Source organism: Strix uralensis, chromosome 21 (genome assembly GCF_047716275.1).
Source record: "Strix uralensis isolate ZFMK-TIS-50842 chromosome 21, bStrUra1, whole genome shotgun sequence".
In the NCBI taxonomy this organism is placed as follows: Eukaryota; Metazoa; Chordata; class Aves; order Strigiformes; family Strigidae; genus Strix; species Strix uralensis.
The window spans coordinates 8,835,905-9,120,607 of NC_133992.1; the positions used below are offsets into that span (position 1 = coordinate 8,835,905).

At 49.2% G+C, this 284,703-nt stretch overlaps 7 protein-coding genes, 1 long non-coding RNA gene and 1 other non-coding gene across 18 annotated transcripts in view; 4 read left to right on the top strand and 5 right to left on the bottom strand.

Annotated features, from left to right (window-relative positions):
• DBH (dopamine beta-hydroxylase) overlaps positions 1 to 2,723 on the top strand; it is a 14,394-nt gene extending 11,671 nt beyond the window's left edge. The window contains exons 11-12 of the mRNA XM_074891186.1: positions 1 to 62; positions 2,589 to 2,723. The exon at positions 1 to 62 is cut by the window's left edge and continues 98 nt beyond it. Of these exons, the coding sequence (XP_074747287.1) occupies positions 1 to 62; positions 2,589 to 2,723 (197 nt within the window). The remainder of the gene's footprint in view (positions 63 to 2,588) is intronic.
• Positions 2,724 to 5,169: 2,446 nt separating this feature from the next.
• Positions 5,170 to 30,871, bottom strand: SARDH (sarcosine dehydrogenase). 3 transcript variants are annotated; one of them, XM_074891250.1, is made up of 22 exons: positions 30,601 to 30,871; positions 30,419 to 30,530; positions 29,303 to 29,624; positions 28,526 to 28,704; positions 27,624 to 27,803; positions 26,894 to 27,017; positions 26,600 to 26,700; positions 25,140 to 25,244; positions 24,542 to 24,671; positions 22,236 to 22,322; positions 22,032 to 22,122; positions 19,936 to 20,077; positions 18,195 to 18,278; positions 17,458 to 17,571; positions 16,782 to 16,920; positions 16,062 to 16,175; positions 14,383 to 14,530; positions 13,944 to 14,037; positions 8,900 to 9,062; positions 8,404 to 8,572; positions 7,815 to 7,950; positions 5,170 to 5,728 (listed from the first exon to the last, which is right to left on the bottom strand). In XM_074891250.1, the coding sequence occupies exons 3-22, from the start codon at positions 29,616 to 29,618 to the stop codon at positions 5,603 to 5,605; spliced, it is 2,742 nt and encodes a 913-aa protein (XP_074747351.1). In that variant the 5' UTR covers positions 29,619 to 29,624; positions 30,419 to 30,530; positions 30,601 to 30,871; the 3' UTR covers positions 5,170 to 5,602. The 3 variants fall into 3 exon arrangements, with proteins under 3 accessions (XP_074747351.1, XP_074747349.1, XP_074747350.1); XM_074891248.1 differs by having other exon boundaries at positions 30,405 to 30,530; positions 30,601 to 30,865; XM_074891249.1 differs by having other exon boundaries at positions 30,405 to 30,527; positions 30,601 to 30,624.
• A 3,148-nt stretch (positions 30,872 to 34,019) lies between these two features.
• VAV2 (vav guanine nucleotide exchange factor 2) lies at positions 34,020 to 183,430 on the bottom strand. 3 transcript variants are annotated; one of them, XM_074891253.1, is made up of 28 exons: positions 182,594 to 183,430; positions 148,869 to 148,985; positions 86,479 to 86,537; positions 72,258 to 72,326; positions 62,922 to 63,024; positions 60,371 to 60,469; positions 58,800 to 58,868; positions 58,076 to 58,176; positions 54,478 to 54,577; positions 53,033 to 53,128; positions 52,476 to 52,544; positions 49,859 to 49,945; positions 48,012 to 48,097; positions 47,620 to 47,752; positions 46,345 to 46,454; positions 45,781 to 45,882; positions 45,588 to 45,676; positions 44,793 to 44,809; positions 44,409 to 44,430; positions 43,010 to 43,137; positions 42,716 to 42,790; positions 42,058 to 42,110; positions 41,184 to 41,300; positions 40,989 to 41,076; positions 40,771 to 40,894; positions 39,615 to 39,701; positions 37,362 to 37,516; positions 34,020 to 36,940 (listed from the first exon to the last, which is right to left on the bottom strand). In XM_074891253.1, exons 1-28 carry the CDS (start codon positions 182,795 to 182,797, stop codon positions 36,893 to 36,895), a joined length of 2,607 nt encoding a protein of 868 aa, XP_074747354.1. In that variant the 5' UTR covers positions 182,798 to 183,430; the 3' UTR covers positions 34,020 to 36,892. The 3 variants fall into 3 exon arrangements, with proteins under 3 accessions (XP_074747354.1, XP_074747352.1, XP_074747353.1); XM_074891251.1 differs by lacking the exon at positions 39,615 to 39,701 and having other exon boundaries at positions 182,594 to 183,428; XM_074891252.1 differs by lacking the exons at positions 39,615 to 39,701; positions 182,594 to 183,430 and adding an exon at positions 161,710 to 161,767.
• A 436-nt stretch (positions 183,431 to 183,866) lies between these two features.
• LOC141953054 (uncharacterized) lies at positions 183,867 to 189,504 on the bottom strand. The gene is made up of 3 exons (XR_012631845.1): positions 189,366 to 189,504; positions 186,884 to 187,511; positions 183,867 to 184,614 (listed from the first exon to the last, which is right to left on the bottom strand). It is a non-coding gene; the product is annotated as an uncharacterized LOC141953054 (long non-coding RNA).
• Positions 188,266 to 192,099, top strand: BRD3OS (BRD3 opposite strand). The gene is made up of 2 exons (XM_074891278.1): positions 188,266 to 188,332; positions 188,587 to 192,099. Exon 2 carries the CDS (start codon positions 189,219 to 189,221, stop codon positions 189,486 to 189,488), a length of 270 nt encoding a protein of 89 aa, XP_074747379.1. The 5' UTR covers positions 188,266 to 188,332; positions 188,587 to 189,218; the 3' UTR covers positions 189,489 to 192,099.
• A 1,485-nt stretch (positions 192,100 to 193,584) lies between these two features.
• BRD3 (bromodomain containing 3) lies at positions 193,585 to 236,903 on the bottom strand. 6 transcript variants are annotated; one of them, XR_012631842.1, is made up of 14 exons: positions 236,801 to 236,903; positions 219,186 to 219,502; positions 216,338 to 216,475; positions 215,214 to 215,361; positions 213,450 to 213,664; positions 211,401 to 211,772; positions 204,853 to 204,981; positions 204,257 to 204,448; positions 203,193 to 203,428; positions 202,372 to 202,664; positions 200,367 to 200,525; positions 198,693 to 198,907; positions 197,098 to 197,139; positions 193,585 to 195,202 (listed from the first exon to the last, which is right to left on the bottom strand). XR_012631842.1 is itself a non-coding variant. In XM_074891255.1 (12 exons), exons 2-12 carry the CDS (start codon positions 219,384 to 219,386, stop codon positions 198,792 to 198,794), a joined length of 2,169 nt encoding a protein of 722 aa, XP_074747356.1. In that variant the 5' UTR covers positions 219,387 to 219,502; positions 236,801 to 236,903; the 3' UTR covers positions 193,585 to 198,791. The 6 variants fall into 6 exon arrangements, 4 of the variants coding, with proteins under 4 accessions (XP_074747356.1, XP_074747355.1, XP_074747357.1 ...); XR_012631841.1 differs by having other exon boundaries at positions 197,098 to 198,907; XM_074891255.1 differs by having other exon boundaries at positions 193,585 to 198,907; positions 200,367 to 200,495.
• An 8,668-nt stretch (positions 236,904 to 245,571) lies between these two features.
• On the top strand, positions 245,572 to 260,255 carry WDR5 (WD repeat domain 5). Its single transcript, XM_074891235.1, has 14 exons — positions 245,572 to 245,720; positions 247,285 to 247,474; positions 248,359 to 248,467; positions 249,825 to 249,898; positions 250,815 to 250,904; positions 251,582 to 251,671; positions 252,874 to 252,957; positions 254,069 to 254,124; positions 254,246 to 254,292; positions 255,111 to 255,186; positions 256,618 to 256,651; positions 257,415 to 257,489; positions 258,089 to 258,176; positions 259,160 to 260,255. Exons 2-14 carry the CDS (start codon positions 247,394 to 247,396, stop codon positions 259,258 to 259,260), a joined length of 1,005 nt encoding a protein of 334 aa, XP_074747336.1. The 5' UTR covers positions 245,572 to 245,720; positions 247,285 to 247,393; the 3' UTR covers positions 259,261 to 260,255.
• Positions 260,256 to 261,585: 1,330 nt separating this feature from the next.
• Positions 261,586 to 261,713, bottom strand: LOC141953221 (U6atac minor spliceosomal RNA). The gene has a single exon (XR_012631888.1). It is a non-coding gene; the product is annotated as a U6atac minor spliceosomal RNA (small nuclear RNA).
• Positions 261,714 to 263,735: 2,022 nt separating this feature from the next.
• LOC141953110 (ly6/PLAUR domain-containing protein 1-like) lies at positions 263,736 to 266,465 on the top strand. The gene is made up of 3 exons (XM_074891421.1): positions 263,736 to 264,530; positions 265,790 to 265,930; positions 266,119 to 266,465. The coding sequence occupies exons 1-3, from the start codon at positions 264,455 to 264,457 to the stop codon at positions 266,313 to 266,315; spliced, it is 414 nt and encodes a 137-aa protein (XP_074747522.1). The 5' UTR covers positions 263,736 to 264,454; the 3' UTR covers positions 266,316 to 266,465.
• Positions 266,466 to 284,703: the final 18,238 nt, after the last annotated feature.

A 284,703-nucleotide genomic window follows, 5' to 3' on the forward strand; every position in this document is an offset into this window, starting at 1 on the left:
CCCTCTACACCTTCGCTCCAATCTCAGTGCACTGCAACAAATCCTCAGCCGTCCGGTTCCCGGTATGTAGAGCTTCACAACCAAAGCTTCACAGCAAAACTCCCGGCCATAGGTAAAAAGCAGCTTGACAGGGCTGTGCCACAGGGTGACCCCGATGAGACGGGACAGGTCTCCGGTGCTTGGGACACGGCTGCAGCCGGTGGGCTCGGGGCAGGGAGCTGGAGCTGCCCGGGGAACCCCCGGCACCAGGAGGACACTGAGCCCAGCTCAGCCCCAGTGTTTAAAACAATATGGCACGAGCCCGCTGTGGATGTGCTTGGCCAGATTCAATTAGGAGATGCATTTGCATAAAGCAATTTGGAGGCTGCTTTTGCTAAGCGTTAAAGCAGGGCTAGCTCCAGAGCTGAGGAGAAACGTGAGGTGGTTTTTAGGATTTTTGGCAAATCACATCAGGTCCCAGCAGAGAGAGCTCATTACGTACAGCATCTGTGCAGTCTCCAAACACAGCGATCCAGCAAAACGTGAAGGATAAAGGGCCATGAGATCTTTAAAAAAAACGTGGGTCCAGGCATGTTGGTCATGACAATGATGGTAATGAAGATTTAAAACCACCGATGGTCCCTATCACCATCAGTTCCTGACACTGTTTATCAGTGCAATAAACTTAAACAATCCGTTATCCATTGCAGCGCTGGAGGATGCCGAGCTGATTGCAGGGAAGACCATCAGCTTTCTCTCCTGGTAAACCCACTTTAGCAAAGTCTGCCCTGGAGGGACAGAAACCTTTCCAGTTCCCTGGGACTGGAGAGCCAGCACCTCTCGGCCATGCTGAGCCCTGCTGCAGGGACAGAAGTGGTGCAGAAGTTTTGTGCAGTAGCAGAATTATGAATTAAGCCTCTTAACCACAGCCTAAGCAACTCTTGATTTCAGAGAGGTATGGGGGTGGCCAGAAGACACCTGAGCAGAGCAGATCTGATGCTGGCACAAAGTGGGTCACGAGCATGGCATCAAGGGAGAAGGAGCTGAGCTGTCCCTCCTGCTCTGCTGGTGTTTTCAGAGCGAGTCCGATTTTAAGACATCTCATTTATTCCACACTATTTCTGCCAAGAGAAAAGCACCAGCCTCTAATTAAGCTCGTGCTTTTGCAGTTCAGCAATCCCAAACCTGACGCGATTTGTGGAAGGCCTGAGGGCTGTTAATTATTAAGCAAAATCTCAAGGTAACACTTGTGAGCGGCTGCAGGGACGTTGCTGTCCCCGAGTCCCCTGCACCTGTAAGGGCTTGCAGTGAACTCTCTATACTCTCTATATTCAGATTTTCACTCAAAAACACTGAAAATAACAACTATTCAGACACTCCAAATGCCTTTAATCTACCCCAAAAGCAGGATGCTGGCAAGGTGCGAACACAGGGTTTGGGATGTACCAGCAGGGCAGAACGCCACAGCAGATGGGCTCAGGGCTGGGGCCGAGCCCTGGAGCAGGCGCACCCTAAACATGCTTAACTGCTCTCTCAAGCCATAAAGGTACAGGAAAACAGTCGTTTCTCCAGCTGGTGCTCCCCTGCAATGCTGTGCCCTCTCCAGTCGCTCCCCCTGTGCTTTGGGAGGGTCCCTCCATCCCCCTCCACCTTTCCCCAAGGGTTTTCCTGGTCCCGGTGCAGGCTCTGGTCCATTTCGCTTGACATACTACAAGGAATTTAATCTGAAAACATAAATTCAACTTTCATCTTCTTGCCGATGACTCACAGCTCTACCTCTCCTCTCCAGACCTCCCTCCTCCTGCTCATGCTGCGGCTCAGCCTCTCACCAATGTTTCCGCATGAGCGCTCAGCCGGCAGCCAAACTGTAGCATCACTGAACCAGAGCTCAGCCCATAACGAGCCCCCCTTCACTCTCTCAGCCCCTGCCTGCGTCTCACCCGGCCACTAACCCAGACCAACACATCACATCTGAGCCAAATCCTGCCCGGCGGGCTCAGCGCTCGGCACTGTCTGACTCCGGCACATTGTAGGGAACAGCCCCAAGACAAGCTGCCCCCATACATGTGCAGAGCTGGGGGTTTTGTCCTGGCCATGGTCACCTTGAACCCCGATGGCTGTGACAGCCCTTCCCCTGCTCTGCCCCGCAGCACCTCATCCAGGCTGCTGCATCCCTCCTGTTTCACAGCAGCTGCATATGAACATCCACACTGGCACGCTGCAAATGTCGCCTCCAACCAACCTTCCTGCCAATACCTGCTAGAGAGCATTTTTCAGGGCTGGGCTGTGAACACAGTGGGTCGGTGGGACTCCCTGGTTTGAGTTGTCCCCATCTGATTTGGTGGGTAACACTTATTGGGGTGGAAACTCCCTAAATTGTGGTGGGTTTGTGCAATGTGGTGCACCGCAGATGTCTGTGCCACTAAGGGGATGCGTAGGTGATTCTGCAATACAAATAATTAGTAACATCTCATAAGAAAACATCCTAGTTCAGGCTAAAAACACTTCAAATATTAAAGATCATTTCATTTTTACAAGCAGGGAGAAACACGGAGTCTCCAAGTACCCAAAACTCCTAATTGGTCTCACGGTGCTGATTTCTCTTGCAGGGTGAGTGGGAGAAGCAGCTGCTCCCCACCATCACCAAGAGGCTGCGGGAGCCCGTCCCTCGCTGCCCGCCTGCCCTGGCACCTCAGCCTGCGGCCCCCGTCCCCGTCAACCTGGGCAAGCTCAGGAGGGACTGACCCGACACCTGCTCCCTCCACCGCGATAGGAAACATCCCCAGGCAGGAGCATCCACAGGGAACGTCGTCTCGCTGCTCTCCCGGCATCCCTGCCCGCACAGTGATGCCAGCGGGTGCCCTGGCCCCTGCCTCCGGAGGGGGTTAGGGCTCACGAGCTAGAGTTCAGAAAGTACTCTGGAGATGGAAAGTGCTATATTTAGTGCGTTATTAGCAATCCTGGCTCTGAGTAATGCTGCTTTCCGCCCCCAGAATAATAATGTGGAGGTTTGCTATTGTACCGAACCCAGCGCGGTCTCGGGGAGGGAGGGAGAAGCTTCTTTTCCCACAGGGAAACTGAGGCACAAAGAAAAAACCTGTGTGAGAGCAGCGTACAAGTCTTCCCAGTGCCCCACGGTCCTGTCTAGCTCAGGGTGGCTCTGTGGGTGCCCTCCCCATGGCGGGGATGGAGGGAGGGAAGGAGGGAGGGATGCTGTGACGCCCACCGGGTGCTCACCTCCCTGCTGCAGGGACTGCGGCTCCCCCCACGCTTCTCCTCCCACTCCCCTGCGCTGGGGATTATTTGTCTTGATGCCACTAGATGCCAATGGCCAGGAACAAATGATATCTCTGTGGTGGGGGTTAGAAAGGGGGGAGGGATATGGGGGGAAAGACAAACCTTTCAGCAGGAAAAACTTCATTAAATACCTACATGTTAAAAAAAAAAAAAAAGAGAGAGAAAAGATTGCTTTTTGCTGTTGAGCTCCAAAGGGAAAATACTCAGGAAGAGCAGAAGAAAGGCCGGTGGTGCTGCAGAAGAGCTTGTCCATCCCAGCCAGGCGCCTGCCCCTCACTGCCCTGGGGCGGGTGGGATCCAGGGCAGGGCAGCAGCCAAAACCTGCCCTCCCGGCCACCTTGGGCTTAAGGGAAAAACCTCAGGTCAAAGCACTGCGGATCAGAGAGGTCTTTTTAAAGCAAAACATTATCTTTGCAGACATGCGGTGGATCCCTGGCTTGGCAGGGAGGCAGCATGCTCGGTCCCTCATTTATCCCCAGGACAAATGGACAGGATCACTGCCACCCCCTCTGCCTGGGCAGAATCAGGGAGTGCAATCACCTCCTATTCAGAGAAAAATTCATCCCAATCTTGTCTTTTAATGTTTCTGGTAAAACCAAAGCATCTGAGAGTTCAAACTCTTGCCCGTGGTGCTTGTTGCACAAGGCTAAGGAATTGGAAATCAGCTCTAAAGAGGGTATAAACCAAGCAAACCTAGTCAAGAGAAATAGAGTGAAAAGCAGACAGTGTGATTATTTCTTCAGGTGGGTGAAAGCTTCACCAGAGATCAGGCCCTCGCTGCGCCACTGAAGATGGAGTGCGCAGTCTGGCCTCTGTGTGCATCCCCCTCTCTGTCGGGAGCTAAAAAGAGCCACCTCCAAGGTGACCTTCGGGAAGATGCCAGCAGAGCAGACAGGAGCATGAGCCGCCAGAGGCCAGGGGCCAAGGGCTGCCCTGGTGTCAGGGCCCCGGTTGGCGAGCTTACACCACAGCGCTGAGCTGGTCCTGCCTGTACCAGGAGCAGCCCAGAGGGGACACAAACACAAACAGTACCAGCAAAGCAGCCGTGGGCCAAAACACATCCATCAAACTCTTTTCCTTCTATGAATTCAGAGGCTACACACACGCGCGCAGCAAGGACCCAGATCCCAACGGCATGTGCCTTCGGGAGTTTCTTTTATTCTCTGGGGCACAACACGACAATCTCTCCCCACTTGAGCATCCAGGGGCTGCACAGCACCACCGTGTTTTCCTCATTTCAAACCCAGGGGCTGGTGCAGGCTGGCAGCGCTCCCTGGGCACCAACACGCTCCCACTGCCACGGCCAAAACCTGGGACTCGCCTTTACTCTCACCTTCCCACAAAGGGACAGGGTCATCGCTCAGGTCTGGGGGGATCAACCCTCCCTGCCTTCCACACAGCCATCGCACGCTGAGGCAGCGCTTGAGCACCACAAACAAAATCAAAGCAGGCACTGAACATTTCACACCCCAGGGGTGATTTTTTTAAAGGGCCTCAGGAGCCAATTACCCCTGAAGGCAACAGAAGTTGATGCTTAAACTCCCTCTGACCTTTGGAGGCACAGGGAAGCATTTTGCCAAAGCGGGACCTGAAGCTCTGGCTGTGACCAGGGCGAGAAGGGATGAAGGGACAAACCTGTGCTTGCAGAGATATGGAAAACATGCCTGGAAACCCCCTGGGTAACGCCAACAATTTCACGGTGCAGAAGAACCCTGCAGTGGGCAGAGCATCCACGGCATGAGCCTGGACAACGGCCCTGGGCCTCCCGCCCCTTCCCTCCATGGCCCCCATGAGTGCTCCCACCCCAGCACCGGGTCCCCAGGGCACAGCCAGGATGAGGTGACACCCATCAGAGCAGGGACAGGGGCAGCAAGGGACCAGAGAGACAGCAGGTTTGGAAGCCACAGATGTATTGCCAGCAGTTAGTTAAAAAAATTCATTTCCAGGCAGCGTGAAACTACATTTTGGGGGAAAGGGCTCCCAGCAAAGTCAAAAATTGAAACTATTTTCAGTCGAGCAAAACACTGTTTTCAGGCCAATTAACCCACAGAAAAGAATTATTGCTGTAGTGGTACTGCTTCATTTAGAAAACAGAGCAATAAAATCTTTGGACTTTTTGGAATCTCTTCCTCCTCTTCCCCTCTAATTTGACCCAAATTTTCTTGATGAGTTCGCTGCAGGCACTTGCCTGCCTCTCCCAGCAGACCCTGGAGCCAGCTGGGGCATCCGGGGGTTGGGAATTCTGCTGGCAGCTCCTAATGGCATCTTCCCTCTCCCCATTCTGGAGTCTGCAGCACCCGCTTGCCAGCCCCGTGCTGCCGCACTCTCAGTAAAAGCCCTTCACTCGCTTGTTGTCCGGGTCGAACGGGGACTTGGTGTGTGCTCGGGCAGGGTAGGTCACTCCCATCCTCTCCAGCTGGTAGCTGCCGCTCTTCACGAAATCCAGCGAGACCTGCAAGGCAGAACCATGGTGAAAACCCTGTTTGGTGCTGCGAGGCACCAGTGGGGCACCAGCCCCCTGCCAGCACCCCAGTTCCATGGCTGGGCAAGCTCCCACCTCACCCCACAGATCTGCCTTCCACAGAAAACCCAGCACTGCCATCCCAGGAGGATACAGAGAAAGGAGGAAAATAGATTTTTAAAAGCACTCAGCTAAAAAAAAATAAAAAGAATGCAGCATTTCATTCTTTTGGAGGTTGAATGTTGCTTTTTTCCCTGCGGATTTTTTCAGTGGCACCCAGTGCAAGGTGCATGTACAGCCGGGCTGCGGGAGCTCATTGTCAGAAGGGCCAGAGCAACCAGGCTGGGTGGGGGCATGGCACAGCCAAATGGGGTCTGCCCTGGCTGCAGGAGGGCACCGCGGTGGCAGCCAGGATGTCACCGCTCCGCGAGCTGTCCCCTCCACCTGTGGGGCTCACCCAGTGCCGGCAGCTGAGACACCCCGATGCAGGGAAGGGCTGGGGGCTCTCGATGCCGGTGGGTTTTTAACACCTGGTAATTGTCAGTGATTCAGCAATGAACAGATTTTTTGTTTCTCTTCTCTCCGCCTCACCCCCTGTACCTCTTCTGCTCCTCTGACTCTCTCGCCCCAATGCTGCAGAGACATCCCCATCCTGCACCCCTCTTCCCAGAGCTGGGGAGGGTTGCACCCCATCACTGAAGGGCCATATCCATGGGAAGGAAACGAAAGGGCCACACGCAACGCCACTGGGCACCCCACTGTCAGGGAGCTGCAAAGAGGGGGGCTCTGTGCCCTTCTCCAAGGGCTTGGGGTCGGTGTGGGGTCTGGGTCCAGCACCAAGCCCCTGATGGGGATGGTATGGGGCAGGGTCGCGGTGCGTGTCCCCTGAGCCACCTCCCCGCCCTGCACAGCAAAGCTCCCCCCTCTTTCCACAATATCTGCCCAAACCAAGCGGGAGTTATCCCAGGGAGCAGGGAGATGGGGGCTGCACGTTAACAAGTGCTGCTTCCTGGCTGCAGCCACTCAAAAGAGCTGGCAGGGCTGGGGACCCCACGGCGTGACCACCCGCCTGTGGTGCCTCTCCCCACCATTGCCATTTCAGCCCCCGCAAAGCCCAGCAGGCAGCTGCCTGCTGCCAGCCCCGCGGCAGAGCTTTCCCTGCGGCGGGTGTGCGAGCGGGGAGAGCGGTGTGATGGATGCACCCGGTGGGGAGGCACTCAGCACCGCGCTGCCGCATCGGTGCCTCGCCGGAGGCAGGGGGGGACTGTCTCCCTGCCACCTCCATCCTGCTGCCTCCCTCACGCTGCCTGGGGCAGGTGGGGGCAGCTGAGAAACTGAGATGTAACAGGGAGGAGAGAGAGAGAGAGAATGGGGAAGGGGAGAAGGAAAGGAAAGTCCGGGGGGGAACATTCACCATGGGGAGAAAAGGTGGGTCCTGAGGGCTGAGGGGCAACTGGAACACCAAACCACTTGACCTGGGAGTCTTGCGCTGATGCAGGATCAAAAGTCAAGGTAAGCAAGAGGGTGAAAGCACGAGCCTATGCGCTGTTCTTGGTTTGCAGCAGGGAGGGTCCTTGGGGATGTCATCCACAGCCCTCTGTCCCCACACGGGTTCCCTGGCCTCTGCCTACAGCACGCTGCTTAATGAGGGCATCTGATTTACTATCCAGGAGTCTCGCAGGGTTAATTAAGAGCCTGCTGTGCTCCTATTGGCCGTTGCTTCCTATAACATAAGTTAATTCACTGCTGCAATTAAATACTCAGTTGCAATTAACAGCCAAGGCAGCACTTGAGCCGGAGAGCATCACCGGGGCCCCGCAGAGCGACAGCTGGTGAGACCAACCTTGCCACCAAGCCGTGGCATCCCTCACCCTCCAGCCTCCACCGCGGGGGAAGCTCGGGGCGGGGCTGCCCCTTTGTGCTCCCCAGACGACAGCGGGTTTGAAATGAGCTTATGCATACGGCTTCAAATTCAAACAAGCACCACGCTCCCCCCTGGCAAGTCCCTGCTGCAGGGAAGGAGGCACAGCCGTCCCCATCCCTGTGGGGCTGGGGGTGGCGGGGGGTCTGCACTCACCGGGCCCCCCGCAGGGTCTCGGATGTAACCGTAGGCGATGGTTTTGTCGATGGCAAATCCGAAGTCTGCCCGACGGATGTGGCCGACCACCTCGCCGTCCCGCCAGACCGCCTCCAGGCCGAACATCGGCACCTTCCTGCAAGGTGAAGGCAGGGCTGCAGTCAGCAAAGCCCCACGTCGGGACCCCACGAGGGAGAGGGGCTTGGGGGGACCAGACCTCAGCTCTGCCCCGGGCCAGCCCATGTGCCAGGGCTCCTGCTGCCCACAGGTTCATTAACGTCCCAGGTGTTGGCAAAGCCCCTCCAGCCCAATTTACAAAACCTCCTGCTGCTCTGGGCGAAACAAGATAAACCCACTCCCTGTTACACAGCTTCCACCTCCCATTAAACATCCAGCAGGGAATTTGCAGTGGGATTTAAATTAAAGACGGAATTAGAGCATGGAAAACAGCTGAGCCGGCTTGCAACTGAGCTCCACGTGCGTGCCCGGGCGCAGGGGTGCCCGGGGATGGCTGAGGGTGGTCGTTCCGGGGTGGCCGCTGGCGCTGGGCACTGCGTGGTGCTGAGCGGAGCCCGACAGTGGTACTCACTCCTCGGTGGTGAAGCAGACGAGGCGGCGGAAGATGCCCTTGGCTTTCTGAGCCTCCACAGCCTCCCGGCCCAGGAAGGGGATGCTGGACTTGAGCTTGCAGGTGAAAGCTAAGCCTGCTTCTAGCGGGGTATCGTCGGGGCGCAGGTCTGCGTGCCAGTGCCTGTACCCTGCAGAGAGCAAGCGTGGATCGCCCAGACTCCCCCTGCCATGCAGCAAGCCTGAGGTGAGCAGCATCAGGCAACCAAGACATCACCTCTGCCTCCTGGACACCCCTGTTGCCTTTGATTCACTTGCTCCTGGACAAAGCACCCTCAAGAGGAGCCCAGATTGGGGAAGTATCAGCAAGGAGCGCTGGGGCCAGTAGCATCTCTGCCAGTAGCTGCCAGACCTCCAGTCACACTAACCCGCCCTTGAATCTGTGAAATACTCATTTTCCCTGGGTCCCCTGGCTGGAGGAAAAGCAACAAAGTGCTGCTGTAAGGGAAGCAAGAAACCTTTCTCGATGCTGAGGCTGTCGATGGCTCTGTAGCCGGCGTTGGTAATGCCGTGCCGGGCACCCGCCTGCATCACCGCCTGGTAAACCTTCACGCAGTCCGTCCTGGGCACGTGCAGCTCCCAGCCCATCTCGCCAACAAACGACAACCTCATGGCACGGACCTGTGAAATGTAAGAGGCCAAACACCCCTGAGGACAGAGCCAGGCTGTGCAGCGTGGGAGAGGCCACGGAGCCGCCCGTTGCCACAGCGGGGTGAAACCCGGCTCCCCCGGGAACCTTGTGCGAACACCCTGCTCTGGTGGAAGGCATTTCTTTGCTCTCCCCAGTGCTGAAGCCAGAGTCAGACTGAATTTCTTGTCTCTGGACAGCCTAAGCTTGGCACCTCAAACCGCAGCTACCAGCAGCGCCCAGGAGGGATGGCCAGCGAGCAGTGCGCTGCGCTCAGCATCCTCGGGCCACCCATCCCCGGGCTGTCGCTGGGGTTAGACTATGCTCCGGCTCCAGCCGAGCTTTTGTCTCCCTCTGCTGATCCATCGACGCTAGAAGAAAGCCCACAGGCACCCCCAGCCTTGCATCTCCCTACATCAGACAGGGAAGCTGGTCCTCAGCAGGTCTGTCCTGCTTTGGGGCACTTTATGGCTGCTGTCCCCCAGGAATGTCCCCCACTTGGGATGGTGCTCCCATGGCACAGGCACCCAAAGGCCTCACGCTCCCGGGCAGGGGCTGAGCCCGGCATCCCAACCCGCGCCCCACTCACCCCAGGGGGATGCTCAGGTTTCCCCCAGCAGAGCTTGCACCCCAAAGCGTTACTCTCTGCTGCCAAATTAGCTCCACACCGACTGCATGAAGCTCCAAAGAGGAATGAGCAGATCAGCACAGGGGACTCGGTGCTTCTCGGGGGAAGCCTCATCCTCGGAGATATGCCTGCCTGCGCTCCCTCCCGCGGGCACAGACCTCCCGGCTGTGCTGGGACTGCTCTGTCCGTGTGCCCCCTGCTTCTCACCCAGGCAGGCTTGCCTGCATCCTCCTGTTGTCCCCACTGAAACAGTCTGCATTCCCAAAGCTTCCCAGGCCGGTTGGGGCCACCCCAGCTCAGACACCTTCCCTGGAGATACCCCTTGAGTCTGAGCTGCATTTCACTCTGCTTCATCCCTTTGGATTTTTCCACTTCCTCCCCCACAAACACCCCTCTGGCTCATCCTTTCGGATGCACATCAACTGCAAATGCATACCCCGCTTTGGGAGAGAGATTAACTCCAGAGTTTCACACCAGATTGTGATCTGCAGTCTTAATAAAGCAGTTTTCAGCTAGGAGGAGACTTCCAGGCTGGTTCTGTTGGCCAGGCACTCTCCGCTGGCTCTGGATGTCGTTGGGGCAGAAGCTGCATCTTGCCGTTTGCTGAGCTCTTACTACAACCGGGAGCTGGTCTCAGCTGTGCTCTCTAATCCCGGGTGTAAACAACAACAGACCACAGCAGCTGCTGCCCAAAACAGGCAGCAACAGGCACGAGAAGTACCAAAGGGGTGCCCGAGCTCCCCGCTGCGAGGATGGCCAGTGAGCAGTGGCTGAGAACCCAAATCCATCCTTATTTCACCCAGTACCCTCATGCTCTACCAGCACTGCAAAAATAACAACCTCAAGAAGAGTTTAAGGCAGCTTTTAAGATGCCTTAACCTTTACAGTAGAAGTGGAGAGGAGGAAGGAGTGCCATGGGTATTGGGAATTTATTTTGAGCCTCCTCACAAGAAGCTGTGCCGGGGACACATCCTCCCTTCGGTCCCCGCCACAGCCCCGCAGCGAAGCACAAAGACTGACAATTGCTTTTTGAGGTGCCCAGACACAAGGGGCACGGAGAAGCTTTTCACTCCACACAAAGGTGTCACCTAATTAGGGAACAGCCAGAGATCAAGCCGCTGCAGTCAGCTACCATCTTCATCGAGGCAGGAGATGCTCTGGGGATTGACAGGCAACTTCCTGGCTCATTAACCCTGCCTGCAACTCAGCAGTCAGCGCTGCAGCTAAAGTGCACTTTACTTTCAGGAGCAAGTTACTCCTGGGAGAAACCTCCCCTGGTCCAGGGGAGCAACCATCATGGTAAGAGTGGGGAGGCAGAGCAGTGCACCACAGAAAACAAGTTATCCTCAGGAAAACTGGGGTGCCAGTCATTAGCTTTGCCCAGGCAGGGGTTGGGGGCTGCACCCACGCGTGCATACCCCAGGCAGGGGTGTGCATCCCACCACGGAGGCCAGGGGGTATGTCAAGGGCTGGGCTCAGCCATTCCTGCCGGCTTTCTGCTGAATTCCCCTAGGAGCAGGCTTTTCTGTTAGATTTCAACTGGAGCTATGAAATAGCATCAATTCCTGGGTCTTCGAGCAGCAATTCAAAAGCATTTTAAGTATTCTAGAAAATGAAAACCTGAACTTTACCCTGTATCCCGCAGTGAAATTCAGAGGGGGACCTTTCTCTGCTGTTCAATACAATGAGGAACGCTATATATAAACTCACAAACCAATCAGTAATTTCCAGAATCATTAACTCTGCTGGAACTCTCCTTTCATTCCAGCCGATTTTGTTCAACTACTGAGTTAATGCATGAAAATCTCAGCGATAACTTTTTAAAGATGTTGGGTTCAGTTTAATCCCCCTGGAAGGCGATAATATCAGTGAAGGCTTCAGCCCACTGTCCTGAGAAACCCTCGTAGTCTAATTTCGGTGTGGGATGGAGTCCCCCCTGCTCATTGTGCAGTGGGGGCCTCATGGAGACCTCCTGAAGGGTGGCCCTGGCAGCAGGCTGGGTGACCCCCACAGCCCTTGGGAAGGAAAGCTTTTTTCCTACAATCAGGGCATTTACACCCAAAAGAAGCCACAAAATTTCTACCACCTATTTCTTCCACACAGGACCGGATTATATTTTGTCAACTTCAAGCAAAATGTTCTTGAAGACGGGAGCATTTATACACCTTTCCCGTGGGATAAGTAGATTATTACGAGATGTTATCAGCTTGCCACAGGTGTGACAGGGGAGGGCGCGGGAAGGGTTATAACTCACCGGTGGAGACTAAAATGCAACGTGTTGGACAACCTGCAACAATGGATTGGCTTTTGGGTCCCCCGTGCCCTTGTGCCCCCCGCCAAGGGACACTGGACACACCGTGGGGTTTTGGCACCCAGAGCACAGGGAGCACTGATGGTGATGGTTTGGAGGATTAATCCGAGTTGGGCAAAATCTGTGGCTTAGTTAAACCACCCTAAATCCTGGCTAGGCTCCTGCACACAAATCAAGCAGCCTTAATTTGATTTAGCAGCAATCCCTTCAGCAGCCAGCTGCATTCGAATTAAAGCCACTTTAATTCTGAATGAAAAGTGGCCACACGTGGCTTAACCCAATTTCACTAATAGCCAGCCTGTCTCCAGCTCCCTGTTTTCCTGCTGCCTTTTACAAGATTCACCACTGCACCTTCACCAGCTTCATCTCCCATCAGACACCAGCCCGAGAGCCAGAGCAAACGCTCGGCTCCTCTGGATGCGAGAGGGATGCCCTGGGACCGCTGCCTGCCCAGATTTCCCATGGGAAGGATGGGGTACAAACTCAACCCTCTCTTCCAAAGTGGCGTTTTTGCAACAGAAGGAATATTTCATATGGGGTAAACATCAGTAAGAAACCAAGGCAGAGCTTCCCCTGCAAACCTTGCAACAGCTTTTCCCCAAAACTTGTCAGCAGCAGGTTTTCCCAGAATGTTTCTCTTTTGACAAAACGACACTTCATGGTCACCAACTCTTCTATTTAGGGTGTTTCAAGCAGGCTAAATCAGCAGCTTCACACATGACAAAACTCCCCAGAGAGCTGCCATCACCCCCTTTTCCCAGGGATAACTTCAGACCACGTTGCTCTCCGCTGGGCAAGGCGGGGGAAGAGATTCAAGGTACTTTTCTCACTGCCTCGCACCAGGCGAGATGGAGGAGTCCAACCAGACAGCGCTGTGAGACCTCACCACAAACCCCAGGGACTGATCCACCTCTTTGCAACACAGCCGATGGCACCAAACCACTTTAGGCTGAGCCTTCCTCCCTCGACACCTCCGAGTGATGCCACACAACGTGTTAAAACCATCGCTGAGGGTCCTGGCAGAGGTGCCGGGCTGCCAGCCTGGGCAAGGTGCATCTCCCACGGCTTGCTGAGGGCTGTCACACTGAGGACAGCATGCACATGCCTGCCCCGTGCTCTGCAGGCAGCGCAGGCAAAGCGAGCTCACTTCTGTCTGCAAAACACCGCATGGGCGCTGCCTCCCTCCCCAGGCAATGCGTCGTGGGGGCAGGAGCCGGCCAGCACCCCCCACCCATGACTCCCCCCAGGCACCCAAGCTGGGCAGCGGTGCTGGTTTTCACCATCACCCCAAAGGGCTTCTCATCCCTTCGCTCCGATACCGAGGGGCTTAGCCTGAGGTGTTAGCACAGAGCGTTACCTTTTCTGCGCTTTTCTTGCATAACTGCTGATGCGAACCCTGAAGTCTGGGCAAATGCAGGATGATCTGTGCTTGTACAGAAAGCTTAAGGTTGTCAGACTTCTCCTGTGATCAAATACAGAGGCTCCACAGGCTGCCCAGCCCTTACCGCCAGTACTTGACGTGCTTGACATTAAATCGTCCCTATTTTTTTAATGAGTAGGGGGAAATGGCAAGTGTCTGGAATGTCAGATAATCTCTTTATCATCAGCGCTCACCCCTAATCCATCAGAGGCACGTCTTGTTCCTCTGACATCACTGCAAAGCCATAAGTCACCATGTCCCTTCCCCAAGCTCAGCCCAGGCTATGACACCACTGCGTGGGCTGGGAGACCTGGCAGACAATCGGAGAGGAAAACACCTTGCTCCCACCCTATTTTTTGGCCTTTTCCATCAAAAATACCCCAACAAAGCTGCCCACTGCAGCAATGTGGAGGCAGACAGGTTCCCTAGCAGAGGACACTCGGCTGCACAGGCTATGGGCAGTCGCCCCAGTGAACAAACCTCCCTGGGGAGCTGGAGGGCTGGCCCTGTCCTACCGTGCATCCTGCGACCGTGGTGAGTTTGTGGGTGGAGAAGGGGAAAGCTTCGTTGCTGAGGTCGGTGTCGAGCACTTCTTGGAGGACGACGCGGCTGTGGGGAAACAGCAAAGCAGCCGCGGTGAAAGGACGTAGCTTGCCAGCCTGCTCGGACTATCACTAAAACTTGCCTTCTTGTCTTGATGGCAAGACAGACCTCTCTCTCCAAACGGGAGCTGACGTGGGTAACATGCCACATTGTGAGAGCCTCGAAAGAAACGCCAGTTCCCCAGCAAATGGAGCATCGCTCCAGCCAGACCATTGCCTGGTGCCGTGGGGCTCACACCAGCACCCGGCATCCTTCCCTCCCTCCATCTCTCCCTGTATCCCTTCCTCCACCTCTCCAAGGGCCAGGCATCAGGGTGCAAGGAGGGGGCTGCAACACTCTCCCCACACTCACCTCAGGGGGCCCTGGATGCTCATCATGCCCAGCTCCTCCGAGCAGTCAAGGAGTTTGCACTGGAGCTTCATGTCCTGCAGCACGGCGGTGATGTGCGACCAGTTGTGCTGAGCCACGGCCCCGCCGATAGCCAGGTAGTAGCCGTCCCCTGGAAGACACCCCCCGGCACCCTCTCAGGCTCGAGAGCGTCAGGCTGGGGGCCATGCCCAGCTCAGCTCAGGGCTGGGTTTGCGCTCCAGAGGCTGAGTTGCTGCCTGGAGCCTCTTCAGCTTTCACAGCCCATGGGGGGGACCACCAAGAAAGGTGGTGGGGTTAAATAGTGCTGGGGCAAGGGAGGGCTTTGGGCTCTGCTAACATCCACACGGCCTTTTGTGGGGCTCGGCACAATGAAAACCAAACGACCATTAAAACCTGAAAGAAGAAAAGGTAAAAAAAACCTGTTTGAGGCCTGGAGGTACCTGTGCGTGCGTGAGCATCGCGGGAAGAGAAACAAACTCTTTGTCCCTTGAGACCAACAGCAAAAGCACCTGCTCTTTCGTCCCAGTACAGAGTGGATGCCAAAGTGAGAGGGAGCTGGGAACTAGAGGTGGGAGCAGGGAGGGCTGCAGCGCCCGGGCCATAACCAGCACAGGGGCTGCACTGTATACGAGGAGGAATTTCATCCTGGGTGGAAAAATCCCCAGGGATGGAGTTTGAGAGCTGATTAATATGTAATCAATCTTCCCTCTGTCTTTCCTGCCACTACAAAATTGCTCTCTGATAATCCGTCATAACGATAATAAGTGAAGCCACCTACTGTAATTGGAAAAATAGACTTTGCTGCGATTAAACTCCTCCATCGCCCGACAAACCCTGCAGCTCTGCCAGCCACCTGCCATCACCCTTCTGCCTCCCGTGAGCCCCCCAGACGAGAGGGATGTGGGGTTGTCCCACGGGGAGGGAAGAGCTCAGTGGCACCCAGCCACGCCGGGGCGAAGGCGCTGAGATGGCCCCCACAACCCCCACCGTCCCCGGCTGGTGCTGGGGGCTGTGCCCGCTGCAGGGCTGGTCCCTTCCGAGCACCAGCTCTGAGGGTGACGCTGTGTGGGGACAGGGCTCCACGGGCACGGGCCACCCGAGTGCAAACCTCCCTTCTGGTGGCAGCGCCAGCACTCGGCAGCGAGGCTGGAGACCAGCTCAGTGTCCTCCTCCTCCGCTGCTGCCTAATGCCGTTTCTGCCCTCTGGGCTGACTGCTCTGCTCCCTTTCAATTCCTCTTTATTGCAGCTGATAAGGACCTGGGGAGAGGTCAGAGCCACCAGCCGGGGCTGGACAAACCCAATAATGCCGATGAGCAGTGCAGGGCCCCGGGGACAAGGGGGATAATTGGGTTACAGGGACAGAGGGGTGGAGGTGGAAAAAGCCAGGTGGCTGCCATTAAGTAAATGCAATCACCCCCACGCCTGCGGCCCCTCGAGCGAGGTGGGGATGGAGATGCTGGCAGGCCTCAGACTGAACCTGCTGCCACGGCTTTCTGGGACTGGAAAGGTCTTTGTGTACACTGACACAGCTAAAAAAAGGCAGCGGGAGAGGCTGGGAGCTGAACTGCAGGAGGGTAAACCCAACCAGCAATCTCCCCCAGCCCCTCGGCGGCTGCAGAAACGTGCCCGATTCCAGCATCCCCGTGCTCACAGCTTTTACCTTCGAAGGCGGGGGCCAGGGGGGAGGCCGGCTCCCCGGGGCTGATCCGGCTGACAGTCAGGTCGCTCTCCACGCCGCCCCGCTTGTTCAGCATGCAGGTGTACACGGTCGAGCCTGGGGGAAGGAGTTGGGCACCGATGCCCATCAGCCAGCCCTTGGCAGAGAGCCCCAGACCTGGCAGGTGGGTAGCAGGAAAATTTGTCCTCATCATGACATCAGTTGCCACTGCCTGGGTATGTCCTGACCGACCCTGGATGTCCCAGCACCAGGAGGAGCAGGGGAGTGATGCTTTTCCCCCTTGAGATCTGTGTGAGGAGCTGAAGCTGCATCCTCGGAAATGCCATAAGCTGTCTCCCAGCCCCAGAGAAGGAGACAGCTTCTCCCTGCGCAAACCGCAGCTGGCAAGGGTTGTGCTTGATTTACTCCAGTACCCACCACGTCTCCAGCTGTGAGCCACAGCTGGAGCCAGAGGGCCAGACCCCCCCTCTCTCTCGCCCTAGCTCAGAGCATGTTTGTCCCAGTGCGAATGAGAGCAGAAGCCAGCCTCCGGTGAGGACAGGGAAACTCTCACACGCTTCCCATACCCTCTGCAAAAGCAGCATTTAAAAGAAAAGCCAGTTTGGGTTCCCCCCCTGGTTCATTTTGGGATAGGATGTGATTTCCCAGGGCAGAGCTAAGCAGAGGCAGCGTGCAGCCAAAATAAGGGGGCTGAGCCCGTACCTGGCGCTTTGCTCACATCAGCAGTAAACAGCCAGTTCGCCGCTTTTGTTGCTTCAGGCCCAACCAGGTAGAATTTCCCGAAATAAGACATGTCGAAGAGAGCCAGGGCGTTCCTGCACGTTAAGCATTCACTCTTGATCTGCAATTAAAGCAAACACACTGCTGATGTTGAGCCATATTCTCACTCCACAAAGGGAGGCACACATGAAAACTGTTTATGTAATGGGAAACAATACCAGGACACTCGCCTGGTGCCTTTAAAGGCTTCAAAACACCCCTGAAAAATCAGGTATTAAACGAAGCAAGCCTGACAGGCCTTCCTGTGTGCTCAATCCCATTCCTTACTGCACTAACACTGTGACAGTTATCAATAATAGTTAAATTTTATCAAATTGGGTTCTTCCCCCAAGCTAGTCACAACTCTTTCATTTAGGAAAGCAGCAGTAAAATTCCCGTGGCCTCTTCACTGAGGTTTCCGAGCACAGGCCACACATTTCTCTTAATCTTTTTGGAACATTTTTCCTGTTTTGGGGCAAAGCTCGCTGCTTCCCCTCCCTCTGAGCCTCACCAACTCCACCCAAAGTGGTGCTGTAGCACAGGCTCTGCTGCCTCTAACCCTCCCACCTCCAGATGTGCCCAGCAGTTTCGGCCGGGGGGGGCTGCCCCCCACACTCACAATGTCATGGTGGGGGGGGAAGTCGAAGGTGTACTCGCTCCCCAGCAACCGGTTGTAGGTGTAGTCCCTGTGGCGCTCACGGCCATACGCGCCATAGTAGTCGTAATCCAGGACCTGGGGGGGGATGGAGGAGGATGGGGTCAGTGAGGAAGACAGCGTGAGGCTGAAGCCAAAGGGCTACTCCCAGTCGCATTCACCCCATGTCAGGAGAGGAGTGGGTCCGTGCAGGACCTGGCTGTGATGATGGGTCCCTCCCCGGCATCCCTGCCCACGGTGATGTGTCCCCTCCCCGGCATCCCTGCCCACAGCGATGTGTCCCCTCCCTGGCATCCCTGCCCACGGTGATGCGTCCCCTCCCTGGCATCCCTGCCCACAGCGATGTGTCCCCTCCCCAGCATCCCTGCCCGCAGTGATGTGTCCCCTCCCCAGCATCCCTGCCTGCTGCTCTTCAATATATAGAAATGAGATGGGTGCCTCTCATCTGGGGGCGTTGCAGGCAGACGCTGCCTGTTGCAGAGGGACAGGCAGACAGACTCACACAACATGCACGCACAGATCTCCCCCTTACCGCTGTTACAGTGAATTAAAGCCCAACAGCTTTTACGGACCCGTTTTGGGGACATGCAACTGCCTGCAGCACGTCGCACACCCTGTGCACGCAGGATCCATCCTACGCTCGCCGGGCACAGCCGCTATGCTCCGGGCTGAACGCTCCCCAAAACGTGTGCCGTGCTTACCGGGGCTGCTCCCCCGGGGCTGAACCAGCCCGGCCTCTCCCAGCCATGCCGCTCCTGGAAAACGCAGCCCTGTCGCAGCAGCTCCTACACAAGCAAAGCCAGAGAAATGGGAACAAACAGTTAAAAAAAGCACCTTTTCACTGCTTTTTGAGCAGCGCCCAGGCTGCCCTCCTCGAGTGCGTGCTCAAGACCTCACTTGTGGCCCCTTGGCTTTGGCTATCAGCAGCCAAAATCAACTCTGTGGTTTGTCTTTTAAAACAGTGGCAAACCCCAGCTGCCTACAAATTGCCTGATATTTTTGTCCCCCCGAGAAAGGTATTTGCCTCAGCAGCAGCCGACGGGCAGGAGTCTGAAAGCCCAGCTGTGCACCCCACCAAAGCCTGTGCTACGGTGCACGAATTACTGACCGAGAAATGCTAAATCCAGAGAGCAAGATTCCCCCCGATGTTTACAACAGTAATTATATAATAACATTTAAGATTTATACGGCAACCTGCTCATTCCTCCTCTGTGCTCTCGGGAAAATCTCTCTGCACGCAATTAATTAGGGATCCATTAAGATATTTTTGTTTGGTGCCTCTGTTCGGAAAAGAATAGATTTTGTTGAACATTTCAGAAATGATTCAGTGCCTATTTATAAAACACAGCACATGTTCTGGAGCTGCATGTATAAATACCAGGCTGTCAGTCAAATGGGCATCACTTATTAGACATGCTATTAAAAAATAAACTGCATCCTCGGTGACAGAAAACAACTGAGCTGTCAACCAAACACTGGGTGACAGTGGGGAGGGATGTCTGTCTTGCTGCTTGAGCCTCTGCTCTCCATTGGAAGAGGAATGGTGTGATATGAACTAGCGACAAGCAGAAATGGGCTTGAGAAATGTGGCTGCTCCTTGCTGGGACGGGGGCTGGTGGTGATGGGGAGGAATGAGGCACCGGCCCCAGGTCACCCCGAGAATCTTGGGAGTGGTGGGTGATTTTGGGGGCTCTGAGCCGCAGTTGCTGCAATGCTGCTGATGCAGCAGACCACTGGAAGCTGTTTTCTTTTTCTCAAGTGCTGCATCCTGAAAGCATTTACCTATGGAGATTTGTGCAAGGAAGCAGCTGGCGAAGGTGGGAGCAGGGAGGACCCCCGGCTGGCAGCTCCAGGGAGCAAAACCAGTGGGGACTTAGGGGGTTTCAGCAAAACTGCCTCCGCAGAGGCACAGCTGCTCCCCACTCTTCCCACACCCCTCCTCATGCCCCAGCCTCGCTCTGCATTGTGAGACGCTGTTTTGGGGAGGAAAAGCTGCTGCTGAGCTGCAAGTGAGGCATGGTGAGAGGTGGGTAGGAGATCACCATGGGCATCCAGCATCCCACAGCCCTCGCAACTGCCCCTGAGTCGGACTGACAGGGAATGAAATAAGCCTCTGAGCTCTCCTCTCCACTTTGCCTTGCCCAGCAACCATCACCAGGCTCTTAAGCCATATCTGCTAAGTTAAATATTACGGGAATGCTTGGCATCTCTGCCATTAAACTGTCCATGCCCCCAGCAGCCTCGCAGTGTGCACCCAGCAAGCTTTGGGGTTCAGCAGGGATCTTCCCAGGATGGATGGATGGGAGCACGCATGCAGCACGCTGCTCCAAGGAGTCATATGGCTGCGGTCACTCTTTGCCACCTCTTTTTTGCTGCAAGGATGCTGCAAGGGTCTCCCATAGCTTCTTGCACGGCAGCCTGGGTCGGGGTGCGCATCCTCACCTCGTGCAGGGGGTCCTTCCTCACATTGCGCCCTGCCAGCGGCTCATCGTGGGGGAAGACGACGGAGTAGTTCTTGGCGTAGGACTCGTGGCTCCGCTCCCGGATCCAGCGGTTGTTGTCAGTGAGGGAGTGGTGAAACCTCCTGGAAGGCAGGGAGAGGGCAGCGTCCGGATGAGCCCACCAGCTCACCGGGTGCCTCTTCCCCCCAGGCATGGCTCTCTTGGCCAGACCCAGATGTGGATGCAGCTGTTGTGGTGTAAAATTGCTATTCCTGCACCCATTTCATGGGTAGGAGAGCAGAGGAACCAAGCAGGGCCTGGTACTGGCCCATCAGATCCGGGTGCTCGTCGCAGCCCCCCCTGAGCTCCCCAGCCCTGCTCCAGGCACATCTACCCCAGAGCAACTGGGAGCAGAATACAACCCTGCTGGGTGGGAAATAAATAAAAAAAAAAGAGGAGAATTGAGATTAATTCTGTGCTGCTTTAGCATGGGGCCAGTCTCAGAGCCTGCCTTGCACACAGCCCAGGTTTAAACCCAGCCCTGACGAGGGAAAGAGCCCTGGACATTCCTGACATTTTTCATCCAATTCTCTCTAGGCTGAAATATAACTAAAACCCGAAGCATTTTAAATTTGTTTGACATATTTTCAACTTTTAAACAGAAAACCTCCTTGAAGGAATGTGGCAGTTCAGCACACGCTTGGGTTGTTATTACCAGAGACTATAACTCAGGGACAGCATCTCTGGGTGCCAGTGACACCTTTCCCAGGACTGGAGAAAGGGAGACAGCAGGGGAAAGGCAAGACAAAGTGTCATTTATAGGACATTTTAAAACAATACTTTCAGCTTCCCTCCCCGCTGCCTGGGTGCCAGGGAGAGGCAGGGCACTGGGGCCAAGCCCTGCAAGCAATGCAAGCAATGCTCCCCAAAAGCAGCCGTGGGCTGGCTGTGAGGGCAGCTGCCTCTTCTGCCAGCACAGGACAGGCAGCGGGTGACACATGGCATGTCACCAGCATCCATCTGCCCCGTCAGCCCCAGCCCCTTCACTGACGTGCTGAATTTTTGACAGCGGCAAGAGGAGCAACAGCTGCCAGATGAAATATTTACAAGCGAGTGTTTTGAGAGGATAAATATTTAAACGTGAAGAAAAGGGAGTTATTTAAAGATTAATCACCACCAAAAGGGGAAAAAAAGGGGACTGGCACCAGTTTGATGACAGGGCAGACAGGATACAGGGGATGCTCAGGTAAGCCAGATGCAAGGGCTGGAAAGTCCCCGGCCACTGTCTGAGCAGGGCTGGGGTCCCACGGCGCAGGTCAGCCCCACGATGGCTGTGGCTGAGCCAACCCCCCTGTGTCCAGCTGTGCAGCGGTGCCTGCCCAGCCCAGGCATTTCTCCTTCCCAGGCTTGGCCCATCGCTGGCCTGGCCGCAGGAGGCACCATCTCCCGCTGACCTCTGCAGGCACCAGCACCGACTCCCCTCTCCTCCCAGCCTGAGTCAAGAGGGTGTTCACCAGCTTTGCCACTACAGCAATGTGATTTTAAAAGCTTTGTCCCTGACAAGGTGGTTGCTGTCGCTAGCAGCCCTATAAGAAAGCCCAAACCCAATCAAATATAATCGAGCAAGTCAAAAGCAATTACAGAGCCAACATCTGCACAGTCAAAACTCCCAGCCCATGTTGTGCTGCAGATCGGGAGGAAAGCTAATCTTTCTCATGTTGAAATCATCACCCCTGATTATTAATTTAGAGGATTAGGCACGGCACTAATTGAACAACAACAAAACCGAAACGTAATTACCCTGTCCTTTCCCATCACCACAGTCTCCTTGTGTCTGATGGAAGCTGTTTGCGTAGAAGCAGAATAAGGCAAATAAGATAAAGCCCACATGTAAACTCATTAAAGCCATTGAGTGTAATTGATTCTAGCTCCTCGGAGGGACACAGGCTGTGGCACAGATGCTGCCCGGACACCCGCTCCCAATACCAGTATCCAGCCCTGTCTCGAAGCCCATCCCCAGGAACCACCCCAAGGACAAGGGGTATTGGCGAAGGAGCCCACAGCCCGCGGGGAGCTGGGGCAGCCGGGGTGACTTGCCTGATGTCATAGCCGTACATGTCCTTCTCTGGCCGCCCGTGGATGATCCAGTGAGCCAGCTCCCTCCCACAGCCACCTCCCAGCATCATCCCTGGAGGAAGAGGTGAGGACCCAGATGAGGCCAGGAGGCCAAGCACGGCTGTGGGTGCTGGGCTCTGCCCAGGACACGATGCCTGAGGTGTGATCCCTTCAGGTCTCTCTTACCAGCGCTGTTGAAGCCACAGCCAAGGAAGAAACCTCGGACTTCTGGGGCTTCCCCCATGAGCGGCTTGTGGTCAGCTGTGAATGACTCTGCAAGACAGAGAGGGGGATGTGCCAGCAAGGTCAGGACAGTCATTTTGGGGACACATCATGCACTTTAGGAGCAAGGTTCCTACAGCTTCCCATGCCAGCCTCAGCCTGCTCCTGCTCCCAGAGAAGTTGATGGGGCCAGAGTTGGACCAACACCAAACACTTCCCAGCATTTCACCTTGGGCATCCTCGACCTGCACCTCTCCAACAGGGCCCAGGCAGCAGAGACCACAGGGAATAGCTGCCCTGGTACTGGGATGCCCAGCATCACACTGGGGTCTTGTGCAGGCTCCCAAAGCAAATATACATACATATATATACATATATTTGCTTCAGAAGCTTGCAGGAGTATAGATATGCACACACACGCATAGATGCACATCACGCTGCCGGTGGCAGAGGCAGGTGCTGGTGGCACAAGGCAGTTCCTTTGCAGCCCTGCGTGCTGCACAGTCCGTCCCTGCACCGTCGAGACCCCGGGCTCAGGTTAACTGTGCCCTCTGCACCCCCAGGGAGCTCGGCAGCACAGGCTGCACACCAGCACTGCGAGGGGAGGACCTCTGTGCTCGGGTTTAGACTGAAAATTTGTGAAGCAGAATGAATCTCCAACCAGGAGGTACATGAGGTGCTGAGGTGGCTGAAGCAGCCTCTTGCTCCAGCCTGATCCCCCAGTCGTGGGGGCTGCACCGACCTGTTTGTTGCCTCTTCAACATCTGGGCCATATTTCATTATGATGACTATGTTTCACCTTCCTCAATTTCTGCTGGGAAATTTCATGAATTTAAGCTACTTTATTCAGCTGAGGAATTGCTGCTGATGTCACCCAAGGCTCCTGTGCTAACGATGCCTCATGCTGCCAGCTCCTGCTCCCCACAGGGCTGTTAACCACAGTCTGGGCAAATCCCCACTAGGGAGAACAGACACCCTGACAGAGCTGTGCAATCCTCCTCCCTGTTTTATGGTAGTTCATCCATCCGTGTGAAAGGAGAGAGAGAACACAGAGTTCAGTCTGGTCCTTCCCCCGCCCAGCAATGCCCAGCTTGTTTCCCAAGATCTCAGTGCTCAGGAGAAGGGAAGAGGAGAGTCAGAAGATTATTTTATGCCGATATCCCCATACCAATACGCCAGGCTACAAGTTCACTGAGTTAATGGAGCAACACCCAAAGCACATCCCCTTCACCAGTGGTGCATGCCAGCCCTGCTGACTTTGCACTGGGATGGATGCTGACCCACTCAGCTGCAGGGCTGGACCAGCAGCCGGGGCAGAAACAGCTTAAACCACCCCAATTCAGTCTGCTTTCATCCCCTGTCCCTGAAAACCAGCACAGTAGCTGTTCTGGTGGTGAAATATTTACCGTGCACTAGACAGGACAAGTGTTTGCTATTTGCTTCAGCCCAGAGTCACTCAGCTGTCGCAAGCAAACCAGCTGCTGGTTTAAATCAAGATGTAGAAAAGGAGGAGTGCTGACCGTTTGGAAATTACATTACTGTACTACAAATACAAGGCATATATCTATAAGAAGCCAGCTCCCCAGCGGAGGCCACCAGCTCTGCTTACACCGCAGTTTAATCAAACCCGCCGTACCCAGGGCCAAGGCCTCCACCTTGTACATGTCATGTTTTATCTGCTCTGCCCTACTTTCCCCTTGTGCAGCAGCACTGCTCCCTCCCCAAGGGCCTCGATGGTTTCCCTTTAAGTGCTTCAGCAAAAAGGGATTTTAATTCTTTTTTTTTAGCAGGGGGTGGATTTCAAGGCCAAACCAAGTGCGCAGGACTCGGGTTTGATGCGTGGCATCACCTCCAGCTGCCGCCGCCGTGACACTATGGCCTTTAACTCCACACCAGACAGCCTGGGATGTAAATCTGGGTAAATCTACATGCATCGGCCCAGAAGCAAGTAGTAAAAATAGTAATATAATGCTTTGTAAAACAATGGCCACTGCTTGGAAAAAATCTGCCAGCCCAGTGGTCACAACATGGGCTGTGAATCTGTACTAACCACCCCCACTTTGGACCAAGGCAATAAACTCCCCAGCTATTTCTCCACCTAGGCTAAGCCTGGGATGCCACCCCTCGGAAGATAACACCACTGCAGCCAGATCACAGCTGCTTTCTCTGCGTTTAGTTTTTCCTTCTCCCCAGCACATGAAGTTTCCCCTTGCCTCCAGCAAGATTCTTGGAGGAACGCAGCCACCCCCGTACCACTGCAGTCACATTACCTGGTCCACAAACAGTGGATTTAATGCCTGTTTTCTCCAGCACTGGTACTCTGTTGATGGCACCTTCGATGTGCTGCATGAAAACATCCCAGTCCAGATCAAAGAGACCAAAAGCAAATTTTTCAGATACCTGAAGGTAGGAAACAGAAATTGGGACACAAAATAAGAGTATAGCTGAGGGCTTAAGAATTTCTCAGCTCCGGCAGCGTAGGAGGCTGTAGGAAATAGAGGCTACTTTGTAGTTTCTTTGGGTTTTCATGACCAGCCCAGACAATCCAAAGTTCTGGGGCAGAGCCTGAATTAAGAGACCTGCACCTGGATAAAGGGATGATGCAGCAGGGCAGGGACCGCGGGGTGGCCTCTAAATCCCCCCAGCCCAGCCTTTTCATCTCATTTCCGTTGCCTCTACATCTCGTTTCCATGCCACAGACAGACCCAAAGGGAAGATGCTTTCCTGTGCCTTCGCCACCAGCCGCACGGAGGTTGGTACCCGCAGGACTGGGGGCTGAGGTGCTCATGTCTGTGCCCCCCCCCTCTCCGAGGTGGGTTCCCTGGAAAACTGCCTCGTTCTCCCAGAAAACCTCCCGGCACTGCTCACCTCCTCCCAGAAGATGGGGTTTGACTCATATCCACCCACGGAAAGGGCATCGCCTTGGAGACGGAGATACACTGAGGCGTCGTGATCGCGAACGTTCGGCATGTTCTGAAAAATGGGGAGGGGGAGCGGAGGGGTGAGAGGGGGCCAGGAGCCACGGGGAGACCCCAACATCACCCCAGCAAGGCTGAGTGGGATGAGCTGGGGGTCTGAGGTGACCTACCGAGGATGGGAGCAGCAGTGGCTCTGTGGATGCTCCCACAGCCCTGAACTTTGGGTGCCTGCGTACCCCAAGAGGAAGGCCCCCAGGTCAGCTCCAGCAAACCTGGCCAAACCACGGGCAAAGCGGCTCGTGTAGGCAGCGATGCTGCGGGCAGTGTGCCCATTCACCAGGCCTGAGAGCCCAGGCACCCAAGCTGGAAGCCAAGTCTTGCCCAAATCCTGCCTAATTAGCAGCTGTCAAACTGGCAATCCTCGACTCCCCGGCTGCTCCTCCATGGCACAGTCAGCACCGGGGATGCTCAGGAGGAGCAGGAGCAGCCGCTGCAGTTGATCCCAGCTTGGAAAGCACCGTTCCTCTGCCACCCACCTCTGCAGGAGGATGCCACAGCACAACACGCGGGCAGCAGTGCGCAAAGAATGAGGGATTTGTTCTCGTGAATAATGGATAGAGAAACACGTAGATAGCATGGAAGCATTGCTGTAGGGTCTCCGCATTTCATGTTGACAAATGGAATTAAGTGGATTGAACAGGAGGCACCAGGGTCTGCAAGCTACAGGCTCTTCTCTGAAAAGTCTCCTCACCGTGTTTGTACAGCACGGTGGAGTTACCAGGATATAAATGTAATCATGGACACCAGCACTTTTTAAAATGAGGCACCTCAGACTGAAGAGTTAGAGACTGTCAGTGGGATGGAAACTAAATAATGTGTCACCCTCAAAGCCCTGGCACCCGAGTGAATGAAGTCTTCGACTCCTGAACAATTCTCCACAGCCAGATGGCAGGAACAGATTTCTTGGGAGAGTTTAGAAACGCCTGGAGAGCTACACCTCTGCCTGCTGGGGATTGGGGCTTGTTCAGAAAGTGTTTGGCATCTTTATTAATGCTGCTGTCAGACACCAAACACATCACAGACCCTATAATAATTCTACCAAGACGAAAAAAAAAGAAAATTATCCTGCTAGTCATAACATCATTAAATATTAAATATGACTCTATTAAAGGTAGTCTGATAGTCCTGCTAGGAGGAGAAGCTGCTGGGTGTGCAATTCCCTGGGTGCAGAGCCCGACCCGGCAGCGCAGGCTTGTGCTGAAGGCAGGAATGCCGGGCGGCCGGGGGGGTCCTGCAGGACTAGGGGTCCCAGAGGCGTCTTTCCCACCTCACCCTGCTGCGTGCAGGAGGGCAGGAACCAGCGCTGCCCTCCAGAGCCAAGGAGCCGATCTGCAGCCGCGCGGGACTGACCTGAATGCCCTCGATGCGCTCGGTCACCACGTAGGCGTGATGCATCCCCACCAGCGGCACGTGCACGCCGGCCAGCTGGCCCAGGGCTCGTGCCCACACGCCTGTGGAGAGAGCAGCCCCGCGCTGAGCACCCCTCCATCCTCCGGAGAGCTGCGCTGCTCTGGGGGTGACAGCCAGACAGGGGGGACAAGGACTGATGCAGACCCCCTGGCTCAAGGGATGCAAAGCCACCCCCTGCCCTGCAGCCACAGCCCCGGTCCCCCCTGGTTCCCCACCATCCTTTGCCCCCCATACCTGCGCAGTTCACCACGCAGGGAGTCTGGATGGTCCCGTGAGCCGTCTCCACTGCATACACCCTCTTCACCCCAAAATCGTCAGCTCTGACCTGGATGCCAGTGACCGGGCAGTTCTCGATGATCTGGTGTCAGAGGAAGGGCAGCAGAGTCGTGGCAGGGTCACAAGGGCAGGGGGATGACCCAGCTTGCCTGACATCTACCCCCAAATCTGGGCAAGGTGAGTTTAAGCAGTGGTCTGGGACTGGCCATCTCCCCTTCCCAACAGCTATTACTGCTGGTGCTGATAACAACACACCACTCCCCAGCTGCAGACTTAAACCACTGCTCTGGGCATCTGCAGTTGCAGAGGATGTTTATTATTTACATGCACATGAGCAGAACAACGCACCAAGGATGGGCTGGTAGTCGCTGCCTTGAGGGATGGATTGTGTTACCTGACCCTAAAACCTCTGCTCTCCTGAAAAACCTGTCTTGGGCACTGCCTCATCTTGCTCCTAAAGACCTTTTTTTCATCCTATATTTTCCCCAAGCCTCATGGTTCCTGAGCTTTGTTGCTGTGACCCAAGCAGCCGTCAAAGCTGAACAGTGCAACACCCTTCTTGGGCAAAGATCTAACACTGCAGGACCAACTCCGCTCTGGTGAGAAAGAAGATGCTGGGGAAGGCGGAGGATGAAATCTCCTCCCAGAGTCAACAGGCACTAATTAGTAACTCCTAATTAGGAACTACCGTAGCGCCTCTGGCAGTTGCTGCTCTGGCAAGTGTTGAGCAGGTACCAGCTGGATCCATGGTGCCATCCTTGGGGACGTACAGCGTGCCGTACAGGTCGTCGATGTTCATCAGCGGGTACAGGTCCTTGGTCTGCGACGGGGTCAGGACATAGGACTCCACACCGTACACCTTCCCCAGCTGCCAACGGGACAAGAAAACCAGGAACTCAAGCAGGCAACAAAAGCTTTGGCCATCACTTGCTGCTGGCGGAGGAGGAGACCCCCAGGACATGTTTATCTCCCACATAAGGCAACTGCTGCCCCAATGCAAACCCTAAGTCCAGCACAGGGTGGGATGGTCTGCACAGACTTCAGGGAATACGGTGCCATATTCGCATGCAGCCTGCCTGTGCAGCTGGAAAAATGATGCTACCACTCTTCTACAACTGGAAAAATGATGCTACCACTATCTGAAAGGGCAAAAATCCACAGTTGGATTTAACTTGGCCTACTTTACCAGCATTTTGCTGACTTCAGCAGCCTTACGGAAGCCAGAAGGCTGCCCTGGAAAGATAACCCAGGCCATTGCAGCTCTCCGGGTGGGACGACAGGGAGGGACCGGCTGTTTGGAGACCCAGGGGCTCCGCAGCCCTGGGAACCTGGAAGGGTTCAAGGCCAAGTTGGACGGGGCTTTGAGCAACCTGGTCTAGTGGAAGGTGTCCCTGCCCGTGGCAGGGGGTTGGAACTAGGTGATCTTCCAACCCAAGGTTGGAAGGTCCCTTTCAACCCTTCCAAGGTCCCTTCCAACCCAAACCATTCTCTGATTCTATGACCCCCAGTGCTGCTCTGGTGGGCAGGAGGTTAAACGCCACCTCCTGCAGCCCAGCCGGCCAGGGGACACAGCGAGGGGTTTCTTCCTACCGACATGAGCCTCTTGTACTCGTCGAGGCGCTGCTTGTTGGAGGCGATGAAGAGCCCCCCGTTCTCCACCCAGCCCGTGTGCAGCCCCGTCTCCGCCGGCAGCTCCCGACTGACCACGTCCCGCGTGTGCGCCAGCAGCTCCACCTCCACGTCGCTGGGACGCAGCTGCCACAGCAGACCTGGGTGGGGGGGGGACACACACAGCCCACGGGTGGGACAGGGGGCTCCGCCACTCCTCCATCACCCGAAGTGGGATGCAGAGGGGGCCCCGCCGTCCCACGCGTGTCACCCTGTGGGGGCTCTTGCTCCATCTCGTGGCAACCTGCGAGTGCTACAAATCACCGATTTCTATTTTCCTTTGGTATTAAATGAATGGGAAAAAAGGGTTTCTGGAGCAGACTACCCCAGAAGAGACAAAACCCAAGAAAGCTTATTGAATTAACCTCTTCGAGCTCCCCATTCCCTACCAAAGAAAATTGGCTTAAAGAAGAAAAAAAATAAAGTGTGGAAATTAACTGTTTTCCTTTTTGCTGTGGCCACTTAAAACTTATTAAAAAAAGAAAATTCGGGGGATGTTTTCCTAACAAAAAGTTATGCCAAAAGGAAGAACAGAAACCCTGAAATTCTCCACATTTAAAGCCAAGACTCTCCACCACATCTGGAGACAGCCTATGCAACGGATCCACCCCACGGACACCAGCACATCCCAAACTGTGGGCATCCCCGCGCCCACCACCCCCGCCCCGGGGAGCACCGGCGCTGTGCCCACCGCCTCACCCGCTGTGTGCCAAGTGGTGCCCGAGGTCAGGCGGTCCCTCTCCAGCAGCACAACGCTGGTGACACCCTGCTTGGCCAGGTGGTAGGTGGTCTGGCAGCCCAGGCTTCCCCCGCCGACCACCACCACCTCGGCTGAGGGTGGCAGGGGCCGGCTGGGCTCCCCACTCCTGGAGCCTTCCTCCTTCAGCGTCTTCTGGTACGGGACGCTCTTCTTCGCCGTGGGGCCCGTCACGCTGCTGAAGGGCCGGGGGCTTCTCCAAGGGGGTGGCAGGTGGCATCGGGTGGCCGCCCGCAAGGCGCAGCTCACATAAGACATCTCCACCTGCAAATCCCCCAAACACCTCGCTGGCACAGGGAGGGGACCCCCACCAGTCCGGCTGCTTGCCATCATTTCAGTGGTAGCAGCATCTCCGGGTGCTGTGCAAGGGGCTGAGCAGCTGGAGCGAGCCCCGGGCACGTCCCTGAGTGGGCTGTGGGACCCTCTTCCAGCAGGGAAATGGGATCCCAGTTGCACATGAGTGTGGCTCCCAAACACCCTTCAGAGGGGTCCCGCTTAAAAAAGGGCCTTGGAAATGCACAGGGCATGGCAACGCCTGTGCTTGCTCACGCCTGCAGAAATCACTTTTTTTTCCCCCCCTCCTCATACTGAGGCGCTGTTTGGCCACAATGGAGGTGCAAGGTTTGCTCCCTATCAAAAGAGGGAGGTGCAACGGCTGCTGGAGGGGGACGGGGACAGATCCTGCCTGCAGACACCCCAGCCCCTGTGTGCAGGGCTCCTGCCCGGGGATATAGATTGGGGTTTGCTCTGGGTGCAGGATTTTGGGTGCACAAGCACCCAAAGTTGCTTGTGGGGTCTTGCAGGCTGGCACTAGCCCCTTCCCATGCAAGCCACAGGCTGTGGCCAGGGGCTGCCCCCACATCTCACCCCACTGAGACCCCCCGCTTGCTGCCACGTGGCCTCCAAAGCACCCGCTGTCCCCCCACAGCCCAGCAAAGCTGCAAACTCCCGCTCGGGAAATCCCGCGACACCCGGAGCGGTTTCTCGGACAGCCCACAGCAGGTTCCCACCGCCCGCAGACACGACTCACCGGGTTCCACTCACTGGGCTCCACTCACCGGCGAGGCTCACTCCGGGCTGGCTTTCCCTGCCGCGATGGCCGTGGGGCCCCTGCCTTCCTCTGATGCTCTCCTCCTCCTCTTCCGTGCACGGCCGTCCCTTCGGCCCCTGCTGCAAAAAACATTAACCAGCACCGGAGGCAAACGGAGTCAGCCGAGGCGACTGGGAAATAGGGGCTTACCTCCCTCTTACTCCTTGTTGTGACTCTGCTGCTTCTCAACAAAGAAGAAAAGTCAGGCAGAGCTGAGAAATTCAAAACAGGGAGGAAAATGCTGCTTTTCTCCCCGGCTCGGTGCCCGGCAGAGAACAAACAGCCCAGCTGGGGCCAGTGGGAACTCGCAGCCTCCTGGGCTCGCTCGGTGCTGGCTGGAGCTGTCAGCTGGATGCCAGAAAGCAAACACGGCCAGGAAAGGCACCATCTGACCCTCCTGCCGGAGTTCCCAGCAGTTACATTTTCAGAGCAGAATTAAAATAAATTTACACGTTTCCTAAGCCAGATCCAAGAGCTCAAAGCAAAGGTGGGAACATCAAAAAATTTAATTTAGAGGGGGTGGGAAAATAAGCGTTTGATTTAGATCTCCAAACCCAAAGGTTTATTGTTCCTCCTGCCCAGGACTCACCTCTGAAATTAGGGCCTGTTTGGGCAGGATACACAGGCAGCTCAAGTTCTTTAAAGACGGCTCTGAAGGGTCTGATTCACATATCTCGGAGAAGCAGAGGTCAGGGTGGAGCCAGGGCTTGGCCGGCGGTTGGTGGGGTCGGGGTCCAAGCAGCATTGTGGTCCCTGCAGTGTCCCCTGGGCACCATCACCCACCCACGGCCCCGTGGAGCCCCAAGCAGCCCAGGGACAGTGTTTTGGGGGGCTTTTAGCATTAAACAGCACCATGATCCCAGGAAGTGCCCCCCGCTGCTCCCCACCGCCTCATGCCTCTGCTCTTGCATGCTGAACACACTGTGGCACCCAGTCTGCATCCAAATTTCCTCCAGTTCAGGAAGGGTTTGGATAGAAGCAGAGGGGGAGTTTGTTCCAGCATTAGCCCCTGTTTCAGGCAGAATTTCTCTCAAAGATAAAATCAGTTTCTAAGTTTTAAAGAGAGCGCCCAAATTCCTCCAGAATCCTCCATGGACTAATTGCTCAGAACAACCACAGAGATGCAAACAAGTCTAAACTCCTGTTTACAGTGGGGTGTTTCTGTTTGACAGGCCAGAACCATTTCATCAGCATGTACTAATTATAAATACGACCTTTGGGTTAGACCAGACCTAAAACAAGACAAGCCCAAGTATGCATTCAGCAGCCTGAGCCGTTCACCAAGCTCAGGGCAGACAGTGGAGAAAGTGGCGGTGACCTCAGTCCCTCCAAGCCCCGGGACCCTGATGCAGCTCCAGAGCAGGAATGAGAGTGGTTATTTTTTGTGATGGTCAGTCCAATGTAGAGGGAGTCTAAACCAGTTCAATCTTTTCCCTATAATTCCTAGATTAATTAAAAAATTAAGGAGCATAGCGGCTTGCATGCGCCAGCTGGAGTTTCTAGGTCACAGAAAACATTGTGGCTAATACAGGAATGAACTAGCCAGGCATGCTGCAAAACTGCAGCTGATCACTGCGTGCACCAGGCTGCAGGCATGTGCCATCACTGTCCTCCTCGCCAGAGCCCACCCGAGCACACGTGCCGAGCCGGCTGCGCTCTCCCCTGCCCTGCAGTCTGAATTCAGTCTTCAGAAAGCACGACCCCAACTCAAAAGCAGGCTCGATCCTGCACAGTCCTGCTGGGCAGAGCTTTTCTGCTCTCTGCTCATGCCAAACACCTGCCTCAGTTTCCCCATCCTGATTGCACAGTGGTTTGGACCCTTGTTTTGGGGTCCACGGAGCTGGGCAGCATGGGTGCTTGTACCCAGCCGACGCGCCTGCTTGTGGCACGGACCAGCTGAGGTGGCAGAGGGAGGTGGCCACGCACTGGCTGGCCACAGGCCACGGGGGCCACGGGGCGTGCTCAAGGCCCAGCCACAGGGACATCGCAGGGCAGCTGTCGCACCCTGCGGCACAGCAGGACTCGCTGTTTGCAGAGGGCGGCCAGCAAATGCAACCACCCCCTGCACCGTGTTTGCTCAGAGCAGAGGCAGCGCCCTAGTGAGCCCAGCTAATGTGGGAGATTATGTCAGCAGCTGCTATTGCTGGGGAAAAAAAAGAATAATAAATACATAAGAAAACCTGTGTCTGGTCTGTCCCACCTCCTGGGGCAGGCTGGGGTCTGTGCAGGGCTGGAGCCAGCTGTGCTGGTCATGGCTGGAGATTTATTCTCCTGTTAAGGCCCCTGGGAAGGCTGCTCCTGGTCCGATTACAGCGCCTGGCCATGGCTGGGCACGATGAATAAATGCCCCATTTATCCCCGAGATGTCAGCCCTCATCAGTGCAAACCCCAGGGGGAGGTTTGGACATGGAGCTGAGCAAAGCCGGCTGTCGAGGCACCCACCTGGCCGAGGCTCCAACCACCTTCTGAGCATTAAATGTCACTGGCTGCCACCGAGGAGCCAGCCCCAGGGTGGCAGGGATGTTCCCAGAGGCAGGGCCTTGAATGGAAGTAGATTTTTGCATTTACCTGCTCTTGGTCAGTTGGTTCCAGGCTCTAGTGCTGCATTTTTGCAGCCCAGCTGCACCGTGGGCATCTGATGACAATACCCGACCCACTCAGGGCTGGGCTGATGCTCATTGCTGGCAGGAGAGCATCCAGGTACCAAAACCTGGTATTTCCTACATAGTGCATGTTGGAGAGCTTCCCTTAGAGTGAACAGCAACAACAGGGAAAGGGTTTATCCCAGGCAGGGGTCACCAAGGCTAAACACCGGGCTGAGCAACGTCTGTCCAAATCAGCACCCAAAAGTTAGTGCCCAGCTCATGTCCTCCTTCTCTGAGTAAAACGTCTCTGCTTGTTGCTACAGCCCCTTTCAGCTGACCTGTGAAAGTTGAAGTGAGAAAGAGAAAGCACTGGCAACTCCAGAAGCAGAAAAAAATTAGTATTATTCATTAAATGACGTGGCAGCTCACAGTGGCATCTCGTGTCCCTGTTCTGGGGTGAAACCTCCAGCAACGCCTCAGGTATTTTACAAGCAACTGTGATTTCTTTTATTGCTCTGGAAAACGCTGCTGTGTGCATGGCCAAGTGGGATTGTGGAATATGATACTTGGGAATGACTAAAAGCCGTGGAAAATCATGTTCTTTCTCTCAGCCTGCAGCAGTTCAGCTCGGGCAGGGAGAGGAGCCCCAGGAAAACCACCCAGCAGGAGCCCGGGACAACTGCACGAGAGGCAGCTGCTCCAGAAACAAGGAGAAGGAACTCGGGTGAGCGGCCGGCTTCAGTGGTGCCTCACTGCAAAGAGCTCTGGCACTGCAGGAAGGATCTGCTCTGAGGTTTGGAAGGGTATGAACACTTACAGTTCACATCAGGAATCAGAAAGGATCCGTCCCCGTGAGCACGCATCTCCCCGGGACTGGCCGAGCCACCCCTCCGGCCGCAGCACAGCCAAGGGGGCTTTAGTGACAAGAAGTCTGACACGAGCCCGAGCCTGAGCCACCGTAAAAACCATGGCTGGAAAAAAACCTATCAGCAAAATTACACTTTATTTTTTTCGTTGTGGAATTTACTTTGATGTATTGTAACTTAAAAAGGTCTGGAAAAACCACATGCAAAAGGGTTTCTAAGTAGCAGCTAAAGTTTCTATTCCAGCATTACAAGCTATTCCAAATTATTTTCAAATTCCCAGCTATAAACTATTCCATAAACAAACAGTTTTATCTTTAAACCCCCTCCACCCTACCCCAGTTAGTGCAGTGCAAAGGAAAAACCCAAGGAATTTACATATTATTTTCCAACGTATCCCATTGCAATTTTCACTGATCTGCGATGAACTAAAATATATATACAATTTTCTCACCATCATAAAAAAACATTTCCCTTTCTTATTCACAGATATATATTGTGGCAAATGGCTGAATAATTACAAACAAAACAATCTTTTTAACAAGTTTCTTACAACAGTAAACACAAGAGGGAGAGCTCTCTGGAGGAAGGGGGATTTGGCAGGGCTGGGAGGGGAGCGCAGGCAGCGGCGGAGGTCGGGGATCCCTTTGGGGTGTAAGGGAGAGACGGTGCCATGGTCCCCGTGACAAAGGACGTGCTGTTGCAGAGGGGATGCCCCTGCCACCTTACAAGATCGGCCACTTAAACGGGAGAGTCGTGTAAGGCTTTAGGATCTGAGGCATAACACAAGCCACCGTGAGTTTGTCTCGGGGAGGTGGGGGGGTGTGTGTGCGTCTCATCGCCCCTAAATACACCCCTGGCTCCAGCACAGCTCCAGGAACGGGAGCAGGGCCCTTTGCTTTGCACAGGAGGAGCAGGGCATTGCCAGCTCCCTGCTGGCTGCTCCCCGCTGAGTGTACCCCGAGCAGAGCACCGAGGGGCTGGCCGGGAGGGGTTAGCACCAAACAGTACCTTGGGAAAGCCCCGAGCCCCCTCCACATCCCCATCACCTTGCAGAGCCAGACCCCTGCTCAGCATCTGCCCCGGCTGCACCCACCCCACTCCCCCCACAGCACCGAGGGCGGGGGCACGCGTGGGGCTCCCAGAGGAACGAGTAGCAAAGTAGGGTGGCTCTGGGCTTGCCACTGAGCAACAACATTTAATTTCCAAGTTAATCTCTCTCCCTTTTCCTCAAGAGCTCCAAACTCTTCTATTTATTATCCCAAGCAGGGCACTACTGCTCCGTTTGTGGCCAGGCTTCAGACGCAGCTGCAGTAGCCCCGTGCCAGGGACCGAGGGCACCAGCACCACTCACCCACCCAGCGCTGGCGTCGCCCGGGCCTGTGCCAGCGCGATGCCAAGAGCCTGCGGCGAGAACACGGTGTCCCGTGGCAGGGCCACCGCAAATCCCAGGGGAACAGTGTCCGGGAATGGAAGCACCAGCTCAAAATGCCACTTATTCAGAGAGGCTGGAGGGCATCTCCCGGGGTTCAGGTATCGGATAGAGGGAAGTTGTTCCCTGCCACACACCCACATGTGTATTTGTTCGTATTTGCACTTTGGAAGGAAATTCTGGAGCTGGAGAGCGAAGCCAGTGCCCAGCAGAAGACGACGGCCAGGATTTCCACCTGGCAGCTCTGCCTACCAACCCCGGGAGCTGCACTTTGGAAAGAACAGACTCGGACGGACGGTACGCAGGACACAGCGGCAACGCCCAGACAGACGGACCTTTACTTGACAGCAGCAGCAGTAACAGCCTGTGGGAGGAAGAGGGGGCAACGCTCACAGCCCCCAAAAGTGCACACAGCTGGGGAAGAAGAGATGCTTTCACAACTCAGCTAGAGAAATCTGGAGTTGATACGTAGCCCTTACTCAGGTGGGTTCACCCTCCCTGAGCTCAGCAAAGTGGGATTTGTCATGGCTGCAACAAAAATCAGCCTGGCTCAGGGCTGGGGGGTCCTGCCCGCAGCAGGACCAAGCTGGGAGCGACAGCAGGACAGACCCACGGACACACGCTCCCGTCCACTCCTCTGAGTGTACTTGGTGCCTTGGCGGCCTCCAAAACCCTTGTGCAGCAAAGTGCATCTCCAGTCCTGCAACGTGCAGAGACCTGCTCACCAGTGGGACCAGTCTGCACCCCGGGCTGTCCCCTCCACCTGCAGCAAGGCTGGTGGGACCAAAGGTGGTTGTCAAGAAAATGGGCTTAGGATGCCAAAGCAGCTCTTTTTCCCTCCTGTCTGAGCTGGAGGTCCACTTCCAGCCTATGTCTGATGGTCATAACACGCTCCTGCTTTCACAGCTGGCATCCTTCAGAGACGAGCAACAGCCCCTTCCTCCTCCTGGGTCGGGTGTCCCCACTCTGCCCCTTGTCCCAGCACGGTGCTGCCAGGCACTGCTGCGCGGCTGCCAAGGAAACTGCCAAAATCCTGTACCGGGGAGCCCACCCAAGTGGCGTGGCAAGGGGTCCACATCATCTCCTCAGGGCTGAGTCACTCCCTCCCCTTAGAAACCCCCAAATTCTCACCTCGGTGCACCCGAGCACCAGCCCAGGTGCAAACCTTCAGCCTCACCCTCCCACCACCATCACCACTGTGGCTTTTAAAACACCTTTAGTAAAAGAGGTTTGGACCCCCATCCTCTGGTGGGCACCGCGCAGAGTCTCTCAGCTCTGTCCATGCAGGGGAGCGTGGCTTTCCCAGGGCTCTTCCGCAGCTGCTACACGAACGTTATCCGACAGACCATCAATCTTCTATACACGGAACAGGAGCGAGGCCGGCGGCGGCCCCGGCGCACACACACACTGTACAGAGGAACGGATTGCTAAAGTCTGCCAGAGCAGTCCTGGGAGGCGTCCGGCCGCGTCTCACGAGGAGCCGCGGGCATCGGGACAAGTGTGCACGGTCTGCAGCGGCTCGCTCGGGGCACTCGACGACTTTCCATCAGACATCCCCGCAGTCACTGCACCCCCTCCTCTTCCACGTACGTTGAGGGGAACCAGCCAACCTGTCGGGGAAGCGGAGAGGTGAGCGGGAGATGGGGGAGCTGAAGGGACCTCCTGTCCTGTCCTGTCCCGGGACTATTTCCCCGCCACCACGCGCTGTTCCCAGTGAGCTATTTGTATGGCGCTGGATGGTCCCACATCCCGATCCACACAGTGGTGCTCATTTGGGATGGAGCTATCAACTATACATTGCCTCAGACACATGGGTTGTCCACAAGATAAAAGGGCATGAAGAGTCTGTCCCCAGTGGTACAAACTACGGGACACCAAGTCAAGCCATCAATCTGCTGCATGGGTGACAGCTCACCCACGAGCTGGAAAAGAACAAGAGGGAGTGGGACGCATCCCCCTGCCCTTTGCTGTCCTGACAGCAGGGACCACGAGCTGCAGAAACAGGATGGGACATTATCCAGCTGCACTCACTCTTCCGTTGGTTTCCCCCTTCCACCATCCCTGGTCCCCGCCAATCCTGCTGTAGATCTTCACCACGTCGCCCTCTCGCAGTGAGAGCTCCCGCATGTCCCGCGCCGCGAAGTTGTACCGTGCCACCGCCGTCCCTATGACCCGTGGGGTGAACACTGCGAGGGGACAAAGCAGAGGGAGTCGGGAGCTGCCCGGCCGCGTGGGACCGGCCGAAGCCTGGGGAAAGCTTGGTGAGGTTCAACCTGGGTTTTCCACCACGATGTTGGCTCCCATTGCAATGCCACGACCTGGAGCAGCTCGGATGGTGGGACTCAGCCCCACACAGACTGGGGCGGTCGGGGTTAAACTGGATTCCTGCTGGGCTTTAAACAGCTCTACGGTCTTGGGAAGACACTCTCTGCTGAGTCCAGGAGCTGAGTCCCCTTGGTGGGGATTGCTAGGGTGAGGGGCACTTTTATGAGAAGGGAAGGAGGTGGTGAAAGAAAAGATTTCATAGGAATACATGATCATTAACAATGAAATCACTGAAAACAGGAAAAATCCTGTTCCACCATTAATGTCAGCTCTGGCTGCCACACAGCTCCCAGCACCTGATGGCACCACCTTGTGAAAAGGAGATTTGGCAACTCGCTTGTATTTAAACTAATTCAAAAACTAAGTGATTGGGATTGGAGTCTCCTAGAGATGCTGAGCAAAACCTGTATATTTTGCCGTGAGGAGGAACAAGCTGCAAACCCGCTCTTCTCCCTGCTCCTCTCTCTGTCAGGGAGCAGCCAGGGGCCTTGGAAACTTGGTCCCATAACAGACCAAAAGGTGCAAAACCACCCTGCAAACCCTAACACTGACCAACAGCTTGTGGTAAGACGCGTGGCCCCTCAGACCATCCTGGGACTTGGCCTCTGCCAACACCGGCACGGCCCCAGCACCACGGATCTCCATCGCTTCAGGCAGGGGATGCTCGGGGGAGGCACAAGGAGGAGCAGCAGCGAGGGGGGAAAGGCAGGGGCAGTGCTCAGCTCCCCTGCCCTGGTGTCTGGGCAGGGGCAAGGAGGGCTGGAGAGCAACGGTGGGAGGGACGGGATGGGCAGAGGAGAAAAATGCACCTCTCCTCTGAAGTTTGCAAAGAAAAAAACCCCACCCTGAAGATGTCGGGTTTTGGTGAAGCTACCCTTTTTGTCCCAGGACTTTTGAGGATTCATTTCAATTTTGAAAGTTTGCAAACCAAGGTTGAACTAAGTTTGAGGAAAAGCTTTGCCCAGGTTTTCAGCTCTCAGGATGGAAGGAGATGAGGATGGCGATGGAGACGGTCCAGACACACAACGTGCAATCACTGGAGGGCTCGTCCGTCCTCGCCAGGCAGCCAGGCTGGAGAACGGAGCGAGAATCACGGCAGCTTTGAACTCTCATCAGGAGCTTGCTCAGAGCCCACTGCTGCACAAATTACTTTCTGTAATACTTTCTATGCAGTTAAAGGATCCCAAATTCCCAGTATTATGTTCTAATACTTTGAAAAGTTAAGTGTTCTTCCCAAACATGGCACCAAGGAAAGCACATGTGGCTTTGCCAATGATTTCCCCAGCCTGAAGAAAATACTTAAAGGTAAAAGCTTAAACAGGAAGAAATGAATTGGCACGATTTTGCTCTGATCCCTGCCAAACAGGGAGGAAGACACCAGTCTGTAACACATTTAATCAATGGGGTTCAAAGGCCAGAGCACCACTGCACGCTCTGCAGCCCCAAACACATTTGACAGCGCAGGTCCCCTCCGTCTCCTCAGCAAGGGGCCTCTGAGCAGCCCCAGATACCAGAGCTCAAAAACTGCTGGACATTGAGATGTTCTCCTTGTTCAGCAAGGAGAAACGGTCTGGAAGACGGTGTGATGCCAATGCTCGTTCGGTGAAACACACAGGATAAGCAGGTTGAGCTTGAAGTACATCATGAGATCCCAATGTGCTAGATTCGCTTTTTTGTTAATTTTAGCCCCCTTTCTCAAATCGTGACAACTCCATCTCCTCCCTGCCTTGATTTTGGGGAGAGGGGGAAGTGCGTTTTGCTTCCAGCCAAGCCATAGTTAATTAACTGATTTCCAGGCTGTGCCCCAGGGCAGCACTGGGGACCCCCTGAACTGCCTGCAGGTGATGGAGGGACAGCGGGGACCCCGCAGGTCCCACGGGCGATGGCTTTCAAGCTGGGGATGCTGCAGCCTGGGGAAGGCGGCAGGTCTCTCCGGTGGGGAGAGGCACTGACTGGTACCTGACCAGAAGGGACTGGAGGAGCTCTGAGAAGAAAAGTTGAGGCCCTGAGGACTGAGAAAAGAAAAGTTGTAGGAAGCGCAGGAGGCTGCAAAGAGGTTAGAGAGAAACAGAAAGAGGCAGAACACGCATTAAAAAGGAAATTAAAAAAAAAAAATATTATAATGCACAATGCTTTAAAAGCCAATGGAGAAATACAGGGCAAAGCATGCAGAAGGTCTTGCACAGGGGCTTGGAGCTGGAACAGCCAGTGGCAGGTCTGGCCACAGCCCCACAGCCAGTGTTGGGGCTTAAAAGTCATCCAGGGGTTGTATTTTATGCAAAAGGGTATTTAATCAACTTTTTAAAACTGTCTTCCTTTGGTATTCTTTTTAAAATATACCATAGAAGAAGTTTTTATTTTTCCCTACAAAGCAGTTATTTCTGACTCAGGCTTTTAGACAAAAAGGAACATTTTGCACTAATGCACATTTTGCTTTCCATTTGTTTTGATTATTTTCCTTTTTTCTTTTTTTTTTTTTTTTTTTTATTTTAGGCACAGACTTACCATTTCTCCCATCATCTCCATTAAAGGAGTCCCACTGGGATTCAACCCATCACAAGTCACACTGGAACTGGATCCATTAAAACACGCACAAAAACTCATGTGGGCAGGTAAGACACGATACATCGCGCCAACAGAGCGTCACATCTCTGCTCACCGCCCGCAGGCACACGGGCTGCCCCTGCGGCCGCAGCTCCTCTCCTGGCAGGACCAGGGGGTGGCAAAACCACCCCCAAACACAGGGTGCAAAACCACAGGAGGGAAAACAGCCTCCCCCAGCAAAAACTCTCCCTGGGAGGCTGCACCCTTTGCATGGAGCCACAGGAACTCAGAGAATCACAGAATCATTCAGGTTGGAAAAGACCCTTGGAGAAGCAATGACAGGCAGCCCCAGCTCAGTCAGACCCCCCCAGTCCCCACCACCTCCTGTGAGACCCATCCTCAAAATGCCACCAGCCCAGCAGGAGACTTGTTTGCAAATCAGGGGGCTCAAGCCCTACAGCAAAGCCATAAATCCCTTCGGCCAGACAGTGCTCCTACACCTTGCTGAGAGGCTGAGATTTCCCATCACAAGTTTAACGGCGCCCGCTTGTGCGGCTGAGCTGGGTTTTACCTGGAGAGCGGGTGAAGGTCCTGGAGGTAGAGCGCTCCCGAGATTTATAGGGGTATTTCAGCGTTGTGTCCAGCTGCTTGAAGCTCTCCTTCAGCGAGTGGCTCTGGTAGTACTCGACCAGCTCCTGGGAAGGATGGAGAGGCACCCGGCTGTCTCTGCCATCCTCTGAGTGACTTGCAGAGATGGTGTGCACGCTCCAAGGGGCTACAAAAACCTACCAGCAAGCTTTCGAACTTCTTGGCTTCCGTGATGTGGATCCAGTTGTCCTTCTCCACCACCTTGATGTGCTTCACCTCCTCGTTGAACCTGCCAACGGTAGCAAAGGCACTCAAGAAAACGTAGCTGCATGCTCCAGCCCCGTCTCACCCTCCACGAGCGAGCAATACTAAATCACTAAATTAAGCATTACTCACTTAATACTGATGGCAAAGCGCTCGGCCTCAGCCGGCCGCTCCCGGATCAGGTAGGTGCCGCTGACATGAGACTTGAGCAGGTTGTCCGTCTGCTGCCGCTCCATGTTCCCTGCGAACCTGAGCCCAGAGGTTAATTAATTTCATTAACTAAAAATCAGTGTGTATCTTTAAAACAGGCATATTTCAGACAAAATGATACATCTTTTTTTAGAGGCATGAAGGTTGAGAAGGCAAGTAGAGAAACAGGCCTCATCGAAAACTTCATGAGCAGAAAGGAAAGTGCCCCGAGATATACAAGAAGCTGCTCAGCCACTGAACAGAGAAGGTGAGTGATGCAGAGTGCAACCTCTTCCCTTTGGAATATCTCACACCTGGAAAAATCCACTAATTGGGAATTGGTCCCCAGGTAAACGAGGCTTCAGTGAGAGCTGAGGAGTGGGGATAATTTAGACTCATGGATTTGCAAACCTGGCTGGAGCTGGAGGGAAGGAGCAGGAGACAAACCAAGCGCAGCCTCTCCCGCCAAGGAAGGAATTGCTTCCTTCCTCCCCAAACAGTTTTCTGGGCACAGAAAACAGAAAATGGGAAGAGAAAGCAGCATCTCTCCTTTTGCCTATGACCCTCTCCATCAGTAAAGAAATCCCCAGTGATGCTGCGAGGGCTGCACCACGTTCCACCACCCAAATGCCACTGCAGGTGCTGCCCTGTGGCCACAGGGGAGGCGGGATGCAAAGCACTGCTAGCCTGCACTCATAACTCATTATTAGAGTGGATTCCTGACAAAGTAACAATTAAAAGGCAGGATCAATACATCTTTAGAGCCAGAGGAAGGTCGTGTCCAGCACACTGCCCAGGGGTAGGCAGGGCAACTCACCACGGGTACACCGCGTAGTCTATCTCCCGCGAGGGCGGCCGGCTGTTGGGAGGCTGCAAAAAGAGCATTGCTAATTACTGATGAGCCAGCGTCTCATCAGGCTATAGACCACGTGCGAGATGCTCCTCTCCATGGGAGGGTTTTCGTCTGCCAAGCCATTCCTGAATTATTGGCTTTGGCAGCGGAGGGCAGTGTTGTAGCTGAGCATGTCTCTCTCAGCATCCCAGCTGTGATGAGCATGCTGCATTTTTTCATTTACCTGAGCATTTTTTAAACGGGGAGTAGCTGACAGCATTACAAAACACAGTAAAAAAGGGAGAAAAACCCCTAAAGTGCAGTTTTCCCATACTGATCTTGAGTAGTCTGCCCCCAAGTCAGCCCCACAGAGGAGGAACGGAATCTGAACCTGGTCACACCTTGGAAACCGGGCTGAGACCAACCTGACCAGACATCTGAAACCATGGGATGATGGATCTGCTTCCTCGCTAATTTGGCCACAGTAAAAGGCCTCATTCCAGGTCCAGGGGCTTACTGGAAGGACCAAGGTCTCAAGCAGATGGCTGGGAAGAGCGACGGGCACTGCCAGAGCAGCACCTCCCGCGACAGCCCCCAGTTCCTGCCCCAGCGCTGCTGGCTCTGTCTCCTCTTCAGCACTTACCCTCGCATCAACGGGGCAGGGCTTCACTGACGAGCTGGGAAAATAACCCGACTTCTTTGTCTGCAGCAGCCGCCCCTGCAAAGCCAAGCTGGGTATCAGACTGGGACGTTGCATGGGTGAGTGATGTTTCTGCCATGCAGGGATGGGGACAGGCTCCCAACTGCCTCGCAGCCCTCCCGGCTCCAAACCCCCAGCGCATTTCTGTGCTCCGGGAAAGCCCACAAATAAAAGGGATGATGCAAAGTCACTGATTTAAAACTTTCTGGGGAATTTCCCAAGGGGAATCGCTCTCACCTCCCACCACGGCGAGTCGGGGTCCCCCCTCAGCAGCTCAATCACATCCCCAATTTGAAACGTCAGCACTGGCTTCCCAGGGGGGGCTGGATTTCCATGGTAATTCTGAACCGCCACCATTTTAGGACCTGGGAGAGAAGAAAGCAGTCCCCGTTAAGAAAAAACAAAATAAAAATACCCCTCCCTGAAACTTGTTTTTCCTTATCCTATGAACCACAACTCTAAGAGCAGCAGCAGGCAGGATTTTGGGGCAGAAAGTATGAAAGCAGAAAGGAACAGCACCCACAGCGAACGGTCTTGGCTCCCGCAGTTACATGGATGATTGAGTTCCTCAAGCAAAAATAAACCCATGAAGGACTGAGCCAAGCTGAAGCTCTGACTCCCAGCCCTGCACCTGGGCTTGAACCTTGCCATGGCAGAGCAGCTCTCATTAGGCGATGCTCGGCCAGCACCAAACCCCGCCGGGTTCAGTGGTGACACCCGCGATTGCGAAAGGGACCAGCAAACTCTTGGCTTCCACTGAACTTCAGTTGGACCTGGGACCCAAACGCCCCTGAAGCTCCCAGTCAAAGTCCAGTTGTCTCGCCAACAACTGCCCATTAAATAAGCTCCCCCAACTGCACTAAACTACAGTGTTTATCTTCAAAATGCTTCCCCACCTCTGCCTCTCCCTGCCCAGTGAGAGCACTCTGTGCTTTTTATTTTTTTTTTAACCACCAATTTGATTCAGGTTTCTTTTTGCCAGACTTGGCTTTCCTTTCATCAGAAAAAGCACAAGAACAAATAGTTCTTTCTCCTTTGAGCCAGAGCATGGGCAGGGCAGGCCTAGCATTCTGTCTAGGCTAGTTTTAAGCAAAGGAAAATAAAAAAATATTGCAGTAACCATCACGACTAACGGCCCCATCAGCACCTGGAGCCCCACATCCCTGCAGCACAGCGGACACGTGCCGGCAGGAAGATGCTCCCCATCAGCAACAAGGCTCCCAAACAGATGCGTTTGGTCTGCTCCGAAGGACGGCCCGGCACAAGGAGATTCGCCAGGCCCTCCTGGGTTACGGGTGCGACATGCAGAAGCTTCACTCGCACGGCAGAGCAGGCCAGGGCCACGAATGCGCCCAAGGAAACGACGTGGTGCTGGCGGCTGCAGCGGCAAGAGCTGAGCCCAGGGAGGAGCCCGCAGGAGACCCAACCTGCTGCTTTGGGGAGCAGGGACAGGAGAGACCTCAGTGCACTGTTGCTTGCTGTGAGGGCAGCACAGGACCCCCCTCTGCAGCTACTAATGCTCTTTCTGGATCCAGAAGGAGCTTCCCCCTCCCACGTGCTCGATGTTAGGGACACCTGTAGCCACAATCAAGACGCTGTCTCTACCTGCCCTCCTGCAATACAGTAATGCCCTTACCAGGTCCAGCACTCAGTGAATCCTGCAAAGAGAGAGGAAAAAGTCTCTGTGAGGACATGGCAGTCTCAGGTCTCTCCCTGAGCATCCTCCCAAAGCCACCAGGATGAGAAACTCTCTCCTGAAACATCCCCAGTACCTCCCAGCCTGTGGTGCTCACCCCAGCTGGGTGTTGGCACCTCCTGAGGGCTGTGGTGCTGCACAAACCAGGCTGGTTTTAGGCTGGAGAAGAGACCGTCGGTCTCCAGTCCTACCCCCAGGTTGCTGGGAACCCCCTGAGGCCAGTGCTGGCTCTTCCCACAAGCTGCCTGCACCCAGACCGGGCAAGGATACAGTCTCTGCCCAGGGCAGAGGAGGATGCGGAAAAAGGGCCATCAAACAACCTACCTGGTCTGCTGAAGAACCTGCAAGAGAAATGGTGAATAAGTGGTTAATTTAACAGGCAACAGACCCCATTTTCTGTTTCTTTTGATGCTGTGAGTATCAATAAACCAGCATCAGTGCTTGACCTTGATGGAGGATGCACAGAGCAGAAGCTGGGGTCACTCTGCACTGGGTGGCAAGACCTGGGGAGGGACTGGAGCCGGACGAGGACATTTTCTCACTTGCACAAAGTTCTGTGATCTTTTTTCTTCCTCCCTCTACTCTCCACCTAGAACTTCCCTGAAGCCACCCCGTGATAGTCCCCTGCACTGAGCAGTGCCAGGACTCTGCCCTGGCTGAGCAGCGGCGAGTCACAGGTTTGCCCAATTTAGACCAAGGACACAAATTCTGGCCGTACTATGAGGTGTTTGGGGTCCAGAGACAAGGTCTCTCATCAAAAACATGATCTCTGGTGTGGACCCTCCCACTTTCATTAACCAACATTTGATGAAGAACTCATCGTCTCTCTTAAATGCCCTCCCAGCACAAGGGCTGGGTGCATCCCACCTAGTACACAGAGCTGCTGCGATCCTCTGACATACACGGGATTCAGCTCTTTGTTCTGGGGGGTTTTGGTTGGTCTATTTGTTTTTTTAAACCACCAGCCAATGTGAATTACAGCCCTGGGAGGAGGGTGGGAGCGTACTTAGATTTTATTATGCATTAACAAACATTAGTGCTTTATAGAGCGAATCTTTCAGATCACTCACATGCATTCACCTCCTTGGCACAAGCTGATAATGATGTGAAACAACTCACCAATCTTGCAGGGAGGAATGATCTCCAAGCACTCCTTATGAGCACCTGCTCCACATTTGGGGCAAAGATAGCCCTGGTAGAATGTTCCTCTGCACAAAAAAAAAAGTCAGAAAGTCCTAATTCAGCCTCAGCTTTGAGATTTTCTTTCCGTGTTTTAATGCAGACGCAGGAAAGCTGGAAGGATGTTGCTCACCTTAGGAACATCCTGCAGGCTTTGCAGTTGGTAGTCTTTTCAAATGTGTACATCTGAAAGCTATGGTGATTTGCATTGGCTTTCTCTGGCTTTATGTTGGACCTAAGGGAAAGGACCGTGGGGTTATCAACCTGTCCCTACAAGTCATGCTGCCCTCGTGACCTGTCACAGCAGCTGCTCTTTGCATTTCAAGGTTTGGAAACCACACGGACAGATATGAAATCAAGTGTGAAGACAGGGCTTGACTGTGCAGAGAGAGGATTTTGCCCGTCAACCTTCCCCTGGGACAACATTCACGGATTTGGCCCTTGCCCGAGTCAATCAACAGCCCAGCCCGGCCAGCGCGGGGCCAACCCCTGCTCTGCTCAGGACCAGCTCCCAGCAGATGATTCCATGCTGGACCCAAGCTCCCTTTGCACAAGGGCCCATCCAGCAAGCCCACGGGAGCTTCCCCATCACAGGCTTCGCTGATGGAGCTGGTCTCCAGTGACCTGCTGGTCCAAGACACAGTTCCCCCATGCTTGGCAACCGCACGTCGGGGCTAGAGCAGCCACTCATGCTCACATTGCCATTTCAAACTGCTCCATCCACTTCCTCTTCATTTCCTCCGTCTTGCAGAAGAACTGGAAACCCTGCTTCCCCTGAAGGTGAATTAGGTAGAAGCCGTATGACCACTGCAAGAGAAAATGAGAGAGCTGGTCGCACCGCTACACTCCCAACACCTGAGCAGCAAAATGCACCGCGCTTTTATTCAGGCATCTTAATAACTGCTCTCAGTGCCTGCCCCCGTCCTTTCTTCTGAAGGACTGCTGACCCTTTGCAAAGGTAACAGCAGGGAAGGAGGAAGAGCAGCTCCGTGCTTCTCTAACACATCACAGCTAATGATGCCTGAATCAGCTTGGCACTGTGCACTAGGGCCAAATAGGATTTTATGGTGGCAGATGAGAGAACCCAGATTTTTCTGCTCCAGTGGATCCTCCCCAGTCATTACATCTCTCCCTGACAGCATCTGACAGCCCAGGAGGAACATCTGACCTGCCCACTGCACATATGCTCTGCCTGTCTCATTACAACATTGCACAGAAAAACACAAGAGAAAATTGTGTGCTTTGCTTACCATTTTTCCATGAGACTAGAAAGCATAGGAGAGCAAAGTGGAAATATATTTCATTAAAACACAAAGCTAGCAGCATTTCTTCAGCATCCAAGTGGCAAAATTGGCTATTCTTACCCAAATGTCACTTATCCCATCTGTACAACACCTCTTCCCATTGCATGTAAGTGGATTAAGCTAATGGGTCTCTGCTAGACCGATAGCTGAGAGGTTTCCCTTCATGGCTGCAGACTAAGCCTCAGACCACTGCAAAACGAGGTTCCTTCAGTGGCAACCGCGCCCCGAGTGCCGATTTTGGCAGGCTGGCCGCCAACCCTCATGCTGCCTTTCCAGGCTCCTCCACCCCACAACTTGTGGGAGCAAGAGCATCCAGGCGGACCCTCCCTCCCTGCCCTCCTCTCCACCCCACCTGACGGTTGCTCCCTGCCAGTCCCTCGTTGCCAGTGGAGCCAGAAAGCAGGGAGCAGCTTCCTCTCTCCTAACTCTAATCATCCCAGCCTCTTCAGGGCTGTTTTGTAAGGATGGAGGTCAAGGATCAAGCCCAGCCCCACATTAATAATTTCCCAACGCTCTGTAAGGCTGCCCTGAAAGCTGAGGATTTGTTTTGCAGTTTTTTTTGCAAGCTCTGTTTCTATTTTAAAAGGGTAATGGAAGTGTACTATGCAAGGACTGGCCAAAACAGCTCCAAAATAATCTCCAGCAGAGCTAATCCCCGGTCCACCTACCTTCTTAATGTCCTTGTTATTCATAGGGTCATCAGTCATCTTGTGGAAGAGCAGCTCAATAATTTCTTTCAGCTCATAATTGTATCCTTTCCTTTTGCAGACAATCACCACTTTATCAAATAAAAATAAATACCTGCCCAAAGCAAGCAAATAAACAAGCAACCCAGTCAAACACCTCATTAAAGTCCTCATTCAAGGGGAGGCATTTGGAAAGCTCTGCAGAGCTTCCCACCCAGCGCAGCTCAGTGCTCTAACCGTGCTGTAATTTCACATTGATGGTGGTTTCTGTCAGTGCAACTCTAGGCAATAATTGAATAAATGAGCACAAGGGGAATCGCCAAATGAAAGCACGTGTAGTTTGGGAAAACTTGCAAGCGCCGTTGCTGACTCACCTGTCCTGCTTGGTGTGATTGACTATGGAGCGGACCTTCAGCTCGCCATCGATCTTCGGCCTCCCGAACTCCTCCAGCTTCACTTGCTGCAGAAAGCAAAGCAGGGCTGAGATCGGCAGCCAGGGCTGGGACAATGCTTTGGAGAGGTGCAAACCCAAACCTGCCCGGATCACACGGTGTGCTCGGGGCATCCCCACCAGCTGCTGAAGCTCCTGGGAACAGCATCGCCCTCGCCAAGGGCAGCCTGTGCACGAGCGTGGCCCTGGCATTAGGAATGGGACCACGGGAGATCCCGGGAGCTCCAGCACTGGCATCCCATGGCAACGCCCAGCAGGCAAAGCATTCTTGCAAGGTTTGGTATCAAGAAAGCAAAACTCCCACAAAATAAGCTAATTTCCAGGGGTTTCTACAAAACTAGAACTCTTGTAGTTTTGACTCCCATCCTGAACCAACACTGAAGATTCTGGGGAGGCTGGAACCCAACCCAGGGTTTGGTCAGTTTGTCTTTCAGCTCAAAAGCCCTTACAAATGTTGCTCAGTGCAGCACGGCCACCGAGCCACAGGGATCAATCCCCTTGCACAGGTCTTACAGAAAAAAAAAAATATCACGAAGCATCACCACTGGTCAGGAAAATAAATATTTCACACAGCTCTGTGTAGAGTCCATAATTATTTCCCTGCCGTGCCACGTGGGCTCTGTGTACATAACACCAGTCTCTCCACAAAGTCCTGCCCGGTGCAACAAAAGGAAACCCCGAGCAGAAGGTGCGTGGGATTGATCTGCAGACAGGAGCGACTGTTGGCTGACATCTCATCTCCCGCATGTCGAACCTGCTCTCTGGCTGCTGCAAGGAGGAGAAGTCGCTGCTTCGTGCCCCCATTTACATTCCTGTTTTTACAGAGCATGATGTCTGATTGTTCGCACAGATCAGGATTATCATGACTGCTTCAATCAAAACCTGTGAGCCACAACGGCCCACATCCCTCCGGAGAATTTTTTCAGACTTCTCTTGAAAATTAAGGACTTTGTCTGTTAAATAACCATCAATTAAAACTTCATTGTTTTCAAATGAAGTCAAGGCTTAAAGCCCCACCAAACCCAGGACCCCTCCAGGAAGCCCTCGGGGTGGGCAGTCCCCGGCGTCTCCCTCCATCAGCCCTTTTGAAGCATCTCAGGTGTCAGCCCCCACATTGCATTACCCCAGTGTAAAGCGTGACGGTGGAGCAGCTGCACCCACAGCTAACCAGCCCTCCCCTCCCACCCCCCGGCAAACGTGCGGAAAAGCTTGTTATAGGTTGAAGCTCTGCCACTGAATATTAAGTTAATGAGTTTCATCAGGGCTAAAGCAAGTGATGGGCTGCACAGGGTGGGCTGATGCACAGTAATGGGACCAAGTGTTTGATACCTCTGGAGTTTGGAGGATGAGATTCTCCTTAAAATACCTGAGATTTGGGGATTAGATGCATTATTATATGTGCCCTTCTCCTCCCACAGGCCTTGGGACACTTCCAAGTGCAAGAACATTCAGTTAACCTCTCTCCTCTTAACAGTGAAAGAAAACCCACTTTAAATAACAAATAGATATCCAATTTGGGGAATTCTTGCCCGCCCCTCTACACTCACAACATGAGGAAAAGCGGGAGAAACATTTTCAGTGTAACACCAGCACCAAAAGCCACCCTCCATCACAGCCAAATCAGTTTTGTACTGTCAGCAAAAACACTGTCCATGATCAGGGAGTGTCCAAACACGCAGGGATCTTTCTTGGGTAGTAATTGCACAGAAAAAGCAAATATGTTAATAATAAACAAATTAAAGTAGGGACTGAGAGGATTTTCCAACTTACCAGATTTTCTATAGAGCTCTGAAATTCACTTATTTTCTTTAAAGTCTCTTTATCCCTCTTTACTTCATTTATGTACATGGCCAAGTCCTTAAAAGAAAAGTGAATATTGATTTTTATTTTCCAGATGAAGCTAGTACCTTACCAAAGCAGAAAACACATGACCCCAGCTCCCCAAACCACGCTCCCCTTTGCCCTCAGAAGTCAGACCAGGATTCAAGCAGCATCAGCCTGGGCGGTGAGCAGAGGCTTTTTGTGCTTGCACCGCTGAACCAGGCAGGCGCTGCAATTTTTATCATTTCCCAGAAGAGGGCAATGCGTGAATCCAGTGCAGCACAGCAAACCCGACCCATGGCTTTTACCTGGTGAGAGCCCCGGCATCCCCTGCCTTTGCACCTGTCCTGGCAGCATCCTTCCCTCCCAGCTTTCATCACCGTAATTCCCTTCATCCCTCCGGATACAAAAGCTGCGAGCCAGTCTCCGCTGTCAAAACATCCACGTCTGTAAAATAACTGCTTCGGACACCTGGCTGCACGTTAGCTGTGAACAGTGTTTGACCTGGCTCTGCCCCAGGTGCTTCCAGCTGACCTCCCTGGGTGCTCCACATTGCACCTGAGCTGGGGAGAGCGCCGGGATGCTCACGCTGTCCTTCCTGGGGACACTCCGCCACAGCATCCCCACCTCCAACACCTCTGGGCCTCCGACATCTCCCACCACACAAAGGCTGTGTTGTAAAATAAGGAGACACCCGATGGAGCTTGTTCTTCCCTGAAAAGTTCCTTGCTTACCCAAATTTTGACCATCAAAGCGAAAGAAGCCTACCCCTTCCACTAGAACAAGTTCTTACACCCTTTGGAGCGTATTTTCTGTGCCTGTTTGTTTCTTATCTGCTCCCTGCCTCCTTGTCCTCAACAATAGCTCTTGTCAACTTGGATTAAATCTGAACACAGGATTTTTTAAGACATCCCCTCCGGGTCAGACCTTCCTCAGCTTCCCAACATAAGAAGGGTTAATCACAGATGATAATCACAAATCTACGTGACAATACTTGTAACATCACAAAATGGGATGGTTATGAACAATGACAAAACCAAAAGCCTTATGAAGTGGCATCCTCCAGCATGCTTGAGCTTTTGCTCCCTCCTGCTGAACAGGCCGTCTCCTGTGCAAACGGGAAAACATCCCGCAAAGGGGTGCAAATCCTGTCCCTGCTTTGTGCAACTACCTATGCAAAATGAAAGGGAGGTGAATCCCTTTGGGAAACGTAGCTCTGGCTGTAGATATTCCTCCCCCTGCACGGCTCTCGCCCCAGACAGCAGCAGCATCCGCCGCCCACTGGCAGAGCAGACAGAAAGGCTGGATTTGCAATGAAAAACATTACTTGTAAGTTGAGCCTTGGTTTACAGATCAATTAAAACCAAACTACAGGGCTCCCTGTGCCCCTGCAGAGCCCAGCACAGTCTGAACTGCACCTGCGCTCCCCTGGCGATGGGGCGCTGAAAGAGAAACCTCGCTGATGGCTGTGGGCAGCTTCCTGCAAAAAACGCTGAGTCTGCAGTGCACCCGGAGCATATATACATTTATTTATTAGCAGCAGTATTGGTGGGTGCCCTATTATGAGGCATAAGCAGCGTTCAACAACTGTCACCAGGTTTAGTGTTCATTTGAGGCCACGGCCTGGTGTTGTGCAGCAGCGGGCTGCGAATGCAACGTCCTTCAAATCACCTTAACTTTAAAGCGACCTACATATCAGCTCTGGATCCCCGGGCTTGCAGGGATAATGGCTGAAAAGGTCACCCAACTTATGTAAGTGCTGGGAAACGCAGCGTTGTTACAAAAGCTGCAGCTCAGAGGTAGAAAACAAAATGACCTGAGAACACAGGAGCAAGCCCAGGGATGAATTCTGCAATGCTCTCCAGAGGGAAAACCTGGATTTAATGAGCATCCTCAAGTCAGATTCTGCTGACGATGATCCCACAGTGTGAGTGTGCAGGGGGGGACGTATCCAAGTCAGAAAGCATTTGGATTATTTTATTTTTTGTTGCTGATGGTTTTCCTGAGATCTTGGGGGTTTCAGCTGAAAGCTCAAAAAAAAAAAATCTTTACACAAAGCAAAATTTTGACACCAGAAGTCTTCATTTGTGGACAGAGCATTTTCCTCTTAATAAAAAAATATAGTTGGATAAAAGGACTCCCAGGCAGTGCCTGGATAACAGCGCGCAGGCAATGCTCCGCACAGACACGGGCTCCCATTTCTGCAATACTCCCGGACTTGCTGATACGTCTGGAGTTCCTCCAGATCCCTTCTAGCAAAAACAGTGGCACAGCCTCTTTACACACAGTAGTAATTAGCGAAAAGTCGTAACTTGTCAACAAATACCAGCTTCCCCAGCTGCTTAAGGAGGAAGATAACAGTGATGACTACTGATCTGCTGCAAAGCAATCGCATCAAATGGCAATCAATATACACACGCATGTCCAAAAGGAGATGCTGCCCTCCCTTGGGCTGTTGGATGGTTTTTTCCAGCTAAGTTTTTGTTGTACAGAAGCAGAGGGGTCCGGTGCTCTGTTTGCACCCCGAGCCCAGAGCAGCCCCACCGCCGCTCTCGCCCTCCCGTACCTGCATCGCCTCCAGAGCCTCCTTCAGCTGTTGCTTCTCTGGTCGGTCTGATGAATGGCTGAGCAGCTCCTGAAAAAAGTTTTAAAAAATAAAGAGTTTGGGTGTGCTAGGAAAGCTGCCCACATCCTGCCTGCACCAGGCAGGCTATGACCCGTGGGCAACGGCTGCCTGCTGCCAGGGCGGTGGCAGCGATGCCAGGGCAGGCGGCTGCGGCCGTAGGACAGGGAACGCGCCAAGCGGCTGGTGCTTGAGAGATCTGTTACACAGAGTTGACGGGAGGAATTTCACACATAATCAGATTATATGCAAGCTTACTTTATATTCATTAACTGCCTCTCGTGGCTAACAAGTGCAGAATTACCCTAGGTCACTGTACTTTAAGAGACAACACAAATATTATGTCGTGTTAAGTAGCTCTAGTAATTATTTCATTTGAAACGGGGAAAAAAAAACCCCTCACTCTGCATTTGGCAATGATTCACTCTCCACTGTAAAAGTTGAAAGATGCTACAGTGAGGATGGCAGCTGGAGAGAAGTGTCAATGCTGAAACACTTACTTTTAACAGGAGATGATATTTCAAAACTCTTTGCATTGGAACCACCAGCAGATCTTGCAATTTAAATTTCCCGTCCTGAACCTTTAGTGTGCATTCCTATTAAAGAAATCATTAAATCAGGAGTGAAGTGGCTGGGGAAAAACAACAGCTCCCCCACAGGAAAAGCCTCCAATGTTCCGTGGTCGTTACATTTTGCATCTGCAAACCCAGTTCTGATGACAAATGGCTCGTGGTCCCTACAAGCACCCAGCCGATGCCAGGGCCCCCACTGGGGGGGTTATCAAGGAATAAAACACAGGGGCTGGACCCTAAAATACAGACATTCTCATGCGACTGAGCTACTCGAGCTTAATGAGATACTGCTCATTAGGGGAGCACAGTAATGCTCTCAGACCTCAGGAAATGTCAAATGAAACGCATTAGCTTAACTCACCTCCTCGATGGTTTGAACTAATGCATTTTATTTGCGAGGGGCTGGGAGCAAGCACGCAGACAGTTGCTGTGGCTTTGCTGATAAGCATTAAGTCATTAAGATGAGCTAATGTGATCGCAGGAAGTTTTGCGACTGTTACCTTCGCCCAGATCCATTTAGGTACGTGACTCTGCTGTGCTGGCTGAGACCCCCTGCCTGCCCCCCCGGGAAGGTGAGCAGAGTTGTCATGAGGGAGGGAGAGAAAGGAAAAAAAGCACGGCAGCAACTGGATGCTACAGCCACTGGCTCAATGCAAGATCCAGAGAACGCATTTTAAAAAATTATTAAATGCAGTTTTATCCCTGAATTGGGTTGCTACTTTTGCACAGAAAAATCAAAGCGCATTTGTCGAAAACGAGGTAACATGTACAGACAGCCCAGCAAATTCAGATTAGCATCAAGACTAAAGCAGGAATTAAAGCTGGGTAAAAACAGCAGCTCGAACAATGCATCCCTTCTGGGGTTCCTTTGATTTACTTAATATCTAGATCCGTCCCTACTTACACTAAGCTTTTACACCAGGAAGGAGGACAGGGGAGTAATCCAGGCATTCGCCTGGGGTCTTGGGTTCGCCTCTGACTGTCCCTGATGCTGTGTGTGACCTTGGAAAGCCACGTGGCTCCCAGCTCGGGGATGCTCGGTGCCTTTGGGTCTCCCTGCATGACTCAAAGAGGAATTTCTCCACAGCCAGCCCCACTCAAAGTCACCCGGCTTGTTTTACCTTGGATAAACTCGGGGAAGAAAGCATAGAGAGTTTTCCTGGGGGGAGACGAAGGGGCAAGCAGAGAATCAGGACAAGACAACCCCCAGCTATGCTCCCTCTCTGAGCAGCACAGACTCACCCCCACATGCCTCCCCTCTCTTGCTCAATCAAACATTCCCAACACACCATTCTCAGCTCCAGCAAGTCCTTCCAAAACCCACGACAAGGGGGCTGGGCAGCTCTCAGCCCCGATGCCCCATCCCCACTCACCTCCACCTTCTGCCTGACGTCCTCCCTGTTGGCGAGGAGGTGGTTGAGGGTGTTCTGGGCATACTCCATGTGGCTGCAGTATTTGCCGTAAATCAGCAGCCTGTAGAGGGGGAAATCACTAATTTAATCAGAAACACTTGCTGGCAGTTATAACCTGTTATAAAAGATATATATACTTATACACAGTGAAAGGACAAGGCAAACAGCTATTCCCCCGTATAACTGCTTAGCAAAGTATTAACACTCTTTTACGGCATGGCTTTTTAACATTTAAATCTTTTGAAATTTCCAGAGCTGGAGCCTGTGGGGGCGATTCAGCTCACGATGAGCAGAAGGGCCGAGCAGCCAGAGGAGCCCGCTCTCGGAGGTAGGATGGCTCATCCCTCCACTCCCGGGTGTGATATCTTTAACCACTGCTTCCCAAGAGCTGTGCTTTCAGAGCACCACGACAGTAAAGGGAAACCCAGCTCCACACTGAAAGACCTTTCCTAGAGCAGGTTACAAAGCAGTTCTAGAAGAGGTACCCACATCCCAGGTACAACAATCCAAATATGAAAAGAAACAGCAAAGAGTTGGGCCCCATCCCTGCCCAAGCTGCTGGTCACCACCGGCGTTCGCCTCTCCCGGGGAGCAGCTCCGACCCCAGCAAGGGTCTGTGGATTAATTAAAACACGAGGATGGGCTGAGCACTGAACTCCTGCAATCCACCCCCATGGCTCCTTGGCTGTCAATCAGCTTTTTCTCATGACTACACCATCACCATAACCCCTTGATGTCTCGATTTGTGCCGTGCCACCCTGATGGCCACGCGCCACGTTTCCAGCTGAGCCTCAGTAGCACCAGGGCTTCTGAAAGCAGAGCAAGGATGTGCTTCAAGACCAAACAAGAACAAAAATCCATTTCCTGAAAGCATTTCCGAACGCAGCTCGCTCAAGCCCATGTATTCATCTCCCAAAAAGCCTTCATTTCCCAAGTCACAGCTGCTCACTGCCCAAAAAACAATTGCCACCACCGTGGCTGATGCATGCCCCTCTCTCTGAAGGTTTCTGGATATTCCACCAAGTAAGGAAGAAGGCCAGAAACTCTTCATTCTTGAGACATGCCCAGAATGGACACGAGTGATGATAATTTGCAGCTCATCAGAGAATGAGAGGCTTCAAATCCCCTTAAAACCCAAGGATGCATTTTAGAAAGCTTGTTGTTCCTTGCAGGATGGGTGGTCACAGGGACCTAGAGATCAAGAGACTGGGTAATTTGGAAGAAGGAGGCTGTCACAGCCTTTGGAAACACAGTGAAGTTCTGTATGGACACCCCAGGCTATAATTTTAAACACCTGACACAAACAAAGCAGTTTTGCTGTGGATTGCCCCTTTCCCCTCCACTTTACTCATTAATCCTGCACGACAGGTTTGGGTTTTGCCCCCCTTCCTTGCCGTTAACTGTATTGCTGCTGATAAGACACATATTCCATCACACGCCGCAACTCATCCGTTATTTCAGGGCCTCATCTCTCGATGGAGACAATCTGGGAGCACCTGACCCGGTGTCACTCCGCAAACGTGGGACTCTCAGACCCTGGCGAGGAACTGAATAGAGAGATTTATGGGAGCCGCAGTCCCCGGCGAAGCAGCAGCCAATACAGATTATTCTTCTGCCTTTTCCCCTTGACAACTTCTGAACATGCACAATAATATCTACCTTGCCAGCACCTGGAGAGTCTCAAAGAGGCTTCAGGAGCATAAATTCAAACCTCTGGCTTTCAGAGAAAGAGATTTACAAACTATTTCCCTCCAAAAAAAACCAACCTGCAAAGCAGAGGAGCAATACATCATCTTGCCGGGACATCTCTGAGGATACGTAGGGAAGCAAGAGCTATTTGTCAGGGATACATCTGATGGAGGAAGGTCTTATATACAGGGACCAAGCAGGGGCTCTTGAGGTCCACATTCCCTTCTTGGTGGGGCAACACTCTCCCCCCAAGTGAGCTCATTTTCTCCTGCACCCCAATTTCCTTGTTGTAAAATGCAATATCATCATCTTTCCTGATGTAGGAAAGGATCCTGCCTATTTAGATCAGGTTATTCCAAACTCTTCACGCCCAAGAGCCCAGTTTTGGGGTCTTCTCCAAGCCAAAACTCCCTGCAAGCAGCAGTTTCCCCCGACACTGAGGCCCCAGAGACCCCCACGGGCTGAACACAGCTTCAGATCTACCATCACCACCTTGCCAGCCGTTAGTCTGGCTCCTTCACTCACCTCTCAGGAAGGCTTTTAGGTCCCTAAAAACATTGCTTGCAAAATCCATTAGGAACTGGGTCGTTTTTTTCACCTAGCTGCATGAAACTCATCAGCTACAAGGGCTTTGCTGAGCTCCCACCAGCAAATTAACAGAAGCAAACATTTATTTAAAGGCTGTCAGCCCAAAAATGAGCCACGCGGGTCTCCCTGGGGAGCAATGCCATCTCCCTGACTCCTCCCGTGTCCCTTCCCTGCTCCTCACGTGCACAGCTCTGTCCCGAGCACAGGCAGCGGCGGCTCGGGGATGGGTCAATGCCCAGGGATGGCACTGGCATGCACAGAGCCGAGACAGGAATTAGGACATCAAAATCACCTAAGCGAGTTTTATGAGTATTTTAAAAGTATTTTCATTCTTCTTTGAGAACTATTTTTCATTTAATACAAAAAATATTCCCCTTCTAACAAGAGGCACTGTGAATGATGGAATATTTGACCTTACGGTGTATTATTAATGCAGATGGTATTTCTGGACTTATTGACTTCTGAATGGCATTTCTGTGTCTAGACACTGGTTTAATCACAGTGAAATAACACCCTGGCACGATTCCACAATGAATCAGGCCTTTGATTAGTATTAAGGATATTAAAGGCTTTTATTAATCTTATCTTTGTGTTCTGGGGTACTCCTGCTTGCAGCTGCCAAAACACAGAATCTATCATGTTCGCAAAAGCAACTTTTACATTTACTCGTCCCACAATAGGTGCGGGACAACAGCAACGTCAAATACACAATTTTTTAGAGCGAGAAATCACTTTGATCTAACCAGAGCAAAGTCTCTCCTGCAAAGAACTCATCCTACCACATTACAGGCCCTCAAAGCCCCACTGCTGCTTGCAGGAGAAGACTACTAAACCCTGGACGGCAGGTGAGATTTTACTCCATTCTAGGTCACCACAACCGTAGAGTTCCCATCTTCATCCCCTCTGATACATCCCTGTAAAGGCATTGTACGGTCAGCCTGAAAAACAGCCAGACTCATACAGGATGCTGAGAGACCAGCAAAATTCAAGTGCAAATATGGGCTTGCAAGACCAAACATCCACAAGAGCCACACCGATTTATCCAGGTCAGTCAGAGAGGAGATGCCCCAGCCTCTGCGACCTGACATGGTTGTGACTGGATCTGGCTGCTTAAGTGTCGGCACCGACTGATGTTTCGGCTGCCTGAGAGCATTTAGCTCCAGAGGATACAAAGCTGGTCTGCTGCAACAGGCATTTCTGTTCAAAGCTTGGAGACGGACCCTGAGAATATTAACCCATATCTGTTAAACCTGAAGCTGCTTGAAGACCAGGTTTCCTTTACCTCTCTTTGAATTCCAGAAACACTTTTGCCAGGCTGCTTCCTCCAGACATCATAGAGACGTCGATGGCTCTCAGGAAATTGAAGTGCACTTTAATTAGGTCCTACAACAAAGAAACAATCAATACTTTAAACACATCCAAACCGGGTGGGCAAACAGAGGCTAAAGAAACGCACATTCACTACTTAATCAGGCAGTTGTTTTCTCTCATTTCTTTTTTCTTTTTAGCTGTTTCCAAAATAAGACAATCTAGCGACATGCAGCCCTAAATGGCTGTAAGGGTGTAATTCTGCCAAGAGGTTACACAGGGATAAATGCCCCGGGATTTCCATGTGTTTTAAAGTTCCTTTTTGTAGGTCTGGAGGGAGCAGAGGAGATGGGCAGGCTCCAACCCAGACCCCGTGCAAGCCAGGATAGAAATAAATCCCTTCATCACAGTGTGACCAAACCATCTCCAAGTACAGCTATAATACACAGCCCCAGTCCTGGAACATCCTCTGTATAAAATAGTTTTCTTACCTAGAGTTCACATAATCCCTGATTCTACATAACTGAGCATTAAATATCTTCTAAACCTGTTCAAGCTCCGCAGCACATGAAGGACTGAACCTCTACAGGTGAATGCACAAATCTAACACAAAATCCGAAAGCTTTCTCTTAAGCAGGAAGAAAGCTGAGCTGCCGTGAAAAGAACAAAGATTTAAGCCACAATGTCTACACCATTACCTCCAAATTGATAAAAATAGCTTCCATGTCTTGGGGAGTCAGTACCAGCCTCAGTGGGTTCATATAGTTCTGCAAGAGGTAAATGGAAAAGGGATTGAAATACTGGAGAGGAGAGAACAAGAGGGGGGTGGGTTGTGCAAGGGAGGTATTTTTCCTTGCCTCACTAGTTGCATTCACCTGGGCAGGGAGAAGCCAGGTTTTAATGAATTTAAGCACTTGCAAAGGCAGACGAATGACAACGTGTTTGTCAAGACCAGGCTGTGCCAAGGACCCAAGCAGGAGCCAGGTGACCCCATGGGCACATCCTCCCCCGAGCTCCCCTTGGCCCCCCGGGCGCTTCCAGATGTGGGACGGTGCAAGAGCCCCACCCATGGGTGGGTGCACCCCCCTCTCCTGCTAAATCTACAGGAGGGGGATTTAAATGCACACAGTTTCATCACCTCGCTGCAGTGGGGAAGAGCTCAGAAGCGTCTTTTCAGCTCTTTGATTATCTCACTAGGATTTTTGCCCTTGAAAAAGTGCCGATGATGCGATTACACTGGAAATGCCTTTCTGAACAAATACATATTAATAGAAACGTCTACATGACTTGTAACTACAAAAAAACCCCCCGATGCAATGCACCAAAGACAGGAACCTCTACCCATAACGCTGTCAGAACCTACTAAGCCTTCACAAGCTTTTTTAATAGGTATCAAAGCAGTAATTTAACTCTTCCTTTAGACTGAACCAGAAGTGCTGTGGCTGTTTCCAAGGAACAAGGGTTATTTACATAAATGACATGTATGTTGGGACATTTTCATTGAAAATAGGAAATGTTATTCCATTGTGCCAGTTTCACTCACAGCTTCTTTGCAGGAACTTTCAGCAGAGAGAGGCAAATAATTGCAAAAGGGGAGGAAACAAAAGCGTTAGGAAGATTAGAAATGGCAGCTTCATTTTCACTATTGTTCTTCGTTCCTGCTGCTTTCCCCGGAGCAGAAACCACCTCCAGGCTCCAGCCGTAGCCACAACTCCTCGATCTTGCTGAGGTGTTCGTTTTTATTTTTATTTAAAAGAAAGGCACAACAATAATTTATCAAAACCAATTAAACCCCATGAATTTAAGCAGCAAAATATTACTTTTAATCCAATTAGTTTCAATGGCAAGTCAGCACAGCTTCAGCACTTTTGAAAAACACCCAGAATAAAGAAATTATTCTGTAGCAATCAAAGTGATAAGATATCTGCAAACACAGCTCTTATTGGCGAGACCGGCCTGGCTGAGCGAGGAGCGGGAGTCTCTTACCCCGGGGTAGGGGGAACACAGCAAGATGGTTTTCAGCCTATTTTCAATATGCAGCAATCAGAAGAAATATGCTGCTTGGCTCCTACAGTTAGAGGCTGCACATTTGTGCTTGTCAGTATGGGTTTTCTGGATTCCCCTTCTCTCCAATTTTACATGTGAATGCATCAATCCTGTCTCATCACATCTGCCAGCTCTCGCAGCGAGAACGATTACAGCTGGATCAATGCAAGATCAAGTGATGATGTGGAAGGCGATGGTATAGAAAAGATAGCTCAGTTCTTACCTTTTCTATATCTTCAAGTGTTTTGTAGTATTTGGCCTCAGTTTCTTGGATTTCTAGCAAACAGCAATTTCTTTTGTCATCTTCTGTCATTCCCATTTTCTAGAAAAAGCAAAAATAACGCATGGTCAGATACTCTTAAGAGTGGTCCAGCAACCTGCTCATGTGGAGCAGAGCTCCAGTTCAGCCTTTGGTGACTGCAAACTCAGAACAAGCACGAGTTTGGAAAGTCAGGGGAGTACTGTTACTGGTTTATGTTAAAGAAAACTAATTTTATCCAAAAAAATTAGGAAGGAACCCTGGCTGTACTATTCAATATGTTTCAACATGGCAAGCATTACATTTTTTGCATTTATTATAGCCACATCACCAAAGACTATCAGCTAAAGAATAAGTATGAGATAAATGCTGGTTTTCCCCATTTTTTTTTTTTTGCTTAAGATGAAACTCACAACAGAGCCTAAGTGGGTCATAAATAATACGTTAGACTTACACAAATCCCCTGCCAGGGCTGCCAATTCTCATGATTTTAGGTTAAATCTGATAATACATGCTTTTCTTAAAGCCCCAACTCCTGGAATCACTTCTCTGGCTTTTACATCTGTAGAGTGGGGCTGAAAACACACATCAGGAGGTGCCACACTTGTCGGTGCAGTCTCTGAACTTGGGAGGTGATTCAGTGATTGGGTTTTAACGATCATGCACAGGAACAGACACCCTCTGTACACCCCCTTATAACTCACAGCTCAGACCTATCAGGTGGATGGAAACCAATATTTTAATCAATGTGTCTTACCTGCATATATCTAATCTGAAGCATGCAGAAATACAAGAAACCAATTAGCATCACACACTTGCTATTGCAACAAATCTTAAAAAAAAATTCCAGTATTTAGACAGATATGTGGGTGCTTGTATTAAAAATAGACTCTTTTGCTCGAGGAAGGGGAGGAAAGGGAGTCAGAGCCATCAACTCCATCACTGCCCCGCATTGTCCAAGAAAACATAAAACATTGTGGAGGGAATAGTGACAAACCTCCAATTCCACTGACCCTAATCCTGCACTACCCGCCTGCCAGACACCGACACGGTGGGAGCTTCTCCCCATTTTTGCAAGAAATTCCTACCAAAACCTTCCCAAGGGGCAGTTCTTGGGTCAAATGGCATCTACAGCTGATGGCAACGTGGTAAACACACTGGTGACCCACGAGCTGTGCTGACTTTGGCATTGCCACTGGTGTCCATAAACAGCTCCAAGCGCTTTGGCAGGATCAGTGGGAATATTTTGCACCCAAGTCCTTGGTCCAGACAAGTTTTCGGCACACAGGGAGCTCCTCAGGCTGCAGACAGGGCATGAAGGGATGAAATGCCTCAACCCTCACTGGTCTTGGTACCTCTTGCAGCCAGGCTTGGGATGGGTGAGAAAGCACCACGTGGCCATCGCTGCCGCACAGCTCAGCTCATCCGCCAGCCTCCATGGGGTGAAGCCCTGCCTTCCCAGCCTCCCAGCCCCTCGTCCAGCACAGCCACGCACCCTGCTCTGGGGATTTAATTGATCAGTGAATTTCTCCATCGATACAGCTTTGTTAAGGGGAGGGGTATGTACTGTTATCAGCACCGTTTGCAGCGAGGAAACAGTAATTAGAGCCTGCACAAAGCCTGGGGGTGGCAAATATCAGACGGTGGGAGAAAGTTTGGAAGGTCACGCGCTGGTGGAAAGGTCTCTTCCAGCTCTGCATCAGCAGAAGCCAGGGCAGCCCGTCTCCTCCTCAAAATTGGGGTCACAGGTAGCAAGGGTGGCTGTGAGCACCTCTGGGGAGATGCAAGGGCCACCAGCACGTCCCTGGTTCATCCACGGAGCATGATACATGCACACTAGTGCAAGTCCCTCCAGGAGGCTGTGCATGCTGCACACCCAGTTTCCCCATCACTGAAAGGCTTTTAGAGATGATGAATGGGGTCAGCTTCTTGTCCCTAAAGCCACCCAGGTCCCTGCTGCCCCAGAAAGCACCACTGTAAACATCTACCTGCTCTGAGACACCCAGGCAGGAGCAGGAACGGGCACAGACAAGCACTGGATCCTCCACACACAGATTTCTCAGTGTTCACCCCGATCTAAAAATACCCGTGGCAGACACGGCACATCTGGCTGATGGGGCAGGCAGAGCCGCCACGCTCCCCACTTCCCAGAAAGGGCTGAAGTGACACGCGTTGCCTTGGCTCAGCAGCAAATTGCTATTTTTAGCTTATCATTTAGGGCTTATTAGCTGTCCCTTTTCCTTCCTCTTCCCCAAACTCCTTCAGATGACAGGATGAGCTGGGAAACTCGTTGGAGAACCCCCTCCAGGCCAGCACCATCCCAGCTCAGCTTAATTTTACCACTTGTGAGGCTTTTTTTTTTTTTATTTTTACCACTCAGTTTTGAGGAGCAATGCAAAACGATTCACTTTCCTGCAGTAGCATCTGTCATTGGTGGATATTTATTTATTTAATTGAATCCTCTCCCTTCCCCTCCCCTCAAGGTGTAGCTTTAAAAATGCATATAAATTGTTACCATGGGCTGCTGAACTTCCACTCTGATGATATCTTCATAGATATCATCGCCTTCATCTTCACAGGGGACGCAGTCATAAATATCCTCCCCCAGATCATGTTCGCTGGAACGAGAAGGAAAGCGATTTAGCGATAATAAAGAGGGGACGTTCACCATCACTCGATCAGGCAAACTAACAACTGCTCTCGCACCAAGGAGGGACGATAACTGGGACAATAAGAAAATCCTCCTGGCCCACCGTACTGACGTGCTCAGTCCACATTCTCTGTTTGCATTAGGAGTCTCTGGTTTTCCCACATCAGTACCCGCTGCACATCTCTTCCCCCTCGCTGGAGGCTGGGAAAGGCGAAACACTGCTCGACACGAGTGGGGATCGCAGCCAAGAAGCCGCTCTGAGCCTCGTGCCAGACATGCCTGCGATGCCCCGTCCACCTTGGTCTGCCAGCTCTGCCCCTGTAGAGTTTCTGCTCGGCGCTAATCGGCCCGGCCGAGACAGACCTGACGGCCAAGTGTCCCAGCGGGACCATCTGAGCCACCACACGCGACCAGGTCCAGCTCCACCTGCCTCCGAAGATGCCCACAGCCTCCTGTCCATCTCCTGCCTCTCGTCTTTAGGACAAGGAGCAGCTCTTGTGCCAGTGACTTTAATCAAATTATATACTTAGAGAATATGTTTTAACGGGTTGGATTTTGGTATGTTTAAAGCACTGCACTTACTCTTGGTCTGCTTTTACTTTTTCTCTTGGTCTGGTTTTGCTTTTTCTCACAAAAAGGCTTCCTTCACACCAAAGAAACCACCTCCCTTCACCCCATTAGGGCTGCAAACTGCCATAGGAGCCCACGTCCATTCAAAGCAGTGAAAAGATACTGAATAATCATGCAATGGCTCCGTGCAGTAGCTTGAAGCACCCCAGCCCTGCCTTGCCAAGGAGGAAGCACGATGGGACTGAGCTGACCCCCCCAGACTGTGAAGGGACCCGCAGTAATGCCCGGACCAGCCACCTGCCTCCACTCATGGCCCCGCTCGCCCTCCGGCCACAGGCACCACGTCCAGGTTTAAAATCTCTGGATCCAGTTCCTCTGGGTGATGCACCAACTCCCACAAAGAACAATCCCTGCCCTGATGGGCAACTGAGTGATTTTTAATCAGCTCAGTGACGCTCAGTCCCAATGCTTAGCAGAGCCCAGTAATAATATTTACATCAGAGAGATTAAGCAGCATAAAAGTCACATTTTTAGAACTGGCCACATCACTTAGGAGATCCCCTGCAAGCACAAGCTTTAGAGGCATCACCAAAACATAGTGCCCAACTTGTATTTAAAGGTGATGGTGTTAGGTACTTAATTGTCATCTGAGCCTTTACAAACCCCCCCAGGGGCTCCTGAGTCTTAGAACACTTTTCAAAATTCAACCCATAATGAATACCAATTAACAATAATAATTTTAGCGCTTAGATCTACAGGTGCTGATTGCTAACGGCTCCCACTGAAGTCAACCCCATGGGATCAGGACAGTGTGAAACGCTGGAATATCAAACAGCATTTGCGTATTTTACGAGCTCTCTTTCAACATGGGTATTAATTACATACCAATATATTTAGGTGTAAAACTGTGCTCAAACTGCAATGCTTGACATCTCTATATTATACAGCATGGAGCACCAGAGAACATCTGTTCACAAAACTGGGCTTTATTTCTTTTCTAAATACAGTTAAATCTATTTTTAAAAACAGATTTATTTAATAAAAGTTTGGGGATTTTAAATAAATACACTGGCATGATGTATCCATCCCATTCTTCCAGAGTGATGCATTGCAGCTGCTGTAATAATGCCCACTAATAGCTGGTGATCCATCTTCCCCTTCCCAAGTGTTGCCGTCACCGTTATTATCTGTACCAATATTTATATTCTCAGCTCTGCTCCTTATCCAGAGCAAGTAACTCCCGGTTCCCGATTAATCTTCCCTTCCCACCCACACCTCTCGGATTGCTGGCTGTCTCTCCATAGATCATTTCCCCGACTCGAGGGTCGTTAGGAAACCTATGGTTGGGTTAATGTCGCGAGCATGAGCCCGACTGGATACGATACCCCAGTGGCGAGTGCCATGGTGATGCTGCTGCCGGAGCTGAGCCCATTCTGTGAGATGACTGCTCGTCCCCAGCTGCAAGAGCGCTCAGCAACTGGTTTGGGCTACAGGCAGAAGGAGAAGACAGCATCTGAGGTGTCCCTGGGAAGCCCTGCGTCCTGAGCATCATCTGGAGCTGCTCTCCTGCACACAAGCACAACTGGGCGCCACGTCCAAGCCTCAGACTCCATCATCATCTGTCCCCAGCTTGCTGCTGCATGGGGGACCTAGCCTGGACAAGCCCTCCTTTTCTGACCCACCAAGGAGCCACAAGCTCTCGACCACAGCTGGGCACGCACCAGGACATCACTGTGAGAAACCCAGGCAGCAGCATGGGATGCTGAAGGGGTTTTGCTAAATCACAGGCTGCCTGGACTGAGTCTGGAGAAAGATAGGTGCCCCATGGATTTGGCCCAGCCTGGCCCTACCTGGAGCTCCTCTGGGCCACCAGGAAAGGTGCAGAAGCATCTACCAAGGGACAACACAGCAAATTTGTCCATAAAGCTGCCAAAAAACATCTGACATGAACACTGCACCCATCATGGGGGGCCACATCCTGCCCCTCGACACTCTCATTGCTCTAACAAAGGAGCTGAGTCCCCACTGCTCTGCTCCTCCCTGCTCATCAACACCAGTACGAGCCCTTCCCATCTCTGATTTCTGGCCTCAGGCAAAAAATAGGGACAACTCCCTTGTCCTGGGGCCATCTAGAAAGACACCTCCATTTCAGAGCTTAGGGGAGAGGCACTAGAGATGCTCAGACCCCACAGCCATGGTGGTATTAAAGCAACTATACCTTTGTCCAACGGACCCTTATTTATTAAAACGTATTCTTAGTACATCTCTGAGAAACACCAGAGGCTGCCAGTTTTATGGAGAGCAGTAAAATGTGCAGATTAGCCTCTCCCACAGCAGCCTGTGAGCGGCCAAGCTTTGCCGGCGCGTGTAGGGCTGTTGATGTTGCTGCTTTGCACACATTGATTTTCGTCGGTCTCCGCATTTTGTCTGTCAGAGTTGAAAATATGCACCCTCTCTGTCATCAAAAAAGAACAGGTATCAGGATGAGTTTAGCCAGTGGCAACCTAAGAACACACTAAATCTTAAATGCCATAAGGGAAGGGAAAGGAGGGCAGGTATTTTCTGTGTTTTGCACAGTCCCCTGCTGCGGGAGGCAATAAATTCAGCATCCCAAGCATGTCACGCATAGACTGAACAACTTGAGCAAGGAAGGGCAGATCCTCACCACCACCTTCACAAAGAAAAGCAATTTACTCCTTCAATAAAAGCAGCAGAGTCTGCAAGTTACCCGTGGGTATCGGAGCCTATGACCTACTGCCTGGATTAGGAGATTCATTGAGAGCTCTGGGTTTAGGAAAGGGATTTTATCCGCCCTTCAGAGTTAACGCCAGCATTTGCAATAACTGTTATTAGGATGGATGTAACCAGCTTTGGGCTGGCAGCATCTTGCCTAGCCAGGAAAGCTCATTCAAAGCAAAAGGAATAAAGCTTTTCATATCTAAGGCAATTTCAAGCAACAACAATGCTTTTGGCTGAGCTCTTCCTCCCTGGCAATGCCCACTCTACAAATGCCCTCCCAAGCAGGCAGCAGCCATGCCAAGGAGCAGCTCCCTTAACAGAGGGACCGATGCCAGGCTACTGCCTCGGAGCAAGGGACAAAGAGGGACATGGAAGGAGCGAGCTGGGAAAGGGCAGGGTCCCTCCATGACGCTCGGCACCTCCAGGTGCCATCTCCCCAAACAGGATGCCAAAGTTGAGTTTGAGGAAGAACCTCACTGCCCTGGGTGAAGCCACTGGTCCCACTGTTCCCATCACTGGGAACCAGCCCCCCAGAGCTCAGCACTGGGCCAAAACAGAGGGCACAGTCTGCATTTGGGCTTTGGGAAAAGATGAGCTCCAGACTGGGCTGCCCACACCAGGGATGAGCACAGACAGCCCATGATGCCCCAATAAACACTCTGCAGCAGGTCCACTACGCTAGAGGAATGCTGCACATCACATTTGCAACGACACCATGGATCAGGATGGTAAGCAGGGAAGCTGAGGGTCTCGAGGGCCACTGAAGGACCTCTCCATCCACAAAAACTGCTCAGGGGCTCTAGGAAGTTGATGAGTTTGTACCAGCCTCAAGAATTCAAGGATGAGCCCAAGCGAGGCCCTTGAGGCAAGCCCATCATGCCAAAACCCCGCCCAAACCACGGCTCTGCTTTCGTTCCACTGATGAAAGAGCCAGAACCACCGGGAAGAGCAACAGAAAAAGGAGGAGGAGGAGGAAAAAGGAGCTAAAATAAGACACCAAAAGACAAATCCGAATTTCCAGCCCTGTGGCTGAGGTTAAGAGCCAGAAGACCTCAGAGCCACCTCCGGGTCCAGGCTGGAAGTACATTTGCAGGGTCCCTGCGACAGCTGCCCAGCAGCTGCGAGGCTCCAGCTCGCCCCAAGTAATCACTCACTTTCTCATTGTTACTCTGCACTTACAGCTATAAATAGACAGTCCATCTGACCAACCCCCTCATTCATGGTCTCTGTCAGATGGGGACAAGCAGAGTCCTATATTTGCAGCACATCTGGCAGGCTTAGGTTTCAGGGTGAAGGAGTGCAAGATGTGCAGCCGTTGAACTCGAGATCTTGCAGGGTTTTAATTAGCCAGATTGTACTTGGACGGAGACACGCATCTAGAAATAGCAAGAGAAGCCTTTTACCATCTATTCTACTCAGGTCTTACGTTCCCCCTTCAAAGCAGAACATTATAATCCAGGAATGAGCCTCACATGGTTCTAGCAACTAACAAGATCTGAGACATGGCACAAGCTGGACATATAAAAATCTTCACTGGTGACAAAGAAGAAAAGACACATTTACAAGTGCTATGGCTTGAGTGCCTTGTACCACGGAGTCATTTATTTAACTGGCTGGTGTGCGTGGTTTTTCCAACACAGCAAAAATAATAAGAAAAGTGGCAGCTAACTTATCATCTCACCTTGGCTCCTCTTTTCATTACTTTTTTTTAATGCACTTGAGAAATTCTGCTGATCACATCACTATTTTGGAAGATACAAGGAGGCAATGCTGGTGACAGTGAAAGAAGTAGGAGAAACCTCAGCAAGAAGCTCTTGGCAGGAGACAGGTTGTTGGCAGAGTCTGGGCCCAAACGAGCTGCATCGCTTGAGAAACTGAGGTCAGGTCTTCTGCAACTCCCCTTCTCTACGATGAAGCGTTTGGAAATACACCACTATCCACAATGGTTTTGTTGGGGATAAATCCCCAGAGAGCTGTGGTTCAAAACAAGAGCAAGGGGCACCAACCTGCAGGACAAAGCCTCCCAGAGGCACATACTGCCTCCAGTGCAGGGTTTGGAGGAAAGCTGCTTTGCTTAAAACACCCTGTCCTTTTTGTAACACTACAACTCCTCCCCTCAAAGCAATTCACTTTTAAAGGAGAAAAAAAGGGAAAAGTTATGCAAATTAGATGTTTCGTGTCAAATCATTCACACCACTTCTGCCTGACTGAATTCTTCAAATAGCTACCAAACAACCCAAACCCCACCCTAGGTGTAATCCACCCCAGCCTGCTGGGCTTTGTGCCAGCACAGAGGGACAGTGCCATGAAGTGGAAAAGGCTCATGATAAAGAAGGACCAGGATTAATTGCTCTTGTAAATTTAATGAGACAAAATAACTGGAGAGAGCTTAAGTGGCAGCAGAGAAAATTTAGGTTAAATGTTAAGTATAACTTCAGAAGTACCAGAATGGTTTGGGGCAGCTGAAACAGCCATCAGGAGAGATGGAAAAGTTGTCAGAGGGGAAGATGCTCAGCAGTAAGGTGGATATTTGCCTGCTGCTGTCAGTGCCCAGCAGCTGTAGCCGCACGGGAGGCAGCGGCTCACATCCCTGCAGACTCACGGGAGCTCCATCAGGATAAGAGTCACTTTGATTTTTGGGGGCAGGCTCCAGCAAACCCACCTGTGTGTTGCTGTTGCAAAGCCCTGCTCATTTCCTGGGCAAACTCCCCCAAAACTGGCTTCTGCTCAAGGGTCTGGCATTAGGGCGTGCTGAAATAAATCAGACAGCAGAGGACAAATGTCCCTTTACTGCTCCTCCCAGTATTGATCCGGCACCACTTGCAAACTGGCCAGCCCTCGCCATCTGCCCGGGCTCTCCGCAGGCTGCCATCTGGCCGATGGTAAAGCAAACCGAGGGGCCAGCGGGCTGAAAACAGGGAATTTGAGAACTTTCTAGCTCCCCTGATACCCTTTTAGTTTCCGCTCCCCTTTCCAACACCAATTGTTCTTTTGTTTTTCGGGTTTTGCTTTTTTTTTTTTTTTTTTTTAAAAAATAGCTGTTTCCAAGCAATTATCTGCCTTGATCTGCTGGATAGCTGACCCAGCGCTGGGGAGCTGCATGCAGCCCAGCATAATCTCTGCGATACCCCAAAGGTGAAAGCACAATGGGTTCATCAAGGCATGAACATCCTTTATATACGCCAGCACCCCGCGGCCACCTCGTGCCTGCACGCAGACAGCTTGTTTCTGCAGCACACATAAATGGCCCTCGTGGCACTGCTATTGATCCACTCCCAGCCCTGGCGCTGCCTTTTGTCCCCGGCTGCCGCGGCTCCTCTGCACTGGGAGGGACCTCGCTGCTGGGATGAAGGTCCTCGCTCTCGTGGGGACAACGGGGGCAAAGCCTGGTTCCTTCCGCTTCCCAAATCTGCACCTAGTCACAAAAATGTTTATATTTTGAATGCTTTGCAGAACAGGAATTCACCCAAAATCTCAAATGGGGCATGCCAAACCTCTCCCTTTGTCATTAAAGTTGAAATGAAGCATTTTGACATTCTCCAATAAAACCACTTTTACCAGCCCCTAAAATGTCTTGTTAGAACCAGCTCAACATTTATCCGGAGCTTTTTATCGCACAGCACAACGCTCGAAGAGACAAAACCTTTGGGAGACTCCTCTCTCCTGGGGGCTGACTTGGTGGTGCTGAGCCCACCAGGGTTGTCCCTCCTCACCTGCACCCCAAGGCTCGGGGGGACGGCAGGCTGGGCCCTTGCAGCAGCACATTTCATAGCGGTTTTACGGACAGGACTGTGCATCCCTCCAAAATGATCCAAAGTGCAAAAATAATCACTCAGCTGCACAGATGTAGCAAGTTAACGTGGAATAAACACCCTGAGATGGAGGGGTCTCTCTCGCAAAAGGGAGGACTGCTGAGCCCGATTGTGCTTTTCGGTAGAGGTTCCTTCCACTGCTTGCTGTGAAAATCATTTCCTCAACGCCAACAAAGCATTTTGGATGCACTCAGATCTTCCCAAGGCTGCTGGATCATCAGCGATATTAAATGCAAAGATGCTGGATGGACTGAATCATTCCCAGCTCGTGAATGACGCCCTTGTTCAGCTGCTTGGAGATTGGCAGCAGCTAAGAAAGAGCTTTCTCATGCGGCCCCGCGGTTTGCCAGCGCCCAGCATCAGTGCCCAGGACGCACCATTGTGACCAGCAAATTTCCAATGAAAGTTTCCTTGTCAAGCACGGAGAGACGCTCCTTGTCAAAGGGAGAAAGGGGAACTATTGCTGATGTGTCACCAGGCAGCGGGAGCGGCAACACTCGACTGAAGGGGCTCTCTGGGGCATTTCTGGGGTTTTTACAGTTGGGGGTGAATTATGTCTCCGTTTTGTAGGTTGTGTTTCCAGGAGCGGATCTGGATGACAGAATCTGTGCGATATCCCCATGCGGATTTACATGTGCCTTTCCCCAGCGGTTCTAACTAAAGATGTAAAGAGGAGAACTTTACAAAGAATGGGAAAAAAGGGAAAAAGTTGGAGACAATCTGGGACAGAACAGGGTGATCAATAAGAAATAAACCTCTAAGTCATCTGAGCACAGGACTTGGGCACATAAGCCCCTATCGTAGAGGGACCAACTCACGGCCGTGATCAAAGGAACAGTTCGGAAGCTTCCACCCGGACACCCTGCAGGAGCTGCACCCCACAGCAGAGCGGTTAAAGCTGGGAACTCATCTTCAACACCAAATAACCTGCTCCGAGCGCACCACGCCAAAACTCCGATTTCCAGGAGAGGGCTGCCATCCCCACCAGCACCTGTGTGCCAGTTCACACAGAAACCTTTCTCCAATTAAAAGCCCGCCTGTGTGTGAGAATCAGGAATTTTAAAACCCAATATTAAAGGGATTTTGCGAACTTTAGGAAAAAATGTTATTCTTGAAAGGAACCCTTTATAAGTTAAAATTTTATTAAACTGTAGCTGCTGGGAGCAAACCGCGAGCAGGGGATTCCACGGTACTCTGTTCCCTTGACTAGTAATTTATGATTTACTTTTGTAATAACTGAAGCCATAAGGAACTCATTGGATTAAGGAGCCTTATTATTTATGTTGTGGAACAATAATATTTAACTGTATAAAGCCACATATCCACCCATACAGACTTTCCCTCCGTATGAAACAGACTGCACTTCATAAGTAAAACCCTGGCCGACGGGAACGCTGCCATCAAATTCCGATAGTTTCACCGTATACGTTGTACTTCAAGGTTGCTTTTAAAAGCCTGTTCTATCATCGCCACGGGCAGCAAAACACAGACACCAGAGACCCAGATAAATATAGACACAGAAACCCCGGCAGCATCACCCTGCAATCCCACCGCGCCACCAGCGACGGGCAGGATGCGTCCCCCCTGTGAGGGATTGCCCTGGGGCTGGCTGGCGTGGCCCAAAATCACTTACAGGGGATGCAGACCCATGTGCCAGCACCCACACAGCCCCAAAAACACCATGGGGGGTCGGGGGGGGTTTCCAGTGCTGAGTTAGCAATGGGTACCCTACTCCCAGTGAGTGGCTCAGCTTCGGCTGGCTCAGAGGACGAATTACGTCCCAGGGTTTTGCAGCTAACGATGGGATTCAGAGGGCGGAGGAGCTTCCCGTGGGCTTGGCCCCCCTCACCCCCCACTGAGCCACTCGTAAACTCAACCCAATTAAAAGTGATGTCTCCCAGGGCTCTACATGGGAAAAGACGGAGTATTGTAAGAGCACAAAAATCTCCTGGCAAGACGATCAAAGCAGCTGGCCCGGCTCTCTGAGCCCTGCTGTCAAATTTTATCTGACTTTGCTGGAACTACATTGCAACTTCTCCCTTTTCGTGTCCCCTCCCCGTGAGAAGGCGAGGCCACTTACTCCGCCAGCTCCTCCAAGCTCCGATATACGTCGTCATCATTTTCCGTGGTCTCCTCCGACGGGAAGGGCCTGGGGAAGGAGAGGAATGACAGAGTTATTGGTGCCTCACCCCTTGCAGCAGATCCCCCTCAGCCCCAGCTGAACTCAGCCCAGCCCCGAGCACCCCATTGAGCAGAGGGTGTTTCAGAACAAAATATTCATTACAAATACATTTTTTCCTATTGAGGCATTAGCTCCCAGGACGACATCATCTCCGCTGCTTCCTGCAGGCAGCGCTGGCACAGCGGGACAAGAAACCAGGTGGTGAGGCTGGTTCACCACAGGGCATCATCTGAAGCGCTGAGGTGCGAAGCTGCATCGTCTAACAGCACCTCAGAGACCCCGTGGCTGAGCCACCGCTCCCCGCTGCGCTGATGCCGCACAAACGACTCAGTAGAAATCTAATTCAAGTCTGGTGCTGGACTCGTTGAGACAGAGAAACACCCTCTCCTCCACGTGTGATGGAGCCTTTCTACCTGCGAGCCGCTGCCTGGCTTGGCCAGGGCACAAGTGGGACACACCGAGCCTCATCCCATCAGTGTCTCCCACCGCTGCGAGCAGCTGATCCTACCAGAATGAATAAGTCCTTACAAACCCTGGGTTTCCTCATCTTAATAACTTTGTGATCGCTGAAAAAAGTTAAAACCCTGGGGATGCGGGAAAGGGCACCAAAAGGGCAAAAGGAAGGGGGGAGAAAGCAGATTTAAAAAGAGAAATGGAAGGAGTGGGGGGAATACAAAAATTCCTTGGCTCATTCTGAAGTAATAACCAAATAATGTATGAAGGAGATGAAAAATACTGCTTTAATTAAACCCAACGTATTATTGCTGGCACAGGGCCATGGCGGGCTACGGCTCTGCTGGGGCTGGATGCACCTTGCGACTACGGGCTGCGTCAGGCCGTCACAGCAAGCCCTGCTCCAGCCCGAGCGCGGGGAACACGGGCTGCAGTGGGGCAGCTCGGTCTGTCCCCCGTGGGCATCGCAGCGAAGGCAGCCGGGGGTCCCCAGGCTGAGAGCTACGTGGGATGGGATGCTGATGCTGTGGGGGAGCAAACTGGATACACGTGAACTTTTAACTGCCCCCAAGAGCAATTTCCTTCTCTTCCCTCCCACCCTCCCTGTTTCACGTCAGATTGCCTCTCCTGAAAGATTTAATACATGGCTGGCTAGCCCCCAAATTTGCTATTTTTGGATCCTGCCTCTCGCATTAATTTGCCTTCCCTCCTCTGCTATACTTCACCCTTCCTTTGGTGAGCAGCTTCAGACCAAGGCTGTTGAAACAGCGCTCAAACCTGCAGTGAGTTCAATTAAACCCACGACCAGGTGGTGAGCCCAGGAGGGAGAAGAGCCACGGTGATCCCAGCACAGAGCAGGACCATTTCATGCTCCAGCAGCTATCGCGGCTACCACACCCCTGTGCGAGATGCAAACCCACAGGAACCAAGGAGCACCCGAGGCTGGCAGGTCTAACCGTGCCCACGGGCAAAGCGGCAACATAGGAGGGAGGAGAGTGATGGGTGGGAAGAGCAGATGGGGCTGTGCCTGCTCTCAAAGTTGCATTGCAAGGCAGGTGCCATTGGGTGATCCTCCCAACGCCCCAACATCTGGCACAAACAGCTGCCCACACATTTGCGAGATGCAGGGGGAAGCCCACTTTGGAGAGAAGCTTCAAAGCAGGGAAGTGTAGCGAGAGACCAGGAGGCACCCAAAATCTTTACAAAACGTGTGTGTCTGTGTTTCCTCTCCCCTGCCGCCCCCTGGGGATTAGTGACAAACGGAAAAACCACGTGAAGCACAGACAAAAAACCATCAGCAGCTCCTGCACGTGGCTGAGCTGATCATGGGAACCGGTCTCAGACTTCAGCCCTGACAGGTGAGGGGGTACAACAGTCACTGCCACAGGGCTACACCATCCTGCACAGCTTCAGCCAGAAAGGAGAAATCGAGGTGACCTCTGTTAAAACACCACTTGTTAAAATAATAATAAAAAAAAATCCACCACAAGGCACAACCTCCTTTCTTTTACATGCATCTTCTGCTCTTAATCTCTATTTCCTTCTCCAGCACTCACCGTGCCAGAAAGAAAGAAGTAAAAGAGCCATAAAGAATATTAAAATCACAAGCACACGTTTTCCAACCATAAATCTGGGCTTGAGGTGTAATCAGTTCCTGTGATAAACCCCCCCACGTAAGACAAGGAGACAGCAAAGAGAGAAAAGCATTTTCTAATGAGAGTTTCATGGAGACGGTAGCTCCGTCAGCCCTCCCAGCTTCACCTTGACCATGGGCAAAGCACCGGAGTGAAAGTCAGGGCAGGGGAGGAATTAATAACCTGTATCGCTGCAATAGCAGCTAATGGTTAAATAAGGATGCACAAAATGTAATTAGAAGGAAAGTCACACCTAGGAGAGGATTACTAAATGGACCATCTAAAATCTGGAGCTGAAGGACAGCTTTTTGGAGAAAGCCTTGGGTTTGCTCTTTGTTCGTCCTCTGTCCCCAGCTGCCCATGCCACAAGCAGCTCTGGAGAGGCTCCCCTGTGGGGAGCTGTGGGAGCAGAGCTGCCATCTCCCCACAGCTCCTCTCGCCTTCTCCAAAAGAGGGTGCCAGCCCCCACACTGCAGGACAAGTCACCTAGGGCTGGGACCACGCCATGGGCTTTGGCCAGCTCTCACCCAAATGGTCCTTGTTCTTCCCCAAAAGCCCTACGTGCAACAACATAATTTAATATAACCCTACTAATTATGGACATTATTTAAAATATCTGCCTACTTTTGGCTTCAGTTCCCTTATATATCCATTTACATTAATTTTCTTTGCTGAACACAGGAAAATTAATCCTCTAGCAACAAGCCGACGAGGATGAACCTCCAGCAACCAGCTACAGAAAAACATATTAAACACTTTTCTACCAAGACTCAAACAGCACCAGGGGCCAGGGCAGTGCTGGGAGGAGGCACGGGGTGAACTGCCCACCCCAGCCCTGTCCCATCAATTATTCCCCATGTTGCTGGTTTTGCCACTTCCCATCAGGTCACCTTTGTGGCTCCCCCCTGCAGGCTGGGCTCATTTTGGGGAGACGTTTTCCACTTGAGCTGGCTACAGAAACAGATTTGATGTGGTGGGGAAAGGCTGGGGGAGAAGAGTCCTGTTCTCGGTCCTGCCCCGCCAGATCCACATCAAGGCAACTCTAAGAAAAGCCAGCTGGGTGAACTTTTAACCCAGTATTTCTCACCAGGGCTTCCCCTGTGCACATCCAGGTCCAGCACGGGACTTGCATTGAGGCACCTTCATGCAGATTATCAACTTGGCCCCAACCACGCAGGGAGAAGCATCTCCATCTGGTTGGGCAACGGTGCTGCACGTCCTCCAGCCATGAGCTCCCCAAGAGCAACCATGTTGTTTGAGACCAGTTTGGATGTTGTTTTTTAAAAAAAGAGCAGAAACATTGGAAGCCAAGGGGTCTAAAAGCTACTGATTCCCTCAGAAATTCTTAGGGATCTCCAGGTACATTGCAACTTCGTGCTATAGCTGGGAATGCTCAACAGTAATGAGTAAAGTCGTTTGAAGCCACTGAAACCCAACAGGTTTGCAGAGATCCCAGTTCATTTAAAACTATTTTGAAAATATCTCTTATTTAATATCATTAGTTAAGCACCAGACTTTGCTTTTTACTCCACCATCATGAAAAACCACCTGCTGAGCCATTTATCCTCCCAGCCTGTGCCTGGGCTGCAGCAAGCCCAATCCCACTCAGATGAAGAGCAAAAGCCCCAGCAACATCAAACACCGCTGGAACAGGCTCTTAAGAGATAATAAACCTCCCAGAGTAGACTTCTTCACAGACAAACCCCACAGCATTCAACAGCGCCGCTTCCAGAGATCAAAGAAGAGAACGAAAGTACGATCAATCTGATGTGTTTGTTTTAGAGACTAAAAGAGAAGGAAAGACCAAGTAATTTGTTATGGAGTTTAGAGCGAGCTTCTCCTCTTGAGGACAAGACTTACAGCAGATGATCGTTCTTGACACGTGATGCAGAGCACCCCCTTGATCTTAGAAAACATTTAGGCTACTTTCTGGGTCGGAGAGCTTGCACACACACAGCGCCCTGCAAACACGACGTGCTCTCCCAAGGAAAGGCAGGAGCAGTCCACAGCCACAGTACATCACCCGGGGGGATAATCAATTAATATTTCACAAGGCACGTAATGCAAAAGCCCTTCTTTGCTCTCCTCGGTCACTCGGGTTACCCTGGGATCCATCCCAGGCTGTATCCTCATCAGCCACCCCCGCGCGCTCCCCTGCAGTAATCCTCTCCGCGGGGAGAAGGCGCAGCTCTCTCTGGCTGCTCTCTCCTCTGAATTATTTAATGGGAAGAGCCAGGTAGGCTGCAATTCTAACAGCAATAAGCAGAAAGATTTATTTATTTATGAACATATTTCAGCATCTGGGTGCCTTGTCCTAGCAACTGAAGCCAGCTGTTCACCGCTGTACCGTCACAGAGAATACAGAGCGTCAGGGACAGGTCAGCTTTAGTCTGATAATTTTGTACAGTAGCATTTGAGCCTCAAATCCACGTGTGACAGAGCGGGGAGGATCCAGCACAATCTGGCATTCTGATTTCTTGGGGTCAAACACCAGCCCTGGGAACAGAAAGCCTGGTGAGAAGCAGGCAGGGTGGAAATGTCCCACTGACTGCCCTCCATCCCAAGGAGCTGTTCCCATCCGAGGCCGCTCTCGGTGGAGATCCTATCAGGCAGATCGGCAAAGAGGTTTTCATGACTTGTGCAGACACCCACAGGAGACTAAAGGAGGTGGCTTATCCCTTACCAGGAGCAAGACTCCAGCCTCCCAACACCAGCATGATAATCTCCCCCCATTTTCCTAAATCCAGTGATCACACTTGAGTGTTTTAAAAAGCAGGCAGAGTACGTGACACCCGCGAAACCTGAGCTGCTCCCATCTGCTGCCCCTTCTGTGAGGGATTTCTTCACAAATGGAAAGGACCAGAGCCTCAAGCTGGTGAAAAGGAGCTTCTACAGCTCTGCTGGGATGGACGGGGCTGTGCCGAGTCTTCCTGGCTCAGGATCTGGCAGAAAAACATTTCCATAGGATGGTATCCACAGACTGTCATTACACCTTGCATTAACTCACAAAACCCATGGCTGGGTGTACCGGTCCTCCAACAACTCCATCTTGAAGAAAGCATCATGGCAATACAAAGAAAACCCAGGGGAGTCTGCGATTTCACCAAGATTTTGGACTTCAGGATGTGCTTTCCATGCAACTTTGGGTGGGGGATTACCAGCTGGCTTCAGCTCCTGTGCTTCCAGATGAGTCCATCTGTCCCACCGCTGAGGTTTAATGATACTTCAATCCCCAAATGTATTTCTCCAGGGAAAGCGCTCAGATCTTGGCTGTTCATAGCACATTATTTTGATAGCTCCAACCTTCGCCCCCTTTTTAACTCCTCTTCTTCTCCAGGATGGCAAGCCACTCCCTGAGCAAGGGATCACCCCGTCCCCATGGGTCCCCCATCAGCCGTTGGTTCTGGCACCCTGGAGCCGTAGCAGGTCCCCTGGGCATGCCATCGTGCCTTCATCAGCACAGCACTCCTGGAGCCGTCCAAAGAAAACCATGTGGTTTTGCAAGACGTTTACACGCAACTGAAAATGCATTCATCATCGGCTTCAGTGGGATTAGGCAGATTAAAGCAGCACTTAATTTACTGATGTACCAAGAGGTGGCTGAGAGCTGAGCAGGGATGAGCAAAGAGGTGACCTGGAGCTGCTCTTCCAGCTCTGCTCTTGACCCAGGCAGCACCTCCGAGTTTTGGTTCCCATCTGTGAAATGGGAACAGCGTCAGGGAATAATTTTGGTAAAGTGCTGCGAGATGGATGAAAACCATTCTATTAATGCCCAAGAGCCATTTCTATAAAGCAGAATGGAATCAATTCTCTCCTTGCAGAACAAGACACATTGGAGCATACCAAAAGCTGCTGAATTTAATTAAAATCATACTATTGTGTTACATTACTCATCTCTGGAAAGAAGCACCTCATGCTGTGCCAAATTTTAGACACGTCCTCTGAAAAATTATGATTTGCTTTTATTTGTGGTCTGGAACTTGCAAAAATTCTCACAAGATTAATTCTGATAGAAATTCAGTGGGGAAACAGCAAGCTACATCATCAGATAACACAAAGATGATGATTTTGCAGGAGAGTACTTCCAGCATTTAGCACAGCGCACTGCACAGTGCCCAAGGGTTAGCTGCATGCCCTGCTTTATCTTTAGCTCAAATCTGAACTGACTATTTCTGGAGACTATGAGACAAGAAAATAACAGCTCGTATAATTTTATGTTTCAACACATTATCGCATTTTTAAAAAATTCTCATGTACCAATGTTTCGCTCAAGAAAGCGGTATGATTTTCTCCTCACTTCAGCTCCACGTTGATGATAACAGATGGATAAAATCAAAAGGGGAATCCAGAAATGTCTTTCTCAAAAAGAAAGGGGAAAAAAAATACCCAAACCCTCTGGGGTAACAGCACAACCAATCACTAGGAAACGATTTGGCCTAGGTCTCTGACCCAGAAGAAAACTAGATTTGAAAATGCTGTGGCTGAAAATCTACGGAGCAGGGACACCAGCAGCCCTCTCTCCTGGTGGGACATCCCCATGGCCCTGGTTCCACCAGGAACGCGTGAGAAGCAGGTTGGGGAGGAGGGAGGATGCTCTTGCAGCTCACGTGCTGGCTTGAAACCGCAGCAGCGCCCTGCTGAGCCCAGCACTGTTGGAGTGGGTTTGCACCCACCGTGGGGGGAGACGGCCAGAGCCCTCACCCCGGCGAGCCAGCGCAGCTAAGCCAAGCCCAGGGCACCTTCGCTCCAGGCTGATGGCACCGCTCGCCCGGGAGTATAAAGATAAATCACAGCCAGTAGGTACAGACCTGCGACACGCCCCATGGTATTAACAACACCCCGGTGAGGCTCTACAATTGCCTAGCTTTGGAAAACACTCTGTTAAAAGAAAAATCTTGCAACCCCCATTTTTAACTTGTAGCGAAGCAGCACAAGGAAATCTTTTACTAGTCCAAGCAGCAGTCTCTCTGCTGTACCTGAGCAGCTGCAATCCTATGAAACACACGCCAATAAAAACAACTAAATATATATTTCTGCCTGCTTCCAGACCAGCGCCAGCACTGCTGAGTGTTTGCACAAAAGCACCACCAGCACGTCCCAGCCAAGCGGGGTCCTACTGTGCGATGTAAACTCGATCTAAACAGAGCACCTGGGCTGAGCCGCACAAGGACTAGAGAGACGTGTGCTTCCCCCTCTCCGGTGCGGTGCAGAGAGACGTGGTTTATCCCAGACACCTGAGTACACCCCTCCCCAGGCACAGCCCACGGCCATGCCTCCAGCCCTGAGCCCTCCTGTCCCCCCGCACCAGAAGCCCCCCACGTCTGAGCCCCCTGATTTGGACCAGCCAAGCCCGAAGCCCTTCTCCGTACCTGGGGCAAGGACTACATTTCAGAGAGACCTTTCCAGCACCTTTGATTGTCAACCTATGCACTGACCCTGCGCAGGAGAGAAAGCTGTTTATGCCTTACTGTGGCACCCCAAGGTGAGATGGTGTGAGGGTGGCCCGTGACACAAGAGGGAGCCCCAAGGGAAGCACTACATGGGCGAGTCGACGAGCAGTGACAAGGCAAACACCCCCAAAACCAGCAAGCCCCACATCTGACTAGTAAGCAGAGCTGTGTACATCAGAACTGTATCTTCATTATGCAAAGCTGCCGGTGGGGAGGGGGCAAGAGAAACTGCCTTTGCTTTTATTAGCAGATGCTTACGGGGTGACCTCAGCAGCTCCCAAGCCTACAAAGCAGCCGCACAGGAAAACATGTCAATGATATTTGTCAGACTCTCTTAGGAGCAAGTCTGTGAGGATACAGACTTGCCAAAATAAACGTGTTAAAACTGTTTTTAGCTAGAAAGGCACTGCTTTTAGCCAAGGACCCTGCTTAGTGACAAAGGAAGAAGCTTTATGGTCACTCCTAAAGAAGGTCCGTCCATGTCACAGGAAGCCATCTCCACTAAACCCCCCTCCTGTGAGGTCTGTGGCTGAACCTCTGTGGATTTATCCTGGTCAGGACCGTGGTCAGTCCCAGGACTGGTCCCATTCCCAGACTCCCTGGAGCACAGGAGAGTGCTGCACAGCAACAGTACGTATTTCCAGCCACAGATTCCTTCCTCAGCCTTCGATATCCATTTTATAGCAACATTTACAGCGCGTACAATAGATACACAACGGCAGTAAAAAAATAATGGGCAGAGTGCAATTACAGAGAGCACATTGGCAATGAATAGAACAGTCCTTGTAAAACCAACCTTACAGGAGAAGAGGTCCTGTAACTACCTCCTCACCAGAAGACACTCTTAAGGGACTTACTTGTTAGCGACTTTAATTGCTTGCCATTTTCACACAAGCTGGATCCACCTCCTGTGTTGAGCTACCATCCCCAGGGGCAGGGGGACCAGAGACCAACTATGAGCAGTACGAAGCCTCCATCATGCTGCAGCATCTTTGAGAATCCCATAAAGCTTTCCCCCAACTCCCTTCTCTCCTCCAGGAAAGTCTCTTTGATCAGCTATGCTTGGGCTTGGGCCATCCCATCTCTTCCAAGAAGTGGGTTTTGCTGGCAGGATGACAAAGTCTCCTTTACAGGGTCACCCCCACTGCAAACCTAAGGGTAACCCCACAGCGCAGTGGGGCTCAGTCAGACAGGAAATGGATTAAAGCCATGAAACCTGGGCAAAAACTCTAAGTTTAGTTCTGAACTGGTGGATGAAGCGCCAAGGAGTTTCCAGATCAAACACAGCTGACCAGCGAATGACACACACTGGGAGCAGAGATGCACCCCTCTTGCAGGGCAGGGGCTCAGGGCTGCCCACACAGGTCCAGCTCCATTTGCCCCCCTCTGCCCCTCTCCTGCAGGCAGGGCACTGTGCCCTGAGGAATGCTGCTCGCTCAGCACCACAATATTACAACCCTGCGAATGGTGCAGGCGGGACAATTGTGACTCTCCCTTCCCATCCCTCCTCCCTTTCACCCACACACACATCCTGATATTATTGGCAAGTGCAGGAACTCCAGGGCTGATAATACTGCAAACCTCATTTTGAGCACATCAGTCTGTTTTAACAGCCTACCTGGGCAAAGCTGAGCAATGCTGAACCTCGTCAGCAAGGCACAGGGTTTAGCAGGCAGAGCAGGATGGTAGGAAAGTCTCCTCTGGGTTAAATCCCCACTGATGGCAGGATGTTGGTACAGCTCATTTAGCTGCCTTGAACTTGACAGGAGGTGGCTCCAAGCTGGGCTAATCCCAGTGTCGAGCTTCTCTCCTCCCAGCTCACCATCTGCATTGTAGAGCTGGGCAAAATGCAGACACGATGGCCTGGACAGTGGTCTGCACTAAACAGGGTGCCTGCGGGCACCCCAGCCCCGACACCCGCTTGGCACCAGATCTGCCAGGGTGGAGGGCACCCACGGGCTCAGGCGAGCATCAGAACTGGTGCCAGCCCCTACCCTGGAGAGCCAGGAGGGTTCCTCTCCTCCACTGACGTGTCCAGCCTCCTGTAAGCAAAATAACAAATCCCAGCTCCCAATGTACAGGACTTTCAGGAGACTCGAAGGCATCCAAAGCATCATCTCTCCCAGACCAAACCTGCCCTGCAGCCACAGGCAGGCAACAGGCAGCTCCCAGCCAAGGGCTTGCCCTCGACTGCCAGCAAATCTGCTCTGTCACCCCGGGGCAGGAGACCTGCAGAGGTTAAATGCCAAGAAAATCTATATTTTGGCTTGTATTTATTTATTTGTTTAAATGCAAGGTAAACCTCAGCCCAGGGCGTTGGGCTGGCCTAGCTGTGTTTGACTGGAAGTAAAACTAATGTCACTTATTCTTCCAACCAGCTGCCCCCAGGGAGCTGTGCCATGCCACCGACCTGAGGGGGTCCTGTCTTGGCCCCCAGGATGGGGAAAACACAACCATCCCCTTCTCCACCGCCCAGCCAAAGTGCTGCTCCCACAGAAGAAAACCTCCTCTTGACAAATAGGATTCCTCCCTCCTCCCCATTTGCAAATGTTTTTAAATCTATTTTATTAACTGCAGTGTCTTCTGAAGAAAGTCACTTAGAGGTTCAGTTCATATATAAAGGATTTACTTAGATTAAGGGCCTCTGTAAAAGGCCTTTGAACATGCTAACTCCTTCCCGTTTTCAGATGGTTTCACTGTGCACACATTAAAAATGCATGCAGGCAGCATGAGCCAATATTCCTTAACCTCCTGCTTTGCTTGCAAAACTCTGCTTCCAGGAAAAACATATATCTCGGGGAGATGAAAAAACACATGCCCCCTCCGCTCACAGCTCACGTTCAGCCCACGGAGCTTGCTAGCACGAGGTGGACGATGGCCGGAGCCCAGAGGATGCCGGGATGTACCACGGGCAACGGACAACAGCCAGGGCTGAGCAGGAGAGTCTTAAGGGAAGAAAAAAAAAAAATTAAATCCTGGTTTATTGGGACCTGCAACAAGAAGTCCTGTTGTCCTCCAGAGAGCTGAGTTTCCTCAAGAAAACTTGGAAAAGGAATGAAAACTCATGCTCCAGAGCACAGGAGAACCTTTGCACAGCACCCCTGTACAACCAGGCTGCTTCTGTCTGCTGCAAGATCCTCTCACCTCACTTGGAAGCATCTAGTGCCAGTCACCGTGAGAAATGGGGTAATGGAGTTAACGGGCCATGATTATAGGTCTGCGGTGGAAACTCCTGGCGTCCTGGCTATAAAATAAAGGCTCCTTGTTCAGAGACAGCCACAGATGGGCAAGGAGCATGGTGGTAACTTCTCACTGTGACTGCTGACAGTTCTCCAGACAGAGAAAGGAAAGGATGAGAACTAACAATTAAAAAAATCCCCTCTCCTTAGCTGACGGGCAATGCTACACAATGAGGATCATTTCTTTGTCCCCACACAGAGCCCTGTAAAACCACGCACGGATGAAAACCCCAGGAAAAGGGTATTATCACATTACCACAAAGCCTGTGCTCCCAAAGGAGATCAAAAGGCAGCACCCACAACAAGCCAGGTGAACAAAGGCATTTCTCACCTCCCCCTTTCTGAGAGGGGAAAATAAGATATACAAAACTAAGGGATTTGCCCAGGATCACGTACAGGACCTGGGGCAGAGCCAAGATAACGTAGTTTCACACATCCACTTTTCCTTCAGCACGTCTTTATCTACAAAAGCATCTTTCCTCTGAACACCTTAAATTAAAGAGAGAAAATGTGCCTTTTTCTAGGAGGCACCAATAAGCCTCTCGCCATGGAGGCGCTTGTTATGCACGGGGCACTACCCAAAAAATAACCCAGTGTGGTGGTGGCGATCCTCGCAACTACACGCTTCTTCAATTAGTGGAGAAACATCGTCTGTGCTGTTTGTACAGCCCCGTGCAGAAGGGAAATCTCGTTTTGCAATCCTTACAGACCATCACCTGCTAGGAGGTGAGACAGCGATGCACCGTGCTGGAGGGTGACACTGGTTTCTTCAGGACTTCTGAAACCTGCAACTGGGACTAGAACAGAGGAGGAGGAGGAAAGACGCAGCGCAGGCTGTAGCTACAGCTGCAACAGATTAAGCCCAGCCTTAGCAGTGTGCTGCAAACAAAACATTGCATTCAAGATAATTTTTTGCCATGTTTTGCTGCTTGTAGGTTGTTCCTTAGAAGAAACACTCTGTCATCTCAACACAGCTATCCTGATAGCTATCTGATTTACTCTGTGAAACAGGGTTTCTCTGGCAAGGCTCGTGTATCCAGAAATTATTAGACAGAAAGACTATTTTTTTTTCACTGAATAGCATACAAGATTGATTTTTATTTTTCTACCCTACATGCCATGAAACTTATTTAAGGACAAGTAATAGGCTTTGGGGTTTATTTCATTCTTAATTTGCGTGATCCTGATTCTTAGACCCCAAAATAGGGGTTGGAGCAGAGCCACATTCATGCTATAGGGCTGAAAACCACCCAATCCATATCCCATCCTAATTGCACTGTATTTACCATGGTTTTGAGCACCGTGACTAAGCCAAGACTCTTCCCATTTATTTCAATGGCAGCATCTTCACTGGGGGAAGGAAGGATAGGGACCCCAATTGTCAGCGGGGACCCCAGCGAGCTGAGGGGCAGTGGTGGCCGGCGTGAGCAGTCCTCTGGGGAGCAAGAGCTGCTGCTGGTTCCCAGAGATTAAATTCATTCATCTGAAATTAGTTTCTGTCATTGAGGCTTTTGTGACGGTGTAGTAAGAAATCATCCAATTAAAAGGAAAAAAACATGCAGCAATGGACAAAGCGAGGGCTCTCTGACGGCAGGGGACATCAGTGATGGGAGGGGACACCCCCATGGTGGGTATTTGCCAGCAGTATTTTCTGTTCTTGCAGAGCTGGCAATGCCAGGACAAGCAGGAAAACAGAGTTAGAAGTAAGGACCCACTAAACTCTGTGCTATTCTTGTGTAATTATGGTGCCAAAGGCTTCCAAGATAAGAGATTTTAGTGGGAACCATAAATGCTGGTTGTAAAATGAATGAGAAAAAGCCACATATCCACACGAATAGCAAAGCCTCCCTGCCCCCTCCCAGCTATCGCTCAACCAGCCCATCCCTGGCAGCAGGAGACCTCAACAGAAACACCAGTGATTCAGCCAAAGCCTTCGCAGAGGACAGCCAGCTCATTCATCCTCTGAACTGACACCAGGACCTCCCTGCCTAGGGAAGGGCTTTGCCAGGGGTGACACATCGCAACCGCTTCCAGCCTGCCCCAAGACTTAAACCCAGCCCCTGCAGAGGCACTGCGGCTCGTGCGCTCTCCCATGACTCCCTGCCTCCAAATGCCTTGGATGCTCTTTTCCCTTCAAATAATAATTACTACGGGCTTCTCCAGAACTCAGGGCTACCTGAATAACAAATAGTCCTTAACTTACAGCACGTCTTATTCCTCAAACCTTTGCCCCTTGAATCTCCCCCCAGCCCTGGTGGGATCTGTCAGATTTGTGTTTAACAGATGGGAAGCTGTCCCCCTCCAGCAGGATCAGTGTAGTTAAGGCTGTGAAAATAAGTTCAAACAGTATAAATCATGGCATGGGGTGGTGGGCATGGGCGGCAGGGCTAGAAGTAAAGCCGGGGCCCCATCCAGCCCATATCCCACATCCTGGCTGCATCCTGGAGCTGTGGCTGTGCATGGCCCCAGGATGCAGCCGCAGGCCAATGCCATGCTACACCCCGAACAGAACAGCAGCAAGACACGTTCTGTGGAGAAAAGTAAATAAAACAACCCCCCAAAAAATAATGGAAAGGTGCTTTAGGCTGAGAACTCTTCCTAGTTAGATCTGTGGTCCTAATGAGATGTTGCCAGATTAATAATAAAAATGCACACTAACAAGAAAACCAATTGCAAACCAATTTTGCAGGGAATTAAACAAAGACCAGGATAACAGCTCTGCTTAATAGGGTTGTCTGCTGTTTTTATTCCTCCTCCATTGCTCCTTCAATTAGCAGGGGAGGAGGAGCCCCAGCAGCTGGGCAGCCCACCCTGGGTGCCAGGGCCAGGTTACTTATTAACCCCCATTACCCGCTCTGGAATGATGTGCCTTTGTCAAAGCCAGGAAGACATTTCCCAGCTGTTAGCAGCTGAAAGGCCACCTGGGCACTTCTGCACAGACCAGGGAGCGGGGCAGGTGATGGCTGGGGACAGCGGGGTGACACCACAGCTCCGTGGGCAGGGCAGAAGGGACGGGCATTGCTGGGGTCCCGCTCCTCAGCTGAACAGCCCCTGCAGAGGGGACCTGAGCAAAACCTCCAGCAAGAGACACGAAACCCTACCCTGCCACCCTCCCCAGCAGGCATACTGCACACAACTTGCAACGTTTTCACTTATTTGTAAACTTCCTGAGCAGCCTGTGCGTGCTTTCACAAGTAGCCTACCTACATCCCTAAGGCATCCTTGATGTCTGTTTAACCCTAATATGTGTAGCTTTTGAAGAGTCTGATGTGATTAAGTACTAGGAATATGGATAGACAGAGAGAGAAACATTATTTAAAGCATCATATTGAAAAGATCTTACCTAATTCCTTTGGTTTGAGCAATACTGTGGAAGGAGAGTCTGGATACTGCAGAGATCACCTGGAAATGAGAGAAAAAGATGCTGCTGTGCTTTACTGAAGACAGAGGAAGGTTTGGTGGGAACTCAAGGACCTGGCAGCCCGGTATTTGGACCTGAACTCCCACCGAAATGGATGTGCTCCAGCCCCCCCCATCAGTGTCACCGTACATCACCATCAGGGCTCGGAGGACGCTATCAGTGCAAACACCGCTTCTGGTTTTACCACTGAGCATAAAAGACATTTAACCCTCAGCTATAAAGATACCCATGACCTGCTCCAATAGGTTTTAAGCAACACTGAGAAGCACTGAAAAAACACTCTTACTTTGTATTTTATTACAAAAGATTTATAACTCCTTTCGTCTCTTCCCACATGAAATGATCTTATTGAGGCAAACTTGCCAAGACTTAATGGTTTTGACTTCTTGAATTTCAATAAAGATGCATCATCAGTTTGTCAGAGGTGAGTGCAGACCATCGCCCTTTTCTGGCAGAAAACAGCCAGAAGTGATTCAACAAAGAAATATTTTCATCAGCATCACAATCGGGAACAGTAAAGCCACCAGGTTTTTCTGAAAACTCCTGATTTTTCTGGAAGTTTAAATCGCTACGCAGAATTTTCAATGAATGGTTTTAGTCTCTTATAGATATAAAACATGTTTTACTCTTGTTCATATTCATCATTTCAAAGCTAGATTGAAAAAACAAACCTATTATTTTTGGACTGGTTTCCCATCCACTGGAATGAATAGAGATGCCTGCGTCCAGGACACAGATAAAGGACTTTTTGAGCCGTCCCTGCTGTCCAGGGCCCCCAGCTCTCCTCCAGGCACACAAACCCAACACCACAGGGGTTGTGACTGCCTGGAGCTGCCCTGCACCCAACCCAGCCATGGGGCACCCCTTAGTGCTGCTTTCTTTAGGGACCACTTGCCCCTGCTGCTGAGGGATGCTTCCCTGGCTCGCTAAGCCACTGTCAGGTCAGCCAGCCTGGGCAGCACGTGCCGTAAGCGAGTTAGTGCCTGACTTCTCTCCTGGAACTGTTGTTGGTACTCAAAACCCCTCTCCCTATGACGCTGTTATCCCAGAATGTCAATCAGAGTCGCATCGTGGATCCTTGTGCACATCCTTCCCACTGCAAGAGGTATGCAAGCACCAGGCTCGTTTTGGGGGGATGCAAGCACATGGCTCCTCAGGACCGCGCTGGAGCTCCTCCTGCTGCAGCAGATCCTGCTCTAAACCCTGTCTTCTCCACACTTCTGCAACATTCATCCCTTTAATTTTTCTTTTCTTTTACTGTTGCCATGAATTCCAACCCAGCTGTCAGTGCCCCACGCGTGGACCCAAAGCCAGGGCAGCAACAAAGGGGCTGCCACAGTTTGGCATTTAGCAGTTGACTTTCACAAGGAGAACAGAGATGCTGAATTATTCAACAAGGCCATCGAGACTCTCTGAATGTCAAAACTTGGCCAAGTTTCTCCCTGGTATAAAATGTCACTAGCGGGAGTTCAACACAGAAAGGAGCTCCAGAGCAAGAGGGAATTTTCCTCCCACCTTGGAAGCCTTTATTGCCCCCCATGCAATACTTCTAGCAAAAAAGCATCCTTCTACGTCTTTTTTCCTTTTTTAAGATGTTGCTCCTGACAGTTCCCACTAAGCAGAAAACATGGGTATTTTAATTAGGCAAAGCACTACTTTTTCTACTTCTGCCATGAGCATATTTTGGCCTATTTCTCTCTCGGGAGCCCATCTGGATAGCTATCAGACCACCACCCCTGGCACATCTGGTTTTACAGGGATGCCCTGGAGCCACTGATCACAGACCATAATTACTGTGCAACTAGAAGAGAAATTGTGAACTTTCTCAAGCAGAAATTCAGTGTCACAAATGTAAATGCAGTGAAGCTCCTCATTTTACTGTAATCCAACAAAAAGCAGCACGGAGAAGGGTTGGTTGCTTCTGGAAAAGGTGCTTCAGCCACGTGCTCTCCTGCCAGTGAGCTGCAAGGTTCCCACCTCCATTTCAGGGAGGTGTTAAGCAAGCCTGGCTCTCCGAGTCCCCCTCACATCCCTCTCTGGCTGGCCTCTCATTTGCTCTGGCTTTGAGGAGCATCAAGCAAAGATGTGGCTTCTGGTAATGTCAGACTTCAGTGAGCAAACCTGCTCTGGAGAAAGCGAAAGGGGCTGAGCCCCCTTGGAAGGAGAAGGCAGCCCTGAGTGTGAGCTCCACACGAGCTATGTCCCCCCCGCGCTCTGAGGTCCATGCTGTCACTTCAGTCCGAGTTTTTAAATAAGGTTGGCTTTGCCTTTAGAAATTTTATAAACAGCAATGGGAGAAAGCAGGTTAAAACATAACCAGGCGTCAAAGAAACCAGGTCTTACTCCCCAGATTATCAGCAACTTAAAAGACCACTCTGGGCATATTACTAAATTGCTCTGTGCCACAGTCTCCCACCTCTAAAATTCTCCCCAGTTTGGGAGAGGAGGTGGGACTGAGTTCATTAGTATCCATGAAAGGCTCATTAGCATCCATCTAGGGCTGGGCAAGGCAGGGCCGCAGCACAGAGCATCGCTGCCAGCGAGTGGTACCTGCAAATGCCAAGATCAAACAGGGTGCAGAGGCCCCGCTCTGTGGGGCTTAAAATAATCCAAGGGAAGTCCTAGAATGATTGAATGAGTCTCTTCTGCGGTCTATTATTAGACTTCTAAAGCACAAAAATCAGTTTATGAATCAGACTGTTATACCGCAGGGTTTGACTTCCAGGGAAATTTAAAAGTGCACTGTTCTCTACGCCAACAATTTTTGCTTTGTTCTTTTATGAAAAGCCCCAAGCGCTGAACATCCTGGCACATCAAAGCCTGGGACCTGGTTCCAGGGACAAGCCAGCATGCACAGACACGCTTGACTATGCTTAGGCTCCCAAATCGATGCTCAGGTGTGTAAGCAAAGCGACCCACTTTGAGGGATCAGGTGAAGCTTGGCATCTCTGAAAATGAGACCGAACAGTAACTGTCCCAATATCGGGGAGTATTTTTCCAACAACAACTCCTGCTAAGGCAGTGGCCAAGAGCAAGAAAAGCCAAGTGCAACCCCAGCTCCTCTTACAGCTCCAGTGCTCCAGCCTGCCAGCCCCCAGCCAGGGAAATGCTTAAGCATGCATTTAAGGATAAGTAATCCTCTCAATTTCAACAGGATTAAACAACATTCTTAAAAGTAAGTCAATCCTTAAGTGTTTGCTAAACTGTGTCTCATTTTCCCTGTAAAGCAGCTTCTTATTTGAAGAGAAACCCAGTCATATTTCCTGCCACTCCCGGCTATCATTTTCTACTGGGCCAGGCAGGATCCGTGTTGTTACGCACCCACGCAGCGGCTGGCACGAGGAGTCCCTGATCTCATCTGAGGCTTCTGCAATACCAGGACATATTAATACAACTAATACAGATATGACACTAACTGGAATTATAGTTCACTGGTTATTTATACCTCCCCTTTCTTTTATGGCAGCCTGGAAACGCAGACGCTTTGTTTCCCAAGGCAGATGGTATTCCCAAGGCAGACTTCTTGCCATGGGGTATCAGTTCCCTTCAGATTTATGCTTATTATTTCATAAATTCAGATCTTGGGGTTTCCCCTCTTAAAACTAACCTGCTGCTCAAAACCAGCAAGCTGGTAGAACCGAGGCTGCTGCATCCTGGAAGTGCTCCTGGAGCACACTGGGAATTGTGAACAACAGCTTCCAAATTTGCTGGTCCCTTGAACCATCCTTGAACAGGCTAAAACGACCAAAACCACATCACACCCCAGTGTCGTGCCACCACACCAGCTGGGGCAGCACCGGGGGCTCTCCCGGCCCCCTCAAGAAGCAGCAACATCCCCGGGGAAAGCACCCTGCTCAGCACTGGCAGGCAAGAGGGTTAGCAAACTCATTAGAACATGTTGCTTGGGAAAACCATACTTTTATCTGTGCATTTGTCTTCCGGGAGAAGGAGGGCTGTGGGTTTAAACAGCAGGGGCTTATGCAGATTATTATTATTATTACTTCTTCACCCATTTCTCAATGCAATTTCCTCCAAGAAAACTGCATTCAGCATGCAAACATTACCATAAAAACTAGATATAACATCCTGCTGACAATAAGATGCCAGAAACAGAGCTATAAAGGTATGCAGTGCAGGTGATGTACAAATAGACTTTCTCTACAGTCGACTTGCAAAGGGTTAGTGGGAAACTTCTGGTGGTTTCACCGTGCAAGGTGAGGGATGCCCTTCGCATTCCTCATGGTCCAGTTTGCCTTGTATTTTTAGACATGAGCTAAATCCAACCACCCAGCTGATCATTTACTGACCACCACAACGCACGGGATGAGATCATTGCTGTCAATCAACAGAACCAGAAACAAAACACGAGGGCCATGCACATGATTTCAGAGGCTGAGCATCAGAGCTCTCAAGGAGACCCTGATTTAAAAAGACACAAAGTTCTGCACTTCATGGGAAGAAGAAAGAAAATGGAAAAAAAAAAAAAAATTGAGTCTCAAACTGGGTTCCTCACATTCATTGGTCCTGTTGCAAGAAACCTGGCTGAGTAAAGAAATGGGATTTTTGAAAAGAAAAAAAAAAAAAAAAAACAAAACAAAACAAAAAATCCACACCACCACCATAAGAAATCCACCACTTTTCTTCTTCCTTACTACCAACACTTCTAGGAATTATGGATTTAAAAATAAACTGAAGCAAACCAAAAAATAAATCATTATGCTTACTGCTCTTCTATTTCCTCCAGCATTGTTTATTGCTGATGGTATCTCTGTGCATCTAGAAAACTCTCAAATAAACTCTCTCCTTATTGGAAAAAACAAACTGACCCAGCTGGGCTGGAGAACACTTTGCACAGGAGGATCTCCCCAGCTCCCACCGGAGCCTGAGCAAGCTGCGGGGGTCACAGTCAGGCTCACAGCTCACACCCAGCCCCTGCAAGGTCCTGCGCTCCCGAAACAAATGAATATTTGCTTCTAAGCAAATCAGGAGCTCTGTAGAGCGGCGATAAGTCTGGGCAGAGACCTCAATGTTGCCACCTCTGCACAAACCCTTCTGGTTGGGGAGGTGGTTGCAGAGCCTGAAATTACAGAGTATTTTTTCTGGTTTGCCCCTAAACTCATGAAGGGCAGAAGAAATCCTCAGGCCAGACACCCCCAGCCTCTGTGTGGGTAGAAACCTGACCCCAAATTCAGAGACAAGCTGGTTAAATTACTTCCGAGTTGGATAATGGCATCCAACAGTAAAAACACTGATATGAAGAGTCCCAGAGACAAGGCTGCTAAAATAAAAGCAGCCATGACAGCGAGTAGAATTTGATCCAGTTACCTCTAGAGAGCCCTGTACTTTCTCCCACTGGTGCACGTGGCAGTGGGCAGTGAGATGGCTGCTCAGCTCCTGTTTGCTTTTCTCCTCCTGCCCACCCGGGGCATTTCCCAGTGCTTTCCACCCAGCTGCACACACACACTGGGCTGTGCACAACCAGGATCTGGTATTTTGGGGATGTGGTGTAGGGGAGAACTTTGTAGAGTCGGGCTGATGGTTGGACTCGATGATCCCAAGGGTCTTTTCCAACCTGAATGATTCTGTGATTTTGCAAACCAAAGTGTCACCAGCAGTTTCCAGCCTCCCATCTCCTCTGTTTGCACATGCCCGTCCCAGGATTCGTACCTTGGCTAGACCAGCCCTGGAAATTCAGTTTAGCCAAGCCCTGAGTGTAAGAGCCAACACAAAGCACAACCTGCTCGCTCTGGATCAATTATTTGTGCTCCGTGTGTGCTGTTGCCTAGTGCATAAACCTGCAAGACCTTACAGCACATGTGCAGCGAGCACAGCAAACGCTAAACCTACAGCTGCCTTCCAGCCCTCTCCCTACACACCGCACAGCCAGGGCTGCTGCCACTTCAGCATCCTGCAGATGTTTTGGGGAATTCCTTAAATCAGCATCTCCTGATAGAAGCTGGTACCCGAGAGCAGCATCGCTGTACGTGGCTACAGCAGGAGAGCGGCAGCCCCTGGCCAGGCAGGAGGAAATCAGGCTGCGGTGCATCATTTCCTCAGGATGCCCAGGGCGGGCAGAGCCCCGTCACAGCATCAGTTTGGTTTGATTTTCCTACACCCAGGGCTCTCTCATCTCAGCTGGACCTCATTCACTCAGCTGGCTGTTGAGGGCAACTGCTATTAGATAATAAACAGTTTGGACAACTGGCTGGAGCCTTCCCAGTGCCTGTCTGAGCAGTTTGCCCCGTGGCCCCTCTCCGCCCACCCGGGGACGCGATGGCTTCACGTCCCATTCCCACTCGTGCCAGGCAGAAAGGCAGCGTGCCGGGGAAGCGTGGTGTTTGCTGGCGTGCAGCGTCTGGAGAGGTGCCAGTGGAGCAGATTTCAGCTGATATATATTTGATAAGGATTTTAAATCAAAGTCAGGGAAGCTCTCCCATGATGGTGTGTCCAGGCTTCTCTCTCCGTATTTCACTACAAGGACCACGCAACAGATGGGGAATTCCATGATGTATGGTAAAGCCTCTTCCCTCCTCCAACAAATACCCATTCCAGGGATCCTTGACTGCCACTCCCTTTTGATTTATTGAAATATTGGCAACTTGTGACATCACTATGGAGTTGCAGATGAACTTTAGAGCACCCATCAAATCACAGGAGATGGAAGAACAAGAAATGTAAAAAAACAAAACCCATTTGCCAGAGTAGGTGGGGGACAACAGAATTACTCAGCTTCCAGCACCCCTCTGGGTTTGCTGCTGATGTGTGTGCAGCATTCAGTGCTGTTCTCAGGGAAGTAATAAATATCCTAAAGCCCAAACAGGGGTTTGGTGAAGAGCTGGGCAGGGATGTGAGGACCACGTGCCTCACCAGGGCTGGGCTGTCGGGCTGGACTTCCAGTCTGCAAACTGGATGTAGGAAAACCAGGTACAAGCTGGATTTTGCTTCTGAAATTCAGCAAGAAAGGCTGGATGTATACACTCCTTCCTCTTCTAAAGGGATCCTTGGTCATGGGAGTAGCAAAGGGTTAAGCTAATCTCAAGTGAAGATCTGACACAGATCATCCCCAAGACCTCTTAGCCACAGTTCAGAGGCAGGTGTCAGGCTGCATTACTGTTACTGCTGTGTTACAGGGACCAGCGATTACACCTCTAAAGATAACGAGGTTAAACCCTCTAACAAGAGCCCGTCATCAGAGATGCCCTTTCCAGGCGAAAGCATCTTTACCAAACCCAAAAACTCCTCTTGGAAAGCACAAGGAACACGCACCAAAGTTTTGTGTTATTTCCCAGCAAGGCAGCTGGGGAGGGAGTGACTCCCCAAGCAAGGCTGCCTTCACAGGAGCATTTACCAAAGAAAAGCTGGAGTATGTATAGCATTTTTTACAGACCTGACTAAAAAAGGTTTAACACACATTAGACCTTTTTTAGTCAGATCTAATGTATGTTAGCCCAGCGGTCCACACAGCGTTCGGGCACCAGAAGCATTTCCCATGCCCATGGCTTTGCTCCCCGGCACCGAGCCCCACCAGTGGCATGGGGTAGGGGTGAGCCTCACCACGCTGGGGACACAGCAAGGAGGCAGCCCGGAGAATCCATGTCCCAAATCAGAAATCCTTTACAGTTGCAATCCGTGGCTGCTGTGTCCTCAGGGGACCCTCACAAATCCATATTTGATAAGCACTGGATTACATTTCTGTATAATGAGAGTGTAAGTGAGCTCGATGCTTTTAACCCCCTCACTGTCCCCGAGGCTTCAAGAGGGGGAAAGGGGCAATGTGGCTGGGGGAGCACCCATACCACCCACAAGTGCCACCCCGCTGGTGCTGGGAAGCATCACCTGCCATAACTGCAAACACCACGAGAGCCCAAAGCTCCCCAGGAGCGGAAGGAGTTGGGCAAAAATTGGTCTGATGCAGAATAGTCATCCCCAAACAGGAGGGAGAAAATCCCCGAGGGAGCAGAGAGGAAGCAAAGGGGAGAAGCAGATTTTTCTCCTGGCTCCTGTGCTCCCCACGGTGCCGCTGGCAATGCCAGCAGCTCTCCAGGGAGCAAGCTCCATCTACAGATCCACCCCGGATGATAAATTACATTAGGAAAGAGGAGAGGAACAGGACTCTGGGAAGAGAAAGGAAAGGGAGTTTCTGGACCTGATCCTCTGCCGCTGTAAAATCACCCCCACTCCCATCAGCTGCTCTGATTTACAGCCAGACTCTGCCTGTATCAGGGCTCTGATAACTCGGGCTGGTCCCAGGGCTCTGGGCAGCAACTCCACTTCCAGAGCACTGCTGCTCCGTGAAGCCCATTAGCTGTAATGTGCTGCTCTAAGCACGCTGCCATTATGCTCTCTGTGTTTGGCTGGTCCTTTTAAAACAGGGTTATTAAACCCAGCATCACTTAGCATTTAAACCCATGATTTGGCCACATTACATGTTGGGGATGCAAATATTAAGTCACGGGCAAAGCCTCTGCTGATTTCCAGTGGGAACAGGACTTGTATCATTTTAACACGTTTATTTTGAGCTCTTTGGGGTTGGCATAATGTCTGCGATCGTGCAGCCCTACAACAGTGGGCAGTCATTGCAAAACCAGCAACGTCCCCTGACAAGGAAAAGAAAAGAGTAACTTAGATGAATTTATAGCTACTGGTAGAAAAGCTCTGCACCGTATCACACAGTCATAAGCTTCCCAGATGCACACAGCCCTTCTCCCATATTTAAGACACCAATCTGTCTTTTCCTATTACAGAGCAGCTGAGTATTGGAGGGAACATTGCCACACATCTCTTCGGGGACCCTAAGCCCTGACATCTGTGTGCAAGGAGGTTTCTGTGCTCCTCTGTCCCCACCCCACAGCAAACACACCCAGCCAGGACCAAGGCAGAGCAGGGTCCCTCGCCTCCCTGGGACACAGAGACAATGCAAAGGCAAGAGAGGGCAGAAGCAAAGCAACCCGACACGCAGGAGCACCGAGAGCTGCAAACAGCCCGGCCGCAGCCTCGCTGTGCTGCTCCCCACGCCGCCCACATCTCCCAAGCACGGAAATTAATGCCCTGAAACTACAGTGCTTGCTTTATGCTGCCGAGTTCCTTTAATACAACAGCAATAAATACTTATTCTGCTACTTAATAGCCTCTCTCCTCCGACACGGATGCTGAGCTGCTGTCTCGTTCGGTTACTTTTACTATCGCTGTCTGATAGCCTGGCAGTGACTAGAGTGAGGAGCTGGCTTTGATGGGGCTTTAAAAGCCTGGGGCGGGGGAACCCAAGCTGTTTCTCAAGTGTGTTAACACCAAAGCCAACAGACACGAACCGAGAAAGCACTTGCTGCTGCACCTCCAGCTGAACACGGGAACAGATACTGCCTTTGATGGCCCTGAAACACTCAAAGCGGCAAGCTCAGCCCTTAGGGAGAGCTCAGCAGCACCCAGGGGTGCTGATAAGAGTTCAGGGCACAGGGTGAGGAGACAGCGAGGGCTACCCTCAGCAAAGCCACTAGTCTGGGGCAAACTCAGTAGCACGGTAGGTGCCACCACACTGCGTGACACAGACACCCTGGGCTTGGAGGCAGCGCAGACACGAAGCCAAGGCCCAGAGGAAGCTCTGGGTGAAATGAAGCGACTGGTTTCCTGTAAACGGTGGGGATTCACAGGGCACGGATGAGCTGTGCCTGCTGCAAACGCACCTCGGCTGCCTGCGAGCTGCCGAACGCTTCACCCCTGCCTGGGCACAGCTGTGCCCTGCTCCCCACTCCAGGGTGAGGACGAGCCCACATCATGTGAGGGCTCGGAGAGACGCTGCCTCTGGTAGTATCTCTGCCAGACAGGAGAAGAAAACAGAAGAGGCAGTGAAATTGCATCCTGACATGCCCAGCACCGGGAATGAGCAAGAGAGACCCGGTGCAAAGGTCCTGGCTAAGGATGGGTCAAATGATGAGCTTGCCCATGGCAGCAGACTATGAGAGGGTCCCCTGGACCTCTGGGAAGTGCTGCACACATCTAGTCCTCCAACACTCAGCACTGCTTCTAAACAGAAGAAAAATCAAGTGCTTGGGAAGAGGTGCAGGAGTGAGTGGCCATGCACACCTCCTCCTCCCACAAAACGCCTCCCTGCATCTCTACTACTTTCCCTGGCTGAGCTTGGCCCCATCAATTTGCATAGAACTTGCAAATAACAGGAAATAAGACAACTGTTAAACACTAGCATAAGAAAGGAAGGAAAATGAAAAGCCTTGATATCCAAAAACTATTTATGGGAAAAGCTTGTTAGCACCTCTGAATGCTGATTTGGAAATGAATCATTAGCCTGTGCCACAACTGTGGGGGTTTAAGGTAACACCAGCCAATCTCACATTTCTGCATGATATGGAACAGCATTAATTAAATATTAAGCGAAACTATTTTAGCACCGGTGTGCAGCAGCGCGTGAAACTGAAACCAAGGATCGGAGGGACGTGTGATTAAACACCAGCCTGGCTGGACGCTCCCCCTCTCCGTGATACTCCAGGTACCAAAGGCAGAAAACACTTTCTTTGGTTGTCGAAGATGGCAATCAAACACTCCTACGGGACAGACCACGGGAGATTCAGCCCGGACTGATTTTAACAGAGGAACTGTCCTGTCGTAGGTTTCGGAAGATGGAGGAGAAGTATGCAATGTTTTGCACATGTTGATGTTGAGAATTTAATTTTATTGCCACACTTGCCCATCTCGGTGGACTCAGAGGGCCTTCTGGAGAGCTGACCTTGTACTTCTCTCCCTCTGGAAATATCTCCCCATGTCCTAAGGCTCCAAGGTGCCACCACTGCCCGGGGGTGCTGTGTCACCTCCCCAGCTTTGCCCAGCATCACGGCCCCTCATTTCTCGTGCAATCCCAGTGCGTCCCAGCATACACTGGCTTTGCTGACCTGTGCAGCACAACTCACTCAAATTTTGCCTTTGCTTAGAGCAATAATGGAATATATTTAGGGAAAGGACTCCAGTGGGGAGGAGAAACTAAAAGCTTCATTTTTATTGCAGCTGGGATTTCAGCATCCTCCTTATGAGTGAGAAGGAGGATTCCCAGAAATGCCCGAGCACGGGGAGTCCAAGCTGAGGGCTGGCTGCCTTCCTCCAGAACAAGGATATTACAAAATTGTCTCTTTAAAAAAAATGCAGCATGTAACTGGAGAGGGTTCATTTGCATAGCTTTGTAATAGTTACAAAAGCTGCCTATAAAAGCGCGTCCTTTGGGAAACAAAGGTAATGAAGCCAGGGAACTGTGCTTTCCTGGAAATTAGAGGAGGGGAAAAAGCCACAAACAAACTGGCTAAAGCAGGAGTTTGGTTCAGGTCCCTGGAGCAGACACTCAGGTAAGTGCACGGCCACCGAGCGAACCTCCCCAGCCAGCTGCCACGGCTCCACTGGCACCAGCACGGCACCAGAGCTCCTCACCTTCGCACCCCATCACAGCTCTTGGCTCTGTCCGGCCAAGCTGGCTCCTTCCCTCTGCCCCCAATTAGCATCGCAGCAGATCCCTAATGACCCTGGACAGATGCCGAGAGCAGACGACAGAGCCGAGAGCGGTGTGGCGGGGAAGGAGGCTGCAGGGCATGGCTGTACCTCTCTCTCCCCTTCCCCAGCCAGGCATGACAGCGATGACACATCGACTGGGGAGCTCTGCCATCAGCTTACCCTCAAAAGCATGTATGAGGAATCAATCTGCCTTTATAGAAGAAAAGAGAAAAACAGTTGCTGGCTGGGTGTATGAGGGGCAGACAAGGCCAGGACACCCCTCTTCCCCTAAACCTAAACCAGCATCCCAAATGGCAGAGAGCAGGTTTGCCCCCGCTGTGCCTCCTTGGGTTCAGACGAGCCACACACATCTGCACTTACAGGGGTTGATGTCACACAGAGAAACATCTGCCCTCTGATTTTTGTAAGCAAGTACACACGCAACATTCCTGCTATTCCCAACACACACAACTTCCCACTGATGCATCTTAAGACTTTAAAACATCCCTGTGGATATTAGGGGCACGGGCTGACCTTGGGGCACCAGGTTATGCTCCTGTAGCATTGCTGTAACATTATGGTCAACCTGTTAACAAACACTAAGCAGTAACAAAACGCCCAAACAAAACGCAGCAGCTCTGCCCAAGAAACAGTCACAAAGCACGGCTGTACCATCCTGCATCATTATTTGAAGCCCCCCAAAGTAGGGGGAGAAATGCAATTACACTTCTAAATAAAACCGTGCCTAAAAGCAAGACCAGGGAACTCAATCAAGTCCCAAGTCAGGCCTCGAAGTGCCAGTTCAAGCAGTCACTGCTTTAAAACTAGTTTCCCACAGTTTACTCACTCCTCCCCGCTTCTAAAATCTTCCTGCTTTTTCCAGAAAAAGGATCCTTGCATAAGCCCAGTTGCTCCGAGGCCACAAAACGCCCTTCTGCTCTGCAAAGCAGACAGCCACCGTCCAGCTGGTCCGGCAGGTTCACAGCCCTTTGCGAGGAATCTGCTGCTAAATGGATGCCTTTCCTCCCTGCCACCTTCTCTGGGGAGAAGCGACAATCAGGTAGGAAAATTTTGAAGGAATTAGCTCGAGAAGATGTGAAACACGTAGGAGGACGTGGGTGCTACCGGCTCCGACCTGAGCTTGTGCAAACTGGGAGAGTCTCTGCTGAAAGCCACCAAGCTGTGCTGACTTACACCTGCTGGGCACTTGGCCCTTCATGCTTGAAGAGGAGCAGGAACGGAGGAGGAAGGCAAAAAATAACCCCCAAACTTAAACACTAATTAGCTTAAAACACTGGTAAAGAGATTTACACAGGCGGTCTGCAAAGCCCTGACCGCAGTGGCTAATCGGAGCACACAGGGCAGAGTTCGGCTCGCGCTGTCACGTGGGACCGAGCTGCCACAAAGACACATTGTGCCAAGGTATTTGAGCACGGGGGAGAAAACACCAGCAGCGTCATTTCCATGCAAGGGAAGGAGAAATGTTGCCCGCTGATAGCAGCAGTCATCGTGCCTTTGTGTTCCCAGGCAGTCCAAACCCCGGCCCTGCTGCTCTGGATCTCTGCAGGGTTTGGAGATCCTAGAAAAACATCTCTGTCTTGCCCCCAGGGCTCGGAGCCTACCTTGTGCTAGGCTGGGTGGTTATAACTATCACATCTGTGCTATGCACAGATATAATTATCAGGAAAATTCAGGGGAAAGGGTCCTGCAGCTGACTCCAGAGCACTGATGCAAGTATCAGAAATGACAGATGGCCAAGCCATCACGCTACAAAAAGCGGCTCCAAGCAGAAAGGTGTTGGTCTTACACCATGGGGAACACCAGGACAGGCTGAACTTTGGCCAGAAACCAGCTCCTCCTGCTCAACACAGGAATTCAGGCAGTTTTAGTTAAGTTTCCTCCCCAACTTGCAGGGCTCCACAAACTCATCCCCCTCCTCATGCTTAAGGGTTCAGGGACCTTCTCTGACCCCAGTCCATAACTCACAATGCCCAAAGTCATGCACCTAAGCAAAATCCCTCATGTTGTGACTCAAAAAGAGCCACCCAAGCCTTCCAGGAGGGTAGAGCCCCCATCAGAGGCAGCAGCACCTGTAGGGACTATTTGCACCCTGACTGCAAGTATTGCTCTGCCTTCAGGTACCCGAGTGGCTTCCAGCCAAGGGGACTGCGAAGGCTCCTGCGGCTCCAGGGAGGGACGGCGGCTCGGCACAGCACGCTGCAAGGAGAGGCTCTCCCACGAAAGCATCCCCCCCTCCCCCAGTATTGATTGGATTTGTCGAAACAGATGGAAAAAACAGCTAGTCAGATGCAAAACACAGATATCCAAACCTGCTTCCGAGAAACTGGCTTAAGTCTGTATTAAGTTTAATCCCTTTTGATCAAGGCCTTGGATGTAAGCAGAAAATACTACAGATTTTCACATACCTTTAAGTCCCCATTTCCGCTCTGCTCTGAAATGGAGTTGGGCGGTCACAGAAAAACATATGGAGCACAAAAAGAGAGGAATAGGAACATTTTGCATGTGCAGGAGAAATTGGAAGCATCCATATGAAACCAATCCACTCGCACAATGGTAATTTACCTACTGAAGAGAGAGGGCTTGAAACGCTCCTTGGCTTATTTCCTTCATCTTTATTCCAGCTGCTAAATAAAAAAATGCAGCAATATAAAAAAACACTGCAGAAAGTGTTAAAAAGCCAGTTCTTTGCATTTTGCAGAGCTCCCTGACTTCTAGTATAGCCATGGCATCCAGACGTGTTTCTCTGATGAAGTTTAAATCCCTTCCAGCCCCAGAGCAGTAGCACAGACAGGAGATGCCCATGCCAGGAGCTGGATATGTAGGAGCAGTTCCAAAGCCCATCTGCAGACTGGCAGAACACGGGCAGGTTGGTCCCTCCCTGCCACATCGAAGGTTTTTGGCTTGGAGGGTCAGACCGCAGCTTCACCGTCCTACTGAATAAAAATACCTAAAAATACCGGATCCTGCTTCAAGTTGGAGGCACCTGCAGGTTAACACTTCAGCGACTGCCGTGGTCCGAGCCCCAGAAGGCAGCGGAAGCTTTTCCATTGATTTCTCAGGCTGTGAGCCCTGGATGCATCTTGCAGCTGTACCAGAATTGCAACCTGGGGGGCTGCGCCCGGGCAGGGCCCCCGTGCTACCTGCAAAGTGCCCATCTCTGCCCCAGGGAGCTTCCTGGAAGCAAAGCCCCTCACAAAGCCCTTCTGCAGCAGCGTGAGCAGCAGCTTACCCATCACAAGCTGTTTGAGACTAGCTGTGTTTTACAAATCGGTAGAAAAGTCATTTAGGCTCAAAGAAATTCCTATAATACTAAAGTACACAAAAGAGGTAGGAAGCAAGATAAGTTTTTGAAGCGTACCATAAAAGGCAGGTTTTTGAATTTGTTTGGAAATTGCTGCTTTGATTTGTTCAAAGCTGGAACCGCACGTTTGCAGGGATGGGAGACCTCTCCCACCAAGTTGTTTTCTCCACAGCTACACAGAGTCGGGGCTTGTAACAAGAATCCCATTTGGGCTGCCAGACCTGTGGGCTGCTCCAAGTTTTCCACGCAGGCACACATCCACCTGGACGAAACGTTTTCTTTAAAAAAAAGGGGGAAAAAAGCCCAGAAGAGAAGGAAGCTGCAGAAGAACTTGATGTGCTGGGAAAAAAACAGCCAAAAACCTTCCAAGCCACGTGCTCTGGGAACACCCAACCTGCCGGGTTCAGCCCCTGGTGCTGATGTGGGAGAGGGCTGGGGCTGTCCGCTGCCCACATCCCTGCCTGAGCACCTTGAAACACAAAGTTAACGTCAAGCAGAAACATTCCGGGGAAAGGGAGACCGGTAGGAAGCGATGCACAGGAAAGCAAGCATAAACTTTATTTCACTAGCCCTAATCTTCTCCTGGACTTCAGAGAGGAGGCAAGCACCTTGTAAACTTTGGGGGTTTATTATTATTGCAAGCTGGCTTGCCAAGCAAAATTCTCCAAAGCCACCCAGGTCTCAGCCATCTCGTCACCAGGGATTGGCACTAACATGCCTGTTAAACATCTCCAATTCTCCAGCCACTGGCGACACCTGGACTCACAACCAAAGCCCATCACATTCCCAGGGGCTGCTCCGTGACCCTGAAAACTGCTCTTCAAGCGGAGATACCTCTCAGTGCTACCGAGCTCCTGGCTTCACCTTGGATCATGTGTAAATACAAGGCCCTGGTTTCATATGTAACTAATAACCTCTGAAAAGATCACCTTGAGCATGCTACAACGGTTCAAGTGTAGGGCACGAGGAAGCAAACTTTCTAGACTCATAAAACATTAATTCAGGTTATGACTTGTTTTAAAGTGAAAGCACCCATCCCCTCCCCCTGAAAGCATTGCCTTCACTGAGCTTGAGGAGGCTCACAAATCCAGCTTTAGGCACATAAACCAACAGGGAATCGTTTACCCAGTGCCTGTACCACTCTGTGAATCTCTGCAAACATCCAGCAAGTCTGGAAAATAAGCCATAGAACTTCAGGCCTCCAGTATTGCAAATTTGGCCGCTATTATCTCCCCTTTCCAAAGCTTCTCTAAGGAAAGGAAGGAGTGATGCAGGATGCCACTCACAAAGGCAGGCGGGAGAACATGCCCATTGCTCCCTCCTCCCGTCCAGAGGACACGGAAAATTTCACATCAGAAACAAATGCCTAATTTTTCCAGGCTATTGAGAATCAATTAAAGGCACCACAAGCACAGGTGTTTCCCATACAGAGCTGTCTCGTTCCATGCTAAAGCCATCACAAGAAGTTTACTGCTCTTGAAATAGGAAAAAAAATCCAAAGCTGCAGGATGCTTTGTTCTGCTTGAACCTTTAGCTGCTCCACAGCTGGTGATAAGGAGAAATCCCTCGCACACATGTTCCTGCCTGTTTCTATCCACTGATTTTCCCCATCTTGCACACCTGAACTGGAGAGATGTGTTAACAGCACGCTGCTGGCCTGACCCTTCAGGCAGCATTAGCCAGTCCAACAGCTCGGTCACTACTTATGTGTCTCTGAAGTGTCACCTCTGCGTTTCCCTGCAGACTTGGAAAACTGTGTTAAATTTCCCGATTCCTAGAAGAACAGTCTGCCACCAGTAACTAAACTGAGTAGCTCAGAAGAGCAAAGGTGGGGAGGACGCGAGGCGGCTGCTCCGTGCACCATGTCCCTGCTGCTCTGCGACACAAGGGAAGAGCAGAAGTATCTCACAGAAAAAAGCTACTTGGCTGATGTTTCTAGCATCAGCAGTAAGGCAAGCAGAAATGCACTGTTCTACCTTCTCAACGTAAAACGTGATTTTTTTTTTTTTTCCTAAAGCATTTTGCATTCATTGTGCTGAAACCAAACCAGGGTGACTCCAAGCAGTTCAGAGCAATGAGGAGAAACTCCCAGCTCCTGATGCGAGGTCAGCAACGACACCTTTTTCTATAGGTTTGCCTCATTTGGGTGGAAAAAGGTACAAATGTTTAAATTCTTATTCTGTAAGTCTGAGAGCTACAGTCAGGGGCCAGTGTTGAGCATCAGAGCAAGGAACGTGCTCCTGATTTTGGTGGTTTTCTCTTCCTCATTGCACAATTCCTGCCTAACTTCCCAGGAACTGCAAGAACAGTTTCAAAAGAAAGAGGCTAATCTGAGAAAGGACAGCTCTACCTGGCTTACAAACACTATCAAGAGCTTCTCTCTTTGCAATTATTAGATGGTTTACAGAAATGAAGGCTGTTGTGCAATGCAGTAGGAGAGCCAAGATGGCTATGGCAGTAAGGATGCTACTCCTCCTCTTCCCTGCCCTCCCCAGAATGAGATAAAAGGATTCTTTTTTATTTTTGACTATATTCTGCTTTGCTCCTGAAAAGTTGCTGGTGAACCGCCTTCCAGAAATAAATGTTATTTTAGAAATGAAAAAGGGTTTTCCATCAATAATATTTTGACTGCAGAAATAACCCTTGGTTCCCCTCTGATTTGTTACTCAAAGGATGGTTCTCAAAATAGCAAACACTGATCTCCCCAGAACCATGACTAACTAGAAGCATCAGCGGAGGTTTTCGAACACAACTTGCAAATTGGAGCACCCTCCCACCCCCTGGGCAGAGCAGTTCCTGTGCTGGGCTCTGCAGAACAGCCCAGGGCAGCCCCTGAGAGGATGGCACCGAACACACCAGCGGTGCCATCAGATAAAGACCTCTGACACTTACAGCCACATTTTTTAACATGGTTTAATTAGATTATATCAATTAATCTATTTACACCTGCAGAAAAGGCAGGACCCTGGGGCTGATGGGGAAGCAATCCACAAGGCAGTTTTCCACAGACTCTGATAGTCAGGAACTACTTCCCTTCCTCACATACTGTAGCGGTGGATAAATATACCCATAAAGTGCTTTGATTTGACTGAGTATGTTAAATTTAGTCTTTGCTCTGCCTCTGCAGACAGCACATTTACTGCTACATGGGTGACTGAAACATGCATCACTCACAGCATACTGCAAACTGGCGTATAAAAGAACTGCAGTAAAAGATATCCAAAATATTGGCTCCCTTGGTGGGGTGTGCACGGTCACAGCTCACAAATTAGAGGGCGGAAGGGAAGCTGGATGGATTTCCACGGTCACTACTGTACAGAGGGTGAGACAAGATGATCTAAGGGTCCCTTCAGACCTAACAAATCCATACAGCTGTAAAAAAAAAAAAAAAAATTAAAAAATCATAGATTAGATCTTGGCTGCCTCCAAGGAAAAAAAAAAAGAAAAAAAGAGTCAGGCATGATGTTTTCAGTCAATGATTTAAGGAATGTAAATAGCTTTGTCAAAGATGCTCAGGCAGATTCCCCAGCTGGATCCTCCACCATGAGCTCAGCTTTGCTCTTACGACCTGCGGCGTAACAGGATGGTTTAAAACAGCAGAAAAAGCAAACTGGTGACTGGTGAGCCCCAGCTCCACCCGAGATGGGTGGGAAACCGTGCAGAGAGTGTTTGCACCCCAAAGGAACAAGATCCCGATGCCCCCTGCTCTCCCCCGCTCGGCGTGCAGTGCTGGGAGAGACATCGGCTCCTCAGATGATACAGTGAGACACTGAAAGCGTCACCAGCTGTTTATCTACTGCTAAAATCCGTGTTTAAAAATTAATAGGAACAGATTGAGCAAGTGTGGAACGCACAGAAACCAGAAGCTTTGAGGAATTTCAACACTCAACGTTAAAATCGCATGGGCTGTAAAGAGCGAGCTCCAGCCCCCGAACAGGAAAGAAATGCCAAAAATACACACACATAATCACACATTCATCCAGAGAAAGGAAAACGTAGCTCTAACCATCACATGCTCTTTCTTCCAGCCCTTTAATCAGACATTAGAGACAAAGAGCAGCCAGACGGCACCGTGGTCAGCCTTGGGTTGCAGGAGGAAGAAAAAAAAAAAAGGGCTTTATCTCTGTGTTAATACAGGCTCACTTCAACAGAGACCACAGCCAGTATTAAGGGCTCAGGTTTTGAATGCACATTGTCAACAAAGGTCATCAATTTTGCAGCAAGATGGATGCATGCCCTTAACGATGCCCTGCGCAAGAGGGAATGGAGGGTCCCCAACAGCCACGTCATGCATTTAATAACAGGCTAAGATGGGGAAAAAAACAGCAAAAAAGGAACAGGAATTACTGGTCCCAGAAGGGCAGGTCTGCAGAGCTCTGGACAGCATTATAAATAAAAGCCAACACCTAAAACTATATCCCAAAGGCCACTCATGCAAATCTGAAGATGAGATCAGAGCAACCATTAGAGAAATAACTGCTGTCACGTTAGGTATGAGCAGGCCAGTAACGGATGTTCACGAAAAACTTCTCCCTGGAGTTCCTGTCCAGAATAGAGATATTTTTTAATAAAACAGGTGAAGCTGGTTTCTGTCCAGTGAAACTCCTGGAAATGTCTGACAAGTATTTACTCATAGTAAAAGGAAGGGAACAGGAAACTAATATTTGTTCTTAGTTGAGTCTCTTGACATTTTCTTACTGGCAGTAAAACCAGCAAGAGCACATTTAACTTGCAGGTTGAAGTCTTACTGACTTCACCGCAGCTAACAAGCAAAGCAACCGAGGTTACCATTCCATCGGCATTTTACATCGCAAGAAATCCAAAAAAACCCAGGTCAGGGTGAGACCCTGCTCAGGTACCTCCTCATGGGGGGCTGAGGCCAAAAGCCACGCGCTATGAAAATCCATGCTGCAAACAATCCCACACGCTTAATGGCAGCAATCACTGAAATTCTCAGAAGAAAAGCTCAGCCTGGCATAAATCTTAAACTTCAGGAGTGGGACAGCAAAAAGAAGAAATCACTTTCTGCTCTGACAGATACTGATAAGCATTTTAGTTTTGTCCAATCAAAAAAGAAAAAAGGCAATGTTTCCTTTGAATCCACAAACTTTCAAACAAAGTATTTTCCATCTTTGGACAAAAAGACCCAAAAATTCCCTGAAAATTGAGCTTTAATGACTTTTTCACCATCTGCCATAAGGGATGTTTTTTGTTCAAAACATCTTTTTTCCGTGACATATTTTGGCCAGATGTAGATGATGTGCCTGGACTGCAGAAAAGAGCATTTGACAGCACTACCAAAAGATAACCAGCTCAGACTAACCCTTGCAAAAGAAAACCTTTCATTTAACGTCAGGTCCTCTGCATTGAGCTGCACCGGTATCATTTCATCAGCCTGCAGAGCAAACCAGTCCACAGGGATGGATCTGAAAGGTTTGAATAATTCCACATCAAAATGAACTGTACTTGGATGAGACTTCCACCAAAGCATCGAGACAGTACAAGACAGGCTGCGAGAGGAAAGAGGGAAAATATAGTCTTGTCAAAATGACATTCCCCTTAGGAGTACAATCTCCACAAAAGCGTTTACCCGTGCGCATTGTGTTGGATTTCAGATCCTGCACTTCTGAAACACATTATGCTGGGTACTTGAATAATTATGTTTGACTTATTTAACAATTTAACATTCGCATGCTTGGCTTTACAGCTGGAGGAATAAAATCACATGTTTGAGTGACTAAAAGGAAAAAAAGACGGTTAGACAATATATGTATATTTATGCAAGCATTCCCCGCTCTGAAATTACATTCGCAAAGAAAACGTTAAACCGAGCAAATTCTCTCCCTTGCTGGTTGTAAATGAGATTTTAAGTGGTATGACTGGTCAGCAAAGAGCCGTAATCGCGGATGTGGAAAAGTGAGGGCAGCAGCTGGACACAGGCAGGACGAGCAGCTGCCTGAGGCTGCCTGCACTTGAGCTACTCCAGCACCAAACCTCTGCGATCCCACCACGGCAGGACCCCGGTGCAGGCTGGCTCAGCAGGGACCCCCTCATCCAACCCCACCTCCAGGGGAAAACCACCCCACCGGGTGACGTGTGTCAACCGATAAACTGAAGGGGGACCTGGGCTCTCCTCGGGGCGTTCCTGGGCACCCTGAAGGTCAAACAAAGGCTGAGTTTCTTCTGCCATCAGCAGGGTCCAGACTTGGTGGTGCCTCTCGAATGCTGTGGAGGGACCTCATGCGTGGCAGCTTGTGGCCATCAGTCAACAAGACTTGTTTTCCAGCTGGTGCATGCAACAAAACACAGCTCTTCTGAGCAAGCAAGGCATGCCAGGAATGCAGGAGCTATAAACGGGGCTCTCCATCATTTAGCTGACACAGGATCAGGGCTTCCTTCTCTACACCTCTTGCCAGATCTCAAGAGGGGCAATTGGTTTAATACCTACCCCAAGGATGCTCCTGGCAATAGCCTGGGCCGTCCCTCTCTGCCTACCAAGAAACCCACACCAACACAGCCCCACGCCAGCTCCTCTGCAATATTTATCACAGGATCTTCGTTACATCACCTGGTACCTGACACCAAGCAGGATGATGAATAAGTGGAGAAGAGAGCAGAGAATAGGGAACAAATGGGCTCAAACTGAGAAAAAGACCTTCCAAAGCGTCAAATCAGCACATCACCCATAAATCTGCCACTTGAACCACGTACCCCATAACTTGCCATGAGTGTTCTCCTCCTTGCTCACTGAGAGTCCAGGAACTAGAGCCCTTCCCTGGCCAATACTGTCCAGTCCTGTCCCCCCCAGACCCTGCTTGGCTCCAAGCCTGGCTGCAATGGCAGCCCTGCCCAGGAAATACAGGCTACAAGAGGAGGGAGCTGACAGGCTGACGGGTTAAAAGAGGGAGAGAAATACAGAACTGTGATCACTGCACCGCTGAGGGAAAACCCAGTGAAATGTCCCCACTGGTTATCGCAGCGGGGAATACTGAGGCAACGCTCTGCTAACAAAGGCCCCACTTATGTATTTTTCATAAAGTCCTTTATTCTGCTACAGATGTGGAGCACTATCAGTAATAAATGTTCGCAAGCGCGATAGCTGGTGGTGGCACTGATATCTGTAAAGCCACAAATAAAAGCTGATGGGCCGTATACCAAAAAAATTCAGCATTTATAAGACTTCTATTAATCATCTATCCAAACTATTTATGTTGGAACTCCTCCATTAAAAAGTGTGATCTCATCCTCTCTCTTCACATCTAAAGACACATGGTGAGTGGGTTTGAGCCAGGGTTATCCCAGTTTACGCCCAGTGAAGCCCCAGCATGGGCAGCATGTCATCCTGCCCTGGCACCAGCATGTGCTGTGCACCACACAACTCCTGCCCGTATAAAACACACCATCTCTTCATCTCTTCATCCCAACCCCGGACAGGGGTCGCAGCACGCCAGCCCCAGCCTGAAAATGCTTCCACGGTGCACGAGCAAAGGGTGAGAGACATCTAAAGCAATTAGACCCACAAACCTGGAGATGTTTCAATGACTCTGCTGAGCACAGTCATACATGTCTTCACTCCCTTACCGTCCCACAGCTGCCTTCCTGCTGATCCCCGGGGATATCCTGATGGGAATCTCCCGCAGGGACCACGTAGCACCCAGCGCCGGTGACGGTGTTGGGACTGCTGGGCTGGCACCCTGCCAGCCTCCCCCCCAGTGACACCAGCAGAGCCACTGGGGCCAGACTCCCCACCCCTGAGATGAGCTGATAACTTCATGATACAAATGATCTAAATTAATTAAACATCCATCTGGCAGAGGGAATATCCCATCCCCCTCCCGTTTCCTCACCTATTCCCAGAGGGGAGGTGTTGGGAGCAATGCTGGCAGAGGAGACAGACGCAGCTATCAGGTGCAGACAGGTTTTCCTGGAAAGCCACCTTGGGGGTGAGGAAGAACAGACATCTAACAGCCATGGGTGCCCACAGCCAACGGATGCTCTCAGTGCTCTGCGGGAGTCACTTGATGCAAGATGAGAAGAGACCCACAGGAAAGGGGGAATATATGGGGGAAACGAGGCACAGATAAATGAACCAACTTGGCTACATGTGTCAAGCCAGCTCCAGCTTAACCAGTGGAGTCATACTGGTTTCCAGCAGCGTGACCCAGTCAGTGTCAGGGGAAGCAGCAAATCCAGCATCGTTTCCATGCATGGCTGCATGGCCATGTCCATCTGTACCGGCACTGCTGGCTACGGAGAGGACGGTGCTCAGATCGATCCCTCTCTCTTGCTCCTTACAGCTTTCCCAGCAGATTTTGCACAACTGCTGCCAAACGCTCCCAGAGGGGCTCCAGGCAACGGGCAGGTCCCAGCTCTCCTCTGGACCCTCCTTGAGAGAAGAGCTGTTGAGTGCCCTTGGCCCCTTCCTGGCCTGGACCTGCTCACAGGGCCACCAGTGGCAGGCTGGTTTGCTCCCACCCATACAGGACCTTTCCTCTGCCTTTCCTAAGAAACCCCCAGCACCTTTTCTGTACGAGAAATGAAGCTGCCAGAACATGAACCCACCAGCTCTCGTGTCACCCCACAGCCACCCAGGCCATGGCAATGGGTCTCGGCTGGTGTCACCTGGAGCAGCACAGACTCTGATGGGTTTCATCCCAAATGCAAATGCACATCCTAGAGTTTATAAGAGAATTTTAAATATTAGAAGAGGAAGCTCGGCCAGACCAGTCCATGAACCTCGCAAAGCAAGCAGACATCCCGTCATGTCTTTCCAAGAGCATCTCCCAAACGATCCTGGAGAGCCCAGTGCTGTTCATCAGCCACCCCCATCTCCAGCGCCAGCTCTCAGCCAGGATCCAGGAGACCCGTGTAAATACACACCTCTCCATATCTCCTCCTCTGGCTGCTGTCTCTAACAGTACATCTGTGTTTCTGCCTCTGTTTGCGCTGCTGAGTGCACGGGGACGCACCTGTCTGCGAGCAGCGGTGTGAGCTTCTGCACAGCACTGTGCAGTGCGGTTAGGCTGTTAACTGATACCTCAACTCCAGGACAAAGTTGAAATAAATAAAATTACAAATAAATAAATAAGGAAGTGCAACCTGTTAAGCAAGCAGCTGTGGTGTTACAAGCCTGTTTGTCACCAGAATTTTAACTCCAGAGCATTTGGTCACCTGGACAGTCAAGTCACCTGCAAATCTGCAGTTGAGATATAAAAATGGAGCTCTCTGCTGTGCCATTCCCCTTCCCCTCCCCAGGCCCCACGTAAAGCTCCATGACAGTAAGGCAACGGAGTGGAAAATATAAGCTTTGATGGGGAAAAACTACGCAGGAAAAGGACCAGAATTATATTAAACTATATTAAAAAGCCGGCACGGAAACAAGTTCAAACAGCTCCCTGTAAAGGAGCTCAGCTCTCTGGGGCTCCATTTAACAGACATCCTTTTATTAGAAAGTCACTGAAGATGACTGTTTAGCAGTTCCAATAAATAATAGGTGGATGGGGAAGGAGGATTTTTTTTCCATTAAGATTACAGAAGGGCCTGAGGCAGAAAGAAGGGAAAACCTCCAGATCCAGGATTTGGTTTCTGCCCCATTCATTAACCCACCCAGTGAGCACCAAGATCTGAACTGGTCACAGGCTGGGGGCCTCTTTCCCTTGGAGGGTTGCTGGAGTCCAGGGTGGGTACACCAGTCATCCAGGTGTTTTTAGCTGAGATGAGAAAGATGGCACATGGAGAGTGCAAATGAAAAAGCCGAATGTCAAAAAAAAAAAGGGGGGGGGGGGGGGAGGAGATGAAAAGTGAGACTCCGTGGCCAGCGTGGCACCTTCTCTGCTCCACATGCACGTTCAACATCAGATGAAGAGCACGACGCCTTTTATCACAGAAACCCCCAAAAAGGAATGCAAGACCCTGGAAAAAGTCTCCAGCTACACACTTTGCAGAAAAATCGTTCGCATCTTTTTATGAACTCCCCTCCCAGCTGAGGGCAGGAACTGCCCCTGTCCCACCAAGCAGCAAAGAAGCAGAATCTTCCCCACGAGAGCTGGGGCATTCCCGTGCTTGCAGCAAGCGGTGGCTGATGTTCTTCATCACCAAAGAGCTGCCAGCAATGATTCTTCCCGGGGCCACAGTCTTTCCCACTAAACCTCACGTCTGCTCCAAATTTATCATTGTGGCGTATTATTAATCCTCATTAGCATCAAGATCTTGGTGTGCAAGCACAGATCAAGGTGCCTTAAGTTGATACGGTGCTTATTTACTCACCAAGATTGCTCTGTGCTGCCACAGCCCCTTTCCACAGAAGATAACTTTGATCTCTCAAACATGGCACAGGCAGCAGAGGAGCTGGCTTAAGTCTGCTCCAACCATCACACAAATCCTGGCACAGTAAAGAAGAGAGAGGACAAATACCTGGAAAGCAGCAAAAATAACAACCTAAAGGATTATAGAAATAATCTGATGAGCTTCAAAAGACCATAGCCATCACCAGCACCATGGGATGTCCAGCCACTGAGTAAGCTAACATCAACCTCCACGCTCCAGTTTTTCATTAAAACACCAAATACTGGCGCAACCTGGTCTTTGATATCAAGAGAAAGACAACCAGAGAGACCATCTGTTTTTAACCATCTGATGGTTTCTACCCACACGCCTGTCTCCAGGGCAGACCCTCAGTCTAGTCCCAAACATGGCAAAAATAGGCTGGAGATTTTAATAATGATCATCACATTGCTTGGCTTTTGTCCACTTTGAATACGAAGAGAACAGGAGCTGTAACACGTAAAAAATTGCACTGTTAAAAATAACATTAAGAATGCATCTATTTTGGCCCTAAGACCCACAGAGAAAGATGTTTCGTTATCCAAGTCTAAGAACAAAATTATGCTTTAATCATTTTTTCAATACAAAAGGGAAGTTTTTTTGGCTTGCTTTGCTGTTCCAAAGCTGCACTTGAACGGGAACCCCGAGATGAGCACCACTCGAGCCTGTTCATCTCCTCCAGGATCCAGCCCAGGGCTCATCGCAGCATCACAGACAATCCCTCAGCACAGCCTCCCTCAGCTCTCCGCCCCTCCGTGTCCCACGCACGTTTATAAATGGAGCATCAGGATTCCCTGTGTGCAGATGACAGCCCAAAGCATCTCCTCTTCCCCTCCGGGCAGAGACGAGATTCTCGTTTCAGCCAAAAAAATAACCTGATTATCAGCCTTTAGGAGATCCGACAAGCTCAGCATCACACCAGCAAGCTGTACCCCCCTTAACATGGCATCTCCAGGCACCAGGGCGAGCCTGTGGTGAGCCCCCCCGGACCCTGGGGTGGGTTTTATTGCCGCTCCTGCTCAGGCCGATGTGCAGCCGGAGCTGAGCGGTGCCGAATCCAAGCAGCTCGCTTGGCACTAAAATCTGGTTTCCATAGAAACAGGTAGATAGCACACAGGACCTAAATCTTATTTACTCAGTTAAAGCAAAGGGCTTTCCAAGATGTAATTTAGACCTAGGGGTAAGCGCAACGTTACTGGGAATACAAAGATTTCATGATGGCAAAGAACGCAGCTTTTAAATAAACAATGCCTGCTTTTTTCTTTAATATCAATTATTATAATAAAACTAACATAAATTAACACATGCCCCTTCTAAAAAGTCCCACAGCCTGTTGGCTTTCCTAGTAAGATACTTACATTTGATTTTTTTATTAAATGCTAGTGGGTTTTGGAAGATTAATTTCTTTGCTCTTCCTGTGCTCCCCCAAACAGAAATAATCCCACTAACAAATGAAGAAACCTGCAGCTTTAGTAACTGGTTAGTCATTCATTGTAACTTGGGCATAACCATCATTTAAAGCAAGTATCTTGACCTCAAGTCCAACGAGATACTCTCAAACTGTAAGCTCTCACTTTTTTTCAGCAGATATATTTAGACCAGACCAGAATCGGTGCCACACGCACAAATCACTTATTTCTCCTGTTAAAAGTGGAGAGAGATACTGAAACACCTGAGCAGCTTCACTGCAGTGAAATGCTGTGCTGCTTATTTGCAAAACATTTAATTTTGGGTGCACCCCTTGCTCTCTGCTAAGAGTAACAGTTCCATGTGTACCCCCAAACACGTACACACACAAAATCTGTTAATGCTTTGAACGTTAAGATTTATAGGTTGGAGATACCCTCTGCCTTGCCCTGAACAATTGTAGAGTTAGAATATGTATTATTTCAGATGAATAAAACATGATGGTACTGTAAATCTAGTCCCAGCTGAGAACGTGCTCTCCAGCAAGGAGCCAGGAAGGTTTCTGGGACTGCACTGTGCTGTCTGGAGGTAGCGTTTATCTCTTTGCTAATGAAGGGAGTTGCTGCTCCAGCATGGAAAAGGGGGCTGCAAAACTCTAATTAATTAATGGCATTCAAAAACCATGCACATCACTCTCCATGACAGCCCAAATCTCTTCCCACCAGAGACCCTGGGGCTAACACCAGCCCTTGCTACTGGGAACTGGGGTCAATTTAAAATAGATGAAGCACTCGCAAACATTTCTTTACTGGGGGGGAACGGGGGTGAAGCGCATTGCTTAAGAAAAGGTCACTGAATAAAGATAACCTGCAAAACTTGGGGAAGGATTATGTTTAATCCCATTTAACGGGGCTCAGCCATCCTCCTGCAAAAGGCACAGATTTTGCTGAGTCCAGAAAACAGTGGGGGCTGCCCCATGTCCAGCCCTGGCCCCAGGCCAGCGGGGACCGTCCCCAGGATGTGCCACCCTGGGCAGCCACAATTCCCATCTCGCTCCACAACCAAGCCACAAAACCAGACCAGCTCCTTCTCAGGCTGGCGTTTCTCTGTGCCAGACCAGCTCCCCCAGAAAGCTCTGGACAGACATTTCAAATAGTTATTTTTAAAATGACTGTGGAAGTGAATTTTCAAGCCAGACTGATGTTTGCTCATTAGCTGAGCCTGGGATGACATTGCTTATGGCTCTGCCAGGGTAATAAAGGAACCAGCTAGCAAACAAAGCAAAAATCAATATGGATGAGTGTAATATTTTTCATAATGTCTTTATTGTGTGCAGCTTTCCTCATGCAGCTATTATTAGACACACTTTTGCAGGGAATGAAGAGATGGGAAATGTTCCTATTCGCAACTGCCACACCAGAAAATCCTACATCGATTTCATCATCCCTGAAGAGTTTATAAATTAAACCCAAATCAAATACCCACTCTAACTGGTTTCCCAGAGACATCCTAAAGCCCCAGGTCTCCCTGCTGATGCTGGCAGGGGCTCGGCAGCCAGGGACAGCCACGTGGCACCAGGTCCCCCAGAGCTGCGGAGCAGGAAACAGGCTGAGCCCCTGGATGCTCGTGGTACAAGGAAAGGAAGAAAAACTACACTCGACAGGAAATTTTGCTAGCAAACGCAGCAGAATCACATCCTTTCTGAAGGCATCCTCTTTGTGAAAGCAGTGACCCCAAACGACCGACGCCAAAGGGAGGTGGGGTTTTGCCGAGCGCTGGGGCGTGAAGGCTCGAGGCCACACAAAACTGTGCTGCGAGACAAGGAACTGCGCTGTAAACTGGGCAAAGAGAGGACCAACGGCTTGTGATAAGGATCATCCTGTCCCAAAAGAGCTGGCACACAGGGAGGAGCAGGACTGGCTTGGGGAAACACTTCCAGGCTTCCACCACCGCCAACCTCAACCAGAGGCTGATGCATCAGACACCACATCCCTGCAGCCTGGCTTCCCACGTGGAGGGGTGCAGCACAGGGAGCTGGAGCCCCAGTTTTGGGGGGCTATGCACCAGCCTTCTCTGCAGATTTGTATTTATTTGATTGAGCGCAGAGGTCTGCTCTGCCCTGGCTGGTCCCAGTCTGGCACCATCAGTGGGGCCACTCCAGTTTCCATTTATTTATTGCAAAGCAGGTGCCTCAGGATAAGCATGGAAACGTCGTGATTTCCCTGCAGGAGCACTGGACGGCAGAGGCACCACCACGGCAGACATCTCCCCATCCCTGCCAGAGACACCCGTCATGCTGAGCAGGATCAACATCTCCCAATATCGATTAGGTAAAGCAAAAATTACTTAATTACCCACACTGAGCCAACGCCCCACTAAGGTTAGAGTCAGCTGTGCTTTCAGGCTTGGTGCATGGAAAAGCTCTTAGACACGAAGGCAAAACCACTGACAGCAAAAGCTTTGATGCAGAGCAACAGTAGTTGGCAAGTACAGTCTCTGCCACCTTCTTCTGTTCCCTCCATCACCTCCTGACAACCCCACTCCGATTGCTTTGACTATTTTCTGGCACGTTGCATTAAATAAGAGCAATGCTTTCACAACGTCCTTCAAACTATGAGCCTAACCCCACCATCAAATGAAATATGGACAAACGGCACCTGGATGGATGCAGAAAGGGATCTTGTATTTTAAGATAATCTTGCCCTTTTGCTGCCAGGACAGTGTTGGGCTGAGCTCACCTGCAAAGAGAAACAGAGGCAAGAGGTGCAGCTGCAAAGTCCCGGCCCCGCTTGGAGCCGGGTGTCAGCCAGCACCAGAAACCTCACCAGAAACCAGCAGCACACCTTGCTGCTGCCGTTTGGTTTTACTTTGTCCCATAACGGTGCAGCTGATCGCCCCCAAAGGCGGCTTTGCAGGGAAGTCCTTGCTTTTTCTGTGCAACTGGTTGGGTTTTGGTACCTGCACCAGGGCTGTTGAATTTAATAAGGGACAAAAGGAAAAGAAATGATTCCTCTGTGGCTTTGCTCTTGGTGAGTAAGCAGAAACGATTGATTAAAAATGAGAAATGAGAAGAGGAAGTGCCTCTCTGTTTCATAAACAGCTTGGGACACAATGGTTTATACTGTACATAAATTTAAACAGAGGAATAAATAGCCTCTTCTTGGATACTGGCCTAAGCAAAATGATGGCAGGATGGAAGCAGCGCTGCAGGAACGGACCATCTGCACTAAACATGGACGATAAGATCTAAATGAGTAGGACAGATGAGAAGATTTTACTTGTCTCAGAATTAGTCGGGCTCAGCTCGAGGTACCCAGCCAGGCTACCAGAGCCGCTGCCTTTGCCGAGCCCTCTGCTGTGAGACGGTGGCAGCCCGTAAGATGAGGCACAAAAAGCAAACGGCACACACTGACCAGAGCACTGCAGTGGGAAATCTGTAAAAAAACATCAACCAGGCCTGCTATGCCAGCAGTCTGGGGTCTTGCAGCCCTGCTGTCAAGCACGCACTGATGGACTTTTACCTGCAGAAAAGCACCAGCACAGAAGTTAGGGGGGAACGGGTGTGTTCCTCCATAAGAGCAAACCCGCTTTTGGAAAGATCCCTCAAAGTTGGTGCACAGAAGTAAAAAAGCAACCTGCTTCCAGCCTGGACAGCAGCGAGTCGCTCTGCTTTCAGTACAAAAGAAATCAAAATGCTTTGGGAGCACTCTGCCCAGCAAGAGGTCCTACACGAACCCTGCGCACCATCAGCACTGCTGTTCTTAGCGATTCTTCACACCAAACATTTTACAGCCATTAATTAATCCCCACAAAACCCCTGCAAACCCTCAAATGTCCATCTTTCAAATGGAAAACCCGAGGTCCAAAGATGCTTGGAACGATTCAGCCGGGAGAAAACGGGAGGATCAGGCCTGGGCTGCGTTTCGCACGCGCCATGCTGGAAGCCCCGAGGCAGGGAGGAAGCCAAACCGTTCCTGGAGCGGCCAAGAAAAACCGAGTTGTATTTATATGCACGAGCATTGAACAGCAGGTATAAAAGCATAACGCTACGATCTAATACAGCTCTGTACAAAGGGGAAATGGGGGTTACATATAGCTGTATTTTCAAGTAATATTTATTATATTCAGCGCTCGTGGGACGGCGTGTAGCCGTGCTGAATTGGAGCGGGCAGTTCTGCGTACCCGTGCCAGGCAAAGGGAATATAAAAGCTCAAGGGCAAGACAGAGCCTGTTAAAGATAATTTCTCCTGCGCCCTCGGCCAGATTCCCACTGGGAAAACACAAGTGCCTTAATTCGTTGCACCATCAGGTCCGTGGGGGAAGCGAGTCGTAGAGGTTGAAGAGCACTTGCTTTTGGCAATTCAACCTCCGCCATTGTGCCAACCGCTTGAGCCTAGCACCACGGCCGGGATCCCGGCGGTATTATTGCTGGAGAAGGCAGAATAAATCTCCACGGGCATCGCTGGTGAAAGGGAGGAATAAAAACAGTTTTAACTCTTTTTTTGGGGGGGGGGAGTATTGAAAATAAACTTGAGGACCCAGAGTGTAACTCAGCTGCTCCCTCCCTCCTCCACGCCCACCCCTCCCCTCGCTTTCCCCAGCAAAATGTGCACAAACACATCCTGTGGCCAGGGCTTTTCATCTGCTGCCAGGGAGATAAAGCAAATTCCTGCCGGCTCAGGGCGGGAGCAGCGCCCGGTGCGAGGCAGAGCCAGCCCCAGCCAGGACCAAAGCAGGATGGAAAACAGCAGCGGCCGCATGCCCCGTGCTGTGAGGGGACGAGGGGTCCTGCCACCATCCCCCAGCAGCACCGGGCTGCAAGGGGGGACAGGCGCTGGCCTGGAGATTTGGGCACAATCTTAAACCATCGCTCCTTTAGATAGGCCATGGGAAAAAGCTGCACACGCTTGAACCCTGCCTAGCACTCTTGAGTGAGTGATAGGAGGAAAATATAGTGGCATGTCAGGGCTAAAGGCAGGGGACTAGGCCAAGAGACAAATTAGGGACAGGCAAGGACAGCACATCATGCTGGGACTGAGCTGGAGTCGTAGGGTCTTTGGTGTAGATGCTCCAGCTTTTAGCACATATCCACAAACAAGCCCAGGGATGCTGGGGGAGAGGAGAGGCAGGAGCACCATGAGGACAGAAGAGCCCAGGCAAGGTGTGCTGCAGGGTCTGGTACACATGGGGAGAGCAGCAGCTGCCAGAAGGTACCAACAGAAAAGACAAAACTCCACGTGGACTGAAGGCATGGGGTCAGGTTTGGGGAAAGGTCCAGCAGCGCTCAGCTCCGGAGCTGCGGGCTCTGGTCCTGCGCCAGCACCAACCCCTGAAGGCTCTTCCCGAGGGGACCACCACCCCACGTGCCTCCCCGCAAGCCTGGGACAGTCTGGCTGCTCATCTTCCGCATGAGAAACAGCTGTAAGCTTTACGGGATTTTGTCTGGAAGCAGCACGTGACGGAGGCAGGCATCGCGTGGGGGGGAGAGCAAAGGAGGTGTAATGAGAGGACAAAGCAGATGGACAGGAAAGACAGAAGGAATGGAAAAAGGCTGGAGACCAGGGTGTTTAAGCCTAAAAGGTCCTCCTCGGGATTTACCCCAAAGTAGCTAATCTACACTAACAGGAGTAAAACAAAGGGTGATGTCACCAACTCCATCTGCTTCAAATTTGCTCTAAGCTTACATCTAATTAAAAAGAAAAAAAAATAAATCACCAACATTTGCTAAATGAACCCAAAGCAAAGCAAACACCCCCACGCATACATAAAATGCCTTTCTTCCTAACTAGCTAAAAATATTGGCACTAATAACCTCACAGACTTCCTGGCTGGTTATAAATACCAGTGGAGCAGGAGATGAGGCAGGACGGCAGAGGTCGGGGCACCGGTGGCAACCTCCTGTTGGAGATAACCAGCCCCCCCAGGATGCCACACCAGCCCTCGCTGTACTGGAAAGACAATGGGCTCCATTAATGGTTGGGGCTGATGCTCTCCCCTGCTGTTGGCCTTTTAACGACCACGCAAATGGACAAACCAATGAAGTTGAAATCACTTTGTCACCTTCTGTGAGGTACGGTGTTGAGTTAAAAATATTTATTCCAGTGAACTCTGAGAGCAAAAATGAGACTCATGTTAAGATCGTTAGCTACCGCAGCCCTGCAGCCCATAGCCAGTAGCCCATCCAGTCCCCCAGGAACACGGATGGAAGGAGAATCACCCCAGCAGGGCCTGGCAGAGGGGCAGATTTGCTGAGGTTTTGCTGAATGATGATCCCAGCCTTCACCAGCTATGCTCAAGCCTGGCTTTGCTAGCCCGCAGGCAGGAACAAAGCTAGCGTGGTAGGAGCAGTAAGATTCATCTCTGGCCATCGAGAAGGTGGAGAAGGCAGCGAGGACGGGCCAGGCAGCACTAACGAGCCTGTAACGGGCAGGAAACCCCAGTTCTCGTGAGCCCTAACCGAGGGCAGCTCTGGATACCGCAGCATCCAGCAGCAGCACCCATGCTTTACTGGGGGAGCACTTGCTCTTCACCACATCTAAAAGGTTTCCCACAGGCTCCCCACAACATTGTGGAAACTTTAATGAAGGCCCAAACGACTGACTTCAAAGCCCAGGGAAGGATACGAGCACCAGGGTACGCTCAGGCTGCCAGACTCTGCGATCTGGCTCAAGGGTACGATTTCTGCCTGTTTCAAGAAAAGCTGAAAAATTTCCCAAGCACAACCAGCACTGATTCAAGTTAACAACCCGCTCAAACCCAGTGAGCTAAACTGAAAGTTCAACATCAGTAGAAGGAGTGTTGGAAAAGTCCAGCGGGCTGCGCTGGGTCCCTCCCGCAGCGCGGGGGTATTCAGTAAGACAGGAGCAGGTTCCCCGGGGGTGTCAGGGTTTGTCCCCCATGCCGAGTACAGCTGCTGCTGCCCCCAGCCCCGTAAGAACTGGGGTTAAGTGTTCCCTCTATCACTGGCCCCACAGAACTCATTTAGCTTTTTATATAAATGAGGTTTGATCTCCCTTCTCTGTTCTTCTGCCGGGCAGTAAGGACCGAACACGGAGCCACGGCTGAACACCTCGGCAGCGTGTGCCAGGTTCAGCAGGGCTCATCCTCAGCAAAGCCCAGGAGGTGTCGGCAGCCCTGTACACTCCACAGCAGTGCTCAGGCAGCCAACCAGGCTGGGTCGTGCAAAGAAACATTCATCACGAGTCTGACTACAGGGGAAAAAAGCACTTCTTTCTCTGCCTCGGTCCGAGGATTTCTATTGTGTGGCAGTTCCTAAGAGCTCTTTTCCTGAGCGTTTCTTACTTTAAACCCACAAACTTGCCTCCAGACTTGCCTGGGCAGACAAATATCCATGTGTGTCCATGCTGTGAAAGGCAGCGGGTATAAATGGGAAGCTGGTGCAGCTGGAAACCTTGTAATCGCGGGAGATGGACAGCCCTGGGGAGGATGCTGCACTGGCAGCCCAACACCTAGATCCTTCCCGAAACCGTGGCTCTGGCTCCCCAAGAAAACCTGAGCTCTGTATTGCATCCCTGCTCTGCACTGCAGTTTCTGCTTATTAAAGAGAAAGGAAAATTGGTTTTTTCCCCTCTTTGCAAGGTGTTCTGGCATGTACAGATTCATTACAGCAAACCAGCACAGCGTGAATGCCAGGGATTTCCACAGTAACTCCATAAACACAGCGCTAATGTGTATCCTCTTGAATGAGGTTTTCTCAGCCAAGCAGAAGGAAACACTTAATCTAGAACTCGAAGGAGACTGAGGACACGGGAGGTTTCTAGGAAAGGATTCAGGGGTCCATAGAAAGCTCGGATGCGATGCAGCAGTTCCTCTGTACGCCTCTATATTAGCTCCTTTAACATTTCAATTAAGGCACAAAAATGGAAGAAAAAACAGAGTCAGAGAAGCGTGCGACAAATCACTGGTGTGCACGAGGGAAGCTGTCAAGGCACCTCAGCTCAGGGAGACAGACGGCAGAGCAGCAAAAGTTAAAGACAGGAACGGCAGTTCAGAACAATGAGATGTAAAAATGATATTGCAGTCGACAGAGCTTGAACTAAGTTTATCCCAGTAGCAATCTGGCAGGGCATGCAGGACAGGCAGCCTGGCAGGTAAGGGCTCCTGGGTGTCCACAGAAAACGCACCCATTTGTCTAGTTTCCTTAAGTTGAAACCCAACGTCTGGGCAGGGGTGCGCAGTGGTGCTGAACAGCCAAGGGGTTGCCAAAATTGTACAACTTGGCTGTCTAGCACAGCAGAGGGAGATGAAGGGAAAGTTTTTCTGATAATTTCCAGCGTTTCTGCACACGCAGTTAGCCGCTTCTCCACAGCATCCAGCAAGCACGTGGCAAGGGGCTACCATGATGTTTGCCCAGAGGTTTCTGCATCCAACTCCACAGAATATCAAATCAAACCATTTGAAAGACCAGCTGAAAGGTGGATTCCCTCACTTCTAATCCCCCCTCCAGCATTTCTGCACATCAGCGTCCCAGAGAGTGCCCTGGGAGCACTCGAATGCATTAGCTGCTCATCCGGTGCGAACATTCCCACTGCTGAGACTGCAAGTCCAAACAACCCCAAATTTCCAAAACCATCAGTGGTTTCACAGCCTGAGGCAAGTCCTTGTAGAGGTCTGCTAGCCTGGAAGTGCTGAGGCATCAATACTCTCCAAAAAAACTCAGTCTGGGTCTTGTTTCCTTAAATCACAAACATTTCAGACCCTTCTCTTCCTAAAAGCTTAGACCTACTTCATTTTTTAATTGACGTGCTAAGGATACAACTGTATTTTAGCAGCTGGTTCTTCTCCCCACCCGAAAGCCCCTTCTGCAAGTGCATCTCACACAAACCGCCTGGCATCAGCGTTCACCCAGCCCTGCATCCGTACACGGGAGAGCAGCACCAGAATAAAGCTGCATCAGCAATGCCACGATACAGGGCTGCTGCTTGACTACTTTAATTTCCCACACTCACACAGCTCCTCGGGAACTGATTTATAAGTATAGTACAAAACCTCATTGGAATCAAAACTAATTTATAGACTCGAGAGGAAAAAATTTGACATTTTCTAGATCACACACCATCGCCATAAATCAATTTCCATTTTGCGCCCCTGGTGCAAGCTGCTTCCAGCCTTGGTAAATAAATGCCAAGGGTAATGAGTTTTGAAACAACCAGCCTGAAAGTAACAAAGAAAATGACAGTCACTGAAAAATCCTTATATTGCCAGGAAACCCCAACTGCAGATTAAAATGATTACGAAAACCCAAGTGACCAGGCAGACAAGACCGAGAATTTGAGCAAGGAGCTGACTTTGTCTTTTGTTTATTTTATCTTCCTCCTCCCAATAAAGTCAGGGAAGACGCACAGTCCTCTCCTCGTTAGCGACTGCTCCATGGGAGGTAATCACTTGTTGGAGGAGGATGATGCGCAGCCTGCACAGCAATTTCCAGTGTGGGCAATGAACCTCCAGGTGATTTCAGGCAACGAGGCTCTTGGAAAGCAGGAGGGGACAAGTGCCAGCCCTGTGCTAGGAAGGGTTTTACACGGAAAGAAAAGGCAGCTGCACGAGCCACACAAGCCTGTAATGCAGCTGTCACTCACAAGCACATCATGGGGTCAATTATCAAATTGCAACCTGTAATTTCCCGGAGGATAACTGTTCCTCCATGTTTTCTTTTTCTGCCCCAAAAGGCCTGTGTTACTGCAGTTGTGCGAGTCAGAGTTTGAAGATCCCCTTCATCAAGGGTGCGACACCCTACCTCGAGATTTGGGATTTGCCGGTGGCAAACGGCATTTCACAACCGAATTGTACCTACCCATCCAGCTGGAGAAAACCCAAACTTGGTGGTACCACAGCGGGACATTAAATACACAACACCAACCTCCTTACACACAAGCAGCACTGAAAATGTTGCATAGGATAACCTTTTCCAATACATTAACCCAAAAAAAAGCGCTGGGTAAAGTGCAGCCAAAGGGACGGACGCGGGTAAGTCGTTTTGTCGTGCTGCATCCTCCGTATCAACGGCACGATCACCTGAGAAATATAATTTGCAAACCTCCCTTCCCTGGGAGCCCTGGCTCGCTGTGCAGTAACCAAACAAGCATTAAGTCACCTTTCCACGGGGTCCCTGCCTGCCGGGTGACTTCAGGAGCCCTTTCCACCTAAGTGGGAAGGTGAGAAGCTGTTGGCAGGAGATGCGTGGGAGGAATAGTGACATTTCAATAAACACTTGAGAAACAGCTCAAACCAGAGCTGATACCCTCTGCCAGCTCGCATTAAACAAGAAGGAAGGGTGACAAACGCTTTCATAGGAAACAAAGACCTCCAAAAGATGCCATATGAAGCCTGCAGTGCCCTGACTGGCGTCACCCCACGTGAACGTTGGGACCGCATCGCCTTTGGCATGGGACGAGGCAGGAGATGGGTGCAACTGACGTCCCAGTTTTTGTACCGAGAAAGAGAGGGGGTCTTTGAAAAACCTGAAAATCATCCAGGACGACCACGCACCCATCAAGCGTGACCTCCTGTGTTTTATCAGCTCTGCAGCAAACCTGGCTGTCAACGAGGAAGATGCTTTAAATGCCATCTGCTCCTCTTATTTTGAAGGCTCAACTCCATGGGGAGAGGCGAGACTCTTTGTTCATCAAACCTGAGGAAGTTTACGTGTTTCTCAAAGCATCTCCCGGTGCTCGGGAGGATCGATTGCACAGAGCAGGAGCAGTCCCTGCCTCTTGGGTTGTGGGCAGCGTGCTCCTGTCGCAGAGATCAACCTCTCATACGAAGCTTTCAAAGATGAAAGGCAAGAGATGCAAAGTCATTCGTCTTTATGATGACAAAAGAGTAAAAGCCAACACTAAAGGCTTGCGCTGACAGCAATCCATTGCGCAGTAACCACCAGACATTGTTACGCTCAAAGAAAACAGTGAAACAATATTTGAATAAACTAACAAGGCGGCACAATTACCGATGAAAGCAGCGCCCAGGTGAGACTTCACGCACACACACAGAGTCTCAACCCGCAGCTTCAGAGGCACACGGCATAGGGATCAAACATCTCCCACTGCAGGCGATGTGTCTCTGGTGGCAGCTGCTTCCAGAGGCACACATTGCAGTCGGAATTTGGGTGGTTTTTTCCCCCTTTTGTTGCAAAGTTGTTGGCAGTTGCAGCCCAGTCAGGGTCAGCAGCCAGTGCATCTCCCTGGACCCTGACACCGAGCATCCAAACACCCCCTAATACGAAGTGATCCTCTGACCAGTGAAATCACTTGATATAGGAAAGTAATTTGAATTTATGTAGCAGAAATGCAAATTGAGCCCTGAGGCCATTCTCCTGTTCGCAGCCCAAAAGCCTCCCGGCACACACACACAATTCAGAGGTGAGTTACCCGGAAAATAAGAGTGGAGCTAATTACCGGTCCCAGTGCACTAAAGCTTTTGTTACAATTCCGAAGGAAAAGAAAGAAAAAAGACTGATACAGAACAAAAAAATGGAGCGACTCATATTTGTCTTCTATTAAGAAAAGCCTGGATAAGACAGATCTTCTGCATTCAGAGAAACGAAAGGAGAGGCCAAGTCCCATCTGTCCTTGTCTGGCTGCAGACACGCCGTGTGCATGGTGGTGGGGAGGATGCTGGCCAGGGAGAGGTGGGTGCCAGGGCACCCCAAACCACCCGCCAGGTCCTCACACCACAGCTCTCCCAGCCCTGACTCGCCTGCCTGTGCCTGGGTGCCCTGGGATTTATGAAATACCAACGTGTAAAGAATTAGGAGAATTTCTAGGAGTGAGACAGGCTTTTTAGAACAGATGCGCAGCGAAGGTGGTGGGTTATCACAAGCACTGGTCCTTGCTCTCTGCTCTAGAGACTCTGCACATCCAGGAGCCAGCCCAGACCACTCCATGCTCTGAAAATAACTTTTTTTAGCAACAGAAGAGGGGTAAAACACACAGAGGTGATATAAAACCCGGGAGAGCCAAGACTCCCAGCAGAGCAGTCATCGAGCAGAGGAAGCAAATGGAGCAGAGGGGGAGCAGCATCTCAGGATGCAGATTAACATTGCACGCTGCATTTTCCCAGAGGGAAAATTGCATCCCTGGCCCTGTGACCCACAAGCTCCATCATCTCCTACTGCAGGTGATGGGGACAGAGCACCCTGCACTCACTCTCCCCACTGTGCCACCCCTGGAAACACACCACCACCGACAGCAGCCACGGCACCCAAGGTCAGAGCAGCAGAAACAAAGTTGGGCTGCAGAAAAAGAAAAAAGTTTGCAACTAAAAGCTTAACAGGGATGATTCACACTTCCCTGCTACAAAGAGATGTCCCTATTTGCCAAGTATTTCACCTTGGCTCAGCAAAGGTGCCTTTGGCTGATGGTCCTAAGTCACGTAACGTCACCATAAAAGCCCTGGCACAGATTAAGAGCAATATTTGGGTGTCCTGCTCAAAAAGGAGCCGAGGGAGGAATGGAAACTCCATATGGCTGCTTTATATATCTAACAGCTTTATATATTTAGCTGGCTGCAAAGGGAAACGTGCGGCTCTTGAGAACAATGATACCAGTTCCTGACACTGCACCGTGCCCCAGGAGAGAGCTGTTTACAGGAAAAAGCCTCTGCCCAGAGAGCCCGGCCAGCCTGCGAGGAAACGAGCAGATGGCCAACAGCCCACGGCGGGCACCAACACGCACCCCGGCCACGCGGCAGCTGGGAAACAACATCCCCAGCCTTGGCGAGGCTGTCGGAGCACGGCCCAATTCAGCTTTAAAGCAGCGAGCCTCGATGACTTTGCAGGGCTGCTCCTGGACCTTCGCTGCAGCCCCAGGGCCAGGAGGGTGGGGAATGGGGGACCCTGCGTCACTCCAGAGCAGTGCTGAGGGGTTGGTGACATGAGATGACCTGAACTATTGGAGCTTAACTGGGCCTCCAGCTCGAGCAGGCGAACGCGTTCCCCTGGCAGGAGGAAAGGCAGCAGCGTGCCAGCACTTCTCCAAAGCCCGAACGCGTGCATGCGAGGTGTTCGGTGCCCCTCTTCCATCGCCCGGGTGGTGCGTGCAGCCACACGCTGGCTGATGGACGGACAGACGGACTCCGCTGGACTTCTGGCAGCCCGTCTGCTCACGTAGGGACCCATCCCGAGCCCATCGGTGAAGCAGCACAGGGAGGAAAACCGCTGTGCGAAAGGGAAAGGAAGTGGAAAGGGAAAGGAAAATGTCTTTCGCTGTCGTGAACAAAACAAAAGCCACAAGTGATTCAAACTGCACCACAACACCCAGCCTACACACAGGGTTATGGCAGATTTTGCTCAAGAGCCCGCTGCGAAGCGACAAAAACCGCTTCATCCAGGCGCTGCAAACACCCCTGCGTGTGCAGCGTTATTGTGGTTTCCTCCTGGGATAAAACCGCAGCCTCTTCCCTCCTTCCTGAGCCCACCACAGGCTGGAGAACCAGCCCTAGGGTCCGCCCAAGCCCGCGCTGTCTCACAGCATCCTCGCATCGCAGCGAGGGCAGGGGAGCAAAGCGCTCGGAGTAACGGCCCTAGGGTCAGCTCGCAACACGAAACGCTCCCATCAGGTGCATCGTCTGCTGTGGAAACGGAGCCGTGGCCAGGACCGGCCAGAGAGCTCACATTTGGGAAATACACTTTATGTCTCACTTTGGTTTCAGGCTCTGAAAGCCTCCAAGACGCACAGAGCAGCCTGCAAGCAGCGAGACTCGAGGCTCACTGCTCCCTCTGCCTCCACACCCAGGCTTCCAATATTTGGCAAAGAGATCAAGACGTGCAGTCCCTGCACGCCAGCCTCACCTGGGATTTATGGGTGCAGCGCACTGTTAGGGACCTGCTGGTGCAGGGGAGCTCAGAAATCGCAGAGCACCGGGGACTTTGCATCTCCTCCCTCTGTAGCTGCTGCTAACGAAGCCGGGTCACTTAGCATGCACGAACCTTACCGTGCCTAATCTAGTGGAGTACAACGTAACTAAACACACAGTGACTTTTTGTAGCATGCTCATAACGTGCTTGCACAAGCATGGAACAAGGAATTCGATGTAACACACTCAGGTGTGTACGGAGGGGAGGAGAAAGTGAGGACACTTCTCCCCGCGGCACTGATAGTCTGATACATCACCTAACTTCAGCTATGGGACAAGAGGATACGCACTAACTTGCATTATTACTTTCTCTCAACTCTAAACGCTGATAGAATGTTAAAAATTATTTTTTACATTATTTTTATAATTTTCTACTGCCTTCAACATTTGTTTGTTTGAACGAAGGAGAAATCAGGTCTACGCAAAGTCTGGCAGAAATGAAAAGGAGACACTTTCCTTGTGATTGACAAGATAAAGCCTCCAAATGATTGACAGGACAAAAGACTTTTGTTTTCAGTTGATAGGCAATGCAGTAATTTTCTTTAAAAGGCATCTTTTCTCCCCAAGTCTTTCAGGAAAAAGCACAAACCACAAGACAAACCTCTGCATTGAGCTGTATCGATCCCCTGCCCCGGCGAGGCGGCTGAAGGCTGATTACCACCATGTTTTCTACGGTCCAGAGCCTGAAGAACCCAAGTAAATCAAATGCATGTTTGAGAGCCAACGCTGCTCCCACAACAGACACAATCACCGTGCAGATGGGCGACAGCAGCGTTGCACAGCACCAGGGAACATCATCCATCACCACACCCTGGGTAAGGAGTGCCTTCCCTGAACGCAAATCCTGTCGCATCCCCACCCGCTTTCCTCTTCTCCCAAGCTCCTACACTCACTAGCTTCCCTTCCCCAGCAAAAATAAAATCAATGCACATGACGTGTATTATGGTGACAAATTTAAGTTATGTTACATGTGCTATACTGATAGGCCTCTTGCAAGGAATCGGGTTTGGCCTTTCTAGAGGAGCCGGGATGCTCCACGAGCTGGGCAGATCAGCTCCGTGAATCCCCACAGACATCACAGCACGGCTCATCTCTGCCACCAGCATCGCTCCTTCAGCACCTCTCGTGGTGGCCAAGCCACGTTCAGCCCCCAGAAACACCCGCCTGACTGGCGCGGGTGACTTCAGTACCAGTGGTTGTTAACTCCAGCGCATTCCCAACACGCATCCAAAACACCAGAAGACCTCATTCTGCAAACACCTGCAGGGAGACGGCCATATGGAGCAAGAAATTCATCCCCCGTGGCGTAACTCTTCCCTTCATGAGTAATCTTTGCTCACACAGGGCGACAGCATGCTGTGAAATCAAAGGGCTGTTAAAAGACGGGGTGTGACCCCGATATCTGAGCGGTACCTGCGGGCTGCAAGGGGCGTCCTTGCTGCGCTGTGAGTGCTGCCTGAATAATTCATTTTTGGGGGGTTGCAATGGCTGCACAGTGTGAGGGAAGGAGAAGGTGACCCAAGCGAGGTTTGCTCCTGCTGTTCCTCTCTGTACAGTTCCCAGTGCCGGGTGGATCAGCTCTCAAAATAAACTAACCGTAGATTAAATAGAATTTTGGTTTTAAATGAAGAAAAACGTGAAAACAATGAAATGAATCTTCTCAAAAATTCACTTTGTAGACAAAACGATTAGCTGCATTTCAGCCAAAATTAGGAGTGTTTTCAGTTAGCAGTTTGGGGAAAATAAATAAATAAATAAGCAAGCAAACAAACAAATAAGGAAGATGAGAAAACCCAAGCTGCCAGCACATTTTGCCCTGGTGTAACCCGCTGGCTGCCAGCACTGTTACGACAGCGAGAAAGATGCTTTACCCTGTTGTGAGTGCACAAGGTGGTCCATGCAGGGGACAGATCCTGGCACAGCTAATCCACATCTCCGCTGCTTATGCCAGTATTTGGGAATAACATGATGTCATTCACCAGTGAAGCGAAGTGGAAATGGAAGCAACCTGGAGCATCTGCCCTGTGTCTTGGCAAAAGCCCCATTGTGTTCAGCTGGAGGGACAAAGGTGACACACCCCTTGGACTCTCAGAAGCCAAACCTGATCATCACAACGAATATATAAGTACAGGTCTGTCACAAAAATCACTGTATCCCACAGAGCCCATTCTACTGAGTCACCATCCAGACTGACACCAACAAGAGGCGGAAAACATCTTTGTTTGCCGGCAGCAAAAACCCAGCAAGCCAGAGGTAGGAACTGCACGATCAGCTTTCTGAGATATCATCACAGCTGCGTCCCAGATAGTCTTCCTTTTAAAAATAATAATAATCTATACATGAAAAGAACAGAAACATTATGCTTTGCCTATGCATAATGACTTAGGACACCAGGAAAAAAAACCCCACACATGTCAAATGACATGGTTGTGAGACCATCTCACATCTGTTATTTGACTTCGTCGCTCCTCATTTCTCTCTTCCCGAGAAGTTCATACATATTTAAAAAGGCCAATAGCTCCATTACTCCTCACTTCTTGTAATATTAGAAGATTAGAGTCCATAAGGGAGCAAAAAGAAAAGAAAGTATCACGGGGGAAAATGTCACTGTAGTACTACAATACTATTTACCCCTAATCCTGCATCAAAGTAGTTTTTATTTGGAGGAGGGCTGCCAGGGCAGGAGGCAGAGCTCTGGGTGCTTAAATGAAGGTGACTTGGAGCAGGAACAAGGCTCAGACTTTTTCACCAGCAGCCGTGCAGCACGGACCCGCTCTCAATGTCCTCGTCGTTCTCCCAACAGAATCAGGCTGGAAAACTATTAATTATGAACCAGAGCTGGAACGCTTCCTTCACAGCAACAGTGATGGAGGAAAAGATACCCCAGCCCGCCCCACTGGTTTGGGTTCGCTCTGGCAATAGAGATGCAACCAGAGCGGTGGGCAGCCCCGGTGACTTTGCAAGCACGTTGATTTTTTGGGTGGGTTTTGCTTTTTTTCTTTTTTGCTTTTGCTGACAATCAAGTTCTTGCAGAATTTTGGCCTTTTAAAAAAATTTTTTTAAACAGAAAATGAAAAAAAAATATTGAAGTTTCAGTTTGTTTGTTACTCAGAAAAGAGCAGGCACTGAGTTTTGGTAGCTTCCCCTGTGAAGTCAGAGCTGTAATGGCTTCGTGCTCATGCTTACCCTACGGAAAGGCTTTGACTTCACTCTATAATCCTGAACCCAACGCAAAGAAACCCAAGGCCAGCAGAAATCTCGCGCTCAGACTTTGATGCGACCATAAGCATTTTATCACTGTTTCAAAGGCTGCCAAGGTGTCCAAAGCCAGCTCTCGGGGAAGATGAAGCAGCCTGGGCATCGCTTGGCATGTTAGCCAACGCTCCTGCCTGCTGCCAGAGAGAAGGATGGGCCTTGAGGTATCCTCTGTAGCTTGAGTCAAGGCAACGGCTGTAGCTGTGGGGCTGGAGAGACCGTGCCAGGCACTGGGAGAGCAAGCACATCCCTGCTAAAACACCGTCCCAAGCTGTGTGGCAGCAGCACCACAGACACCCTGCATCAGCCCATCACTCCCAACAGCTATTTATATATCCTTCATTATATTCTTTTCTTCCTGTCCACACTATCATGATCCAGTGCTGTGAAAACTTGACGTTTAGGTATATTTTCACCATCAAAAATGTCAGGAGGAAAAATGAAATTACTGAAATGCCTCGCAGGTTACCATTCAATAGGAAATACCCAGCAATGACTCCAGCCAGGGTGAGCATCGCTTTTGTGGTTTACGAAAGCCCGAAGCCTGCCTGATGACCTGCATCTAATGAGAAGTTTGTAAAGAAAAGCCAGCAGACATTAAGTGCAGCTCTAACCCTGCAACCAGCCCCTGACCTGCAAGGGCAGCCGGCACAGCCCCAGCGCTTCCCTGGGTCCAACCTCCTCACTACAAACCACTCGGCTCTTTGCCGAGCTTCCAGCCCCTCGTCCTTCCCCAGCCCTCAGCCCAGAAGTCCGTATCCTTGATTACCAACTCTTTTGCCTCATATTTCTATGCAGAAACCACAAAACTTCACAGCACAGCAACTGAAATATTAAAGCAATAAATATTTGTATTTTTATATAAATATTCACATAACTATTTTGGTCACAACCTGCATTGATTTGCACCCCCTCTTCTTGCTTCACTTAGACAATATTGATGTGGTGATATTTTCAGGCATTACAGGAACATTTTTTCCTCTCAGAAGGAAACAAATGAAGAAAGTCAGCCCCAGCCATGAGCGTGCCAACAGCCACACCCTGAGTACAGACTTCTTCTAAAGGCTGAAGGACAATTTCATGTGACCTCATCATAATTTTTATCTTATTTCCTTGATTTTGGGACAGATTCAGAGCCGCCAGTGAAGCTCATTGAAAGGTAAAGATGCTCTCCACAAGGTTACTCACGGGTACGTGCGTGCGTGACGGTGCCTGATCGGGATTTATCTGAACATTTCTACAATGCCATTACTAAAAAGCTCCATTCTTCACCCTGACTGGGGCTGATGACTACTCTAAACCACAGCTCCTGTCCCAGCCCCTTGAAGCACACTTGCTAGCGCTCAGGAGTTGCAAAGGAGGACTTGCAGGTGACAAGCGCTCCAGTTTGCGCTGGAAGTCTTGCGTAAACACCTTGCTCTTGGGGCTTCTGCTAGATGGGTACAGGCTGTACAAAAGGACAAGGCTTGAGGACCCCCACAAGGCTTGTGATGCTGAAAATCATGAAAATAAATGGCACTAACCACCCGCTCATCACCACTATCCCACAGGACAGAGGAAGCTCCTCTGCAGAGCTTCGTCCTTACACGCAGACACGAGATGACAAAGGCAGCATTGCACAGGAGCTCTCACCAGATCCATCCTCAGACCAAAAGCTAGGAATGAAAGCAAAGCATGACCACTGCTACAGTGGGGAGAGCCCGGCTGCAGTGTTTCTAGCACACAGGGAGGCATACAAATGTAATTTATCAGGGTCAACTCTTTTTTGACCAGGGAATAGTCAACTGGAGCAGGAGGGTCAAAACCACTGATTTTACATTCATTTTAAAAGCTGTTCAGAAAGTTACTGCTCCACACTCCTGTGCATCCATATGCAGCCTGCGCAGCCCTTTGCTCACTGCTACGCTTCAGCAGCTCTTCTGTCTTCAGTGGCTGGGGTCCTAATGCTGCTAACCGGGATTTAATTTGCTCTTGCTAATATTTTATCTGTGGTATTAGGTCATGTTTCCCTTTCCACTTGAAAGGCATCTTCAGCTTACTGGCAGCAATGAAATTAATAGAGAAATCATTAGAAAGCATAAGGCTAGGGCCGTGCAAATCACACACCACAGAAGATTATTTCCAAACAATAAAATTAATTGGTGTCATCAGCCACTAGCAGAAATGCAGAGAGAGTTCGCATTAAAAAACATAGAGGATTATTGACAGCCTGCGACTCCTCATACATAAAACATTTGATGGCATAATTTTATTTCATTATTTTCTATGCATGAAGGCTTCCCCCGCATGGAGCTGCGGAGGAGAGTTGAACCAGACAGCAAGATACATCTGGGACAGCAATACCACAGCAATACCCCAGCTCTTGCCTGCACAAGACAGCTAGAAATCAGCTGAAGACCTGGTGGATTTGGTCACCTGGCTTGAGGCAGCATGAACCACACTGATTTTCAGAGGACAAGCACTCAACACCTTTTACAAGTCAAGCCCTACAAAGGTCTGGACCCAAATTTACTGGTTTCTTTTGGATACCTGAGACACAAGGACGTGCCTGTTGCAGGCACCTCCAGGGAGCAAATCCCACAGCAAACCAGTCACTCCCGGCACAGCCCACGTTCAGCTCCTGCACCCTGAAGCAAACACCCTCCCGATCCTCCAAGGTTCAGGTTTGGGTTCACAGCATCTTCCTGGGCTCTCCCATCACACCAGGATCTGGCCCCTTGCTGACCCATGGAAGCCACACAAGCAACAGCAGAGGATTTTGGCCCTAGCTACAGTATTTACCCCCAATATTCAAAAATGGCTGGAAAACACTAAAACCCATACACTTGAGAGAGGCAGGTAAGGTCATCATCCAAGCAAAGCAGAGTAAATACTATAGTGCTGTCATCACAGAATGGTTTGGGACTTTAAAGATCATCCAGTCCCACCCCCCTGCCATGGGCAGGGACACCTTCCACTAGCCCAGGTTGCTCAAAGCCCCGTCCAACCTGGCCTTGAACCCTTCCAGGGAGGGGGCAGCCACAGCTTCTCTGGGCAACCTGTGCCAGTGTCTCACCACCCTCACAGTAAAGAATATCTTCCTCGTATTTAATCTAAATCTATCCACTTTCAGTTTAGAGCCATTACCCCTTGTCCTACCACTACATGCTCTTGTAAAACGTCCCTCTCCAGCTTTTGCCATGGTGGTTAAAAAAAAAAAGAGAACGATTAATTCCAAGTCTCGAGAAGGCATGTTTGAATTTGTTTTGTTTCGGAAGAAAAAGAATAAATAGTAGCCTCAAGTCAGGATAATATTTATTCACATGCTTCACTTTGAAGTTCAGCCCCTGTCGACTTCATGTGGTGTGTGCACACGCTAAATCTCCTCAAGAAGAGAGCTTTCTGAAACCGCAGCCCTGAGCAAGGAGAGGAAGAAAGGAAACTATTCAAACACAGGTATTAACGAAGCAAAATAAGCCTCAACACCTGAGGAATTATATCACTATCCCTCCAAAATACAAAGGAGAATTTAAATGGTTTCATTATTGTACCTCCCCCAGACGGTGCAGACCTATAGAGCAACCTCTTCGGTTCAGGGAACTGGATTTCATGGCAGAAAAAGCAGAACAGGAAGAACCACCAGTTGGGTTCTTGCCAATAAAGAGGATTCCTGCCGTAAAGAGGGATTTCTCTATACGCCATTTCTTCCTGACACCATCTGAATGCATTTCCACACTTGCATGAACACCTGGAGAGCTTTAGGCAGGGAAACGGGCAGGAGCAGAGACACATCAACAGGCAGAAACATGCTGGGGCTGGTGGCAACACATCCGCAGGCGCAGCAAAGCCTTGAAAAAGCACCATTAACGTCCAACATCCCCAACTCCTTCCCAGCCCCATGTAGTAGGAGCTGCCTTACTGAGACATGAGCTTGTCTCCAAGACATTTCTGTTTTCTTAAGTAACTCCGGATATTTTGCTTCTTCATGTGTGTGTCTCAAGCAGAAGCCACCAGCCTTGGGCTGGGCAATGAGGCAGAAGCTTTCTGCACCCACCCTCAGCACTCAAACTCCCAATTTCAGGTCAGGCTCCAAATCGCACGGGGTGAAAAACCTTTACGCACTTTGCAAACATTTTGGTGCAGGTTTGCTCAGTGTGTCCCAAGGAGCAGAAAAGCAAACAGCCCTGCCTTTTCCAAACAGAAGCACCACAAGAGTCACGCTGCAAAGAGCCATTGCTCAGCTCCTTCCCTCACCCCCAAAGATAACATATTTTTTCCAAAATTCCAAGCGCACCACAGATAATTATCGGTATCAAAATTCCTCTTCCACTTCACTTGCTGTATTGCCCAGAATGCAAACACATGGGAAAGAAGAGTTTCCCTCTATATATCTTACCTCTCTGATCTCCCTCCACGGGTCCTCTGACCAGTTTTACCAAACACATGAGTAAACCAGGATGCTACATTACACCCTGATACCCTTAATGAGCACCACTGGGTAATGTCTCTTATCTGACCTTTCTTTTAGTTGGGTCACTCATATTTATAGTCATGCTTCATTCTTCCTTAAGTGTGCCCCTGATATGGCATTTACTCATTTATGTTTCAGAAGAGAATAGGGTAAAAATGGATTTAATGGAGCTAGAAATAGAATGGAGCAAAACCACAAAAATCTAAAGATCTGCTTGTCCTTCAGACAGCTTACATGAACAGGAACTTGCTGCGACTAATTTTAATCGACTGCTACCTCTTTACAAGCCTTCTGTGGCAAGACAGAGCTGGAGAAGCATCTAGGAAGAGCAAAGTGCCTCAAGTTAAATGTTTTTTTGGCTGTTTTATACTCTTGTAACACACGTTGTAAACAGAAGTGCCTGTTGCAGCTCGTGATGCGACTTCACAGAACCCAACAACTCCCAGGACTGACACAGCAAAACTCGGCTTTCAAAAAGCTTTCTCCAGCAACACCACCTGCCAGCCCAAGTGGCTGCATCTCTTTTTATCTGCTTCCAGGGCTCTCGGCATTGCCCTTTCCCTGCGTTTTGAAGGTCCCTGGCCACTGTGAAAACAAGGTGGCCAAAGCTGAGCATCCCTGGCCACAGACCATCCATCCTTGCTGTGCTCCTGGCCAGCTTCTCCTTAGCCTAGTCCAGGGCAGGTTTTCTTAACCTTCCCTTGCTTTTCAAATTCTCCCCCTATCAAGGTTAAAATTGATCAGCTGCTGAAACAGAGTGATAAGGTGGTGAAGGTTCAGGCTCTATTGCTCCTCTGAAGGACAACTGCTCTTCTGTGAGCCACTGACCAAGAAGAGGCACATTAGAAGAAGCCGGGGGTGTGCCAAGCACTCCAGCAACAGGCAATTAAATCCCTTTATGTGCCAGAAAACGGCTGTGGAGGTGGGAGAGGCTGCCCACAGCCCTGGTGAGCCCCAGCACATCTGCAGAAGGGAGCTGAGCAGCACAGACTGAGGCTGGGGCACCTCTCTGCTGGGTCCCCCACCGAGGAGCACAGAGAGCTGGGCTGTCATCACACCACGACTGTCCTCTCCGCTGCCCAGCCTGGTCACCAGTCCCGGTCCCAGGCAGGGGCTGCCAGCCACGCTGCCGGTACCGCACAGTCACTGGGATGAATTTTGGTTCCCCTCTAGTTCAGTTCCTCTGACAAAGTCAACTGGGATCCAGCCGAATGCCTCTGCAGCCCATAGCCTATCCTGCAGGGAGGATTCTTGGGAGGTTTTATGACAAAGGACAAGACTTCATGGTAGCCAAAACCACCAGTGCTTCAGTCCAGCCCAGTCCCCAGGTCCCTTCCCGTGGGAAGCACAACTCACATGCAGCCCCATGGAAAACCACTCTCAAACCCATCCCTGTGTCCCTCTCCAGGACCTGCTGGTCCAGCTCCCAGGCTGCAAACAGAGAGGCAAGGAAAACCCAGACAGAAGCAACCTGTAATTTCACAGCACGAGTCTGCTGCGTGGACCTACCACAAGCGCTCTGGAATCAGGAGATGGTCCAAAGCTGCCCAGTCTCTAATGTTATGAAGAAAACCTCCTCTCTGGCATATTTCTTAAAGCCTCAGCCCTGGGAACCTTGCAATTACTTGCTAACTGAGCTTTCAGTTTTATTTTTCAAGTTTTTAGTCCCTTGCAACTGCAGAAAAAGCCTGAAGCATTACTCAAGTGCTCCCTACTCACTTAAAAAAAGGCCTCTAGAAACAACCTTGTAGTGCTGTTGTTTTTAAAAGAAATAACCCAGTTTGAGAGCACATAAGCCATACACCCTGAATTCTCTGCAACACCAACAGATGACTGTACAGGCACAAGAGTCTGATGCAAGCCCATGCACCCAGCCAGGGAGCAGAAGGTCTAGGCAGAGCCAGCAAGCCCCTTCCTCAGGGGACAGCTATCGTGAGAAAGGAAAGGACATGACCACATGCAGGCAAAGTACCACAAACATCCCTGTTCCAAGTGGGGTTCAGAGCTTGACATCCCAAAAATCCTCAGCCCCTTGCAAGCCCTCCCCTGAGCTACCAGCTGAGCTTCTGCTCTCAGAGCCTTGCACCCGAAGCCATCCCTAGCTGTCCCAGTTTAGCCCCAAAAAATTATATTTGGCAGCTCATCAGGAGAAAGAGCACTGTGAAAACACACACCAGCGGGACCCCGGCAGACAAGCGTTAACCCTTCATCCTTCCTCAAAGCTCTCATTTTCTTCCCTTTTTCATCTCCCATTGGCATTTATGATCTCCAACCAACATGATAACCAGCATGTCCCAGTTTGCCTGGGCAGGGTGGAAGAGAAACTTTGATCCGAGGAGAGGCTGAACATGGCTGGCATTAATGGCAAGACTGCAGCAAGGGGAAATTTCATCAGTGCACAAATGGAATTTGCCAAGAGGCATTTTAAGAGTCAATTCTTCACACTCCAGTAATTAGAACAATATTATGAAAAAAGGCAAGGGGGAAGGCAGGAGGCAGCGCACACACTGGGACTTGGCTGATGGAGGAAACAGGCTGAGCAAACAAACAGAGTCAAGTGAGGCCTCAAGGCAAGAGTCCTTCACATGGTTCCCTGCAGGTTGGATTTAAACCAAAAGTTATCCACTTCCCAACTGTAGATTTTTCTATGCATGCATGTTTTTAAACAAAATTTCATATTTAGATCAAATATGGGCTAATGACCCTGACCCAACTTCTTTACCTCAAAAATACGATAAAGGTCAACGGGTTTTTTTTTCCCTTTCCAAGCCAATACATTCAATTCAAGGTCCTGCTACGGACTCTCCTAGTGACTAATAAATCTCTGTGCATGACCTAAGACATTATAAAAATCTAATGCCATTGAGTACTTGGTCCCAAAAATCAGATACCTGCAGAGGAGCCATCATGTAGGTCTACAAAAACCAGAACACCCCAAACTGTTGCATTAGCTGAAAAATGCTTGAAATTAACTTCCCATCCAGCATCTACTCTAATGGGATGAAACACCCCAGCTGAAAAATGAAACAAAACCAAACAAACCTACGTGGTGGTGGATCCATCTCTAACTCCTCGCCGGCTGCTGGTCAGCCTCTCCAGGGAACTGGTGGCCTCTATTTGCTGCTGCTCTCCAGGGTCCCACATTGGAGTGCCCATACGCAGAGCCCTCGCAGCCAGCTTCACCGTGTTATTTCCAGGAGCCAGAAAAGACTTTTTTTTTTTTTTAAGAAAAATTAATTTGCTATGCAAATCTAGCTTCTGCAAAGACAGCTTGGGAGCAGAAGTGATGCGTGGGGTTCAAGGCAGACTGACGCTGGACAATGGTTATTCCTATCTGCTGAAAGCGGGACTCAGCCAGCTCAATTCACATCTGCAACGAACTGTGATCTCAGCTCTGCTTCTGGAGCACAGAGGTCCTTTTGATAAATCTCTCTGTACAGGGACTAAAGCACTATTTCCGCATGAAAGAAATATATTCAATTATTTTCAATAATCTTTACAGTCCACTGGCTTGGAGGACAGAGTTTCTCTTTCCCATAGGAGAGCTGTTGTGCCCCATCAGGCTCAGGTACATCGCTGGGACAGTGGAGAGCAGTGCTCCAGAACCCACTGTCTCACGGCCCAGCTCTCCAAGCACTTCTTTTAAATTAATCCTCCAGCACAATCTCCAGTTGCTTTGCCTTTTGCATGTGCCCACAGATCAGGGTGCCACAGGAACACCCTTGATATCACACCCAAAATCCTCCCAGGATCCCCAGCTCTGATTTCATTCTCAGTGCACACTCGTAGCACCGACACCAAAAGGTCTGTGTATGGGGAAGAATCCTTCCTCATTCTTTTCCTTGAGAAAACTCTGCAAAGCTTTTCTTTGACAAAGCTCCACTTTTGCTTCAGTTCTTTCCAGATATATGTATACTTTAAATTAGATTCACAAAACCAACAGAGAGATAGAAGAGTACACCTGTATGAGAGCCATTACGCTGTGACATCCATTGTGTCTCCAAGGACCCTACAATGCAAATAGCTGTGGACTGTCTCCCTACTCGTATGAGTAATCAACTAAATGACTCTTAAGGGATGTGGGACAGCAGCAGGTCAGGGCACAGGACTGCCAGGTCTGTCACTGCTCCACTACCACTGTTCTGCAGGGCCTGGACAAAGTGCTGCTTCTTGGGCCACAACTACACCAACCCTTCAGACAACACAGAATCCATACATTGTGTACGTTATCCTCACTGCTCCGTCATATTCAGGCTCCAGACCACGGCAGAGCAACTGAGCATCACGCTGCAGCTTGGAGACCCTTCATGCTTCAAGTCAGATAGAAGTCAGGGTGACCTTGGAGGTGGCAAATGGAAGAGGTGGAGAGCTGGAAATAAGCTCTCCCACATGGCAGGAGTCGCGGAGAAGGTGCTTTTCATCAGTAGCTGGCATCAACATTAAGGCAAAAAGATGAAGCCTTGCCCTAGATTAGGATGGGAAACACCATCATCCCAAGCCCCAGAAGAACATGCAAACTGCTGGCTCTCATTTATGTGTTACTTCCAACTCTTTTGCACATTGCTCCTTCTCCTAAAGTATTAGCCATCTTTCTCAAAACTTAAGTAACAGGCTGTGAAATCCCCACCATCTGTTAAGCCAGGGAGAAATCTCCACCACAGCTCAATCAGCCTCTCCCACACAAGCCTTACTCATGACTAGGAACGACTGCAAACATTTACCAAGTCCACGCTGGCTCAGAGATTCCTAAAATTACAAACAAGAAGCCTGGAACAGGAAACCCTGACAAATTCCATGAAGCGCAGGTGTGTCCACATCATTAGCTTCACCCAGGGTGCATTAAGACTGCTTTCTTGCTACCATGATTATGCTTTAATATGTAATTAGTAGGAAGAGAATGATGTCAAAGAGGAGAATGTCTCACTCACATGCTCACCATTAAAACTGAGAGGGTAATTGAACCAGCAGCAGCATCACCATCTGAGGCTCATTAACTGGAGCAGCAAAGCACTGAGGGCGAGTGAGCGTTGCTGTCCCACTGCAGGTACGGCCCAGGGCTGCCAGCCACGCTTGCCACAGTCACCCCATCTCCCCTCCTGCACCAGGTTTGGAGCCAGGCAAGGAAAGGTCTGCAAGAGCTGGAAAATACAAAGGTACCTTTCCCCAAGAGAAACACTCACACTTTTTCCAAAGGGAAATTGATACTTGAGATAATTACACAACCCTTGCAGATGGTTTTCAGATGTCTTGGTCATCCCGGCCTCACCTGTGATGTTTAGAGAGAAGCTTTTTCAAACCTTTTCAAGGTAAATGGCTCCCTACCAGCACTGCAGATGCAGCCCAGCCCCGGAATCCTGTGTTACTGCCTGGCTCCTTGTCTGCTGCACCCAGCACAGCCCCTGCACACAGACAGACCAACCCACCTAATGCCTTGAAGCTCCAGGATATTTCTCAGCAAGTTTTCCAGTCCTCTCTATCCCTCATCTGTGTGCACAGCAATGCCTGCACCCAGCTCGCAGCAGGCAGGTGGGAGGAATCCCGGATGTACAGGGAGTTTTTGACAAAATATTCCATTTTGGAAGGAAAAGGAAAAAAAAAAAATACCCTATCTGGAAGCCCTCCAAGAACAAACAAGCAGCCCATTCTGACAGCCAGTGGAACAAAATAGGCGGAGATGTCGCTTTTTTTTCCCCCCCCTTTAACTTTCCCCCATGAAGAAGTGTGGGAGGGAGAAGAGAAGCCTCCCCATCACCCCTGGACAAGGGTAGCCCTGGTTTCTAAAGCCATCCCTGCAGCCTCAGCGACCTGAAAGTCTCTCCAAACATGGGAGACTCAGACGAGATCGAGACCGGGCGAGAGATGGGGGTGCAAACAGCAAACCTCACCGAAACCACGCTCTGCTGAGACGCGGAGCTTTCAACACCTTTATTTTGGTGCACTGTTTATTCGCTGTGAAACATTAACATTTCTCTTCCAGTAAGTGACTGTCCAAATGCAGAGTACAGATCTAGCAGGAGCACGGCAGGGCCCCAGGCTCACTGACCAAAGCCCATCTCCCTCCGAGCACCCTGGTCCTGGCCCCTCTTCTGGGATGTGCTGGGGAAGGGGCACGGGACACCCAGGCTCCTCTTGGCATCAGGCTGTTTGTGTTCAGGTGGGATATTTCAGTGTGCTAACTTGTACCGACTCTCCTCTACCCCAGAGGAATCACAGAATTCACAGAAGCCCCCCCCATTTTTCCTGACTGTTTCTTGGAGATGTTGTGCAGAATTACCAGCATTAATTTGGCTGGGCCAGTATTTTCAGGCTGACAGTTTCACTTTTTTGCCCATTCTGCTAAACCCTGGTTACATCCACATGTTAATCTGTTTCAAAAAATGTTAATTATTATTTGTAACCAAAGCATTTAGCCTTGGGACAGTCTCATCATCAGACACTAGTGTTCCAAGAGGCTGAGAAATCTGCAGAAGATTTTAATGATCAAATAGAAGAGCTCATTAGAAAATAAAGTCCTTTTATTCCAAGACTCCCTTAAGTGATATTACCTGGGATCTATTTCCTTCCTTTCCCAAAGCACACACACACTGAACAGTTAAGCTCAAGTGATGGCAGCTGCACTAACTGAGCACCAAGAGATAAAAAGACTGACTTTGCCTGTTGACATCTTTCAGTCACCAGGATGCTTACTGTATCATTAAGCCTCAAACACTTGAGGACATAATAAAAGAAAACATCTCAAGGGGTTCAAACGAAACCAGGCATTTTTTCAAACAATATCCAAAATCTGCTGGGTCACCCAAAAGAGCCTGGCTTCTTCCCCCTCTCCTTTTTAGAGATACTGGCTGAAAAATGTTTTACCACTCACAGGTTTTTCAAGGAAAAAAAAAATAAATCCTTCTCTCCCCAATCTTGTCTAAAATTACTGCAAGGAGAGCTCAGACAAATCAAAAAGGTAAAGGAAAATCAATTTCATACACATTAAGGATGTGCATTTATCCATGTCCTGATCAATACCTTGGATTCCTTGCACATTAAAACACTTCCATCACTATTTAAGATGCAACAGTAGAATTCTCTTATCCAGACTATGGAAGTTACGAAAGATCCTGCCCATACTTGTTTGATCTGAAACATAATACCCCTTAATGTGACCCCTTGGAAAAATACTGAGGAAAGCAGCCAAGAAGGAAAAAAAAAAAAAAAAAAAAAGACAAAGCTTCCCAGAATGAACATTTCTGGCTCTTTCAGTTCCACTGAGAAGCTGCACATCTATAAACAGACTAGATTTCTAAGTAGGGGAGAGAGGAAGGGGAGAAAGCAGAGGGAATTTGCCACAGCGCTGCTAAAAGCTTCTGCTGCGTTGAACACCAAAGGGCCACCAGTGCTGGGGCCCAGCTCCTGCTCTCGCTCCTGCCCCGGCGCCAGTTGCTGGGACGCAGCATTTTCATCTGCTCTGCTGGGACACCCGGCTCCCGAGCCCACGGGCGGTGCGAGCCTCACGATCCCACGTGCATGTGCCAAAGGCCTCGCAGCACCTCTCCTCCATGCTCCCGAAAATCAGAGCAGCTTCGCCAACGGCGGTAACTCCCACCGCGGTGTTTACGGGTGATGCACAAAGCCCTCGGCGAGGAGCTGAGCTTCTCCCTGGGAAAGCTCCCTGCTACGGCAGCTCAGCGAGAGCCCCGAGGGGTGCCCAGCCAACAGCGCTGAACGTCACTCCGGGCTGGGGAACCGCAGGAGCGGGTCTGATGCTGCAAAGCATTTCTTGGCAGAGAACCCAGCCCCGATCACCAGAGACCTTGGGCGAGTGTGGGTGTCTGCTTTCAGCCACACCAACATCTCACCCAGAAAAAGCCGGCTGTAAGCAGAGACCCTTCTCCCACAGCGGGAGCCCGGCGTGTCCCCTCTCATTTCAGCCGGCGGGACAGGAGGTGCCACCAGGGCCACAGCTCAGGGGTCCAGCTTCCAGCTGGTAAAGCCCAGGTGTTTCACAGAGGGGCTTGCTTTAGGGTGTAGTGAAAGACTAACTGCATTTTATCACCAACTTGCTGCCTAGGCACGATTTAAGGCTGTGGTGCTGTTACCAGCCCCCTGAAGACCACAAAATACACCAGCGTGGCCTTTTTGACATTAACTGCGACAGCCAGCTAGGAAGATTCACAGTCCACCAGATATTTCAGGGCAATATTCATGGCAGAGCAGGGAGAAACTTCCTCGATTTGGAGCCTAAAAATGTACATTACTAGAGGTGTGGCAGCACCTACCACATCCCTCGTGGCAAACACCGCCCAGGTAACAGTCCTGCGCGCGGCACGGCACTACGCAGCAGAAGGCACTGGCTGGTACACACTTGACTAGCCACAGAGATCTGCAATCCATTTGTCCTGTGTTTTAGGGAAGTTCAGTGTCAGGGTTTCCTGTACATATTTTCAGCGTCCCGGCTGAAAACATCTGCTGGACACACTGCACCTGCTAACGAACCGCAGCTGATGGCCTCACAGTGCCGGGGAGTGGGATGAGGGTCCCAGCATCACCCCACATCCGACAGCATCACCTGAGACTAACCTGCATCACGGGAGAGTCACGGCCAATACAGAGCTTGGTAGGTATGGCGTGAGAGACAAGCAGCCCCCAAGCCCAAATGAACCCTCAAGCTGGCAAAAGGTGGGGGGTGGTGGTGGAATAAACCCAACCCATGCTGTTCCAGTCTGCTTTTGCTATTTGCAGCATTCATCCCAACAGCCAAGTCTCCAGTACAATTCCAGCAAAGCCATTTAAAACACAGGTGGCCAAACACCGGCTGACCTAATGCCAGCTGAGCAACATGACAGCCAGCACAGGAGGGACCAAGCATCCCCCACAGCTCCTGCCAGCAGCCGGCGAGTTAATCATCAACTGGCAGGTGGTGATGTCCCTGCACAGGCATGCCACAAGGCCACAGGCATGATACATCCCCGCAGGGCTGCCTTCTCCATGCTCTTATATGCTTCCCGGAGCTGGGGTTTATCCCTCGGGCAAGGACTGCAGCACCCAAGGGCTCTGGGCAAAACCCTGTGGGCAGCATCAAAGTTTCAGTCAATTTTCAGCTTGTTGACAAAGCACCTCAGTTGCTTCTGAAAGGCACAGTAGTGGTCCATAAAGCACAATACTGCCCTGCAGAAGCTGTACTGCTCTGGTCAGGCGTGTGGAGGGAGGCACAAGGGACAGTGTGGACTCAGGGGGCACCTGTGGCACCTTCTTCAGTGGGGACAATGCCACAGCAAGCACCTGGCAGGCAAAGGGTTAAGCAGGTTCCTGGTTTCTTGAGTGCAATCACACATACAATTCTCTTTGCAGACCGGTTACTCTACTACTCTCTGGGGAATTTAAAAAAAAAAAAAAAAGAAAGTACACATGCCCTTCTTTAGGAGAATTCTTTTCACTTCCTACCCCACCCGCTGCACACGCACTGTGAGCGTTATAAGCAATTAGAAACATTTTCCTCTGCGATAGGATCCCTTTCTTGACGCACATCCAACCACCGCGTAGCAGCCATGCAAGTAACTGGCCCCGAGGAACACGACGCGGGAGGGTCTGTCGGGCTGCCCGGTCTTGGGGGGGATCTGTAGATAAGCAGGAGGCGAGGCACAGCTGCCTGTGGCACTGCCGAACACTCCGCTCCTGGCCGCCATCCCTTCATGCACACAGCGGTGCATACAGAAAAATGCACTGCTTTTAATTTGTTCTTGGTTATAAGAGGTCAGGGGGGGAAAAAAAAAAAAAAAAAAAAAGGTCAAGAACGGGAGAAGAAGGGCTGCTCCCACCGCCAGCGGCTCAGCTGGGGAGGGCAGGCACTGGCCTTGCTTTGTTACAGCACCAAAATGCAGCCATTCATCTGGAAGCCTTGCAATTTTCAACTTCCTATATTATTTCATATAAATTTCCTCCTTTCTCCCCTTTATAGGCCCAAACTAAGTTAAAAAGGCACCCTTTAAAATACTGCTGCGGGGATACCGACTTGTATGTGAAATTAGAGATGATGGAGGGACGGAAATTCTCAGCAGAGAAACAGAAACACAAACCACCAACTCTCAGTTATTAACCCTTTAAATAATTCTGACAACGCTCCCCACCCTCCTATCTGAAAGCAAGCAGAAAACTCCGATTTCTGACTTTCTGGCAAGAAGGCGGGGGGTGTGTGTGTCAGAGAGGGACAAGGGGATGGTGCAGTCAAACCCCTTCGCAGCTCTCCCAGCACCCCGGCCCGATGGCCAGCGGGGTGGGACCTCTCGTTTTGCAGATTCTCCAACCACAGGGTGCTGGTGATGAAGCAGGGGATAAATCTGCAACAGCATCTGGCGAGGAGAGCCTGGACCCCTCCAGGGCGTTCCAAGAGCGCTCCACGCTGGCTCATCGGCAGGAAGAAGGGGACACCTTTACACCAAAAATTATTCTGAAGATGCAAATGTTTTATAGCGGGCACCCGCCACTGACTCTTGATAGTACCAGCACACCCCCTCTTTGGCAGCTCTCCTGTCCTCTCCCACCACCACGGCGGCTCTTGGTGCAGCCGCCGGAGCGTGCCGTGCTCAGGGCCACCCTCCCCACCGCACACGTCTCCTCCCCAGTGCTTCAGACATGCAAGACAAGCCACGTACAAGTCCTCTGTCAGCCACCCATACATCACACGTGCCAGCGAACCTCGGTGGATTCAATTAATTGAGAGGGAGGATTGATCCAGACCCTCCCTCCTCTGAGCCCTGCTCGAGCTGTGAGGTTGGTGCAGCTCTCGCCAACCTCTGGACCAGAACCAACAGAGTGAAAAACTCCACTTTAATCTCAGTATCAATATCTCCTCATTTTTCAGCTGACCTGTGAGCCGCTTCCCTTTTTCATTTTTCGAACAGCATCATTTTGCATCTCTGGGTCAGGGTAGGGAAGACCCCTGTCTCACAAAAAAAGCTTTTTTCAAACAGTGCAGGAACTTCAAAAGAAAGTTGGGACAATTAAATACATGTCAGGAGAAGAGAGAGGAGTGGGAGGCTAATAAATGGCATGCTCCACAGGTTTATGAATGTTTGAACTATATTTCTAAAAAAAAAAAAAATACATTACTGCAAGTTATTGAAAATGAGTAACTCCCTTTAATGAACCTTGCTACCATCATGCTGACTAATAGAGTGATAAAGAGTTTAATCCATATTTATGTACATTTTATCTCGTTATAGTTGGTGCCAATAAATTAGCAAGTCCAATAAGAGTTACATTTTATACCATCACTGCTATTAAATGTGCATGAAGTACTGTACAACAGCACACCGTACACGAGCACTAGCTTTTTATTTTCTTTCTTTTTTTTTTTTTTAGGAGCCAGGCAGTACTAACAAAGACAGGGCACAGCACCCCTGCAGAGGACCCCAGCGCTCACTCTTGCAAGATCAGACCCTAATTAGGGACGCGGCAATATTAACAGGGGTTTTCTTCCTGGAAGCACTGCACACTGCGCTGCTTCTGCGTCCTGCGGCGGACACAGTCAGCGAAGCACTTCTGCAAATGGATAGCTTTTAAGCCATTTTTAGAGGGTTAAGATTTAAACAAAACAAAATTGAAAGCCAACTTGTAGAAAACAATATATTCTTTTAAGGTGACTTAAAGGGGCACAGCTAGAAATGCAGGTCAGCACCTCAGGTCACTTTGGGAAATCTCTGTCATGAAACGCAGCATGTCGCTTGTCACTGCGGGACTGCTTAACAACTGGACATTGGGAAAAAAAATGGCTGTGTGCAATTTAAACTGCCCCTTCAACTCCCTTGGGTAACTGGGAAACACTGCAACCGAGATTACAAGAAACATGACGCATCTATCTGGCAAAAGCCTGCGCTTGCCAATTACCCAACATCCCACGAAGGCAGAGATGGAGCTTTTCAGCTCCACAGGGATTTCGGCCAGAGAAGCCCACATGGTTCACGATCCCATTTCACCAGCTGTTATCCCAGTGACAGTAAGGACGAAGTGACTTCCCAAGCTTAAAACTCAAGGAAGTAGCAAAACCAGGGATAAAAACACACGTTCCTGGACTTGAGCAGCCCCCAACCACACTCGCTCCTTCGGAGGAGGCTCCACTGATCCTACAGCAGCTCCTCCTTGCCGAAGCCCTGGCTCAGACGCCAAAGGGAGCTATGGAAACCTCTCTCAGAATACCAACTGGTCAAGACAAGCCCGAGGGATCTGGTTTTTCTTCCTCTTCTAAAGCACTACTGTTTTTCTTACACTAAGAAACCCTGAAGGACCCTACAGATTCCTAACGACAAGCCCTTTACATGTATGTTGGCACCACATAAACGCAAGCCCGTGCCTTTCTACTTGGTAATTACACTACAGCAAACCTAAATGTTACCAGTAATTGCTGTCTCACCCGCATTCTGGTTTGGAGGAGAGAAATAACTACTTAAGTGGCATCAGAAAGGAAACACCCAACACCACTCCACCAAGGTTTCTATGCAATTAAATGGTCAACTGTTACCGTGCTCTGTTCAGAAAAGTCTCCTACACAGCGTAAAGTGTCTTGTAACCAAAAACCACTATTGATCTAAGGAATGAATAGCTGCAGGAAGAATTTTTTGTGTGTGAAGTCTGTTTGGCCAGTGGAAATGTGCATTAGAGGCGCCTTTTGCTCTCACTCTGACTCAAAACGGAAGGGCGCTTTGGTCAACAGCAGATTTTTCCCTGTTTATTTGCTTTGCCACTGTTGAACACAGATCTGAGGATAATGTGGGAATGAAAGGTGGCAAAGACAATGGGGATGTTTTGACAGCCTTCCAGAGGGATTTAGGGTGGTGCAGACCTGAACAGCTGATACCTCCACCAAACTGATAAAACAACTGCATTGGGAAAAGATCAGTGAGGTTTTTGTATACAGAATTTATGTCTCCCACATCTTATAAGGTTGTTTGAGGATGATGATGCACATGAAAATAAGCAAGATCCAGGCAATAAAGTACAATTGGATTTCTTGGAAGCTTATAACAAGTTTCTTTCCAAAGTCTACTAAAAAAATAAATTATTATGAGGTAAGAGGGAATGACAAATCATCTCCCCTTCCAAGTCACAAACCCAAATGTCCCTGCAAAAAGTGAACAGGAGGAGGGAATAGCTGTTCCCTAACCAGACCAAAAAGGAAACCAAACTGTGTTCAGCTGACATGTTCCAGCAGTGTTTAACGCCAGACTCTATTAAAAGGCGTCTTCGGCAATTTGAAACAGCACAGAGCAAGAGACAATGTGATGATAAAGCAGCATTTTTAATTAGCAGCGGTTCCTTCCCCAGCCCAAAAGGTTCCTTCTGTGCATTCATATTCCCAGAACAACAAAAGCCTTCTTGTATTTCATAAATCAAAAAATTCATAAAACAAGCCCCTGCAATTGCACATTCCAGATAATGGTCCAGAAATAAATTAGGCAATAAATATCAAATAATATATCCCCATCAGCAGTGAAAATCTACTCTTTGGATAATCAGAAGAGAAGATGCCTTCCAGCAGCTTATGTCTGGTAGCACGAAAAAGGTAAAACAATAGGGAGCTTTAATAAATCTTTTAACACCTTTTCCATTGAAGAATATAGCAATTGTCCTGTGTAATAGCTTCCCCGAGCCCGGTATCCATCAGAGTAACAGCACAGCCCTGATGCTGTTCACGTCAAAAGCCAGGGTATCAGAGCAACAGCCACTTGTCAAAATCAGGTAGGATTTTCCTCCCTCGCAGCTGGGTCTCAGTCAGCATTTGGTGTCACCCATCAATTACAGCAAAACACAAAAACACACTCTCTCCTCTCCCATCTAGGTGACAGACCGCACAAACACAGCCTGCACCTAGGAATGGCTGAGAGGAACGCATAGATATTTTGATTCCCCCCCCCAAAATATATTTTTTATGTAATTTAGAGACTGATCCCAGAGGTCTTATACTCTAAAGAAGAAAACTTGAAGGCTTGATCTCCCTTCACTAAAGACACAGCAGAATCAACCCCTACATACGCAGGCTACCACAAGAACAGGGGGAGAGGTGCCCAGCACATGGGTTAAGGGTGCAAAAGCTGCTCAGAAAACCACAAACCCTTCATATTTTCATCCAAAACCTGCAGCACAAATCCAGAGAACCGCCCTGGTGCCAGCAGTGCCAGAACCATCACTTCCCAGGAGCTGGGGAGTAACTCTTACCTTTCCAAAATCCCGTACATCAAAGAGGTCAAAGGGATCAAACAGATCGCTGTTTCTTAACCCAAATTTGTCGTGACACACTTTTAGGAAGGTTCGGATGTTCTTCAAACAGAGAAACTGGGGGAAACAAAAAAAGAAAGGGAGGGAAAAGTGAGCAAGACAGGCACAAATTTTAACTGAGATTTACTGAGTTAAATTCACATGCGAGACAAGTTAACAGGGACTTAGAAACTTGCACTGAAAAGCCACGAATTAGTTTATTTGTTGTTACTGAAGATGTCAGACTCCTGGTGCCCTGTGAGGACTCCTGTGTTCTCAGCTGCGCACCAGAAACAAACGCCCTTTTGAAAAACAAGTTTCACATAAGGTAACATTGCAGAAGGGCTGGAAAACTCAAGCCAGGACATTTCCCTTTCAAGGTCAAAGCCAAATATAAATTACAGCTGATGTTCTACAGAAGCCCAGTGTTGAACTTTTAACCATTTCCAGCATGATCCCATTTGGTTCCCTACAGAAGTGACACGTTACTGTGCTTACGGTACATACTGCTGTACATCTGTACACATTCACGCACACACACAAAAGGTTGGGACAGTGAAAATTAGAGGTTTTTTTTGCTTTGGGGTCCGAAGCAACTGACAACATATTCAAGTAAGATTTGCTCCCTTACCCTCGCACCTCCCAGATGCTGCAGGCACCACGAACGCTAACAGACCCACGAAACATCAGCCAGCCACGTACAGCCCGTTTCCAGCTGCTCTCGACCCAGCTCAGAACCTGTTCCCAAGACCAGGGCAATCCCTGGGACTGTTTCCACAAAGCTTTGCTCATCTCTAGTCTTAGCCCATTTGAAGAGGCAGAAATCCCACCCCTCTGGGGACCACCCTCGGTTATTCAGATAGCTCAACTGGCAAAGCAACATTATGTTTCTCTTTTAAGAAAATCCTGTCTTTGACTGTAGCAGTAATTGGTCATTTGTTTGCAAGCGTTGGGGATTTTGAAGTCTGGGGACTTCAGATGGTCTTGCTCCAATGGTGACGCTTGGCAGCACAAGGGCTAAAGTGAGAAGAATAAAAATCTGCTTTGTTTTTGTGGCTGCATCACCTATTACGGCCTTCAACAGGATGGAGTGACTCTGCTGAGCAAGTCAATTAATTTCACTTCTTTCTGCATCCTCATGCTATTCCACAAAATACCTTCAATTTATTGCTGTAAACAACTCTTCTTTTTTTCAGCAAATTCCTCACAAAAATGTAGCAAACATGTTAGAATTCTAAGGAAATCAACCCATTAAAGGGGTGAATCATCCCCACATGATAAACAGGCACAAGATGCACGCTGCCTCGGGGTGGGTTTGGTCAGCGCGGTTTTGTCACGTGGAACTATGTCTGCTCCCCAAATTGTCATCAAAGCAACACCACGCAAAAACACTGCTTGCAAACTTCACCAAGAATTTAAAGCAAAATAAAATAGCTTAATTTTCTTTTAATTAAAAAGAAGCAAAGCAGAGTCTTTGGGGCCTTTGTATCTCCACAGACACGACCGCGATGCAGCTTGTTGTTATCACTGCATTTGGGATTATACGTGAGGTTTGTGGTGATGGATTAGCAAAACCACCTCATTAACAACAGGCTGTTTCACCTACACAAAGAAAGAAATAACCTTTTTACCCTTCTCCCCCATTCCAGCCCCCTCTCCATGGAGCTGCTGAGCGACAGCAGAGCTCCCCCAGCCCAGGACATTCCCATCACATCAGAGCCTTCTCATTAGACAAGCAAGTGCCAGAGGCAGAAATTGAAAACAATTCTGTTTTTCTAGGGCATTCCTCTATCTCACATAAACACTGCAGTAAATATAATCCGTCTAGACTGAGAGGGGTTTTTTTTAGAATTGCTTTACGACCTCTCTCACCAATACAGGTTATTTCCTAACTTTATCTTCTGGGTCTCTGCAAGAATTTACACCCTGGGCAAAGTGGCTGATTGCAGCTGGGGTGTTTTTTCTGTTGCACTGCAGTCTCATTGATTTCAAATTTCTAGCACGTGTCTATTGTAAATCCTTTTAAGCCTCCAGTTTTGAAAGTTAATGACACAGGTTATAGCCATAATTAGACACAGCAAGATGCAAGCTTTCCCCGCAGAACTGCCCTGCCTTTCTGTAGCATTCCCTCCCCACCTCCCGCTCAGCTCAAGGCCGGGGCAACAACGAAGGCTGAAGTGCTCAGGAAAAGACTTTCTTAGCGCCGACGTTCAGCCAAGCACAAGACACCCAAGAGGTGTGAAAACCTGGACCCTCTGCACGGTGCATTTGTGGTCCGAATTCCTGAAAAGCTCAAAGCTCACACTACCTTGTTTCTGGAGGATTGCAGAGGGATCACACGTCCAAGCAAACGAATTCCTCGTCCTGACAGCCTTTCTATCCCCATCTCAGCTTGGCCCCGGTGAGAAAGGACAAGGCCAACCACGCTGTTCAACATCACCTGCATCCAGCTGACTCTGCTGATCCAATTCAAATCTGGAAGCCATCTCGCCACCAGCCACTAAATGAGCACAAAGCCCCCGCAGCAGTGCCGCTGCCCTTCCCACAGCCCCAGGTGATGTCTGCAAAAAGCCACCAGGCACGGCCACCACGCAGCCAGCCAGTCGCCGAGTGCAGGCAGATGATATCAAGGAAGAAGCCAATAATCTATTTAAAGAGTTGCTGAAAAGGCCTGATGTAAACCACCGTAAACCAAGGCAGCAGCACCATGGCCCCGCTCCACCAGCGAGGCCACCACATTACCTGCAAGAAAAGCCACCGCTAGGGACGACAACACGGTAGGTGTTAGCCCCACTCTTCACGCACAAGAGGTCAGGGTGGGTACAACCCACGTGTGGGTGTTAGTGGCACAGTTTGCTCCTGCACTATGTGTCTCTCACCAATCTGCAAAAATATCTTCTTGCGCTTTTGCTCACAGCTGTTTCGAGGTTGGTTTGCTGTTGATGGAAGATCATGAATTGTTGGCTTAATAGTGTTACTCAATGGCCACATGTTAAAATTAGCTACAATTGCATATGAGCTGTGCCGAGGCCATTTTATTTACCAGTCAATCACACCTTTGGACAAGTAAACACTCCACAGGAAAAAGAGAGAGAGAAATCAATGCTCTCCATGGGGCTCATTCACCACCTGCCAGGCCCAAAATCAATGCTGTCATTTATACACTTCGAGCGACACCAGCGCTGAAGCAGGGTCCTGCCATCTCCTTTGGTGCAGGGGCCAGCGGGGGCCCAAGCATGGCACATCCCGAGTCCTGCCATCACCTTCCCCTGCACCCAAAACAGCCTTGGCACCCACCAGCCATCGCTTCTGGGGATAGACACCACCAGCAACCAGGATGCTCAGTTCTGGAAATAAACCCCAGAGACCACGGCAACTTCTGCAGATAGCAGCATCTCCTGGGCTCCGAGAGCAGCCCCAGCACAAGTCCTCGGCGTGGGCAGAGCTTTGGGCACTGCAAAGCCCAACCAAGGGACTTCGGAGAGGGAAGTTATTAAAGCCAGCACAAAGGGGCGATGGGCACAGGGATGGACTGTACCACAGGGACCAAGAAACTCATCCAGTAAAACAAAATAGCGCAAAGCCTGCCGATAGACGAGAAAAGTCTGTGGTCAGCTCTGGCCTGATCCTCTGAGGTTTGCAAGGAACCAGCACTACAGAGAGGCAGCAGCGACAGCCCGGCCCCTGCCACCGTCACAGCAGAAAGGCCCCGCCACCTGCACTCAAGTTTCAGACCAGCTTTGCTTATTTTTAAACACTCTGCAATGCCTTAAAGTGAATAAACTGCTCTCAGCCACCACCCGTCCTGCCCCAGCTCGACAGGAACTCGCTTTGCAAAGAGGCAGCTGCAATTTCGGCAGGACCACAGCCACCCTCGTGCACGCAGGGCAGCGAGTGGCCCCCAGCACTTGAGACACACTGGAAACTCCTCGGTAGATTCTGGGATATTTATTTAAAGCGGGTTTTCATGGTATAATTTGTTTTATTGAATTCAGTAGGTTTAGAGACTCCTTGGATGATCACTCCGCATAGAAAGGGTGTTGCTGCCAAGTTTTCAGTGCAACTCAGAAACTTGTCCTGCAAACTTATAAATGCGTTGGAGAAGCTTTTGGTGGAGATGAAGAAAGGGACAGTTTGGTACTTGGGATAACTCTATTCTGCACAGGGGCACTGGGAGCTTAGTGGGGACGTGTCCAGCCACCCCGAAGCTCTGCTCCCACACCCCAGGCGGGAAGGGCAGGTCGGATGTTTCTGCAGTGGAAACTACAGCTGTGGGGGTGGGAGGGGAGCCTGCGGGAGGGTGCACAGCAGCTCAGCACCACGCTCCTCCTCACACCCCGTTTTAGTTACCACCGCCCCTCCCTGTGGTCCCCATATGACTGGGTACCCGTGGCACCTGCGCTGACTAGACAGCAGCCATTTCTGATGCAAATTCGTCAGAAAAGATCCAACTACTCAAGCACGTTGGGGTGAGGGTTGGAAACTGTCCCCCAACCTCAGCAGAAATGATCGCAGGCTGGAAAGGCACGTGTGTTCCTGCCTCCCACCAGAGCCGCTAAAGGGAGATGGCAAAGAGGCAGGAAAAAAGCCGGTGAATGCAACAGCATTTGCTCAACAACCAAACCGCCCAAGGTGGGATTTGGAGGACGTTCACGTGAGCACCAGAGCAGTCCCTAGTCCTTGCATTTGGGATGGCACAAGGGAGGGAGGTGCAAGGCTTGGGAGTCTCCAAGACACATTTAATAATGTGATAAAATGTAAGAAAAGGGCAGAAATTAGGTAGATGGTTTTGTCTAGCAGGGCAGGATCATGCAACCGCTCACGGCTTTTCAGAAAGGGCCTTTTGGAGAGGCAGCGGCTGCCGGCGGCTGGGGTTAGCGCTCCGGGGAGGAGCGGGGCCGCACACAATAGCCCTGGGCGGCTGGGCACGCAGCCACGTGCTGAGCCGTGGCCAAAGCCATGGGCTTGAAATGGGTCCTGCAGCATGCAAGGAATGCTGCAGCTTTGCCGTTTGAGATAACCCACTGACGAATGACGAAAGGAACTTTCTTTAGCGCTTCCTGACCGTGATGTCAGATTTCCTCTTATCTCGCTGCCGGCACGGCTCAAAAGCACCAGGCGAAAAGTAAGTCCCCAACAGGGAGCTGCGAGTATCTGCTTATCACAGCAAACGGGGAAGGGAGGGTCTCTCATTGAGAAAACACATCGTTTGCAACGATCAATGGGGAAATGGGTATCCTGTGGCACAAACCTCTCAAAGCAAGCCAAAGGATGCAGCTCCGAGTCACGCTGAGTTCCCCTGCGCTACTCTAACACCGCAAAGGGGCTTCAAAACTCCCCTTGATTGCTCTAAAGTCAAGAGCAGAGAGAAAGTCCAAAAGCATCCAAGTACCCAGCAGGAACCACGGGGCTGCAGCCAACATAACTCTGCATTTAAAACTGCACAAATCACAGCCTTTATCTAATCTCTCCCAATGGCTCTGCCCAGTCTAGCTTGCCTCCCCATCAAGGCGTTACCAGGAGTTTTGGGAGCAGTAATAAGACTCAAATGCACAAATGGAGCTTCTATCACCCTCCACCAGCAGCACCGAATCTTCCGTGGCTTTGTTCCTTCTCATGCTTTGCCCCATTGTCTCTGGTGGGAAGGAGCAGCCGCAGAAACGACACAAAACATCTCTGCAGAAAATTTCCCTTCCCATTTGGATTCAAGTCGCAGCTCATCAATTACTTTAGATGGACAGATTAAATTTCAGGTTGTTGGACAGCAGATTTATCTATTGAGAAGTGGAGAATGAAATTATTTCTCAAACAATTTAGTGCTATTATTTCCCCCCCATTTCAGACATTCCTACCGCAGAGTGCTCACGGGCTGGGCAAATTCCACTTAGCGAGACTGATTAATGAGCCCGAAATGCTGATGAGTGCTGACCTCCCCACAGCTTCTCCTTCTACTCACATCCACCCACATGCAAGGATTAGCCCTAGGAGAGTACCTGAAGGAGAGCAACCATTTCTTCTAGCAAACACCCTTCACTCATCACTGGGAGGACCGGGGGAAATCAAGCCTGCAGCAAGCAAAGGTCCTTCCCAGCGAGAAGCATCAGCCAGAGCTGAGAGAGGCGGCAAATCTCCCACACAAGCTCGCCAGGAGCTTCTCCCTTGGCCAGCAGCAGCACAACAGGGAGCAAGGCAGCACTGCTGGGAGGCTGTCTGGCAGCAAGCAGACAGTCTGCCGAGCCCCACTCTGATCCTGCTCATCCTCACACCTTTGCTCATCATCGCTCTCACATGGGTCAAGCAAAGAGCTCCCAGTTACCCTACAGGAACTTCCCATCATGACGTACAGGCTCTCAAAAGGAAGAGGTTTCTCAGATAACAATATTAAGCTCATGAACTGGAAGCTGGAATACACATAAAATTGTAAAAACAATTTAAAAAAAAACAAAAAAACAAAAAAACCAAGGACAGGCTCTAGAGTAACCTACTAAATACACTGAAGTCACAAGCCTCAGCCCGAGGCAGAGGAATGGCTCTCAGCAACGCTCAAGTCAGAGCAGGCACAAACATTAACCAGAGTTCCTGGATTTCACACAAGACATGAACTACTGAAACAAGGCGAGGACTGGAGGCAAACACCTCCGAGGTGGCAGACGTTAAGAGGAGGTGGGAAGAGCAAGAGACAGAGCACAGGGTCACATGATTAATCCAACTGGTCAGGGATGCAAAAACATCCAGTGACATACTGAAGTATAGACTGAAGATGTATAGAATACAACTGTGTCTGTGCTTTCTCTGCAGAAGGAGCCTGTGTGAGGGCAGCAGCATCGTGCCCCCCCAGGGCTGCTGTCACCTTGCCAAGCAGCGCTGCACAGGCCAAGCCTAGCGCTGTGGGAGCTCGGCCTATTTTATCCTAGGAAAGTTTTGCTGACACCTGAACTCCCCCCAAGGACGGCCAGGCTCGTTTCCTCCGTTACATATGCTCCTTCAGAGAAAGAAATGGAAAAGAAAAAAATAAAAGTCCAGAAATGTGGATAAAACCCCCATCAGACGGCTGATGAGTCCAAGACGATAATGCAGAGCTGAAGGAGGGATCAAGGATCGAGTAACATCCCCCAGTTTAGAGGAGGGAAAAGAAATCACAGGCAAGTCCAGACGCTTGTATCCTCCGAGGCAAACTCCCAACAGCAGCGATGACCTCCCTGAAGCTTAAAACCACGGGCTGAGCCCTCCCCGGCGGCACGGCAGGAGAGGTTCGTTAAAGCCCATGCAAGGAGCCAGCAGACCCCGCATCGCGTGGGGAGCGCTTGGCTCGGCAGAGCGCAGTCGCTCGGCCTCTGTCCATCCGTCCCGCTGTCGGAGGGTCACCCAGCGGCACGCAGGGGCTTTAAATGAGCGGAAGGAAGCTGCAACTTCCCAAAGAAAACGGCGGAGCTGCAGCTGATGACAGTACTTCCCTGCTTTGTGGAGCCCTCCCAGGTCTGCAAACATGGGGCTCTGCTGAGAGAGCAGGATTCGTTAAGGTAAGGGCTTTAATTGCAATGCCTCGGAGTGTTTTATCAGAGATGCTTATGGGGTCTGAAATTCTCTGCTCACACACCTAAGGTCTGGACAGCCCAGAGACATCCAAAATCCAGCAGGTCCAACAGGTTCAGCACCACTCCAATCCCCAACCACGGGTTTGAGGTCTACATAACCAAAAACCTTGCCACTGAGGTTTTAGAAAACCCTAATCAAATTCCCTGCATCGCATCAGGCTGCTGATTGTACTTCAGAGATTTATCTTTTAGGATGTCTCTACGAAAGAGATCTGCAGAGGCATTCCCAGGAATAACAAGAGCTTCTTGCAAGATCAAGTGGGCACAACCCTCTCTGAAGGCCCTGGTCTTCAACCCCTCTCCTCTGAGAGAGGAAATTTCAGGTTTCCCTGTATGGAAGACATCACTGCTTTGAGCCATGTGTCTTCTTGCTGTTACAAAATGAACACATGAGAAGCAATATCCCCTTTTCCTTTGCTACCCATCCCCAACAGTGATGCATTTCAGGAGCTGAATGGAGAATACAGACTTCCCAACTATATGAAGGAAAGGCAAGTGGGTAGTGGGACACCAACACATCCCTAACTACCCTAGACAACCCTGATGGTCTTGTGTTACCCAAATCAACATCTCCTGATGTGAAAATCCCTCCTTGGATGCTCTCCTGATCCAGTGATCTGCCCGGACAGTGCCGGTGTGCCGCACCCTTGGCAGTGCTGTGGCGATGCCCAGGACAGACCCGTGTGACATCCCCACATCCCTTGGACAAGACCAAACCATAATGGCCTGGCAGACAGAGCCAGACCACACACTTGCTCTTCCAGACACCCTCTCCATAGCCATATACATCAAGATTTAAAAAAAAACAAAACCCACACACAAATAAATGCAGAGCAGCAGTTTTCTCTGCAGGTCCTGGCCTGCCCCAGAGCCACATGGGACTGGCTGCCAGGACAGGGGATGACAGGGCAGGGAGCAGAGGCTGTTTGCAGCCCGAGCTACAGGTAAGTGTGAGAAGATCACCAGGTATCACCACCACGCTTTTGAGGAGAAACCCAGCTGGACCTTTTGAGCTCATCAGTATCACAGGCAAATACAACAAAGGGGTTTCTTTTCGACTTTCCCACACAATCCAGGGTGAGAGCCTCCGACTCCTCCATCCCAGATCTGGGCTGTCTCTGTGGTATATTTACTAGCAGACTGCCAAATCCAGGCTTGGCTTAAGTAAGGAACAAGATCTGAGACTACATAAAGCTTGGAAGGATTGCTCAATCTGCCCACGTTTGGCACCCTTAATGGAGAGTCCCCTTCCACACTCATTAAATCCAGCCTTTTTCTCCTCTCGCTGGAAGACATGCAGCTCTGTCAGGGGAACTCAGTTAAGAAAGGGGGAATGAAAAAGAAAAAAAAAAAAAAAAAAAAAGAGATGTTTTGGCTTTTACTACTGACATGAAGTCCTAAACTCATGTTTGTCTCACTGGGGCTCACACTTCATCACTCATAAAACATGACCATAAAAGATGGGATATGTAAAAAAGAAATTATGATTATAGCTGATCAAGAAATGAGATACCTTCCCACGCACTGAGTTTTCAGCAAAGAAAATTCAAAACATTTTGGCCAACCCAAAGCTTTAAGACAGGACTTGACCTGAACCATGACAATCAAATTGTAACGCAGAATTCAGCTGCTGTTAAAGAAAATTAGTAATTGCGTAACCCTATATAGTGTTACACTGTAACGATACGCTTACAGAGAACTTTCCAAGCAGTCATTGTTCTCCTGCTCTTCAGGCTGACGCAGGGAATCAGACCGTGATGAACTTCTGACAGGACAGCAATGAGAACAGCTACGGTACGTCTCCAAGATGAGTAAATAGCAGCCAAGTCAGGAAATCAAGTCTCGTCACATCAAGTATTCAGGCCAGACCCCAGAAAGGAAGCTCCAGGCAGTAGCCTACAAGCCTGGACTAGTTCAAGAAATTCACAGAACTTAAAGTTTTGTCTCTATAAAACCACGCTGCCCTGTATAAACACCGGAGAGACAAGCTCTGAGATTCTGGAGGCAGAAGTGAACCATGGGATGGGATCCGAGGTAGGTGCCTGCAATAGCTGACTCCAATCTCATTTACGCAAAACTGTCAAAACAGACTATTATTAAATAATAACCAAATACGTATGTTGAATTAAACATGTTTATATCAATTTTATAGGAGTCCCATATGAGCCCATTTTAAATACCCATTGATACCTCCAGACCGTCCCTGAGCGGATCGTGCCACAGGCAGAGGCACATCCTCATTTCAGGACACACACCAGTCTCACTGCTGACACCGTACGCTTTTCTTTTTTAAGAAATCCCAAGAAATCTCATTTCAGAAGTTCTGCCATCAGATCAATGGCACTCTTCCAACATCCAAAAGACTTTTCTGGCACGAACTTGTACGTATGTCCCTGCATTCATCCATCACGGGTATACACAATTTTTCTACGTACAGTCATGATTTAGGGTGACCCGCTTCCAATTAGACTCACTTCACTTTCAGAAAGCCTCAGAAATTACAACTAAATGTGTTATTTTCCTCACTGCAAGAAGTGCCAGGTTACCTGCCAGGAAGCAGAAGCGCTGAACAAACGAACCTCCCGATACATTCATCCCACCGAGCCGGAGCAGCGCAGTATGCAGAGGGAAAGCACCACTGAAAAGCAAAAACTCAGCCGTGAAAAACATTTATAATGCTGCATTGGTCGCAGCTTTTACCTTTTAATTTGGCAATGGAGGAAATAACGGCCTAGAACAATTGCAAGCTTCTATCATTTTGAGATCTGCACTCTGTCTGTGCTCCAGACAAAGATCTGGAGATGATAGTTCAGCTGCCAGATCAGCACTGAAGGACCCGAAGCTGTAGCCGGTGCTGGCAGAAGAGTTACACATCCCAGAAAATGGAGACAGCCTGCTCACGGTGACGGCTGCCGACACGTACCCTGACACCATTACACCTGGGCTGCGTTACACTTTCCTGGACTGTTGCCCGAGTTGCTGTCTACTCACAAAGCCTTGCTAAAATCAGGCCAGCGGCTGACAACGGGTTCAGTGAAAAACAGTTCCTAAATGTCACACTGGGGACCAGGATGGCATTATTAGAAGCAGACAACAAACACTCAGAAAACTGCTTAATGGCACCAGGTAATGATGCTGAAAGATATCCCCCAGCTTCTTCCTAAAGAAGTAATTAAAACCAGAACACTACTTTTCACATTACAGATAACTGATGCAGACCAGCATATGAAACCAAGCTGCATTTTGCAAGATTAAGCCCACAATGTGCTTTTAATAGGTCTCTCAATGCTCCTCTGCCTCGTGGCAGCACGCTGGGGCTCTGCACTGACATCAGCTCCTCGCTGTGGAGACGGAGCAGTCTCAGAGCAGCTCAGCGCCTTCTTCACCCCCAAAAGCAACAGAAACGGGGTCATGGAGGGTGCTCCTGGGCTGGCCAACCCATGCGTCACTCCTCCACGCACAAGCTCTCGACACGGGGAGGTGGGAAGAGCAGGCAGGTGGAAAGAGGTAGGAAAGACAGACCTGCACCACAAACCCTCTTACGCAAGAGGAATTTCAAAGGAAAACTCTCATGTATTACAGGACCTACAAGCCAGACCTTGCTGGCAAGCCAGAGGGAGCAACCCACCGCAGACCAGCTCTTCTGAGCCTCCTGGGTCATCGGGAAGAGACCAGCATCGTATCTACTGCTACGGGCAGCAGCAGGAGCTGAACCAGATGCTGCCAGAGCTGAGAGAAGGGGCCTGGGGTGCCTCTGGCAGCCTGCGTATGGAGGCTACTTGTCCTTGGGGACGGAGAATGGACAGGCAGCCCTGAGGCCCCAGGAGCCGCTTGGGGCTTCCTCCTCTCCTCGGTTTTAAATAATAAATGTTTTGTTGCGTTTCAGTGCTGGGAAGAACCAAGGATGTGAACAGCGTGAGCGGGAGAACAGGAAGGGCTTTTGTTTTTAGCCATGGTTTAATTGAGGCTCGTCAAGTTTTCTAGCTCCAAATTTCTTCTGCAGAAAATGAAGCTGAAACAGAGCAGCAAAAGCAGGAGTAGGGAGTACCACTGTCTGCAAGGTGACAGCCGACAGAGAATGATTCTAACACGTGTGCAATGCACAGAAAATTGCTCTGGGTAAACGGGTTATTAAAAAAATCTTAATGGAAGGAAAAATAAAAGGTTTTATAGCTTAACTGCCTTAGTGCTTCTGTTTCGGATCCAGGGACCAAGGGTAGACAGACACACGTGCAGACACACATCAGCGCCTGGAGCTCTCCGCTGAGCATCTGTGCCTGCAGGACGGCCAAGGCAGACCAGGGCTCCGTGCGCACGCTCCCTGTAAAGATTAATTTCCATAATGCCCCCGAGATGAGAGGCAGAACATCGCCCATCAAGGAGAGGGAACTTTTGATAGTGTTGGTACATGCCAGACTGATCCCAGCCCAAGTGGCTTGGATTACACAAAGCCTCTGTCATCACCAAAATGAGATGAGATTGAAAAAGACACGTCCAGCTTCATGCTCACTGCAATGGCCTGCATGTTTTTGATTAAGATATTCATTAATAGTACAGCTTACCACATATTAAGCCCATCTTCAAGAAGGGAGACCCAGGGAACTACAGGCTGATGAGCCTCACCTCTGCTCTGGATCATGCCCCTCTTGGGATCCCTTTCCCAAGGACAAGATGGTAAATCAGGAGCAGTCAACACTGATTTAGCAACAGCAAGCCTTGCTTGTCCAACCTGATTGCTTTCTATAAAGAAAGAAGGGAGCAGACAGATAAGGCTGGAGTTGTTGATGTGACACTGCACAGAGGGGCCGCGCTGGCTGGAGGAGCCCCTGCTATCCCACATCACCCATCTATCGGCCGTGCCCAGGAGAAAATAGCTAACAAATCACCTATTTTAAAATGCAAGGGGGAAGTGAGGGTGAAGGGAGACTAGCTGGGATGAAACCCCCTGCACTATAACTCCTGCCACCCTACCCCCCCAAACCAGAAAAGGTCAAACAGTTTCAAATGACAAAACCACAACTGGGTACTCAGAACTTCCCAGGCATCAAGGAAAAGCCCCCCATGAGTCTTCAACAGACTTCAGTAGGCTTCAGAGTAGCTCCCAAAAATCCTCCTTGGCTTTCCCATAATAGCTCTGAATCCATTTCTGTGTATCAGGAAAGGAAAACCCACCCGCGAACACAGACATAAACACACATTTTTCTTACCATCTAAAACACTTGTACTGCCTTTTATGATTTGCATTCAGGGTATCAGTTCCTCTCCCTTTCAGCACTGCAAGGAAATTAATTAACTGAATAGTAACCGTAAGTATCACAAAGCTTGGGAGGTTGAGACAGGAAATGTGAAGGTTAACCATCATATTTAATGTATGCATGAGATAAAAATCAGAATGAACTTTGATCAAGGGAAGGATGGGGAGGCCATTGGTGTTACTGTGATGGCGATTGTTTTGCTTGGGCTTTTTTTAAGATTAGAGCTTATATTTTACCTTTATTATTTCAGTTAAGCATTCTTCTCTCTTCTGGAGAGAAGAGAGGGGTGTAATTCCTTACTACAGAATATCAAGCATCATTCCAAATCATGCTAGCGTTGTAACGAAAGCCAGGTGAAAAGCAGAAGAAAAAGCCATCATTCCTTGGCCCTGGCACTGTAACTAAAGGAAACCCCAGTTTTGGAAAAGATGCTCTGCTCCAAGCCACTGCAGATCAGACCTGTCCTAATCAGCTCCACACGTAGGTCTGCACACCATGCCTCGCCATGTGGCATGCGTGCCCAAGGCAGTGGCCATCCTCTAACAGCAATATGGGAGCACGGTATCACTGGGAAACAGTCCGTGGCAGCTGTTCTATCCACCCTGCTTCAACCCTGCCTGGCAGATGCTCAAATACTTCATGAACCACTGCCCCGAGTCTTGGGACACTCAACCACATCTGTATCATTTTCCCCTTTTCATTGAGCGAGTGGAAGGTTTGAAACCAACCTGCTCTTATCTACCCTAAAGCGCGGTAAGATTCCAGTCACTGGGTAAAGCTGATATTTTTGCCTTTTTTGGAAAAAAAAAACCCACAAACCTAAAGACATTCAGTGGACACAGCACAGAAGGAAAAGCTGCAAAGTATCTATGCACCCAGGTCTCTTAAATGCATTAGCACACAGAGAACCCACAGCCTCTCTAACCCATGTATTGACCCATGCAACGAGCAGAACTTATTAGTGATGAGATCCTGGGACACGTGGATAGAAATTGGTGTGGGAGATGGCAGCTGCTGTCCCCTTCCCTGGCTGGGGACACCCCAGCACACGTCCCCACGCGCCTGGAGCTCGCTCGGTATCGTACAGAAGCCACCCGGGGCTGATGCTCTGAGGCCGTGCAGAGTGATCCGGCTGCTCCCCGGAGCAGTTCACCCGCCAAGCTCAGGGAAAGTCTCCTCCAGCAGAGGAGGAGTTACTAAAACTAGACCTCAGCCTCCCTCCAATTTCCTGGAGAATCAAACCGTCACAGGGGATATTGGCTCTTCCTTAACCAGATTCATGTTAAGAACAAAATAAGAAAATCCCCTTGCCCGCAGTCCAGAGCTGCCTTTCTTCTGTGATCATCTCCCTCTCCTGCAGCAGATTACACAGAGCAGGTTTTGGTTGTTTGGTTTTTTTTTTTTTTTTTTTTTTTTTTCTTAATTTCAGTGTCTCCTGAGCACCAGGGCAGGCTTCATTTGGGATTTCCAGGTGGATACCCAGCAAAACAAACAACAGCACATGCATGCTTCAGGAAAGCAGAATCTGGACTATTTCCTGGGACAAAGAAAGGAGGGAGAAGGCAAGTGCCATGAAAGCCATCTTTTGTTTTGTTTTAGTTTTACAGCTTGTCAATTATCCCAATTCACGCTACCGGAAGAAAACATGCCACAAAAAAAAAAAAAAAAAATCACCATTTCAAGTCATTTTTGCAAAGTGGAATTTAACGAGAGACTCTGGCCAAAATTAACACTGTACTGTAAAGTTTCCCAAAGCGTAAAAAGATTTGTTGCCACAGTGAATTAAGGACATCTTTCCGCAGTTGAGTAGTGCCTAAAGTTTCAAGCATCAGACTTTGGCAGTCACAGCTCAAGACCCCAAACCTTTCTGGATTTGGGTGCCTCCCCATCCATGGCCTTCACTTCGGAGAGAGGCTTAAACCAAATTAAAAGAGAGCTACGTTTCTGACCCAATTTATTTTAAATCTCTCCCTGAGGATGTGACTATTTTACCTTACCTTGAACATTTGTCCCTCCTTCCCAAGCTCAAGAGGCAAAATTTACTGCCACGGTGCAGCTCCTACAGCAATTCAGAACAGCCCCTCTTTTGCATGATGAAAACAGGCCACAGAAAATTAATCTACTGGCTACTTAATTTGTAAAGCTGCTTAAAAAGGTCAGATCCCCAGCTCGTAAGAACCACCACCGAGAACAGATCCCCGAGATTACAGGAAATAAGGCTTTGGATATTTATATAAATTAATACTTGGGGAGTATAACAAGATCAACAGGGCCCTCTAATCTAATACCGACATCACGCTCTTTGCAGCTCGTAACACTTGTTTATCCATCACAGTAACACGACAGGGCTGCACTCAAAGCTGGCATCTGAGGCTAGAGGGTTTTAGAAATCTTCCCAACATCTCCTCTATGTTTTGACTGAATAGTTTTTAGCTCCGTCTTAGTATTTTTAAGGCGAGTCCTCCTTTCTGAGCCAGACTAACAGGGGCTAAACATGCACTAGCAGGGATATATTTTAGTCTACCAAAAATACAGAAGAACACCATTTTGTTGTTGGTTTGTGGTTTTTTGATTATTTTAAAATTACGCTCTGTTAAATTATTCAGTAGAAAGTTTAGTATGTATATGTAATCACAAACATCAACATTCCTGCGATTCTGCAGTCATCCCTGATTTACACTCACTTAAGCAAGAAAACCAAACTGGAATTTCTCACTGGGAGACAAGAAAGACCAGTTATGTCTCTGGGAACTGACTTTTTCTCTCTCCATCTCTGCACTGACTTGGGTCTAGTCAAACACAGGTATTTTCCTAGGACAATCATTTCCCCTGGAAAAGGAACTTAACAATGTATTTACCAGCCAGACATGAACAGTTACACCAGACAGCATATATGAGCAAAGCTTACTCTCCTAATTGGAATATCTGAAATAAACTCTGTATAACAGTGTAATTGCATTTGCAGAGCAAGGAGTGTTAGGGAAGGTTGCGTTGCTTTTGCTGTGCTGGTCTAATTAATTTGGTACAACTTGAGAACAGAGATAAGGCCCCAGGGACGTGTTGGGCTGGACCATTAATGCCGTATTTCAGCAGGAGGGGTTAGGAGGGGAACTGGAAGCAGCATCCGATTCCTTCCTCGGCTCAGCTGTTCAACTCAATCCCCTTCCAAAGCCACCCACTCTGCTTTAGTGGGTTGAAAATTATCTGGACGTGAAAGGACAATACTCAGAGCTTCTAATGGGAGAGGATCGATACATCTCAATAGGCAGTGGCCCTAAAAAAAAAACTCGCTGATCTGTAAATTAAAGTTACTTTATTGAGACAATTAAGACAGTGTCAACATGCAGTTAAATGCAGACTCTTCATTTCCCCTTTTTTTCACAGCAACCCTGTCCTATTTTCTTAAGTGCCACCCAATTTAAGTTTTACTACTTCAGCTGCACATATAACCGGAGAAAAGTGATCTTTCTTCTGCTTTAAATTAATCCTTCTCTTAGCAACTGCCTCCAACAACACATACACATTGTAGAACGTATGGAGAATTTTTAAGCACAGAAGGTGCAAGAACAAGCACACAGATTTTCGTCAGACTAACGTATACTCAGTTCTTTGCAGCCCAAAGCAGAAGTTATTAAAAACATTTGTTTAAGAAGCCAGCATGATACTTTTTAAAAGTCATACAGCAAACGTTAAGACAGGTCTGGCTCCTGTGAAAATGGCTGTGGCACATATTAGTCTGAGCTGTTCGGAATAAATTGCTCCTCTGCATAATGCAATCGAGACCATACAAAGAAAAAAAATGAAGGCTACGTAGTATTTTACAGGGCCATAAACACCAAGGGAAATAAAACATCCCTCTCTAAGGTGTAGCTTCCAATGCAAAAAGCTCTTATTCAGAACAGTGCTTCCTCAAGCTCCACAGAGGAAAGGCTTTCCAGCTGCTGAGTGCCTCTTAGGGAGGGGAGCATAAATAACGTTTCACGTAAAGTCATCATGACCCATCGCTTCTGGTTGCATTCAAGAAGCAGGCCGAGGCTTTTTCTGGACCACACTCCACCGTGAACAGCGTTCCCTCGCCAGGACTCGAGGAGTGACCGACATCCGTCTGACGGACATCTGGCCGGGGCTCACATCCCGGAGAGGCTAAGAAAGCCAAGGCACTGCACAGCCTCCCTTGCTGGCGGGTGAGTAACAGAGCCTTGCAGAGAACAAAGCCTGGCCACCTTTGGTTTTGTAACTTGACCCAAACGCACAGGTGGACCACCCCAAGTCAGCCCACGGTGGCTCTCCCCAGACATTCACACACTCACACCCCAAATCACCAAGTCAAACAATTTGTGTGCTACCCGCTAAGGAGCACAGACTGAGACCCTACATACAGCTGACCCCCTTGGCGTACCTGGCCTTGTGCACCCAGGGATGCACGCACACTTCTGATGCGTTATTCCCCAGCTAGGCAGGAGGGATCAAAGAGATTTAATTGAGGTTTTAGTCACCCTCCACTCCCAAATACAAACTTCTTCAGACCTACGAAACTTTCTTCATGTTGCCTTGAATAAACCAAGGAACATCAAATAAATGGGATGCTAATCCACCCATGATCTGAAAAGAAATTGCAGCTCCAGTTTTGGTTTCCAGCCATCTCGACTGTTTCTTGGTATCGAGCTTCTGGTCTCAGACGCTCAACTTTTGAACTTTTGTCTCTCCTCCTCACCACAAGGAACAAGCTCTCGGCTGCTTCGTACTCAGCCACAGAGTCTGGTCAACCACACATCCGTATCCGTAGAGAAGGACTTCATGGTTACACAACTGCTGGGATCACATCCTCTTTCCCCATCGCCCACAGCCCACACGATGCAGATATGGCGACGTGAGAGCTGAGAACGGCATCGCTCACGTTTAGCCATGAACAACCCCAGCTCCCAAGAAAACAGCGGTGCTTTCTTTGGTTAGCATCCCCAGAAACTGAGCAGGACGGACAGTCACACAGCTTCTGTAAATTACTGGTTTTACCTTGCACCACTTCATTCTTTGGTGAGACTGTTTCCTCCACAAGGAGCTCTAAGGTTCCACTCCAGGTCAGTGTGCCCCACAGAGCAAACCAACCCCAAATCTGCTCATAAACCCTTTGAAAGGCTGAGAAAACCAGCTCAGCTCTCTTTGAGCAGCCAGAACCTCATCTCCAGCTGCCACCTCTGTTAGGCTATGAGGTCAGGGACTCAACCAGCTCATCTGGAAAGTCTGAAGAAGGGTCAGCATCCAGCCAAGGGATGCTGTGGAACAGACACAGCAGTGGGGATGCCGCTCAGCTCTCCCAGGCTTTCTGTCGCTGGAAGAGGATGGATGTCCCAAGACTGGGGCTTTTGCACTTATCCCAAGCGTCCCAACCTCCCCCCAGTCAACCTTACAACACCAGCAAGTCAGACACATGTCCTGCCTTGTCCTTGTGCAATGGTCTGTGGCCAAGGGAAGCAAAGCATTGCACCATGCTGGAGCGTGGAGAGATCCAGCACCACCCAAGCCTGAGCCCATCAGCCCCTGGAGCTCAGCAGAGGCAGGAGGAGGAGGAGAGGAGGAACACACGCTGCTGTCCCTTTTCCTTCACACAGCCACGCACAGAAAGCACGGCTTCAGCTGGAGGGATAACTATAAACTAAGCAATATGGTCCTTTCTGAAGAAAACAAATACTTGATTACCAAAATCACAGCCCATCCACCTCCCCCAAGTATCAGAAAGGCGGAGGAGCAGCGAGTCGCTCTGCTCCATGGTTCTTCTCAGCTATAACGGAATTTCAGTGCTTTGTACTCCCCATGTATCCGGATAATCTGCTGCCCAGGATTAGGGCCTCTGCCTTTGCAGAGCTGGAGCGTGGACCTGGGCGTCCATGAGTTAATAGAAGTAATGCAACTAACATCATCTAACTGTCTGGGGGGTTTTTTTGAGCACTGCTAAAGGAGCTTCCTACAGAACCAGGGCCTGGGAGCAGCCCACAGCACTCAGTCCTGCAGCAATAACTGAGCACTGTCTTTTTTTTTTTTAACGTTACTTTAAACCCACAGAATTGTATTAGCAACACCTCATTCTTGCATGTTAGATTTATTTTTTTTTGTAAGCCACCCACAGAAAAGTTCTGCAAAAGTTTTTCCCAAAGAACAACAGGAATAATGATGCCAAAACACCAAGGGAGAGAGCTCAGAGGCGCAGCAGCGACACGAACCCCAGGCTGCACATCGGCTCCAGCTCCGTCAGTCCTCATTACCCTGCGATCTCCCAGAGCACGGCCGCCAGGATGTCCGAGAGCCAAGGAGAACAGGGTGGGAAGCTGAGAATCTGAAATATCTCTCCAGCCTAACGGACACTGAAAACACTAAACCCCAAACACAAAAATGAGCCAGGAAGAGTTTTTCTGCTCTCGCCCCTGCGCAATACGGGGCTGCAGGGCAGGATGCCCAACCGTCACCAAAAGGCATTTTTTCCAATTTTTAAGTAAAACATGAAGTGGGCGGAGGGAGGAGAAGTTCTACATTTATTCTTCAGCACTCAAAATACATGACAAAGCCTGGCTGCTAACATGACAAAGACAAAACCAAGCAGTTACCTTGAGCACAAAGACGAGTTAAATACCCCTTTGTGTCTCCAGTCTCCTCCTGTGCTCTGTCAGAGCTCCTCCTGCTCCTGCACTACCAGGATCAGACTAATAACAGCCCTGCTCGGGTGAATAACGGGTTTCTATGGAGCGATAACACTACCTGATGCTTCATCTTTATTATACAGGATCTTCACACCATGACACTTATTAGGAGAGCCATCTCTCAAAAAACATCCAAATCATAGGGGAAAAAAAAAAAAAAAAAGCAGCACCCAGGAAGGGGATTTGAGCAGTTCCTCCTTCCACATTATCTGCATGAGAGCAATGCCCAGTGAAACACGACTTTTCTTCTCATCCCCAGGTCAAGAACATTCAAAACCTGGTGGCTACGGGGCAGAAGTCCTTCCCTCCCCTCTGGCTCAGGAGGTTTAACACCCATGTAAATACACGGCCTCATCTTTGGCAAGTTCCTCTCTGCCCCCATGGAATTATGAGGCTGCTTTACACCTCTTGAAGTTTTGCTCTCACTCTTTTTATTTACACCCAGTTAAACCAGTGTTTAACCCTTCTTAAGATAATTTTTCTCCACATATGTAAAAAATAATACTATTCACTTAGTCAGCTTTTGTTGGTGGAGCCCAAAGCTGAACGTGGGTTGGTTTTGGTTTTTTTATTATTTTATAAAGAAGGGGAATTCAGAATATCACCTACTCATTCGTCACTAATCATTCTGCTTTATAAATTTTAAAACTTGGGTATTTAAAATTCGCTTTCAAGTCTATGAGGCTTCTGAGAGCACTTCAGTTGTGTTTTGATGCATTTCCCCAAAGTATTGAAAGCAACTGCTTCCACGCCTGTCTGTCTGTCTGTCATCCCTTCAGCAAAAATTAAATCCTTACATCACAGGACTCCGGGAGTTGGGTCTTCCAGAAAAACACCAGGGAAGAAAAGTCATAGAAATACTTAACAACACCGCCAATACCTGCTGATAACTCAAAGCTGCAGGTCAGACACTTGGTCCAGGAGAGACAGCGGGTGAGCAGGATCCTGAACCCCGGGACTGACGAGGGATGGAGAGGAACCAGCGCAGGCAAACGCTCCCCAGCAGTGCCAACACAGACCTGCATCACTTGATGACCCCAGTGAGAGCCAAGTTACAACAAAACCACCTTTATTAACAACCCCCAGATGCTCGGCAGGACGGGCCGAGGCGTCGCAGCCAGTTTGGGTACCATGTACCCACCGGTCATGCCAGGGACCCCTCTCTGGAGGGCTCTCACCCCCCCAGCTTCACCCTGAGCATCCGCCGCCGCTCTTCTTTGTCTCCGCATCTGCTCCAGCCATGACAGAGCTGCTGTTTCATGAAATACCCCCCTGCATTTCAAGTAGCTGCGAGCAGCACAGAGGTAGGGAGAGAAGAGCAAGAGTAATGCACATCTGCTCGATCTCCAGCCAGGTGAGCTCCTCTCCTGCTTCGTGGGTCCACCCAATCTCTTCGCTCTCCCCTCCCAGGTTTAATGGTGTTTGTTGAGCTGGACCTTGCCAACAAGCTCAGCAGAGAGGTGCAAGCCAAACCACAGCCCTGCACAGAGGTGGCAGCCTAAAAAACCAGGGCCAAGCCACCCCACACCACGAGAGGCCACTGTGAATGCTTTGGCTCTGGATCCCACAAACAGAGCATCCCCCATCCAGGAAAGCAGAGCTATTTCCAGCTGATATTAAATATTCACCCCCACGCACTGAGCCCAGCTCCACCCAGGCAATAGGACTCATCTGACAGATTTAACCATGCCAGAGAAATGTTCAAAAAGAACCAAAAGCAGGCAGAAGTACTCTTGGCTTTGGGTGAGGGCTGAAATGATAAAACAAAGGACACTTGAGTCTTAAATGTACATCAGAGTCCCATATCACAGCATCATTGCAAAGGAACAGATTTTGCCCACACTGCCAAAATCACCAGGAACTATGAAAATGCAATGAGGCTTCATCTTCCATCAATAAATTCATTTTTTTTTTCTATAGAGACTCTCACCCACCCCAGCAGCTGTATGCTAATTCCCCCTCAGCACTGCTTTATTATCACTTGGAACAGATGTTACAGCCGCTCCAAAATCTGGAGGTTACAAAAACTATTAACCTAATCTGGGCACCAGGCTGAGGGTTTGTTGCGGGGTGTTTAGCACTGAAGGGAAGGGCTCGGCCCCCTCCTCCTGCCTCGGCAGCCGGTGGTCCCTGGCAGCAGCATGGTCAGCAAGGCTCTCCCTGCAGCAAGGGACAGCTGCTTCTCCACTGCAGCACCCCGAATGATCAATAGCAACGATGGGATCGAAAACTAATTGATGAAAATACCCCCAAATGTTGTAAAACAAAGAGAGAAGATGTGAATTACAGGCTTGTTCCAAAAATTGAGCTAAATTAGCTACAAAATCCCCACGGGTTTTAAAAACTTGGGCACAAATGTGAAGGCAATAACCTTTTTTTTTTTTTTTGAGGGGGTGTCTGTGCAAACAAAGTCATTTCAACCACAGATAAATCCAACTGCAAAAGGTTTAGCATTCCCCACGGAGTTGATTTCTCTAGTGCAGCCCAGTGTGGCTCCTGGAGTAATTAATGCCAGAATCTATTTATGACCTTTGAATAAATTGTTCTTTTCTGAAGGGAAAGCTGTTAAACACGTTAGCAAATATAATTAAGAGGGAAGGGGGGGTGGGGGATGACAAAAATCTGGAATTAAATCTCTCTCTAATTAGAAATGCTTCTTGTGACAACCTGGCTAAAAAAAAAAACCCACTCTCAAGCAGATACTGTAGTTTCATTAAAGCTTCCTCATTATCCTTCCTGAGATAACCAAGATGTCGATACAAGGGAAATTTACTTCTAACCTTTGTCACCCTGAAGAAAAAAAGTTTAAATCTTCCTCCATGCGGGTAAAGCTTGGCGACGTGCACCTGAACACGCCAAGGCTGCAAAGCCTTCCAGCAAGGGATGAGCAAAACTTCTGCAGAGCCCCGCTCACCTTTCCCAGCCAGGGCAGCTTTATCACGCCTGCATCGCTCCTCCTTCACCAGCCTCCCAGCCACCAGCCGTGTTGCAAGGAACAGGTTTTGCTGCCGATAACTCAGGACATTTGACCAAGTTTGTTGCATCTCAGACGAAGTTCTCATCAGGGAGACGCTGACTGCATCATGCAGAAAGATGCCACGCAAAGCAGGTGGGGAACAGCAGCCATCAAAGCTGGGAAACCCCTTGAAAATGTCCAAATTCCATCAGCGTAAAACATCCCTACCCCTGGTCAGTGGAGAAGCCAAAACTCAACTGATGCACGAGAAAGGGTTAAAGGTAGATAACAAATCTGCAATGCTATCCAGCACCCAGCCTCATCACTGTAACACAGTAACACAGAGGGCAGGACGATCCACATTTGACAAGGTCCTAGATTTTTTTTAAGTTATTTTAGAAGGCCCATCAAAAATTCCCGTTTTATATAAAAATATTTGCGCTGAAGTAATATATTCTCCTACATCGCCAGCTGGTTTCACAAACAAGATGACCTACGCAGCGAGATGCTCGGTGAATCATGGTCATGAGGAGAGATAAGGAGGGGCAGGGGGTGCAGGGATACCTCCCGGGGAATATCAGCTCCCAGCACAGACTAGTCCAGCACGGACGGGGCAAGACAAGAAACCTCAGCGCAACACTCGCATTTCACGTCCTGCAACTTCACACGGAAAAATCCACCCTTCTGGAGAGAGCTCAGAGCTGGGCAGGCAGACCACACGCCCAGCCTTCCTCCCAGGCTGCTCACCGCTGCGCTGGCTGGCTCCACACTCCCGGTCCCTTGGCAATATTAAGTTCTTAGGTCCATTTTGTTGCCTGAAAACTGACACAGTTTTGCTAAAACACACGTGTCTGCCTGCGAGATTGCATGTCTATGCAGGAGCAGACACCCCAGCTGGTCCTGCAAGCATCACCCGAGTGCTGGAAGCCACCAGCACTGTGGTAACGCTTAGTCCCCCAAAATCACGAGCTCTGCTATCGCCGTGGCCATCCTGCTCGAGACCTCGTTGGGCTCTGCCCAACACCGCTTACTTTGGTGCCAGATCTCCAGTTACAAAGCCACGTTTCACCGCGCAGAGCGAGCGCCTGCTTACAGAAGTGGGGTTGAAGGAAAGCCCTGCGTCCAGTTCGCCCACTCCGAGGGCGGCCACGCTGTGCTGAGCAGCTGCTGCTCCAGCAGCAATTCCCAGAAATCAGCCCAAAACCCTGCAGCAGCATTAAAAAAGAGACAGAAGTTGATCTATAAAGCAGGGGAGGGGGGGAGCCTAAAACTCTTCAAAGTAACATACTGGGTTTCCTAGAAAAGTTTTTGGTTTATTTTCTGTTTAAAGTCACAAGTCTCCCACAGCTAACGTAAGACTTTTTTTTTTTTTTTCTTCTTTTTTGTCTCCTCTCCGAGGCTTACCAGTGACTTTCTTGGACGATCACTCGCATGAGAAAGCACTTCCCATAAATGCAAAGGGTCTCGATATGCACACAAGTCTGCCCTCGATGCTGTGCACATTTCCTGTCCTGGGGACATGACATTCAGCCTGGGATTTCCCGTGTCTGACACAATCCAGCTCTTAAAAAAAATAGGTTTTTTATATATACACACACCCCTGCTCATTTTATACATATATATATATATATATATTCTTGTTGCTTTCGCCAAGGAGATAAGCCCAACCTCTCAGGAACAGGGCTCTGCTTTAGGGAAAGCCCGTATCTTTGCATGAACTCGGATGCTCCCAGCCCAGCTGTGAACATCCCAATTACTTAATAAACCCAAAAGCGCCAAGCAGCCTGTCCTAGAAAGCAAGAAGAGTTTATTTATACAGCACATCTCCCTTCGGAGCAGTCTGGGGGACGCGTGCTCAGCGAGGACACACCAACAGGTCCTGCACAAGGCACTGCCGTGGGGATGGTGGAGCTTGTCTCATCCACGGGCCTGGTGCTGCACCAGCTTGGGCACAGAGCACGGGGACATTGTGCTCCTGGCTGCGGTGTACGTTTGTTTTCCACGCAGCCGAATGCTTTCGTCATGCACACGAGTTCAGCGGAATTCACAGATAATTCTGTGTTTGCAGCAGTAAACACAAATCACTTCTCCTGCTCCTCCCCTTCTTGATCCACAAGCCTCCTCTGTTCCCTCCTCAGCCCCTTTCAAATACCAGATGTTCCATTTAGCTGTAAACCACTATAAAACACAACAAAAGATATGAATGCTATAAAAGGGCCAATTTGCTCCCCCCCTCCATCAGTATTAAAGCGTATGCTTGAAGAGAAAGCAAATTTCCTCTATGGGAACCTTTTAACCTTCCCCCTCTCCCCGTATATTAAGCCCCGCTCCTTTGCGGGCAGAGCTAAGGCCCCGATGCAGCCAAGTGCAGGCAGCTGCCCACACTATGGTCCCCGACGGAGCCGGGGCACGGTGCAAAGCTCACTGGCAAACGGAGGACTGCACACGCCAGAGGTGTGAATCCCTCCCGCCCTCGCCACCGCCTCTCTCATCCCACCCGAAGGCAGCGTCAGCCTCTCCCTTCGCCGAAGCAGCTTCACCACCCAGTCAGCTGCCAGCACGGGCTGGGAGCGAGCACGGAGCCGATGCCGCTCCTGACAAGGGTGTGCAGGGCACCGTGCAGGATGGGAGATGCTCCCCGGGTCCAGCAAGCCTGGTAAATTCAATCCTGAGAGGTCAAGCAGCATCCCAGCAAATAAAAGCTGATTTACAACTGGGTCTCTACCACGGGCAACGCTACAGAGCCTGCTGACGGAGGAGTTTGCTAGATCACCCCATCGAGGAGCCAAACGAGCAGAGCGAGTCAGGATATGACTCAGGCTGGTGGCTTTCCAAGGAGGCGAAGGAGGACCTTCCAGCTGAATGCTTGCTGTCCAGACAGGGCAGGCCCACGGGTTACGAAACAAGAAGAACAGATTTCACATTACCTCTTGTTAGCCAAGTGATGGCGCGTTGGGCGGAAGAGAGACAATGGGCAGGCGGCATCCTCTGACCTTTGTTCTGTGACGGGAAGGGCTTGCAGCCCTCACTTCAGGTTGAAACAACTATTTCAGGGTCTTCAGAAGAAAAGGGCTCTTAAAATTGGAGATGTTCCAAAACTTGTTCTGCAGGACTTATTAGACAGGCTGGGAAATTTGATGGCCAACAAACTACAACTCTTCAGTGACCTGTGAGGATAACTGATTTTTCTTCAGCCCACAGGGCTTTGAGCCTACACACAGATTAGCAACCTGAGCCATCTGCACCTGCATTTTTTCCAATTCTTTCTACGGTGGAGCCCTTCTGGCTTTTGCTAGAGCACGAACACCCTCTGACACAAGAGGAGAGGACTCGGATAGTCCAATTACCCATTACAGATGCACCCCTCTGAAAATTTTTCAGGTTAAGGGACCTTTGCTAAACCTTACCATTAACACAGACTGGACTCAATGGGGCTGAGCTAGTCCAGGATGGGATCCCAGTCAAATAGTCCCAGAAGAAGCAGCAGTACAGAACACCCACGTACTGAGAATAAGCAGATTACAATCACAGGGCTCAGCAGTCGCAAGGCCACGGATAAACCCAAGGTCTAAGAGACCTGGACAGTGGGTGCTCAAGGGGCACAGTTTTGTTATACACAAAGCTCTGGGCTTTGCTTGCTGGTTTAAACAACCTCCACCTGCATCAAACCAGAGCCCCAGCCCTGCCCGCCCCTCTGCCGCAAACACGGGAGGCTCCGAGCCATCACGGAGGGTGGAGGGAGAGGAGTGGTTGTATCATCGGATGAAGCACAGCCCTGAGCTGTAACCAAAGAAAACATTAGGGAGTGGGGGGGGAAAGTCCGTTTGATTAGAAACAGAACTTTCTCCAGGCTTTTTCCTGAAGGGGAGCTACAACACTGGGAAAAGTAATTTCTCTAACGCTGAGTCTGAAGTTGTCAAATGCTGATTGTAATTAATAGTTGCCCTGAAAAAGAAGGTCCTGCCCTCTCCTTATCAAAGAGGATGTGGACAGAGCTTAGAATAAGCAGGACACATCGCGGGGGTGGCAGGTGAACCGGGGCAGTTCGGTAACACACAGGAGTCACCCCGAGGACGTGCCCAAAGTAGAGCCCTCGGGCTAATATCGACCAGGGTGACTCACTGCAGGCTGGCAGCAGGGACAAGACCAGGCTTTGTCTGGGGCCAGCACTCACGAATCGGCACCAGTGAGCCCCACGGGTCCCTGGACGCTGCATGGACAGACAGCCAGGCAGACAGATGGACTCGGCATTAACACGAGAGCTGGTCACTCAGCTGGGGCACTGAGGAAGGCTTTGGGTGGGATCAGAGATCTGGGAAGCTGTGCTGACTGCTGGGAGAGCAGCCACAGGGACCATTCTGAGATCGCTCAGAGTCCAAGGGGTCCAACTGATGTCAAGGGTAGTGTGAGGAATGGGAGGAGGAAAAAAAGAAGGAAAAAAGCTGCTGTGCAGCTCAAAGAAGGTGGCTCCATGCTTTAAAGAATCAAAGCAAAGACAGTCTGCACTTCCCAGAGGTGTAGCCAAGCTCACTGTACTTACCCACCTCCACATCGGCCCTCTCCACCCCAACACACACACACCTTACACACCCTTCACCCCCTCATTTATAGTGTGCCCTACACCGATGGGATCCTGCTGCTCCCACCCCAGCTCTGCCCAGAGCGCCCCAGCAGCCCCAGCCTGGGCTGCTGGGACATGTGGGATGAGCATATTTGAGGGACTACTAAACACAGGCTTGGAGGCAATCAAATGGAGAAGGGAAAAAAGCTCAAACGCTGGGAAAAAAAAGTTTGTCTCTTTAAGAAGGGACAAAGAAGCAAATCAAAAATTTGCCCTCGGGTCAGTCTGAAGCAACATTTCTGTCAGTGCCAAAAATCAGGTCCCTTCTGGCTCCAGATGAGCTGAAGAAAGCAAAGGGTCCATGGCACAGGCCAGGGGCTCCCATACCCAGGAGCCACAACACAGGGTGATGGGTCAACACCACCTTGCTGGGCACAAGTGAGATGGCATGCTCAACCCTTCAATATAACCACATCCTCGGCGCACATCTTGCTTGATCTAACCTAAATTTCTGCAGCCCTAATTCCTCACCCAACTGCCTCACTCAAAAGCAGTCACAGGAGTCAAGCATCACAGTTGCCATTGCTGAAAAATTGCCCGTTTCTCCTTGGAGGGACCAAGCAACAAGGTACCCCGTTTTCTTGGCGGTACACCCAGCATGAAGGATCACCAAGGGACAAGCCAAGCGTTTTTTACAGCTCATCAACATGCTGTTGAGATAGAAGGCAGCTTCCAAGACTGGTCCCAACTTGAAAAGGGACCAAATTGACTGGTTTTTTGGCTTTGTGTTTTCAAAGGCATCTATTCATTCAAGACTCTGTTCCTGCTAGGTATTTAATGCAGGTATTTAACTCTCATCAATCATTCAAGGGGGGGGAAAAAAGTTTTCACTGCTTTCCATGCTTCTTGGCACAGCCAGCAGGATCCATCTAACACTTTCCGCCTTCTTCTGCCCCAACAGAATACATATGAGCCTTCAGCTGCAGGTTCAGTTATAGCTTGCAACCTCGCCAAACAGCTAAAAAGAGGGTCCTACCTCTAGCTAAGACAAGGTTTTAGGGTGCTATTTGATATGCAGGAGGCACGAAGCGGGGCTGGGAAGAAAGACTGCAATGGGTTTCTATTTGCAAGGAGCTCACGAGTTTGGCCGTACAAGACAGAGCACCTTTTTTCCCTTTGTAAAGCTCAGCACATCCGAACGGGAAGTCACTGAGACACAGTAAACAGTGATATGTAATAAGGCCATTTTTTATAGCCTTTTTTGGAACAGAACTCAATTTCCAGAAGCAGAGAGTAAATAAAAAGCCAGAGGACCTGAGCAGGGTAAATTGGAGAGTAGCTACACAGACCTTGCTCAAACCACCCACCTACCCAGTCAGTTCTGATAATACTGAATTATATTTAACTACTATCATGACATATGGAAGTAATTACAAGCATTGTATCTATAAAGCCTTCAAGTGGCATCTTAAAAATCCCAAAGCTTTGTGAATAATTACTGGTACCAAATACAGCAACGTGCCTTCATCTCCCATCTACCTGGGGAAGCAGTTGCTACAAACCACCTGCTCCCAGTTGTCACAGCAAATGAGTGCCTACATCATCAATAAATAGGACTTTGATACCGAATTATTGTCATCCTCCAGAAAAAACACCAGCCATGAAGCCATCTGACAGTTCAGTCAGGTGTAGGGTGTTACACCCATCAATCGTGGGAAGTCAGTTGTCTGCGTGGTTCCTTAATAAGAGCAAAACAGAGCAGTGGGCAGCCAAGTCATCACGCCAATTATGTTTGCTGTGTCTCATCAGTCTCAAGAGCCCTAATAAAACCTCCAGGCACTGCAGACCGAGATGGATTATCTCTAGAGAGATGTCAATACGCTTCAAAATAAGAATCCTTAATGAGCTGACCGTTACTGCTAACTTAAAGTCTGGGCTCACACAAATACACACATTAAGTAGATGGCTGCTTCATTTCAAGTAACCAGGAGATTTTGAAGCAGGGGGAAAAAAAAAAAAAAAAAAGATATTTAGATGTGTCCAGGCCAACCTTAAAGGAAGGGTGAATGCAACATGATCTCAATGGGAGTCTTCACGTTAAAACGAGTCGCAAGATCAAGTCCCAGAAGTGCACAACTGCTCTGGTGCAGGTACCAATTTCCATCTGTCTTGATATCCGGAGGAAAGTCAACATTGTGGCAGAGAACACTGCAACAGCGTGCTCAGCCGGCCAGGACAGGGGCTACGGGAAGATGGAGCAGGAGTTTGGGGGTTATTGCTTTTTCCTTAGTTGTTCTCCCTGGAAGGAACCCACATTTCCTTCAGCTGCAGAGATTTAGGAGCAGAAACACTCCTGGAGGGGGCTGGAGGGCAGAGCACAGGCTGAGACCCCTCGGATGGGCTGGGCAATGGTGTCACCCCCACAGCACCTCGCTCGCTTTCCCTTGCTGCTCCTCAGGCACCCACGATACAGACACTTTGCCAAGAGGTGTACGTTTCCATACAGCCCTCCACAGCATCACCACAAGTGCCAAGAGGTTGAACCAGGTCTGCTAGACACAGGGGAATTAAACCAGGGTGCTGGCAAGCCACCAGAGAAAGGACAGTGACCTGGCACACTGTGAGCAGCTCCCGGGTCTTCCAGTCTTCCATTTTCAGGGATAATTCCTGATCAACCCCCCACCTGTACAGGTGCCCAGCACAGCTGATCCAGTCCCCATGAGGTCTCTGCCCAGAGACCTGCCTGCACAAAGCACATCGCCCGAGCAGGGAGCAGCCCGCAGCAGGGCTCGCCTGAGCTGCCCTACCAACGTCAGTACGCATCCAAGTCAGGAAGGATTAGTTTAATCTAAGGCAAATGCAAAAAAAATAAAAATTGGGAAAAAAAAAAACCAAGACCAAAAACCCACACCACCAAATATCAACCTTACCCAAATGTGTGGGTTTTTTATTGCACATTTTTTATGCCTCACCATACTGAAACACAAGTGAAGAGTTATTTAATTTGTATTTGACCAGAGACTTAATAAAATTACGATTCAAACTTAATTACTGATGAAAACCCAAAGCTTGAAGATCTCTACCTTACTCACAAAAGGAGCTTGGGATGCAGGAGCAGCTGTACCACACAGTGCCAGAGGACTGGAAATTAGTGTCAGCTACAGGGGAACAGGGAGAGAAGAGGGGCTCTGGAGCCAGCTCCGTGCAGGGACGGGGGAGGAATACTGTACTGAGAGCTGTGCACAGGGAATAGGGATTGCAAGCCTGAGGGGTGCTACATCTGCTCCCATTTGCAAATAAAGATGTCCTTTGCATCACACTCTCGCAGTTGGCTGGCAAACCAGCTTGAATTACACCTCCCAAAATCCAATCATGGTTATAGACATGGTGATCAATAAGTACCGAGGGCAAGTACACTCATCCCACTTCCCACCTCTCCAGAAATGGCCTCTACAGCAAAAGCAATTAGCAGAAACGATGTTTTGCTCCAGGCTCATCAAAACTGGCCTCATGTCCACTGACTCTCAGAGGAGAGCTGGGCTTTAAGACTCTTTTCCCCTGTTTATTTTGTTAGTCTCTGTGATGGGTCAGTAGCTTTTGGGTCACCCCATCCTGCCAGGCACCACCAAGCACTGGACTCAGATCTCGGGAATTGAGCATGAAAATAAAGCAAACTTGAGATTGCAACCTAATGAGGTGATTTTACTCATTTATTTATTTAAACATCAAGTAGTAAACTACTAGCTGTGTGGCCAGCCTGACCGTTTCACCAGTCTGGTTTCCCTGCTGAACAAGAACTGGGAGGTTTTAGGGGGACACCAGTTCATCTCTCCACAGCAGGGAGCACCAGTCCCTGCAGCCTCACCCACGGCTGCAGCAGGACCCGGTGCTCTCACCACACAGACACCTTCAGCAAGTGAAAACAAATCAGCATGGAAGAGGATTAAAAAAAAACCAACCAAACAAACAAAACACCAAACACACACACAACAGTGTCTGGATCTTAAAGCGTTTCTTTTCAGAGAGATGCGATTTCACCTCTGGCCTTTGAAATGATGCTCACCTCGGGCAAAAATCTGTTTCTCATTACACACCTGCACAACCCCATTTAATTCACTGAGAAAGGTGGATGACAGAGTATTACTGGGTGTTTCAAGTCTAGTGCAAGTGTCTTGTCCCCCTGGCATTTTGATTAATAAAAAAAAAAAAATAATCTCTGTAGTAAGGCAGACAGCTGGTTAGCCAGCCCAGCCAGCCAGGCAAAATGTGCATTTATCATCAAAAACAATTTCTGAAGTTTCTAGGCACACTCTGTCTTGCACATCCCTACCGCCGCGTCTGAACGCATCACAGCTGTGTGACAACGATGGGCCTCTGCACTCTTCTTCTGAAATTTGGTCCAGAGAGACTAAACCGCTCACCGATCGCTGCCGCGAGGGTGACACACCGCAGGGCCGTTTGCCCCCACCCCGGCGGGGCTCAGACCCTTTGCTCTCTCCTCCCGGGGCTGCCAGCGCCGCGGATGCACAGAAGGCAAAGAGCAGCAAGATGCCTCCTGTCTTTAGCTACCCCAGGAGAAGCCTGACTCCCAAATTCAGGAATTGTCACAGAAACACCCAATATGTAACGACTCAAATCAAGGTTAATTTGGGTCTCCTCCTGGCCGAGAAGCATCAGCTGAGCCTCACCAGGCGACGGCTCTGCACGTCCCCATGGGCTCAGCTTTGGCCAGGCTGTGCCAGTCCACTGACAACTGGGTCCCAGCAAAACCACCCGATTGAGCCAGTTCCCTCCACACCCCTCCTAAGCCAGGAAAGCAGCCAGCTGGGGTAGGCAGAGAGTGATTTCATTAAGGACAGCTGAGCTGTAAACTCTCACCTCCAACAAGCAACACCTGCCTCGGCGAGGGTAGCAAGAGTCCCTTCTCCAAACTACCACTGGGATCTTCCCTAGATCACAGCTACCATTTCTAAACCTATTCTGAATTCCCCACAGAGCAAATACAAACCAAAATTAGGTTTGTAGGGCTATAGTATTTCCCTAAAATAAAAAAAGCACAGTATGCCATTCTCAGCGTGTTCTAAGAAAGCACCAGTCCCCACACATCTACAGCTCCAGTGTGACAGTTTATATTTGGAAACACCAGTTTGCACGGAAGACAGTTTGATCAGTTTATAGCCTGGAAAGCGAAGAGGAAACCTCACAGCATTGTTCCACCCTGGGAAGAGGCATCAGTACGTGGTGTTATTTACTCTGCACCAGCAGGTCTCACGTCCCGACGCCAGAGCTGACCCGGGCTGGTTGGGGCTTTGCGGGATCAAGGTCCCCGGCTGCGAGGGAGCAGCCCCATCCTCGCGTTCACGTGCACGCAGCAAAACGTGCTTCGCTCCAAGATTCGGGCCCCAACGCCTGGCACAGGAACTCCCGGCTGCCCTCAACCCCAGCAGCAACCCCAGCACACGGGGTCACGCCTGGCCGGGCGAGGAGGCTGAACGGACCCAAAACACCGTTGCCCTGGAACAAAACTCTGGCGGAAGAAGGGAAAAGCACTTGCCGGATAAGCCGCATGTTTGCACAGCACGTATCCAGAACGCATGTTAACATCATATATTATTTATCTTTGAAGGCTTCAATAAAGTTAAACAGAGTCTCACATGTCTTTGCTACCAGGAAATTTCCTTTCCCTTTTATCCATAAAACCTGTTGTTGTTCAGAAACAAGAGCCAGTTTACTGTCCACATGTCAAACAGGGACTGCGGGGTGGGGAGGACAAAGTACCCCGGTTCAGTTGTTTCTAACTGATTTCACTTCCCGATTCCCATGCAAATGCCGCGCAGCTCAGCTTGCAAAAACATAAGCAGAGCATTTAAACCCAAAACAACCAGAGCTGATTTTTTTTTCCTCTTCGTTTGTTTAAGCCTGCTTCCACCAAAACAACCAGAAATTGGAAACATTTCCAAGGAAGGAGCCTTAAAGCTTTACAGTTCCCAGACCATAAAGCCACGGTGAGCACGGTGCAGGCGGGGGACAGGCTCCCTGCCCAGCCGGGCTCAGGACAGCCTTACAGAGCACCAGGCTTCGAGTTTTTTGATTTTTTTTTTATTTATTTATTTTGCTTTTCATCTTCCCGGTCAAAGTTTTGTCCTCAAGGCCAGCACCCTCCCAGGACCACCCGCTCCTCCAGCACATCAAAGCTGAACTAGTGCCTCGTTAAAAACCCCCAAGTAATCCCCATCTCCTCCTCTTCTCCGTATTATTTGCTTTTGTTTCACGATGTGACTGTAAACAGAAGGGGGGATGTGTCCCTCTTTCCCGGGGTGGGTTTTTTTCCCCACTCCGGAGCCTTTTTCCCGTGCGGCCGCGAGTCCCGGGGCTGAGCCTGCCGGGGCTCGACCGGCAAGAAACCCGGGAGGTAAAGACGGGGAGAGGGGCTGAAGGGCAGTTGAGCGGGGTGAAGAGCAGTTGGGGGGGGGGGGGTTGAAACAGACGGTCTCCCACGCACCCCCTCCCCAAACCCGCTCGCGGTCACTCATCCCACCAAGTTTTGCGAGCGCAACCCCCGCCTCCAGGGACGGGCGCGCTCGTGGGGGTCCCCCCCACCCCCCCATCCACCCACCCCCCTCCTACCTGGGACATTTGGGGCCTGAAGTTGATGTCCTTGAGGTCGATGGAGCCGGGGGAGAGGTTGTGGAGCAGCTGGCAGAGCAACACCCCGTCCCGCAGCGCCTGCGCCAGGTCGAAGACCACCGCCGAGGGCCAGACCACCCGGTGGTTGGGGGGCAAAACTTTGCAGTCGATGAGCCAGCGGCCGCACTGCCGCCACTCCTCCATGGCCGCGGGTCCGACGGGGCCGCCGCCCCGCTCACGCACCCGGCCTTCCTCCTCCTCCTCCTCCTCGCCGCCGCTCAGGGGCAGCGGGCGGCTGCTCTGCACCGCGGCCCCGCGCTACCGCCCCGCTCCATCGCCGCCCGCCGCCCGGGGAAGCATCGCTCCGCGCCGGGGCTCTGCGGAGGAGGAGGAGGAGGAGGAAGGAGGAGGAGGAAGGAGGAGGAAGGAGGGCGGCGCGGAGTTTTCCGGCGGAGGGCTGCCCCTGTCCCCGCTGCGGCCCCACCGCCTCGGCCGGGGCTAAGCGCGCCGCATCCTCCCGGGAACAAAGCGGGGGGGGGGGGGGGGGGGGGGGGAACGGGACACACAGAAACACACACGGGATAGGACCGAGCAACCCCAGCCCCCTGCCCCGAGGAAACTTCGCGGAGCTGCCGCGGGTGGGAGCTTTTCCCCCCGCCCCGGGCAGGCGGGAGGAGCTCGCGGTCCGCCCCCGCCGCCCCTTTGTCTGCGGGAGCCCGGGCTCGGCTGGGAGCAGGGGGCGGGGTGGGCTCACGCCGCCTTGGCTCTTTTCCCAATTTTTTAAATTGTTTTGTTTTGTTCCCCCCCCCCCTTTTTTTTTTCTGTATCTCCTCGTTCTCTCCCGTCGATGCTGCTTTGCTCCCCGGTCCGCGGAAACCCCGCCGAGCCGCGGTGCCGCTTCATCCCTCCCCTCTGCAGCCGGGGGGGTCTGTGTGTCCCTCTCCAAGGGGACCCCCCCCCCCCCCGCCGCCCCTGCACCCGCACGGCCCCAGCCCGCCGGGGGGGGGGGGGGGGGTCGGGGGCAGCGGCAGGACCCGACCCGGGGCTCCTCTCACCCACACGCTTTGTCTGGGGGCGCACCCCCCCCCCCCCCCTTTCAGCTCATGTTTGGGTTGCAAATTTTGGATGGGAGATGTTTAACCCAAACAAGCTATCGTATTCCTTGACTTTCAAACATGAAGACAACTCCTATAATTAATTACCAGTGTATTTATTAAAAACCTCAACTCTCAGCCATTAACTCCTTGGCAGCAAACTCTTGAAAAATCTCTGATTTTCACTGGTGGCTTCCATCCAAATCAGCACAGTTTAGAACAGCCTCTTTTCAAATCTGTTCTGAGTTTTCTTCCGAGATCCTCTCCCCAGAGTTTGTCGATTAATTTCCAGCCTGGCTTTCCAGATAGCCAAAACCGGAAGCTGAGACTGGGACGAAGGGAAGCTATTAACCTGGATGTCAAACAAATGCAACGCTAATCTCTTCCAAATGTAGCCAAGTGGAGATAAAGAAGAAAGAGCGACTCTACTGGCATGATCCTTCATTTTCAATGTAGGAAGGAGGATCCCTCCAAAGAATGAAAAACAATTGTCTAATATTCCATGGAAAGTTTGGTAGGCCCTTTTTTTAAATTTTTTTTTTAAGAAGGCGCTTCTTTTAGCCTGATGTGCTGGCACTCTGGTTCGGTGTGCGAGACCCGCTGCTCCTCCGGCAGGGCAGGGTAAGTGTAGTATGATCCAAGCTGGAGCAGCATCCACATGCCCCCGTCACAATCAGAGCTACACCCTGCCCTGGGTGTATTCAGGAGCGTGCTGATTTCAGCCCACAGTTCCCCATACCCTGCGGAGGTGATTTCTCAGAATAACTTTCTCATTCTTTTAGTTCTTCGTGAAGGTTTTCTTTTGGGCTCCCGCTAGGTCTCCAACAGCACCCACTGGGCAGGAATCACAAGGCTACTGAAAGGATTGAAGTCCTGCCAGGGATAATTTTGGTTGACTCTGTACTAGTCTGCCTTGTGAGGTCAGGTCTGTAGGTAGAGGACAACAGAGGAGTTTATTATATGTGTATAATTAAAGCTGCTAGCTACAGCCTGGCTTTTTTACTGCGTAATAAAAAGCGTACTTGGCCCCTGGACACTTAGGAACAACCACTGCAGCTGCAAAGCCAGCCTCTGTGTGGGAGGTGTTGAAGCCTCTCGCCTACCTCTGCAACACTCAAAACAGCTGAGGGCAGAGGTATTTTTGATAGCAGGAAAAAAACCCCAAAACCTGTAAGGCAAGGCCAGGTGAAGAGTATGTATCCAGCACACACGCTAATGGGCTGCGAGTTGCAGATGATAGAAATGAGCTGAAGCAGGACAGGGTACACGGAGAGGACCTGGACACTGCTGTCAGGAGGTACCTAAACTAAAAGGGAGCTTGCATCAATTAGAGAGGTTGAATTTTGTGCTAGAGCTGGTGTTCCCTTCTCCTGCCCCTTGGCACTGCTGGGAATGATAGCCAGGGAAGGACAGACGGTCAGGGAAGGACAGACAGTCAGGGCTGAGGCTGCTGACCCCCTCGCGGAGGCTGACACCACCCTCTGCTGGGGACCCAGCGTGGAGCTTCTCCTCTCCACTAGCCGGCTTCCCTGTGTGTGCTTTTATCACTTCCTTGCATGGGGGAAGCCTGAGAGGGGACTGAATGCACTAGAAAGATAACAACAGAAGGAACATGATGCTTTTTCACCCCCAAATGTCTCTGTAACTAGATCCAAGGAGACTGGCAGGCAGCTATTGCCAGAGGGCAGCAGGCAGCTGCCGCCGCAGAGCAGGGGTGAGGGGGTACGTGGCTGGGGAAGCACTGGCTGCTTGGGAACGTCACAGTCCAGCATGGAATAGGCAAAACCAGTCATTACAGAAAGAAGGAAGGAAGGAAAGGAAAGAAAGGAAGGAAAATGCACAAACATGCAAAGGGATCGTACCCTACAAATCAACCAAAATATACCTGGGAAATGGCCACATTTCACAGTAAAGTATATTTTCTGTAATGTTTGGCATCGCTCCTGGGAGAAGAGCTGACTGCCCAGTCAGCACACGCAGAGAAGCAGCCACCACGCTGCCTCTTTGGAGCAGCCATCTGAAAATATCCCGTAAATACAAGGGCCATACCGCCAAGAAATCCCCATTTCCACGCCAGCCAGTGTCTGTGGATTGCCATTGCCACCTTCTGGATTAGACCAAGTGTGCACCAGCCTGTCCCAAACCCGGTGCTGGCTGCCAGCAGCCCAGTGGACATGTCTCCAGCTGGAGCCAGGGTCCCCGGAGCAGGAGCCGTCACGGCTGCTGTCACAGCAGAGCTCGGGCACCGCCAGCCACTGCCAGCAGTGCCCCAGGCAGCCTACGTGCCATTTACATCACGCCCTTAGATTTTATGATCTCCTTTCACCGACTATTTTAGGAAACGTGTGCAAGTCCCAGCTTGGCAAACACGCTGCTCTCGCTCGCTCCTCAGTGAGGGACAGATCACACAGCTAGTGAAGTGCTGCCATATTAAACTACTAAGATTCACAGGGTACAGACAGGAATTCTCTGTCTGGCTCATCCACTGCTGTAAACACCTGATCTACCTGCCCAGACAACTTGTACCCTGGAATAGTCACTGCAATTATCCTCCCGCTAACGGCCCTGCACTCCTGCCAGGAGAGCTCATGTCTTCTCCCCTACGCTCAGGCACCCACCTCCCGGAGCAGGCAATGTAGGTTACTGCCTGCTGCCTGGAAAGGGAGGGCAGGAAAATTAACCTGGCGCAGCTCGATGCTGTCAGGAGGGATGAACTGGATTCCCTTCTTGTACTGGTGCAACGGGAGCAGTCAACCAGAGATTTTCTTTGTTTAGCCTGCAAAAAGGTAGTGCCTGAGAGTGCAGCTTCACTGGAAAAGGGCTCTTGACCCGGGTACCAAGCAGGCAGAGCTGGCACTTCCCTGGGCATTTCCCTGTGGAAGAGTCTCATTTATAGGGCCCGTGATGCCCCAGCTGTGCTGAATACAAGTAACACCCTCTTCCCAACACCATCACTGCGCTGCTGGGACACCTCACTAACCAGCTTTTCTCCACTGGAGTCCACCCCCAGCAGCTTTCCCACCAAAATCAGATAGACCCAAGGCGTATCGCAGTCCTAAGGAGCTCAGCAGGGGGAAAATCACCCAGCGCAGCCCCATCCTGCAGCCCTGTCTTACAGCAGAGGGGAGGCCTGAGGCAGCTCACGGGGAAAAGCAGACACAGAGATTTCCTTGGGGGAAGGAGGAGAGGAACTAACCACTGGCCAGGCAGCACCGGGGTTTCACCTCATTCATTCCACTGCTGCTGCTTCTGAGGTTTATGTGGGAAGGGTGCTGTTGGCAGATGTCTCAGGGACTCACGGCGAAGGGTCAAGCAGACAGAGACAGTTGTTGGCTTTCAGTCTGCAGTTTCCAGTCCTCCTCCTTGCCTTATCTCGGCGACGTAACCACTCCGCTGACCGGCTGCTTCTGCTATGCTCTCAGTTTGATGATAACTGGTAATTTTTCAGAGAAGACCAAGACACCTCACTCGTGCCAAAAGACTAAACCTGGTTCCACTAACCAATTTTGCATTTTGCTCTGCAGCTTCCACAAGGTGGGGCCTGGACTGCTCCTCCGTGCTAGTGGGAGGCGGATTAAGCAGCAAAGTCAGGACATTTCTAATCGTAAATATTTTAATAGCGTATTCTTTTTTTTTTTTTCTTTCGTCCCTCTTCTTTGTGTTTGGTCTAAATCTTCTGGGAACAGGGAATTGCAGCGTGCCTCCTATCCGACGGAAGTAAACTGCTGCGTCTTGTTTGTGTTGGTGAAGGCCAAGCGGAACGGCAGCGGTGCCTCGAGTAGCTCTGCCACAGAATCCGGTCCTTCACAGGAGATTAGATGGCGCTGCGTTCACAGGAGATAAGAAGATTGAGAGCTTAAATTTAGCATCATCAGAAAAAGAATAAGCCCCACAGCTCACTTCAAAATGTATTTTTTACTGCGTTTGCCAGGGGAGAGCGGGGCTAAGGAAATGTGCTGGGGCAGAGAGGGATGGCGCGCGGGGGCAGAGGAGGTGCTGCTGTCACCCGCCTTTTCCACGCAGCCCACGCCGCAGCCGGGATGTCACAGCGAGGGTCGCATGAGGCTCATGAGGGTGTCCCCTACCCGCCTTCAGCCCACCGACGGGCAGTCGCTGGGGAGCCTGAGAAAACTGAAGGGGTACAAAGGTACCACACGCCCTCCCAGTACAAATGGCTGCCACACCAGTCACCCACCAGAAAGGAAACTGGGCAGCAGGACGCTCTGCCTTGGCTGTGAACCCCAGGGCTGGGACCCCCCTCCGCGGCACCTTCATCCGCTCCCCCAAGGGCAGTGCCGGGGGTGGGCAGCCCCAGGCTCGCCCAGTTCAGCCCCCGCGCTCCCAGTTGCGATGCCACGCGTGTCCCTTTAAAGGGACCCAGAGCTGGGGACACCCGCGGGACCCACGCACCCAGCGTGGGGAGCCCCCGCCCCACGCACCCCACTCAGGGTGCTCCCCTGCCGTGTCCCGGCCCCACACGCCCCGCTCGGGGCCTCCCCCGGCGGTGCCCCCGCTGCCGCCCGCCCCGGCCCCCCCGGCGGCGGTTCTGGCTCCTCCCGCCGTGATGCGCTCGGGAGGCGCCTCCGCGGCTGCTCCGCCGAGCGGCGCCGGGGCCGATCGGGCCGGGCCGGGCAGCGCAGGCACGGTGGGGCCGGGGGGTGCGGGTGGGGGTGCAGGGAGCCCGTAGAGGTGGGGGGGGGGGAGTCCCCACGGCGGTCGCGCAGGGGCAGGAAAGCCCCGGGGGGCCGCGGGCGGGTGCGCGGTGCCAGCGGAAGGGGTTGGGGGGGGTTCAGGGGGGGCGGGTGGGAGGGGGCGGCACGGTGGTGCCGGGAAAGGGACCCTTGCAGGGCGGGGACCCCCGCGGCCGGGCTTTGAGGTGACTCTCGCCGTGCCCCCCAGGTTGAAGCCCTGAAGCGGTGCTGTCAGGAGGCGACGGGCCCCCCCCGGGCTCGGGCACCATAACCGGGGCTGGCGGCAGCATCTCCTGCATCCCCGAGTACGTGACTCGCGGAGCTCCCGTTGAGCCACAGATGGAGAGTTCACACAACAGGCCTGGATGCTGGTGACCTCTTAGGCCTGACCTCTTAGGCCTGCCCTACGGCTTCGGGATCTGTTCTTCAGGGAAGCAAAACTCACCCAGAGCCCCTCAGCCGGTCCTTGCGCGGCTGCGGAGCGAGCCCAGCGCCCCGGGGCCACCCTGTTGAGGTACTTCATAGACTCTAGACAACAAGCAGCTCCTGCGCACGTCGTCCCTTCGCAAGATGAAACACGTAGTGGCGACACCCCTGGATAAGCTTTTGGAAGTCCTGGCTTGTTATTTAAGCAAGTCCAGGGCGGCAGTTGTGATTTTTGGGCGTGCGTATCCCCGCTCCCTCTCCTGAGTGGTGCTTACAGCGGCCTGTGGGTCCCCCCCACCTGGGGATGTTCTCCCTTGAGCTCAAAACAGCAGCAGCAGCCCCGGACTGACCCATCGGGGTGTATTTTGGAGCTGCTGGGAAGGAGCTCTCGTCTTTGGCGCTATCCTGGAGCAGATGACTGACAAAGTAATGAACGGGAGGGTGCCCCTGCCTGAAAAAGCCTTGTCCGAGGGCTACGCCCGGCTGCGGTACAGGGACACCTCTCTGCTCATCTGGCAGCAGCAGCAGCAGAAGCTGGAGTCGGCCCCCCCCAACACTTACCTGAGCCGGAGTCGGAGCATGTGGTACTCGCAGTACGGCAACGAAGCCATCCTGGTGCGGGACAAAAACAAGCTGGATGTCTCCAGGGACACGGGGCAATCCAAGTTTTGTGCTATTATGTAGTTTCGGTGGGTTTGCATTAGAAATCCACGCATGGAGGCAAACCGGACTTGCAGCAAGCTGGGGGAGATGCACCATCCTCACGACAGCCCTGCGGCTAAGGCAGCGCGCACGGGATAAGCCAGAAGGGCTGTCTGAAGTTTATGTTTCTTTTCGCTGTTGGTAGCATCAGATTTTGCATGTCGTTGAGTGCGCGTAACGAAAACAGCCTCGCTCAGGAACTCGTGAGCCTGTGCTTGCTGCCTGGCATCTTAGCAGGGTCTGTCCTGGACCATGTGTTGCTTGTGAGTGGCTTGTGTACCGTGAGAAACACCCGCTGGCGTTTGGGAGCCATCCCCAAGCAGGCGCTTCTACTTGCTAGTCCTTACGCATTGCCAAAGCTTTGTGAGTGCTGGGGGGAGAGAGGGGAGCGCAGAGCCCTTTCCATTAAGGCTGGTATTTCAGGAAGGTGATCTGCAAAACTACCTGGCCGTTACTTGTTCTGCTTGCCCTGCCTCCCTTTAATTACCATTGGAAGTGGTCTCTTACAACTAGGTAACAAAGAGATTTATTGGGGGGGGGAGGAAAGGAAAGATTGTACGGAGAATTTCATCTGAGCCTTCAAAACTTGGCAGGAAAGGTGGGCTGCAGCTTCACCCTGTGCAGAGCAAAGGGCCCTCTCTGATGCCACAGTTTGGTATCGTGGAAATGGCAGGACTTTGGGAGCTGGTGGAGCTGACTCCTTTCACTCAGGTAGATCCCCAGCTCACGCTTTGGGAACGGATCACCCAGTGAACCACCTGAGAGGGAGGGACAGGCCCAGCAGAGCAACAGGAAGAAAGCTCCTGTAAATACATCTCCTGCTAAGGGACTAAGGAAACCCCTACGCAGTACATACCTGTCCCAGAGATCAGTTACGGAAGAAAAGAGTCTACTGAAGTTTGCTCTGCATTTAGGTTTTAATGCATGCAGTAGCTTGGAAGGGTTTATCTTCTAATTCGGGTTGGATAGTAGATTTGGTGCATGTATTTTAAAAGTTGTGTCTGGGAGCGTTTGTTTCAACTAACTGGAGCATTTTAGGAGCGAAAAATACAGTTGCACTTCTTGGGAATAGAAATTGTTTTCAGGTTGTTGCCGTTAGAGCTGAATCTCTGACTTGCTCAAGGCAAGATCAAGCTGAGAAACTCAACCCAGCAAGCACTAAACCTTTATTAAAAACAAAGCAGTACCACTTCTGGGGTGCTAATTATGTGCCCAGGGTTCAGCATTGAAGTGTAAGATTGGGCTTAAGTCATAGACTCCCTTTATGCCCTGCCTAGGACGTCCTCCTGCAGCCCTGTGTGCCTAATCCAGCAGCGCTTAGGTATAGGCTTAACTTCAAGCAAATCAGTATTTGATACTCACTTCAGTACGGATTATTTACCTGCCTAAAATTAGGTACAGTCATTACTTCTGTTAATATTTATCTAAAACCTCTTCTGCATTTTTCAAGCACTTTATTTTAATACAGTGAAGAATCTCTTCCACCTCTCCCGTGTGGGTTAAATGCTACAACAGTCAGGTTTGCTGAGCAGAACATCCCTGTTTTAACACGAGATTGTAGAGGTTTGATGCACTCAGCCCTGATCCGTAGCACGTGTATGCACTACAAACCATAGGCAGCTTTTTTTTTTTTTTTTTTTTAAAAAAAAAGTACTATTTATGCATGTGTTGATGTTTGGTACCTTACGCGTGTGCTCATAAAACTAAACCTGCTGATGGCCCTCAGTGCTTCGCAGACCTGTCTGCTCTGCACCCTCCCATGGTTCCCTGGATCTTGCCAGGACTAGCTCTGGATGGGAACTATTTTGGTGAATAAATGTTTTTCAACTTGGGGAAAAAGCATTTAAATAGATTCACAAAACTAACGAGACTCAGAAAGGTGCCGGCAGCAGGGGTGATGCTCCTGCACCCAGCCTGCTGTTTAAGGTAGAGCATCACGGGGATGCATGACCCACCCAGGGCTCCAGTTCTCGGCTCAGCAGGCGGGTGATTATTTATGATTATTTATACAAAGAGGAGGAGGCCAGGCTGAGAGCTCCCCTGGGAACTGCAGGGGGGAAAAGACCTGGAGAGCCAGGAGAGGGGGGCTCGGGGCCTTTCCAGCAGCCACGGGGGGCATGCGAACTCTGGGAGTTTAAGGAACAGCACATCCCCAAAGCCAGCTGTTCATTTTCTTTTCTTATAGAAAAAACACAGGTTTTCTTTTATTTTAATTTCAGTAAGAAAGTTGATTTGATTATCTCGGGTATAATCAGTCTCTTTTTGTTTATGTGGCTGGTAAACCAAAATTCAGTTATTTGAAGAATGTTGATTGGACTATACGAGAATAAAAACTGAAATATGTGCATAAATTCTTCCAGGCTTGAGCCTGGATATGACAGTACAGGAAGAGTGTGACTTGTTCTTCCCTCTCTCTGTGAATGTGACTGTATTTTTTTCCGTATCTGTGTGTCCTTATTAGTCACAGCAGGTTTGTGGAGTGGCTGCTATAAGCGAGCATTTCTGTAAGCCAGTTGTGTAGTGTTGATGATGCACTTGGTTAAAATGCTGTTGTAGCCTCTTTGATAAAGTGCATTAAAATGATTTGAATGCATCATCGCAAGCAGCTGTTTTTCTTCTGTGTGTTAATCACTCTGGCACATGTGAGGATTACAGCTATTATCACTCCCAATCCCCACCCAGGCAGAAGAGGGAAAGCTCAGCAGACAGGCGGTTCCTCCCAGTTGGGAATTACCTCAGTTACTGGTGGGGCTGTGGGTAACCTCCCTCCCCAGATTCACACCATTTTACCTGTGAAGACCAGCCACATGTGGAGGAGGCTCCTCCAGGTTCCCGACAGCCCCTGCCGAGTCTTAGCGGTGCGCTGGGGGACAAGGACAGCCTCGGGATGTCACACATGCAATAACCGCTATCAACACGGACACCGGCGTCGGCCAAACCTCAACTGCGTTCTGCCTCTCCTCATCCTCCTCCAAGTCTGGAAGAAGCAGCACTGCTTGATGCACCTAGAAATAACTCACTAGTAAGTGCTAAAGAAAACATCCTCCTGCGAGGCAACTGCAGGAGCCTCACAACTGCCTCGCAGGAGGTTTTTAAAGGATAGGTTGAACAAACATTTCCTTTGGGGGTATCATTGATACAACACACACCTTCACTGATACAACAGCTAAGCAAAACAGGTTTGCTGAAACCTTAGAGATCATGGCTTTTAAACCCAGTGAGCAGAACACGGTTAGAGAAAGATTAACCCTGGGGAAACCTGGCTGTTGTAACCCTTAACTTATAAATAAACCATCAGGCATGCGTCTGAGAAACCTAACAGCAAAGCCAACCTGAATCGTCTCCAGTGACCAAAATAGATTTTGGCCACCATACAGTAATGTCAGGACTCCGCTGTGACGGTGACCAGCTCCTCTGGGCCCCCCTTTCCCAGCAGTGCCCTCCACGTCCCAGTCACCCTGGGCTCGCTGAGCCGCAGGGCCAGCACCGGCTGGTGGAGCGGATGCTGCTGCCAGTGTTGGTGAGAAAGTCCCTCTGGGTCCTTCAGGTGCTGGTGGCTTCAAAGTAGTCAGCATTAAACCGGGTGAAATGTCCATTTTCTTTATTTTCAGCTGAACATACCTCAATGAGACAGAATTCTCACATAATCTAGGACCCCTTCAGACTGTGGGCTTCTAGGAAAAGTCCTTCCTTGGCTGTCCTGCTACATTAAAGCACCCTGAGTGTCTCCTTCCCCAACAGAAAGGTGTATTTAGAGCACGTTTACTCCAGGTACTGAACTGCAATTCGGGGACCCCAGGCCAAGCTGGCAGTGCCCCAGACTTGCCCCCTGCTCTGAAGGCAGTTTTCCCAGTTAGTGTGGCGCTCTGTGAGCGCTAACAGCTGGACTTGCAAAATGACTTCCAAATTATTTCAGTACTCATGGCACTAGGTCTCTCTGTATTCATGTTTGTCTCTTGGCAATGCTACTCAACTGACTGCTCAATCAAAGCCCTACCAATTCTCAACTGGAGCAAGAGCAACACCTGAAAAAGAGGATGAGGAAAGGGAGAGGAGAGGGGAAAATACGGGATCAAACTGCACACACAAAACAATTTTTCTTTTTATTATGAAAACAAAACAAATGCCCCAGGACCAGGGTCCATGATTACCAGTAACATCAAAGATTACTTTCTAACTCTTTTTTTAAATTCTGTTGTGTTTGAGGCCAGCAATTTGCAATAAACAAGCTAAACTACTTACATTGACTCTTTTCAGTAACTGACATTTACAGGAATATACTAGAAATGGCACTAAAAAGTTTTAAGAAAAAGAGTTACGGTAAATTTGCATGCACATCATACAGAAAAGTAACTTTTTTTAAATATTAAAAAAACCCAGAAAACAAAACAAAAATACAACAACAAATCTTTCTGGATTGGTTATGCCAGTATCAGGGGTAAGTTCTAAGTGGCCTGTGTCAAATCCTAGCTGGTGGTTTATTTATTTTTAAAAATGACATTTAAAAAGATATGCAAATACCATTTCTTTAAAAAAAATGTATCTCGTTGTTTTACAAGCAAGATAATGCTGCTAGTATAATGAATCCTTGCCCTAAATTTATCTTCAACAATGCAGAGCCTGCCCACAGTTAGCCCTAGTGGTAACTGCTCATGTTTGAGAATGTCTTTTTAAAATTCAGTACTAAAAACATTGTGGTTTTTCTTTGTCATGCCCCGATCCCTTCCCCCTAGCTCCAACCCCAACTTTAAAAAACATCATTCCTTTCAAAACAAGGAAAAAATTAAAAACTGGTCTAAGAGTCCCCAAAACAGAGAAAGAACTAGATTAGGTAACTGCAGTCTGCTTCTACCACATAGAGAACATGGAAAGAGACCTCACTGGTAACTAATTTGTATATATACACGCACACACGTGCTTGTGTATGTGTGTGTGTGGGCGCGTGCACCTATTACACACACTCACAAACAACAGTTACATAGTCCTGAAATATCAGTTCTACAGTTACAAACCCTGTCGGTAGGAAAGTTTAAAATCACATCAATACAAAACTGAAATGATTTTGTATAGACAACATTTGGTTAGCAGAAAACTGTTGTACACAACAGCTTCCTTTAGTAGATGGATCAGGGCCTGAGCCCATGGGATGCGGATCTCCCTCTGGTCCCACTGAGCCTATGTCTGATGGTGTGCCAAGAAACAGGCTGACCTTACAATCAGATAAAGTTTAACAAAGTTTTTAAAGGTGCAGTAATGCTGGTTGATTGGTAATAGGTCTGGTGAGATATTGTTTTGTCAAAACAGTTTTGTCAGAAAAAACAGTTTCAATAAAACTATTTGTGTGTATGCATACATATGAAATCATACTGATTTCAGTGAAGTTTCCCCTGGAAAACAAAGTTAAACTTTGTTCATTCAAGAAAAATTCTACCATAAAAATTTCTTTTTTTTATTAAGTTTAAAAATGTTATTTCAAATGTTATATGTTTGATCATTTTAAAGTTATTTCATGACATCTGTACTGACATGTCATGCAATACAAACTCAGTTAAATAAACGCTCTATCGTTTCAGTTTCCAACTCATTAAGGGCTGCTGCTACTTACTATGGACTGAAAACATCTCTTCTTTCCTGGAGACACTCTGAGCTGGAGATACAAGAGGCACCACTACTGACATGTCGGGAGATAATGAGCACTACAAACAATACGAAAATGAAAAAGTGTAAGAACAACATTTTGAAACGAAGTCACCAATTTCTTTCCTGAAACAAAGGTCATGCCAAAATGGACTTCTCCTGTGAACTGCCATTTCATAGCAAACACCTTACTTTTCATGAAAAGTTTCCCACTAAATGGTAGCCCAAGTTGCAGCTGGATATATCAAAGATATGCAGGTGGTTCTTCATATTCCTTGGTGGTTTTGGTTGGTTGTTTTCCTTGCAAATCCCCAAGCTAGGACAGGTTTGCCAACTAAACCAGGGATCCTCCTCCAGCGCTGCAGACAGTCCCAAGCCAGGCCCCTTTCCGTCACTTCACGCTTGGTCCCCAACCCTTCGGCTCTAACCTTTCCACTGATCTCGGTGGGACAGACCTACGCATCCCAGAGGAACGTCTGTACCCTGGCCGTGGTCAGCGGGGTTGTCCCTGGTGTCGGAGGAGGGTGACACGCTGCAGAGCCGGGTCCCCCCGACGCTGGCGACAGCGGCTGCCGGCCGGGCTGCTATTGCCTCCAACACCGGCTGGGGTTTGTTCTCCACACGGGAGCGACCACCATGTTACATCAACAGCATCGCTCAGGTTAATGCACGCAGGAAAAGGTTTCAAGCAGGGAAAACTGGGAGCTCGTTTATCCAAGTTGTCATGGTATTGAATTGGTTGCAATTATTTTAATTAAAATAGTAGGTTGGTTTTGATAATGCAAGTCTCAGACAATAGGAGAAACACAGATGAAACCCAACCCCATTAAAAAAACTTCTTAATTAGGTGTATATTACATTTCCTCATAGTAAATTCTGAAAATATATTACTAAGGATCTGTCTAGGGAAAGATTTTTTTTAAGGGCAGAATTTAAAAAAAAATACAGGAACTAAAAATAACTCCATTGTTAATGGAAAAGCAAAATCATTAATTTCAGTAAGAATCGGATAGACTAGTTCATCCGCTTTCAAATCCTATGGGAAACTATCTGCAAACACTTGAGAGCCTCCTGCCACTGGGCCAAGCACCCTTGTGACTGCAAAATGAGCCAAAGACACCCAGCAACTTAGAGGAGGAACTCAGTGGCTCACAGCAACACAGCATCACGCTCTCAGGGGGGGGAATTCTTTTCTACAGCAAACTGTGGGAAGTGTGTTACTGCCCCTATAGAGGTAAGACATGGACAGAGACACGTCAGCTGTATGAGACGCACATCCGAACACTCTGAAATGCTGATCTTTGAAAGACAGATTTTTAAAGACAAATGCGTAAGTGTCTAGCTAATAAAACCTCCGTCGATGGGCAGTAAGCGACTGGCAGCTGAGTGTGGATGCAGTTAGAAGTGCAAACCATGGAGTGCCAACAACAGGCTGGCCCTGCGCTTCCCCAGCTTTCCAGCAAAGGGACGTCACCCAGACACCACATGTCCCAGCCCACGATCTCCCATCCTGGCTCTTGGAGGCAATGAAAATCGCGTGCTGGGGCTGAGGAGTCTTCCAGGGCCACTCACCTATGTGAAAAATAAAAGCTGGTGCAATCTGCACCACGGGGCCTCCAGCAAGCTGCTAATAGAGACCACAGGAACGTGAATTTTAGGGCTACCCCGCAGTAGAGAGGCAGCCTTAGGGGCTGGTACTAGGAGAAGGAAAGGCATAACTTTCTGTTAAACTCTGTATATTTTTTCTTTACAATAAAAAGTTAAGAATTTACAATAAAATTTCTGCCCTTCAGATTACAAATTTTATATAATTATAGAACTGGTGTTTTCCTAAAATTGGATTATAAAAGAAAAAACCCCTACTGTTCTACAAAAAAAAAAGAGAGGGTGGAAAAAGACCTCTCGAAACATTACTCGAAAATAACAATGTGCTGCATCAAGAAATTTTATCTACCTGTACGTCTCCAAAATCTGTACAAAACAGGAAAAAAGGGGGCTGGGGTGAAAAGAGAAAGAAGAGAGAAAACAAATCAAAAAATGAACACACCAAACATGACAGAGCACCAGACACACGACAGACTGGACTGTAGCACCTGTAGGTATAAAGTCCAATATATTTAAATAAAGTCTCAGATTTTTATTTGCTTTGTTGTTATTGTTTTGTTGTTTTGTTTTTTTTTTTTTTTTTAATCTGGTTCAAACCACATTAGAAGTCTGCATTTCTGCTGGTCTGCAGAATGCAGTTTTGCTTTTGTTATTTTTTTATTAAGTTTTAAATGACCAATGGTGTTTAATAAATAAAGTACTTGTATATACATGAAATCAGGGACAATGAAAACAGAGTGTTTTGCAGCAGTGCAGGTCAAAACATCAGGCTGGACTCAAAAAATCGCAAGCCTTAAAAAATGGGCTCTTTTTTTTTTCTTCCTCTCCTTTTCCTTTTTATTGAGATAAGCATTTCAGTGCCTGGAAACCTGCACCCTACATGACACAGAAGTAGCGTTCCCTTTCTAGGAGCTCACTACTGAAACAAGGAGAGAAAAAAACCCAACCCAAACACACACAACATCCCTCTTCAATTCCTCTCCCAGCTCAGCCTCAGCTGGAGCTCAAGTGCTCCTTTATTTTAAGCCCAGACTGAGGTGTTTGTCATGGAGAAAATACTTAAGCATGTGTCTAATGATGCACACATGACCCGCCTTGGTCACTCTGCAGTCCAGCTGAGAACTTTCAGCCAAAACCTGTTTTCAATTAAATTAAAAACTTTCAGAGAGAGTGTCCATTTCCTGGAAATTATCTATTTGATGTTAAAAATAACATTCCCAAGAAACTTGAGTGTCCCTTTCTCCCTTCTTCCCAACATATCCCCAAGAAAAACTAAAATTTTGAGTGGAAAAAACAAGAAATGCAACCACTTATATTGCTCATGTGCTTAAAGTTAAATTCATGCTTAAATACCTTCCTGAACAGGTGCCTATGCCTCTACCAAGATTAAAAAAAAGCATGTTAGCAATCCACAGTACATGAGAATTTTTTTGTTTTTTTGTTTTTATGTAAAAAGATCATAGCATCTGACATTTTTATCACACTGTAGACTTCGAGATTAAGAATACTAGTGCTAATAACAAATACACCAACTAGTTCAAAAGCTAACATCTTTCAGATACAGTACCATTTTACAGAGATTTCTTTTAAAAAAGATTTTTTTTACCTTGTGTGAGCCAGGCAGGCTTATTAAAAGAGAACATTCTGGGGAGAGGGAAGGGGCGGGAGGGAAATGTACTACAAACCCTGCAGAACTTTCTATTTATCTCCTGCTAAGAGTTCAAAGTTCTTCCATTTTCAACCAATCTTCTTCAGTTAAAATGTATTTTAGAGACTTTATGCAAAGGGAACTATTTGTCATAAAGTCTAGTCACACACACACACGCACACGCAAAGATCTTTGACCTATTAAAAGAGCGCCCCCCAAAAAATGGAAGATACCTTTTATAACACTGAATTAAAAAATAAAATAAAAAAAGTCAGAGAAAGAGAGGAAAAAAAAACCTGACCACCGTGGAACAAGAGCAGTATATTAAGGAGAGAAAGGAACACTGCAGAGCATTGGTGAGGGTGATGTCCATTTTGTGTGTAAGTGTCCGTAACTCATTCCGAATCGCTGCTGTCTGAGCTGGAGCCGCTGGAGCTGCTGCTCCCAGACTCCGAGGAGCTGCTGCTGCTGAGCCGGGAAGGGCCTCCGGAGGGAGCCGAGCCGGATTTCTCTGCAGGGAAGAAGGCAGCGATGTGGTTACTTGCAAGGAACTGAAATAGAGAAAGCTTGCCCACAGCCTTCATCCTCCACGGCTTCATTCACAACTTCATTTTGCCTGGGCAGCTATTTGCCCACAGCTTTGGCTTGCTGCAACAAGGCCTGTCCTGCCAGTGGGCAGCAAGGTTTGTCAGGCTGCAGGTGACCGTGGAAGTTTGGGATGTGCACAGGAGCCCTACGGGAGGGCAACATCCTCTGCAGCCCTACGGTGCTCAGGTGAGATGGTGCAGAGCACCTGGGGAGCTCTGTCCACAGCCCTGCAGACTCCAGTGCAACCTCTGAACACAAGAAAACCCTGACTTGTGCAAAGCTGGAAGAAGCCTAGTTTGCACTTGCCAAAAGCTGTTTGTAAACCAGAAAGTGTTCGTAAAGAGGATGCCTCCAACAACTCGAGTGGGATGCCCTGTGGGGCAGAGTTGGGCCCTTTCTCTGCACCTTCCTCCTGCTGTTGCCCAGAGACAGAACTTGCCTCACTGTGCAGGTACAAGCCAGAGAAAATGAGAACCTTCTGGAACAATCTACTGCACATGCGTAAGAAAGACTCTAGAAAGGCAACACCCCACGTGTGTCTTTATCAACACCCCACCTACAGACCAAGCTGGCTACTCTATGGCAACGCGGGATCCAAGGGTGGCGATTCCCCTTCTCCTGTCTCCTTGCCCTCTTTTCTCTTTCCTGTTTTTACTCTCTCTCATCTATATTCATATATATTAGTTTTGTATGAATTGAATTGCAATCAGTTGATTGTTGACGGGTTATTAGGAAAACAGTCTTATTGCCAAAGTGCCTTTATTCCTTCCCAGAATGGTTATCAGTTGATTGTTGCCAAATTCTTTCCATTCACTTACTAAATTGGTCAGTTAATAAAGTCACCAGCACAACTGTTCCTCTGAGTCACTGTTGTGACTCTTCCACCAGCACGCAGGCTTTCAGGGAATTCAAAAGATTCACCCACCTTGTAACTCACCGCATGGGACAAGACAGCACTGGAAGAATCTTTTGTAGCATCTTTCACACTACTGCACTATGTGGGGTCTTAAGCTTTTTTAAATCCCACAATGGAGAAAAATCATCTGTTAGATGCTCCGTGGTGCTGGTCTGTACGCACAGTCCTGCACAAGCTAACACCAAGGGGAAGATCCTCCTCCCTCTGAAGGATGAATTGCTTCCAAAACATCTCACATTTACCACCCAGGGGAGCTTCCACCCAAACAGGGACTAAAAGCAGCCCCCACACAGTAGCTCAGTGCCCAGCAGCAACTCACTGTGCCCCGACACTACTGACCAACTGGGGTAACTGTCAGAGATGATCCCAAGGCTGCAAGAAGGCAGTAGTTTTGCCTCAGTGAGAACGTCTCTCTACATACACAACTCTTTGGGCATTGTTAGCACAGTAAAAGCAAATCCATTACCTTTCTTTGCAGGTTTCTTGTTGTTGTTTAGCTGCCCACTGACGTCCTGTAACCGTTTTTCTAGTTCTTTCTTCTTTTCCTGAGCTAACTCTTCTTTTGACTTTGCTGCTTGCTTTTTTCCACTCGCAGCTGTGGAGGAGGAATGCACAATTTCTGAAACTGCATGGTTGCAGGAGAAAAAAGAGTGGACATCACTATTTTACAGGGCATGTAAATCTGTGCAACCACTTCTGCAGTGACACTGCTAAGATCAAGTGACCACACAGCAACTACACATCCCAGATAGAGGACAACTTATGAAGTTGTCTAAATCATCCAATCACCATCATCCTGTAACATGCACTTTTTAAGAGAGATCTTCTGGAAAGTATTTTAGAAGATAGAAATATCCATGTAATAACCTTGTAGTTACAGGTTACTTACCAGCCAGTTATATGGTCAATAGTTACACATTTGTAATTACAGAATTGTTACATGGGTTTTCTGCCCTGTAAAATAAAGTGTCCCATTAAAGGCTGTCAGAAGTAAGCATCTGCCATTAAAACTTAAGATACCTCATGCAAGAATCTAGTGTGCTTTATGTTGCTTGAAATATAAAACAAAAAGAAGGACAAATTAAAATCCAGCTGAGGCAAAGGCTGGCAGACCACAGGAATGTAGCTGCATCAGTTAAGATGGAAGTGGTGAGAAGTACCAGTAACACTCATACTTCTGAGCAGAAGAAATATCCCTCCAAAGAAGGAGTAATTGAACACAGGTGTTGGCCAGTATTAGAAGCTCAGACACAAGCCAGATATTTTGCCTGATCCAGCAAGGAAATACCTACATTTCTGTGCACTGTTTTAAAGCAATGATTTAAAAAAAAAAAAAAAAGGAATCTGGAAAGCACAGCCCTAAGAGGATGTGCCGCTGAACACTAAGCACTGCAACAGACAGCAGACAGCACAAGAGTCCAGCTGGGGTCAGGCACGCCAGCCTGCCAGCCCAGGGCATACCAGTCTCAGAGGATCTGAAGTTATCTGCGTTACTCTACGCTTTGGTTCCAAAACAAAAGGATGCTTCTTGCTCCTAGCCACTCTGGAAAATCTCTTCCTGAGCTATTCCAACAGTGAAGGACTCGGGGTGGGGGAATCAAAGCAGTGTATTAAAAAGCAAAAAGAAGGGTCAAAGTCTGAGCTTTGCTTAGGCCTACCTGAAAATCCTGTAGTGAAGAAATGGAGGTGCTCTGCAAGAGTTGCAAGTAGCTATTGTGTTATACTCTTAACGGGACAACTTCCTCTTTACCAACAAGCAGATGGACAGAGCCAGGACCACTTCAGGTAAGTGATCCTATTGCTATTCAGCTGGAGCTAAACTCTCAAGGGGCCACAAGAATCACTCTCTGTGGATGAGGCACAGAGAAAAGTCCGTCCCATACTGAACCGTACGCTCGGCAGCGCATTAACATTAATCCTCTGATCTGATATAGACTCAGGGCAATATGGTGATCAGGCCATCTAGAAAGAGCAATTTTGGGGTGAATATACAACTCGGACACTTACACGCAGAATCCACAGGTTGCCCAGGTAACTTTCTGCAAGTTATTTATTCCCTTGATGTCTTGGGTCCCAACCATGCTTTTTGTTTTGTTTTGTTAGCACCTAATTAGATGCTAAACTAGTCAGGATAAGAAACTGATCCTTCCAGATGTGTGCACCTAACACCTAACACAACGAGACTGAAACCTTTATAGTGCCTTCTAGATTCTAGATAAGTAATAAAGGTATCACACAGGTCTTGTAGAGGAACACAATAGTCCTCCAGGTCTCCACGGCATGACATCATGGGGAGAAAGAACAGAAAAAATAGAAAGTTTCTGTACGTTTTCATGGGAGAGAAGAATCTCTAAAAATCCCTGCCATCATATACCCAACAGCTGGGTAAGAGAATCCCAACACACATGCCCTGACTCCAAAGCTGAGCCCAAGAGCTGGTGGGGGAACGTGTGCCCCAGGAGGTAACTTACAAAATGGTTTCCTTTGTTTTTTCTGTAAACAAGATTTCACGTATCTCTCCAGTTCTCGTAAAGTTGTGGGCTTCAATGTTTCAAAATCTATTTCTATCTCGTCGGGATTAGAGTCTCTGAGGGAAGGTTCCCGTGACTGGATGATGTGCACCACCCTGCCCAGCTTCTCCCCGGGCAGGCGGTTGATGTCCAAGCTGAGTTGTCGTTTCTCATCGTAAGTCATGGGCAGACCTTCCTCCTCCTCATCTGAATCGTAGGTTGCAGATGCCTGTTTGCCTCCTTTCTTGGGCTGCCTGGGGGGGGTTGGCAAGCATGGAAACATTCATGGATATATAGAAGCAATGAACTCTTTCTTTTTTCTACCCCCCTTATAACAACCATCCCAATGCTCTTGGCCTTGAATCTCTGGCCAGACAGCTTGAAGAGCACCACAACTTCTGAAAAAGTTCAGAAGTCTGAGATCAGCTGTTCTACTCCCATTATATTTTAGCCCTGTGAGGCATGACAACAAGCCCATGTAGCAGCAGGGGGGCAGCAATGAAATGGCACATTCTTGCTGGCTGTGCAAAAGACAAAAAGCAAAACCTTATCTGAGAGTGATCAGGCAGGGATTCTGAGAGAGCTGGACAGTGGAAATATGCTGGTTCCACTGCCAGCTCTAACTTAAAGACTCCCTGGAGTTGTCTGGGAATGGAGACACTATTCAGCTATTTAACTGCTCTGACAACTGAGCTTCACCAGGAATTCAATGGGGACAGGAGAACTGGGCTGGAAGCTCTTGGCATTCCCCGTAAGACAACTTGCAGAAGGCAGGTTCTCACCTGTTAGCTGTGGTTGTGCTGTTTGCTTTCTTAGCTGGGGCTTTCTTCTGTTGGGTTTGTTTTGGTGGCTGAGCCACCTTGGGTTTTTTCTCCTCCTCAGTTTTGACTTTGTGCTTTTCTTTTTCCTTTTCTTTATCTTTCTTTTTCTTCTCTTTTTCCTTCTTCTCTTTTTTTTTCTTTGGTTTGTTCACTGGTGCTTGTGACAATGCAGCTAGCTGCTCATGGACGGCCTTTAGCTGAGGGAGAACAGCGTAAAAATGAATCAGACTTCAAGGTAAGATAACTGATGCCTCCACATACCCTTCCTCTACATCCCAACGTGTAGGTATATCCCAAGTCACTGATCAAGCAGTCTAGCGACTGAACTCAGGAGACTTTGCTTGATTTTAAATTCTTTAAAAAAATGCAGTGCAACTACACAGAAGCTGACTCAAATGAAAACGTCATTCTTGTTTTATAGGGGCAAATATAAATTAAGCTTAATAGCTCCATCTAGAGTGCTGACAACTTGGCCTCTGGAATCTGGGTTCACTTCTTGGCTCTCCTACTAGCTTGCTTTGAGACACCAGATAAGCTATTTCATTAATGCTTCATTGTATTACGGCAGCACTGTAGCATCTGGCATTGTGTATCTGCATAGTAAGAAAGGCCACGGCTTCAGTGTTTGCAACCACAACAGTCAAAACAGCTCACTTCTACAGATGGGGTACAGGGGGACAGTATCCCACAGGAAGCTTGAGACAGATTTTGTTATGCCTGAGCTCTCATACAAAATGGGTGTCTGTTCTTCCCAGACCCCTAGTATTGTCCGCATCCCCATTCATACTCTGGGATCCCAGAGGGAAGCCAGAGCATCAGCACCAAGAACGGCTGTCTTGAAGAAAATGAACATTACATCAAACACACACTTGCTTCACCGCTGAGCGTTTTTCCCCTTTAGCCAGCAGAAGTGGAGACTTCTTTGCTGCATCGCAGCCTCGATGGGATTTTTAAGAACAAAATGAAACCCTTCCTCCTATGCCCTTTCTATTGCACAGAGACACACAGTGTGGCCGTTGCAATACCTGCTCCTGGAGCTCTGCCAGCCGAGTCGCTCGCTCTTCTTCTGAGTCCGAGCTATCCGAGTCGGAAGAGCTCTCCTCACTGCTGTGACTGCTCTCTGTGCTTTTGCTCACCACGGGTGCTGTTGGTGGAGGTGGAGGTGGGGCCTCTGCAGGCTCATCAGGCATCTTGGCGAACCTCATCTCAAAGACATCCTACAAAAAGGGGGGGGGGAAACTGGTGACAAAAGGAGCCTCGGCCGCAAAGACCTCACTCTGGGCTTTTAAACACACAGACACCCAGCATGGGTCAGGGTCTTGCTGTACTACACAAGGTGCTGTACAAGTAAATAATAACGATGGGTATATTTTGTAAGCCCATGAAAATTCTCCCATTGCTATATATAGCAATGAATATAAAGTTTTAGGAGCAAATGTGGCATTGGGCCATGCCATGTGAAGAGCATATCAGTTCTGCAGCAGAGAACATGGCTCTTTCCAAGGGCTGGAAGAATCACCGAATCTCCCTTGTTGGTGCCAAGAGCGGATCCACAGTTGGATCTATGAACAGACACCTCAACTAAACATACTCTGGAAGACGCATTTGCCAACACCTTTACCTGAAGCTTCCTGGCCATCGCTACCACTTCGTGGTCTGGAGGATTGTACTTGTAACAATTAGAGAACATTAACCGAATATCTGCTGCAAAACCTTGTGCATCCTGGTATTCCCGACTGTCCATTTTTTTCTGCAAACAAACAAGCCAAAGGGAAAGGGGAGAAAAAGCCATAAGCAGAAGGCATTTATAGCAACTGCATGGAGGACACGTGCATCTTGGAGACAGCTCAGAACAGCCTCAAAAAAAATCACATTTATCTAAGAGTAGTTTGATCTGGCTTATTGGTTCTTAAATAACATTCAGAGTTTCTGCTTTTTAAAACAAACACTCAAACACCAGACAACCAAAGAAGTTGATATTGCTCCATAACAGTTTAAACACTTTAAGATTCTAAATTTGGGTTGTTTTCTTTTTCTAAGTAGTACCATATAAATTTGTCAGGGTCCACATTCTACTAGAAAATAGAGTAATTTAGAAAAAGGTTTGCTAGATCAGAAACTAACAAGGATCATGGGCAGGAGTCAACAACCAACCAAGCTACAATTACAGGCGTACCTTAATCGTATATATCTACATGCTGCTTGAGTATTTTTGCCCTGTAAATCTGAAAGGGCAAAAAAGATCATGACCATCCAACTCTGACTTCTTGCTAACACAGGGCACGAATTTTGCTTGGCAATTCCTACAGCAAGATAGGCATTTACAGTGCATTTACAACACCTATGCTTGATTTAAAAGTCCAACTGATAGCAAATGGATACAGAATTCACCTTTTATGAACCTATTCATAATGTCACTTCCTACTGTAGTGAAGATAAGTTATCAGGAGCTAAATATTTGCAACTTGTTCCTTCCTTTTATTTTTCAGCTCTCACTTTTGTCCATTTCTCTTGCTGTTTGGGACTGAATGACTTGAGTTTAGAGAACAGTTTTTAGCATTCCTAGAACTTAATTGATTTTATGCATATATTACTACTACGTATAAAACCTTAGCTCCAATTACTCCTACCAAAGGGAAAAAGAAGCTAACACTAGATTTCATTTGCATTTAAAAGACCTGGGTTTAAAGAAATTCTCTATTTGCCAAGTGTTTGCAGGCCTCCCTTTTGTATGTCTTGTGCACCTGTATCCCCCAGTGAAGGGAAGGGACTGACTGGCAGACAGGCTGCAAATGTGATCAGGGAAGACACATCCCCCATCCAAGCAGAAAGCAGGGCTGCTCCGGGTCCGTAACCCACGCTGGAAGCCCTAACACAAGCAAAATTCCCATTTGTTCAATGGAAGCTACAGGTATTTCACAGCTACACGGTAGACCTTGTAACTATGTTGAAACACTACACTGAGTCCTAAAACTTTTTTTGTTGTGAATAGGGCAGAATTTCACCTCCAGGGATGCAGTTTCAGAGGGACCTGCAACGCAGGGTGGTGACATTCCTGTAGCGTTAGTCCTTGCACTGCTGCAGCCAGACATCTGTGAAACTTTTGTCACAAAACCTCATTCCCTTGGTGAATAAATTAAGAAACAGCCTGAGCCACAGCACAAAGGCAGAAAGGGAAATAGGTTTGTGCTTCTGCTGTCTGAAGGAGAGCTGGCCTTGTTTGAAAAATTGGCCTTGGTCTCAAGGCCAATTCCAAAGCAAAACATATGTTCAAACGAAAGGGCCCATTTATTTTAAAATACATCTTACTGCATGAAAGGCCTTTTTGATGCACTTATATTTGTTTGGCACACTCAATGGCTGATTACTGCCTACGAAATACATTCCAGTGTCTGAGGCTTCACTTTCATCCAAACCCAATAGTTTCCTAGCCCAACAGTTTTAATCTGTGGATTTTTGTTTTGTGTTGTTTTCTTGTAAAGAATAATTAACTTAACAAAAGAAAAAAAAAGGACTTTCAATTGGTGGACTGGAATATCTTTGGTTACAAATTCACTTTGAGATATCCAGCTGCTTAAAAAAAAGTTATGACATTTACAACTGCAAATCAGGAGTCAAAGACAAGCAGGACTGGCAGAGATGCTGGGAGGCCAGCTAGTCCATTCTCTGCCCCACACAGTATCTACCACAGCAATCTTATTTTTCCCTCAGCAATCAATTCAACTCTTTAATATTCTTTAATATTCAGAAATTTGTTTCCTAATGTCTAACGTGTCTCTTGCTCTAAGGTAAGCCTTGTCCTGCCCACAGAGGATGCAAAGAAAACTTTGTTCCCTCCCTTCTTGCAGCAATCTTTTATGTGTTTGAAGATCTAACATGTCCCCTTTCCATTGCATCTTCTCCAAGACTAAACTGGACATCAGTCTGTCCTCAAAGCACATGCCTTGGGCATGGCATCAGGGCAGGTGCTGACAAGGGTCACACAGGTCCAGCAATGTCAGCAGAGGAAATGCCATCCCCGGCAGCTACTGAGGACTCAGCTTGATTTCTGGAGGTCTACTTGCACCTTACAGAAACTGCCTCAACAAGAGCAGCTGCTTTGTGAAACTGCGGTTGTACTCTAAAATAGATGCAACTAAGGAAATCTTCAAAAACTCCCCCAAAGAATGTCTCCTTGCTTTCAAGATCCTTAACTCAGCTGCTCTGAAACCCCAGCAATTCACTGCAAGAAAATTAACCAGTGAGCGCAGTTAGATCCCTGGAGGTAGCGCTTTATTCCAAAAGTAAACACCTTGTATAAATCCTCTCGCATAGCAAGGACTGTTGCTTGTTTGCCACTGAGTAAACCAAAGGCAGAGACATCCCCATTGCTGCTGTTGTGACCCGGCAGCCAGAGGACGGAGCGAGAGGTGCTCCAGGTTCCCCCAGCTCCATGATGGGCCCAGCACCCTGCCTCCCCACGCCAAAGCTCCCCAGCATCAGAAGGGGACATGAATGCACTGCAAGCAGGCCCTGTCTGCCTGTGGACAGGGCAGCTGAAGCGCAGGGCTGCTACAGCTTCATAGCAGAGCGTTTCACCTACCACAGGGAATTAGGGCTGCTGCCTCTTAGTTTTTAAAGCGTAACCTGTGCCTCTGCCTCCCTCTCTCCTCATCCTTCCCTCTCTACCCCAAGTAGTTCTGCTTTTTCCCCCTCTGTGATGACTATCAAAGAATTGACGTGGAGATGAGCTCACTGATCCGTCCCTTCGTCTCTTCCCACTCTCAGTCCTAGCTCTGGCACAGCACTCCAGCACACCCCTCTGCTCCTGGCTCTGCAACAAGCTCAGCTACAGCCCCTCCACCTCTCACCTGCCACTGGCACAGTCACAACAGCCAACCTGCCTCCTCCACCACAGAGAAAATCTCCAAATCCTTCTGAAGCACACCTCTGCTGGGTGCACAGCCTGAAAAAAAATGCTCCTGGACATGAAAGATATTCTCTGAAGAAAATCAAACCTCATGTAACCAGAGAACCAAAGTGACAAGCCCCCAGGTATTGGGGAATCTATTACAGCGGCAGCAATGCTCATGTTTTACTTTGTCACATAATTCCTTCAAGATTAGTTTGAAGGCCACCAGTTGTGCTGCTTTACCCCAGCCATTGTCACTTGTTTTAGATTTCATTCTGCACCTTTCAGAGCCACAGAGAAAGCCCCTGACACTGGAGAATTACACTGCCTGCAAACGGCAGGTTTCTGTTCCACGCAGTTAACGTATTATAGACTGCATCTCAGTCACACTATGATCTACAGGCCAAGAGCAATGATAATAAAACACTCCATAAAAAAACAATACCAGACAGCACTTCAAACAAGTTTATTAACAAAAATACTACCACATGGAAAGACAAATCCAGAGTCTTCACATACAAAAGACTCCACTGGGTCTGCCATTAACTTATCTCCAGTTTTCTGCCCTACACTAGTAAGGTACAAAGGGAGTATCACCTGCACTTGTAGAAAAAGGGCAGAGGTGTACACTTTTTAAAAGAACAAAGTTAGGACTGTAAAGAGATTTAAGTGCGAAGAAGTCACCAACCCAAGAAATCACAGCTTTCCACCTAGGTTTTGCAGAATACAGCACAAAATCTCTTGCAGTAAGAAGCCACCTAACCACATGTGGAAAACACCAGCTTTGAGAGAGTCAAGATTTTACCCTCACCATCTCTGATCTTACTGCATTCACCAAGGGCTTGATCTGCCAGGCTGCCAGTATCCCTGGAGACCCACAGCATCCCTAGGAAGTCAAGGGAGCGTGACTGAGCTGAGAATAGGTCTGAAAGGACTAAGTTTACCAGCAGTCCCACTAAAGTCAGCACAGTAACTGAATGAGTTCATCTAGGACGTGATCATCTAACGACTTGTATTCACCAGACTAGTAGAGAAAAGGTTATCCATCGCACTTCCTCACTCATGTGGTAACAGAAAGAACCGTTGCACTGAGCGAGAGATGCTTCTTCCCATTTCAGACATTTCTGCGAACCAGACGTACTCTGAAACTCCTTTAAAGCTACTGGCCAGTTTATAGACTCTTTGAACAGATTTTAACATGCAGCCTGTGGTAAGCATGGGCAAACGTAACTGTATGCACAGTAAACAGAGCATCACATAGGAAGGTTCCTGATGCCACCTAAGAACTGCACCTCTGATCTGACTTACAGAAAAACACCAGAAAGTCCATGTGCAACCTGTTCCTGCTCCCAGCCCACTCACTGGCATCAGAGGAGCAAGGCTGGACCCACTCAGCAGAGAAGGTGGTGACCCCTGGAAGGGAGCAGACCAGAGTGCAAGCGACCCTGCTTTCAGCAGGAGGCAGGCCTCCTCACCAACGTAAATTATCCATTAGCCTACGATCCAAGCCATGGGGACGGACCTCCAAGCTGGTGGAGAAGAACAACTCCAACGCAAAGTGAAGTCAGCAGACCTTGACAGCAAGTAATCTAATTAAAACAATGTACAAGAATTAAGTAGGCCTTCAGTACTGGGCACCCAACATCAGCGGGATGGTGATGCACTGCAGTACCAAAACTGAGGGGAGCTTCTTCCTTCCTCATCCACGCTCAAGAGCAAGAGAAAATGGAAACTTACCCAAAAAACCACTGGGACCTTCCTCTATCAGCAGAACATTAGAGCCAGGCACCAGTGCTCCAGCTTCGCAGACTACCATGTTCAACCTAGCCCTTTCTCCTGCTTTTACCACTGTGTTTCAGGGTCCCTCTTCTTGCCTGCAGCTCAACTCACCCTTCATCTTGCCCTCTTCTCCTGCTAGGAAATTGCTGCAGGCCTTTAACACAGCTTGGCTTAATTGCAAGTCAAAAATATTGCACATTGCACTGGCTTTTGTGAACAAAGCAAGGGCACTGCAAGCTCAGGAGCAGAACGGTCTCCAGGCCTAGCTACACCAGAGCTTGCTTACAGTGCTTTTGCCAGCCCAGAGACGGTCTTTTCTGTACAAACGCAATCAATAATAATAATTAGTACTTAGATAGTGCCTTCCAGATATCTGTCCTCACAACAGCCCTGTGAGGTAGGTTAAGTATTATTATCTCCATTTTATGACTGGGAAAACCACAGCACAGAGCTATGGGGAAACTTGCCCAGAACCATAACATCAGAACAGCAGTTAAAACTCAGACACTGGTAACGCCTGGTCTAATCCTCAGTGCACAGACCATGACAACTATTTTCTCACCACTAAATAATGCAACTAAAATACTCATAAAAATATTGCAGCTGTAGTAAGAACTCCTGCAGCAGCATGGCTGAATGGCATGGCACATCAGAGCATGACACTACTTCCAGGTAGTACGTAGGATTTGCCAAGGAACATGAAAGGAATCATGAATGCAGCTGCCCTTTTGTCACCTGGGCATTTAGACAATCCCAGGCATTGTCTCAGCTGGCAGCAAAACACTTCTTGGCATGCTAGTGAAAGCCAGCAGAAATACCTTAACTTCCTGCATATGGAAGAAAGTCTCACCTCCACCAACACCGATTCCAATGGCTGGCTCACAAGCAGAAGATGGGGACTAGAAAAACATGGCTTAGCTCCATGGATATTTAGGAGGGATTCAGAAAACCTCCAGTCTACTGGGAAAAAACACCTTGAACATTGGACCATACTAAGCTAAGCTCTTGAAGAGCCAAGCATGAACCACACAAGCATCACATTATTTCCTCCCCTCCCCGAGCACCAGGCGATCATCACGTTCCAGTTGGAATTGCTCAGCGTAAGCCTATCTGGACCACACATCATGCCAACAAGCAGGCAGGCAGCAGTTTCTAGAAATGGGATACTATCAATCGAATCCTATGAAATACAGCACCTCTTCTTCTCAGAGCGCAACACAATCCCAAGGACATAAGTTTAAATAGCTGGACTATCCACAAAGAGGAGAGGATGCCATTGTACAGTCTGCTTTGCAGGGCAGAAAAAAAAAAACAGATGTCCCAGCTTACGGGGGGAAAAAAAAGAGAGGGCAAGGAAACAAAATATAAAAATATCCAGATGATATCCAAACAGGTTCAGGTTTCTACCCATGTCCCTTCCCCCTCCCCCAGAAGAAGCCAGTCCTCTGCAACCAGAGGGCTGTGACACCCTGCAAAAGAGGTGGTAAATGTGGACGTACTTTAACAGTACTGAGATCCATGGGGTGTTTGATAATATCATGATAGTCATGTAATTCCAAGGCCTCTGCATCAACAGGCTTGTAAAAGGGCCATGCATAGGCTGCATGCTTCTTCGAGAGCATCTCCTTGAGAATGCTGTCACAGTACTTGAGGTGCTCAGAGAGTTTGCCCTTCTTCCCTGCATGCTGGGGGACCTCTCCATCTTCAAGGTCTTTCTTTGGTGGTTTGATGGGCCGGCCGCCGCTCTCCCGTCGCGCGATGATTTTGGCCTGCTTGGGGTCCGAGAGGGGCGTGGGTGACTCGCTTCGGCTGGCAGTGATCGCCGAGGTGGTGGGGGTTGTCGTGTCTGCTTTCCGCTTCACTCCCTTTTTCTGAAACAGCAGATGGACAGACGTCATAAATACCTGCCCAGCTCTCGTGCTATGCTAGCAGAAACCTAGCACAGTTCATCCTTATTTTTGAGATGTGCCTGTCCTCTGACAGAAAACACAATTACTTCACTGGGATAAATGGGACTTGTGACTAGAGGCTTCAACACACAATTCAGTGACTACAACACGATGTATTACTACATGTCACCTGAGCCACAGTAACCAGTCATTTGCACGTCTCCAACCCAACCCCAAACGTGATGCAAAATGTGTTAGCTCTATGTATTTCACTGAGATTTAAACTAAGGACTCTTACCTCATGTTTGCCAAGGGAAAGGAGTGCGCCCAGTCGATTACTGCAGCTCAGCTGATGCATCATGACTTAGTAAGTGTCAGTAACTTAACCACATGTCTGAGTCCCCAGTGGCAGGATCAGGCTATAAGTTCTGAACCAAAGCATATTAATCACCAAAGACCCATGAGCCCTCGCTCCCTTGTATTTAGTGGGTGTGCTAAGATAGATTGCTTATTATGGACAAGAGCAAGAACTTAATGATTTTGCCTTAAGCAAATAAAACCTCTCTCACAAATTCAAGCTGTGACTGTCCAGTCATCTCTCTCATGCTCCTATGAAAGATTTATTTCTCTGGAGAGAGAGAGAGAAGGGGGGAAAAAAGTTCCTTGTGGAAATCTAAGGGAAATCTGAAGTAAATCCCAACAGAATTAATTTTGCAGCGTGTATTTGGCAAACTCACTACTGGCTTCATCCTTTTAAAATTACTTTGATTCTCAGAAGCAAGTTATTTGGACAGAAACTGAAGTATGAGACAGGCTTCTGAGGAGGACAGCTTAGCTGCAAGAAGATTTAATTTACAATTTCGCTAGTAATTCCCAAACTATAGGGTTAAATAAGCAAAACAATTCTGCGGTTCTGCTGGTCCATGCAACCTCACATTAGAGAACACCAATACTGTTGTGGTTAATTCCTCAGTTTAGAAAAAACCCCAGCCTTCTCTGAGCTATGCTTTCATAATTTTTAAAGCAATACACAGCTTGCTAGGAAAATTCCAATTATCCAAATGTTTTCATTTACTCATAAATTAACACAGTAAATAGCAAAACATCAATGACAACTCCCAGAAGATTGCTCAGTAAGGAAGACAGAACTAATGCACCCAAAACCTGCAGGCAATAGTCTCCTCCAACTGGAGTGACAGGCTTGTCTTGAACTGGTTTATGGCAGAGAGGAACATTCCTAGTGCTGGAGTCTGCAAACCTTAAAGGAATAGTCCCAGTAAAATCAGGGGCTCAGTTAGAGGGAAGAGATGTTTTGCGCTATATGGTGCAAAATGGGGGAAACCTTCAACAGCCTTCTGGTTCATGAGCATCAGCACTGGCTAAGGCTATGGTCAGAGAGCTTGTAACTGAGCTGGAGCAATTACAGTGGACATCACCTCAGCTGGGGTGCAGTACAACTGGCAAAACTTTTCTCAACCCTCTCAAACTCGACAGCAAGCACTTGTCTGAGCACACCCCAAAGGGACAACGATGGCCAGAGAGGCAAGGAGTCAAATGTGAAGAGAAGGAATGCACGTAACCAGCAGTGAGGGGATGAAAATAAAGCACTGCTTAGCAATATTGCCTTCTGAAGAGAAAGGGGTCGGGTTCTCCATTTACCTTGACTACCGGTGGCGTAGGAGGCACCACGGGCATTATCGGAGCAGCAGGCGGAGGGGGAGCAGCGGCGGGAGGGGCAGTGACAGGCGGGACATTAGCAGTGATGGTTGGCACAGGGGTGGCAGCAATGACGGGCGTCTGAGACACGGCTGGAGGGACGTTCTGGAACGGGGCCGGCAGGGAGACGGAAGACACGGCCACTGCTTGCTGCGCTCCTTTCAAACGACAAAGTGAAAACGCACTGCAATGTACTGATGGTTACAAGTGCCGACAAGACATTGGGAACAAAGTGACACTGGTGCTGCTGGACTGTGCCGTCACAGGCTTGGCAAAAGGCTCCCAGTCCAGGGCCACAGGAAGAGCACAAAGGACACGGTGTGATTTGCTTGGTGCTGTTACCCCAGGGGTCAACAAAAAATGAGAAATCACTGACCTAAGTCCTTGTACCCTGAGCTTTAGGCCAGCCACATGCAAGCAAAATACTTCAAGCTTTGCACATGGGTGTGTGTCGCTCTGGGACAGTCTTCACCCCTCTCATGCTCTCAGAGCTACCCTGTGCTCAGCAAAAGAGCAGGAGCTCAAGGAGAGGGAACGGAGGGAGATGGCTCTTCTGGACAGCTGCCGTCCTGCACCTCAACCTGGGAGCGTTTTTACTATGTATGACAAATGGTAACAACCACTTCCCTACTTCCAGCTAAACACCCAAGAGTCCATAGCACTTCAGATTTGCCACAAAAGTTATACAACCAAAGAAACAGAGCTGGGAGTAGGGCCCAAGTCTCCTGATAGCCAGACCAATGTCTCTTACACTAGACCTGCACTGTTAAAGAACTGCTTCGTACTGTAAAGTTAAGGGGGACAAATCTAGTAACTAATAACCAAAGTAGCAATACTCCTCTAAGTTTCTATACCAGCTTTTATCAAAGTATGCTGAAAAGACACATCACAAATCTGTCTGAGCTTGAAGCTGTAACTCCATTTGGCACCTGAGATGTGGGAAAACAAAGAGGAACAGTTTACTTTCCCAGAGCAACAACTAAACCTTGTTTACAGAAAAAAATTCGCAACAGTTTAATTCAGCCCCCACAAGCTTCTTTATGAACTGTTTTACTGCACTTAGAGACACTTTAGTCCTAAATCCACTTAAAATCAACTCTAGGTAAGTTGAATTAAACTTAACTTCTATTGATATGCAATGGTCTACACAGCCTTTTTCAATGGCTTAAATCCTTTCTGTTGATCAAACTTTATGATGTTGCAACCATGCGTACAAAAGAAAAAATGTTATATGGGGTTTAGGGGATTGGCAAGATTTGAGTCCAAGTCTCTGCTGGGTCAGATTTCTGCCAGGACCTTGGGTGAGCTGTATAAACCCAGGTCTACAAAGGCATTTTATGCCATGGTCTGTCACTTGCAGCAGACTGGCACGTCTAACTACCTTGCCTATTCTTGCCTTGGTTTATTCTTTGCATACAGGAAGCAACAGCATTGTCCTCCCTGACTAAAGCGCTGCATGGATGGGTAAGTCACAGATGGCAAGATGTTTGTACGACAAATGCAGAGTGGCCTTAAGACAGACAAGCCCTGAAACACTAGGTGAACGTTATCTAGACATCCCATGCTTTCCTCTCTACTGCTTTAACCATTAGACTACATGCTTCCTTCCCAGTCTCTTCACCATTTGTAACATCAGGCAGCTTGTAAGGTGGGTCAGGCCTCAGCAACAGGCTCACAACATTTAATGTCACTGGATGGGGTTAATACCTGCACTCTGCGTGCCTGCTGACGGCTTGCGACCTTTGCCTTTAGGAACTGGGGGTAATAATTCGACTTCCTCCTGAGGCATCTGGGCAACCTTCTGCAGAAATATCTTCTCCAGGGCTTGGGCCATGAGGACGATGTCATCTGTGGGCTGCAGAAAGAAGAATACAAGCCCATGCTGCATCATCCACATATTAGAAGCAGACAGGTTCAAGATCAGGCTTTGAAATCCCCATCGACACTGCCCTTCACGTATCCAAGCTCCAACAATAACCAGAGTAGCTCTTCTCCCTGCTTGCATGCTACCCTCCTGCTCTTCTATTCTGGTCTAGCATGCAGTCATTACAGCCTCTAAGTACGCTGCACCCAGAGAGTTAGCAGGACTTCCAGTAGGAGCCTGAGAACTAGCATCCCGTGCAACAGCGTGGAAGCAGCAAACTGGAACAGATGAGCTGTCCTGCCCTGCTTGCCAGCAGGTCCAAGAGAAGAGTGTAAACACATACTCTGTGGCTCAAACTAATTAATTTGTTTATTTCAGCTTGTTTGCCAGTATGGGTCAATGATGACAAACCACTGCAGAAAACATTATACAAAGAATAGAGGCTTTTAACAACCTAACAAAACATCAAACAAGCCAAACCCAAAGTAATAAGCAGTCTAAAGGTGTGCAAGTATGGACGAGACATGGGCAGAGAAAAGAGTTATACTTCCTGAACCGCTCTCTGCTGCTAAGAGGTAGTACTTACTGCTAGACAGCCCATGTAACACACAGCATTAATACCCCACAGAACACCTGCAAAGCACTGCGTAAACCGTAGCTCATCTCAAAGAATTCCTAACTGAAAATAAAAGGAGTAAAAACTTGCTACATAACCCCAGAACAGAAATCTACCTATAATTAAAAGGCACATTTGCCATTTTAACTAGTCTGGGGGAAGAAAGACACAGCACAAAGACAGCTTTGTGCATTTCAAGTAATGTGGTTGCAATTAGTGGCATTTCAAATCCTTGCAAGGAGGGCCCGGAGCGCAGTGGAGCTGGCCCTGTTCAAAACCTGCACTGTAACAGTTGTAGGTGGGGTCTTTTCTAGGCAGCGCCCCAGCTAAAGGCTTGTCTGGGCTCTTTACCTTGTTATAAATGTAACAATTTGTAAACATGGTGTTGAAATCCTGCATACATTCACTGGCACTCCAGTAATAGTTATGTTCCAGGCGCTTCTTGATCGTCCCCATGTCCATGGGGTTTTTTATTATTTTGTGATAATCCTGTTGGAGAAACAGGAAAGACATTACATCTCCTGATAGGCAGAGTGTTGTTCACACCTCCCTCTAGTCCCAGCTTTCTCCTCATTCCCCCTCCCAAGAAACACATCCCCAGATTTTTGTGGAAATTGTAAGTATCACCTTTGCTTTCATTTATTTTTCTATTTTGTAGCCTTTATCATTACTATGAACTTGACTACAAAGCACGAGAACTCCTTCCACCACCACCAATCTTCCCCAGCTCCCCCAAACACATGCTTAAACACACACACACAGAGCTACTTGGACATTACCTGCTTTTTGTAAGGACAGCTGAACTGGGAAGGCACTAAGTAACACGTAGAGGAAAAGATGCTTTCTGAGCAGCTGTCCCTGGAAGCTGTTTGCAGCCTTCATACCCCTTACAAGGCTGTAGGTGCCATTTTGGATTGTGCCACAGAGTGGAAGGGTACCACACCTGACAGCTGGACTAACACCGGAGCGATGTGCTTCGTGCTCACGTGGGACCAGGAATTGGGGCAGCAGGGTCAACACCAGCTTTGGCAGTGTGTTCAGTTTAATGGTGAACTGGCTGCAATTTGGGAAACAGCATTTCTGCCTCCCTTTTTAAAAGGCTGCCTCTGGCACTTACAGAAGTTTATCAGTGCCAGCACTGGCTGACTGTGCTAAAAGCTTTGGTCTCTCTTTTATGGGCATTTCAGCCCTTAAAAGGCTTTCACATGTTAACCCAGTTTCTTTCTGGGCTGGACTCAAGCATCTGTAGAGGCTGTGATTAGCCTGGAGACACTCTAGGTATATGCAAGGTTATACACCATAATTTTCTCATTCTGGAGAAGAGCAGCAAGCCCTCTCGCTGCATGTGCACACGAAGCCACGTACAGCCACTGGCCACTCTCTGAGCCCAGCCCTCAAGTGTGATCCGAGATACCAATATTTCTAGGCAAGCCACACTAGGGCAAAAAGGCAATCCTGCTGGCTACCGGGCTTGTAGAGATTTAGGCCACATGTGAAAAACAACTGTTCTTCCAAAAACTCCTCCTTTAAATTTTCTGATAACCTGCCCTAAAACCACCTCAAAATGCCTCACTGAGAAACTAAATCCACAAAAAGAAGACACAAAGGAGCACAGACCTAGAGAAATATTATACAGGCATTAAGTATTTTACTCTCTTAGCTAGTCCTTTAAATAGTACCCATCAACAACATTACAGAGTTCAAAAGACTCCTGATCCAGTCCATAAAATTGGGTTATAAGCTGCCGTAACTGGAGCACTCCTGACCTTACATCCCAGAACCATGCTCTCTTGAATCCTACATACAACCCTCTTGCTCAAAGCAGCAGAGTTAGTTTGCAATGGGCTGCCTGGCTGAGCATACAGCACGGTGGACGTGTCTGTATTTAAGTGAGGCAGGTGGGTAGGGGTACACCTCCACTGCTGAGTTTTTACACTTACAGGACCTCTCTGAAGAGGTGAAGAGTGTCCTGGTTTCAGCTGGGATAGAGTTAATTTTCTTCCTAGTAGCTGGTATAGTGTTGTGTTTTGGATTTAGTTTGAGAATAATGTTGATAACACACAGATGTTTTTAGTGGTTGCTAAGTAGTGTTTATAATAACTTAAGGATTTTTCAGTGTCTCATGCCCTGCCAGGAAGAAGGCTGGAGGAGCACAAGAAGTTGGGAGGAGATACAGGCAGGACAGCTGACCCAAACTGGTCAAAGGAATATTCCATACCATATGACATCATGCCCAGTATATAAACTGGGGGGAATTGGCCAGGAATTGGCTGCTCGGGGACTGGCTGAGCACTGGTCAGCAGGTGGTGAGCAATTGTGTTGTGCATTATTTGTCTACCTTGGGTATTATTTCACTCTCTTTTTGTTATCTTCCTTTTTATTACAATTATTATTATTCCTACTATTATTCTATTTTATTTTTATTTCAATTATTAAACTGTTCTTATCTCAATCCACAAGTTTTGTTTCGATTCTCCTCCCCATCTCACTGTAGGGGTGAGGGGGGGACTGAGCAAGTGCGCGGTGCTTAGTCGCTGGCTGGGGTTAAACCACAAGAGTGTGTGGCTCTATTCCCTGGAAGAAAGCAGCTTAATAAACTTTGGTCATTTATGAATAACCGGGCTATATCTTATACTATCTGGTCTGAGACGGGGTATATATCATCAGGCACAGGAGGCAGATGGGTAAATGCAACTGTTCTGTTCTTTCTGCTTCTAGTACAGCATTTGAAAATATCTAGATCCACAGTATCCTTGGTAATCAGGCTTCTCCTGTCTTCCTCAACACTGAAGTCAGTGGCCAACCCAGGAAAGTCTATTGAAAACACAAGTTACATTGACCCAATGCCAAATTGAGAGGAGAGTGGGCTTCAAGACTCTCTCAAATTGGACAGAGGTGGCACAAGGGGTGAAAACACAAAAATAAACAGAGGTAAGCTACAAAGCACTATGTTTCAGTTGCTCTAAGACAGTTTTTGCCTGCATGCTCTTCTCTTCCCTCACTAAGTGAGAAGCAGTTTTCTCCTTCAGACACCCGTACCTCTCCAGCTCTGAAATTCACCATCTTCTAAATTTGGTAAGTCTAAGAGCATTCAAGGAAATCCGCAAAAGCATTTTGATCCAGTGATCAGAAGACTGTTCTCACCAACACAAAAGCCTTCTAAGAACCGAATAGCGAGCAGAAGATAATAGATACATACCGGCAAATTCAATTTAATTGCATCAACAGGTTGGTAGAAAGGCCAAGCAAACTGATGCTTCCACAAGGTCTTTACCACAACATTTTGCATATATTGCAATTGGTTGGTCTTCCGGCCAGGCTTATTAGGATTAGTGACCTCCGGAGGCGGCGGATTCACAGGGCCCTGAGGAGCCTGGATTGCTGATGTGACTGTCGACATTTTCCTGCTCTTGCTCTCACTCGCTGTCACAGCAGCAGCAACTGGGAGATTTTCTTTCTTCCTTTATGCTCCCTGAACGGGACTGACATCCCATTTCCAGGGTCCAATCATACAACCTAGATCAAATGAGAGGAAGAGGACAATGTATAAATACAGATCCTTACTTGAAGTAGGCATGTTAAGACACTTCTGTTGAGTGTCTGAGCTTAGGCTCTTTACCCCATCTGCTTCGTTCCCTGTAACACACTTCATCTTGATGACAGGCACAGTTCAAGACCCAAGAGACAGTGGAACAGCAATTCCCAAATTCAAAGTCTGCAGAGAGCCAGTAAGCTTCACAGGACTAGTTCTTGCTTTATCTGGCTCAGAGAGCATCTTCGTGCAAAGAAAACACATGGGGTAGCATAAGAATACAGTTAGGAAGTAATGCAGAGACTCCCATGAATGTGCTGATCCAAGCTAGTAAATCCATAGCTTGCAGCTCCATCTAAACTTAACTGCATTGTCTCTAGACCCATGCCGGCTGGCACTGAGTCAGCTTACAAGTCTCTACACTGGTGCAACGGTTAGTCTAAAAGCCCATGATCAAGAGCAGACGACAGCTGTCAGAGGCCCTCGATCCAGAGAGATGAAGGAAGGGGCAGAGGGAGGTGTGGTGAACAGTTGAGAATGAAAGGTGGCACTAGAAACATCCTAACTTAAAGTGATCTGCACTTTGAATCTCATAATTGTCTTACTGTGTCCCTTACTACATAGACCTGACTGGGCTCTCAGTTTCGTACGGAAGTCTCAAGATAGAGGTTCGATATAAATAATAACTGGTATTATATCCCATGATCTGGCTAAGAGAGCACCGTCACGCTCTCTCTTAAAGGCACACATGAAATACAGAAGAATACACAAATTGCATTATTGTATTCTATTTTTTCCCCAGCAAACTGCAGGGAAAAAAATGGTCAAGTATCACTGTGTCTTGTATACCATATGGTAAACAGCTTTGCTATATCATCTTCCATAAACATTTGATATTTCAATTCACATCAGGACTGCAGCTACTCTTCTCATGGCAAACAGACCACAATCACTTTCCAGAGGCAAATTATTTCAAGTATGTTCAGAAAGGCACACAAATACTCTCACTGACATATGCTTCTTGGTTTCACAGAGTAACATGAGCAGAGACAAAAGCTGCAGTAATACAGGAAGGAGAGACATCCTAGGAAAAAAACCAAAAACCTCCTCTTTGATACATCCCTAACCATCTCTACTGAGTATCTGGACTAAATATAGAACATCAACTTACCCTCTGAGTTGCTGATTAGATGACAGCAAAAAGTAAACACATACCTAATTTGGAGGAATTTTACAAAAATAGATGTGTACAAACAAACAGATCTGCAGCACAGAGGGATATTTAAATTAATCAGTCTTCTCAGGCCTGCCCAGGTAGCGGAGGCATTTGCATTTTGGAGGCCAGCTGCTGTCCCAGCAGCTCCATAACTAGGACAACATCCAGCACCCTGGTGTCGTCGTGGCACAGGGAACCACACCATAAAGCAGCCGGTGCCCTGGGTGCCACAGTTGTGAGGGACAGCCCAGTGCTCTGGCCACTGGGTGCACCTTGCCATGGACCAGTTTGGCTTGACTCACAGGTGTTCTTGGCTCTAGAAACCAGATTTGGGTTTGTTTTGGGTTTTCTTTTAGTTATAGTTGATTTTTTTTATAGTGCTTCTATGGAAAATTAAATTATTGAAAATCTAAAACAAATCCATATGTGAGTACACTTGCTTATGTTTGCAGACAAGACCAGTTATGACTCTGCCACCATCCACTCACGAGACCCATTATATTCCAAGGATGCAGGAAAAGCACCAGACAGCAGTAGGACTTCCTTGTGCCATGTATATGGCACAAGTCTAGATCCAGAACCAGGCCTCTGGTCCCTATTCTTTGACAACTCAAGAGCCCAGCTTAGTAGTTCAAAAAGGACTAGTGTCTGCTCCCCAGCCCACTCTCATCTGATCGTGCTGGTCGTGCTCCTGTTGGCAGGCAGGGTGATCACCAAGCAGCCAAAAGGGATGCTGGCATCCTCTGGGCAAGGAATTTCAAAACTAGGATGTTATTTGGGATTTCAGATTTGGAAGAAACTGGGGAATCATTTTCTCGTGATTTTCCATCAACTCACAGCAGCAGCTGAAATATTGCAAAATGCAATCTTCAGATCAAGGAGTGGGGGAACAGACACAGAACTAAAAAGAAAAAAGATAATTTGGAAGTTTCACTCAGTCTCCTTCTGGACAGCTCTCTGCATGGATTTCAGACCCCAAGGCCTCCGAGCAACATCCATCATCCAAGTATATGGAACGCTGACTGCAGGCCCCTGGTGACCACCACTGAAGCATTTTGTTTGCTGTCATCTTGATTAACAAACTGAATCCAATGCAAGGACTGATGGGAAATAAAATGCCCACAGAGAGCAATTCCTGCTGCTACAGAGCATTTCAGTCACAAGTTTGAAACTACACAGTGTAATCTTAAGTCTTCCCTTTAAATAACCTCAGGTTAAATACAACAATTCTCTTTTAATTTTAATTTCCTGATGTCCTCCTACCTCTTAAACTCGATTTGATAAGCATTTTTTAAAATTAATTTTTATTAAATCCTAGAACTGTAATTCAAAAAAATACAGATCTAGCTCCTGCCTCTCCCAGACTCCTCCTCTGACCTTAGCCAAGGCATTCAGTATCTTCACACCACAGCTCCTCATCTGCGCCACGGAGATAGTAGTAGTTCCCTTCTGTCTTCATCTGCTCCACCCAGCTAGTCTGCAAACTCTCTGGGACATGCACTGCCTCTTCACATGCACATGCTGATCATCAAGCTTAAACAAGGCTTGTACAGTTCACATAAGAGAGGCATGTAACAGTCATCAGTGACACAACTCAGAAAGGATTTTAATTAAGAACATTACCAAAGGTTGGAGGGGCAGAATCATGGTTGCCAACTCAGCTAGTCCTCTGACAGCTGATCGCCTGTAACTTGCATGCTCCAACTCATTGGTTACTACAACCAGAAGTGGCTACAAACCCCAAACCTCTTAGCAGCACTGTCATTTAAATGCTGGATCCTGCAGCTGAAAGACAGGAATAGCTACCTGGGCTATCTCAACAGCACTGGAAGTATCTGTTCCTGGCATAAATACAGCTTTAATGTGCATATGCCTCACTGCACTTTTTTAACCGTTGGTCCATCAGCTTCCTCATAATTTGCTGGGGAAGCTGCTTTGACAACAGATTATTCGTTAATTTTTAAAGCAAAAAATTTCTTTCTACATCCATTCTTTTACTTCTAAAGTTTCAAAATAATATTCTTTTTAAGAATGTAAAAAGCAGGATTGAAGAATCTGGAAGCTGAGGGTGCAAATGCTTTGGAAATGTCCAGAAGTGTAGGGCATTGAATTCAGAGAGGCCAGGCCCTGCTTTAGAAATGTACTAGTTATCAGACCTCATTTATTAAATGAGGAAAGCAAGGGGCATGACCATCTGACATCCCAACTTACCACACAAATTGTCCAACACAACACTTAAGCAGTCTCACAAAGAAAAACAAGCAAGCTTACACAAATTGTCCCATAACTACAAGTAGAATCAAAATACGCAGCTGTAGTCTAAGCACTTCAGCATCTACTGAAAATGCATTAGTATCAATAATTATTTAAACTATAAGGAGCCCAGCTGTGCACTAGGACATCACTGTACAAGCCTAGAACAAAGACTGCCAAAACCAGGCTTGGCACCTTCCAGTGAGGGCCTAAGGTTGGACTTTTTAGCCCTGGAGTAATAACTTCTTAAATTTAAATTTTTAAATTACTACTTATCCTGCCCTCAGACCTGTAATGTTCAAGTAACAGAAGCTGTTCTTGATTCCTCTGGCTGCACATGCACAGTTTTGATATGACAAATTTAAAGTACACCCTTTTGCTGTCATACATGACGAGCGTACACTGCTTCCCACATTGAGCTTTTCTCTTCCTTCTTACTCATCCCAGTCTGAGATGATAATTAAAAGCAAAACCCAAACCCAAACTCTCAAATAAATCTTGCTTCTCTGGAGTTTCAGTCTGTCCTTTTGAGCTAAGTTGCAACCTCAGTGTGGCATCCAGCAAAGCTATGGGGTTTGGCACACCCCTCAGCCAAACCAGTCATCAAAAAAACCCAGCTAAGTTGGAAGGATTTTTTTTTTTTTTTAAACTTTTCTTTCATTGAGCTGCTTGCATGGGTCAATCAGTGGAGAGACAGCTGGCATGGAGAAAACATGTTAATAATTCCCTGTACTAGCAGAATAACATTTTACTCAGCTGATGCAGCCCACAGACTGTCTGCAGTGGTGGAGACTATTTTAAAAGAAGCTATAAAGCCCCATGAAATGTGCACTGTGCCAGTAAGCCTGCTGCTTCAGCTAACGGTTCTGCCACTTCCTTTGGCAGTGCCGAACATTTAACGGATGGCTCACTCCCTTGCTGCTGTTCGTGCAGTACAGGATGGTATTTGTTTTGATTGCAAAATTAGAAGGTAGCAAGCTTTATGTTAGCATGTGAGCTCAACAACTTTTTTTCTTCCTTGGTATAGTGTTTCTGCATGGTTACTTGGACACTGATCAAAAACTGGTGCAATTCCAGCCCAGTCAGAAACAGCAACATAAATCTTCCCATCAGGGAAAATTATCAAGTTTAAGAGATGTTCCTTGACCTCATCTTTACCTCCATGTTATTATTTGCATTACAGTAGCACATGGAGGCTGTGCAGAGACCAAGGTCGCTCAGCACTCTGCAGACACACAGTAAGACCCTGTTCCTACCTCGAAGGGCTGGCGCTCACAACACACGCTTCACACCCTGGTGAAGTGACCTGCCTGGGGCCACCCAGCGAGCCCGCGGCAGAGCCGAGAGCAGAGCCCTGAACCCTGGCCAGTGCCTGGCCCCAGTTTCATCAGCCAGCCCGTCAGAGAAACAGCACCTCCGAAGCAACGCTCCTCGCACAGGCGTGAAAGGCAGTGACTGAGCCTTTCTGAAGGTAGGATGGAGCCAGCAGCTAGAACCACACTGAGACAGCAGGGCAGCTGGAGCAGGCATCCTCACACTGCTACTCCAAGCACTACTCCCCCACATAGGCTCCTTGCAGCCACCAAAGCAGACACTTGGTCCCTTTTTTCCCCCCAACAGCAGCAAGAGCTGGAAGCTTGGTCAGATTTGCTGCCATATGCTACTCCCCATCTCAGAGAAGCAGCAGGCTTATGATCATTTTGCCCAGACTTTCTTGCAACTGCAGGAGAGGTTTAGCACACTACTACACCTCAACACGACCTTCAAGTCAGGTAAGATTATTAATTGAGGGTTGTGCCCATTTCATTCTATGGCTGTAGAAAGTAAGGGCTACACCACCACTCCTCCAGGCTCCTCAGAAGGAAACAAAGCTGGTGGATGTCCTCCTTTTCCTCCTACTCTGCCTTCCTCTCCCTTCACAGTCCCATATAGGAACTGAGCTGCAGGCAGCTTTCACTACCTCCTAACTCTATGTCAGCAGGGATGTTCTCTTCAGACTCAAGGGATCTGTGATTTGAGACCACGACTTGAGGACAGATGAGTTGCTTTATCAGCCAACACCGTCTTGGCAGACACACACATGCTATACACAATATGCCACTCCCTCAAGACTTGGGGATGAGGCATTTGCACTTGGCTTCACTGCAGGAAATGGGAATTTGGCTTGAGTGCCCCTATGGTACAATGCAGCTTTGCACTCTGACTGTCCATTCAGCTGTCCTCGTCTCCCAAATCATTAATTCCACACATCAGAGATTTGCTTTTCATGCATATTATTTTCAGCACAGCCCCAACAAACATCCTGAGGCTGGGAGACGTAATTGTGTCCTTAACTTACCTCTGCATGAGGGAAAGAAAAAGATCACAGAAGATTAAGTCAGTTCCTTGGCTTTTGACTTGGTTAGTTTAATGCTCATCAGATTATGCAGACGGACTTCCCACCCTTGGTCTCTCCTCGGCTATTATAAGAGCAGGTGTTTCCTCAGTAAGGAGCCTGTGGGCTCCTAACCAGTAGATAAGAATCAGCCAGAAGTAACTGGCAATTTCAAGGGCCTTCAGTTCTGATAAATACTCAGTGCTCCCTGTAAATCACTTTATGCTTTAGGATGTCTCACATTGTGCCTTCAAACTCAGGGGTACCCAAAAGTCACTTTATCTCGACTATAAAAGTACTGGGGAGTCCTATAAGCACCATTCTAGGCGCTTCAAATAATATGATGGTCTTTCTGATAATCACAGGCCAGAGTATTTCTCTCCACCAAGTTGCTAACGCCACAGGAAGCACCTTCTGATCAAGTCTGAGCAAGAATTTAGATGCATGTCACATACCTCCTGCAACACACAAATCATATGGGGCTCAACTGCTTTCTAAAGGCTGCAGTTTCAAGCGCAGGGAGTGATGTTTCACACTATAACAAGTTCATTTTCATAGCTTTGAGTTTGCTTTTGAGAACAGCTTAAGTAACTGGCCTCAGCAATGGATTAGGTATGGTTGATCTTGTTTTGGATCGGGGAGAAAGAAATGACCTCTGGACATTTCTTCCAGCCCTACTTTTTGTGGTCCTCTGAAAACATGGAGGCAAATTTTAACTTGGACATATGTTGGTTTTGTGCAAGCTCTTGAATTACGTAGTTTTGTTAACAAGGAAGGAAAAGTGTGAGTGGTTAAAGAGCTTACTCTGTATTGGATTCCTGACGGCAAGAGCTCAGCCACCTTTGAGACCTGACTCTGCAGTAGGGAACGGACTGAGATTTCTGAAATAAAGTGAATTGCACTTGTAAAAAATCTCATAGGAAGTACTTCAGCAAATTAACTGGGTGACCTATAACGAAAATGTTAACAAATGCTTAGCTGTAGCAGTGGAAATAAGCATCTATGAACAGGTTTCAGAGCACGTAGAGCAGCTGGTGGCTTGCACATCACCACTCTCAGAAGGCAGAGTCAAATCAACAGGATGGGAACGGGTAGGTACTTCACGGGAAAATGCCAGTGGTTGTGCCTCTCACACAAGATACATCAATTACACCTTTATGGCAGTGGGGAAAAAAAAAGTATTGGGCTGTTTCAGCCTTCATTTTCGTAAGAGATCTGGCACAGAAAGGGAAGTGTTTGGGATAATCACATGCCTGGGCAGAGTTCTGCTCGTGCCAGTTCTTCCTAGAGGGGAAAGGTGGAGATGCAATGAAATTACCTTGCATGACCCACAGGGTTGAACCCACAACACTTCACAATCAGGGGAAGAGTCGGAGGGAAGCCAGACAGCACCCAATCAAGGTTTACAGCAAAAGGAGAGAAGGTGAACCTGCTTCAGAGAATATACTCTCTCTTATCTAGTGCACTGCAACACATGGAATGCTTATTTGGCAATTTCTGGCACTTGTAGGGGTTACTGAAGTCCCCCAAAAGCCCATGTGCAGCAGAAGCCCTGCAGCCTTGGACATTAGGAAAAAAGGAAGCGCTGGGAAGGTGCTGGCACATGGCCACATACCATACAAGCTCCCAACACGTCAGGAGCAGGATGGAGGGGGCTGGGGACCTAAGGGAGGCAGGAGCATGGCTGAAGGCACATTGGATGGTACAAACCACAACAGACAGCAACTCAGTCCTCACCTGTGATTCAGTAACCACTTCAAGCCCCATCCTGCGAAGTGCTAAGAAACTTTCCCCTCTCTATAAGTTGCAGAGTTTCTGCGGCTCTCCACAGAGGGTTTTGCAGACTTATCACTTACAATATACAACTAATTGGTCAATCAAGATAAAGCTCTTTCTAAGGAAGGTTTAGGCAAAGACAGAAACATACTCAAGCTCTCCACACTTTCTGGTTCCTCTACATGGGTCAACCCCTTCTTCAGCTGCCTAGTAGGGAGAGATAAAATGACAAAGGAGGTTAAGTGCTAGATATCTGGGGCTGGAGAGTCTATTCAGACTGATCAGACTCGTGGGTGCTCCTATTGTTGCAGTTACAATAGCTATGATAGCTGATCTAGTCAGTACTACCCAGCCCTGAAGATACACCCTCTCACTGCAGGGTTGCTGCAGAACAGGATCCCAGCTAGAGAAGTCCCATTGTACAAGCATAAGGGCTGCAAGACCATGCAGATCTTGTTCTCTTTCATCACATTGCCTAAAATGCCACAAAAATAAATTGCAGCCTAGTGAAGAAGGGGAATCTCCATGTCTACAAGAAAGTTGGACAAGGAGGGGGAAAAAGTTTGATGAACCCAAATTCAAACCTTGCTGACAGGCATAGCAAAAGACTCTACAGACTTGGTCACAACTTCAGACTGGCCAATTTTGCAAACTCAAAACTGGCATAAATGCTGTCTGCTCAATGCTTTCTTTGTTATTCCACCTCTCAATGTTTCTAGTATAATTATCACTTTAAATTTCACAGATGGACAGAATCTACTTCTCCACCTCTACTCACCCCTGCTTATGCATTCAAATCCACACTTCAATCAGAACTACAAATCCATTTGCTCACTTGGGTTTGAACCACAGTCACCCTTTATTAGCATCCTTCAATGTCAGCATTCCCAACTGCTCTGTAAGTGGGAGACTGAAACTGTGATGGCCTGATGTGGTAACACGCTCAGTGGCAGGGGAGTCTCTGGGTTCCTGCTTGCCCAGCCATCAGGCAATACTGCCACAGTGCACAAGGAGCACAGCAGGAAAAATCTCACTTGCTGAGAGCTGCTAAGAAGAAAACATACATCTGAAAGTCCAGGAGCAACAGGTGCATCCTGGACGCACCACCAAAGCGGCAAGCAAGCAGGCTGAAGCTGTTAATCATTTCAGTACTGGATGATGAACAGTCTTAACCTTATACTTAGTGCCTTCGGCAGAAGTCAGCCGAGGGTTCCTTTTGCTTATTTTTCTTCAGGAAGCAAAAGTGGTGGAAAGAAACAGATACAAATACTACTGAGCAGATAAACTGGAAGAGGAAACAGGCAGCTAACCTACACCCTGTGGGAGAAAGCAAAGCATAGAAAAAGTCAGGGAAAGAAAGGAGGAATGAAAAGAGTGAGGAGATAGGAAGGTAAAGCTTCCCATTTCATGCAGTTTGAAAGTGTGATTGACCACAAGCCTGCTGTTAAATGTGCATACATACTCACTCTACTTTTCAGAACTACAGACTAGAGGAAGGGGAGAGAAGCCCTGGCATGGTTCATTCAGGCTTGGTCACGAGTATTAAATGCAGCAACACACAGAAAGGACCACCACACGCTGTATGAGGACAGTACATGTTGTAGGAGACTGCAACATCTGCTCATGACCAGACATTGCAAGTGGGATGGGGAGATGGAATAAAATCTGGAGCCTGATTGCTAGGGCAATGAATTGACAGGTTAAACACCTCAACCATGTTTCACCATGGATGTGCCTAGACACCAACTGCACTGTGACCAAGAGGCTCACTGCCCTGACTAGGACCAAGCACAGTGCAGCATGCAGAGTTCCTGCCCTAAGGAGTGAGCAGTCCAGACAGGCCAGGGAAGAGGCACAAATTGGTAAGATGTAACAGTCTTAAAAAGAAAAAATAATAATAATAGTAAAAAAAAAAAAAATCACAGTGCAGGTCAGCACCACAACCCACCTCCTTCAAGGCTCTGCCTCCTAATTCCCCTCTGTTCACCTGTTACCTTACAGCCTGTCTTCTCCAAAGCATGACTTATGCAACATATGATACTACTGTCGATTTGTCCTGTGACTCCAGAAATTGGTTTTGCCAATTTCTAGTTATCAAACCATCCTTCAGTTAAATTATAAAAAATCCAAAACAACAGAAAACACATACTCTGGCACTGACCCAAGTTTCAGATCATACGTGCATAACAGAAGCATTTAGGTACACCCATTAAAGCATAATGTGGCAACACCCGCACAAGCTTCAAAACTCCTAATGGGATTATTGTACGTCTACACCCTCACAGGGTTCTTCTTCTGCTTTTTAAAGAATGTGATCTGCACAGTTAAACATTTGTGCTCTGAAAAAGAGAGTCTGCCCTTCCCCTTTTTAATCGGCATATGGTGCTCTGTGTACTTTTACAGTACAAGAAAAAAACCCCTCAAACTCACTCAATTTGATTCAGCATATAGTGAATAAATTACACAGTCTTTCCACGACAGGTTTTGTCATGATTGTTTCTTCTTCTGCACTTTGATTTCCAAAACAAGAGATTACTGGACACAAAACATTTTGAAGAAAAGGCAAAAAACAAAAACAAAAAAACATGAGCTCAAATACTTCCCTGCTGGGCAGAGCATCTCCAAGCTTCTGCTATACCTACAAAGAATTACAGAAAAGACAGCTACAAAACAGCATGCTGACACCTCAGCTCAGCTCTTGACAGCCCATGCTGTAGGCTTGTCAGTTCCCCACTTGTAAAATAGGGATATGAATATTTCCACTACCATCTACAATTAAAGTCATTAGTCTTTTCCCATGCATTTATACATTAATTCCTTCTCAGTGTTACGGTTATACCAAATTTTAAAGGGAAAAAAGCAAACACGCAAAGGGACCTATATTTACAAGGTGTTCAAATACCATACCTTTGGTTTCTGGAAACACTTAACTGTTCTTTACTAAGTACAATGCTAATTGTCATCTGAAGAAACTGCAAAGCTAAAACTGCCATCTGCTTTATCCCTTTCCCCATACTGCAGCGCTCTTTAAACACGTTTCTGAAAGATAAACTACAACACCCAAGAGGTCCTTCATGACACCTGTCAGGGAGGGGGGGGTTAAGATACAGCCAAATTCCACTTCCAACTGAATTTAAGAGGCTACATGTAACAGGAAGATTGCCTCCTCTTAATGAAACTAAAGTACAAAACGTATTCTGAGCAAAGTATAAAATACAGAGACCTTGCAAATAGCATTCAACTCCTATGTATTACCTATTTAAAGGGTTGTTTTCTGCTCTGGGTACCTAATAACCTATACTGCAATTCTCCCTTACATCACCAGTACCGCATGGCCATAGATCAGCATCATTAATATCATTTACAAGTGCTACAGATGTTATCCTTACAGGCAGCTCCATGCAAACATCGACAGAGAAGACAGACTTCTAATAAACAGACACAATCCGTATGTTAACTTGTTAGAAGCATTTCATAGTACACAGCAGAACCATCGAAGTGATTCATTAAATACCTTCCTTCCTCAACAGACTTCCCTTGCACACTTCTCATGCTCCAATGCTTTCTCCTACTCAATTTTTAAATTTATTTTTATATATTAAAATGATTAAAGCTACTATTTTGAAAAAGAACAAATTTGTTTTAGGACAAAAAGCATTGCAAGTGTAGTAAGAATGGATGAGCTGCCACTGGTTTAAATCATGCTCTGGGTTTACAGCTACAGCGCTGCAAGTTTCCCACGCAAAGTCTACCTAAATCAATATATGACAATCAAGTCAGTTTAAGGGGATGAGCAATGAAATGGAAGTGATTGAATTACCATGACATAAATATACTACTTGTTAGCTGAGCCACAGTAATGTTATACTTGGTAATGGGGCAGAGTAAGTACACCCAGCCACCAAGTTCATTATTACAGCTTAGCTGCAGAGGAGCAGTAACTTACGCTGCCGTAGCCCTCCCTTTGATGACCACCACTCATCCCCTACGCACGTTCTCCTAAAGGGGTTGCACTGACTTAGCTTTATGTTTCCAAACCGATTTAAGTGCCATTGAACAAGCACACTGCCCCAGAATAACTCCATGTGTTAACTTAAAGCAAACATTGCCAAACATGTAAAAGGCTGTATGTGGTCTACTATTTGAGATGAAAAGTGCCTTGCTGATTTTGCTAAGGTTGGGCAGATCCATAAATTTGCTCAGCTATGCAAGGAAGTTGCAGGTCAGGCAAGGTGTGAATAAACTGTGATAGCTAAACTGCTGTCGCTCCCTGAGAGGGCATCAGCGCAGTTTCCACTGCCTGAGTTTATGCATCTGATTTAAAATCCCAACCAGTCTGCAAGAAAGGGAAAAATTTGACTCTTAAAGTCTATTATCCCTCCCTGTGCAGAGCAGAAGCAGCTAATTCAGGGGCAGGGGGAAAAGTGCTCCCTGCTGCCTAACACTCCCAAGGGGGGAAGGTGCTCTCCCTCCGCACACCCAGGAGAACACTGCTCTCTCCTCAAACTGCTCAAGGCAGACAGACAGGAGCTAAGCTTCCCCACGCCCAGCTCCTGCTGAGAGCACCCACGGCTTAGCTTCCTGCGCAGTGAGAACAGACAAGGCCTAAGCCTCTCTTAAAGCTCCTGCATATGGATGAAGTTCAAGTCAAAGGAAGTATGACCACGGCAGTGTGGACACAAGTATCCCGATTTATTCCTGTGTGGCTTACTCCTGTCCAGGAAAGGAACACACTTTCAGCACACAAGCTGATGCACAGTACTCACACTCAGACAAGTACTTACTCCAGCAAAAATTTGAGGGAGCAGGCCCTCTTTCACGTGACATCTTGAAGAGCTGCACTTTAATGCTATTTCACAGACCCTAAACAGAACTGTAGCATCAACAGAAAAGTTGCAAAAAGGCAATGCTTTCCAATAAGGAACAGCATTCTCCATTATACCCACACACAATTCTTGCACATACAGTACAGAACACACACGTGCTCAGTGTACCGGTTTCACTATAACCCACAGTACAGCACAGTTCCTAAACCAGCCTTGGTAAGCAAAAAGGCTGCTACGTTCTACATCCCATCCCAGCAAAATAACACAATACTGCAAACTCCGCACTTGCTTATAGCCAAACCTATTGACCAGTGCAGTTTCAGAAAACAGATTGGCATGGCCATATTGGTGGGTTGCGAGAAAGTGAGGTCTCCAACCAGGCACCCTCCATAATGTCACACAAGGGTAAGTTGAGCAGTTGAAAAGACAGAGTCACACAAGGAGAAACGTGCCTTTCCTTCAGTACAGGTTGTGTTTGGTTACGACAGGCAAGTCAGTCACACAAAGTGCATCTCTGCTCGTACATCTGTCAGTGCATGAAGTCCTCTGCAAGGATTTCAGTGCAGCTGTAAAGCACTCTCAAGTGAAACTTCACAAGTGGAACAGCTCTCAGGACCAGCAGGGAAAACTGCAATCCTTTTTTGTGTCTGCCTCTCTCTTTTTAAAGGAAAGAGAGGAGCAAACAGGATCATTCCCAAAGCAGACCGGTGTCAATCAGAACTGAGTCTAAATCTCAAAGTTTCAAGCTAAATGGAATCAGTTCAGCTGGGGCATTTTGTTCCGGATTGGTCCCCCATGCACAGAAATTTCACCTCAGATTGCCTTTGCTACAGCCCAGGTTATCCATGTTGCTGAAATACTTCCAGACACGATGGTGTCTTCTTATCAGACTCAAGCTGGAGAGACTGAGGCCTCAAAAGGCACAAAAGGAATCCAAAATAGAGGTGCTTCTTCAGTTGGTATCTTATGAGGAAGAATGGAGAGAAGGAGTAAGGACTAGTAGAAAAAGCAGCACATTACAGTGAATTTCCACACTGCTCTCCAGAAGAATTTAAATCCTCCCAATGCTGGCTTTAGCGACAAGTGTGTTAAAGAGTTAGTGTGCCTCAAAGAAAGTTGTTCACTCCCAACAAGCACTAATGATTGACAAAAACAAAGTAATGTCGCAGTAAGATACTGTGGAATGAAAAGCTTGAGATGCACACATCCTTCCAAAATGTCCTGACAGCTCACTGAGCAGCACAGCAAACAATGGCTCCTTCCTAATTCCCAGAACTCTATTGCTCACAACGGTGTTCTGGGCTATTACTGGAGAATAATGTGGCAATTTAAAAAAGACAACAACAAAACAAAACCACCACACACAACAAAACAAAACATACGGTTCATGGTAATGATTGGAAAACCCACTGCGGATTAATGAATTTTGCAAATTAACAAAGAAGGAGCAACCAGGATTAAAGAGGAACAATCAACAACACTGAGATGCAGAACACTCTTTGTTCATTTATTTAGCAAAGTGTAGTTCCATCTGCGCTGAAAGCACCTGAGAGCTTACCAAAGTAGACAGAGCGCAATATATTTTGTAAAAGTAATTAAGCCTTTGAAACATGAGACCTCACTACATCACTCAGCTGCTGCCGAGGAGAGGGATTTGACTCCCGAGTTGTTTGTGCTGTCAACGAGAGCGATCAGGCTCCCAGATTTCTCCAGGGAGAAGCACAACAGCAAGGCTTGGCTGGAAACCCACAACCCACTGCACAAGTGCCCCCCCCCCCCCCCCCCCCCCAAGTTAAGAGGTTAAATATTAAACAGAGTCTTTCAGAACTTGTACCAATTAAAAGACGTGCCTAAAAAACTACGGGAAGCCCCAGCCTTCACCAAGGCAAATTGCTTTATCTGTGTGCAGTGCCTTCAGCTCACCGAGGCTCGGGGGGGAAGAGACCCTCAGGTCAGGCAGGCTGGATCCCCAGCCTGCAGACATGGTTTGTGGATACCAAGAACCTCTGTTAGGCTCCCCACCATTTTAGGAGACGACTCAAGGATAAAGTTTTAAACACACAGTTCTTAACTCAGGAAAGAAGCCTTTTGCAAGATTATTAAGAACTGGGATTTAAGTCATTGTACCCAGCGCAGTTACAACAGTGCAGAGAAACAACTAGCTATGAAGCCTACTGAAATACTTGCATTTGCAGACACTAAACAAACCAGCCTTCTTTAGAGACAGTGAAAGAGCACTGCTGCCTAGCACGCTTACTGAGCTGGAACACCAGACTTCTTCAATATGCTTTTCTTCTAAATATTTTTTAAATTACAAGAACTAGTTTTTGAAAGCACCTCGGTGCTTAAATGACAGAAGTTTTATTGCCAGAAGCAAGGGAGCCTAGTTTTTATTTGAAGATAACCGAACTAACACTCCAAAGTCAGTTTTGAGAACAAATCTGAGATACTTTACATTGCACTTGCATTCTTTCTTAATTTAAACTCTGCGTGCATAGGTCACTAAAACCAAAAAACCTTTCATTGGAATAGCTACTGTCTCAGCACTGAGCACTATATAGGCAGTGAGTATAGAAGACAATATTGCAATCAAGCTTATGCTGAACATTGAATAAGACTGTTACCCTCTGCCCAACCCTTTTATTAAGCATTGTCTCAAAGCACTAAATGCATGCATGAGTGAGTATTTTTAACCAGTGCGTACCAAAGAGAAACAAATATACAATCTTAGCAGCTACTCTTTCCAAACAGGAAGGCTTTGAGGTCAGGAGTTACTCTTGTTTCAGCAGGAGCCTCCCAGTGTATTATTAAAACCTCCCCAAACTTCTGGGCTAACAAAATAAGACAAACAGCAGTCTGCTAGTGCTGTGATCTGCAGATTAGGAGGCAGCACTTCGCATTTACACTACGCTCAGGTGGTTGGGTAGTTGTAAGCAATACAGATCGGGGGTTTCTGCTTGTAAAGCAACCAGACTGCTTTGGTGATTTCTTGTTTGTTTTGATTGACACATATTTATTCTGCACTTCTCACCCATATACTGCAGCACATATGGTAGTCACCAAGTCCTCCCTAATACCTTGACTTAGCACTGTGTGAACTCGAGACAGGAGTTTCAGCTTTACACCTAAATTTCCAGTTCAATTTAGACACCCCCTCAGCACATTCACATATACTGAGCACGTTAAAAATACTAACAAGCACGTTAAAAAAAACCCCTCTTCTCCATTCCCAGCAAGGAACAGCAGGTGTGCTTTGCTAATTATGTTATCCCCTAAACTACTATTTACTAGTGTTAGGGAACTTAAGATGTAAAAAAAAAAGTAAACATTCAAAGTGTTAGTGAAGCCATCGTATTTGCTTATCCAAAAAAGTTTATTTTAGTAACTTTCAATTCCTGAACACATCAAAACAGAAAGGTATATCCACCCTACAGAACTGTCACAGAACATTTAGCGCAAACCTTACAGAATGCTCCACGTTGTCAAAAGTCATTTCTGTAGGAAACACCTTCCCTATTAACACCCTGCAAGACTGAATCGTGTAGCTTAAAGACGCACACGGATCTGAGACCTGAACACTACAGCTTTGTTTGAAAGTGAAACCAAGCAGGCTACAAATAATGCTCTATCCCCAGCGCCCAGGGAGGTGCAAAAAACAAACAAGCAGTATAAACGGAGGAAAAGTACGGCTGAGTTTTGAAGTTTTACATTTTATTATCGGTAGCATTATTTATAGCGTGACACTTCTATATATAAATCTGTGATCTGCGTTTCTTTTTACACCCATAAAGCATATCAAGTTTAGGCAACGAACCCTTGGTTTCCATTTATTTGCAAAAGTTCGGTAAACACCAGCTATTTCCACGAGCAAAGCAGCTGTATAGATCCACAGCCACACAAACACATGCAGGCGGACACGGACGACCCACGAAACGCGGCACTTTTCGGCGCATCTTATGCAGCCCGCTCAGACCTTTTTCCAGCTCATAAGCCAGGCGGCGGCGGGGGCAGAGGGAAATGGCCGGGAGCAGCCGGCGCTGGCCCAGGGCCGCCGCCGCCGCGCCCCGCTCCGCGCCCCGCGCCCCGCCGCCGGAGCCGCGCACCGCCGGGAGCGGGGGCTTGCTGCTGCCTAGTCGGTGTGTGTGTGTGTTGTCCCTCCCCGCTTTTTTCTTCCCCCCCCCTTCTCTTTTGCGCTCCCCCCCCCCTCTTTTTTCTTGCTTTTTTTCTTGTTTTTCAGGGCGCGTGCAGCCCTCCTTTTCCTCGCCCCTAATTTTCCCCTTCAAAAGATGGCGGGCAGAGAGAGCGAGCGAGGGAAAGCGAGCGAGAGAGGGGGAAGAAGAAGAAAAACAAAAAAAAAAAAAGGAAAGAAAGAAAAACCCCTCCTGCGTGGGGACGCGGGGCTCCGCGGGGCCGGGGCTGCGCCCGTCCGGGGCGTCTTCGGGCGCTCGGCGAGAAGGGGAGGGGGGAGCAGAAGATGGAGAAGAAGCGGCAGAAGAAGAAGAAGAAGAAAAGGGTGGGCAGGAGCGGCGGGGCCGGGAGGAAATCAATGGCCAGGCTGCAGCCAGCCCCGCCGCGCTTTGTTGCATTGTCGCGGCGCACAAAGGCTGCGGGGCCGCGGGGAGCGACGCGGGGCTCTCGCAAGAAGAAGGAGCAGAAGAAGAGAGGAGGGGAAAAAAAAAAAAAAAAAAAAAAGAAAAATCAGCATTGGCCTTTCCCAAGTGGGTTTTGCTTTCCTCCCCCTTCTTCCCCGGTCCCCCTCCCTCCAGAAACCATGGCCCAGTGCTAGCAATGCACACCCAAGCATCTAACAAATAAAGGGAAAGATTAAATAGATTACTTTGCCCCGGCAGCTCCAGCAACGTTTGCCTTATAGTCCCTCCAGTTGCTCTTCTTTTTATCCTCGGCAAGGCAGTATAATAGATGCGCTACAGCGCCCAAGAGCTCATGCGCCGGGGCGCAAGGCCATGTGGGGCCGGTAGTCCCGGGCCGGGCCGGGGGGGAGGCGGCCGCCAGCCCCCGGACTACAAGTCCCAGAAGCCGGCAGGTCCCCCCCGGCCCCCCGCTCCCTCCCCGGACCGGCGGGCTGGGGAGAGAAACAGCAGGGGTGATGCCCCGGTCAGGGGGCGGCGGGGCGGGTGGACCCGCTCCCCCCGGCGGAGAGAACGCCTCGGTTGGGTTGGGTTGGGGGACACCGCGGTAAAAACCCGCAGGGAGGTGGCGGCTGGCGGGTCCCCCCCTCCCCCGAGCCGGGGAAAATCCCGGCTTCCCCCCCCACCTCCCTCCGCCTGCCGTCGCGCCTCTCGGGCTCGAAAGGTACAACAAGAGCCCTTAAAAGTGCAAGTGGAAAGGCGGGGGGTCCCCCTCAGCCCCGCGGCTGCCCCCACGCAGGGTCACGCGTGCTGTGGGAGTCCGAATTCTAAATCACAACTGCGGGAGCTGCCTTGCACACCCCCCCCCCCTTTTTTTTTTTAAATCGCGGTTTGCATTGGGTAACGCGCTCTCACATTTATTACGCAACAACTAATACGAGCTGCAATAAAAATAGAACGCCGCCAATGCAAGCCGTAGTAGTAAGTGGCAAAAAAAAAAAAAAAATCCACCAAGAAAACCCACAACCTGATGTAGTTTGCACTGGTTACTGCATTTCATAATATTGTCAACTGCTGAAAACAACAAAAATTAATGTATACAATAACACTAGAATATTAATTTTACAAACACACCCACGAGAGCACCAACAACCATGAGTACTGTTACAAACACAAACACTTCCAAATAACAGACCAACACAGCCTATATCCTGAAGCAAATCTACAACTGCAAACAAATTTTTAAAAGAAATACTGCTATAACCCCAAATATGATTCAATTGCCACAGCACAAAAAGAAAAAAAAATAGAACTGTTGGAAAATAAATGAGTCCAGGGGAAACATTTGAGTGCCAACATAAAATAAGAATTTCTCTGTGGACACATATGCCAGCAGAGGCTGCCACGCTGCCTGTTACTGACAGCCACGCTGTGATGCCAATTAATAAGTCAGTTTATTGTAACCATAAGGCGAAGGCAGTTTTACTAGAAGACCTTATTTCCAGAAGATTAGCTTTTGAAAAACATGACCAATGGGACTGATATTTCTCAGGAAGGTCTGATATAATCAGAAAAACTGGGTTTTGCACAGGCAAAAGGATAGATGCTTAGGAAAATTCCACTTAGCCAGGCTTGCGGCTGCCTCAGGATGAAACCAAAGTTGCGCATATGCCTCAACCAAACCCAAGAAAAAGTGCTTTTCTGCACTCAACTTCAAGGCTTGTGCGAATTCAGGAACTCACAACTGTACTGCCCTTGGACGTACTCTGTAAGACAGCGTTGAAGTTGCATCTGCATGAACACCCCAACCCCACACTTGGTCAGTGTGTGCCTTGGGCTTCCCTCCTACAAGTTGACCTTTTTGACTTAACCATCAGGTACACGAGTCACTTCAGTGCCCCCCACACCCAGAGCACAGGGCCTCTGCAGGAACACAGAGCATGCAAGCAGTAAATGGTACATTCTGGGTCTTCTTAAGGGGAACAGCCACACTTCACAAGCTCGTGTTTGCTAAACCTGCCCCATGTCTGGTTGTCACACATTCCATGCTGCCAGACTGCAGGGGGAAATCCCTTTGAAACACCACCTGAACTCTGTCCTGCCAACAAGTGTCCTGGGTACCAGATATCAGGGGTATAGGGATGGACTGGATTTTCAGCACAGGGAACTTTGTACCATCATTCTGCTGTATTCTTATTTCCAAGGCAATTCCAAAAGAGTACATGTGTATCAAAGCATTCGAGAGCTGAAGACGACCAGGTCAGTTCTTCTGAATGTACTGTCCTGCTCCAGTACGTGCCTGATCCACACAGATAAGCAGAGTATAAATTTCTGAATGCCATAACATACACAGACACCAAAGCATGAACATGACCATGGAGCCCCTAAATGAAAACTGCTGTCGCTCTAGGCATGGGGGTTTGGAAAAGCTGACAGGCTGAAGCCTTCCAAGAGAGGGGGCAGGGAGCAATTAGCTGAGTATTCATTATGAATGCTTGGGAAAACATACACCTTTCACTCTAAAGACTCATTTTCAGCTGAACCACAATCTGAAAGTTTGAGTTTTAAATGTATTTATATTGTAGTTTGAGACAAACTCCTGCAACAAAAAAGTGTGTTGGCTGGAATGTAAGACTTGGCAGAGCTACGAGCAGCTGAACAGGGGGTCTCATAATGCAAAACGTTCAGCAACCTCAGCAACACGCAGAGAGTGCAACAGGAGAGCTGAGCAAAATGGGTGAACGCAGGCAAAAGGGCAGAGACAAGAGCAGCTGGGATGGTCCCTGCAAGAGTATAAAGCCCTTCAAGCTGGCAGGGCAGAGTCACCTCACAGGAATACACACAAGGTAAAAACTGGAGTTTGATCCTCACTGCAAATCCACTTTCAAGAGCAGCTTGGTGATGGAGGGTGTGTCAAAACTGCAGCCCCAAACCAGTCTCTGACTACACCTTACAGTTCCGTATCTCACCCAGGGTGGGTATAGACAGTTTCATCCCAAATTGTTATGTTCATTATACATCAGGCTGAGCAGGCAAAATAATTCACATGGGAAACTGTCCCCAGAGATTTCATAATTATCAGCTTTCAACCTGGAACATACCACTCACACACCTACCTGTAAGTCTGCAAACTTGCACTTGAACCCAGCTGCATCCTCCAAGGGAATAAGCAAGCAAACACATTCTAGGGATCCTTAAAGCTGTGTTTATGCAAGGCATAAATAGTTTAGCCAAACAGGCACAGGCTGACTCAGTTTGAGTGAGTCCCATAGGAGGTACAGTGAAATCAAATCAGAGTGATTCAAGCACAAGTTACCTAGCCCAAAGTAAAAGCAGTTAGACTGAGGAAGATAGCTGCAATCTTTAAATTCACTTCTGAACTACTTTTGTCACATTAGTTTTACACACAAAGGGTAACAGTTTGCCTGTTCTAGATATCTTAATGGCAGCTTCTCCATAAAATGCAAGACTACAGCAGTAGCTTTTTACTTTCTCCTCCCCAAGCCCAGAGGAGCATCCTAGATTCACCCAAAGCCATTTGATTAGCCTCTGTGGTCTTTTATATTGCACCTCCAGTTACCCAATTAGTACCTTGTTAACTAACACCTGCAGTCTATTTATTCCTTGTCATTGCACTACTTTTAACTCCTAATGCCCAGTGGTACAATATATCCTTCTAGGAAGCTTTGTGCATAGGCTTTAACAAGAAAAAACTTGTGCAAAACCAGAGTGGTTTTCAGGGGTGCTAAACACTTGACACTTTTTGCTCCTCTGCTCTTGGTGTCCAGGGTAGCACCTGAGTCTTTTGAAAACAAGGGTGGATGGAAGCAGAAAAGGGAGATGCTTGTTTCTGTGGGACCGATGAGTTTTGTGAGAACTGGCCACATTCAGTGGCAGGACTGCACCCAACAGTCCTTAATAGTAATCAGGGACTGCTGGGAACACTAATGCAGAGCACTGATTTTTCTGACCTTTGCTATAGGTGCTAACTGTAAGCTTCTGATTCTTTACCTTACCATTCAGTGCCTGCTTCACCATCAACGCCATAGTTCCCTGCTGCAAGGGAGCTCTTGGTTAGTATTTGTACTTGGGAATTACCAAGGGATGACGAGTGGAGAAGGGTGCCCTTCGAAGGGGTGTGAATACCGCATCGGTGGTGCATTCTGGCCTCCATCTCTGGGCACATCTGTAGGCACTCTGTACATTTACATGCACACGAAGGGCTGATGCAAGCTCCACATGCCTCAAGGCAAGTAAATTTGGCCATTCTGACCATTTTGTCAGCCATCAGCCACCATGAGCTCCAAGAGACCTTACATATCAGTGGACTCACAGCAGAGCCTATAACCAGCAGCTGCTATCTCCAGAGTGGATGTCCTTATACATTACGAAAAGAGAAGTTATTAAATAACAGTCATGTTGGGATAAAGAAATAATAGTGCCCAAATAGAAGATTGCTTAAGAGCATGTAGTGAATGCCTGGGATTATATGACTCCGATCATCCCAGTGGCAGAGAGAAGGATGTTGAACACAAAGGGATAAATGCTCTTACTGCAACAGAGAGTCATCTTTACCAATGATTTTCTTCACTGTAATGGCTGGGTTTCCTCGATTGAGTAAGCGTTATTCAGTAAGTTAAGGATGACAGGACTAGGGCAGAGGTTTGAAACAATAATTGCAGTTTGTTCTTCTGTAGACCCTTTCATCTGTGGAATTCACAACAATGCAATAATCCTCCTAACAGCTTTTGTAGGTAAGGAAATATTACGAGCCCTGTTTTTCAGCTGAGGAAGCTTGAGAGGGAATATGATGATGCAGAGAATCATGGGCAGAGCCAGAACTGGGACTCAGCAATTCTGACTCATACTTTGTAGTTCTGAGAGCCTGGACATACCAGTTGGTGAGGTCACCCTGGCTCCTCAGTGCCGATAGGACCTTTGTCTCTTCAGTGTTCAGTCTTCTTCTGGAAATGTGTGAGCAGAGCCCCCAAACAGGGAACCCAGGAGCCAGGATGTCTACAAGCCCCAAAAGGCACAGCACTATGGTAATTGATGGGAAGTCAGGAAAGAATTGAGCTATCCAAGACCCAAAGGATCATCTGCAAATGTAAGTTTTGATTATGATCTAAATGCTGGTCTGGAGACAGCCAGTATCCAATGGAGGGTCTGGAGTGGGTTTAAATAATGTCCTTTTGGATTGGCAGTTCTCAAAACAGAGAAAAGGAGATGAGTGACTTCCCCTGCAACGGAGAGGAAGGGAATGAAGAGCCCACAGAATATTCCATCTGACCTTGGTGTCTTTTATCAGGATGTAGCAAGAAGCATTACTTGGAGGAGCTGGAGGCTGGGATACAGTGGATTTATATGTATGGAAAGAAGCAGATCAAAGGCCTAAACTATTGCGGGAGAGAAGAAAGAGACATGACCATAGAATTTGAGAAGTGAAGAGAAACTGCCCAGCCAGTACGGCTATGTATCTTTGGCCACAGTAAATATGTTTATTTGTAAATTAGCTGCATCTAAATGGTTTTGTTACACATTCAGTCTGCTGTAGAGACCTAGCACCTGCTGTTAACACAGTGGTTTGCACAGGTAAGCAAGCTTGTGAATAGTGTGTGCTACTGAGTTGGCAGTTTAAACTAACAGTTACTAGAACATGCTAGATTTCTGCTGGCTAAAGCCCCAATGGATTCCTGTGTGTTTTCTTACTTTTTCTCCTGCCCTCTTACAAAGACAGGAGAGAATGGTAACGAGATGCTCTAACTAAACAGTGATACTTTCAAACCTCTTGATTTCTAAATTACAATGAGTAATAAATATATTCAGTTTTCACTAAAACTATCTCAGGGATATGAGTTAATCGTATTGAACTGTCCCTTCATTGGAGTCGCAACCATTTGCACCAGCCAAGAATGAAGCTCCTGATTCACAGAGGTGCTGAGAACCTGCTGCTCCAGTTGAAGTGGCTGGGAGAGGCAGGCTGTCATCGTGTCTGGCAGTCAGACGGTGTGTGATTCAGTCTGGGGCTCTCAAATCAGCAGCCTTTATGCATTAACTTGGCTGTGACTCGCATTGGGGGGAATCTGCTTTGAATGATACACTATAGCACGTTGCTGGACTTCAATCCTGTGTGAAGTCCTGCCTTATCTTCAGAAACATGGACTGTTTCTTAATAGGTCCTTACTAACGTGGAGGTCTACACATGCAGTCTTCAATGATCTTACTTTGAAAGAAGTTCTTCAACTTCCATAGGCCCCTCGTGCCCAGGCTAAGTGAGTGTACACATCCCTCCCAGGGCAGAATGAATCAAATCCTACCTGCTCTCCACTGGGGTAAGATTTCCTAGTTTTAAAAGAAAAAATGTTGGCACTGATGCAAGCAAGGTTCATACTGTAGTGGGGGAGGTAGAAATATCAGCCTGGAAAAGGTTCAGTGTTTGTCTTTAAATCCCAGAAGAAACATATGAACATGATGTATCTGGGATTTAGAAAAAAAACAGAGCAGCATATTAGCAACCACACAGAAACAGCTATATGTTAGAGATCAGCTGCTCTTTAAAAGCCTAAGAGATGCAGCAGGTCTCTCATGAGTTCTTCCTCCCTCTGTTTCTTGAGCAGCGTGTAACACACAGCAAGTCTGTTCCGCGCTTCCTCTGCCTGCTGAGAGGCCCAAGCAAATAAAAGTCCTGAGATTGCTAATTGTGCCAAAACATAAACATGGGCTTACACAGCTTGTAAGCTTAGTGCCTTATTACTCACCATTGCAAACGTAAGCATGAGCTTGTTTGCAGCAGTCAGGTCTAAAGAGCAGATCCAGCATGTACTGAAGTTAGTGGGAGCTTTTCCGCAAACATTAATGCCCTTTGGATCAAATCTGCAGGACTGGATTAATTCTGGTCTTCGTAGAACCTGTGACAAAATTGTATACGTTAGTCATAGCAGGACCCATGGCCTCAGCTCTGTTCCTGGCACCCTTAACGCCATCCCAGTAGCACTGAAAGCACTCGCTTCCATATCATCTGAGCCACTTACGGACTTTTCTTTCCCTTTCATCATTATGGGAAGCTGCTATCCCCCCAAAAAGCTCAGACAGGTGTATTTTTCAGTGTACTTGGCAGGTCACCAAGTTCAGGCTGTTTTGAACTAAATGGAATGAAAGATTCTGTGAGGGAGATGCCTGCCAAACCCCACACTTTTCCAGAGAGGGAATTTGGACAGATATCACATCCTGCTGATCCCAGCTGTGGCAGCACGGCCGGGGGAGCAAGAAAGACCCTCACAGATGTCTCATAAACAACAAGTTAAATTTTCTCCAGAGACAATGGGCTGTCCGTGCAAATCCCCAGGTACTCACATTATGCAGTCCCAAAGAAATGTCCTTGCTTGTTGAGCTGCCTTTTTCTGCAAGCGCCATGCTGTCAAAAACCCAGTCTAGTATGTGACTGAGTACTTTACCAAATGGAGTTTATCATACTTTAAACTTGTTTAAAAAAAATCCAGGACACTTAGAGGCTAAGGGTTTGTTTAGGATTATGATTAATCTGTAGTTGAGGCTACAGTTTTCAGGTTCCAGAGAGGGATTAGTCAGTATAGATACGAATTTTTATACATACATACATATGTATTTTATACATATATAGAGAAAAATATCAGGCAAAAACTTCCAAAGCCAACACTGAGAGGCAAAATACAAACTTTCGTCTCTAACATGAAAGAAACAAAACCACCCTATCCACATCACAGGAAAGGGATACAAATACATAGCATTATACTGCTGATTTGATTTGTGCTCTCTCATTTTATTTCATATTTATTTTTTAAAAGAGTAAAAACTTTAAGCCAAAACCATTTGGAAGAATTGGCAACAGGAACATAACTGGATTAGTTTCCTAATACTGTTCTGGGGACTGTGCGGCTCTTGTAACCGTGTTTTACTTCCCTGAGTTTAGAGGGCAGGGTTAATTCTCCAGACTTCTGCTGCGGGTTTCCAGGCTGCAGAAGTGCCTTGGCTTCACTGTACCACAGGTTTTTTTCGGCTTTTTTTTCCCTTTCTCAACTGCCACTAGAATTTTTGGAGCCCAAAGATCTTCCTGTGTTAAAGTGCCAGTAAACGACACGTGTCTCCTTTTCTTCCCTCTTAACTGAAAGCAGACTGTAACGTGTTCTGTGCGGCGTTGGGTTGTGGTTCAGAAAAAACACTGCTCTCCAGAAAAGTGCTTAAACACATGCTGAAGTTGACTGTTTGGCCTTAATGAATCAAAATTAAACACTTTTCTGAGTCAGGGCCCTTGTACACTGGTACACTGAAAACCGCCCCAGATACAGTCTCACTCAAGCAAATATGATGTTGTTAAATGGCTCATACATCAGCCTCATGCATTACATACATTACTGCCTTACGAATTAGCTTGAGTCTTTTCATAACGGCTTTTATCTGTGATACTGGTGTGTGCTTCCAACGGGGCTGGCCTGCACATTACAACCCAATGACATCAACGAGGCCGCCAAAGCCAGGTTCAACGCTTTTTGAACAACTGCAACACATGGGAGCAGAGCCATCCCGGTGTGTTAACTGGCCCTGTACCTGCCCACCAGGGCCGAGTGTGATCTGTGCTACACGGGAATGTCCCTCAGGGCCGGATGGGGCCCTGACCAGACCCGCTCCACACCTCACACCAGGCTGCTGCTGCCTTCGATGCCTGCTCCCCACAGAGCCACCCAGAGCAAGGGCTGCAGCTCAGGGGCCTTACCCGTGGCGGAGGAACAGCACGACAGGGAGCTCCGAGCCTCCCCCCCGCGCCGACCGCTGCCACTCAGCCCGGCAAAATGAAAGAGGGCGGGAGAAGGGCCCAAGCGAAGGCGGCGCCTGCCCCTTTAAGGCACCACCCGCGCGCGCCCGAGCGCTGCTTTTTGGCTGCCGGGCCTTGCCGTAGCGCTCCCGGGAGAGAGCGGCATTGTGCAGCCTTTGGCCCGCACCGCGCAGGCGCCGTCCCACATTCCCCCCGCCTGGCGGCCCCGGAGCTGCTGCTGCCGCCGCCGCGTTCCCCCCCCCCCCCTCCCCCTTTTCCCCTCCCGCGGCCGCGCACCTCCTTCGCCGCGGAGGAGGAGGAGGAGGAGGTGGCGGCACCGCCGCCGCCGCCGGTTCCCCCTTTCCCTCCCCCTTCCCCCGGTAAGTCACCGAGAGGCGCTGGGGCGGGCCGGTTCCCTCCTGTCTCCTCACCGCCGGGCTCCCGCACTGTCGTTGCCCGCGCGCGGCGCCGCCGCCTCCCCTCAGGCAGCGCGCGGAGTCCCCCCCCGCCCTTACCCGCTTTTCCTCGCGGGGGACGCGCGCGCCGAGCCCGGCCTGGCCTCGCGGCTCCCCCCCGCCCTCCTCCGCCTTCCCGCGCGGGGACCCCCCGGGCCGGCGCGCGTGCATGCGGGGCTACCCCCCCCCCCTCCCCCCTCGAAACTTCGGGGTCCCCACAGGGAACTCCACACACACACCCCTCCCCCTCGCCCAAAGCGTGGCGAGGGCGAGCGGGGCCGTGGCGCCGGTGGCCGCGCTGTGGGTGTGTCGGGGCCGCCTGCCCGGCGGCGGAGGCCGTGGCGGTTTGCAGGGACCCGCCGCCAACCCCCCTCGGGGCGTGGGAGCTGGGGGCTGGCGCCCGCGTCTGTGCGGGGGGATGCTGCGGGGCGGGCGGAGCCGAGCGCTGGCAGCAGGACGCCTGCTCGCCGAAGTTCCCAGATTAGTTCCAGATGAAAAGGATCTGATTTGCGTTAGAAAACTTTAATTTCTTATTGTTGCCACCAGTGATTTATCCACGCTGTGGAGAGGGCTTATTAAAGCAGACAGGCAACTGGTAGCGCTTTGCTCTGCGCCCTCCCTTCCCCTCCCAAGGAAGAGATGCTTCGAATGCCAGTAGGCGCTGGAAGAGCAAATGCTCTTGCTCCCAAATCTGCTGCCACCCGCAGAAAGAATGGTAGCGGTGATGGGGCATTGCGAGCGTACTTTGAAGACAAATCCTTAACGGCATGAGCTGGAGGTTATTCAGTTACTAAGCTGAAATGTAGCTGAGCTGCAGTGGAGATTTGTTCCCTCTGCAGCATCAGCCCTGATTACCAAATACTGGCACAGCACTTTGTCAGGTTTTGTTACAGAAAGCGAGTCTGGTGGGACTAACACAAGGGTGGCTTTCAGGTGGGTGAAAGTCTCGGGTGGAGGAGGGTATGATTTGGTGCTCAAACCATTTAGGAGGGAAATTTGAGACTGAAATATTTGCATTCCGAGATGAAAGGAATCTGGTAGGCTCTTAAGCTTGGAAACGCCTGTTATTTTTTGTGTTTGTTATGATCTTGTATTCTGTACCTTAATAAATCTGAAAAAAAAGGCCTTGGACTGTTCCTTCCCCCTTTTGTACAAACTGTTGTATTTACTGTGTACTGAGTACTTCTTAGAAGTGTTTTGGGGAATGATATGAAAACCCTGCCACACCTAAAAGCTATTCTGCTTCATTGCCATTTGGAATGGAGCAGAGTGGAGCAAAACTTTCCAAGAACTGATAAAAGGCCATGGCTTGGGTTCTTGGTCTTGCACATTAGTAGGTGTGAAGGCCTAAAATACTGCTGTGTTGCTAAACATACAGAATATGGGCTTTGTTACTGGATTCTGGCGACCTGTGGTTAGGCTAATCTCATTCTTCTAGCTGCTGAGAATCTTTCTGACAGCTAATGAGAATATTTTGTTTTTCTTCCAGGTTTTCATTTCAGTGCGGTTCTCCTCTCTGTGGCGAGGGCTGCCTTTTGAAGCAGCACATTCATTCTCCCCTTCAAGCACCATAAGTCTCATTTGCCAGCTTCAGAACCATGGCAACAGAAGAAAAGAAGCCAGATGCAGAATCCACCAAAACACAATCTACTCCTTCCTCCTCAACCAATCAGAGCAAGGTGTGTGTGGGGCTCCCAACAATATCTGTGTAAATACACATGGCAACTACCTGCATATTCAACAGGCAAACCAGAATTAGAGAATTGAATTCTCATATAGATTAAGATCTTCTCCGGATCTCTGCTTCTGCTGTTGTCTTGAGCTGTAAATGTGCTGAGGACTTTATGGGAAAAGTGGATGGAGTGCAGCCTCTTCTGTAGCGCTAGGGTTTTTTGGTTTTGTGGAAGCTCTTGCTAACAAAATACTTCTTGTCACTTGGAGCGTTAGAAAGGCAGGTTGGTTGTATCCTTGGAATGCCTAGAGGTGACTGGAGAATTGGTGAATCTATGATCGTAATTGCAAAGTGGGGAAGCAGTCATTCAGATTCTTTGAAGCCTGCAGATGTTCAAAGGAGGTACTATTGTCTAACCGTGAAGCCTTCACAAAGGGTGAAAAGGGGAAAAAAAAAAAAAGGTATTTTAGGGGTGTGGAGGAATTGGCCTGTGATTAAATTAATGATAAGGATGAAAACTGCAAACACTTAAAAGCACTACACAGATCAATACCAAGAATCTTATTTTGATCTACCCAGCACTTTATGGTTGGACTGTTGAATTACTCTCACCTGTTTGTTACTGGCTTGCATGAAATTCATACCAAGGATGAGCTGGTGTTATGCATGCAACAGTAAAGCACTGCTGGCCCCAGACAGCAAGGCTGTTTGGTTTGGTTTGTTATTTTTTGAATGTGGAGAGGGTGGGAAAAAATGTAAACGCTGATTCTTTACTATGGTGAACATCCGTGCAGCCCGTTACTGTGTACTGACCCAGTCTGATAGAGAGCTTGTCACCAAGCTACTAAATTTGGAATTTATTCAACTCACTTGTATATATTTTTCTTGCAGCCTGCACCAGTAAAACCAAACTATGCTCTAAAGTTCACGTTAGCGGGACATACAAAGGCAGTCTCATCAGTAAAGTTTAGTCCTAACGGAGAGTGGCTAGCCAGCTCCTGTAAGTATTGCTTTATTTTTATCTCATCTAAAACATGCAAATGTGGGCCTTGGAGAGCTGCCTGTCTTTAGTGTTACCTTCATCAGAAAGAGGAGTGATGTAGTGTCATGGCTTTTCTTGAAAGGAACAATACCAAAGCTGTCAGTCTTTGAGATAATACGCTTTAAGCTTTTTAAGTTCCGTTACTTTGAACACTGGATCTTCTGTGCGTTGCCAAGTTGGAGAGCCCTCACCTGTTCAGCTTTCTTTACTGAGCAAACGGGCAAAAGCAAACCCGGGGTTCTTTTCCTGTGCAAAGGAAACCCTTGTGCTTTTCTGTATTGCTGAAGACATAGCTTAAGCTTTTAAAATAAACTTTGTCTACAGTATCTGCAGGCAAAAGCTTAGCTCTGGGAAATAAGGAAGGTAGCTTTGTGCTACGAGACTGGACTGTAGCGTGTGCTGTGGAGGACTGGCCATGTGTTTCTGTCAGTGTGAGAGCCTTTGATTACCCCAGTGAAACGTGCAGAAGGTTATTATAAATAGTATTTTACTACTTGCTCTTTACTACCACTGAAGTGGTAGATCAAGTCCTCTTCTTGTCAGCTTCGGTATTTCCTAAAATTTTTTTGGTAGTCAACATTCCTTGACAAATTTCCTTTGAAAATGCGTTTATATGACCCTCAGTGATCCAGTGAGGATCTGTATATATAGATATATATATATTTATATATATATAAAAGGAGAGGGGAATTGAAAAGAACACTACTGAATATGATGGTGAGGGCCACTCAAACATCTTCCAGACGTGGGAATGACTTAGGTCTTTGGCTTAACTGCAGTTAGCCTTAACAAGGCCAGTGGAGTGTACCAAATAAAAAATAATTTTCATGTTCGAGTGTTCTCATGAAAGTCTTCCCCCCTCTCCTCTGCCAGATATCAACCTTCTTCTCTGGTGTGTGTTGCAAGTTAACATGGATAATATGTTTGGGTTTTTGCAGGCATTAATTCAGTCCAGCTGGTGGTGTAATTTTTGTTCTTTTTGGGCAAAAGCGTTTCAGCGCTCCTCATGGAATGGTACTACTTTTACCACTGGCAATCTAAAACAAAAGTAGAAACCCAAGTTGTCATCAGAGAAACTAAAGCGGCTGGAGACTCTGTGCATTCCAGGCAGTTTATGTAATCTAAGCTGCTGCAGCTTGGCGTGTATGAAGCTGTTCTTTACCAGTTACATATTACCTTATACACTTAGGTCTGCTTGGGGAGGGAGAACTACCCAGTGGTTGCAGAGATGTAGTTAACACATTTCTTTCCACCTGGAAGGTTCAGCTGTATCTGTTAGTGCTGTTAATACCTTAACTGGCACATTCTTTTCCAGCTGCTGACAAACTCATTAAAATTTGGGGAGCATATGATGGCAAGTTTGAAAAAACAATATCTGGCCATAAACTGGTAAGTATGAGGAGATCACTAATTTACTTTTAAAGAATTTTGAGTTCTTTTCCTTATCCAGAAATTTCCATTCTTGTTTAGTTTGACTTGTGTAGAAGGTTTGTTCTTCGGTCTTGTTTTGTACCTCTTTGTTTATACAGTCCTGTGCAACAGCCTGGGACTGGAATTGCTGAAGTAACACCAGGTCAGGGTGGAAATATGGATGAAGTGCAGGCTGATAATGAAGTACCTGCATGCACACTGCCTAGCCATTTTCCTGAGTCCATCCATTTCAGGAGCACCATGGGGCAGTGCCTTCTTGGGTGAAAATCCCTGTAAACTGTGTCCAGTTCCATCTTTCCTTTGTATATGAAGCAGAATGGCTTGCCTTTTAAGGAGATTGAATTTTTCTTGTGGGTTTGCCTACATAAACACAACACTTACTCATTCTGAAAAGTTCTAAAGAAAACACAAACTCCCAAGCCCTTCGGTTTTGTTTTCTAAAGTTTCTTACATGCTGAAGTTCTGTAAGCAAAAATGAAGATTCACCAAAAGAAAAACCAGTAGAATCTTGTTCTTCTCCAGCCCTTAGGGACTTAGACTGTAAAGAGCAAGCCATTTGTCCTCAAGAGAAGCCACTTATTCAGATTAGTTTATATAGCATACTGTTTATGAATTCCAAGAAAGGGTGTTGGTAGCCACAGCGCAAGAGCTGTGTGAACAAGCCATTGATGTTTTTGGAGAGTATATGGCTTAGCCTAAAATGAATAAGTGTCAAAGGAGCTCTTAACCCAGTCAGATTAATGAATTTCCAACTCTCAATGCTGAATTTTCTTTCAAGCTTCAGCTGTGAATATAATATGCAGCCTGTGTTTTCCATTTTCCTGTGTCAGTGAACAAACAGAGCTGAGAAGAGAATTGTTTTCCTTTGTTTTAGGGTATCTCTGATGTTGCTTGGTCATCAGATTCCAACCTTCTTGTCTCTGCCTCCGATGACAAAACTCTCAAAATATGGGATGTAAGCTCGGTAAGGGCAGAAACTGTTATTTACCTTCCTTCTCCCCCGCATTGGCATCTTAACTCATGTTCTTCTGAGAGGCAGCCTTGATGTGCTGTGATGGGAGAAGGTAGAGTTTTAAGTGCTGGCTCCTCTTTGGATAATACTCTTTCCTGCTTATAATGAGCTGCTGGTTGAATGGGCTGTGAGGATGAGTGAATTACACTGTCTGTTTTTGGAAAGAGGAGGATGCTTATGGGTACCGTGAGGAGTCTGGTTATCTTCTGAGAGTGCTTAAGCCTTATGGTGGCAGTGCAACCACAGGCTTCATTTCTGAAAGCAGCCTCTCAGATGAAACCTTTTTGTAACTTCTTATCATAGCTTCACTTGGTTTTGCTTCTCTCACCCTTCCTTTTCTGCAATTACAATGAGAACTGGATAATTCAGTTGAATTTTGATTAGGTATGTTAAATTGCTTGGTTCTCCTGGGTTGCCCAAAGGGTTTGCAACTTGGCTGCAGTCATTAAAAATGTGGGGTTTTTTCTTTCCTGTTGTTTTGCTGTAGCTGGTCCTCTGCCCATCTAAATCTGGGCTTAGAGACGGTTTCTGTGTGCGCTGCACAGTGATTAACCTTAACGCAGCTTATCTGAATGCATTTATTGTGCTGAAGGATGCTGTATATTTAACTCTGCTGAATCTTATTTCAGGGTAAGTGCTTAAAGACATTGAAAGGGCACAGTAACTACGTTTTCTGCTGCAACTTCAACCCTCAGTCAAACCTCATCGTTTCTGGATCAGTAAGTGATTTTTTTTTTTTTTTTTTCCTTTGTGCAAAGCAAGTACTGCACACCCCTATCACCCAACACTAAGGGGACAGACAGGTTCTTTTAGGGATCCTTGGTAGAATGACGATGTCACTAAATCATAGTTACAATTAAAGCTTTTTTTTCTTAACAGGATATTATGATTAGTATAGCACAGAATTTATGATTAGAATGGCACAGGATTTCTACGAGCAGAATCAAGGTAGTACAACTTATAGGTAGCGTAATACAGAATTTATCATACAACTTGTAATTTCTAATCATCTAGATTCTAACTTAACTCAAAGTATGACTTCTAATCACCCGGACTCTGCAGATCTTAATACATGGTTTGCTGTATCAGTATAACAATTGTAATCTAGACTCAAAAATCATATAAAATAAAAGAATGAGTCACTCAATCCTTGGAGGAAGCAGACAATAATGGGGGTGTCCCTGGCTACTGAGGGGGTCACAGTCTCACTGTCCATCAGCAGTTCTGGTCCAGGTTCCCCACATAGGGCTTGTAACTGATTTTGTAGACAGGGCTCCATGTGCTGTTACACTTCCCCGTTCTGGGATGGGACGATCACCACTACTGGGGTTGGCTGGGTGCCTGGGACCTTCAAGGCTGTTGAGGAAGGGAGTAATCGGCCTGGTGCCCAGGAATCTTGAGGCCAGTTGGGAGGAGAAGAAATCTGTTCAGTTTGCTTGTTTCACAGGGCCTTCAGGGCCTCATAAAGAGGGAAAGGGAATGAATATGTGACCCGCTCAGTCACAGAGTTGGCTGCTTGCCTTATAAAATGGCATTAGTTACGCTAGCCATGTTACCGAGGGTCGGGAGCAGGGGTTACCAGTCACAACACCTTACCATTTCCATTCTCTGTCTTCCTCCACAAACAACTTGTAGTCAGATGAACTGCGCAGTGCCACTGCTCTCTTTGCTCGGGGACACAGTCAAGCCCTTAACCCATCCTCGACATGCAGGTTTCCTGCGTGGAGAAGAAGAGTTCAGGGAGCTATGTTCCCAGTCTGTTATTTTTGCCCTGTGTGGTGCTTGTGTCCTAGGCTTTCTGATGCAGCTGCAGTGCAGCTGGAGGAAGGCACGTGCATCTAGTCAAGCTATAACACCTCGAGTAGGCATGCCTCGAGTAGGTGCATCATTAAACCACCTTGTGCATTTCTTCAATCTTCAGTTTGACGAAAGCGTGAGGATATGGGATGTGAAAACAGGGAAGTGCCTCAAGACATTGCCTGCTCATTCTGACCCAGTTTCAGCTGTAAGTCCCTTCCAATAAATGAACACACTAACATGCTTATTTTCTTTAGCAGAGCTCCTCTCCTGCCTCTTTGTAGAGAAGTGGGTTTGTGCTCTAACTCTTATTATCAAGCCCTTACACACTGTAGTGGATGGGCTGTGGTGGATTTGCCAATGAGAATGAAATGAACAGTGTTTTCTTTAAGATCAGTGTGGATTTTACTCCTGGGCGTTACTGTGGGGAGCAGTGGATAGTGGTGTGCCAGTTGTGCCTGAGTCTAGCAGTCTGATGCTGGGGCATAGATTTGTGTTCATTTGAGGCTCAGAGAACAACCTGTACGTCTGTTGCTTTTGTGTTGTTCCAAGCTATTACTAAAGTCCAGGGCAGGGTAGTTCCATAGTATGCTCTGTTTCAAATATCATTTAATAGGTGAAAGGATCTTGGAATAAAGCGATATCCATTCAAATGAAGGGAAAACAGAAGGTGTTCAACTGTTGTTTTTTTTTCTTTTTTTTTTTTTCAAATGTTTTTGAAATGAAGAAAACTGAAAAAATTTGAGCCTCAGATGTGCCACACCATGGCTGGTTGTAACATGATTGTTCTGCCTTGTGTAGAAGATGTTTCACACTTGCAAATGTACGTTAGCAGTAATTATTCTTTAAAATAACAGTATTTTAAGTTGTAGTTCAAGGCAATAGATTGACCTTAAAACATATATGTGGCTACATACAAAGTTAAATTCCACGCCTTTAAAATAAGGTACTATCCCCAGGTTCAATACTACTATTATTTGAGCAGCTAATGCTGTCTGAACAGAGTATCTGTGTGTTCATCTCTTCTTAGCTTCTGAAGAAACATGTATTCGAGTCCCTGATGCTTGAATAAACAGCTGTAGTTAACATCCATCCCTCGTTATAATTACGCCAGACAAACCAGGGGGGAAAGAATCTTGATTTTGCTGGTGTTACCTGTCTAAACTTACGCCTGTTGTTTGTGTGTTGTGTGGACTTTCTGCTTCTATCCACGTGAATTTCAGTGTCAATGATGGAAGATAAGTACTTTCAGTAGAGCTTAAAAATTTGATCTTTATGAACATCAGTAATGTTATTTTTCCCCTTCTGTAATACTGCAGGTGCATTTTAATCGTGATGGGTCCCTGATAGTGTCAAGTAGCTATGATGGACTCTGGTAAGTGGCTATTTCTTGTCTGCAGCACTGTTCAAACCTTTTGCATTTATAAAAAGGCTTGTATTTGTAACGTTAAAATTGAAACAAAACAATAGTAATGATTCTCGTGTATTTTTAATAGTCGAATCTGGGATACAGCATCAGGCCAGTGCTTGAAAACACTGATTGGTAAGTAGGAATATTTCTTGCTTGTGCTCCATTTTTCGCTGTTAAGTTGTGACGCAGATATTCTGCATCACTGCAGTGAACAGTGGCTTCCTTAAGCTCTATTTTACTGTCTTCCTACCATTCTGTTAGTACGCTGTCCTCCTGTCTACTGCAATAAGAGGAACTGTCCTCTCACATGAATGGAAACTTGTTTTAAGCTTTGAATGTTGTACAGTATAGATGGACAAATGAGAGTTTTCCAAAGTTTTCTACCACTCAGCTGTGTAGTGCTTGCTGTGCAGCAGTTCAAAACTGCAACCACAAAGTTGGTCTGCTGTTGGATGTTATGGAAACAGGTCATCTGTGACTACACAGGCTGCCTTTTTATCACAAAATGCATGAAGGCTTCTTATGAACATAGCTAATAAAAGCAAACTACCTGTATATATTCACTAGTCCTTCATATTCTTATAAAGCATTATATAGACAAGTTATGGCACTGCACATCAGTGGCATGAATTCTAATATAATGGTTTTTAAAACGTAGAGATACGGTCTTGCTCTGGTAAGTGCTGATGCAAGGAAGGAAAGTTTAGTTACAAAGGGTTATTTAAAATGTTTGTGAGTAAAATCCTTTTCTTAAATTAGTGAAAACAATCACCTTTCCTACAACTTTCCCTTTCCTGAAGTACCAAGGGAGAACAAAACTGAAAGCTTCTTTCAGTGAAGCAATTATTGTCAAAACTATTGACAAATTGACAAATTATTGTCAAAAGAAATCTTCTGTCAATGAGACAATACAACTGCACTGTTTAATACTGCTTTTATTTTCGCTGTAGATGACGATAACCCTCCTGTGTCTTTTGTGAAATTCTCACCAAATGGCAAATACATACTAGCTGCAACTTTGGACAAGTAAGTATTTAAAAAAAGAAAAAAAAAAAACAGAAAAAAAAAAAAAACCCCAAAACCAAACCCAAATCCCACAGGCTTTGAAGCATTTGAGTATCAGATAGAACTTTATTTTGCTGCTCTTTAGCTGGATTTAGTTGTGATACTACACAAATTCAGATATACTGTCAAGCTTGAAAAGCCTGCAAGGTGGTGTGCTTGCTAATGGCACAGGCGGGACTTGGCACTGCTTAGTGACTGCAGCACCCATTCATTCCTTCTTGTACCTTTCAAAACCTCAGCACTTCCTTGCATGAATCATATGATTCTTTTGTAACATCCAGAGTCAGAAAATCTGGCCTATAAAAGACTGCAATATATAAATAACTTTGTGTGTAAGGCATAAAAGCAGTGCATGTGGGCTGATTGTGTTGAGAATGATTCACCTGGAGAATTTCCATGCAGCTATTAGGAAGGGATTAGCTGGTCTGTCGTCTCCATTCAGACGGTAATGATGCTGTTGCTTTCCTGAGACCTTCCTTTCCTAGGCTGTGAGGTTGGTGCCCTCCCTGTCTGAGCATCTTTGTACAAAAGATACCACAGACTGTTGCCTGCCTTTTTCAACTAGTAATAAAAAGCAGAGAAAACCCAGGTTAGGCTCCCCGGGGAGGACAAAGGGGACTATCTCACAAGCTGTGACAGTAGCCTGAGTATCAGTACAGATAGTCTGTGTCTGGATGTACACGGGGCTGGCTTGGTCTGTCAGGCTTAGTTGCAAGAGTCTAGTGCTTGCCTGAAACAAGTGACTTGCTTCACGTCCAGACTGTATTCAGTAGCGTGCTTAGTCACTTGCTCAGCACTGGCTTAGGCTTGAACAGGTTGAGGATGCCTCAGCCCAGTGTTTGCTCCCCTGAAACACCCTGGTGCAGGACTGCAAGTGGAAGAATTAGGGCGGCATGGGCGTGTTTTGGTCTGTATCTACTTTCAGCAGGATTTGATTTTAAACCAGCTGGGGGAAAGGGCGTAGTTTGTAGGGCCATCCCTGATTCTAGTGGGTTTCTCACCCTGAGAAAGATGATGTCTAATGAAATCTGTATGAGTCTTTTGGATGCATTGGGAGTTGGGGCATGTCTGCCAAACCACCTTATCCTCTGTCACTGTAACCTGTCTGTTATCCTGCCTATCGTTTCCTTAGTTGTCTGGTCATTATTTATAAAGAAACTTGCAGGTATGGGGAAATACTTAAATACACCCTTTTTTATGGTGGAGAATATGAATGGCATGGCAGTAAAATTGATACTTTGGGGTTAACTAATGCTGTGTTCCGAAGCCAGGCTACAGTGAACCATGTAGACTTAAAGAACTCCGGTATGGAGAAACTTTTTCTGCTGTTAGGAAATTGTCGGATGAAAAACCCCCAACAACTAAAATCTTTGTTTTTCTCTTGTTTTCTAGCACTCTTAAACTTTGGGACTACAGCAAAGGAAAGGTAAAAACAATCCTCTCTCGCTGTGTAGACTTAACTAAGCTTATAGGAAAATCTGGATTTCATATGTGCTTTTTAAACGTGCTTAACATTTTATAAATACTTTAGAAAAAGGTGTTTGTCCTCTCTAATAAAGGGCTACTAACTTTTAGCAGGGCCTGTTGCAATAGGACAAGGGGTAATGGTTTTAAACTAAAGGAGGGTAGATATAGTAGGTATTAGGATGACATTTTTTACAGTGGGGGTGCTGAAACACTGGAACAAGCTGCCCAGAGAGGTGGTAGATGCTTCATCCCTGGAAACATTCAAGGTCAGGTTGGAGGGGGCTCTGAGCAACCTGATGTCATTGAAGACGTCCCTGCTTATTGTGGGGGGGTGGACTAGATGTACTGTACAGCTCCCTTCCAACCCAAACTATTCTACATGACTAAAGATGCCTTTGGGGATTAAAAAAAAAAAAAGATTTGGCTCCTGCATAGCCCTGAGACATTAATTAAAGCTATATTTCTGCATTTTTCTCTTTATGAGCAGTAAATGACTGTTGCTCTCTTTCTCTGTGGCAATGTGACAAATTTAGGGTTTTTTTTCCCCTCCCTCCTCCAAAATTGTTTAGTGTTCTAGAGATGCCCTCTGCATCCTCTAGATAAGCTGGCAGGGTGGGAAACACAGGCAGATATTTTATTTAGTCTCTTCTGCCAAGAGTTTGTCCTTGACTGAGAAAACTACCTCCCAGCTGTACTAATGTCTTGTGGCTCCTCACTTTCAGTGCCTGAAGACATACACAGGACACAAAAATGAGAAGTACTGCATATTTGCAAATTTCTCCGTTACTGGTGGAAAGGTTAGTGTTTATTTAAGATGTTTTTTACACATGTGTGGGTTTTACTGCTTTTCTCTGTAGAAGAAACAGTGGTTTGAGGATGGAAACCTCTTTGGCGGGTGCTGGTTCACAGGTGCTGTAGTGCAGTGGGATAAGAGAGTGTCCTAGGAATGTCCCTCTGAGCACCTCTGGTTTGTGTGTCTCTGGGCCCGCTGTCCCGTCGCAAGCTCCTGCCTCTGTGTCAGTAGGGAGGGACTTACCTACAGCAGGAGAGTGGCTGCTTGCCTATCAGTTCGCTGTAGCCACCGGCAATTGGCCATCAGATGGTAGGTCGGTGTGACAGAACGCATCAACAGAGATTAAGTCTCAACACAGAACCACCTGAGCACTTTTTGCTCTGTTAGTTTTCCTCCTCTGGCATACGCTGGATGGAACAAAGCTTTGCACTGCCTGTATGCACTGAATAGAGGCTGAGAGAGAGTGAGCCGCATCAAGCAGCCCTGTAGTGTTGGAAGTTCCCTTTCATACGATGACAATGAAATGTTTGCTGAATAGTAGCAGTTAGATATAGATGTGGAGAAAGATTGACTCTTTTTTCTTTTTTTTCTCTGCCCCTCCAGTGGATCGTGTCTGGTTCAGAAGACAACCTGGTTTATATTTGGAACCTTCAGACAAAAGAGATTGTACAGAAATTACAAGGACACACAGGTGTGGAAGAGGACTTTGTTTTTATTGATGCAATATCCCTCACATCATCTTGTAATGAGGGCTTCGCTTGAGTATTTTCTCTCTGATGTTTAGTTTTGACTGTCAGACCTATAAATTCTTGACTGGCTGAAGCTTAATTGAACCCTAGGAGTTCGCTCCTTTTTATGAAGGGTTTTTTATGGGCATTGCAAGTGTTTATTCTTTCACGGTGAGAACTTTGACATCAGCTTACAAAAGAGATTTCCTTGAGTTCAGAACTGGTCGAGATACTTAAGTGACTCATAACATTAGTGACTTTGAGTTGCCTATTAACACCTTCCAAAGCTGCAGCTCTTGAAGGGATAGGGACTGATGTAGTCCTGCTGTTTGTAAAAGGCTGTACGGATGCCTGTTCTTGAAGGCAGAGTTGAGCATGTGTTGAGATGTCACCTGATGGATACTTCAGCCTGAGTCTTGTAAGAGCAGGACTAGAAGGAACTGTGCTGTGAATCTAGGCACACTTATTCCTTTGCAGGACCATTGACTTGGACTGTAAGTGGCAGCAGGTTTTCATCTTCAGGCTAGGGCAAGGTTCTGAAGATGAAGTGCTATCTAAGCATTGAATAGGATGTTGGAAATACCTTACATGGAAAGAAAAAACTGAACTGGGTTTTAATTATCTGTCTGACATAATATGCCACAGGTTTTGCCTGTGAAGTAAGCAAGAACTGGAATCTAGAGAGTTCTCACGTTTTGAAACCTGTCAAGCACTTTCCATCTACTACTCTCAATTTTTTTTTGCTAGTATTTCCTCTCACAGAGAAGCAGTAGTTGGAAAATATTTATGAATAATGCGTTTGTAATTCTGCTACAAAGAAATAGTACCTTGGCTATGCTGTTCTAAAATGCAGTAGCAATACACATTCATTTTCAGAAATGCCTGCTATGAACCAGATTTCATTGCTGTAAATAATGATATTTGTATATCTTTTCTTTTTGCTTAGATGTTGTAATCTCAACAGCTTGTCACCCAACAGAAAACATCATTGCATCAGCGGCACTAGAAAATGACAAAACAATTAAACTGTGGAAGAGTGACTGTTAAACGTTCCAGTATCACTTTAGAGACTGTCAGGAAAAAATGTTTTTAAAAAAATATTAAAAAACCACATGAGAATAATAAATCCAGTTTGGCAGGAAACCTGAAGAATATTTGATAAAGTGGTTTCTGTTAGTCTTGGCCCAAAGAAAACGTCTTAGCTCTTTGCTAGAACCGGGCAACGTGGTGGAAAAAAAAAAAAAGATGCAGTGTCTCCTTTTCTTGCCTAATCTTTTGGCAGACAAATGGATCATTCTGACATCGTGTTAGAAGTGTCAGCCTTGTATTGGACACCCCAAAGATACTGTACTTTATGGTGGCATTACTTTTGGGCACTGTTGCTGCTTAAGGAAGAGCTGCCAGTCTACTTTGTAACAGTAAGTGAAGTCACAAGCCTAGAGATGTGTGGAATTTTTTTTAAATGTCGAATTTTTTATTTTTTTTTTTTTTCCAGAATGTAGCTTCTAGTCTCTTGGGAAGTTTCTGTATTGTTTTAAATAGGAGTACTGCATCTTTAAGGGTGCTTCATTTTAAACACTCAGCTCAAACTTTGTGACCAAATAAAACCATGCAGTTCCAGATTTCCCTTTTCCTGCCCCTGACTTGACTCCTGTGGTGAAATCTCCTCTTACCTTCTGTATAGTTGCTTACCTCTTGTTACGTGTGTTTAATAGATGCTGTTCTAGAGCAAAGTTACAGTTCTTCTGTTAACCATTAAAATGAATCCTGCTTGTAGTTGTTCTCGGCATATTTTAATTTTTTTCTCTTCTGGTTATAAAGCAAGCTCACAGAACACTGTAAAGTTATTTCAATGTAAAGAGAAAAAAACCCCAGACTTTTGTATCTTGAAAATCCATCGTATGAAGCTGTATTGATAATGGCATGACTCTGTATCTATTTCAGCATTGGTATTTCTTTCCCTTTTTGTCATACCCATGTGGTATTTACACATCAAAAAAAAATACCATATGCCATAATAAAAAGGTGGGATTTTATGTGTATGCTTGTGGTTAAGAGTGTACTAATGTGAAGTATCTGTGTCCAAAGACGCCTCCCTTAAAAACACCTTTAGAAACCAGTATTTCTGTAGCAGCTCCCTTGAGTGAGGAGGGGAGGAGGAGCAGTGTGGTGCTTTATATCTGTTGTGGAGAAAGAAAAGAGGGGCATAACTCAAGCCAAAATTTGTTTAAAGAAAGTGAGAGCACTGAACTTGTCCTCAGCAGGGACAGCATCGGTACAAACCCTGCCCGAGACCTTCAGCTAAGGGACAGGCCCAGGAGTTTGCTTGTACTGGTTAAGAGTTGTGTGGAGGCACAAATTTATTGTACCCAAAGGGTTCTGCTGTAAGGTTTTGTTCCTGATGAAGCAAAAATCCTTTTTTTTTTTTTTTTGGTATCAACCTTCTGTGCTTCATAATAACTGAAAATCAGTTACAGTACAAACCTCTCCTCTAGTGGCTGCTTGGAGACTGCCTTGCTTTACCCTTAGTGAAGCCGACAGCTGCAAGACATGAGGTATAACTTTTCTTTTTAAAATATAGAGTTCATGTTGAGCTGGTACTAGAATGGCTATTAATAATATCACTGTCTTTTGAGATTTTTTTCATTACCCCCAGGAAAGGACACTCTGTCTCTGGACTTAGTGAGCGTCACTGCTGAAATAATCAATTTCTTAACTTCATGATTTTTTTTTTTCTCAGTCTTTCTCACAGGCCAATGAAACATTTCAATTGCAAGATGTGGCCGTGCTGCTTCACCAGTGTGGAGAAGCTGGTATATTACCCCAGAAAAGCATTTTTACATAGATTCAAAATGTTTTGTGGCATAGTACTTCCCATGTAACCGTGTGTGTGTGAGTGGCTTTGCTTGCCCAGCTGTGCTATGGCTTTTCCTGCCCTCTGAGCCCGAGAGCTGTGGAGAAGGGAGATGGTTCCCAGCTATCCAGAGGAAATCTCTTGAACAGGGATATTTTCTCCCAGACTGAAGAGCCCTGATGTGAAGGGCTGTCCTTTGTAAACACTGTAAGTCCCTCGTATCCAACCTGGGAATCAGCATGAGCTCTACTTAGCTGTAATTATATCCAGCCTGGCGTGTCAGAGGTGGTTTGACGGCCAGGATTAGCTGATCTCCTAGAGCGCAGTACTGAAAACACGGCTTGTGCGAGGGCCAGAGACGCAGCTTTGCTGGCGCTGGGTGCAGGCTGGTGGGGGCTGGAGCCTGTTGTAACCTGCTGAGGGGCAGTGAGCTGTCCCCGGGGACTGGGCACTCTTGGGCTGAGGGAAAAGGAGAATTTGGGTAAAGAAAGAAAATGGAGGAAGATGGTTCTTTACCCGAAAAAACATGGTTAGATGCCACGAAGTAGGTGGCAGTGCCTTAACCGTATGCGTGTTGTACAGGCCACTGGGGCCTCTTCCATCCTTATCAAGGGGAGTGCTAACCTTCTCTCCTTTCATACAACACGCTGGTGCGCGGGGCACTCGCTGCTACTTAAACCTCCATCAAACCGCTTCCTTTAGGACCGAGTGAGAGACATTCGTCTTTTCTTCCTTCTCCATTTGACACCTCTTTCTGATACCCACAGGTCAGAGTACCCTAGTTCCACGTACGAGTACATAAGAATCCCGAAAACCCCGTTAAAGTAGCAGAGACGGGTGCTTTTTGCAGAGCACTTAATATATTCATCGCCTTCAGCCAATCAGAGCGCAGACCGTGATCCTCTGCGACTGCTCACCGCCCTGACGGACGGGCGCGCACCCAATCAGCGCGCGCGATTACCGCGGGGCGGGCGGGCGGGGCACTTCTGCTTTCGCCTCGCTAATGGCGGAACTGAGGTGCTGGGTTCGAGTCCCGGCTCGGGCGGATGCGGAGCGGAGCCCGGAGGTGTCAGGGGGGTGTGTGGGAGGGGTAGGGGGGTTCCCCGAGCTCTGCCTCCCGTAGGGCTGAGCTCTAAAGTAGGATTTGTGGGCGAACCCGTCTAATCTGCGCAGGGTTTAGCCGTCTTGCTGGGTATCCCGAAGGTTTAAGTGGGAACACGAGTGTACCGGGGGATTTGCTAATCCAATTTTTCGCAGTCAGGGGAGGACGGCCGCTTCCTAACGTGTTCCCGGTGCCCCTGGGCTGAAAAATCTCTCTGAATTGCATCAGGGCTTATGACAAGTTAAAAGAAACGTACACTGTCTCCAGATGTGGAAGCGGTCGCAGAGGTGGGGTTTTTTTCCCTCCTCTTCTAAAGGTCTTTGCCTTCTGCATCCCAAGGGTTTTATTTGGTTTTATTAAAACCAAAGCAAATGTCTGGTTAAATCAGCACCAGCAGCACCTCAGGCTGCCTGCGGGAGCTGGTTCGGGGCCGGGGTGACGTTCCCCCCGGCGTTACCCACCTCGACATCCTACTGCTGGTCCCACTGACGCCAGGTGTAGAGCACCGTGCTGTCCCTCGGCCCCACCGGCTCTTCCCGGGGTTTCCCGCCCGATTCCACGCGGGAAGGACCAGCCGGTGCCTGGCGGAGGAGCCACTTGGCCGGATGAGGCCGCGGAGCCAGATGTTGCGCCCAGAGGTGCGCGTGGCCCCTGGACCCACCAGCTGCGCGGAGCTGCTCATCACCACGGCAGAGCCCTGGCTGCCCCTTCCAGACACCAATGAGTTTATTAAAGGATTAAAAGTTAGTTTCCCCTCCTTAGTGAATGCTCTGATTTATGCATGTGTTTATATCAACCCCATTTCCTCTGTTTCCTCCCTTCTCCCCAAGGCTTTCAGGCTTTGCTGAGCTAGACATTTGTTATAATCACATTGTTTTGAGGCAAGTGAGACACCGAGGGTGGTTTAAATGATTTGAATAAATAAGCTGTGTTACTTAGGCACTTCTCCCAGGTGCTAATTGCCCCTCCTGAGCTGTAGATGCCCGTACTTGGACAAGTTTGTGCTGTCTCTCAGTGAAATATTAACAAGCGTGCTTGCTCGTGAAGGTGCTGTGTGGAGACCAGGTCCAAGCCCCTGCCTGGCTGGGAGCTGTGTCTGGCAGAGGAGGTGCCCGCAGTCTGTCCAGTGGGCTGGGGTGCCCAGGGCAGGGGATTTCAGGTGCTGCTAGCAGGCCGTTGCTGGATGGGCTACATAAGCAGCTTATTTTGTAATTTTAAGTTTTCAATCCCATGCATTCCGTCGTGCTCTCTTATTAGTAAGCCTTAGCTCTCTAAGTCCCATTAACTCTACTGAGAGCTGGGGGTTGGCTTGTGGGGACAGCAGTGACGGAGCCAACAAGGGCCTGAGGGCCTGATCCTGCAGCTGGTGATGTCCGTGATGCCCTGTGGGGCTGGTCCTGGCCCCGCAGGATCAGAGCCATCATGGCTCAGTGCTTTCCTCTGCTGCGCCCCTGGCCCCCTTCCCAAGCCCCCCCAGCTGAGCTCCCTCCAGAGCTGATGCAAACCCCGGGGCTGACCCCGTTTGGCCTCTTGCTGCTTTATTAAGGCAACTATTTTCTTGTATGTAACTGCATATGTTACATTCAAACCCACTTCTGTCTCTGTCAGGTTTTCCCTTTAACCCCGTGGCCATCCCCAGGGCCGTACTTTGTCAGAGAATCTGGAGCCTTGGGTTTAAAATTAGTTGACTGCTTCTCTTTAATAAAATTATCCCTGCCCTCTTTAAATAGCACAATATGTCACAGAAAGCCGGTGGGTCCATTTGTGAAGATGAGGTAGCTCAGAGAGGAAAAAGAGAAGGGAAAAAAAAAAAAGTAAAAACGCATCTCCCCAAACCCCTTCTGTGTAATCCAACTGAATTAGAGGATTTTGAAGTGGATTTAAAACTAAATCTTGATTAGGGAGAATTTCTCTCCAAGAGCTGCTGCATGGTAGTATTAATGGGAAGTGATTGTGGACAGAGGAAATAGGACAGAAATAACCGAGGGTAGCGCACACGCACTCACGTCTGTGCATGAACTGAAAGAATCGGAGAATTTCTCGAGAGGAAAAGGAAGAAATTAAGCATCGACATAACAAGACTGGGTGCCACCAGGCTGGCTGGAGAAGCGGGGAGTGGCCAGACCTCTGTTGCAACCTTTATTCTGGTGGAGGGTTTTACAGGTGAAAAGCAAGCGGCGTGCACGGCTGGGGGGAAGAGCCAGGAGGAGCGGCGGTGGCTGCCCACTGCCCCAGACACCGGTGTTCGTCCTCCGAGCTCCGGGTGAGCTCCGGGAGCCGACCCCATGCTCTCAGGACACATGCCTGGAGCTGCCCATGGGATCCTCTCTCTGATAACCGTGGTGTTCGTCCTCCCAGGGGGTAAGTCTGCGGAGTGCCCGGGGTGTGGAGTGTGCCCGTGCTTTGGAGTTATGGTTGTTCGCATCCTTCCTGGGTTGTTAAGGTGTGATTTATCCTTGGGATGAATTTGGGGGCATTCCCCAAGTGATGTAGCTGTGTGTTGCCGTGTGTTGGTGGTTTTTAGGAAGAGCTAATGTCATCACGTTTTGTACAAAACAAAGGCGTGTGTGTGGGCCAGGAGCCAGGATGCCCTGGGCTCCCCTTCCCCGGTGTCACTGGGGCAGGGACTCCCCTGGCTGTGCCTGGCTATGCAAGGGTGCTCACCCACCTCCTGAAAACCCCGTGGGAGCAGAATCACACAATCATCTAGGTTGGAAAAAGACCTTGAAGATCATCTAGTAAGACGAGGCCAGGCTTGGGAAGGGCTTGGGGTCAGCATTCAGGGACAGGGAAAGGTAACGGCACCACTAAGTGCAACCTGATTTTTGTTGCTGTGATTAACCAACACAGAGATCAGGTACTGTGTTTGCCTTAACCTCTATGGATGATGTAAAGGAATATCCTTTGAAGGCTTTTTTTTTTTTTTTTTAAAGAAACTTGAGAAATGACTTAATTCCCATTCCAGTCTCAGGCAAACAATTCTCAGACAGAGCCGCTCAGCCTGCAGGGAAGGACTGAGCTGCCACCAGTACAAGTGTGTGAAGCTCTGGGGACACTCAGCAGTGCCGCTGTCCCGGGGTCACAAGCATGTTGCCTCGCAGTTGCTCTGAACAAGGATTGCCATTCTGTTTCTGAGTTCTTTTCCCTCCCTGATAAACCCTGCGATAAAAGCAGGGCAGCTTTCAGGGAGAAAACCAAACCATGCCGATGAAACCATCCCTCCAACACAGGCACAGCTGAAACTGGGGGAATTTGGTGAAACAGGCAAAAGCTGTTTCGGAGAGGGACCCAGCCCTGGCTCGGTGCTGTCTGTGGTTGGGAGGTTTCACCTACTCTTCACAAACCCTGTTTCAAAGCTCTCTTGTTCCCACTATTCGAGCCCAGCGCAAATCTCCGGTTAATCTCTGATTTTGCACTGACCTCTAGTGGGAAACGCTTTTATATTTTTTGGGCCCACTGGGTAAACAAGCGGCAAACAGCTTCGGGCTCTGGCTCAGTGCTTAATGCGACTTGGCGAGGCAGAGAGCGCTGCAAAGCCGTCGTTAGAGAGCAGCTAGGAAGGAGTTGAAGTATTTTTCCCCTGGAAAAATCCAATTTTGTTTCATATGGTTCTTGTTTAGTGTCCGGACTCCAATGTTATGGCTGTAACATCATCGTTGGCACCAAAAATGTGGACACGGGGTGCTCTAACCCAGAGGTGATCACCTGCTCCCACTCCCACCAGGGCTTCAAACACCGGTTCTGCATTAAGACCGAGAGCGGTGAGTCTTCCCAGGACGGGGGGCTGGGGTCGCCTGATCGAGCCGGTGATGCTCGCACCCCAAAGCAAACTTCGCAGCCTTCAAACAGGGCCTGGCCCTGGTGTCAGGCTGGCAGAGCATCACCCTCCACCCTGGCTGTCCCCGCTGTCCCTCTGTCCCTGACGTCCCACGCTCTGCTTGCCTTGCAGTGGTCCTGGGCATCCTGCTGACGAGCGGCTGTGCCACCTCCCGTCACTGCCAGCAGCAGGAGCTGCCGGGGGTCCGCATCCACTGCTGCGACACAGACCTCTGCAATGGCTCCCCCAGAGCCCCCCGGCCGCCCCTCGGCCTTGCTGGCGCCTGCCTCTTGCTGCCCTGCGTCCTTGCTGCCCTGCTCCTCTCCTGACCCCCCCCAGGGCTGGGGACGGGGGGTGTGGGACCCTTGTGGAGGGGGCTGGGAGCAGGGATACCCCCATCCCTGCTCTTACAGGTGGGCAGGACGCCCTCCTCTCCCCTCTGCTCAATAAAAGGTGCTGGATGCTTTGCCCTGGAAAGGTTTTGGTGATGCCCCGGCAGCAGTGCTGCATCCCGGCGAGGGTGGGGGACATTTCTCCAGGCTTGGGGGGGCTGGAGGCACCCGAGCCAGCCTGGAGCAGGGGGAGCGCAGGGCCTGGGGTACCCACGGCCACCCGTGGGGCTGCCCACGTCCCTGCGGGGCGTTGGGAGGGCGGCCGAGCCCGGCTCTTCCCACGAGAGGGCATCCTCGACCCACCCAGGTGGGCTTTGGGGTGCAGGGATGGAGAACCCACACAGGGCAGCATCTCCAGCGGGGTCCCGTGGGATGGGTGGGCGATGGGGTGGGGAACAGGGTGCCCGCGTGAAAGGAATGTTTTTTTCAAGACGTTATCCCAACTGAAGAGGCCAAACGGGAGCTTTAGCAGAAAAACCTCATCCCATGTGGATCAGAGCCTAAGTGGCTTGTTCAAGGTCATCGCGGGGGTGTGTGGTGGAGCTGGGAATTAAATGTGTATGTCTCAAGAGTCAGCCTTGTGCTTTTATCACCAGGGAAACAGCATAAACCTCACTGGTGAGAAATGAATGAAATATTTTTATTCTATTTTTTTTTTTCCTTAGATAAGAAAAATAATGCAAAAGACCTTTTCCATGCAAAACATCAGCTTTTGATGACATTTATCAGATGTGTGTCAGAAAACAAGTCAAAACTCTACTAAAAATATTATCTGAGGCACCTTTCCAGCAGAAGCACCTTGGGGCTGATACAAAGCATGTTCAGATTCTGAAGATTCAAAATAAAAGGAAATCAGAAAACAAGTGCTGTACAAATGACAAGAACAGCAACACTAACCAATTCCCCCTCTTTCCCCTTAAAATGTTGCTTATGATTTTCAGGGGAGCGAGCAACATTTCCTTGGCAGCTGGAGTTATTCTTGCTACCAGTTATTTATCTGCCTGGATAAGTGTTGGGCTGAGCTTTTGCAACAAAACCTCCACAGCAACAGCCCGCTCCGATATAAATACCCATTTATCGGCCGAGGCTGGGGACGGGGCTCCCAGCAAAGGGGACAGGGCTGGTGGCCGGCGGTTCTGGTGTGACATGGGCCACCTTGCCATTCAGCAGGAACCCTGGGGAGAAGTGAGGGGTGAGGAGCTGCTGTGGTCCTCTCCATCACGGTCCCCTCCACTGCGGTCCCCTGGCCGCCTGCGCGCCTCCGGCTGGTGATGCTGCTGGCCCGGCTCTGCCCCCCTTGCCCGGCTGGAGTCATCCATCTTGCCTGTGTAAGAGGCCTGTTGCAATTAAGTAGGCTGAAGTGCTCCTGAACTCTTTAACCTTTGCCCTGGGATTGCTCCTTTTGCCCTGGGGCTGTGGATCAGCTCCATTGCACTCTCCAAACAGCGCTTGCTACTTAGCTGACATTTCTTTCTCCTGCTGGATCCTATTAGCACCCTGAGGTTGAAAATGCTACTTTGGAGTGTTGTAAGGAATGTGATTTATACTGGAAAGTAGCAGCAATCTATCTTTCCCTATACACACACTACACATGAGGCTGGAGAGCTAAATCCACATCGCCTGAACAAACAGCAACTGGGATAATTGTTGAGGAGGCTTCAGACACCTAGCAGGGAGAGGAGGCTCTGTGGGACGGCACAGGCGGGGCAGGCACTGGGGCCAAGGGATGCCGGGCTCAGGGCAGGCAGCCAACAGCGGGGCTGCCTAGGAAACCTGCTCCCCATTGGGATCCCAGCCCCACACCAGTGCAAACTGGTGCTGGACGCTTCTGGTTTGCTGTTTGCAAGGGCTCTGGCCATGGGGCCCATCGTGTGCTTCTTCACACTTCTCATTGCCTGTTGGTCTCGTGTCAAGGGAAGACCAGAGCTGAGCAGAATATTCACTGGTTTGCCTGCGTGTGAGTACGTATCATAGATAACGCAGTATGCACGGGAGGCAGATGAAAATAAGAATTGAATGGTGCCTGAAGGAGGGCTGATTAGCCTTTATCAGATATGACACACTAACCACTGAGGCTCCTTGCTGGAATACTGGGTTAAAATCTCCGCAGTGTCAAATTTTGTTCTCCTAAGCAAAGAGACACTTTCCATAGTGTTTGTGTGAATCTTCTGGATAAGCCCTGGAGACTGAAACCGTCTCAGCTTCATGTGGGCATTAAAAGTCCCACCCACATGTTTAAAAAAAGCCCCAAACCCAGAAACGCAAAAGCTGACATTTACTCTGAAATGTCTTCTTCCTGCATCGCTGCATGGCATCCCGTGTGAGCGGCGCTGCCTCCCTCCTCGCCGGAGCTGGCTGCATTTTAGCAGGGCTGTGGGCATCCTCATGGGCATTCACATGAACGGCCCAGCTGAAAGCCAAGAGATTATTTTGCACACGTGAAAATGCGTGCACAAACATGCACACGGACACTAGCACAGTGTTTTCTGGGAGAAAAAACAACTACAAAAAAAACCCCAACCCTAAGCAGCCTCTATGTCAAAAGCCCTTTTATGAAAGCCTCGGTAGCTGAAGAATTGCCATTGTTTCAGTCTCCAGTGAGTGCTAGTCTTAAAATATTTCCAGCTCAGAGCAGGCTTTGACATTCTGCCCAGACCCAGGAGAGGGAACAAACATGAGTTCAGAAACGTTTCTACAAGGCACAGATCCTTCTTCTTTTTGGAGAGTCACGTTCAGCATCTCATGTCCTGTGGCTATGTCGCCCTGAAGTGGGGGAAACACCCCAAAACATCCCCAAAAGCAGGAAAGTGGGGACTTCTCAGGGGCTCCTGGTAAGGCAGGAAGAGCTGCTCTGGCTTTCACGCCGAGGCGCTGAGGTTTACTTTTCATGCTTTTACTCAGCCTTTCCCTCGTGAGCAGCAAAACCATTATTTTTCCCCAGAAATATGGCACTCCAGGCAGCTCTTCTTGCTTGAGTGCTGATGGCTGGGCAGACCTACCTCCCCACCCCACTGGGTGCCAGAAGATGGTCCAAAAGTGCAGCTGTTTAGACCCTGGAAATCAAAGAAGACAAAGTATGCTGTGGTATTAATCCCCCTTAGCCTTTTTGTGTGTGTTCACCAGCGATCCTGGGTGTGACAGAGTGCAAATTTGGGAGAAGGCAGCTCTCAAGGCTTCACTCTCTCCATCGTGGCCTGCAGGAAGGGTGCGCGAGGGATGGAGCGGGGCACATGCACCCACCGCAGCGCTCGCTCCGTGTGTTGAAGGTGGGAGAACCTTGGGACAAGGCTGTCCCTGGGACTTGACTTGGTGGGGAGACAGAGCTCTGTGATTTGGCCAGCGTTCATGGTTTCTCACCCTTCCCCTTTCCATAATGTAAAATAGAGAGGAGCTGAGATGTAAGTTACCAGCTCAGCTACATTTCTGCAGGCCAAGATTGACCCTCACCTTCTTGCAAAAAACCTTTTGGAAGAAAAGTGCAGAAAACTGTCAGAGGTCTGCAGGCAATGGGGAGCGATCTGGCTGCCCTGGGGTCTGCGTGCAGCGCTGATGGCCAGGGCTGCCTCGGGAGCGTGGCTGAGGGGAGCAGGAGCTAACGTCTGCTTATCTCGGCTGCGAGCACTCCTCTCGTTGGATGAAGGGCAGTGTTTACCCAAGAACAATGCGGGGTTAAAATTTAGTAAGTCCTTGTGCAACCCTTTATGGAGAGGCAATGAGGACAAATAAACATCTCTTAAAATACAGTCAGTACTCAGGCTTGCTGTTTAATTCATTCTCCGGAAATGCATGTTGTTTATAGCCATTCATTGCAGGAGCTCAGAACAGCAGGGGTTTGAGCCACTCCAAATTTCAGGCAAAATAATAATGATCCTCGTTCTTCTCTTGTTTGTTCTTAGGAGAGAACACAAGGTCAAATCTTCAGCTAGTGCAAGGTTTGCTCTAAACTACTGAATATTTTTCATTTGAGAAAGTTTCTTCGCTGCTTGCTCTTACCATGTCTCCCCCTCCTTCCAGCTAGTGAGCCGGGGAGGAGCACAAGTTCCCAGAGGATTTGGGTTTCCTCCTTGAGTGATAAAGGCTTCTAGGGGCAATCAAAGCTGGGTGGCCAAAACCAGAGGCTTCCAAGGTTGACGGTTAGGATGTCTCTTATCATCTTCCATCCTGTGGAGAGACAAGCAGGAGAACAATCATGTGTGGGACATCCAGCTCCCTCCTCCCTGGGGCTCCTGCCTGCCCTGGGGGATACTGCAGTGGGTCCGGGCAGAGAAATCCCCCTTTTCTGGGAGCTGCTTCAGCCTCATCCAGTTCACAAAGCTGAGAGGGAGCAGTGCCAGCCTTATTGACAGAAAACCATGAGTTGGGTCATGTTGCCTATTGCCCTCCCAGCACAGAGCTCTCCTCATGCATAAACAGGGAGCTCATTGCTCAGGGGGATGTACAGGGCACAGCGTCCGTACTGGTCCAGGAGCTGCACACACTCTGGCTTTGCTCAAATGAGCCCAAAGCCTCAAAGAAATGCTCTTCTTCTCTAGGACTAGAGCCAAGGCTGCCCTCTGCCAAGGGCTGGGCATTGGGGGGGTTGAATGGAGGGAGAAGGGGGGATCCTTGTTCATTTTAATAACCTCATGGCCATGCCGGGGCCAGCGATGTGCCTGACCTACATACAGCCCAGAGCTCTCTGAACACAATTGATCCATTGGCAAGAGAGCAAACGCAGTGGTGGGGGAAGGATGTGCCCCGCTGTACTCCCCCAGCGTTGCCCCTCAGCCGGGAGCTGGTGGCACCGTGGCTGTGTCGCAGGGATGAAGCCACACGGCAGCAGCTTGTTCTCCATCCTGGGCACCACATTCATCCCTGCCCTGTACCCTCCACGCTTGACAGCCCCGCCACAGAGCAACCTGGACCCGTGGACGTGTCTTTTGAGATGTTCTTCTATGACAGACTTTTCTTCCGTGTAACTGGCTTCTGGTAGGGAAAGGTGTTGGTTTGTGTGTGCCCCTGGGACACCTCTAAGTAACTCACACAAGGTGTTGGTTGCTATTAAGTCAAAAGGTGTGCTCTTTGGCTCAGGAGCTAGATTCACATCCCCTTACAGAGGCTGATAATGGATTCGAGTGTCTTTCCTCCTCAGTTGTCTGGTTTATCCAGCCTGGCAACACACCCTTAAGCCTTTTCCTTTGACTGTTGTTGTAGCATCTTACACCCTTGGGCCACTCTCGCCGACCTCACAGGTTCTGCTGCAAAGGATGGATGGATATTTTTGTCATAACTTGCTCTTTTCTGTCCTTCAGCAGAGGTGGTTGGTAGGGTGGTAGGAATATAACAGCCAACAAGGGGAGGAAAGGGAATACGCTGTGGTGTCAGGTGGTTTTTTTTTTAACAAGTACCCAAGTTCTCACTAATTAAGAGCTAGGGGGAATAAAAATACCATCTGGTGACACAGTGGGCCTAATCCTATAGTCTGCCTCTCCCCAGGCATGTGGACACATGTGAATACTCACCTGACTGCTGGTGGCATTAGCCAGTGAGTGTTGATATGGGGAAGGAGGGATGAACACCCAGAGTGAGAGACCGTGGCGTGGGCAGCAGCGTGGGGAGGATGGAGAGGTGGGTGATGGACAGGAGGATGTGTCCTCACAGTGGATAACTCTTCTGGGACAAAAGCCAGTTTTTCTGGGTGTTGGTGTCACGTCTGTTCCCTTGGGTTATCTCTTTTCTATTAGTGCTACCTACATGAAGCAGCAGACTTTACCTCTGACAGTAATTACAGGGCTCATTAAACACAGAAACCCAAACCCTGGTATGGAAAAAGGAAAAATAAGAAAAGTTAAAAGGTGGGCAGAGTCTGGCATTGCCTCTTCCCGGCGGCGTCACTTTGCTCCTGGGAAAGCACCGTGCCAAGTTTCAGTTTTACACGGCAGAAATGAATCAGAGCAAATTGCTGACGGAGCCTCTGCCGCCGTCAAACACCAACTGCTTCGGTATAAAGGGAAAGCGCTGCTGGGCCCCGCTCCTGCCGTCTGAGCACAAGGCTGCTAATTAGTAAATAAGGGATAATCCGATCAATTAAGTGCTCAGCCTGGAGGCTGGAGAGGAGGGCACACCTCTTTGCTGGTGAGACGGCCGGGAAGGGATGGTTGTGCGGGGTCAGTGCGGGGCTTGGGGCAGCTCTGGGTGTGTGGGGGGCTGGTGGGGGCTGGCGGGGGTCTCTGCCACAGGATCTTCCTCAAAACCCAAGCAGGCAATGCCTCTCTCACTGAACAGTTCTCCCTTGCCAGTGAATGTGTGGCTAATTGGGATGCAGTGAGTCTGGACCGTGGGATGGATGCTCGGTGTGTCCCACGTCCCCCGCAGCCTGCTGGGCTCTCCTCCCGTGGGCAAGTGCGATGCTGGGGGTGGTTGCCATGAGACAGAGAGGTTTTGGTGCCCTGAGTGCATGGGCAGGCTCCATCCCTCCTCTGGCCATCCCTCCAGGGATGGAGGGGCTGGACCCTGTCCAGACCGTGCCCTGTCCTCACCCCAAGCCACCCCCCAAGTCATCCCAGTGTCACCACAGCGGGTAAATAGAGGCCACCGGCACCCCTGGGGTCTGGCACCTCCTTGGCGAGCGAGGCAAAGGCAAGCTGCAGGAATCACTATTTCCAGCCTTGCAAATTCAACCTCAGGAGAGCAGCAAAAGGAAATTAAAAGCTCACTTGATGATAGCAAGTAGGGCTCTTCCAGGGCTTCACAGCAGCCGGGGTGGCTCACCTGCAGAGCCCAGGCCAGGGGGACCCGGCCGTGGGTCCTGATCCTGCTGCCATCCCATGCCAGCCCCCCCGGCTCAGCCCTGTCCCTGCAGATCCTTTGTACAGGGTTTTTCTGAGCATCCCTTGCTGCTTCCCCTCTGCTGACTTCAGCACTATGAAAACATTTTCCACCAGCACCGATTTCAATTACATGTTTTTAAAAAGTCATTAAAGAGAATTCCCCATGAAATTATTTTTATTTCCCGCCTCTCCTCCCTGCCTTCCCACCCCTCTGTCTACTTCCAAACTAATGAGATTAATTGAAGACTACAAACATCTTCCAAGGGCCCAAGGCAAATGCGATGTCAAACAAATGTAACTCTTCCCAAGCTGCGCAGGATCACATCGACCCTCCCTCCCGCTCGCCTGCTCACAGCATCCCTTCTGACACAGGGCTGCGTTTTGCAGTCTCAGAAAGTGCTCAGGTTTGGAAACCTTTGATATTTTTTTCCCTCCTTTGAGGAAGGAAAAAGAAAGCGCCTGAGGAATAAAAGCTGTCAGATGCAATAATGTGAAATCTTACTTTTGGCTGGCAGGTGGAGAGGGGGTCTCTCTGGTGTGTGGTGTTACCCAGGGAAGTTGAAACAGGGGAGCAGGGAGGAATATTAGAAAAGTTATTCTGCTTTCTCTCAGCCCCGCAGGTAGGAAAAGAAAAATAAAATCCCCCAAACCCAATAACCTGCAAACCAAACCTGACAATAGCCCTATTCACCTCCCAGGCTTTTATCCACTCCCAGTGTTTGATTCCTCCCATCCCTGCGCTGGGTTAATCAATAGAACAAATCTCTGGCGTCGCACCTCTCCCGGCCCCCACGGGCTCCTCCAGGATTGATTAAAGCAAACAGCCATTTGCAGGGCTGCACGCCTCGGAACACAGCACACTTTTTCAGGCTGCCTTGCTACTGCCCGCTCAGGATAAATAAAGGAGAGGGAACCATATGGGAGATTTGTTATTTGGTGGAGCAACCGTTCAGCGTCACCTTCTCTCTGGTGCTGCTTTAAGCAGGGTGAAGGAAAATCTCAAATAAAGCCCCAAACTCTGCTGAATTCCATGGGATTATACATTTATACATTTATATACACGCAGGGATGAGGAAGATGGCAGTAATGGTTTTGGAATTGGAGAAAACCAAATTTATTTACATGGAACACCCCCCCAGGCCCAGCACTGATGATGGCAGAGATAATTAAGGCTGCAGAATGGACTCACTCCTCTGCCATGATGACTTCAGCCTCTCTTACAGCTCCTATGTGCTGCCAGCCCCTCTCCTCGCAGGGCTGTGGATGGATTTCAGTGGGACCTCAAGGAAGATGCTGTGAGATGCCCATGGAAGGAGTCACCCCCTCGTAGGAGCGTGGGGTGCCTGGGGCCGGCGGGTGCACGGAGAGCAGCGAGCATCGTGCTGGCACGGGCAGGGGACCAGGGACGACCTGTCCTGCTGCTGATGCAACAGCCAGGCCAAAAAAGACCACGGTGGATCCAGTCACTGGCACCCTCTGACAGGTTAAAAACCTCCAGTTTATTAAAGATACATTCCTACACTAATAAAAGACGCGTTGTCTGGTGGCAGGGAGGCTACAGGATGTTATGGTTGGAATGTTCCTCGGCCCTTGTGTAATTAAAAGCCCCACCAGCTGTGGATCTGCGAGAAGCTATTTTTTCCCCCCCAGACAGACAGACTTGATGTTTTCTGTGATCTCCATGATGTCACCAGCCCCTCTTTGATGTGTGCAACCGAGGAATCGCCGAGACTCATGACTCCAGGGGAATATTTGTCTGAGTATTGCTCATTAGATGACCCAGTAGGATGGAGGCAAGATTAATTGCAGAGGGGAAGAGACCGATCCCTGCATCCATATTCATTAGCGCATTAGGGCTTGGTGGCCACTGTGGTGAACCAAATACAAAAATAATAATAGGACGAAGTCACTTCCCTGAAGATTTCAATAATGGGACAAAAGGATGGATTGTTTTCCCCATTTCATGTGGGGAGGATGGAGACACAGAGCAATTAAAGGCTTGCCTTAACATAATAAAGCCGACTATCCCACAAGGGGCGTGCAGTGGAGTCAGACCCAGAGCAGATCTCTCCTGATCCCCATTCTGTGCTTTCACATTTGTATAACACGATGAAACCATAAATTTGTAGTGGTTTCCTTATGCAAGTCCTCCCTTTGGACTGGCTGGTGGCAAGTAACATCTCAGAGGTGGCCAAGGGTACTTAGAACAGCAACGTCGGGTGCTGACGCAGCTGGCAGTGATGGACCAGCCTGTGGGGTTTGTGGGGCAGGAACGAGCTGGGGCCTGAGCAAGCGGCCTCAAGAGCTCAGCCTTCCCCATGCTGAGTCTTCTGACCCCACAGCATACAAACCAACCTCCTAAAATCACCGGAAAACATTTTGTTCCTACTCTCTTTCCGACATTCTCACTCCCATCACCAAGTTACATGCTGGAGACAAAAAGCTCTCCCATGGCACAGCTCAGATGCTCTCCGGGGACTCCTGGCTCTTCTCTAGTGACCAGGATTTTCCAGAGTCAGAAAAAGCTGCAGGCAAAATCCTGCTGCCCGTTATAATAACATAAAGGAACATATTTTATGCAAGCCCTCAGATGTGTCACCTTTGGGCTCTGGGGGTCCGTGGAGGACAGCTGGAGCCCATCCTTCTGCCCAGGCTTGGTAGACCATTATGCTGGTGGCTTCTGAGTTGTTATTCTGGGTTAGATGAAAAACAACCCCATGACATCAGAGAGGGCACAGCACAGGTTATAGGAACAGTATGTCCCCTCCGCTCACACCCTGGCCGCTTGCTGGGGCAAATACCGGTCCCAAGCCTCCGAGTGAACATTTCTGCAGGTATTTACCCTGCAAGCAGCCCAGAACTGGATTAAGATAAGGTGAGTGCTGGGACGATGTGGAAATGCCTGTCAGGCCTACAAACCTGCAGGGCAAATTAAGCAATCATGTTCCCAGGACATACATAAAAATAAGTAAAAAACACTATTAATCCATAGCAACAAAAGGAGATAGCATGGCAACAGCAGCGACTGCTGCAAAACAAAACAGTAACAAGAAGAGAGGAGGAGAGAGAGAAAATAAAGCCCTGTTCTGTTCTTCAGGGGTTTTTAAGGTAAAGTGGGATGTTGCATCCCAGGTCGGTGGGAGTTAGGACATGGGCTGGGTGCTGATGCGAGGGGCTGGCTGCATGGTCCTGCATCGACCTGTGCACAACTCTGCTCGGCTGCTGGGGTCCTGGAGGATCCTGGGGTGCCTGCTTTGGCCCTCTCAGCTGGGAAGGGGCTATGGCAAGGCAGTGGCTGTGGTGAGGGCTGGTGGCAATGGCATTTCCCAAGCTGTCCTTAGGGCAGGTCTGACTGCTGTGGTTCTCTGGGGGTCCCTGAGCCTGTGCTTGGGCTGAGAAAGGTCTCAGCTCCTGATGATTGTAGGGCTGGGAGCTGAGGATACCAAGCCCATCGTGGGGTTCCCCCCCCTACAATTGCTATTGAGAAAATTAAAGCAAAAAATGGCCAGCACAGGAGGAACAGTCCTCAATAGCAGCTCACAATCACTTTACAAAGATGAGCTGCTCATGGCTGTTGGCACCGCAGAGGAAAAAAGAGCTTTTTACCGCTGAGGACTGTTGTGCCATGGACTTGCTGGATTAAATAACGGAGCCCAGAAGCTGAGCTGCTCCTCAGAGTCAGCCCTGCCATGCTCCCACCCTCCAAAATGGTTCTTTCGGCTCCAAGGAGGGCAAACACCCCCCCCCCCCCCAAGAAACAAAACTGGGATAAACTCAGCATCAAAACAAGGCTTAAACCCTGTTTTGAACCCAGGTAATGCTCTGCTGTGGGTGCGTAGGAAGAGCGTGATGGAAATAAGCCCTAATGGGTGTTAATTTGAAGTGGCAAGTTTGTGAGTCAGGCGGTGGGGTGCGGGGGGAGGAGTGGGCAGGCGGCACGATGCAGGGATGAGAAGTGTTGCTGCTTCTGCTGTGTGCTGAAAGGGGTTTCGTACACTTCTGGCATGGCAGGCCAGGCCGAGAGCACCACAACGACGTTAGGTGGGCTTGGGGTTTGGAAGGAGAAAGGGAGCTGCACGGAGAGTAGAGAGGGGATTGCATAAAGCTGAGTTACAGACAACTTGGCTTTATCGGAACCCACGTTCAATGGATCGTTGTTAAAAGGAGGAGATTTTCCATGCTGTGAGAGCCAAAGCAAATACAGTGAAACTTAATTAAATGCTTGCCTGCTAAAATAATAATTTTCTTATGAATTGAGGAAGGTGAAGTACAATGAGAGATGGACCTGATAAAGGAACAATGATTCTCCAGTGTGCCTGGCAGAAGTGCACAGGTAAAGAATACAATAAAAGAGGTTTTTTGGTGGGGAAGGTTCTCCAATTTTTCCCTCCTACAGGTCCGTGTGTGGGATGGTCTCCATGGCTGTGCTGGCTGCCGAAGCCCTGATGTACTGCCTGTCTCCATCACAAAACATGAACGCACAGTCCAGCGCTGCTCAACACAGTCAGCTCAAGGAATGGTATTGTTTGAATTACCGTCAGCGAGTGGAAATACTAATGTTTGTCTAGAGGAAAGAGGAGGAAGGAGGGGGAAAAATCTGTGAATAACTGTGATTTTAATTCTGCTCTTGCTTGACGGTGCTGGGGAGACGGGAGGCACCTCATCTGGGAGGCCTGGGGCCACTTCTGCGCTCCGGGAACTTGTTCAGTGGGGCTCTGGACAGAAAAAAACATCAGCTGGAAGAAAGCCCTTGCAAATAAGAAGTGAATGGTAATATCATCATCATACAAAGAACCCGGGAGAATCGTTTCGAGAGGCAAAGCTGGAAAAAAAGAGGAAAAAAAGAGGTCTTGAACCGTGCACCTGCAGGACTGGGTGCCGGCGAGCGCGCGGAGCAGGCCTTGCACACACGTGTGCACTCGTGCGGCAGACTTAGAGGCCAGGCAGAGATTTCTTTTGAAAGCTTCTCTCTAAACGTTATTTCCATTGAGAAAGAAAAAAATTAGGATGGATAGATGGCTTTTACCTTTAAAGGGGTCCTCCCCAGCAGCACCCCGCCAGCAGGAGCGCTCCCGGCTCACCCCGTTCTGCCTCCGCTCCTCCGAGCCCTGGGGCTTCAGCATCTTTTAGCACCCCAGAAGAAGATGCTTTCTGGCTCTCCCTGGGCTGCAATAGGTGTCAAGGTGCCAATATAACATAGAAAAATGGGGAGAATAAGAAGCAATTTGGAGCTTTTCACTTTTCTTGCCGATTGGCTTCCTCTCAGCACCGCCGGCTCAGTGCATTTGACTTCTTGGGTTTGACTCGGGGTTCAGGGGCTCAGAACTTTTATAGTGAGGTTTCAAATCATTGCAGAAACGTTAGGCCAAACCCCTGTTTTTTCATTATTTTAATAAATGTGATAATTTTAAAAAAGTTTTGTTTTCTAGCCTCCTCCAAACATAGATATTCTTTCTCTCTCTCAACCCCCCCTCCCCAAAACCAAAAGACTGAATTTGGACCCTAGGTTGTTTGGCATTGACTCTTTTAGTTACATTGAACATTACTTCATGGCTGAAATTACAGGAATAAACCTGCTAATAAAATAGAAACTAATAACTTTTACCCTCTTTGTCTTTCTATGGGAGTCAGGAACAGCTTAGTCTGTACAATAATTATACTGTATGCATGGCAAAAAAAAGTTCTTGACTTCTGCCATTCCCAGCCCTTCCCCACCAAAGGAAAAAAAAAGTTGGCAATAAATTTAAACCAGTTTTATTTACCTTGAACTACTCAGCCAAGAATGCACATTATTTAGGGACTGGAATAAAAAGCCATTCACTCTAGTTCAATTGGCCATTTAGTTCAATTTGTGTGTGTTACTGCAGGTAATTACTATGGTAATAATGTACTGTAATCTGTGCTGATTTGGAACTTGTCCTGTTTCTGTATTAATAATAAGTGCCATATATGTACTAATTACCAGTTTGTTACCATGGTTATTTGCGTAGATGCCATGTTAATGATACCCTGGAAACATAAAGCAATCACATTTTTGAATTAAATCTTTGTGGTCTCTTTAGTGCTAAAAGCCCAATTCACATAAAATAATGATGAAGAAAATGAGATCATCGTCGCTGACTTGCCAGCAAGCTGATTAGCTGCACTGCATAAATATACGATTTTACCATACTGAAAAATTAGAGCCTCCAAAACATTTTCCATGGTTGCTAAGTAACTTCCCAAAGATTACATCACTTACAGGAATACGCGGTGCCAAATCTGTCATGCACACGTATTTATAGAGCACACAGTGCGGGGAGTGTATGCTCGGCGGAGAGGGCTCCGGTGCTGCCATAGGTGTAAGCTGCTGGCCCCCTGCCAGAGGAGAGGGGTAAATAAACAGGCATCCCTCCCCTTTCCAGACAAACTCACACACGCACCCCTTACTCCTTGGAAGAGCCAGGAGGCAATCCAGAGACATCTATTTTTTAGGATTATTTAAAGCCAGAAGGGACCTCTGCTATCCCTCCTCTACAATAATTTCACGCCGCAAGTCCTGCGCTGGCTTGTGTCTCTTCTCCCCTTTAAACTGAACCGAGCGGTGTATTTTGGGGGATGATTTGTTGGAAATGTGTGCTGGAAGGGACAGGGCTGGCTACCGCTGCCTCCCGGTCTGAGCGAGCGGCGCTGCCTGTCACTGGGTGCTCGCTTGCGCAGGGCGGATGGCTCGAGGTTTTGCTGCGGGACGACGAACAGCGTTTGTCCCTGCAAAGCTTCTCCCTGCAGTCTGTCATCCAACTTGTTCTGCTCTTCCCACACAGCAGCTACCTTGCTGGCCATACTGGATCTACATTATGATTAAAAATAGTTTATTGGCAACAAAAACATTCCCTTTTCCCTGATCACACAGTAAACAATGGGTCCTTCCTACCCTAAAATTAATGACAATTCTTTAACCAGATGACACTGGTGCAGGGGCTGGGGAAAGCTGGAACAGTGGAGCTGTGTGTCCCTGCAGACATCAAGGAATAAGGCAGGGAAACCTATAGGTCCCAACCCTGTAGTAAAGTCTGATCCCTACCGCTGTGGGTGAAGCCCTGGAGCCTTTGCAGGTCCTTTGGGAGCAGCAAGACCCAGAGGATGCAGGAACCAGCAGGGTTTGGGCACCCCGGGTCAGCTGAAGCATGGAGCTGGGGGTCTCCTCTCTCACTGGCAGGGTTTGTCCAGGAGATGAACAAGGAGGAGGGAAAGAGCATCCTGGTGAGTCTGCTGAGGGAAACTCGTGTCCTAGACTGTGAGAATCTGGGAGGACCAACAGCCATTGTAATACTGGCCAAGAGCCCTGGGAAAATCACAAAATCAATGTACCAAGTGAAACTGCCTGATGCTCAGCACGTGATGGAGGGACTAGCTGAGGCACCTGCTGGAAGGTGACCCCGGCTTTCACCCAGAGCCACTGGACCATGGGCACGATGGGAGAGGAGTTTCTCTCCGTTATCCTCCCTGCGCTTTGGCCCAAGGCTGTCGCAGCATTTCCCTCCCTGCTCCTGCAAAACCCAGTCCCGCACAGTGGATGCCACGTCGTTTGAAAAGCTGCTTAGTGCTCTTTATTATCTGGTCATTATTTTTCCACTGAAGCCTGAGATAAGCAAAGCATAAATCAAACCAGAACAGGAGCCACTTGGAGCAGGTAAAGGATGGAAAAGATTTAAATCAGTGAATCTGGGCAAGAAAAGCCAAAAGAGGAGAGGGAGGGAGGAAAGGGGGGTGAGAAACAAAGAAAGAGAGAGAAACACCACTTGTTGTTTGTGGGATGAAGACAAATGTTTCCAAAGCCACATTTTCCACATGACTCCCAGTAAAAGCTCTTGGTTTGATTATTAATCACAGGGCGGCCTCCATCCATCACTCCATCCCTCCGTGCCTCCTGAGCTGTTTGATGTGTTACCCTCCGCTCTCCCATCTCGCATCCCCCGCATTGGGCAGCTCTGACAGGGGAAAGCCCAGGAAGTTATTCCAATAAAGAAAATGCAATCAAATAAATAGAGGCGGAAATAAGTAAAACTATCAGGAAAGCTTCTGCTGCGCTGGTTGGATCCCTGCCTCTCGAGGCTTCTGGAGAGCTGCTGACACTGGGAGCGTCTTCTGAAATGGATGGACTTTGCCTCTTGCCTCATACATCTGTTTAATGACCTCTCCTTGCAGGCACTTGACATGTGATTTATGGGATATAAATTTTACCTCTTTGCTTCGGTGTTGCAATCGCTGCGTTCTGCAAGGTGAGAGCACCTCACCCCGCCGGGATGCCGTGCTGGTTCCCTCACCCTCCTGCTTGCCAAACTTTCTTCCTCTGGCCCTTCCTTTAAAAAACAACAACAAAAAAACCCAACCAGAAAAACAACAGACCTCTAAAAATGTGTTTTTTCCTCTTTAAAAGAAAACTGCTGCTGACGCAGCCTTTGCAGCGTTCAAGGCTGATGGCGCTTTGCAGAAAAAGAAAACAGCAGCATCCCAGCTGATTTCCTGCAAATAATAAAATATATGTATATATACATATATAAATAAATAAGTTCTTAATTCTTTTACTGGCATCTGTAGCCTCTAATTCATAAATTCATCAGGACTTTCCCAGGATGTCAGTTTTGGCAAATGAGCCCTGAGTTGCTTCATGCTAATGGAGCGGTGGGCTGCCTGACCTCAGGAAATAGAGAGGCCAAACATGAAAAAACAGAGCCGGGTTCAAGGCTGGGGCTGTGAACCCCAGATTTGAGGGTGAGGTCAGGAAAGGGTCAGGGAAGCATTGTGTGCGCGCGAGGGAGAAACGCTGGTTTCTATTTAAAACCTTTCATGCCTCTGCCAGAGACCTCTCGCCATTGTGTGCGGGAGCAGCCCGGCTATTGAGAAATGCGCCTCGAAGATCCTGACTGCAGGAATGGGAAAAGATTGGAAACAGTCACACTTACGTGTTACAAGCCAAACCCTCCCCTACCTTGGGAAGAAAGGGAGGGCGAGATCTGCCTGGCTCTTTTCAGCGGCTAACGCAGATGGATTTGCTTTGGCATTTAAGGGTGATGGATGTGCCAGGTGCTATTCATTAGAAATGATTTGTTGGGGCCAGCGTAGCTCCCCTGCCCATTAGGACGCATTTACTTCGCAGGTTAGTAATGATGGGTGCGCTTAATAGTTTCTAAGTATCAGAGGGCATTAAAAAGCCCTGGAAGAGAAGGCTATCAATATTTACAGCTTCAATTTGTTGGGGGAGGAAACCAGTGCGTGTGCCTGGAAGGGGTGTCCGCCCCGAGTCCCTGCTTGCCGGCAGTGGGTGTTGGCATGGGGGGAGGCTGAAGTGGAGCGAGGGGGAACGGCTGGGAATCCAGTTGTGCTTTGTCCTTAACGCAGCCAAGTGATGTGGCAGCAGCAGCTTGTTTGGCTCCAGTGGGGAGAAACTGAGGCCCATCACCAAATCTGGGTGCACGTTGAAGGCAGAGGCAACAGCAAAGCCCAGCAGCCCCGGGTCCAGCCCTGGGGGGTGGGGTGGTCCTGTTGGGGTTGTCTCTCCACGAGCATCATGGACCATGATCAGAGGAGGCGGAAGGTCATTCACTGAGGGATGATTATGGCTATTACATCCCAATTCCCTTCCCCTGCCCTCCCCCTGGCCCAGGCTTTGCTCGGAGCGAGATCCCGTTAACAGCCCTCTGCCGATGGGCAGCCATTTACTTAAGTCCCAATTTTTCATTAAAATAGCACATATGGCTATCAAGCATCGCAAGGTCACAGGGCTGCATTGTCTCAGCTTAATATGATGCTATTAAGGCTGGACTATAATGTCCCAGATACAGCAAGTTCAGCAGCATAAGATCAAGCATTGGGCAAGACTGCAATTTCCTCCTGTCCTCCTGCTATGATCTTATCAAAGCCTGACTGATCTCTATATACGAAATCGCACCGGAGAGCATTAAATATCGTGAAAGGCTCCGCTTCCACCGGCCCGCGGGGAGGTTGTGTTCACAGCCTGTGTCCCTTTGTGTCACTGCATCCCCTCTCTGGCAGGGACCGGGGCGGCATCGGCTGGTGTGGCTCAAGCATCCAGGTTGAGAAATGGGTGTGAGTTCACGTTTTAACTTTGCCATTGTTTTTTGGGTTTTTTTGAAGCCCGACCTCCATTCCAGCCCACATAGTTTTGAGTCTAATTTTTTGCACAGCTCGGCATCGTGCTGCCAGCTTTCGGCTGCCCTCGTGGCCACCGTGCTGGGCTGGGTCCCTTGGAGTGGTGGCCATCACTGCTCTCTGCAACACTCAGCAACCCTTTTATTTCTCCCTCAACTAAATTAGGCAAGAATAATTCTTTTCTTCCAGCCTTTATCTTCCTACCTGAGCTACAAGTGCCTGCATGCAGTCCCTTTATCTTACCACGTACTTGTACGGTTCCTAGCACAGCAGGGCCCTGCTCTCGGTGCTTGATGAAGTGCAGGAAGGGTTGCTAACAATTATGGAACAGAGGCAGAGGTAGGAAAAGGTAGACTGGAAACTGTCTGGCAGCTTTATTAAGTCATGCAAAGATATGGCACTTACTTATTGACTCATTGGCACTGATATAACTTGGCATACGTGTGCCCAGATGGGAGGTTTTCGTACTAAGAAGAAAGCATGTAAATAAAAGCAAGTGTGTGTGCACACCAGCCCTGCCAAAGAGGAAACATCTCGCACAATATCTCCATGAGAAGGGTTTGCAGAGCAAACAGACGTGTTATTTCATCTCCGCAGCACGGAGGCACGCCAAGCCCCCCTGCAGCCCTGGCTGAGGTGTGTGAAGAGCCTCTGCGGGGCAGGGGGGAGGACCGGCACGGCGGCTGCTCCCAGCGGGGGTGTGGGGTGACACCGTGACACGGCGTGTGTACGGCTGTGACACCGTGTGTGCATGGCCGTGACACTGTGTGTGTGTGGCCGTGACACTGTGTGTGCGTGGCTGTGACACTGTGTGTGTGGGGCTGTGACACAGTGTGTGCATGGCCATGACACCGTGTGTGTGTGGCCGTGACACTGTGTGTGCGTGGCTGTGACACCGTGCATGTGTGGCCGTGACACTGTGTGTGTGTGTGGCCGTGACACCGTGTGTGTCTGTGGCCGTGACACCATGTGTGTGTGGCCGTGACACCATGTGTGTGTGGCTGTGACACCGTGTGTGTGTGTGGCCGTGACACTGTGCGTGCATGGCCCTGACACCGTGTGTACATGGCCGTGACACCGTGTGTGCATGGCTGTGACACCGTGCGTGTGTGCCCATGACACCGTGCATGTGTGGCTGTGACACCATGTGTGTGTGGCCATGACACTGTGTGTGCGTGGCTGTGACACTGTGCATGTGTGGCTGTGACACCGTGCGTGTGTGGCCGTGACACCGTGCATGTGTGGCCGTGACACCGTGTGTGTCTGTGGCCGTGACACTGTGTGTGCATGGCCCTGACACCGTGTGTGGCCGTGACACCGTGCATGTGTCACCGTGACACCGTGCGTGCGTGGCCATAACACCA

Bases quoted from the DNA above. Each gene is read 5' to 3' on its own strand.
- SARDH (XM_074891250.1), bottom strand. From the start codon at position 29,618: ATGTCTTATGTGAGCTGCGCCTTGCGGGCGGCCACCCGATGCCACCTG. The intron at 20,078-22,031 runs GCAAGTCACCCC...CCTGCCTTCCAG, and splicing joins ATGTACGGCTATGACATCAG to GAGGTTTCACCACTCCCTCA. The intron at 18,279-19,935 runs GTGAGGATGCGC...TTGCTTGTGTAG, and splicing joins GGAAGGACCCCCTGCACGAG to GAGCTGCTGCGACAGGGCTG.
- VAV2 (XM_074891253.1), bottom strand. From the start codon at position 182,797: ATGGAGGAGTGGCGGCAGTGCGGCCGCTGGCTCATCGACTGCAAAGTT. The intron at 47,753-48,011 runs GTGAGTCAGCAA...TGCTTTGGGCAG, and splicing joins AATCACACCAAGCAGGACAG to GTATTTATTTTTATTTGATA. The intron at 46,455-47,619 runs GTAGGTGGACCG...TTTCTCTTGCAG, and splicing joins ATAACAAGGACATTAAGAAG to TGGTCATACGGCTTCTACCT.
- BRD3OS (XM_074891278.1), top strand. From the start codon at position 189,219: ATGACTGACAAAGTAATGAACGGGAGGGTGCCCCTGCCTGAAAAAGCC.
- BRD3 (XM_074891254.1), bottom strand. From the start codon at position 219,386: ATGTCGACAGTCACATCAGCAATCCAGGCTCCTCAGGGCCCTGTGAAT. The intron at 213,665-215,213 runs GTATTAACCCCA...GTCGTTTGAAAG, and splicing joins AGCAGGCACGCAGAGTGCAG to GAGCGCAGCAAGCAGTGGCC. The intron at 204,982-211,400 runs GTACGTCCACAT...GTTTGTTTGCAG, and splicing joins TGGATCTCAGTACTGTTAAA to AAAAAAATGGACAGTCGGGA.
- WDR5 (XM_074891235.1), top strand. From the start codon at position 247,394: ATGGCAACAGAAGAAAAGAAGCCAGATGCAGAATCCACCAAAACACAA. The intron at 251,672-252,873 runs GTAAGTGATTTT...TTCAATCTTCAG, and splicing joins ACCTCATCGTTTCTGGATCA to TTTGACGAAAGCGTGAGGAT. The intron at 255,187-256,617 runs GTAAGTATTTAA...CTTGTTTTCTAG, and splicing joins CTAGCTGCAACTTTGGACAA to CACTCTTAAACTTTGGGACT.
- LOC141953110 (XM_074891421.1), top strand. From the start codon at position 264,455: ATGCTCTCAGGACACATGCCTGGAGCTGCCCATGGGATCCTCTCTCTG. The intron at 264,531-265,789 runs GTAAGTCTGCGG...GTTCTTGTTTAG, and splicing joins GGTGTTCGTCCTCCCAGGGG to TGTCCGGACTCCAATGTTAT. The intron at 265,931-266,118 runs GTGAGTCTTCCC...CTTGCCTTGCAG, and splicing joins CTGCATTAAGACCGAGAGCG to TGGTCCTGGGCATCCTGCTG.